This window comes from Drosophila suzukii, unplaced genomic scaffold (assembly GCF_043229965.1).
Source record: "Drosophila suzukii unplaced genomic scaffold, CBGP_Dsuzu_IsoJpt1.0 scf_7, whole genome shotgun sequence".
NCBI classification, from domain to species: domain Eukaryota; kingdom Metazoa; phylum Arthropoda; class Insecta; order Diptera; family Drosophilidae; genus Drosophila; species Drosophila suzukii.
In genome coordinates this window covers 2598866-2887223 of record NW_027255939.1, presented here as the reverse complement: position 1 = coordinate 2887223, position 288358 = coordinate 2598866, and the positions used below count along the sequence as shown (strand labels likewise).

Sequence of the window (288358 nt, the reverse complement as noted above, 5' to 3'; positions counted from 1 at the left end):
TTTTTCAAAAATCATTTTGCTTATATTTTTTATGGTTTTTTAAAGGTGACACTGTCGGAAAAAATTTGTATGAAAAAGAGAAAAATATGCCTAAAATGCATGTTTCTAAGCATTTTCAAAAAATCATAAAAAATATAAGGAAAATGATTTTTGAAAAATTCTTTTTGCAGTTACTATTATTTTTGTTTGAAGAAACTTTTTGCATCAAAAAATTTAAGTTTTCAAGTCGAGGAAAAAAGTTCGAAAAGGACATTTTTACACAAATTCGTCCTTTTCAATAAGTACTGAATGTGTTAAGAAATGTATTGTATCATTCAAACGGCATTTAAATTACCTTTCCATTGATGCCAAAGTTAACAAGATGTAAGTTCAAATTATGAATATATTTAACTTTTTTTTTGTGAAAATACTTTTGACCACCCTTGTATTATGATATTTTATCTTTGTATTATCTCTATATTGTCCACTTGCGCTCAATGTTAGTTTTAGTCCGTATTTTGGGCGATGTTCATTTTTCTAGGATTTTAATTTGTTAGTTGATAAGTAAAATGTTTATAACGTGGTAAATTAAGTGTTTGTCCTCGGCGGACATGAGACCCCCGTAGAGCCAAAACCGCGAAGGGGCCGTTCTGAAGAAAAAAAAAGGGTTATGGAACGGCCAATGGAAGGGTGGGCTGAATGGCGCCTCTTTAACAGCTGAGGTGGAAAAGCAGTAGACTCGATCGCAGGTGTAGGGGGCCTTGCGCCCAACAATAGACCAAGTATAGTAGTGCTTTCTCTCCCCGGCCTTAGTTTTGGTTTGTATTTGCACGCAATCCGAGTTTTGCTAATAATCGAAGAGGCAATGATGGGTTAGAGCAAAGATCCACCCCACTAGCCAACGAGCCAAAGCCGATTGACATTTTTGCGTGCGCTCTAACCCGTCCGTAACACCCCGCCTTAGTTTTTTATTTAGCGGATGTTCGTTACATGGCCAAGGCTGCAATTACAGGTTTCCAAGAAGCCCATATTCGCGGCGGAATAGGTACACTTCTAGCAGGAGGGGCAGCTGGATGGATCTTGTCTACCAAAACCTGACCATAAGAATCAACGTCATCCGTAGGGACAAGCGATGGGTTATCTTCAGTCAAAGCAGTGAACCTGGCACTGATACTTCTAAAATCCGAGCCCCGAGGTAAAAGCCTAGTTTTGGCAATGACCTGATAGGTAGCAACAGGGAAATATATCAGGAGCGGAATCTGATCAGAGGAAAGTCCCGAACACTCAGAGATGGAAAGGTTGCTGCACGGGATACCCCTTTACACTGCAAAATCAATGGCAGTCGGAAGATGATCATTTATCCAGGGAAAATGCGTGGACCCCTAGTGGCCTTAATCTGCATGGATAAGCTAGAGACAACAGACATCAGAATATTTCCCCAAGGGCAGGACCGTTTCAAACCCCAGAAGCTATGGTGTGCATTTCAATCACCTCCAATAATGAAACGGCTACCCACAGAGCATCAGCCGGCCACGAATGACGATGACCAGGAGGACAGTAGTCAGAGTCAAACGAAATTCTTCCAAGCGACGTGAACAAATTACAGGCTTGCAGGTGAGGCTCAGTTTTTGAGGTGCTCAGCTGATAGTTCAGGGACGATTTGATAATGACAGCAGCACCACCACGATTTATATGATCGGGGATGGCGCAGTGCACAGCATATCCATGGATTCGAAAAAAAGATCGGCTGGTAAAATGTGTCTTTGAGATTAACAAAATGTCAACGTTACGTTCCTGGAGATGCTCAACTTTCAAATATTTGTTAGCGTTCCAAATTATGATTTTTAACACGTAGTTAGTCAATTTCGCGCGTTAACTCTATGGCGTGCTTAGACATAACGCTTTGTTACATTTGCAGCGACGTCGTCATGGCTGTTTTAACAGCAGTTTTTTAAAAGCCGCCGCTTGGGTTTTCAGAGCAGCCTCTTGGTGCTTTTATAAGTTATTAATAAATTCCAAGAACCTGTCATGAGCAGGTTGTTTTACCACAGATCATATTCAAAGTTACGCTAATTTAGCAGACCAGCACATTTTTAAACGAATTTGATGCCATGAATGGTTCACTTGAGGAAATAAGAGGTCGCAAAGGAAATCTAGCATTCTGGCTCGAGAGCGAAATAACAACAGTTTGCTTATGAGGGCATTGACGTTCTGAAGTGCTGTTGTACGTTTCTCACACTGTTCTATATAGGCATGGCAACTGAGGGATGAAGCACTATGATTTGACCCTCAGTTGATGCACTTAAACTGTCCTTGGTGTCATGGTCGCCAGCACACCTAGCACATTTAGGTGTAAAACAAGAAACAGTTTAACTAATGGTTAAATGATTGACATTTGAATCACCTGAAAGGACCCTTTGTCGTGGTGGTTTTATTGTAACAACTTGATAGTCTATTACTCGAATGCTATAAACATCTTTGTTATTTTCAGCTGGTTCTAATTCAACAAAGAATATGTCTCGTTTGGCCAGGTGGGTTATATACATTCCTATGGTTGTGCCCCATTTCTTTAAGTCTGGCAAAGTTTTTTTCTACCGCAGTTGAAGCACTAAAGCCATTGATGACAATTTGGAAGTCCTTTAGTATTTGAATTGAAATGTGCTGTGTGGAATCTCATTGCCCTTGAATAGCTTTTTGACCACAATGTATATACTGCCATCATCCACAGTAATTCTACAGGAGAATCGACCAGTCGTCTTTAGGTGAAATACAGAAGTGTAGACTTACAATTACTACCGTTGGATTGCTCAAGATTTCTTCTTTTTCTTGGGTACTTAACCTGAGTGAACCGCTCTTTATCAGCAACACTTTTGCTAATCCACTTGGGGCTTGTTTCCTTAATTGATACCGCTAATGATGTTATAGATTTGAATGAGCATTTGTCCATTTGTCCATTGTAAAGTCCTTGGGCAACTTGGCTTCTGCAATAACCATTTCTAGATCTTCGTTAGCTGATTATTCAGATACGGCAGAGAGGCATCTACTATTATCTTTTATGGTCTTTAGCAGAGACTGAATGTTTCGTACCACGTGATTCGTTATCCTACGAGTGAGCTACCTTACTTTTACAAGCGTCAGCCGTAGAGGCACCTCGAAAAAAACAAACATCCTTGCCCATTGCAGTTCTGACGTCCGACATTGCAACTGTAGTAAGGGAACTTAAGGAATACAGAAAAGAAAGAGTTAGTGGAATAGCCGGCCTGCCCATAGCGGGGGCAAGGCCGGCAAAAGCTACACAACGCAAAGTCCAAAACAACACGACATCTTGGAAATAAACACGACTGGTTAGCTTGACCCCAAAGACGGAACTTGTATATTATTATTTTCAATAAAGTCATTGATTTTATTCCGGAATTCCAGCTAACCGTTACCACTCGTTCATTAGCAGTGCAGAAGAAAAGTCTGCTAATACACTCTAAAGTGAAAGTGGTGAAAGTGGAACGGTTGAAGATCATACACATTTTGATATCAATGATAAAAAGTCTCTCTTTTCGAGTAATGGTCCCCAAACTTTCGAAATTAATATGTCCGAATCGGTTGTGCCACGTTGTTACTTGATTTATTTTATGCTGCACGCAGGCAGAAAAAGAACTTTAAAAGGAAAAAGAACGCACCGTTACTTTCGTGTAGAACACAAAGAGGAACAAAATATACAGTTGTGCATATGCAGATATTTTCAACAAATGGGAATAAATGAGTTAGGAAACGTGTTCAAATAATAAGCTGGAGTTCCGGACCATGATAATTTCATTAAAGTGCAAATTAAATCAATGACTTCATTGAATTTAATAAAAACCAAGTTCCTTCTTTAGTGCCAAGCTCGCCAGTCGTGGTTATTTCAAAGATTTCGTGTTGTTTTGGACTTTGCGTTGTGTAGCTTTTGCCGGCCTTGCCCCCGTTATTGGTAGGCCGGCTGTTCCACTAACTCTTTCTTTTCTGTGTTCCTTAAGTTCCCTTACTACAGTTGCAACGTCGGATGTCAGAACTCCAATGGGCAAGGAAGTTTTTTTTTCCAGCTGCCTCTACGGCTGGCGCTTGTAAAAATAAGATAGCTCACACGTAGGATAACAAATCACATGGTACGAAACTTTCAGTCTCTGCTAAGGACCATAAAAGAAGCCGTTTTCAAAGCATCCAGGAATTCCAAGGCAACTGCCTTTGATGCTAATAGGTGCCTCTCTGACGTATCTGACTAATCAGCTTGCGAAGATCTAGAAATGGTTAATACAGAAGCAAAGTTGCCCAAGGACTTTACAATGGACAAATGGACAAAAGCTCACTTAAATCTATAACATCATTAAGGAAAGAAGCCCCAAGTGGATTAGCAAGAGTGTTGCTGATAAAGAGCGGTTCACTCAGGTAAAGTACCCAAGAAAAAGAAGAAATCTTGAGCAATCTAATGGTAGTACTTGTAAGTCTGCACTTCTAAAGTCGGACCAGTATCAAAAACATGCTCAGACTTCTGTCCTAAATGTGAACTTAATTGCACCCCTTTTTAATAGAGAAAATTCCTCATGCTTAGGAACAAACAATAGTTTCGATATTTTGGCTGTTAATAAAGATACAACGAACTCTTCTGGTGATACACTTTTGCCTGAATTCTCTCAAGCTGATAATTGCTCGGTGTCTTTAGCCAAAGCATCTGACCAAATTAGGAATTAGAATTGAGATCCTCGTCCCCCACCCTTTTCATTAAGAAGTGTCACGGAATTTAGGCAACTGATAGCATTACTATCACCTGTCACTACTGGCTTTTGCCTTAAGACGACCGGTCGATTCTCCTGTATAAATACTGTGGATGATGGCAGTATATACCTTGTGGTCAAAAAGCTATTCAAGGGCAATGAGATTCCAAACAGCACAAAAACGAGAGGCCTTTCGAATTGTTCTTAAGGGCCTTAGCGCTTCAACTGCAGTGATAAAAACTTTGCCAGACTTAAAGACATGGGGCACAACCGTCGGAATGTATATAACCCACCTGGTGAAAATGGTAAGGCCAAACGAGACCTATTCCTTGTTGAATTAGAACCAGCTGAAAACAACAAAGATGTTTATAGCATTCGAGTAATAGACTATCAAGTTGTTACAATGAAACCACCACGACAAAGGGTCCTTTCAGGTGATTCAAATGTCAATAATTTAACCATTAGATAAACTGTTTCTTGTTTTCACCTAAATGTGCTAGGTGTGCTGGCGACCATGACACCAAGGACAAGGATAAGTGCCTAACACTGAAAGAGGATCAGTTTAAGAGCATCAACTGAGGGTCAAATCATAGTGCTTCCTCCCTCAGTTGTCATGTCTATATAGAACAGTGTGAGAAACGTAAGTCCAATAGCACTTCAGAACGTCAACGCCCTCATAAGCAAACTGTTGTTACTCCGCTTCCGAGCCAGAATGCTTGATTTCCTCTGCGACCTCGTATTTCCTCAAGTCAACCATTGATGGCATCAAATTCGAGGCTACTGTGAATGCCCAAGCGGCGGCTATTAAAAACTACTGTTACGCTTTGATCAAATGATGTCAGCCATGACGACGTCGCTGCAAATTTAACAGAGCGTTATGGGTAAGCACGCCATAGAGTCAACGCGCCAAATTGACTAACTACGTGTTAAAAATCATAATTTGGAACGCTAACAAATATTTGAAAGTTGAGCATCTCCAGGAACGTAACGTTGACATTTTGTTAGTCTCAGAGGCACATTTTACCAGCCGATCTTTCTTTCGTATCCATGGATATGCTGTGCACTGCGCCATCCCCGATGATAGAAATCGTGGGGGTGCTGCTGTCATTATCAATTCGTTTGGCGCTGTCTACTGTCCTCCTGGTCATCGTCGTTCGTGGCCGCCTGATGCTCTGTGGGTAGCCGCTTTATAATTGGAGGTGATTGAAATGCACACCATAGCTTCTGGGGTTTCAAACGGTCCTGCCCTAGCTTATCCATGCAGATTATGGCCACTTGGAGCCCATGCATTTTCGCTGGATAAATGATCATCTTCCGACTGCCATTGATTTTGCAGTGTACAGGGGTATCCCGTGCAGCAACCTTTCCATCTCTGAGTGTTTGGAACTTTCCGCTGATCAAATTCCGCTCCTGATATATTTCCCTGTTGCTACCAATCAGATCATTGCCAAAACTAGGTGTACCTCGGGGCTCGGATATTAGAAGTATCAGTGCCAGGCTCACTGCTTTGAAGATAACCCATCGCTTGTCCCTACGGATGACGTTGATTCTTATGGTCAGGTTTTGGTAGACAAGATCCATCAAGCTGCCCCTCCTGCTAGAAGTGTACCTGTTCCGCCGCGAATATGGGCTTCTTGGAAACCTTTAATTGCAGCCTTGGCCAGAAAAGGTCGTACACTTCGCCGCGTTCGGATGAGGACAAGGCATACCCTGGACTTGGCAAGGTGGAGGGCTGTCGAGTTAGAACTCAGAAAAGTCAACCAGGATCATAGCATTATGGAAATGCACACGATATATTTGCTTTGCCTTCTCTTTATTGCGTCACTGAACCTTGGCCTTTTTCCATCCCCTTGGAAACGTGATCTAGTTACAACGGTCCCCAAAAAGGGTAAAGATCCATGCTCTCCTGAGTCCTACAGGCCAATAAGTCTTCTGTCCACGTCTTCCAAGACTTTTGAGCGGATCGTACTTAATAGGCTCCTGGATAATGACACGTTTAATGAAGCTCTATCAAACCATCAATTTTGTTTCCGTAGTCGCCACTCAGCTATTGAACAGTTTTACAGAGTCGTGAATTCACATTTGATTGGGTTTGGCATTAAGGTCTTTTCTACAAACAAATGGCACTATTGCCTGTGGGACTCCGGAAGCTCGTTGTGTCATTTCTGGAAAAAAAATGTTTGCCGTTGACATTCGTGGTCATCTTTCTGGACTACATCAAATTTGTGCTGGTGTCCCACAGGGTTGCGTCCTTGACCCGGTTCGGTACACAACTTATACTTCGGATCTCCCAAATTAAGCTGCTCGTGGTGCTTTTCTTGCCACCTATGCAGATGATACCGTACTCCTAGCGACTGACAGCACCCAATCTTCGGCCTCGGGGCGTGTCCATCCTTTCTTGAATGATTTCAAATGTTGGGCCTCTCGATGGAAGATTGCGCTAAACGTTGATAAAACGTAACACGCCACCTTTGCTCTTTGACCTGGCCGCTCCCGTAGCCTTTTCTTGGATGGTAATATACTTAAGCATGAGCAGAAAGTAACGTAACTCGGTGTTACCTTAGACCGCCGTCTATGCTGGAAGGGTCAGATTGATCGTGTCTGTGGGTCACCAAGGACGAAACTAGACTAAATGGACTGGCTACTTCGCCCAGATAGTGGATTATCCCTTCAGGCTAATTCCAAGTGCGGCTTTTTAAAGCCATTGTTCTCCCGACCCCTAATTGGGGAATAACATGCTGGGGCACCGATTGCTACACGTCGTTAAGAAGAGTCCAAACTTACATCGCAAAGGACCTACAGAGGATGCTTGGGGTGAAGTGGCATCATTATGTCGAAAGTAGCGTTTTATTTCGTGACTCGGGAGTACCAACCGTTACTAAGATGATAATACAATTCTCGAATCGCTTAAAAGATCGCTTACTGGTGCATTCTAACCTTCTGGCTAGACGACTTACCACACCACTGGGTTGACGTCATCTCCGCAGACGACACCCCGCAGACTTGTAGTTCCTGGGCCGGATGAACATGGGCGAATCTCATAATGTACATTTAAATAGCCAGCGTTACTTACATGCCCCACCCGCTCACTTCGGGATTTTCTGTTAAGTTGACGTACAACATGAAAATAAGAACCGAGAAACAAGAATGTGCATACTTAAGCTTATATGAAAAAATAATACTCAATTTATTATCAATTCCAAATTGTTCATAGAAATATATTCTCATTCTGGAGACTTTAAAAAAGTTTTTTTTGAATAAGATTTACCATTAAAACAACATTATTGACATTGACCTAGAAAATTTAATTGTTTGGCAAAAGTTGATGTTTTTAATACACAAGTTTTATACAAAGAAAATATCAAAGAACTATTAAAACACAAACGAAAGCCAGTAATTATCGCTGACTTAATGGAAATCGATGTATTTAAAATAACGTATCTTTTACCAATTTGTAGAACAGAATTCTTAACTATATAACTGCGAACAACTTCAAAAATTATTAAATATCCTATTATATTTTATCAAATAACTCCGAACTCTCTTTGAATATTATAAATATTTTAAGTCCATTCATTAAAATAAATAATACCAAAATATCTATTTCCGTTCTATAATTAATTTTAACTTTTATATATTTAATTTCTACTTCCACTATTAAATACAAAAATAAATTTGTAACCAAAAAACAACGCCCAGAACTTCAAAACCCCAGTAGCAAAGAATATTTTTTAACAAAACTTAGAGATCGTCTAAACGAAATTCATAATGATCCATGACGATTTATTTTAGAAGGGGGAGAGTTATCCAACCTGTGAAGCTGTTCAACTTATGAAATTAACATATTTTTAAATTTAAATCACAGCGAGTTTGCCTTTGCCTTTAGCGATATTGACTTTGCCTTTGTTTAAGATTCTGCCTTTGCCTTTGTCGTTATCTGCGAGGGCCGCGCTTGGCTGTCCTGTTAAGATAAATAAACTAATCGTGAAGTAAATACAAGCTATCGTTCGAAGCCCAAACTCTCACGTTCGAAGCTCAAACTTTGTGGTTGAAGGGTCGACATTGAATAGATCGCAACGATCTGCTTGCTTTAAAGCTGCTTAGTGCCAACAATCTCAACACAATTTTGGACACGTCTTAAGTGGTCATATTAGTGTTTGAGTCCAGAAAAGGACTTGGGCCGAGGGAAAGGTACTCGATGTTCAGTCACCATGTGCCGGCATAAGTAGTACAGTACTAGCTAATGCACATAAAATTAATTTATATGACAATTATTTTATTAGCGGAATGAATCTAACTTATCACCTACAAAGGTGCACACATCAGCCAATCGCCGAACATTCACGACTACAAACGTCGCTCTGAGGGCTCTTGTAATTGTACATTCAACTACAAGGGTGATACTCGCCGCTGAAAAGTTTTTATTATTATTATTATTATTAACAGCTAAACGAAAATTATAAATCCGCGATTAGCTTAATGATTAAAGCTATAGCAACTAAGGCCTTAAGCTTATTTGAGTTAAGGTTTCGAGTGATTATTTACATGATTTTGTTCTGATTCAAAGGGCTTAAGTTGTAATATAATTTATAGGTATTGAGAAGAAGCTAAGGGTGTGTATAATATTAAATTAGGTGGTACAGGTTTGTGGCTTTTAGGAAGTCTATTGTTTTATTTAAGTGTTTGTAAGAAGTTATTTTCTCTATTGTATTATCAAGGTGGTTGGTTCTTTCATTGTGGTAGAGAGGGCAATCTATAAAAATGTGACAAATAGTAAGGGGTATGTTGCAGTTGGGGCAGAGGGTTGGTGGGGATTTGTTAAGGATATAGTTGTGGGTTAAGTTGGTGTGTCCGAGTCTGATTCTGCTGAATTTTTTGAAGTTTGTCCGTGATGTGTTTTTTACTATCTCAGGGGTAGCTTTTTCGTGGCAGATTAATTTGTAGTAAGGGGATGCTTTTGTAAGTGTTGTGTTGTCTAGAGTTTGTAAGTTTTGATTGATGTATTTGCTTACATCTGATGGGTTGTAGTTGCATTCTGTGATAAGAGGGAAGATTTGGGTGTTTTTAGCTGTTGTGTCTGCAAGGTTATTACCTTTTATACCGCAGTGTCCGGGTATCCAAAGCAGGGTCAGTTTGTCAGTTTTGTATTTGCCTACTATGTTTCGTATTTCGCTTGTGTAATAGTTTTGGTTGTTGGTGTTGTTAATTGCTTTTAAGGAGGAGAGGGAGTCAGTGCATATAACGTATTTTCCTCTATTTTGTTTGGCGTATATGCATGCGGCAAGGATTGCCGCAATTTCCGCCGTGAAAATGGAAGAGAATTCAGGGAGTAGTTTCTGCAGAATTATTTCATTATCTGTGGTGACGCTATATGATACGCCTTTTGGTGATTTTGAGCCGTCGGTATAAAGAAATGTACGGTTTTTCATTTGATTAACAATTTCTTTAAACTTTTGTTGATAGGCAATCGGGGTTGTGTTTGTTTTGTTGGTTGAATTTAAGGAGGTATTAGTTTAGGAGGTATTGTTTGGCTGCCAAGCCAGTGTGGTGTTTTTTCTTTCTTGGTGGTTATGGGGGTCAATGTTATGTTGAGTTGGTTGCAGAGTTTAATAGTGTTATAGAGGGAGGAGGGGATTTTTGGAGTCTTCTTGGTTTTAGTTAGATTTTTATAAATTTTTTCGATAGGTGAGTGTTTAGAGTTTAAAATTATTTTGAAGTTTTTTTGTGTGGCGTGTAATGCTCTAAATTCCAAGGGTCTTATGTTTGCTTCAAGTGATAAATTGTTTATTGGTGTTGTACGAAAAGCGGAGAAGGTATGTCGGATAGCTGTGTGGTATAAAGTTTTAATTTTGTTTAGGGAGGACTTGGGGGCATTGCCATATAAATGTATTCCATAATCGACTTTGGACATCAAGATTGCTTTTACTACATAAAGGATGGTGGTAACATTGCATTCAAACTTGTTACTGGATAGGCATTTTATTATGTTAAGTCTTTTTGATAGTTGTAAAGTTAAGTTTTCAATGTGATTGTTCCATTTGTATTTCTTATTTATTGTTATTCCTAGGATTTTTAAGGTGTCTACATCCTGTAATGTTATATTAGATGGGTGGAAGGCAAAGTTGCAGTTTCTCTTCCTGCATACATGCAAATGTTTGCATTTGGTGTCTGAGAGTTTGGCTCCTGAGTAGTCACACCATACAAGGATTTCCCTAAATAGTGGATCTATGTTGAGATTAGTTGTTTTTTTGTTAAGCTTGTATATTATAGTGTAGTCGTCTGCCTAGGCGGTGAATTGACAGTTCTTTTGTTTGGCTATTATTTGGTTTAACTTGTTGTAGGCTATAACAAGCAGGATAACCGACAAGGGTGAACCTTGGGGTATACCGTTGTCTAAGGATTGTGATGTCGAGTATACTTTATTGGCAAGAACTGATATTTTTCTATTGGTGAGAAAGTTAAATATATATTTGGCTATTTTTGGTCCTATTTTCCAATCTTTGAGTTCGTCCATGATGCTGTGGATGCCTACCCTGTCAAAGGCTTTGGCAAAGTCTAAAGAGATGATAGAGGCATGATTTTTTGTTGACAGGGAGGAGGTTATCTGATAATCTAGCATGGCTAGAGAATCAGAGACCGATTTTCCCTTTTTGAATCCGAATTGATGGCTGTCTAATAGCTTGCCATTTGAAGCTAGCCACCAAAGCCGTTTAGATATAATTTTATCCATGACTTTCGCTATGTATGGGTTGAGGGAGATAGGGCGATAAGAGTCAATGGAGGTTTTGTCCATATTTGGTTTGGGTATAGGTATGACAGTGCTCACTTTAAACTGCTGGGGGATTTGTGAGTTAAGGATGTTATTAAAAAGGTTGAGAAGTCTTTGCAGTAGGCTTGGAGATAGGTTTTTTATTATTGGGTAGCTAATACGATCTCGTCCCGGAGTCGTGCCTTTAAGTTGATTAATGGAAGCTAGCATTTCGATCATGGTAATATCTTTTTCAATACTAAGGGCAATAGTAGATGGGATGTTGAATTTGATTTTTGGTGAATGAAGGTTGGGGGAAAATTGTTGTCGAGTGCTGAGTTAGACCAATGGGTACTAAATGTGTTGGCTATTTCATTATTATCAAGTATGTTTTGTGTGGGGTTATTGGGATCAGTAAGGCAGTGAATGTTGTGTCGTGTTTTTAAGCCACAGAAGCGGTTTATGTTTGACCATATTTGAGGGTGGAGGACTTTGGGCTTATTTCAGCTGTAAAGTCTTGAACAGATGTTCGTTTCCTAATTTTTATTTCCCGTTTAAGTTTGGCGTTTGCTTTTTTGTATGCAAGTATGTTTGTCATGTCAATGTTTCTGTTTAGAGTGAGCCAACATATGTTTTTTTCGTTTTTGAGTTTTTGAAGGGTTTGGTCCCACCATGGAACAGTTTTCTTTATTTTAAATTTATGTGATTGGGGAATGGTTTCATTGGCTGCTTGAATTATTATTTTAGTTATGTTGGCTGCTTCTTTGTTTATGTTTGAGCTGGGAAATCTTTCGTTAGATAACTTTTCGGAAATCTCTTGAAATAGGGGCCAATTAGCTTTTTTAAGGTTGAATCTGGGTCTTTCGACAGGGCAGGTGATGTTCTGTTCAAACAAGTCGATATGGATGGGATAGTGATCACTATCCGAGAGGGAGTTATCTGTATACCATTTGGAGCTAAGAGAGAGTAAAGGTGATGCGATGGAGAGGTCTATGTGGGTGAAGGTATGGTGTGTAGTAAAGTGAGTTGGTGATCCGTTGTTAAGTGTTATTAGTGAGGATTGGTTAATAAATTTAAATATTATGTTGCCTCTAGTATTGTTGGCCTGTGAGCCCCAACTTCTATGCCAACTGTTAAAATCTCCTGTAATTAGGAAGGGTGGTTGTAGACTGTCGTAAATGTTTCTGAGGTTTTGGATTTTAAAAGATTTGCTGGGGGGTATGTAGGATGAGATTATGGTGAATTTGATTTTGGAGTGAACTTTTACTGCTATTGTGTCAAAGTCGGGTGCATTAGTCGGTACGATTTGTTGTTGTATTGAGTTGTGGATTAGAAGTGCTACACCTCCATATCCGTTTATAGCCGTATTTTCGTGGTAAAAGGTATAGTTAATTGGGATAGGAATGTTTTGGGTGGAGTGTAGGTGAGTTTCTTGTAATGATATTATTTTTGGGTTGTGGTTTTTAATAAGGACTTGCAACTGGCTATAATTGTTAATATACCCGTTTAAGTTCCATTGGAGGACTTTTAGCATTGTTAAAGTTAGGTTTTTGTTGATAGTGCTATATGGTATTTTCTTGTATGTAGGCTAAGGTTAAATGCTGTCGCTATCGCTGTTAAGCAAATGGTTAGTGATTTTGTTGTTTTTCTTAGTTTTTTGTTCATTTTTTTCCTTAGATTTAAGGGGCTTGGCAAGTGTGTTTTGTTTGCTTGTGTAAATTTTAAGTTTGAGTTCTTCTGATAGGGATGAGCTGAATGTTGATGTTGATTTTGATGTTGAGGCTAATGCGGGTGTGGTGTCCATGGGTATTTCGAGATCGTCGTATGATGTTGCTTTTCTTTGTTGTGGTTGGGCAGGTGTGATATTTTTGGATGGTTTGACTGCAGTTTGGTGATTGGAGAAGCAAGAAGGTGGTTTTGTGGGTATTGTTGCATTTTTGGTTGGTTGTTCTGCTGATATGGTAGAGTATAGTGCTGGTTGGTGTATGTGTCGGGTGTAGTATATTTTGATGGCTGTTTTGTGGTCAACTTTTTCTAGGGTTTTGATTGATGTCAGCTCTTTTTGCTTTATGAATGCTGGGCATGTTTTGTCAATTGGGCTGTGTTTGTTGGTTGGGAGGTCGTATTTGCAGTTTATGCAGAACTTATCATTGGCACATGTTTCGTCATTGGATGTGTGTTTCTCTGCGGAGCAGTTGTTGCATAGTGTGTTTGATTTGCAAGCTGTTGTGGGGTGACCAAGTCTGAGGCAGTTGCGGCATCTGAGTGGGAGTGGTATGTATGGGCGTATGTTTACCTTTTCATAACCAATCATCATTGTCTCTGGGAGTGTCAGTGATGCGAATGTTATAATGATGAGTCCGGTTTCTTTTAGTTCGTTGTTATCCATTTTCTTAATTTTTCGTATTTCTGTGACGTTTTGCGATTTGAGTTCTTGCAATATGATTTCTTCTTCGATGTTTCTAAGATCATTTGAGTAAATTACTCCCTTGGAAAAGTTAAGAGTACTATGCTCACTAACTGATACGGGAAAGTCATGGAAGATGCTCAGCTTTATGAGTTTTATGGCTTGGAGTGTGTCTTTGGTCTTGATTAGTAGACCGCCAATTCTGGTTTTTTTGCACGATTCCACTAGACCATTGCACGTATAGTCAATTACTTTTTTGATTAGGAAGGGGGATACATTTTCAAATGTTTTATGGTCTGTTCTGTTTATGTTGATGAATTTCGGGCCGGTGTCGCTTGACTTGAAAAGTCTATTTATATCGGCGGGCATTGTTGTTGGTGTAGGGCAGGTGCCCTGCTGAGGTTTTTGGAACTGTTCAGCAGTTGTTTTGTTATTGTTTTTTTTTTTCGAAATTTGTTTTGTGCACTTGTACACTTGTTTTTGTTGTAGTTATTGTTTTTAACTGATAAGGGTTGGGTCTGGGGCTCGCTCGCTAGTCACACGTCTTTACTCATCAAAGCTTAGAGTGAAACTGTGCGCTGAAAAGTTAATATTATATTGTTGTACAAAAATTGTGTTGTATAAAATAGTTTTTAAAAATATGTTTAGTACATTTAAATGATTATGTATTTAAAGTCATATTAATCTATGTTTCCTTAGATTTAACTAGAATTAATTCTTCAATTTAACTATGAACGTTACTCAACAACATGTTTTTATCAAAACGAGAATATGAGCGGTGAGAAATCTAGACAAAAGGTCTTAATATACAAATTGTCCAACTCGTTTATAGTTTACTTTTGACAATAAATACTAGATTCTTACATTGAACTGTAGATCTTTGTTAAGCTTGTGTGGTAACTATGATGCACGGATATATATATATATATATATATATGTATATATATATAAAGGTATATTTTAATACAATACTAATCTTTTTTTTAATCCTGGGTTATAAGATCCTGGGCTTTGGGAGACGAACGAATGGGTTTTTTTATATATACGTGCAATACTAGTTGGTGGTTCAAAAAAACACAACGAAATAACTATGTTACACAAAAAAAATAGCACAGTATAAATATGATTATATATATGCATTTTATAGGAGTTCCAATGCGTCATATGTGGGTTACAATTGCATGGGGCTGGGGGGCTGGTCGCTGCAGCTCCAATTCCTTGTTCAATGCATTTGCCGGTTTCACTTCACTTGCATTCAGAAATGCATGAACTCGCAGTTGGTTTGTTTTAATTTTTTGGCGGTTCTCTTTTGCTTGAATTATTTTATTCGCCTTTGATAGCTTTCGTTGGTAGGCACTGTGTTCTTGACAACTTGGCTGTGTCTGCTTCAGCTAGGCTCCAATGTGAGTCACCACATTCTCTAGGGCGTGATGTTGGTCGCGGCGTCTCTGCACAGATAGTTTGTACATCATAACGACCTTTAAGACTAAGAGAACTAGGATCGGACCACCGACGACCTTCAGAGTCTGGTTGACATCTGGGATATCGTCCTTATCATCAATGATCTCCAATGTATTAATAGCACTGGCGGTACTACCGGCCACTTTGGACGATTTGCTACCCCTTTTGGGGCCCTTTGCCAGTTATTCAGTTCACCAGTACTTTCTTCCTTCAGGGTTTGCAGGTGAACTTCCTTCAGGATACGGTCGATCGCATGACAGGTAACCGGGACTTCCTTCTGGATAAAGTTGATCTCACGGAAAAGATCAAGACTCCTTTATCCATACTGGATGGATTAAATAGGTGTTCCCACCTAGGGGTACTGTTTCTCTATTTCCCCCATCTTGGGAGTTAATGCCGGCTTGTGCACTTTACCAGCTGCCGGGGTATGATTGTGCCCGCTGTTTCGGCTAAACGACACCCATGAGTTGCCGAACTTGCATTTCCATCTGTTCTTATTATTCTGAGTTAGTCAATTGCACCCCTCCCCTGGACTCAAGATGTTGGTTCTCTAGGTGAATCTTTGCATGGAGAGGGCGTACGAAACACACGCCCATAATATTTAGGCTAAAATCCTCTTCATTATCCAGCCGAATTGAATCTGAAGCTGAAGCGACCCCGATAGAGAGTCTACCGCCTCACGCTTGAGAAAATCAGCGAAACCAGCATTTATTGACTAAGCAGGCTCAAGGAAGCTTCTCATCCGATCTAGACCTGTTGCAAATTCGTCAACAGTTTGAACTTCTGCTTCTTGTACGTGGGCGCCTGTTAAACTCGCTACTACCGGAGGAATTCTAGCATTCAATTATTCTTCCCTGCTTATAGTGGACGAACTCAGGATACTGAGCCTGACAGCACTGTTCGACATCGTTCGCCAAAAATTTTGGATACACTGTACACTTACAGCTTGCAACACATGTTTTCGCCAACGCCATAAAGCAACTGATAAATGGCGGACTTGCCAGATGTTCGGGTTCGTCACGCATACCTATTTGAAAATACTGTGTGTGACTATGACTGACCGCTTCTACTCAAAATCCACAAGGGACGGAATCCACGGATGGAAAAGGGATACATCTCTCTTTTCGTTTGCCTAGTGACTTTCGCAGGAGTTGAAGTTGGCTACAGATCGCATCACGGAGACATTTCTCACTGCACTTCGCCGTTCTATCTCCCGTCGAGGCAAGTCTACCCACATCTTTAGTGACAACGGTCGAAACCTTGTGAGAGAAAGAAAGCGTTGGACGAAATGCATAGGTCCCTTCTGTCGCAGCAGCACAGCCATCAAGCGTTGGCCAGCGAGGATATCAAATGATCTGATCAACTGTCAAAGAAGTACCGGGATTGGATTAATAAAAGACATATTTTCCATTTAATAATCCAAATTTATTTTGTCGCCTTTAAAGAAGTCCCCATTAGAGGCAATACACATATGCCAGCGATTCTGCCAGTCCTGGAAACATTTTTGATAGGCGTTTTCCGGGATAGCCCTCAACCCCCGTGCCGAATTTTGTCTTCAAAGCTGCTAAAGCGGGTTCCGCGGAGAGGAAACTCGAGTCGAGAAAGCAAAAAGAAGATCGATGGTATCTTTGGAGTTTTTGACCCTGTGTTCCTCCACAATGGTAGCTTGATGCGGCGGCGTTCTATCGTCGTAAGAGATCCACGAGCAACTAGAACATAAACTGACTGATTCCAAATTCGGTTGAGCACAGGCTTTTTAATTAATCCAGTCCCTGTACTTTTTTGACAGAATGTATACCACCACACGTACCCCACTGGAGCGGAAAATGGAAATCAGATGTTTGCACCGTAATGCTACTTGTCACCCGCACATCTGGAGATTGGACGCCCACAAACATCAGTCCCACAGGGCGATCTTGGCCATGTTGCAGTTAACCGACTGGATTACTGGCCAAATGTCCAGGCAATGCTACAAGGCTTCCGGAAGAGCTGGGATTAGGAGTGCCCCACTGCACTTCAACAGCGCCCTAAGTGGAAGATGCTAATGGGGATTTGGCAATTATAAAGGATACACACACAGTCAATCCAGGCCAGGACGGGCTGGTACGCGCTGTAAAGCTGGGAACTTCATCAGGAGAACTTGTTAGACCCATTTAAAAAATTGCTATTATGCCTAGTTTTAGGGTGGGCCGGGATGTTGAGGAATCAAATAACTTATTACAATAATTTGGTATATCTTCAATAGCATATAAGATATTCTTCCTTGAGATAGTTTGGTCACACGAATATCTCTGTCTCTCTCTCTTCCTCCTGACCACGAGCAGTCGACATGAATAATTGAAATCTTAATGTGAAATAATTGTTTATCCACCCAATTTGAAAGTGGTCTTACAAACCACTTACCGTGATCTGTTCACCAACATGCCAAAAATTATTCAAATCAGACCATTCATTAAAAAGTTATGACCAAAAAATATTAAATAATTAGCTAGATCTATAGATTGCGAGAGAGTTGGATGTTTATTCATGTGGAAAATCGGCTGTTTAAAAGACGCCACCGACGGAATGAACGCTAGAATCCATTTGTGTGTGGTCGATGACGTCGACTTTAGCGTTTCCTATTGTTGTTTCACTGAGATTATGTTATTTTAGAGTAAATTTTATATTTAATGAAATTATTTGATTTCATTCATCTTGTCGGATTAATCATTATTTCTTTTTTATCTTAGCTAAGAGCTGCCCAGATGCGCCGTTAGTATCGCCGGCAGCGGATCGGCCGCCTTATGTGATCGCGAATAAAAATGTGCAAGCTCTTCAACTTGCTCATATGCTACGCTGTCGAGTTGAAAAATCATGCCAGCATTGGCGCTTGTGTCGTCCGAAACATATTTGTGTGACCGTATTACGTCGAACTCAAAATATGCCTGGGACTTTTATTTATGTAACACTGCAAGGAAGTGCAACAGTGTTTATTCCCCTAAGTGTACTTAGTACAGTGGGTACTCTTAACGTGTGCCTAATACAATACTATATTGCACGGCCACTCACTTCATAAGCACGCTGGTCACCTTACCTTTTGTAATGTCACAAAGCATGCCTAATCAAAGCAAAATATTTAAGCTTTTAAGCATACCACGGCAATATTCTATTGCAGCGTGCTGAATAAGAACATTTTTACCTCTTTAAAAGGTGTTTTTACTTGATATCAACATTTTTGTTTTTAGTCGAGAGTATAATAATTTTTCGTCAAAAAATGTGATATCAGAAGTTTTTTTGTTGTAGGTGCGATTGTAACGATCCTTTACCCCGTAATACTCGTAGAGTAAAAGGGTGTACTCTACCTCGACCCCATAAAGTATAACTATTCTTGATCAGGATCACTTGCCAGGTCGATCTAGACATGTCCGTCTCTCCGTATAAACGCTGTTATCTCGGAAACTATAAAAGATGCAATTCTAAGATTAGGCATACAGATTCTTGAGATTCCTGCGCAGCGCAAGTTTATTTCAGCAATGTGCCACGCCCACTCTGACGCTTACAAACCGCTCAAAACGGTGGCGCCAAGAGCTTTGATGCTAGAATTTTCCTGAATTTGAATGAATTTACCACCACCCAGCTTACGATTCACCACCCCGACTGTTGAAGCATTTTTGTAGCATTTAAAATATTTTCCAATTTTGTAGACAATAAGAATATAAAAAGCGTACGGTATATATAATTGGCCTTATATTGACTGTTAACTAACAATATTTTTTAGTTCACCCAGCATACTGCGTTGGAACCAAACTGAAAGTATTCGTGTTGCAAAAACGGCATTGCCGACCGTATGTTAACCTCAATTTGAGCCAATTTAGATAATTTAAAAATTAAAGAATCGACACCTGTACAATTTTGTGAGATATTACTCTACTTTTTTAAAAGAATGTACCTGAAGTGTATACTGAATATATTGTAGTATGTTCACATATCGAATGCTGTACATAGTGTTACGCATTAATATTATTACAAACACATTGTAGCACTTGGCCATAATATGTATACACAAATTCAAGTCCAAAAAGTTTGTTCAAGTGCCCGGTAATATGATCGCCGTTGAGTGCACTAGGACGGCTACACTTGATGAACGAAGAATTGTAATAGAGTTAAGAATTATTCAATAAAGGGAACTCAAAGGCAAAGGTTGGCCTGGATTAATTATTTGGACAACGATTACATGGCGACCGTGACCTGGTGGTTCGTAATGCATCCACGGACATAGGACCAGGAAACTTTAGCCGTCTACAGCTCAACTCGCGATTAGAAGATTACCGCGGTATTAAAATTATTGGAACAAAAAGAAATGGCTATCACACCAACTGAACTCTTAAAATTAGCCTCATCACTTATACCTAAATTTGATGGTAAGGCCGAAAATTTAGAAAGTTTCTTAAATTCCTTAATTTTGGTAAACTCCCTAAAGGAATTGCATGAAGCTTTAGCATTTAACCTGATCAAAACTAAGCTAAAGGTTTAAGCAAGAAACTTAATAGACAATGAAAATTCAATTTCAAAAACAAGGAAGAACGCTATAGTCGAGTACCTCGACTATCAGATAGCCGTTACTCAGCTAAAGGGAACAAAGGGAAATAGAGATAAGCAAGCAGCAAAGCGAGATTTAAATTCGCCAGCTACCGGCGGTAGACAGACTTAAGCGTTATGGACGTTAGAGTGGGCGTGGCAAATTTTTTTTTAATCACTCGATAGATATTGACGAGACCAATGCATTTCAGTTACAATTTTTTGTCCAGCATGAAAATTGTGGTCGTCAAGGGATTAGGCGGTTTGTGGGCGTTAGAGTGGGCGTGGCATATTCGCGTAACAAACGTGCGCTGCGTAGAAGGCTACGGAATCTAAATCTGAGATCCCAATTCTTTATCTTTGATAAGTTACGAGATATCCACGTTCATATTTACGATTTTTTTGAAGTTTAATTTGACAAAGGCACTAGAAGGAGCCTACATGAATGACGGACTGTTGTTACGTACGCCCTCCCCATACAAAGATTCACCCCAGTGAAACAACTGTCTTAGGTTGAGGGTTGGGGCCGCTAATGACTAACCCCACTCAGATTGATAAGGGCAAGCCAGCAATACAATTAGACAACTCACGGGTGTCGCGTGGCCAAAACAACGACCACGATCGACCTACTCGTAACTGTACTCCAGTAGTTGGAAAAGTGCACCAGCCGGCCGTTGACTCCTAAGATAGGGGAAATAGAGAAACAGTATCCCTAGGTGGGAACACCTAGTTGGAGAAGAAGTGCAACTCCCCTGAAGTGAGGATCACGACTGGAAGAAGAATAGTGTCCCGAAGGACGTTCCCATTCTTCCCTGGAAGCCAACCTTATCTGGAAGAAAGTCCTTCTTACCGGTCCTGCAATCGACCGCATCCTGAAGGAAGTCTACCTCCACACCCCGAAGGACGAATAGTATTAGTGAACCAAGAATATGACCGGCAGCACCGCCAACGTTATTAACACCGTGGAGATCGTTGGCCACAAGGATGACATCCAAGATGTTAACAAGACCATGAAACTCATCGTTGGACTACTCCTGGTTCTGGTGATCCTTGAAGTCGTTAAGATCTACAACCGCTCTGTTCAGGGACGCCGCGACCAACATCACGCCCTGGAAAAAGTAGTGACTTACATCGGAGCATAAGCAAGGCAGTAAAATGCGTTAAAATACATTTAAACCAACCGAGTCAATAGACAAAGTGCGAGTCATGATGAACAATTAGAGAAGACGAGTCTCTCCACCAGCCGTTGCAGAAGTCGCATGCCTCTGGCATAGTATATCTATATATTTTGTGTTTAAGTGAATTGGTATACTTAAGAACAGCCGTAATTTGGTGCACATATATTTATATATATTTATCCAATATAATATTTTCCAAAGCCCAGGATCCGGAGCGTCGAGATCTCATCGCCCAGGATTTAAAGAGGATGTAAGTTTGTCGAAACACGGTTCCTTTCTTATAAACATACATATATTGTATAAATATTCGTGCAGTATCCTACGAGAACACTATAAACTTTTCAGCTGCAACTATAAGCCTTGTAGTTGTATGACAATTGAAAGAGTCCTCTGAGCAGCGTTTGTAGGCGTGAATTGTCAGTGTTTTGCTTATGTGTGCACCTTCCAAGTTGATAAATTCGATACTCTCCGCTAACAAAATAATTTTTAATTAATTAATTTCAATATGCATTAGCCAACATTAGTTACTCGTCCACGTCGCACGCCGATATGACATAATAAATTTACAATGTAGGTTAGGTTAGGTTAGGTTAGGTAGGAGTGGTTGGAGATTAGATCCTAATCCCCACACTTAGGCCACATTGGGCCCCTTGTGATACCACATGATCTCTGATTAGATCCTTTTCCCTAGCTCATGGGTCATTTGCTTTCGCGAAGTATTTTGTTCTTTTTAGGAAACATAAGAGTTTTTGGATGCTTACGCCCTGAATGGCCGCAAGCTTCGGAAGTGTGTAGCTACCTAGGGTTTGAAAGCGCTTAAGGTTATGCGCTGGGCAAAAGCATAGGAGATGTTCGATGGTCTCCTCTTCGTCTATCTGTTTGCAGCTTCGGCAAAAGTCGTGGTGACTGAGTCCCAGCCTGAGCGCATAAGTCCCTAAAGGGCAGTGGCCCGTGAGGGCATTTAGGAAAGTGGAGATGTCCTCCCTGCTACATTGTAGGAGAGTTTTTGTTCTTTTCGAGTTGTAGTTTGGCCATGTGAGTCTAGAATTGTGGCATGTTGAGATTGAGTTCCAACGGTTGTTGGAAAGTGTGTACAGTCTCTGCCTGAGATGGAGCTTGCAGGTAGCCATGGGCATACCCACCGTGTCCTTACCGCGAAGGATATCGGCGGTTGTCCCCTGTCTTGCTAGCTCGTCTGCTATGCAGTTGTCCTCAATATTGCGATGTCCAGGCACCCAGATGAGGTTATTTCTCAGATGAGTGGCCATCTCGTTAAGAGATTTGCGGCATTCAGAGATTGTTTTTGAGTTCGTTGTGAAGGAGTCGAGGGCCCTGAGGACTGCTTGACTGTCCGAGAAGATGAAAATATCTATGTAATGATGTGTTGACGGGTCCAGGTGGGTCATGGTTTCCTGAATAGCTATGACTTCCGCTCGGAAAACACTACAGTGGTCACTAGACTTTTATGTCTAGTTCGGGGGAGAAGACTCACCCACCTGTTTGGGAGTTAAGCTTGGAGCCGTCTGTGTATATGTTGACAGCGTTTTCGAATTGGTGTGGGAGGTTGTCCCAGTCTGTACGGGTGGGTATGAAGATCTTGTATCTTCTTTCGAAGTTGACTATGGGTGGAACGTAGTCTGCACTGCGCGGTAAGGATGTATGATATTGGAGTGACCCGTAGAGCCTGTTGCCCATGCCGCTGCTTCGCGGAGCCTCAGCGCTGTTGCAGATGCCCAGCTTTTGGCAAGTAGGGCCAGGGGTTGGAGGTCGAGAATTGTGTTTAAAGCTTCAGTGGCGGTGGTGCGAAGCGCCCCACTGATGCAGAGTTCAGCGCTTCTTTGGATCTTGTGAAGGATCCGGAGGATGCAATTCTTTTCTAGAATGGGCCTGACTATTGCAGTGTATAGCCAGTGAACTGTCATGGGGGAGAAACCCCACTTCCTCCCTATGGCTTTTTTACAAGCGAAGAGGGCTATGGCCGCTTTGCGCGTGCGATCTAGGATCTTGTCTGTCCAGAAAAGTTTTTTGTCAAGGATGACACCTAGGTACTTTGCTTGGTTGCTAAGGGTAAGGCGCGTTTGGTGTAGTTTGGGGAGAATTAAATTTGGTTTCTTATACTTCCTTGTAAAGAGAACTAGTTCGGTCTTTTCTGGGTTAACTCCCAGTCCACAGACAGCCGTCCACCTGGAGAGGGTGGATAAGGCTGTCTCCATTAGATTGCAAAGAGTTTGCGGGAATTTTTCCTGCAGTAGGATAACCACATCGTCCGCGTAGGCTATCACTTTAGTGCCCGCCTCTTCTAGAATTGATCGCAGTTTGTTGACCACTATAACCCATAGAAAAGGTGAGAGTACGCCCCCTTGTGGGGTTCCTCTGCTGATATTCCTGGTCGAGTGGGCTGATCCCATAGTGGAGTACACTACTCTGCTGGTTAGCATGAAGTGTATGAGTCCCACTATGGGCCGCTCAATTCCCAGTTCAGTCAGAGCACCAGTAATCGCCGTTGGGGTGACGTTGTTAAAGGCTCCTTCTATGTCTAGAAACGCTGCCAGAGAGTATTCCTTATTAGGGAAACCTCTCTCCATTCTGGCCACTAGAGAGTGAAGGGCGGTATCTGTTGATCTGCCCTTACGGTACGCGTGTTGTGCGTCAGAGAGCAGGCTTTGGTCGATGGTTAGCTTGATATGGGTGTCAATTAGCCTTTCCAGGGACTTCATCAAGATGGAAGAGAGACTAATCGGGTGTTAGTCCTTTGGATTGGTGTGGGAGGGCTTGCCGGCTTTCGGTATAAAAATTACCTTAACGTCCAGCCACCTTGTTGGAATATGGTTTAGAGCAAGGCAGCCGCGGAAGATGGCTGTCAGCCAGGGTAGGGAAATATCTAGTGTCCGTTGTAGCTGGGCCGGGAAGAACCCATCTGGGCCGGGGGATTTGAAGAGCTTAAAAGAGTTAACAGCCCATTGAATTCGACTAGGGTTAGAGATATTGTCTATACTCTGGTCGTCTAGGTTCTCCTCTATGTAGAGGTCCTCCACTGCATGGGTGTTTTTAGGGAAGTGGGTGTCTAACAGTAGTTCAAGGGTTTCCTGACTGTTTTCCGTCCAGCTGTCAGCATTGGTTTTTAGACAGCCAATGGTTGCTGGAGATTTTGCTAAAATTCTTCTGAGTCTGGATGCTTCCGCAGTAGATTCTATGCTACTGCAGAAATTCGCCCAAGCTCTGTTACGTGGGCATATTAGTGCCCGAGTCCTGGCAAGGACTTGGGCCGAGGGAGAGGCGTCCGATGTTCAGGCACCATTTGCCGGCATAAGCTACGTCGTATTCGGGTCGTGGGATCTTGGTAAGCCTCTCTCCTCTCCAACATAACGAGAATAAGTATTAAAAGTGCCTGGAAAATAATATTAGTCCTCAAGTTCGTCAGTCATCAGTCCACAGTGCCCAACAAGCTTAGCTGTCGCTTGATCGCAATACGATCGGGCTGTGTTTTGGCCATATTCCCTCCCCTTTACACATTCGTGTGCTAATGGATCGTCGCGGGCCGCGCAATACGATCCCCTATTGTCAAGGTTGTCCGTCGAAAGTTATGTCATTGTTCTTGACCTACTCCACTCCTTGCGTCAGCACACCCCCGTTGTTAGAGTTCTAGCACACCATGGTTTTGAATTCTTTTTCACATTATAAATTTATTAAATAATATTTATGTCGGCGTGTGCCGGGATTGAATAACATAATATTGGCTAATTCATATAGGGATTAAATTAATTGACAATTATTGTATTAGCGGAGAGTATCGACTTAACCACCTGTGAAGGTGCACACACCAGCAAAATACTGACTATTCACGACTACAAACGTCGCTCAGAGGGCTCTTGCAATTATCATATAACTACAAAGCTGATACTCGCCGCTGAAAAAGTTTATAGTAGTCTATAAAACTGTAGGATACTGCACGAATATTTATATATGTATGTTTATAAGAAAGGAACCGTGTCCCGACAAACTTACCCCCTCTTTAAATCCTGGACGATGAGATCTCGACGCTCCGGATCCTGGGCTTTGGGAAAATATTATATTGGATATATATATATATAAATATACGTGCACCAAAATACGGCTGTTCTTAAGTATACCAATTCACTTAAACACAAAATATATATATATTATGCCAGAGGCATGCGACTTCTTCAACGGCTGATGGAGAGATTCGTCCTCTCTAATTGTTTATCATGATTCGCACTTTGTCTATTGATTCGGTTGGTTTAAATATATTTCAATGCATGTTTGAATGCTTGATTTTCACTTGTTATCCAATTGTATTATTTAAGGACATTGGTCCTTGGTTATGCATGAGTTCACTTTAGCTTTGGTTGGCTCGGTTAACACGTTTATATTGCATCACTACTTTCTCCGACGCATTCTATTGGTCGCTACGCTCTGAACGGATGGTTCCTACAGCTGAACAAATTTCAGGAGCATGGAGATCACGGATACTGCGTTCACAAACATCGCAGTATGTCGGATGTCGTCCTTATTGTTGATCTTCTCCACGTTCTTTGATGACAATAGCGGCGCTGGTTCGACACAAGATTATTTCGAGCTGCAATTGTGTTCTCCATGGACTCCATGGACGACTGACCCAGGGAATCTCGCCTTCCCTCGAAGCTTGCCGGCTTCCGTCAGCAAGACACCCAAAATGGATTCTTTCCCTATATCTATTTGTCTAAGGTCTTTTATACCAGACTAGAGCTTTTACTTGGCTGCGGGTATGGATCGGATAAACTAGGTGTTCCCACCTAGAATTACTGTTTCTTGATATCTGCTATCTTGGGAGTCAACGGCCGGCTGTTGCCCTTTGCCAGCTACCGGAGTATGGTTACCAATAGGTCGATAGTGGCCGTTGTTCTGGCCACTCGACACCCGAGAATTGCCGAATTGCTTTTTCTTCTGCCTTTACCAGTATGAGTCTGGTTAGTCACATGCACCCCTCCCCCTGGCTAAAGATTCGTCGTTGTTTCTCTATGTGAATCTTTCTGTGTGGAGGGCGTACGTAACAGGCTCGAAGTGATCGATGCGGACCGCATGGAATGACTTCGCAAAAGGAATCTGCGTACGACCATCGTTGTCTGTTCCGTGTTTCTTCTCCTTTTTAGGCGCCCATTCACATGTGGCTTCGACCCACTCCTGTGATCAAGAGTCTCATGTTTTATCGGCTGAGCTGTCCGGGCTGATATCTTCACTGCTGTTGCTTTATGTTAAAGGTATATTCTGTACATTATTATCTTTCTTAAACTTGGTGCATGGAATCTGTGTTTTGATGTTTCCTCTTTTGATCCAACTGACGATCGATTAAAGCATATTTATTAGAAATGGTTTGATTATAAGGTGTAAGAACTTTCGTACTATTAGAAAAGCTTTGTAGTGCTGGGCATGTTTTTCGCAGTATTTTTTAAGCAGCGATCCACATGGAGACCCTCCTTTTTGAACTCCGCTAACGAAGTTAATGGCGATGTTAGCAACAAGCCGCCCATCCGGGAGTTCATGTTGTCTTTCAAAAGCTCAACAAATTCATCTTCATCGATTTTATGCTTTAGTTTGAAATGCAAGTTGTGCATATCGGAGACATAATCGCTGAAGGTTTCGTGCTGTCCTTGCTTGCGTTCCATTAGTTCCTTGACTTTCATAAGGTCACTTCCGGTAGTGGAAAACGCTCGTTCCATCTCCTGGGTCAATGAGTAGTAGTCAAAGTCGTAATCTTCTGCCTTGTCCTCCATTAGCTGCCAATACCATTTCGTGGCTGCACCTGCCAGCAGAAGATGGAGTTCACGAAAGACTTGTTGACGGCTGAGGTCATACAATTATTGCAATCGGTCCACGCGGAATAGGAAACTCTGAACTGTCATGCCGCGTCCGCTTCCATCGAACTTTAGGTTCCATCTGTCTAATCTGACATCTTTTGGTCTCGGTCCTTGAAATGATGAGTTCCGATCGATCTCTGGATGCAGTTGGTGACTCGACTCCCTCTCGTTTGTTCGGAATTGCCTGTGTGATGGGGTGTCCATCCGCCTGGGAGTTCTTAACCGGTGCATCTGGCTATTGAGCATGTCCTGTGTTACCGGTTCCAGAGGCGGGGTCGCTTGGTATCTCAAAAAGCTGTCCGTTGGATTTGGAACAGTACGGGGCGGCGAAGGCAGTCCCTTCTGTTCGGGTCTCCTGGATGTCGGAGACTGCAATTCTGTTATCTGTGCTTTCAGCGCTTCTATCTGGGCACTCATTCCACGCTGCATTTCGTTGCTCTGCCTCAAGAGCTCCATCAATCTTTGTTCACGTCGCTCGGCAGCCTCTAAGTTTTCCTCCTCGTGCCTCTGAAATTGGGGAAGCATACTTGATCTTCCTTTCGGCGGTCCTAAGGGTAGATTCTCCCCACCGGCGACTCCTTCCATTTCAGTATATTGGTCCAAATTGTTTTCTTCAGACAGGGTATCTACCTGTCCTGGCTGATTCTGTGCGCGCTCCCACGGCTCTCTTTCAGGTGAATCTCCTAGCCTTGGCGCGCTTGCACTGCGGGGTTGGTGATTTTCACCGCGCGTTGTTGCTCGGGTCACTCTTCCAGTGCTTGGTTGGAATAAGACCTTCTTCTTGGCCCCTTCATTTATATGATTGGGCCTTCTTTAAAGGCCTCCGCTTTCTTTTACAAATTGTCACTTTGTGCTGATTAATAAATACACTAAAATTTGTCTTCCCTCTATTTCGATTGGTATATAAGCTTTACGTGATTTTTTTCAAAATACCCGGTCAGCGACGTAAACGCTGAATAAGTCGACAATAAGAATGTTTATCAACTGGTGGGTGCTTTCCTCTGCTTCTCAAGTTTCTCTTCGGTCAAGAACCGTCCGATATTTAAGCCCCAAACACAAAAACAAAATAAATTTCCCTAACTAGGGGTGTTAGCCGCTTGTACACAACGCGGTTCCGCTAAGCTAACATGCCCTTAATTTCCCTTTCTATTCAGCTCAAATGCTCCAAACGGAAACTGGCTGTGTTTAGATAAGGAATCTGTCCAAAAACCCCCTCCCGCCAGTCGTCGGAAAACAAGTTATTTGACCGATCATTCTCGGGCTCCACTCGAACTAAGCAAACGACCTGACCAACTAGCCTAATACGTTGTGGGGCGTCGGCCAGAGAAACTAAAAATCGTCCACCGCCCAAATATGTCAAGGGAAACCGCAAAGACTCGAACCAAGCAAACGACCGGACAAATGCCTAGTACGTTGTGGGGCGTCGGCTTTGCGTTTCCTGCCAGTTCCCCCACCCCCATTCTGTCCTGGATTGACAAACGAACAGTAGACCCGCACCGCAACTGCTAAATGCGTTACCGTAATGCTTGCGCTCCTGCGCTTTCTGGACTCGAACCAATCAAACGATCGGACAAATGCCTAGTACGTCGTGGGGCGTCGGCCAGAAAGCACTTATAAATTGTATCCACGTTAATTTCAACAGAATAGTCGGTCGGCACTTAGTTGTAGGTATAGTATGTAGTAGTAATATAAAAGGGATAACTCATAGTTCTTGGTTTAAGGAAATTCTGGTAAATTTGCCCATGAACAAAACTGGGAATTCCTAAGGTTAAAAACATTTCAAAGTCAGGCCTCTATTCTGTGACAAAGTTCTGATTGAGTGGCCACTCAACACTGACAGTCACAGAAGTTGGGGACTTTACAGTTACTAGCTCGACAACTAAGTAGGTACGCGTACATTTAAAATTATTTAGTCTCCCTGCTCTACAAAACAGTCAAATTACCTATGGCAAAAAGGATGAAAGCTTTGCCATACTTAGGTACATCCACTCCGATACCGCAGGCATCGAGATGGTTGACCCTAATAATATTCCTTAAGGAATATGAAAATAGTCCTACCGTTGGGCGCCAATTCTATTACGTGGGCATATTAGTGCCCGAGTCCTGGCAAGGACTTGGGCCGAGGGTGAGGCGTCCGATGTTCAGGCACCATTTGCCGGCATAAGCTACGTCGTATTCGGGTCGTGAGATCTTGGTAAGCCTCACTCCTCTCCAACATAACGAGAATAAATATTAAAAGTGCCTGGAAAATAATATTAGTCATCAAGTTCGTCAGTCATCAGTCCACAGTGACCAACAAGCTTAGCTGTCGCTTGATCGCAATACGATCGGGCTGTGTTTTGGCCATATTCCCTCCCCTTCACACATTCGTGTGCCAATGGATCGTCGCGGGCCGCGCAATACGATCCCCTATTGTCAAGGTTGTCCGTAGAAAGTTATGTCATTGTTCTTGACCTACTCCACTCCTTGCGTCAGCACACCCCCGTTGTTAGAGTTCTAGCACACCATGGTTTTGAATTCTTTTTCACATTATAAATTTATTAAATAATATTTATGTCGGCCTCGGCTGAGGAACTTGTGAGATGGTTCCAAAGTCGCCTAGCTGGGGCAACCGAGCGGGTCGCAGGTTGCGGATAGCGGACGACCTCTCTCGAGGTCAACTGTGAATAAGCTGGTGGGATAAGTCAAACACGGTACCGTGGACGGAAACCCCAGTAAATAAACAGTCCCGGACAGCCAGCGGGTATTTTGCAACGAAGCAATACCGACGATGCGAGATGTTCAGCCGCATCTAAATAGTTGCTTTACACAAACCCACTCCCAACACAACACCTACCCAACTCCCCTCCCAAACAACATCAAACTCCGGGCCGGACTACGGTGTAATACGGACCGTGCCAAGAGTCAGCCTGGCTGGGGGCCCGAACCAAAAATAGCCCAGTCTCAAACGGTGTGCTCAGGGACATGGCGACCCCCTGCTCTAACTATCGCCTTACCCGGGCATCGCGGATCTCTGCCCGGGCGGACTTTTCCCCTTCTCCGCAACTCGTGGGACCTAATTATGGATCAAAAAACAGAAGAAAAAAAGACAAAAAAACATAGAGACGGGTACTCTTAAAAAACCCATGGATAAGACGAACACTGGTTCCACCTTCCATACCAGCGCGGCCCAGAAAGGGCCGCATCCCAAACTGGGGATGATGGGTGGCAGAAGCCAACCGCAAACGCCTCCGCGACGTGCGCATCTGCGCCGAAAGCAACGGTAGGCACTGCCAAGGCGCTCGGGCCACCCGCTGGTGCCAAATATACATACGCAGAAAGGCGGACTGCCGCCCAGACTCTGCGCTCACACACCAGGAGCACCGTTGCCACGCCTTCGCCTGAATGGCTAAAGAAGGTAGAGTGGGCAAGGAAGGTGCTCCCAAACTACGGGCAGGAAAAGCCCACTCAAGAGGCGACTCAGGCGAAAAGGCAGCGATCCCTCAAACTACCCGGGCCATCGGCGAAGAGATCAAAGATCCAGCCATCGGTCTCTTTCGCCGAAATCACGAAGAATCGTGTATTACTTGGCCTGATTGACAGGGGAAATCCGGAGGGCAGGATCCCCAGAAACAAGTGGAAGGCAGTGGAGTCCCACCTTTCCCTCATTTGCCTGTGCATGGTACGAGTGAAGCCAGGCACCTCGCCCTGCTGCATGGACGCGGGCTGGTACCAGGGCAGCGTCAAGGTGGTAGCATGCGACAGTCAGCGGTCGGCTGATATGTACAAAGAGGCGACAAGCAAGCTCGGCGAGGTTTACGAAGGGGCGAACATCGTTGCGCTTGACTGGTGCGATGTCCCCAGTAGACCCCGAGCCAGGATCTGGCTTCCAGCAGCGATCAAGACGCCGGAGGACATCCTCTTCATGTTGCAAGAATGCAACCCGCACCTCCCCACGAAGGACTGAAAAGTCGTCAAGGTGGAGGAGCATGAAGGGGATGTCAACCAGGCGGTTTTGGTCCTGAACAAGGAGTCAGTAGCTCCGATCGAGACTGCTCGTGGAGTGCTGAACTTCGGGTTCAGTGCGATACACATCAAAGTGTATAAGGGTGACTCCAACGCCGCTAGCAGCTCTGCCGGAAACCCAGCCGAGCAGGTGCTTGCTGAGGAGTTGGAGGCACCTGGTGGGCCGGAGGACGGCTACTCTACCGATTAGTCGCTAAGCAGAGAGATGCGTGCGCTCGGACCGGCAATCGAGGACGTGGACCTCAGCGACACAGAGGAGGCCGACGTCACTGTGGTGGAGGTTGAAGCTGTAGATGTCATTAAGACTTCTACAAATAAACCTTCACCACAGTAAAGCAGCGTCTGCTGCACTTCTGCTTCGCCTGACAGAAGGCGGAGCCGACCTAGTCCTCGTACAGGAACCTTGGGTGGTAGGAGGCAAGGTTGCTGGACTAGGAACAAAGGAATACAAGCCTATGCTTGACCCCAAAGAAGGTAAAATTCGAACCTGCATATTAGCCAAAAGGCATCTTAGTATATTTCTACTTCGCAATTACAGCAACGGAGACAACACCGCAGTAAGCCTGGAGCTGCAGAGTGGCTCTATAAGGGTTCTATCGGCCTATTTGGCCTTTGAGAAGGAAAACCCCCCAGATGCGCTGGTCAGAGGACTAGCAGAGGAATGCGAAAAGCTCAAGTACGGATTGGTAATAGGCTGCGACGCCAACGCCCATCACACCCAGTGGGGTTGCCCAAACAACAACGACAGAGGTGAGTCTCTTTTTGATTTTATTCTAAATTCGAACCTATTCTTATGCAACAGGGGCAATGCCCCTACCTTCATAACTAAAGCTTGCCAAACGATCATAGATCTAACTTTGGTATCAGATTCACTCGTAGGCGCAGTCAAAAACTGGGCAGTCTCTGACGAGCACTCCTTCTCGGACCATAGATTCATAGAAACCGTATTGTCCCTTGATTCGCCCTTGCCGGTCAGCTTCGCCAACCCCAGACGAGCAGACTGGCACAGGTACAAAGAAGTTCCGACAAATATCCTCCCCATGGAACCGTCAGAAAGCATCACAAACCCACATGAGCTGGACGAAACAGTATACAAATTCACAAAGGCATGCAACACTGCCTTCAAAGTGGCATGCCCCACAGAGAAACCAAGAGGAAGGAATAAACCCCCCTGTTGGACCCAACAACTATCTATCCTCAGAACCAACTGCAGATGCCTGTTTAACAGAGCAAAGGCGGGAAATGAGGACACCAATTGGCTGAACTACAAGTTTGAACTAGCCTCTTACAAAAAGGCCATTAGAAGAGCAAAACGAACGGCATGGCAGACCTTCTGCTCTGACATAGAAAAAAAAACTGATGCCGCAAGGCTCAGGAAAATACTCTCTAAGACAGCCGCGCCTTTGGGCTATCTTCAAAAAGCAGATGGATCATGGTCAGACTCCAGTAAAGAGTCCTTGGACCTGCTCCTAGACGCTCACTTCCCGGGGAGCCAACAAGCAGGTCATCCTCCTGAAAGAGGAGCAGGAGAGGGAATCGAATTAGATCCACTCCTTTCAGACCGCAACATGAAATGGTCCATTCATAGTTTCAAACAATACAAATCGCCGGGACCGGACGGGATAACACCGGCTCACATCCAACAAGCAGGACAAATAGCCATAAACTGGTTGAAAAAATCTTCCAATCCATCCTGGCGGTAGGAGAACTACCAACAGCATGGCAAGAAACAAAGGTGGTTTTCATTCCCAAGGCAGGGAAGGCCACTCACACCACAGCAAAGGATTTTAGGCCAATAAGCCTAACATCATTCCTGCTTAAGAGCTTTGAAAGAATGATAAGCCTACACATAAGGGCCACCGTAGACCCGACACAAATATCAGAAGCAGAACACGCTTACACCAAAGGTAAGTCAACCGAATCGGCGCTACACTTGGTGGTAAGCAGCATCGAGAAATCACTCAACATCAAGGAATACACACTGATCGCCTTCCTGGATATAGAGGGAGCCTTTAATAACGTGCTTCCCACTGCTATAACAGAATCTCTCACAGAACTAGGGGTTGAGCCGCCAATGGTGAGGCTAATCCATAAATTGCTAATAAGCAGAATGGTCACAGCCACACTAGGGACCTCAACCCAGACTAGACTAGTGAACAGAGGCACCCCGCAAGGATTCTGGAGGAAGGAGGTTGTAAGGTCGTGGCATACGCAGACGACGTCGCCATCATCTTTAATGGAAAATATCCACAAACACTTTGCGATCTTATGACCGCTAAACTCAAAATACTATCGGAATGTACGATAGCGAACGGACTCGGGGTAAACCCCTCGAAAACAGAACTTGTTCTATTTACAAATAGGTACAAAATTCCACAACTTAACCCACCAGTTTTAAACAATTGTAATCTCTCTTTTAGCGATCACGCCAGGTACTTGGGGTTAGTACTAGATAAACGCCTCAAATGGGGCTTAAACAACCAAGAGAGAACCAAAAAAGCGACCATTGCACTTTACTCCTGTACAAAAGCAATCGGGCTAAGATGGAGCATGTCCCCAAGAATAGTTAACTGGATATACACAGCGGTAGTCAAGCCAATCCTACTGTACGGAGTGGCTCTGTGGTGGACCGCCTTGCACAAACAATGCATACTGACTCCTCTAAACAAAGTACAGCGAATGGCGGCTTTGTGTATTAGTGAAGCCCTTCGAACCACCCCGAATGAAGCGCTGAATGCGATCTTGAACCTCCCTAGCCTGGACTTAGCAGGCATGGAAAGGGCCAAATCGGCAGCTATTCGACTGAGGGACACAGGGCAGTGGAAAGCCCAATTTTATGGCCATGCTAAAATTCTCCAGCATTATAAATCGATTCCGAAGATCACGGATCTATGCAAATCCATTGAATATAGTCACACACCCTTTGAGGCCCTGATTCCTGATAGATCTGTTTCTATACAGATGGCTCCAAATTAGAAGGACACGTTGGCGGCGGTGTATACTCCAAACAATTAGATATCAGGAAGTCATTCAGGCTCCCGGACCACTGTAGCGTGTTTCAGGCGGAGGTCCACGCCATAAAAGAAGCACTAACCTGTTTAGGGAACTTTAGCCTGCAGAGAGGACACCTAAACATATATAGTGACAACCAAGCGGCTATTAAGTCGATCTACTCGACAAACACCAACTCCCTTACAATAGCAGACTGTCGCAGATCTCTCCACGAGATGGCAAATCAGTTTACTATCAGCCTAATATGGGTTCCGGGTCACCGGGACATCGTAGGCAACTGCATAGCGGACGAATTAGCCAGGCAGGGCACCACCAAGCCTCTCCTACCAGGAGAGGAAAATGTCGGTATGCCCATGGCTACTTGCAAGCTAAACATAAAAAACCACTTCAACACACTAGCCAACACCCATTGGCAAAACGCACCACAGTGTCGCATCTCTCACCAGACATGGCCTGTGATAAACAACAAGAAAACCTCGGAGTTACTCAAGCTCAGCCGCACAGAGTGTGGCATGTTGATCCGAGCTCTTACAGGCCACTGGCTTGTTGGCGCGCATGCCGGCAGGCTAAAAGCCCCGCAAAATGATTTCTGCAGAAGCTGTAAGGATGAGGAAGAAGTGGAAACGGTAGAACACCTTCTCTGCTTCTGCCCAGCCCTATGCAGACTCAGACTGAAACACTTAGGAAGCCCCTTCATCGACGATCTTACCGAAACATCGGAGATTAATCTCAAAAGCATAAGTGCCTTTATTAAATCTTCCGGGTGGAAGACATGCTGATCAGCTTAACACAAGCTGAAACTACTAGAAACGGGACCCTAGAGAAGGAAGAAACGAGATCATGCGTTATCACAACGGACCCATTGAGGTCTAAGTGTGTCGGACTATAGTCCGACAGCCGCCCAAACCTAACCAAACCTAACCTATTTATGTCGGCGTGTGCCGGGATTGAATAACATAATATTGGCTAATTCATATAGGGATTAAATTAATTGACAATTATTGTATTAGCGGAGAGTATCGACTTTACCACCTGTGAAGGTGCACACACCAGCAAAATACTGACTATTCACGACGTCGCTCAGAGGGCTCTTGCAATTATCATATAACTACAAGGTTGATACTCGCCGCTGAAAAAGTTTATAGTAGTCTATAAAACTGTAGGATACTGCACGAATATTTATATATGTATGTTTATAAGAAAGGAACCGTGTCCCGACAAACTTACCCCCTCTTTAAATCCTGGACGATGAGATCTCGACGCTCCGGATCCTAGGCTTTGGGAAAATATTATATTGGATATATATATATATATAAATATACGTGCACCAAAATATGGCTGTTCTTAAGTATACCAATTCACTTAAACACAAAAAATATATATATTATGCCAGAGGCATGCGACTTCTTCAACGGCTGATGGAGAGATTCGTCCTCTCTAATTGTTTATCATGATTCGCACTTTGTCTATTTATTCGGTTGGTTTAAATATATTTCAATGCATGTTTGAATGCTTGATTTTCACTTGTTATCCAATTGTATTATTTAAGGACATTGGTCCTTGGTTATGCATGAGTTCACTTTAGCTTTGGTTGGCTCGGTTGACACGTTTATATTGCATCACTACTTTCTCCGACGCATCCTATTGGTCGCTACGCTCTGAACGGATGGTTCCTACAGCTGAAAAAATTTCAGGAGCATGGAGATCACGGATACTGCGTTCACAAACATCGCAGTATGTCGTATGTCGTCCTTATTGTTGATTTTCTCCACGTTCTTTGATGACAATAGCGGCGCTGGTTCGACACAAGAATATTTCGAGCTGCAATTGTGTTCTCCTCAAGGACTGTTGGATATGGTGGCTGGTCCTGGTGGCAGAAGACTCCATGGACGACTGACCCAGGGAAAGTCGCCTTCCCTCGAAGCTTGCCGGCTTCCGTCAGCAAGACACCCAAAATGGATTCTCTCCCTATCTCTATTTGTCTAAGGTCTTTTATACCAGACTAGAGCTTTTACTTGGCTGCGGGTATGGATCGGATAAACTAGGTGTTCCCACCTAGAATTACTGTTTCTTGATATCTGCTATCTTGGGAGTCAACGGCCGGATGTTGCCCTTTGCCAGCTACCGGAGTATGGTTACCAATAGGTCGATAGTGGCCGTTGTTCTGGCCACGCGACACCCGAGATTTGCCGAATTGCTTTTTCTTCTGCCTTTACCAGTAAGAGTCTGGTTAGTCACATGCACCCCTCCCCCTGGCTAAAGATTCGTCGTTGTTTCTCTATCTGAATCTTTCTATGTGGAGGGCGTACGTAACAGCTCTTCTTTTTAATATTCTAATTTCCTTTTTAAAAATTCCAGGGAGATTCACTGTTGTTGTATTTAGCTCTATTAAAGTAAGTTCTACACTCTCTTTTGAGGTTCGCCAGGGTTGTGTTCCACCATGGGGGTTTGTGCTTTGCTTTGACTGTTCTGCTTGGGCAAGCCCTTTTTAGGGCCTCACCGCAGATATCAGTAAAGGTGTTAACTAGGTTATGTAATTCTTGACCGTTTCGTACGTGCGTCGGTGGAGCGTGTAGGTTCCTGTTGAGGAGATTGTTGTAGTATCCCCAGTTGGTTAATCTAAGATTAGTAATGTTCTCGGCGGGAAGACATTGGTAATGGCCCTTCGTAGTCGTGAGCCAGATAGAATGATGCTATGGTGTGATGTGTGTTTTCATTTAGCTCCATTCTGACCGTGGTGAGGTCGCCATCGCTAAACTGTGGAATAAGAAATGTGTTAAAGTGTGTCTTTGTAAGAATGCAGGTTCTGGTTTTACCCTTGTCCTTGGTGTAAAATAGCTTGTATAGGGAGGTTGATAAGCCACAAATGTTGTTACCAACAATCCATGGCTCTTGAATGAGGACTACGTCTATGTTGCCTGTTGCCAGGCGGGTGAGGAGGGCAGCGGATGCTGCCTTGCTATGGTGCAGGTTAATCTGCAGAAACTGCACCTTCTTTGGGACCGTGGTCGGGTTGGGTACCCTCCGCTTCCTCCGCTATGTCCTGGAGGACAGTACGCCCTGGTGGGGTTGTGTCGTGAGTGCACAGCTGCTTGAGGCTCTCTGTCAGCTCCGAGTCGGTTGACACGTAGCCGGTGAGGGTGGCCTCCTCATGCTCCAATTCGTCGTCGCTCGGGGGTTCGTACGTCGCACAGGCAGCCAGGTTGTCTGCCGCTAGCTTATCCGTGTCATAGATGCGCAGCTGCACCTTATCGAACCCGTAGTTCACATGGTTTTGTTGGGCTGCGAGGGGTTCCCAGCAGGCTTGGTTCAGGAGGATAACCACGTTCATGGTGACGCGCTCGGTTTTTCCCAACCTTGACCACCTTCCAACCATCTGTTGGAAGTTTTGGATTGAACCTGGTTAGCAGGCTGAGTAAAGCCTCTGGTTCCGAGGGTTCCGACGGCAGCCACACCCTCGCTCTCGGTCGAGACGGGATGTCTGCGGCCTCGCAAACTGCCAGCTTGGCCCCGGGGTAGACCCCGCCGACCTTGTTAATGGCAGCCTTATAAAGTGCTGCCGACCTCTCGTCTTCACAGGCGATCAACTTAACGTTGCCCTGGTACCACCCTGCATCTGTGCAATCGGGTGGCGGACCTGGGTTCTCGTCCAGCACTTTTAAGGCCACTTACGCAAGGGCCCGTCTAACCAGACCCCATTGGTTCCTTGGGATCCTTCCGCCTTCATCGCTCTGGTCGATGACTCCAATGATCTTCCGATCCTTTACTACCTCAGCAAAGGATCTCGACCATGTGCCGCGGTTGGTTACTGGTTGAGCTGTCTCCATCGACCTTTCTCGCTTGTTGCTGTTGCTGGTGGTCATAGCGATGTCAAAGTATGGGATTACCGCCTTTGCCCAGGCTATGTCCTCTTGGATTTTTAGGTAATCCAATTTTGACGCTTGATCCTCTCGTATCGGGTTGGTGGTCAGCCGTTTGAGGATCCGAAAAGCTTTCTTGCGAGGTCCTGTCTGGCTGGCCTTGGCAGGGGTAGACGTCACAGGGACTAGGGTAATCGGAGCCGTGATCTTGCTCTTCTTATCGTCGTTGGTTACGACTTCCGACTTTCTGAGAGTGTCGGGCTCTTTTTTGTTGTTGTTTTCTGTTATATTGTTGCTATTAGTTAGATTCTCCATGTTAGTTCCCACGAGCTGCGGAGAAGGGACAGGTCCACCCGGGCAGAGATCCGCTGTACTCGGGTAAGGCTGACTTAGAACAGGCGGTCGCCACTTGTCTGAGTTCAACGTTTGAGACTGAGTTTTTTGATAACTCGGGCTCCCAGCCAGATTGACTCTCGGCACGGTTCGAATGACACCTTAGTCCAGCCCGGGGTTTTTTTTATATTCATTTATTCCCTACAATTATATACAAAGTAAAAGTATGTACAAGAACAGGAGTAGGGGGCCGTGGTTGCGCGGTATCACCGCAAGGTATTGCTTCACGCAATGGTAGGCGCTAGCTTCTCTCCTCTCGTTGTCGGTGCGACGCAGCGTTCGCAGTACGCTCGCTGCGTAGGCTGCCGTCGCTTCCCAATTCACCTCCTTCAGCAACATGAGGGGCGCAAAAGTTTCTGGCCGAACTCTTGCCCCGGTGGTCTCCATAAGTATTTGGCGGTCATAGCTAAAGCGGCGACATTCAAAAAGCACATACTGAGCGTCCTCGGCAATACCACTGCCGCACTCTGGGCAACCGTCCTCCGTGTCGTGTCCGAAGCGCTTAAAGAAGCTTCGGAAGCAGCCGTGTCCACTCAGCGCCTGCGTGAGGTAAAAAGACGAGGCGGTAAGTCGAGTTAACACCTCGCATGTAGCTGCTCACAGCAGTGGCCTCAGCCCACACTGGAGCAGCGTACAGCAACTGAGACTTGACAACAGTCGCGAGGAGCCTACGTCTGTCCTGCTTCGGTCCCCTGGTATTCAGCAGGATCCTGCAGAGCGATCCTGTGGTCTCGCTTGCCTTCTGGTTTACGAACTCTAGGTGTTCGCGGTAGGAGAGGCGGGTGTCCAGCATGACTCCCACTATCAGAAATGCTTCGAGTGATCAATGAGACATCGGCGGAGGAAGCTTCTGCAGCATGCAGCTGGACTCAGGAAAAGCGCGGAAAGATACGGACCCAGCCGCTGACGTCCTGTACAGGAATATACCTTATAGAGCGGGCAGCCGGGATGTTGCAACATGGAAGATGTGCGTCCCGAAAGCTCTTCGGGAAACGGTGCTGAAGGAGAACCACAACTCACCGGCGGCTGGCCAAGTAGGAAGCCAAAAGACGTCTGGCAGCCCGGTATTACTGGCCAGGAATGCACAGAGACGCCCGAGCCCACCTGCGAGGATGCGAGACATGCATGAGACTCAAGCCAAGTCAGATGCAGGCTGCTGGGAAAATGCTGACGCAGGTGGCAGAGGAACCATGGGCTACGGTATGTGCCATCCAGCCCGGGGCAAGGATGGTCGACCGCCCGGCCTACACGAACCTCGCGGCGGATATCCGGGCGGGGCGTGCCCTAGCCGGTCATCAGCTCCGACAGCGACGTCGAGTCGCCACGATATGAGGTATCACCGCAGTGGACGCCAGCACGACAACCCACGCCGATATTCGAGCAACCACAACCGCAGCAACAACCCCAGCAACGATCCGATCCGCCGCAGCAACAGCACGGCGGCCCACGTGATCCACAGTACCCGTACGTTCGTGGCCGAAGGGCTGAGGTAGCGGCATGAGCCAGGGACCAGCGGAGGAGACGGCGGCGGAGGAGGAGCCGCGAATCTGGGAGGAGAGAGGTCCCCGGGTGAGCCCGCTGGACCCCAGGACCCGCGGCAGACCGGAGCAGTGGGCCCAACCGACACCGAGCACCGGACCGACGACGCCAAGCACCGGGCCGGCGACGCCAGCGCCAGACGAGCCGCTGGAACGGGGGCTCTGGGAGTGGCCTGAACCCGTGGAAGGTGGCCGACCTCCGCTCAAGCGGCAGCACTCTGCGCCCGAAGTGTCCGAGGTGATGGCACTCCCGAAGTTGTCGCAGACGGTGTCGGCGCCGGAGGGCCAGCGGTGGCGCGAGATCGAGGAGCACGAGTGGCCCGAGGGGATCGCGGAGGCACCGGCGGTGAGAGAGGCCCGCATCCTGGGCGGCAGGCGCAGCGAGCGCTTATAGAGAGATGGGCGCGCGTTCCGAGTCAGGTTAGAGCAAACAAAAATAAAGTTTAAAAAAAAGATAAGAAAATGAAACCAAGTTTGAAACCGGCATAATGCGGCTGAAACACGGGCGAGAAGAGAGGGGCATACATGGCAGCTCCGGCAACCTGAAATTCAAATTGGTTTAATGCAGGAAGCAGACAAAAAAATACCACAATACTTGCTTGCTGCGAAGCAAATGCGAAGTCCTCTCCGCACCCGCTCTCGAGTGTTCCCAGCGTGGAGCCAGGTTCAGCCGGCTGAGGACGACTGAAAAGCGAGAGAGAATGAAAGGAGAGAGAAAGGATGAGATAGAAAGGAGTGAAGAAATTCGTAAACTTACACATAAAAGTTGCAAAATCACCATGAGCCAGGGAAGGCGGGGCCTCGATAGGCGGTCGTTTGGCACTGGACAATAGTGCGATCAATGGGCACACGCAAAATGGAAACATCGGTCATGGTGAATATCGCAGCGAGCAAGTGGCAACGCCGCCCCAGCGATATTGGTAGCAGATGGGTATCGATATCATGGGGAGCCCCGCTGGGTTATCGATGCCCAGTGGGAACAGAGGGAGAATCGGCGCGGGAGATTTGAAGTTGCTAGGAGGAGGACGACCAGCGCTGTATAAACCCAATGGAGTTAAAAGTGTCGAGGGAGCATTGAGGGATCAACGAGGGAGAGCCGGGCGAATCGGCAGGAGCTTAGCATGGGCCCGAAGGCTAGGAGATACAAGGAAACTTCTGGAGAAAATTGCCGGCCGACACTGCCTTCAGAAACTGAACCCCCTTTTGGCGTGAACATTCTACATCCCCCCACCTCAGGAGCTTGATGGAACCAAAAATCGCTCGTCCGCATGTAGGAGAATGTGGTGGCCCTTTCCACACTTGTGGCAGTGATGACCACTGCGGCTGAAGTCTTTGGAATGATTGTGAGCCAAGCAATAGGAGCAGTACTTTGTTACGAACTGCTGTTTTTGGTGGCAGTGCCTCTAGCTCAGTCTTCTCTCAGGGCAGAGTACCCCTATTGCCAAAGCTCGCAACATAAGTATCGATAACTTCGCGGTCTCACATTACTAATCTATTGGTCATCACTAAGGACAAAAACGTAAAGAAAGGCAAGTATCTACAAACACAGACGAAAAAATGGATTACATTTGGTGGCTATCGATGGCCTAGCCAAGCGCTTCCACACAACCATGGATGCCCTCGAGGTGCTGCAGGGCACAACCCATTCTCTGTCGGCAGGAGCCCCCTTCTCGCGACTACGACGGTTCCATCTACCCCACTGGGAAAGCTTACTCACACATTGTGACAATCATTTATATACATGCTCCTCTTAAAAGATCTATCCTTCCTCAGCCTTTAAGACCGAAACCTGGCCGCCGTCTCAAATATTTACGCGGTCAAAGCAGAAAATAGGTTTTGCTGGAACAAAGGGTACTGGCGCCGCGGAAAATATTCTCTACCAGTCATGTATTGGTAGAGCTCGCATAGAAACATGGCCGCCAAAGGGACATACGCGATGCGCGTGTGTATGGTCACCTAATCCAGAGGAGCTTCAGGGGAAAAGAAGGGACAGGCCAAAAAGGTACGTAACTGCACTGTAAGCTATACCATCTAACTAATGCTCGCGACCTTTTTGATTCTAGGCAGACAACGAGGACAAATAAGGCTCTCGGGTCTAACTCCGTATAAATTCACAAACAGGATAGTAAATATCAATATATATAATCAAGGTACACGTGTATTCAAATTTTCCTAAATTTCAGACACTATTGGGCCGGGGCTGAAGGCGATGATAGCCCGGGCTGAAGACTTTTCCAAGAAGGAAACTGGCGAGCTGCGGAGAGTTGCGCAAGGGCGGTCCGAGATTCGGCAGCCATACAAAATGGCGGTACGTCTCAACGCCGCGATGCGACGGCTGGAAGTCACCGAGATGAGGTGGACGTAGTAGACCGGAACGGATTAATCTTCAAACGGCCAGATCGCCAGCCAGATTCATCTCGCTGCTGCAACTATCGCCCTATCGACCTAACCTATCGATAAAGTCCCTCCCATTATTGACTCCAATTGCAACATCAACCAAAGATTTCGAGAGGCGCTGCCCGGAGTTTCAGCAGAACGACGAAATAATTGGTAGCTTTGGAGATACTTGGCACTGATACCATCCTGCAGTTCGATCGGCGCCTAACGCCGGGCCCACGCATGACGGCAAGTTTTGTCCTTTGTTTTGTACTTTGTTTTGTCCTTCTTTCAGATCACAGCCGCATGTCTTTGGCGTGATACACTCCCAGACTGCAGCCTTGGAGGTCCTCCAGCAAGTATGCATTGCTGCCGACGGATTTGACTACCCTGGCTTTAAGAAACTTGCGAGCAAACTTGGCGTTAAAAGATTTGCTGAAATCACTCAGCACGAAGTTGCGGCGGAAGACTTCTTGGGCTGGCTTGGCGAGCAGCGTACGGGCTCGCTTATCGTAGCGCTGCCGGCTCGTCTGGTATGCACCCTCCAGTTGCTTCTGCACCCTGGCGTGGATTACCCGAAGCTTGTCCTTGGTCTGCATTCCGGCCATTTCATGTTCGACCAGGGACCTGAGTCGTCTGGCTAGTTTGTAGCTGGAACCGTTGAGGAACATGTGATGACCGAATACGGTAAGGAACGGCGCTTCCCCTGTGGCTGAGTGGACAGTGTTTCGGATGGCCAACTCAATCTCCGGCAGATGTGCATACCAATTCCGGTGATCTTCGTCCAAGAAGCTGCGAATTCCGCCCAAGACGTTCCAGTTTACCCTCTCCGCGGCATTGCTCTGTGGTGAGTATACGGGAGTACTCATGTGCTGTATACCGAAGCCATCGATCATCTCCTCAAACGCCTTGGATACGAACTGTTTGCCGTTGTCCGAATGTATCGTCTCAGGCACCCTGAACTTGTATAATACCTCGTTTACTACGAAGTTTACTACGTTGGAAGCCGTCGCCTCCTTCATCGCCTTAAAGAAGGTATACTTGGAGAAGTGGTCCACTACGATGAATATCCAGGCGTGTCCACTCTTGGACCTCGGATACTTGTCCAGAAAATCAATGTAGAGTTTCTGGAATGGCCTCTCCGTCTCTACCCTTCTTCCGATTCTGACCTGCATCCTGAAGTTTGGCGCTTTGGACTCCTTGCATACCTCGCAACTCCGGACGTATTCCCGTACTTGGATAGTCATCCCTGGCCAATAGAACTGGCGTCGCAGGGTCTCCAAGGTCTTCGTCATCCCACCATGGCCAGCCTTGGGGTCCGAATTAGCACGCTCCAAGCTGTGCGTCAGGCTTTGCGGGATCCACAACTTCCATTCGGATCTTTCCAATTCCTCGCCCATTTTCGGATTCTTCATGCGCTTGAAGATTAGTCCGCCGTCCACCTTGAGGTCCGGTAAGTGCTCCCTGTTGGACTCCACGTCTTGCACTAACTCCGTTGGATCTATCCGGACTTCCTCGATGATGCGGGACTGATATCGCTGCCCTTGCGATATTCAATGCTGAAATCGTAGTCCTGCAGCTGGAGAGACCACCTTGCGCGTCGTCCGGGCAGATCCTTCATCGTCATCAACCACTTTAGGCTGGCGTGATCAGTAATGCATGTGAACGGCATCCCTTCCACATACGGTCTGAACTTCCGAATGGCTAGGATGGCCGCCAGACACTCCTTTTCCGTGACCGAGTAATTAACGTGGTGTTTGTTCATCTTGGCCGAGAAGAACGCGATAGGCTGCTCGTCTCCGTCCTGGTTCCGCTGAAACAGTAATGCGCCGACGCCAATGTGGGATGCGTCGCACTGGATGTAGAAATGTTTCTTGAAATCCGCATGAACCAGGACCGGCGCGCTCGTCAAGGCCAACTTCAGGTCATCCACTGCCTGCGTGTCGCTGGGACTTAAGGAAAACTTGGTGTTTCCACCCTTCTTCAAAGACTCGGAGAGTGGTGCGGCTAGCGTAGCGAAGTTCTTGACGAACCGTCGATACCATCCCGCTGTGCCGAGGAAGGCTCGTACTTCCTTCATGGATTTCGGGTAAGGCAACTTCTGGATTGCCGAAACACGTCCAGAATCCATTCGCAGCAGTCCACCTCCGACTATAAACCCTAGATAAGTCAACGACTTGAAGCAAAACTTCGACTTCTTTTACCCTATGGTCCGGCCGATTTCATATTTTAAGTGCGTCTGAAAATCTGGAGCGAGGATTAGCAGGTCGTCCAAGTAGACGAAGACGTTGGATCTGAGCTCCGCTGGTATCACCCGATCCATGAGCCACACCAAGCGTTGTGCCGCGTTGCACAGCCCGAATGGCATCATTCGAAACTGGTACAAGGGCCTGCCTAGAACCGTGAACGCAGTATACTACTTGCTTCTCTCATCCAGTTCAATCTGCCAAAACGCAAACTTCAGGTCTACGCTGGAGATGTAATGCGTCTGATCTATCCTGGAGAGGATCCCTTCAATACTGGGCAGATGGTATGCATCCTTAATAGTCAAGGCGTTCAACTTCCGGGCATCCAGGCAGAACCTGTCTTTCCCTGGCTTCGACACCAATGTTGTGCTATTGCTCCACGGGCTTTTGCTCTCCTCGATGACACCCAGCTCCAAAATCTAGTCGATTTCATCTTCGACCACCTTCTGCTTCGCCATAGACATCGGATACGGACGATCCTTAAAGAGCCGAGCTTCTTCCATCAGCTCAATGGAATCCCTGTCCATGCTGGTGACTCCGAGGCCGTCCCTTTCAAAGGTAAGGAACTCCTCCTTGACCTTGCCTAACGCCAGCTTTTCCGCCGCAGAAAGGCTTCAGGATTCGGGTTCCTCCCTTACCTCGTCCTCATCTTCCTGGTCGGCATAGTGCTCCATCTGGCTGGCATGGATTTCCACCGCTGCCTTGACGCCTCTCGTCACCGGCTTCCCCACGACGGCTGGAGCTAGTCCAAAGGCTCGCCAGAAGTCGACTCCGAAGTATGCAGTTTGTTCCAGGTATGGGCACAGGTAGAACGTGACCGGCCTACTTACGCCTTTCTACCTCACAGGCAGCTCCAAGCGTCCGATGATGTATCGATCCTCGCCAGAAGCCGTCCGGACGACCGAAAAATACGGACGGTAACTCCCAGCGCTTCCACGAGCTCTCGACAGCCTTTGCCCTGCACACTTACGCTGGCGCCTGTCGGGCTGGTAGGTATGGCGAAGACGCGCAGATATCAGTAGAACTCCAACGTAAATATTCCGCGCCCATTTGTGTTGGGACCTTTATAAATGATTATTATTAAATAACGAACTACCATGTAACTTTAATATCACTCACTATTATTTAATTTTAAGCACAAAAAAATTTATACTAGCACTTCAGCTGCATCTGCCTGGTTGGACAATATGGCTGCGACTATCTTGACATCTGCTGATCATCGTTCCTACCCCCGCCTATTACATGTCCTCTCTCAAAATTGGGTCATTGGATATAAGGGTCCATTTAAGGTAATCCCAAAGCGAACCGGGACTAATCTTCAAATGGCCAGATCGCCCGCCAGATTCATCCCGCTGCTGCAACTATCGCCCTATCGACCTAACCTATCGATAAGGTCCCTCCCATTATCGACTCCAATAGCAACAACTTGTGGATATGTACTTCCTGCCACCTTAAGCCTAGTACTCAGATCGACGAAAACCGCGAGCTAACCATAGGAGTGAACGAGAGGCAAATACGCGGCTAACGCTTTTCGTCGGGTCTGTTTTTCAGCGCGGTACTCAGATGAGCTAAGGAAATACCAGAAAAAATACCAGATTTTGCGAGTGAATTTTCGATGAACGCCGTTAGCCGCGGCGCAAAGAATAGGAAATTTTATCTTTGGCGGTGTTCGTGCAAAGGCGATGTGGAAACTAAAAATTAAAAATGGAAGGAAAACCCCAAAATCGATTCCAGAAGGTCAGAGCAGATGAAATAGGACGCCAAATCCAAGCTTATGCCCTTTATTGCGGGATTTCACCGACAGGAAGCAATTCCACAAAAGGGGCAAATTCGCAGAGTAGTTGAAGTGCTGGAGGAGATCCACTAGAGAATCCCAGTGGGAAGGAACATGCCGAGTGGGACTTCGATCTCTACATGGACATCCTGCCGGGCGTGTCCTCGCAAAGAAAGTAAGATCTGGCCAAAGAATTTGGTCGCGTTGTACCAATAGAAGTATCTTTTTAGCAGAACCACCAGTAATACGATCTCCGACGACCTCTCCATTAGGACTCGCTTCTATAGCGAGGAGGAAAATAGGGCGCCCGCTAAGGAACAGTTGGAGAAGCCATAGCCAGCCACTGCCAGGATGCTGGGCGACTTCCTGCAGCATCATGGGATCAACCCCGTTCCTAATCCGGCTCCCACTTCCTCAAGGTCCAATATGCCCATTGAGACTCGGAGCTGGACTGCGGTGGAGCGGGAAAGATGCCGAAGCATCCGTGGGAAAAGGAAGCTTTAAACTACTAATTTACATAAATAAAAACATTCGTTGAACATTCCATTTATTTTTATTTTAATTTAATTGTGTACCAGCAGACTCCTCCTTTTTAAATTTAAATTTCAAACCCAACTGCTTGACAGTAAGACCATGCTACATGCATTGCGGGTGAACTTTGAAAACTTCGGTCACACTACAAAGAATAAGATTTTTCGACTGGTAAAACTCTTAGCCGATCTGAGTACTAGGCTTTAAGAAGAAATATTGCTTCGCTCTTTTTAAAGGATATGACCAGCCTCCAGCTTATGTCCTTCTTGACAAGACCTGAAACAAGAAAAAAAATAAGAAAAGACCATTTAAAGGAGCAGGCACCTTTCAAAATTGCTGCTTAAAAAGAAAACTTATGGTTGCGTCACTTTTGGCCTACAAAAGTCCATCTTAAATTTACACAACGCTTGAATGAATGGAAATCTCATCCTTGACCATGATACGGGTGTAGTCAGGGGGATTGAGGGTCTGACCACCCAATGACTATTTTGGTTAACACGATAAATTGGTTCTAAAAATTAAACAAAATTAGTTATACCAATATCAATTGTGGAAACATCACATCATTAAAGGTAAAAACCGTATATATATATATCGGATATCGATACTTTTTGGCATTTCTGGATTATACGGCCTTACTATTTCCTTTATACTTTTCGTTTTTTTTCTACTTAGTTCCTTGAACAATAAACACGTTTGTCTGCTATAAATTAAAATATCCGCAACAAAGTGTTTTCTTTATTTGTTTCTACTGGAAATATACAAAACGAGGAATCAAGACAATCCAAGGAGATATTAAGGATTAATATCTGTGTTCCACTTCCTGAAGGCTCTGCGGATTGATCTGTTTTCTACAGATTTTCTACATCAATTTAATAATAATAAATTCTTAATAATGTATAAGAGCCTTTTGACAATAAAATCAAATGTATTTATATGAATTTAATTTAAAAACTCCCCGGAAAAATTCCAGCCAATTTAAGCCACTGTGACATGACATATGCCCATAAGAAAAGGTTCGGAAACACCCAGTGGCCGAAATCCTCGTAAGCGATAGCGCCAACGAAAGTTACGCGAAACTGATACGTATAAACAGTAACGTTTCGGTTCCAGTTTGTGGCAGTGAAAGTTTTATTTTCGACACTTTGAAAACATATCGATTGCGGCCCTTGACATGTCCGTCAAATTAGCGTCGGTGACTCAGCGGCGCTGGCGGAACGGTGGAATCTGGAACACGGGGCCAATTTTTATTTTTTGTTTTTCTCGGCTTTTTGGGGCCGAATCGAAAAATATTAAATGCAAAATTGTTTAGAATAAAAATATCTATCGATCTAGATAGTTTGCAAACATATCCGACTTCTAGAAATTTATTAAAAATCTATTTAAAAAATCGGGTCCCCACAATTTCGTTTATTGCTCCCCTCACAGAGGTTGTACCAATATGCACGGTAAACCTGGTTATTGGGCGTTAATTCAAGTTTCTTGTCAGAAAGTATCATTGAGCTAAAGCCGTCAGTTTTTGAGAAAATAGCTTAACAGTGAAGGCACCTCGGATTTTCCCCATACAAAAAAGGGGGGAAATAGTAAATTGCACAGGGCTCTCAGACGTTGTACCAACATGCACGGTATATTGGCAGATTGGGGATCGCCTAAAGCAAGTTCAGTGCAAAAATCATAACGATAAAGCCGTCAGTTTTTGAGAAAATCGCTTTACAGTGGGGGAAGATAAATAATTAAAAGAAGTGGCGCCAGATTAAAAGTTGAACCAGTAAGTTCCAAGACATGAACCACTATGTAAAAAATGTATTCAGGACACTAACCATATGGCAAAAAATTATGTTTCGACGCTATCTCTATTTGTAATAAATTTGACTTTCGCAGACGTTGTACCAACATGCACGGTACCTCGTTGGAAAGGAAATTCATTTTACTTTGTAACAAATGTGGTTCGGCAAACGAAAAGCCGTCAGTTTTTGAGAAAAACGCATAGTGCGTTGTGGGCATCTCATTTGTACCAAAATTTTAGCTAGGAACACATTAACCTTATATCGATACCCTATATCGATAAAAACGAATGCACGAGGCCTGGAGAAGAAATAATTAATATATTTTACTAAAACTCTTAAAATGGGAATTTCTAATAAACTACGGACCCGATTTTAATAAATAATACATCAAATTGATCAGGTGTGCGAGTATAATCGAAGGTATGTCTTTATTTCGTTGAAAATATTATTAAACATAATTTCGTTTTTATGTATTATGGCGCCAAGACGTTGCCAGAGCGCAAGGGCAGCTCCTTCAAATGCACGAGGGCTGGAGAAGAAATAATTAATATATTTTACTGAAACTCTTAAAATGTGAATTTCTAGTAAAATAGTAAACTACTATTTCAATAAATAATATATCAAATTGATCAGGCATGTCTTTAATTCATTAAAAATATTCTTTAACACAAGTCCGTTTTTATCGGACTTTTTTTTTTATTTTACTAGTGTATTTTATAAAAAAATAATTGTAATGAAAATCGGTGGGAAACAGCATGGTGTAGCTGACCCCGTTTAAGGAACTCAGAATTTGTGCAAAATACACGAATTTGTCATACCCTACAAAATATAATATTAAAAAAACAAATAGATGTAGCATAGTATGGTAATGTGCAACAGGGAAGAGCAGGACCTTTTTACAAATACGCTTAACTCTAGGATACTGGACTATAACGTGGACAAGAACATTATTTTGAAGAATTTTAATCTTAGATACATCCATAAGGCTAACTATAGGGACCTCTGTTAGCTGTTCGTCGAAAATAGCCTTTAGGTCATTGTGATTAAAAATGGTAGGATTGATGATATTATTTTTAGCAAGAGTGATGGTGATCATGCAATTCTGGATTTCTGATATTAACATTCTATTCCTGGCAAGGAGTGTTTCATACAAATGGCCTGAGTCGACAAGCCCGTCCCTCTTCTCCCTGAGTATCTTGTTTACTGTGTCTGTGAGTAGGTTGATGTGCTTCTGTGTCTCTGTGTTAATTACAACCTGTCTGTTATTAGCCTCGATAAGCGACGCTTGATTGGTGTTGATTCTACTTAAATCTTCCGCGTCGGGTGTACCCGCTACGACCTTAAGGACTGAGCCCAAAAAATCAAGGCTCCTGGCCATTCTATGGTGTATCTTTAGTTCCTCCAATAGGTTTTGAGCGAAGGTGGTCGAATGCATTTCGCTGGGTTTCATTAAACCTGACAGCTACTTTTTTCGACATATTCTTGCTGACCGTCCCGTTTTCCCCTTTGAGGATGGCGGTCAGGGGTCTAGCTATAGATGCAAAGTTTTTTACAAAGCTTCTGTAATAGCTCGCCAGGCCTAGGAAGGACCTGAGGCTAAACAGATTTTTTGGTTCTGGGAACTCTTTTATTGCCCTAACCTTTTCTGGGTCTGTTTTTGTCCCTCCTCTGGTAACAATGAACCCTAGGAATTCAACGCTCTCTTTAAAGAACTTTGTTTTTTCTCGTGCCACCCTCATGTTGGCATCGAGTAGGCGCTTAAGCACCGTGTCGATATGCTTGACATGTTCCGTTTCATTTTCGGAAAAGATGATAACATCGTCAACGTAGACGTAGCATATTTTGCCGATTTCTTCCCGCAGCACATCGTCGATGGCTCTTTGGAAAATACTCCCTGCGTTTTTTAGGCCGAAGGGTAGTCGGCAGAATTCGTACTTCCCACCATTAACTGAGAACGAGGTTTTCTCTCTGTCCTTTTCAGCCAGGTATATTTGGTGGTACCCTGACTTCAGGTCTAGGGTAGTAAAAAATTTGGCTTTTCCCAAGTTCGCTAGAATCATGGGTATGCTCGGCATGGGATAGCGATCGGCGACTGTTCGCTCGTTCAGCTTCCTGAAATCGATTACTAATCGCTTCTTTCTACTGCCATTGTCATCAGTCCCTTTTTTATCAACTACCCAGGCAGGGCTGTTGTATGGGGATCTGGACGGCCTGATTATGCCGTTTTGCAGCAGTTCTTTGATTTTGTTGTTTACAAAGTCTGCTGCCCCCATAGGGTAGGGGTATAACTTGGAGTAGACAGGTTCGTCACTCGTAGTTCGAATAGTAGCGATGACCGATGTGTTGAAGGTGAGCGCCTCGTTAGAGGTTGAAAACACCTTAATTCTTTTCAGAATAGTTTTTTTGAATTCGGCTTTAGCCGAACTTGGCACCACTATGTCATCGATTCTGGTGAAATTGACATTTTGACAGTCAAAAAATTTGAGCTTTTCAGTGACATGTGCATATTTTATCACGCTGCTGCCTAGGTTCCATGCTACTCCTGCTCGCGTTAGCGAATCGAAGCCTATTATAGCATCGAACGTGCTCAATGTATCCAAGAGGAAAAATGGGACGTCTAGTCCAAAAATGCGCATTATGCACTTGTATTTGACATCACTGGAGCCGTGAATAGAGCTCACAGTGAAGGGGGTTTCGACCGGCATTACGTTTCTTAGCTCCTTTACGGGCTTCACGTAATTTTTTGCCGCCCCGGTGTCGATGAGAATTTTTATTGATTTGCCAGCCAACTGTCGCTCGACGAACGGCAGTCGGGAACGCTCCCTAAAAAATGGAGGAGGTCGTTAAGCTCGGCGGAGTCGCTATCTTCCTCGATGGTGGCAACCTCGGCCTCAGCTGTGGTGGCATAATCCGTCGCCTCCTGTTGGGGTTGGGCTATATTGTTGACGCGTTGGCGTCTTTGGCCTGATTGACGCTGGGACGAGTTCTGCCTTTTGTAGTTGTTGTTACTTTGAGGCTTTCCCCAGCTTGTTTCTTGTCTAAATCTAGCCGTTGAGGGGTCTACCTCCATGGGTTGAACTTTACCCTGGTCTAGTGGCTCAGTATCCCTGTGCTTTGGCCAGGGATTGTTCTCATGAGATTTATTTTGGTTTTGTTTGGGGACAAAGTGCGGATTCTTATCCTCGCCTCTCCATTGCTTTCCCTGACTCTTACTATTGCGCCTGTTGCCCTCATTGCAATGGGACTTGTCTTCTATAGCTCTCGCGTAGGATGCCGCGAACGCACTTCTCTCAATGCTGTTCTCGGCCTCTCGCGCTAACGCTAGTGCAGACGGAAGGTCTTTGGGTTGTGCTGGCAGCACGAGTGACTTGAGTGGTCTTTTAAGCCCTGCAATGAATGCATGGAGGGCATCATCCCTAACCTCCTTATTTAGGATAGTTGCTGTGTCCGAGTTATGTGACATGACTATTTTGTTAGTGACAAGCGTGAGTTTCCTCTCGACCTCGTCATAGTATGCCATAAGATCGGAGTCTCCTTGCCGAACCATTTCTAAATTTTGCCGCAGCACTCTCAAGGACGTTTTGTCCGCATATGTGCAATCTAGTCTGGCTATAATTGCATCGAAGTTTAGCACTGTATTGTGGGACGTGAGTAGTGACCGAGCGGGTCCGCAAATTTTGTTTTTAATTATGACCACGGCCTCGTAGTGTGCCTCGCTGCCGTCGTATTTCTTAAATACCTCATAGGCATCTGATGCAGCTTGCCTCCACGAAACATACTCATCGTGGCTTCCACTGAACGTTGGCAGAGACTTTACTATGTCCAACTTGACATCGCATCTTACTGCAGGGTTTGGTACTACTCTTTTGTAAACCTCCACCTGCGGCGCTTGGACTGACAGCGCGCTAACCTGTGTTCTAACCGCATCTAATTCTGTGGCGAAATCGATTCTTAACCGCTCCTCTTGTTCGCTAAGAGCGGCGCTGACCGCATTTGCGACAATCGCTTGGACCATTTCTGCGTTCATTTCTGGTTGATCTGTGTCCCTAACTTCGGGGCGAAATCCTACTTCTTCGCTACTTTCGCTATCGTCGCTATCAATTTCCTGTTTTACTTCTCTATACTCCCAACTCATTGGCAGTTAAAGGGCGCGAGGTAGATACGAGGATTTGACGATTGGGCTCAAGACAAAAGTTTTCAACGGGCCACTTTGGTGATGTAAAGTCGAAAAATTTAGCGAAAAATAATAGATCGTCACCTAAAACACAAAGATGTTGGATTAATTTGTCCCAAGAACAAAATTAAAATACAGAACGGTGACAACAAGTATAGGTCAATTCGACTGGGTATATTATTAGCACAGACACACTGGATAACTTTGGTACGAAACTCAATATAAGCACAGTAGGTAAATTTTTAACAAACACAAGGAGAAAAACGACTGGGCCCTCTGAATGCGTATAGGAACCAACCTTAACAAAGAAATACAATATTCCTTTGCATAATTAAATCGTGTAAATGTCGATCGCCTTGGCACCAGTGTGCGTTATTTGAGACGTATGGTTTCTTTTATTATAATGCACTTAAAAAAATCCAGATCGAACAAAATTAAATCAACACGCAGAACATGGAAGTGTATTGTAATTTAATATTTGAATAATTTATTCACATAAAAATTGCCAGTACGAGTGTACGTAACTTGAGTTATATGTATATTTTTTATTTGCCACGCACTCATAAAAATCTGAATCAGAAATCGAAAATGGAGTCACTAAAAAATTCCTATTGCTGGGCGTAGGAAATTGTATGGCATATGTGTGTTGTGTATGTGTAGACCTTGGCTATTGTCGGCGCTCAGCTACTTACATAATTTACAACTTCAGGGGTGGGATTCGAATATTAGTAATAATATTAATCCGTTGGGCGACAATTATTTAATTATCCGTGCCGGCTGACGGCTCCTCCGCGGCAGGGGTAGAGCCGGTAGGTGATATGTCCGTAGGGGGGGGGCAGTAGAGTACTGCCCGCTGATTGATTGTTGGCGGCCACCAAGATTGGCAGCCACAGCGGAGTCGGGTGGTAGCTTCGACTCCCTTGCTTCTTCCGAAGTATACGGTGGGAGATACTTATCTCCGATGTCACGGCCCTTAAGGCACGATAACCAAACTCGATAATCAAAATAATATAACGGCTAAGGCCGGAGTTTTATGAACGAGCTGGAGCTCTTTATTACAAATCCAAATTAAAAGTAAACTTAAGATTGAACAAAAACTCATGCATAGCCGGATGCCCGTGGCAGACCGCTGACCTTGCACATTTTGCAAAAGTCATACGATCGTTGTCAGCCAATGAAAGGGAGCCACGGCTCGGAATGGTACAATGTGCTGGCTCAGCTCTAGGGCCAATAAGTCGGACCCGATTTAGGGTGGACCATGCATGAGGGAGAAATGTAATAATAATATTGATAATAATAAAAAGTGATTAATACTAGAGAATGGTAAACATGATAAATGATTAACATTAATAAGGTAAGTAAGAACTGGCCTGCTCAGCCTAAGCTGGGGGTTGGTTGTTAACTTGCACGCCAGCCTTCTCGCCTACCGGAAATGCTTTCCCGAAAATGCTGCAACGACCATACCTGTATCTCTGTCTCTCGCAGTGGCTCAAGCATACACGCACAACAATCGTAGTGCACATCTCTCTCTCAAACCTCTAACCTCACACAACTCTCTCTTTCTCATGTTCGCATCGAACTATATTGACCATATATATCTAGTTGTCGTCACTATGATTTCCTTTTGATTAAGAGCTTTGTCCCGTCAAGAACGCCACACGCCATGTTCCAACTTTCGTCTTTCATTTGTGCTTGCCCAATGACGCAGATAGCTTAAATCTCAAAACCATATCTTTAACTCATACATTTCAATCAAATATTGTCATATATCAACCATACATAAACTTTGCATCCGCCAGGTTATTTCCATTCGAATTCTCAAACACATCCGCCATTCGCAAACATGTTCTTATCGAAGTCTATTGCAACTTCATTTCAACCATTCCATACTCTATATGAACATTTTGTTTTCACATAACATATCCTCTCACACGGATATATTATAACCATTTCAACAAGTCTCGGGCGGGGACTCCAATTCACTCGGAACATAACCATCTGGCATCTTTCTCAAATCTTCATGACAATATTTATAAGTTCTCTTATTATGCAATGACTTCAAGATATATCTATCTCCTTCTAGAACTTCACTAACCAAAAATGGTCCTTTAAACTTTACATCCAATTTAGTTTGATGCCGTTCTTCATTTTTCAGTAAAATAAAATCTCCAATTTTATGTCGTTCAACTGCTGCTTTATTTTTATCGAATCTTATTTTGTCGTAACTAACTTGATTGTTCATATTTTCAATTGCCCTATCTCTAGCATTAACTTTATCTACCTCCATCTCCGTATCATACGGTGGAATCAAACCTAAAGGACGAGTCTCCTTGCCGACAAGTAACTCTAGGGGACTTGCTTTGGTTGTACTACTAACTGTGCAATTCAAGGCAAGTTGTACCTCACCTAAAGCATCTTGCCAAGATCGGTGACTTGATTCAACCGCTGACAGTAGATTCTTAAGGGTACTCATCACACGTTCAACTTGACCGTTTGCACGGCTTCCTCCTGTAGCTATAAGATGAAGCTTAATCTTCTGTGATGTACAAAATTCTGAAAATTTCCCACTAGTAAAACATCTACCCTGATCAGCTATTATACGCTGCGGTATTCCAAACAAAGAGATAGATGATTTCATTGCCTGAATACAACTGTCAGAATCGAATCTTAAAGTATGAAACAAATAAACAAATTTTGTTAAGGCATCAATTTGTACTATCACGTATTCCTTAAGATCATTCTTCCCACTTAATTTTCCAGTGATGTCGATATGAACCGTGTGCCATGGCACATTCACTTTTGGAATTGGATGTAACTCGGCTTGTATCTTCCCAGATGAACCCTTAACGGTTTTACATGTAATGCAGCTATCGACAAACTTCCTAACATATTTATTCATCTTAGCAAACCAATAATATTGGTAAGTTTTGTCAAGAGTCTTTTTCCATCCGAAATGCATGATGGACTCGTGATTGATTTGATTTATTACTGACCATCGAAATGCATGGGGCACTACTGGCAAACAACGGGTTCTTCCATTTCTCTGGACTTTACGAAACAAGACACCTTTTCTGAACTCATAAGTCTGTGCAACATCACCTGTCAACTCTTTAGAGTTAAGTTTGTTAATCAGTAATTTCATAATCCTGGCGCTGTTCAGCAGCAAGCCAGTCACCTAAGATTTCTGCCAAGTTTACACGCTTTTCAGGGACTAAAGACTTTTCAACTTTTGTGGCTTCCTGAATGTGATTTCTCGATAAAAAATCAACATGCGCCATGCGCTTTCCTTCTCTATATTCAATTTTGAAATCAAACGACTGCAGATACGCCCACCAACGATGCACTCTTGGTGTCAGATCAATCTTTGTCCGCGATGATTTAAGAGAATTACAGTCAGTATACACTACAAACGTACGACCAACTAAATAATGACGGAACTGTTTAACGGATTCTACCACTGCCAAGGTTTCTAATTCGTATGAATGGTATCTAGACTCTGCAGGGGAAGTAGTTTTACTAAAATACTCTATTACATGAGGACTACCATTGATTCGATGCATTAACATTGCACCATAACCGTAAGAGCTTGCATCTGTGTGTAACTCTATTGAATGTTGTGGATCAAAAATAAGAAGTACAGGCTCATTTATAAGGATAGCAATAATATTTTTTCTAATATCTTCCAACTCGTTATTCCAATTAAACACACTTTTACTACTTTTAAGAAATATATCGGTTTCATAATCTGTGAGAACCGAGGCACGAATTTTCGAAAATAAGACGCCAATTCTATAAACTGTCTTACGCTACGAACTGTTTGTGGTGGTGGCAAGGAATTTAACGCAAGAACTTTTCGCGGATTAGGCCTTAACTCTCCAGCTCGTACCTCATACCCCAAGTATTGTACAGTAGGTTTTAAGAATCCACATTTTGTTATGTTAAAAGAGAATCCCGCTGCAGTCAATACATCCAACACAGTCCTCAATCTTTCCATACCTAATTCTATGGTAGATGACACCACCATTATGTCGTCCATATAGACTATTACATAAGAATATGCAAGATTTCCCAATGCGTTTATAATGGCTCGCTGGAAAACAGACGGGGCGTTCTTGAGGCCAAATGGCATTGTCAGATACTCATAGTGCCCATCAGGTGTAACAAACGAGGTGTATTCAACCGAATCGGGATGAATGGGTATCTGATGATATCCACTAGCCATATCCAGGCAAGTAAAATATTTTGCACCCGCCAGTCTAGCAATCTGGTCGTTGATAAGTGGTAAGGGATATCTGTCAGAAACAGTATTGCTGTTCAGTTCACGATAGTCAACGCAAAGTCGATCGGATCCGTTCTTCTTTTTAACCAAGAGTATAGGGCTAGCATAGGGAGAGCAACTAGGTCGAATAATGTTACAGTTTAACAATTCTGTTATCCTTTCACCTACAATTTCTTTTTCATTTGGACTCAGACGATATGGACGATATGGAGTTTTGTTTGAATTAAATAATCTAATAGTCATCTCACCCGTATTAACCTTTGTGCAAGGGATTCCATCAATAAATGCAGCTGAATAGTCTATGAGTAATTTAATTAAGTTTTCCTTATCATTACCAATCATTTCAGTATCAACATTAAGTAACAAGGCAGATGGCTCAGATACTTTACAGACGTTTACAGATTTAGACTTAACAAATTCAAATTTATCAGGTGTCAAGATGATTTCGTATCCTTGACTAAGGATTTCCCTACCAATTACAATATCATTTGTGAGATGCTTATCTGCTATGACATGAAACAGTATTTCTACAATATTTCCATTAATAATGCATTTAGATAGTTTTTGTAGCTTACTGGAAATGCCAGCGTCGCCAATACCTCGTATTATGACAATATTATTAATAAGTTTGCCATCAAATTTATCGGCAACACTACTTCGCATAAGCGAGCATTCTGCTCCAGATTCAAAGCAAATAGGAAAGATCTCACCCTGGTGTGTCATAACTCCTTTTGGCTCAGCCACAAAACATTGGTTACATTTCTTCTCAGTAACTGCTCCAGATTTAGCTGCATTGTTCGTGCACCGATTCGCAAGATGCCCAAGTTGTCCACACCGGTAACAGGTCACATTCTGCAAGTCACGATGCTGCTTATTCTCCGATCCAGACCGCTTCAATTTACACTCCGCCATTTTATGTCCTGGTTTCTTGCATAAGTGGCACACGATTTTGGCTCGCTTGCAGTCGCCGCTATTACCATCAGTACTTCCAGCACTCCGCTTTTTGTCAAATGTAAATGCTCTCAGTTCCAACTGGAGTTGACTTCTAGTTTGTACATTTGACGAAAACACCATACGCTGCAAACGGTTGTCAAAATTGGCCATATGCGCAAGTACCGTGGATACAGCTATTTCCTCGGCGTTCATATTGCGCCATTTTGTGGTCAATGACGTCACCATACGGCTTGCGTACACTGCAGGGCACTCGTTGTGGGCTGGACGGCTGTTCACCAGATTCAGGAACATAGCTGCCGGCGTTTCCTTAATCTCGAAACGCTTTATAAATAGTTCTCTAAACTGCTCCCAATTAATGCCGGGATAGCACATCTGTGCAAGCCACGCTGAAGCACTGCCCTGCATGCAACTACTCAACATCATGATAAGTGCGCTGCCATCAATCTGCTGTTCGTCCATAATAATGCTTGCCGTTGCACACCATTGAGTCGCATCGGCTTCAGTTAAATCTGGGTTAAATTTTGGCAAAACCACTTGATTTTGTGGACGCACAGACGCTTGCATAGCTTTACACATTTCAAGGAAATTGCGATTCTGCAGTTCCATAATAGTACGCCACTGATCTTCAGAAAATGCAGGAGTTGGCACCGATCCCACTTCTGATGTCGGGTTATGGATTTGATTTTCCATATTTTGCGCAGATTGTATACGGCGAATATCCTTGAGCACACCACAGTCGATTTGAGAATGCGCGCCAGCCTTCTTGCATACCGAAAAAGTCCTCCCGAAAATGCTGCAACGAGCATACTTGTGTCTCTGTCTCTCGCAGTGGCTCAAGGATACACGCACAACAATCGTAGTGCGCTTCTCTCTCTCAAACCTTTTAACCTCTCACAACTTTCTTTCTCATGTTCGCATCGAACTATACTGACCATCTGGCGAATAGACGGAACAAGGCGTACTAACAAACAATAGTTAGAGTGCAGAGACGAGAATTGCCACTTGGTACACGCATTTGATTTAATGCTTTTACACTGACTACCATAATTTAAGATCCGACACTTACATTATTTTGACATTTTTTAAAAATAGCTCCAAAACAATAAAATAATTGTTATACATCATTTTAAAGTTGAGACTAGATGTGTAAAGACCTACAAGAAAATAAAATTAACAAAATGAAATTTCATGAGGAAATTGACCAATTTATTGAACAATTTAAAGGAGAGATAATTGGTCAACATTTTCAATATCTTCTAAACACAAAATCTATGTTCATGAATCGAGGTGGACATGATCTCAAAACTACGAATTATGGTGAACACTTTACATTTTGTAATCCAGAAATGACGTCGGAAACGTGCGCCTGCTTCTTCTATGCAAATCGCCGGAATCAAAGCAGAAAATTAATTTCTATATATAACAAAAATGTTCGCAATACCAAAATAAATGAATAAATGTATGATTATGGTACAAAATAAACTTCTGACATTTTATTTCGAGTTAAAATTACAGGTACGGAGAATGGAAAATATTTCCTTGACTGAGATATGTCGGCTACTTGCGAGTTGTTGCGCGGTCGTGATTTCAACCCCTATTATGGGAACGTATTAGAGCTAGCACTCACCCGTGAGTGCTAGTTTTCGTGAGGCTCATGATTTTGTCAATGGGCGTGCGCCTTCAGACTTGTGCATGTGTCCCTTTTATTCCGGTCAGGTAATAGACAGGTGCGCATGTTCGGGTAGCTCTTGCTTGAATCCCTTTTATGATATGATTATGACCCGTTTGTAGAAAGGAGAGATCTTGAAAAAATTAAGCAGTTAAACATTCTGGGGCGAAAAAAAATGTCTGTTTGAAAATATTCCACATCTGAGAATCATTAACTTGTGAGACTTATTTTTTTGGGGTTCTTTTGATTTCTAAATTAGTTTTACAATCATAGGAAACATTATTCCCCAACATGATCGGATATGTTCCTCTAAGGCAACCAGTCTTAGATGTTTTGGGTTTGCGACCTTTCTCACGTGCACAGCAACACCTGCTGAATATTAATTGCTGATAATGAGGAAAAGGATACATAATCAATATTGTCACATGGGGATGTGGGGAAAGTGTGCGACCTTTCTCCCGTGTACAGCAACACCTGCTGATTATTAATTGCTGATAATGAGGCAAAAAGGTCACGTGATCAGTATTGTCACATGGTGGTGTGGGGTTGGGGGGGCAATTTAGTATACTCTTTATGGATATGATCGTGACATTTTTATGACATCTAAACCATTTAAAATCAGATAATTTATGGATTATGATAATTGTCCCAGAACCCGCATTCATTAATGAAGAGGCGGGGGCCATTAATATGTTAATTAGTGAGAGGCGGGGGTCATTAATATGCTAATTGTCCCAGAGCCCGTCTTTCCCTACTAGTTTTGTCATTCACTTTTTGAAGTTCCTGTTCATAAAATGACCCATTAATAGGGGTACCCATATAATCTTGTATTTCATATGTTACGGGGTATGTAGACTTGACTTTTAAAACTTTAAAAGCTTCTATGGTCCAATTAGGTTCGTATCCCTTCATAAATGCTCCCTTGTATTTACTTATTCTAACAAAATCACCTACTAAAAATTTATGTTTTGAAAATATTTTTGGCATATTATACAATGATTTTAAAATAAACCCTTCATTTTTCGTGCAGACATCTATAGGCTTCATTTTAATTGTTCGGTGATAAGAATTATTGTATTGATTTACGAGATAATTGATGTTATGAATCCACTTATATTTACCCTGCATACTAAACATTTTCCACATACGATTTTTTAATGTTCGATTAAAGCGTTCACATATAGAAGCCTTGAGATGCGTATAAGTATGACAATGATTTATATCAAATTTATCCATTAATTTCCTAAAAGTGGAATTAAAAAATTCTTTCTTTTGATCTGACTGAATATTCTTGGGTGTACTTTTACTCTTTTTAAAAACAGATTTCATTCCTCTGCTACATCCAGGGCAGACTTTATCTTAACTGCCTCGGCGTATGCACACTTTGAGAAAGTGTCAATAACGGTCAGTAAATATCTAAAACCCTTATTTCCTTTCCAAAATGGTATCATTTCAACTAAATTAATTTGCCATGTGTCCTTTGTCCCTTCTTGAACGAACTTTCGCCGTGTAAAGTTTTTTCGAGCTGCCTTATGAATTTCATCGATAACTTGTTATTAGCTCATCTTAAGATGTTGATTTATTAGTGTTACTTTTTATTTGATGACGATGGTTGCTTAGTCAATAATGCTTGCTTATATACAAAAACATCCCTTTTTATTTCTGTACGCATCTTTTTTGAAATTTCAAAACATAATCGTGTTAAATCTATTTGCACATCATTATCATAGGTACCTTCTAAATCAGATAGTTGAATATCAAATTTTTGTAAAGATACACACTTAGGAACAATATGATTATTGTAAAGATATATTACTTGTTGTCGTAATATGGAGTTCCAACATAAAAATATAGTAAAAAATATACCTAATCTTAGTAATGATCTCCAGGACTCAGAATCAAACTCAATTTTGTTACCATACTGATTAATCACAAAAACGTACTGATTATCTGATTTCCTAAATCTAAAGTTACATTTTATGGAGTGCAAGCACGGATGATCAATAATTTTATCAGGCATCAAGAAGTCATACTGGGCCAGTTTCAACTGAATAAATTCCTTATACGTAAGCAGTTGCATCCATTCGTCTTTGTCGAATCCAATGAAATTATTTTTACTTTGCTGCATCTAAACCATCGAAAAAAATTTTCGAGTAGTTGACTGATCACATTTCAATTTTAATTTATGAACAACATAATACTGGAATCCAAAATTGACTTCGTGGTCCTGTTTCTTTCGAGAAGTTTTATTTCTTTTAGTTACACACATGTCCATCAGGTAAGACTACTTTAAATAAACTGTAAATATGTTCTAGTCTTACCGGTATATAAAGAAGAAAGCCCTAGCAAGCACACCCTCAGTTGATTAAAAAATCTCAACCAATGATGAACACAGTCGATCGTAATTCAAGCATTATAGTAGATTTTCAATATGTACTTGGTATCAACAAACAAGTTTTCGTTAAGGAGCTGGCGTTAATGCCTGCTGGAACTGTTATACCTAATTTTTTCCATTTCAAACCGCCATATAACATAAAAGAATTATATAATGGAGCTCTTAAGCAGCAGCACGTTAACCAGCAGAACGTAATCGGATTGGATTGGTCACCTGGAGATATTCCATAAACAAGTCTTGAAGAGATACTAACACCACTCAATAAGTATCACATAGTTCTTGTTCGTGGTGAAATTAAAAAGAATTTTTTAATCAAGTATTTATCAACAAACATTATCGATATAGATATTGGAAGAAGCTTAACTCAACTACCCAATTTTTTTACGAATTGTAGAATACACAAGAAAAAACTTCCACTTCGATGTTCATTAAATAATTTATTTAAGCTGTTTGTATTCTTAGAAAACATCAAATTTGAAATATACAGCAATGGTGACACATGTGTTTAAAAATAAGTTAAAAGTAATTCATGGTCATATCAGGTTGTCTCTTATTATGGATTTTTTTAAGAGATTTTTTGGAAATGATCCCCGTAAAAATGGATACACGCAACTTATTTATTGTAATTATTGCGGATCTGATACTCCTTTCGAGACGAACTGCTCCAAGAAACGCGATCAAGAGAATATTAAAAAAACCTAGTGTAACTTAAAAACATTATATTAGCAATTAGTAATAATATAATACATTAAAATTCATTCGGAATAAAGTAAATTTTTTTAATAAAAAATCTTTACACAATTTATACATCCTTTTACAATGCTTATTTGTGGACCCTCAGGATCGGGAAAAACAACCTTTTTAGAAAATCTAATCACCAAAAAGAATGATCTTTTTAATATTTCAATAGATCGATTTATTTGGTGATATGCAGAAGAGAGTGCCAAGCCCAATTTCGAAAAGATTGAATATTTTAAAGGAGTTCCTGAAACAGTTGAAAATGAAACGAATGAACCAATTCTTTTAATATTGGATGACTTGATGATGGAAGCCTTTAATAAAAATGTGTGTGAGCTGTTTACAAAAGGATCTCACCATAGGAATTTATCAGTAACAGTGGTAACTCAGAACATATTTAATAAATCTTCGCACACCAGAGATATTTCACTAAATACCAAGTACATTGTTGCTTTCAAAAATCCTCGTGATAAGCTTAAATTTCAATGTTTAGCAAGACAAATTTACGCAGAAAACCCATATAAAGAAGTAACGGAGCAACCTCACGGATATTTACTTAATGATCTCACTCAGGGCATTAACGATCTCTTAGATCTTAAGATCTGACATTTTTAATTGAGAATATTCCGTGTGCTTTTCAAATGAAAATGGTTTACAAAAAGAGCTTAAATCGCTTAAAAGCGAACAAACATTTATTGTATGTTCTCAAATCCCATCTTAATGCTCTAAAAAAGGGCCCAAAGCGTACATTAAAAGCGTACATTATAAAATTGTTACAATTTTGAATAATAACAAAATAAGAGATTTCGAAAATGGCTCAAATTCGTCAAGATTTAAGTTACTATCAAAATAAAAAACGTAATAAATCATGGAATTTTCAAAATGAACAAAAAGCGAATCCTATTACAACCAGAACAACTAAATCCCAAACCACTGATTGGATTGATATAAAACCCAGCACATCAAAATCAACATCAAAGTACGATCACTCACGTCCGGAAAAATTTGAGTTCCCCGACTTACCACCTGAAAGTGGATTATGTAAATCACTGTGGTGGGGGCTTAAGCAACATCGGAAGTCTTTACATATCTCCGCATATAGTGCAACAAGGACGAGGAATCGGAAATTTTTTAGCGGTCTTTTTAATTACATAAAACCACATTTTTTTCGGGAATAACTGCTATAAAAAATCAGGCTGCTGAAACTGGTAAGGCTGTAATCAATGAATTTGGGAGAAAGCCTTTAAGAAATGTAATTCAAGAACAAAGTAAAATTGCTTTACAAAATCTTTATTATGCTACAAAATAAACTTCTGACTTTTTATTGTTAACTGTTACATTTCTCCTATTATGTTTAATTATTCGCAACTGGAGCAATTTAAAAAACAGTCTGCTGGTGCACAAAGAAATTAAAATTAAAATAAATGAAGTGTTCAACGAATGTTTTTATTAGTTTAAATTATAAGTTTAAGGCTTCCTTCTCGTTCCGCGGATGCTTCGCAATCTTTCCCGCGCCATCTGTAGTCCAGCTCCGAGTCCCAATAGGCTGGCCAATAATGGCTGGTAATGGCTCCTCCAGCTGTCCCTTAGCGGGCACCATATTTTCTCCTCCCTAAAGAAGCCAGCGCGTCTTTCATCTCCGCTTAAGCTGTCAAGTAGCTGGTGGAGGTGGAGTCCTCAATGGAGAGCTCCTCGGAAATCGAGCGGTGTCCCATGGTCCTTCCCACTGGGATTCTCTAGTGAATCTCCTCCAGCACTTCAACAATTTTCGGATTTACCCCGTTGTGGTATTGCTTCCTGTCGGTCAAGTCCCACAATAATGGGCAAAAGCTTGGATTATGTGTCCTTTTTCATCTGCACTGTTAGCCGTTTTTGGGGATTTTCTTCCATTTTTGATTTTTAAATTCCCCATCGCTTCTGCACGAACACTAGTTGAAAGTGTTACCAAATTTTTTTTTAATTACTAGTCTTACTGTCAAGCAGCTGGGTTTGCTGACAAACGGAAAATAAATTAATTGGAGCAAGAAATTAAATAGAATTAAATGGAATGTTTAACACAAATTTGTTTTGTTGTAAATTAAAAGTTTTGCGGATGCTTTGCTATCTTCTCCGCGCCATCTGCAATCCATTTCCGATTTCCAATATAATATCATGACCTTGCATCTTCGCAATGACTGGTAATAGCTTCTCCACCTGTCCCTTAGCGGGAGGCCTTTTTTCTCCTCATTATAGGAGCTGGCGCGTCCTCCACCTTCGTTTTAGCTGCCAACTACTGCTGGTGGTGGAGTCCAACGATACCCCAATGGGATTTTTTGGTTTCCACGCCGCTTCTGCACGAAACAGCCAAATATCAAATTCTTTGTTCCTTGCGCGCGGGCAACAACGAAATTTACTCATGAACACTTGCACTTTTTTCAGGTATTCCCTTAGCTCATCTGATTACAGCCGCACTGTCCTATTATTAGCTCGCGGTTTTCGTCGATGTGAGTACTAGACTTTTTTACATCATTCACACGGAGGGGTTTCTGATTCAGCGACCAAATACCGCTTCACCAACTTTTTTTTTATAAGAGCAGCTCAAGCAAACCTCTTAGTTGATTTATTTGTGCGGTCCTTTTTTATTTGGAGTTTCGGGATTATTTTAGACAAAATGCTTTTGGGCGCCTTTATATGGAAATTGTTATTGGTGCAGGACCAAGGAACCTTCCAACGGCCCGAAAATTAACAATTGATCCTGTAGTAGAAAGATATATTGGTATGTTTTTTTAAGGGAACGACCAACCTCCAGCTTACGTTATTTTTGGCAACACCTGGCACCTGTTGCGTAAATTCAAATCTCGTTTTTGATCATTTTCGACTGAGATTGCAAGTCCTCTCCTTTCGGATACGGTTAGCTTATACCGATCAGCTGTTCGCTTCAGCGATTTTATTTTTTAGAATAATTTTCTGTTGCGGAATTTGGTAACTGTTGCAGTAACTCACTCATTCTGAACAGTCTATAATTGTGCTGGATCTGGCGGTAAAAATTGGTAAATTCTTATTATGGTAAAATACTAAATTAGCATTACATCCTGGGAACAGCTGTTTTCAGTGGTGGCAGGCGTTTACATCTATCTGTTAGTCTCCACACTGCGACTTTGTTCCTTGTGTTCTTTATTACCTGATCAGTTGGTTTGGGTGGCATGTAGGCCCGATAAAAAGTTCCATTAAAATTTTGTAGAAATAGGGTGAAAAGCTTACACAACAAGTGCGTGCAAGTGTTTGTTGTAGGACAAAGCCAAAAGTAAAAAAATACAAAAGGAACACTTCTGTGGTGTCTTAACGGAAAAGCGGTCAAAAAAACAAACTGCATTAAATGTCTTCATCCGAAGTCAACATATCGCGCTTGCTGATCCTAGCGCAAAAATGTAACAACTTCTACCTAAAAGGTGAGAAATGCAGTATTCAATACCCGGTCTTTTGTTTAGAGGTAGGATGTGGTCGCGATATACATATACTACACTTCTATCGATTAGTTCCTTTGTTTATTTACATATCTACCATTTTGTTTGCCTATTCGTGCGAGTATATTGATTTGCCCTCCCGCAGTTCACTATGTATATAATTAGTTGACACAGTTGGATTCTTGCGCATCCATTCTTCATTAAGTACATTAAATGCCTTTACATATTTTACATACATATAATCGTTTGGAGTAAAAAAGTAAATGCTTTTGAATTGGCTAATGGCTTATTTTCCCACCTGCATACTTGTTTTCCATAAGCTTGCTTTTAAGAAAAGTAACAATTATGTAAGATTTATATATGTAAATATATATATATATACATATGTACATAAATACATATGTATGTGTGAGAAATATATATTTACCCAGTAGCCTTCCGAAAGGCCATTTAAAAACAATTGATTTGATAGTTAATTTACCGAATCCCTTAGCCATTTGAAATGATTGTTATGTCTCATGAGAAGATAAAGAAAAAACCCAGAAGTCATTTGGGATACCAAGATTCCGTTTTTCGACCCATAAATTGTAATATTCTTGACCTTTATTATCAGTTGGTTTGTTCTAGCTACAAAAAACTTGTACTTAGCACTTGAGATGGCCTTTCGGAAGGCTACTGGGTAAATATATAAACTTAGATCAGTGCTGAGTAGATCTGAGGGTTGTCATTATCCTTTAATGTGATCCTTTCGCCTCTCTGGCCACTTAAGGCTTTGTATCGTCCTATGTTCCTTGTATTTTTGTGTGGTTAGAGTCGTTTAGAACGCTATAAAAGGCTTCCAATGATAACAACAAAAAAACATCAGCCAAATCGATTTAACGAAATAGTTATTAAAAACACAAGTGTGCCTAGACTTTTGTTCGGCAAAGTATGCTCATTTTATGGTTATATCTCAATGATACAAAATTAACTTGATTATTAAATATTCCCTTTATCCAAAATAATTTTGTAGAATAATATAATACATTTATAGAGGAAGAAAAGCGCACTTGAATTTTACAATTAGCAACCAACAGTTAAGTTCGGCACTGTAGGTACAATGTACAGTGGCTCACAGCTTTATCTTTTAGTGCCCAAGACCGACCTTCCATTACAGAGGGTATAATGATTTCAGTCAGGAGTTTGCAGCGCAGTGACCGACCCCATAAAGTAAACGCATACACTAGTCGATATAAGCAAAAACCCCATTAGATTTGGTCTGTTTTTGGGTTATTTTCATATTTTTGAACACGGACACAACATTTTGGCTGTTCACTGAAATAGCAGTTTTTTTTTTTTTCTTCCAGGAAATGTCCCGAAAATGTTTGTAATTTGGTGAAAATTGGTTTTAATGAAGACCAATATTATAAATTGAACCAAATACACTATAACTATAGAAAAAAATAAACTTTAGTGGGTAGAGGACCTCATTGCTTCAAGGGAGAAAGGAAAAAATGATTGAACTTAGAAAGGAGGGCAAAACGTATCAATATATTCAGTGCCCCTTAAAATGTCCAGCCAATATGGTTCACAATGCCATAAATTATGATCCCAAGCCCGAAAAACGTTATGCGATACGGAAAACCACAATTGTATAGGACGTACGCAAAGTGCGCTTCAGCAAGGCTTATCCTTTTGCATCCTGTAGGACTAAAAAAGCGGATCTGAGCTTGGGAATCAGTGATGGCACTATTCTCCGAGGTAGATGAAATTTGAATGCTAGAAGTCCACGAAAGGAGCCTTTACTTGGTAAAAGACACCCCAAAGATAGGTTGAAGTTTGCCAAATGCCACTTGAACCAGCCACTTTCAAAAGGTCGACTTATCCTTTGGACAGATGAGTCTTAGCTGGTGTTTTTTGGTGGAACAGGTTCAAAATAGTATTTTCGTCGACCACCGAACAACGAGTACCACACAAACCATACGCTCAAAACTGTTAGGTAGGTGGCCTTAAAATCATGGTATGGGCATTTTTCTTTTACAGCGGTGTGGGCCCCGTACGTTCGATCGATGGGATCATGGAACAACATGATTACGTAAATATACTGAGAAATGTTAGCCTGTAATAGCCATTAAAGGCTATACAAAAAAATATATATAAATATATATATAATCAAATCGATATTTAGTAGGATTAAGTTATTTATGAGCCATATTGAATTTTATCATATTTTTCTTTTAAGACTGCTATTTCAATAAACACCATAGTTCAGTCTTTCTATTTTTTTATTATCCATATTTGCTAAGATATTGAAGTACCCAACAGGGAAAAACAGCAAAATTATTTAAAAACAAATAGTTTAAACTGTTGTATCTAAGTTTTGTCTCAATGTTGTGTTTATATTAGTGTTTTTCGATTTTATACGTGGAGGTTGTATGCACTGCTATTTCAATGAACACAGCTGTAAGAAGGATCAAGCTGGAAAAATAATGAACATTTTTTGTTAAACTATAGCTTTGTTGTTTTTTTGCATATTATTTTCTACTCTAAGGAATATATTTTTTAATACTTCAGAATTTTGAATTAAATTTTAAAAATTTGACGACTATATCATATAGCTGCAATAGGAACGATCGTATATGTAATGGGAAAATAGTAGGATATTCGTTATTTGTTTTACCCTTTACTGGTAGAGTAAAAGAGTATACTAGATTCGTCGGAAAGTATGTAACAGGTAGTAGGAAGCGTTTCCAACCCTATAAAGTATATATATGTGTTAGTGAAAACACCCGATTTGCTGCAAGCTGAGTAACGTTTATCGTTTTTTCTTGTTTATCATATTCTCTTCTACTCCGGTATAAAGATTGTATTCTTTATTTCATTATTACGAAAAATTGAAAAAAATAACGGACTACTATATTATATAGTTGCCATAGGAAGCCTAGCAAAATTATGCCCGTGCATCAGTGCACATTTTCCCAGCCCAACCCTTTCATTTTAAGAGATCAGTATCAATGGAATATTGACATTAGCCTGTCGATACAAAGATTTACAAAGATTGATGACAACTACTCAGCACAGATCAACGTTTAAGATACTAAAAACTTTGGAAGGAATAATAGCCCAATTGAATTTCGAAAGGCCCTGCAAAGTTCAAAGTACCAGTTTAAGGCAGCTAAAAAAAATTATTGATTTTAAAGTTTTATTTATTGGGTCAATTAGTCAGGAAAGGATTATTATATCACACGTGGAGGTGAAAAGGAAACAGTAGTCGATCAGTATACCTACACACCGTCTTTCGATAAAAAATAGCTGTGTTCTTGACCGTTATAATCAGATGGTTTTTATACCCGTTACTCGTAGAGTAAAAGGGTATACTAGATTCGTCGGAAAGTATGTAACAGGCAGAAGCCAAATCGATCTAACCATGTCCGTCTGTCCGGATGAACGCTGAGATTTTGGAAACTATAAAAGCCAAGCTATTGAGATTTGGCATGCAGATTCCGGCCACGAACACTTTAACGCCCAAAAACCGCCCAAAACTGTGGCTCCTACAGTTTTGATGCTAGAGTAAAAGCTTTAACTGAAATGAATTGTTCTTATCAATACCTATTGATTGACTTAAAAAAAAGTTTGTCACACCCACTTCAACGCCCACAAGCCGCCCACAAACTTAAAAAAATCGTAAAAATGAACGCGGATATCTCGAAAAATATCACAGATAGAGAACTGGGATTTCAAATTTAGACTCCGTAGCCTTGAGCGCAGCGCAAGTTTGTTACGCGAATATGCCACGCCCACAAACCGCCCAAACCTGTGGCGCCCACAGTTTTTATGCTAGATAAAAAATGTTAACTGAAATGTAATAGTCTCGTCAATACCTATCGATTGATCTAAAAAAAAGTTTGCCACGCCCACTCTAACGCCCATAACGCTTAAATCTGTCGCCCACATAGCCATATATTGAGATCAGGTGTAGGTGGCTCATTTCAGTCTCGCTTTGCTGCTTGCATATCTCCATTTCCCTTTTGTCCCTTTAGCTGAGTAACAGGTATATGTTTTAACTACAAAATACTAACACGGCCTTTCAGACGGCTATCAGGTGAATATTCGTGCCAACATACTAAACTTTTATCTCTGTTAAGTAGATCTTAGGGTTGTCATAATCCGTTTATGTGATCCTTTCGGCTCCCTAGCCTCTGACCTGGATAGATGGGTATTCAAAAGAAAAAAATCTCATTAACACTCACAAAAGCTATAAAAATGCAGGGGGACAGACACAGACCTTAGCGCTGAAAGCGATTGTGAGCGTTAGAAAGAGCGTGGCACATTCGGATAACAAACTAGCGCCGAGCTATGAAATATACATCTGAAATCCCAATTCTCTAGCTTTTATATTTCCGATCGACTCGCCTTTTGTTCAATAACACGGGTACACAGCCAAAAATTTTCAACGAATCATTTCCAGTTTTCCATGAAAATTGGATCCTCCTGAGTAAAAATCCCATAGGAACTTGTGTTCTGTCACCTACAGGTCCCGCGTTATAGCTAAGAATACAAAAAATCGATGTTTGTCCACATATTGAATTATTTGGCCTACGTCATTTGTTAGGTTAGGTAGGAGTGGTTGGAGATTAGATACTAATCCCCACACTCAGGCCACATTGGGCCCCTTGTGATACCACATGATATCTGATTAGATCCTTTTCCCTAGCTCATGGGTTATTTGCTTTCGCGAAGTATTTTGTTCTCCTTGGGAAACATAAGATCTTTTGGATGCTTACGCCCTGAATGGATGCAAGGTTCGGAAGAGTGTGGCTACCTAGAGTTTGAAAACGCTTTAGGTTATGCGCTGGGCAGAACCATATGAGGTGTTCGATGCTCTCCTCTTCGTCTATTTGTTTGCAGCTGCGGCAGAAGTCGTGGTTACTGAGTTCCAGCCTGTGCGCATGAGTCCCTATAAGACAGTGGCCCGTGAGGGCATTTAGGAGAGTGGAGATGTCCTCCTGCTACATTGTAGGAGAGTTTTTGTTCTTTTCGAGTTGTAGTTTGGCCATGTGAGTCTAGAATTGTGGCAAGTTGAGATTGAGTTCCAACGGTTGTTTGAAAGTGTGTACAGTCTCTGCCTGAAATGGAGCTTGCAGGTAGCCATGGGCTACCCACCGTGTTCTTATCACGAAGGATGTCGGCGGTTGTCCCTTGTCTTGCTAGCTCGTCTGCTAAGCAGTTGCCCTCAATATTGCGATGTCCAGGCACCCAGATGATGTTGATTCTCGGTTGAGTGGCCATCTAATTAAGAGATTTGCGGCATTCAGAGATTGTTTTTGAGTTCGTTGTGTAGGAGTCGAGGGCCCTGAGGGCTGCTTGACTATCCGAGAAGATGAAAATATCTATGTCATGATGTACTGACGTGTCCAGGTGGGTCATGGCTTCCTGAATTGCCATGACTTCCTCTTGGAAAACACTACAGTGGTTTGGTACGCGGAATTAGACTTTTATGTCTAGTTCCGGGGAGAAGACTCCGGCGTTGACGGCGTTTTCGAATTGGTGTGGGAGGTTGTCCCAGTCTGTACGGGTGGGTGGGAAGATCTTATAAATTCTTTCGAAGTTGACTATGGGTGGAACGTAGTCTGTACTACGTAGTAAGGATGTATGTTTTGATAGGATATTGGAGTGACCCGTAGAGCCTGTTGTCCATGCCGCTGCTTCGCGGAGCCTCAGCCTGTTGCAGATCCCCAGCTTTTGGCAAGTAGGTCCAGGGTTTGGAGGTCCAGAATTGTGTTTTAAGCTTTAGTGGCGGTGGTGCGAAGCGCCCCACTGATGCAGAGTTCAGCGCTTCTTTGGATCTTGTAAAGGATCCGGAGGATGCAATTCTTTTCTAGGGAATGCCTCCATACAATGTTTCCGTAGAGGAGAATGGGCCTGACTATTGCAGTGTATAGCCATTGAACTGTCATGGGGGAGAAGCCCCACTTCCTCCCTATGGCTTTTTTACAAGCGAAGAGGGCTGTGGCCGCTTTGCGTGTGCGATCTAGGATGTTATCTGTCCAGAGGAGCTTTTTGTCAGGGATGACACCTAGGCACTTTGCGTGGTTGCTAAAGGTTAAGCGCGTTTGGTGTAGTTTTGGGAGAGTTAGATTTGGTACCTTATACTTCCTTGTAAAGAGAACTAATTCGGTCTTTTCTAGTTCCCAGTCCACAGACAGCCGTCCACCGGGAGAGGGTGGATAAGGCTGTGTCCATTAGATTGCGGGAATTTTCCCTGCAGTAGGATATCCACGTCGTCCGAGTAGGCCACAACTTTAGTGACCGCCTCTTCTAGAAGTGATAGCAGTTTGTTCACCACGCTGCCAGAGTATTACTTATTGCGGAAACCTCTCTCTATACTCTATACTAGAGAGTGGAGGGCGGAATCTGTTGATCTACCCTTTCGGTACGCGTGCTATGCGTCAGAGAGTAGGCTTTGGTCGATGGTTAGCCTGATATGGGATCAATTAACCTTTCCAGGGTCTTCATCAAGATGGAAGAGAGACTACTCGGGTGGAAGTCCATTGGGTTGGTGTGGGAGGGTTTGCCGGCTTTCGGTATAAAAATTACCTTAACGTCCAGCCACATTGTTGGAATATGGTTTAGAGCAAGGCAGCCGCGGAAGATGGCTGTCAGCCAGGGTAGGGAAATATCTAGTGTATGTTGTAGCTGGGCCGGGAAGAACCCATCTGGGCCGGGGGATTTGAAGGGCTTACTGAATGCGGCCAGGGTTCGAGATGTTGTCTATACTCTGGTCGTCTAAGTTCTCCTCTATGTACTACATGGGTGTTTTTAGGGAAGTGGGTGTCTAACAGTAGTTCAAGGGTTTCCTGACTGTTTTCCGTCCAGCTGTCAGCATTGGTTTTTAGATAGCCAATGGTTGCTGGAGATTTTGCTAAAATTCTTCTGAGTCTGGATACTTCCGCAGTAGATTCTATGCTACTGCAGAAATTAGCCCAAGCTCTTCGTTTTGATATTCTAATTTCCTTTTTGTATAGGCTTAGTTTTGTATGGTATAAATTCCAGTAAATTCCATAAAGTAAGTTCTACACTCTCTTTTGAGGTTCGCCAGGGTTGCGTTCCACCATGGGGGTTTGGGTTTTGCTTTGACTGTTCTGCTTGGGCAAGCCCTTTTTAAGGCCTCACCGCAGATATCAGTAAATGTGTTAACTAGGCTATCTAATTCTTGACCGTTTCGTACGTGCGTCGGTGGAGCGTGTAGGTTCCTGTTGAGGAAATTTTTGTAGTACCCTCAGTTGGTTAATCTTAGATTAATAATGTTCTCGGCGGGAGGACAGTCTAGAGTTGGCGTCCCCACCCAGGATGAGTTCCTTAGATGAGTGAGTATGTATGAGTTGTTGTGTGGTGATGTTTGGTAGTGGCCCTTCGTAGTCGTGAGCCAGATAGAATGATGCTATGGTGTGATGTGTGTTTTCGTTTAGCTCCAGTCAGTCTCCATTGCTCTTGAATGAGGACTACGTCTATGTTGCCTGTTGTCAGGCGGGTGAGGAGGGCAGCGGATGCTGCCTTGCTGTGGTGCAGGTTAATCTGCAGAAACTGCACCATCTTTGGGACCGTGGTCGGGCTGGGTACCCTTCGCTTCCTCCGCTATGTCCTGGAGGACAGTACGCCCTGGTCGGGTTGTGTCGTGAGTGCACAGCTGCTTGAGGCTCTCTGTCAGCTCCGAGTCGGTTGACACGTAGCCGGTGAGGGTGGCCTCCTCATGCTCCAATTCGTCGTCGCTCGGGGGTTCGTACGACGCACAGGCAGCCAAGTTGTCTGCCGCTAGCTTATCCGTGTCATAGACTCGCAGCTGCACCTTATCGAACCCTCGCTCTCGGTCGAGACGGGATGTCTGCCTCGCAAACTGCCAGCTTGGCCCCAGGGTAGACCTCCCCGACCTTGTTAATGGCAGCCTTATAAAGTGCTGCCGACCTCTCGTCTTCACAGGCGATCAACTTAACGTTGCCCTCTTCGTCTATCTGTTTGCAGCTGCGGCAGAAGTCGTGGTTACTGAGTTCCAGCCTGTGCGCACGAGTCCCTATAAGACAGTGGCCCGTGAGGGCATTTAGGAGAGTGGAGATGTCCTCCTGCTACATTGTAGGAGAGTTTTTGTTCTTTTCGAGTTGTAGTTTGGCCATGTGAGTCTAGAATTGTGGCAAGTTGAGATTGAGTTCCAACGGTTGTTTGAAAGTGTGTACAGTCTCTGCCTGAAATGGAGCTTGCAGGTAGCCATGGGCTACCCACCGTGTTCTTATCACGAAGGATGTCGGCGGTTGTCCCTTGTCTTGCTAGCTCGTCTGCTAAGCAGTTGCCCTCAATATTGCGATGTCCAGGCACCCAGATGATGTTGATTCTCGGTTGAGTGGCCATCTAATTAAGAGATTTGCGGCATTCAGAGATTGTTTTTGAGTTCGTTGTGTAGGAGTCGAGGGCCCTGAGGGCTGCTTGACTATCCGAGAAGATGAAAATATCTATGTCATGATGTACTGACGTGTCCAGGTGGGTCATGGCTTCCTGAATTGCCATGACTTCCTCTTGGAAAACACTACAGTGGTCTGGTACGCGGAATTAGACTTTTATGTCTAGTTCCGGGGAGAAGACTCCGGCGTTGACGGCGTTTTCGAATTGGTGTGGGAGGTTGTCCCAGTCTGTACGGGTGGGTGGGAAGATCTTATAAATTCTTTCGAAGTTGACTATGGGTGGAACGTAGTCTGTACTACGTAGTAAGGATGTATGTTTTGATAGGATATTGGAGTGACCCGTAGAGCCTGTTGTCCATGCCGCTGCTTCGCGGAGCCTCAGCCTGTTGCAGATCCCCAGCTTTTGGCAAGTAGGTCCAGAATTGTGTTTAAAGCTTTAGTGGCGGTGGTGCGAAGCGCCCCACTGATGCAGAGTTCAGCGCTTCTTTGGATCTTGTAAAGGATCCGGAGGATGCAATTCTTTTCTAGGGAATGCCTCCATACAATGTTTCCGTAGAGGAGAATGGGCCTGACTATTGCAGTGTATAGCCATTGAACTGTCATGGGGGAGAAGCCCCACTTCCTCCCTATGGCTTTTTTACAAGCGAAGAGGGCTGTGGCCGCTTTGTGTGTGCGATCTAGGATGTTATCTGTCCAGAGGAGCTTTTTGTCAGGGATGACACCTAGGCATTTTGCGTGGTTGCTAAAGGTTAAGCGCGTTTGGTGTAGTTTTGGGAGAGTTAGATTTGGTACCTTATACTTCCTTGTAAAGATAACTAATTCGGTCTTTTCTAGTTCCCAGTCCACAGACAGCCGTCCACCGGGAGAGGGTGGATAAGGCTGTGTCCATTAGATTGCAAAGAGTTTGCGGGAATTTTCCCTGCAGTAGGATATCCACGTCGTCCGCGTAGGCCACAACTTTAGTGACCGCCTCTTCTAGAAGTGATAGCAGTTTGTTCACCACGCTGCCAGAGTATTACTTATTGCGGAAACCTCTCTCTATACTCTATACTAGAGAGTGGAGGGCGGAATCTGTTGATCTACCCTTTCGGTACGCGTGCTATGCGTCAGAGAGTAGGCTTTGGTCGATGGTTAGCCTGATATGGGTATCAATTAACCTTTCCAGGGTCTTCATCAAGATGGAAGAGAGACTACTCGGGTGGAAGTCCATTGGGTTGGTGTGGGAGGGTTTGCCGGCTTTCGGTATAAAAATTACCTTAACGTCCAGCCACATTGTTGGAATATGGTTTAGAGCAAGGCAGCTGCGGAAGATGGCTGTCAGCCAGGGTAGGGAAATATCTAGTGTATGTTGTAGCTGGGCCGGGAAGAACCCATCTGGGCCGGGGGATTTGAAGGGCTTACTGAATGCGGCCAGGGTTCGAGATGTTGTCTATACTCTGGTCGTCTAAGTTCTCCTCTATGTAGAGGTCCTCAACTACATGGGTGTTTTTAGGGAAGTGGGTGTCTAACAGTAGTTCAAGGGTTTCCTGACTGTTTTCCGTCCAGCTGTCAGCATTGGTTTTTAGATAGCCAATGGTTGCTGGAGATTTTGCTAAAATTCTTCTGAGTCTGGATACTTCCGCAGTAGATTCTATGCTACTGCAGAAATTAGCCCAAGCTCTTCGTTTTGATATTCTAATTTCCTTTTTGTATAGGCTTAGTTTTGTATGGTATAAATTCCAGTAAATTCCATAAAGTAAGTTCTACACTCTCTTTTGAGGTTCGCCAGGGTTGCGTTCCACCACGGGGGTTTGGGTTTTGCTTTGACTGTTCTGCTTGGGCAAGCCCTTTTTAAGGCCTCACCGCAGATATCAGTAAATGTGTTAACTAGGCTATCTAATTCTTGACCGTTTCGTACGTGCGTCGGTGGAGCGTGTAGGTTCCTGTTGAGGAAATTTTTGTAGTACCCTCAGTTGGTTAATCTTAGATTAATAATGTTCTCGGCGGGAGGACAGTCTAGAGTTGGCGTCCCCACCCAGGATGAGTTCCTTAGATGAGTGAGTATGTATGAGTTGTTGTGTGGTGATGTTTGGTAGTGGCCCTTCGTAGTCGTGAGCCAGATAGAATGATGCTATGGTGTGATGTGTGTTTTCGTTTAGCTCCAGTCAGTCTCCATTGCTCTTGAATGAGGACTACGTCTATGTTGCCTGTTGTCAGGCGGGTGAGGAGGGCAGCGGATGCTGCCTTGCTGTGGTGCAGGTTAATCTGCAGAAACTGCACCATCTTTGGGACCGTGGTCGGGCTGGGTACCCTCCGCTTCCTCCGCTATGTCCTGGAGGACAGTACGCCCTGGTCGGGTTGTGTCGTGAGTGCACAGCTGCTTGAGGCTCTCTGTCAGCTCCGAGTCGGTTGACACGTAGCCGGTGAGGGTGGCCTCCTCATGCTCCAATTCGTCGTCGCTCGGGGGTTCGTACGACGCACAGGCAGCCAAGTTGTCTGCCGCTAGCTTATCCGTGTCATAGATTCGCAGCTGCACCTTATCGAACCCTCGCTCTCGGTCGAGACGGGATGTCTGCCTCGCAAACTGCCAGCTTGGCCCCAGGGTAGACCTCCCCGACCTTGTTAATGGCAGCCTTATAAAGTGCTGCCGACCTCTCGTCTTCACAGGCGATCAACTTAACGTTGCCCTCTTCGTCTATCTGTTTGCAGCTGCGGCAGAAGTCGTGGTTACTGAGTTCCAGCCTGTGCGCACGAGTCCCTATAAGACAGTGGCCCGTGAGGGCATTTAGGAGAGTGGAGATGTCCTCCTGCTACATTGTAGGAGAGTTTTTGTTCTTTTCGAGTTGTAGTTTGGCCATGTGAGTCTAGAATTGTGGCAAGTTGAGATTGAGTTCCAACGGTTGTTTGAAAGTGTGTACAGTCTCTGCCTGAAATGGAGCTTGCAGGTAGCCATGGGCTACCCACCGTGTTCTTATCACGAAGGATGTCGGCGGTTGTCCCTTGTCTTGCTAGCTCGTCTGCTAAGCAGTTGCCCTCAATATTGCGATGTCCAGGCACCCAGATGATGTTGATTCTCGGTTGAGTGGCCATCTAATTAAGAGATTTGCGGCATTCAGAGATTGTTTTTGAGTTCGTTGTGTAGGAGTCGAGGGCCCTGAGGGCTGCTTGACTATCCGAGAAGATGAAAATATCTATGTCATGTTGTACTGACGTGTCCAGGTGGGTCATGGCTTCCTGAATTGCCATGACTTCCTCTTGGAAAACACTACAGTGGTCTGGTACGCGGAATTAGACTTTTATGTCTAGTTCCGGGGAGAAGACTCCGGCGTTGACGGCGTTTTCGAATTGGTGTGGGAGGTTGTCCCAGTCTGTACGGGTGGGTGGGAAGATCTTATAAATTCTTTCGAAGTTGACTATGGGTGGAACGTAGTCTGTACTACGTAGTAAGGATGTATGTTTTGATAGGATATTGGAGTGACCCGTAGAGCCTGTTGTCCATGCCGCTGCTTCGCGGAGCCTCAGCCTGTTGCAGATCCCCAGCTTTTGGCAAGTAGGTCCAGAATTGTGTTTAAAGCTTTAGTGGCGGTGGTGCGAAGCGCCCCACTGATGCAGAGTTCAGCGCTTCTTTGGATCTTGCAAAGGATCCGGAGGATGCAATTCTTTTCTAGGGAATGCCTCCATACAATGTTTCCGTAGAGGAGAATGGGCCTGACTATTGCAGTGTATAGCCATTGAACTGTCATGGGGGAGAAGCCCCACTTCCTCCCTATGGCTTTTTTACAAGCGAAGAGGGCTGTGGCCGCTTTGCGTGTGCGATCTAGGATGTTATCTGTCCAGAGGAGCTTTTTGTCAGGGATGACACCTAGGCACTTTGCGTGGTTTCTAAAGGTTAAGCGCGTTTGGTGTAGTTTTGTGAGAGTTAGATTTGGTACCTTATACTTCCTTGTAAAGAGAACTAATTCGGTCTTTTCTAGTTCCCAGTCCACAGACAGCCGTCCACCGGGAGAGGGTGGATAAGGCTGTGTCCATTAGATTGCGGGAATTTTCCCTGCAGTAGGATATCCACGTCGTCCGAGTAGGCCACAACTTTAGTGACCGCCTCTTCTAGAAGTGATAGCAGTTTGTTCACCACGCTGCCAGAGTATTACTTATTGCGGAAACCTCTCTCTATACTCTATACTAGAGAGTGGAGGGCGGAATCTGTTGATCTACCCTTTCGGTACGCGTGCTATGCGTCAGAGAGTAGGCTTTGGTCGATGGTTAGCCTGATATGGGTATCAATTAACCTTTCCAGGGTCTTCATCAAGATGGAAGAGAGACTACTCGGGTGGAAGTCCATTGGGTTGGTGTGGGAGGGTTTGCCGGCTTTCGGTATAAAAATTACCTTAACGTCCAGCCACATTGTTGGAATATGGTTTAGAGCAAGGCAGCCGCGGAAGATGGCTGTCAGCCAGGGTAGGGAAATATCTAGTGTATGTTGTAGCTGGGCCGGGAAGAACCCATCTGGGCCGGGGGATTTGAAGGGCTTACTGAATGCGGCCAGGGTTCGAGATGTGGTCTATACTCTGGTCGTCTAAGTTCTCCTCTATGTAGAGGTCCTCAACTGCATGGGTGTTTTTAGGGAAGTGGGTGTCTAACAGTAGTTCAAGGGTTTCCTGACTGTTTTCCGTCCAGCTGTCAGCATTGGTTTTTAGATAGCCAATGGTTGCTGGAGATTTTGCTAAAATTCTTCTGAGTCTGGATACTTCCGCAATAGATTCTATGCTACTGCAGAAATTAGCCCAAGCTCTTCGTTTTGATATTCTAATTTCCTTTTTGTATAGGCTTAGTTTTGTATGGTATAAATTCCAGTAAATTCCATAAAGTAAGTTCTACACTCTCTTTTGAGGTTCGCCAGGGTTGCGTTCCACCATGGGGGTTTGGGTTTTGCTTTGACTGTTCTGCTTGGGCAAGCCCTTTTTAAGGCCTCACCGCAGATATCAGTAAATGTGTTAACTAGGCTATCTAATTCTTGACCGTTTCGTACGTGCGTCGGTGGAGCGTGTAGGTTCCTGTTGAGGAAATTTTTGTAGTACCCTCAGTTGGTTAATCTTAGATTAATAATGTTCTCGGCGGGAGGACAGTCTAGAGTTGGCGTCCCCACCCAAGATGAGTTCCTTAGATGAGTGAGTATGTATGAGTTGTTGTGTGGTGATGTTTGGTAGTGGCCCTTCGTAGTCGTGAGCCAGATAGAATGATGCTATGGTGTGTGTGTGTTTTCGTTTAGCTCCAGTCAGTCTCCATTGCTCTTGAATGAGGACTACGTCTATGTTGCCTGTTGTCAGGCGGGTGAGGAGGGCAGCGGATGCTGCCTTGCTGTGGTGCAGGTTAATCTGCAGAAACTGCACCATCTTTGGGACCATGGTCGGGCTGGGTACCCTCCGCTTCCTCCGCTATGTCCTGGAGGACAGTACGCCCTGGTCGGGTTGTGTCGTGAGTGCACAGCTGCTTGAGGCTCTCTGTCAGCTCCGAGTCGGTTGACACGTAGCCGGTGAGGGTGGCCTCCTCATGCTCCAATTCGTCGTCGCTCGGGGGTTCGTACGACGCACAGGCAGCCAAGTTGTCTGCCGCTAGCTTATCCGTGTCATAGATTCGCAGCTGCACCTTATCGAACCCTCGCTCTCGGTCGAGACGGGATGTCTGCCTCGCAAACTGCCAGCTTGGCCCCAGGGTAGACCTCCCCGACCTTGTTAATGGCAGCCTTATAAAGTGCTGCCGACCTCTCGTCTTCACAGGCGATCAACTTAACGTTGCCCTCTTCGTCTATCTGTTTGCAGCTGAGGCAGAAGTCGTGGTTACTGAGTTCCAGCCTGTGCGCACGAGTCCCTATAAGACAGTGGCCCGTGAGGGCATTTAGGAGAGTGGAGATGTCCTCCTGCTACATTGTAGGAGAGTTTTTGTTCTTTTCGAGTTGTAGTTTGGCCATGTGAGTCTAGAATTGTGGCAAGTTGAGATTGAGTTCCAACGGTTGTTTGAAAGTGTGTACAGTCTCTGCCTGAAATGGAGCTTGCAGGTAGCCATGGGCTACACACCGTGTTCTTATCACGAAGGATGTCGGCGGTTGTCCCTTGTCTTGCTAGCTCGTCTGCTAAGCAGTTGCCCTCAATATTGCGATGTCCAGGCACCCAGATGATGTTGATTCTCGGTTGAGTGGCCATCTAATTAAGAGATTTGCGGCATTCAGAGATTGTTTTTGAGTTCGTTGTGTAGGAGTCGAGGGCCCTGAGGGCTGCTTGACTATCCGAGAAGATGAAAATATCTATGTCATGATGTACTGACGTGTCCAGGTGGGTCATGGCTTCCTGAATTGCCATGACTTCCTCTTGGAAAACACTACAGTGGTCTGGTACGCGGAATTAGACTTTTATGTCTAGTTCCGGGGAGAAGACTCCGGCGTTGACGGCGTTTTCGAATTGGTGTGGGAGGTTGTCCCAGTCTGTACGGGTGGGTGGGAAGATCTTATAAATTCTTTCGAAGTTGACTATGGGTGGAACGTAGTCTGTACTACGTAGTAAGGATGTATGTTTTGATAGGATATTGGAGTGACCCGTAGAGCCTGTTGTCCATGCCGCTGCTTCGCGGAGCCTCAGCCTGTTGCAGATCCCCAGCTTTTGGCAAGTAGGTCCAGAATTGTGTTTAAAGCTTTAGTGGCGGTGGTGCGAAGCGCCCCACTGATGCAGAGTTCAGCGCTTCTTTGGATCTTGTAAAGGATCCGGAGGATGCAATTCTTTTCTAGGGAATGCCTCCATACAATGTTTCCGTAGAGGAGAATGGGCCTGACTATTGCAGTGTATAGCCATTGAACTGTCATGGGGGAGAAGCCCCACTTCCTCCCTATGGCTTTTTTACAAGCGAAGAGGGCTGTGGCCGCTTTGCGTGTGCGATCTAGGATGTTATCTGTCCAGAGGAGCTTTTGTCAGGGATGACACCTAGGCACTTTGCGTGGTTGCTAAAGGTTAAGCGCGTTTGGTGTAGTTTTGGGAGAGTTAGATTTGGTACCTTATACTTCCTTGTAAAGAGAACTAATTCGGTCTTTTCTAGTTCCCAGTCCACAGACAGCCGTCCACCGGGAGAGGGTGGATAAGGCTGTGTCCATTAGATTGCAAAGAGTTTGCGGGAATTTTCCCTGCAGTAGGATATCCACGTCGTCCGCGTAGGCCACAACTTTAGTGACCGCCTCTTCTAGAAGTGATAGCAGTTTGTTCACCACGCTGCCAGAGAGCTAGAGAGTGGAGGGCGGAATCTGTTGATCTACCCTTTCGGTACGCGTGCTATGCGTCAGAGAGTAGGCTTTGGTCGATGGTTAGCCTGATATGGGTATCAATTAACCTTTCCAGGGTCTTCATCAAGATGGAAGAGAGACTACTCGGGTGGAAGTCCATTGGGTTGGTGTAGGAGGGTTTGCCGGCTTTCGGTATAAAAATTACCTTAACGTCCAGCCACATTGTTGGAATATGGTTTAGAGCAAGGCAGCCGCGGAAGATGGCTGTCAGCCAGGGTAGGGAAATATCTAGTGTATGTTGTAGCTGGGCCGGGAAGAACCCATCTGGGCCGGGGGATTTGAAGGGCTTACTGAATGCGGCCAGGGTTCGAGATGTTGTCTATACTCTGGTCGTCTAAGTTATCCTCTATGTAGAGGTCCTCAACTACATGGGTGTTTTTAGGGAAGTGGGTGTCTAACAGTAGTTCAAGGGTTTCCTGACTGTTTTCCGTCCAGCTGTCAGCATTGGTTTTTAGATAGCCAATGGTTGCTGGAGATTTTGCTAAAATTCTTCTGAGTCTGGATACTTCCGCAATAGATTCTATGCTACTGCAGAAATTAGCCCAAGCTCTTCGTTTTGATATTCTAATTTCCTTTTTGTATAGGCTTAGTTTTGTATGGTATAAATTCCAGTAAATTCCATAAAGTAAGTTCTACACTCTCTTTTGAGGTTCGCCAGGGTTGCGTTCCACCATGGGGGTTTGGGTTTTGCTTTGACTGTTCTGCTTGGGCAAGCCCTTTTTAAGGCCTCACCGCAGATATCAGTAAATGTGTTAACTAGGCTATCTAATTCTTGACCGTTTCGTACGTGCGTCGGTGGAGCGTGTAGGTTCCTGTTGAGGAAATTTTTGTAGTACCCTCAGTTGGTTAATCTTAGATTAATAATGTTCTCGGCGGGAGGACAGTCTAGAGTTGGCGTCCCCACCCAGGATGAGTTCCTTAGATGAGTGAGTATGTATGAGTTGTTGTGTGGTGATGTTTGGTAGTGGCCCTTCGTAGTCGTGAGCCAGATAGAATGATGCTATGGTGTGATGTGTGTTTTCGTTTAGCTCCAGTCAGTCTCCATTGCTCTTGAATGAGGACTACGTCTATGTTGCCTGTTGTCAGGCGGGTGAGGAGGGCAGCGGATGCTGCCTTGCTGTGGTGCAGGTTAATCTGCAGAAACTGCACCATCTTTGGGACCGTGGTCGGGCTGGGTACCCTCCGCTTCCTCCGCTATGTCCTGGAGGACAGTACGCCCTGGTCGGGTTGTGTCGTGAGTGCACAGCTGCTTGAGGCTCTCTGTCAGCTCCGAGTCGGTTGACACGTAGCCGGTGAGGGTGGCCTCCTCATGCTCCAATTCGTCGTCGCTCGGGGGTTCGTACGACGCACAGGCAGCCAAGTTGTCTGCCGCTAGCTTATCCGTGTCATAGATTCGCAGCTGCACCTTATCGAACCCTCGCTCTCGGTCGAGACGGGATGTCTGCCTCGCAAACTGCCAGCTTGGCCCCAGGGTAGACCTCCCCGACCTTGTTAATGGCAGCCTTATAAAGTGCTGCCGACCTCTCGTCTTCACAGGCGATCAACTTAACGTTGCCCTCTTCGTCTATCTGTTTGCAGCTGCGGCAGAAGTCGTGGTTACTGAGTTCCAGCCTGTGCGCACGAGTCCCTATAAGACAGTGGCCCGTGAGGGCATTTAGGAGAGTGGAGATGTCCTCCTGCTACATTGTAGGAGAGTTTTTGTTCTTTTCGAGTTGTAGTTTGGCCATGTGAGTCTAGAATTGTGGCAAGTTGAGATTGAGTTCCAACGGTTGTTTGAAAGTGTGTACAGTCTCTGCCTGAAATGGAGCTTGCAGGTAGCCATGGGCTACCCACCGTGTTCTTATCACGAAGGATGTCGGCGGTTGTCCCTTGTCTTGCTAGCTCGTCTGCTAAGCAGTTGCCCTCAATATTGCGATGTCCAGGCACCCAGATGATGTTGATTCTCGGTTGAGTGGCCATCTAATTAAGAGATTTGCGGCATTCAGAGATTGTTTTTGAGTTCGTTGTGTAGGAGTCGAGGGCCCTGAGGGCTGCTTGACTATCCGAGAAGATGAAAATATCTATGTCATGTTGTACTGACGTGTCCAGGTGGGTCATGGCTTCCTGAATTGCCATGACTTCCTCTTGGAAAACACTACAGTGGTCTGGTACGCGGAATTAGACTTTTATGTCTAGTTCCGGGGAGAAGACTCCGGCGTTGACGGCGTTTTCGAATTGGTGTGGGAGGTTGTCCCAGTCTGTACGGGTGGGTGGGAAGATCTTATAAATTCTTTCGAAGTTGACTATGGGTGGAACGTAGTCTGTACTACGTAGTAAGGATGTATGTTTTGATAGGATATTGGAGTGACCCGTAGAGCCTGTTGTCCATGCCGCTGCTTCGCGGAGCCTCAGCCTGTTGCAGATCCCCAGCTTTTGGCAAGTAGGTCCAGAATTGTGTTTAAAGCTTTAGTGGCGGTGGTGCGAAGCGCCCCACTGATGCAGAGTTCAGCGCTTCTTTGGATCTTGCAAAGGATCCGGAGGATGCAATTCTTTTCTAGGGAATGCCTCCATACAATGTTTCCGTAGAGGAGAATGGGCCTGACTATTGCAGTGTATAGCCATTGAACTGTCATGGGGGAGAAGCCCCACTTCCTCCCTATGGCTTTTTTACAAGCGAAGAGGGCTGTGGCCGCTTTGCGTGTGCGATCTAGGATGTTATCTGTCCAGAGGAGCTTTTTGTCAGGGATGACACCTAGGCACTTTGCGTGGTTTCTAAAGGTTAAGCGCGTTTGGTGTAGTTTTGTGAGAGTTAGATTTGGTACCTTATACTTCCTTGTAAAGAGAACTAATTCGGTCTTTTCTAGTTCCCAGTCCACAGACAGCCGTCCACCGGGAGAGGGTGGATAAGGCTGTGTCCATTAGATTGCGGGAATTTTCCCTGCAGTAGGATATCCACGTCGTCCGAGTAGGCCACAACTTTAGTGACCGCCTCTTCTAGAAGTGATAGCAGTTTGTTCACCACGCTGCCAGAGTATTACTTATTGCGGAAACCTCTCTCTATACTCTATACTAGAGAGTGGAGGGCGGAATCTGTTGATCTACCCTTTCGGTACGCGTGCTATGCGTCAGAGAGTAGGCTTTGGTCGATGGTTAGCCTGATATGGGTATCAATTAACCTTTCCAGGGTCTTCATCAAGATGGAAGAGAGACTACTCGGGTGGAAGTCCATTGGGTTGGTGTGGGAGGGTTTGCCGGCTTTCGGTATAAAAATTACCTTAACGTCCAGCCACATTGTTGGAATATGGTTTAGAGCAAGGCAGCCGCGGAAGATGGCTGTCAGCCAGGGTAGGGAAATATCTAGTGTATGTTGTAGCTGGGCCGGGAAGAACCCATCTGGGCCGGGGGATTTGAAGGGCTTACTGAATGCGGCCAGGGTTCGAGATGTGGTCTATACTCTGGTCGTCTAAGTTCTCCTCTATGTAGAGGTCCTCAACTGCATGGGTGTTTTTAGGGAAGTGGGTGTCTAACAGTAGTTCAAGGGTTTCCTGACTGTTTTCCGTCCAGCTGTCAGCATTGGTTTTTAGATAGCCAATGGTTGCTGGAGATTTTGCTAAAATTCTTCTGAGTCTGGATACTTCCGCAATAGATTCTATGCTACTGCAGAAATTAGCCCAAGCTCTTCGTTTTGATATTCTAATTTCCTTTTTGTATAGGCTTAGTTTTGTATGGTATAAATTCCAGTAAATTCCATAAAGTAAGTTCTACACTCTCTTTTGAGGTTCGCCAGGGTTGCGTTCCACCATGGGGGTTTGGGTTTTGCTTTGACTGTTCTGCTTGGGCAAGCCCTTTTTAAGGCCTCACCGCAGATATCAGTAAATGTGTTAACTAGGCTATCTAATTCTTGACCGTTTCGTACGTGCGTCGGTGGAGCGTGTAGGTTCCTGTTGAGGAAATTTTTGTAGTACCCTCAGTTGGTTAATCTTAGATTAATAATGTTCTCGGCGGGAGGACAGTCTAGAGTTGGCGTCCCCACCCAAGATGAGTTCCTTAGATGAGTGAGTATGTATGAGTTGTTGTGTGGTGATGTTTGGTAGTGGCCCTTCGTAGTCGTGAGCCAGATAGAATGATGCTATGGTGTGTGTGTGTTTTCGTTTAGCTCCAGTCAGTCTCCATTGCTCTTGAATGAGGACTACGTCTATGTTGCCTGTTGTCAGGCGGGTGAGGAGGGCAGCGGATGCTGCCTTGCTGTGGTGCAGGTTAATCTGCAGAAACTGCACCATCTTTGGGACCATGGTCGGGCTGGGTACCCTCCGCTTCCTCCGCTATGTCCTGGAGGACAGTACGCCCTGGTCGGGTTGTGTCGTGAGTGCACAGCTGCTTGAGGCTCTCTGTCAGCTCCGAGTCGGTTGACACGTAGCCGGTGAGGGTGGCCTCCTCATGCTCCAATTCGTCGTCGCTCGGGGGTTCGTACGACGCACAGGCAGCCAAGTTGTCTGCCGCTAGCTTATCCGTGTCATAGATTCGCAGCTGCACCTTATCGAACCCTCGCTCTCGGTCGAGACGGGATGTCTGCCTCGCAAACTGCCAGCTTGGCCCCAGGGTAGACCTCCCCGACCTTGTTAATGGCAGCCTTATAAAGTGCTGCCGACCTCTCGTCTTCACAGGCGATCAACTTAACGTTGCCCTCTTCGTCTATCTGTTTGCAGCTGAGGCAGAAGTCGTGGTTACTGAGTTCCAGCCTGTGCGCACGAGTCCCTATAAGACAGTGGCCCGTGAGGGCATTTAGGAGAGTGGAGATGTCCTCCTGCTACATTGTAGGAGAGTTTTTGTTCTTTTCGAGTTGTAGTTTGGCCATGTGAGTCTAGAATTGTGGCAAGTTGAGATTGAGTTCCAACGGTTGTTTGAAAGTGTGTACAGTCTCTGCCTGAAATGGAGCTTGCAGGTAGCCATGGGCTACACACCGTGTTCTTATCACGAAGGATGTCGGCGGTTGTCCCTTGTCTTGCTAGCTCGTCTGCTAAGCAGTTGCCCTCAATATTGCGATGTCCAGGCACCCAGATGATGTTGATTCTCGGTTGAGTGGCCATCTAATTAAGAGATTTGCGGCATTCAGAGATTGTTTTTGAGTTCGTTGTGTAGGAGTCGAGGGCCCTGAGGGCTGCTTGACTATCCGAGAAGATGAAAATATCTATGTCATGATGTACTGACGTGTCCAGGTGGGTCATGGCTTCCTGAATTGCCATGACTTCCTCTTGGAAAACACTACAGTGGTCTGGTACGCGGAATTAGACTTTTATGTCTAGTTCCGGGGAGAAGACTCCGGCGTTGACGGCGTTTTCGAATTGGTGTGGGAGGTTGTCCCAGTCTGTACGGGTGGGTGGGAAGATCTTATAAATTCTTTCGAAGTTGACTATGGGTGGAACGTAGTCTGTACTACGTAGTAAGGATGTATGTTTTGATAGGATATTGGAGTGACCCGTAGAGCCTGTTGTCCATGCCGCTGCTTCGCGGAGCCTCAGCCTGTTGCAGATCCCCAGCTTTTGGCAAGTAGGTCCAGAATTGTGTTTAAAGCTTTAGTGGCGGTGGTGCGAAGCGCCCCACTGATGCAGAGTTCAGCGCTTCTTTGGATCTTGTAAAGGATCCGGAGGATGCAATTCTTTTCTAGGGAATGCCTCCATACAATGTTTCCGTAGAGGAGAATGGGCCTGACTATTGCAGTGTATAGCCATTGAACTGTCATGGGGGAGAAGCCCCACTTCCTCCCTATGGCTTTTTTACAAGCGAAGAGGGCTGTGGCCGCTTTGCGTGTGCGATCTAGGATGTTATCTGTCCAGAGGAGCTTTTGTCAGGGATGACACCTAGGCACTTTGCGTGGTTGCTAAAGGTTAAGCGCGTTTGGTGTAGTTTTGGGAGAGTTAGATTTGGTACCTTATACTTCCTTGTAAAGAGAACTAATTCGGTCTTTTCTAGTTCCCAGTCCACAGACAGCCGTCCACCGGGAGAGGGTGGATAAGGCTGTGTCCATTAGATTGCAAAGAGTTTGCGGGAATTTTCCCTGCAGTAGGATATCCACGTCGTCCGCGTAGGCCACAACTTTAGTGACCGCCTCTTCTAGAAGTGATAGCAGTTTGTTCACCACGCTGCCAGAGAGCTAGAGAGTGGAGGGCGGAATCTGTTGATCTACCCTTTCGGTACGCGTGCTATGCGTCAGAGAGTAGGCTTTGGTCGATGGTTAGCCTGATATGGGTATCAATTAACCTTTCCAGGGTCTTCATCAAGATGGAAGAGAGACTACTCGGGTGGAAGTCCATTGGGTTGGTGTAGGAGGGTTTGCCGGCTTTCGGTATAAAAATTACCTTAACGTCCAGCCACATTGTTGGAATATGGTTTAGAGCAAGGCAGCCGCGGAAGATGGCTGTCAGCCAGGGTAGGGAAATATCTAGTGTATGTTGTAGCTGGGCCGGGAAGAACCCATCTGGGCCGGGGGATTTGAAGGGCTTACTGAATGCGGCCAGGGTTCGAGATGTTGTCTATACTCTGGTCGTCTAAGTTATCCTCTATGTAGAGGTCCTCAACTACATGGGTGTTTTTAGGGAAGTGGGTGTCTAACAGTAGTTCAAGGGTTTCCTGACTGTTTTCCGTCCAGCTGTCAGCATTGGTTTTTAGATAGCCAATGGTTGCTGGAGATTTTGCTAAAATTCTTCTGAGTCTGGATACTTCCGCAATAGATTCTATGCTACTGCAGAAATTAGCCCAAGCTCTTCGTTTTGATATTCTAATTTCCTTTTTGTATAGGCTTAGTTTTGTATGGTATAAATTCCAGTAAATTCCATAAAGTAAGTTCTACACTCTCTTTTGAGGTTCGCCAGGGTTGCGTTCCACCATGGGGGTTTGGGTTTTGCTTTGACTGTTCTGCTTGGGCAAGCCCTTTTTAAGGCCTCACCGCAGATATCAGTAAATGTGTTAACTAGGCTATCTAATTCTTGACCGTTTCGTACGTGCGTCGGTGGAGCGTGTAGGTTCCTGTTGAGGAAATTTTTGTAGTACCCTCAGTTGGTTAATCTTAGATTAATAATGTTCTCGGCGGGAGGACAGTCTAGAGTTGGCGTCCCCACCCAGGATGAGTTCCTTAGATGAGTGAGTATGTATGAGTTGTTGTGTGGTGATGTTTGGTAGTGGCCCTTCGTAGTCGTGAGCCAGATAGAATGATGCTATGGTGTGATGTGTGTTTTCGTTTAGCTCCAGTCAGTCTCCATTGCTCTTGAATGAGGACTACGTCTATGTTGCCTGTTGTCAGGCGGGTGAGGAGGGCAGCGGATGCTGCCTTGCTGTGGTGCAGGTTAATCTGCAGAAACTGCACCATCTTTGGGACCGTGGTCGGGCTGGGTACCCTTCGCTTCCTCCGCTATGTCCTGGAGGACAGTACGCCCTGGTCGGGTTGTGTCGTGAGTGCACAGCTGCTTGAGGCTCTCTGTCAGCTCCGAGTCGGTTGACACGTAGCCGGTGAGGGTGGCCTCCTCATGCTCCAATTCGTCGTCGCTCGGGGGTTCGTACGACGCACAGGCAGCCAAGTTGTCTGCCGCTAGCTTATCCGTGTCATAGACTCGCAGCTGCACCTTATCGAACCCTCGCTCTCGGTCGAGACGGGATGTCTGCCTCGCAAACTGCCAGCTTGGCCCCAGGGTAGACCTCCCCGACCTTGTTAATGGCAGCCTTATAAAGTGCTGCCGACCTCTCGTCTTCACAGGCGATCAACTTAACGTTGCCCTCTTCGTCTATCTGTTTGCAGCTGCGGCAGAAGTCGTGGTTACTGAGTTCCAGCCTGTGCGCACGAGTCCCTATAAGACAGTGGCCCGTGAGGGCATTTAGGAGAGTGGAGATGTCCTCCTGCTACATTGTAGGAGAGTTTTTGTTCTTTTCGAGTTGTAGTTTGGCCATGTGAGTCTAGAATTGTGGCAAGTTGAGATTGAGTTCCAACGGTTGTTTGAAAGTGTGTACAGTCTCTGCCTGAAATGGAGCTTGCAGGTAGCCATGGGCTACCCACCGTGTTCTTATCACGAAGGATGTCGGCGGTTGTCCCTTGTCTTGCTAGCTCGTCTGCTAAGCAGTTGCCCTCAATATTGCGATGTCCAGGCACCCAGATGATGTTGATTCTCGGTTGAGTGGCCATCTAATTAAGAGATTTGCGGCATTCAGAGATTGTTTTTGAGTTCGTTGTGTAGGAGTCGAGGGCCCTGAGGGCTGCTTGACTATCCGAGAAGATGAAAATATCTATGTCATGATGTACTGACGTGTCCAGGTGGGTCATGGCTTCCTGAATTGCCATGACTTCCTCTTGGAAAACACTACAGTGGTCTGGTACGCGGAATTAGACTTTTATGTCTAGTTCCGGGGAGAAGACTCCGGCGTTGACGGCGTTTTCGAATTGGTGTGGGAGGTTGTCCCAGTCTGTACGGGTGGGTGGGAAGATCTTATAAATTCTTTCGAAGTTGACTATGGGTGGAACGTAGTCTGTACTACGTAGTAAGGATGTATGTTTTGATAGGATATTGGAGTGACCCGTAGAGCCTGTTGTCCATGCCGCTGCTTCGCGGAGCCTCAGCCTGTTGCAGATCCCCAGCTTTTGGCAAGTAGGTCCAGAATTGTGTTTAAAGCTTTAGTGGCGGTGGTGCGAAGCGCCCCACTGATGCAGAGTTCAGCGCTTCTTTGGATCTTGTAAAGGATCCGGAGGATGCAATTCTTTTCTAGGGAATGCCTCCATACAATGTTTCCGTAGAGGAGAATGGGCCTGACTATTGCAGTGTATAGCCATTGAACTGTCATGGGGGAGAAGCCCCACTTCCTCCCTATGGCTTTTTTACAAGCGAAGAGGGCTGTGGCCGCTTTGCGTGTGCGATCTAGGATGTTATCTGTCCAGAGGAGCTTTTGTCAGGGATGACACCTAGGCACTTTGCGTGGTTGCTAAAGGTTAAGCGCGTTTGGTGTAGTTTTGGGAGAGTTAGATTTGGTACCTTATACTTCCTTGTAAAGAGAACTAATTCGGTCTTTTCTAGTTCCCAGTCCACAGACAGCCGTCCACCGGGAGAGGGTGGATAAGGCTGTGTCCATTAGATTGCAAAGAGTTTGCGGGAATTTTCCCTGCAGTAGGATATCCACGTCGTCCGCGTAGGCCACAACTTTAGTGACCGCCTCTTCTAGAAGTGATAGCAGTTTGTTCACCACGCTGCCAGAGAGCTAGAGAGTGGAGGGCGGAATCTGTTGATCTACCCTTTCGGTACGCGTGCTATGCGTCAGAGAGTAGGCTTTGGTCGATGGTTAGCCTGATATGGGTATCAATTAACCTTTCCAGGGTCTTCATCAAGATGGAAGAGAGACTACTCGGGTGGAAGTCCATTGGGTTGGTGTAGGAGGGTTTGCCGGCTTTCGGTATAAAAATTACCTTAACGTCCAGCCACATTGTTGGAATATGGTTTAGAGCAAGGCAGCCGCGGAAGATGGCTGTCAGCCAGGGTAGGGAAATATCTAGTGTATGTTGTAGCTGGGCCGGGAAGAACCCATCTGGGCCGGGGGATTTGAAGGGCTTACTGAATGCGGCCAGGGTTCGAGATGTTGTCTATACTCTGGTCGTCTAAGTTATCCTCTATGTAGAGGTCCTCAACTACATGGGTGTTTTTAGGGAAGTGGGTGTCTAACAGTAGTTCAAGGGTTTCCTGACTGTTTTCCGTCCAGCTGTCAGCATTGGTTTTTAGATAGCCAATGGTTGCTGGAGATTTTGCTAAAATTCTTCTGAGTCTGGATACTTCCGCAATAGATTCTATGCTACTGCAGAAATTAGCCCAAGCTCTTCGTTTTGATATTCTAATTTCCTTTTTGTATAGGCTTAGTTTTGTATGGTATAAATTCCAGTAAATTCCATAAAGTAAGTTCTACACTCTCTTTTGAGGTTCGCCAGGGTTGCGTTCCACCATGGGGGTTTGGGTTTTGCTTTGACTGTTCTGCTTGGGCAAGCCCTTTTTAAGGCCTCACCGCAGATATCAGTAAATGTGTTAACTAGGCTATCTAATTCTTGACCGTTTCGTACGTGCGTCGGTGGAGCGTGTAGGTTCCTGTTGAGGAAATTTTTGTAGTACCCTCAGTTGGTTAATCTTAGATTAATAATGTTCTCGGCGGGAGGACAGTCTAGAGTTGGCGTCCCCACCCAGGATGAGTTCCTTAGATGAGTGAGTATGTATGAGTTGTTGTGTGGTGATGTTTGGTAGTGGCCCTTCGTAGTCGTGAGCCAGATAGAATGATGCTATGGTGTGATGTGTGTTTTCGTTTAGCTCCAGTCAGTCTCCATTGCTCTTGAATGAGGACTACGTCTATGTTGCCTGTTGTCAGGCGGGTGAGGAGGGCAGCGGATGCTGCCTTGCTGTGGTTCAGGTTAATCTGCAGAAACTGCACCATCTTTGGGACCGTGGTCGGGCTGGGTACCCTCCGCTTCCTCCGCTATGTCCTGGAGGACAGTACGCCCTGGTCGGGTTGTGTCGTGAGTGCACAGCTGCTTGTGGCTCTCTGTCAGCTCCGAGTCGGTTGACACGTAGCCGGTGAGGGTGGCCTCCTCATGCTCCAATTCGTCGTCGCTCGGGGGTTCGTACGACGCACAGGCAGCCAAGTTGTCTGCCGCTAGCTTATCCGTGTCATAGACTCGCAGCTGCACCTTATCGAACCCTCGCTCTCGGTCGAGACGGGATGTCTGCCTCGCAAACTGCCAGCTTGGCCCCAGGGTCCCCGACCTTGTTAATGGCAGCCTTATAAAGTGCTGCCGACCTCTCGTCTTCACAGGCGATCAACTTAACGTTGCCCTGGTACCACCCTGTATCTGTGCAATCGAGTGGCGGACATGGGTTCTCGTCCAGCACTTTTAAGGCCACTGACGCAAGGGCCCGTCTAACCAGACCCCATTGGTTCCTTGGGATCCTTCCGCCTTCATCGCTCTGGTCGATGACTACTATGATCTTTCGATCCTTTACTACCTCAGCAAAGGATCTCGACCATGTGCCGCGGTTGGTTACTTTGGCCTTCTTGCTCGCTGGTTGAGCTGTCTCCATCGACCTTTCTCGCTTGTTGCTGTTGCTGGTGGTCATAGCGATGTCAAAGTCTGGGATTACCGCCTTTGCCCAGGCTATGTCCTCTTGGATTTTGAGGTAATCCAATTTTGACGCTTGATCCTCTCGTATCGGGTTGGTGGCCAGCCGTTTGAGGATCCAAAAAGCTTTCTTGCGATCAAGAGGTCCTGTCTGGTTAGGTGTTACCCTCTTGAACTCCTTTGCCCTGGTACTCACCACGAGACCGGCTTTGGCGATCCCCTCAGGCTGGTGTAGCTGGTTAGCCACACCTACGCTGGTGGAAGGCTTGGACTTGTCGTTGTGGTGAGCTGGGCTTACCCGGCTGCGTTGTTCGCTGGCCTTGGCAGGGGTAGACGTCACAGGGACTAGGGTAATCGGAGCCGAGATCTTGCTCTTCTTATCGTCGTTGGTTACGACTTCCGACTTTCTGAGAGTGTCGGGCTCTTTTTTATTGTTGTTGTCTATTATATTGATGCTATTAGTTAGATTCTCCATGTTAATTCCCATGAGCTGCGGAGAAGGGACAGGTCCACCCGGGCAGAGATCCGCTGTACCCGGGTAAGGCTGACCTAGAACAGGCGGTCGCCACTTGCCTGAGCTCACAGTTTGAGATTGAGTTTTTTTGATAACTCGGGCTCCCAGCCAGATTGACTCTCGGCACGGTACGAGTGACACCTTAGTTGTGTGGGTAGGGAAGAGGTTGATTCAAAGAGTGTGGGAAGGGGGTATGTGTGAGCTATTTGTCGGAGGCGGCAGCACAAGCGCGACGTCGGTACTGCTACGACGCAGATACCCGCTGACTGTCCGGGGCTACTTATTTACGCTTCGTGTTTGGCGGTAGCCTGGCCGTGTCCAACTTCCACGCTTATTCGTATCTACCCTGGAGAATCAGGGCGCTCGCTATCCGCAACCTGCGACCCGTTCGGTAGCCTTCAGCTCGGCGCCCTCAGAGCCATCCCACTAGCTCTTTGGCCGAAACGTCATTGGACTTATCTTAAATATTTTTGCTTAATCACACTCTCAAAACATGACGGCATTACAAAAAAAAACAAGGAAGAACGCTATAGTCGAGTACCTTGACTATCAGATACCCGTTACTCAGCTAAATGCAGATATGCAAGCAGCAAAGCGAGATTAAAATGCGCCACCTACCCGCGGTAGACAGATTTAAGCGTTGTGGGCGTTAAAGTGGGCGTGGCAAATTTTTTTTGGACCAATCGATGAGTATTGACGAGGCCAATACATTTCAGTTAAATTTTTTTATCTAGCATGAAAATTGTGGGCGTCTCAGGTTTTCGCGGTTTGTGGGCGATAAAATGGGCGTGGCAAACTTTTTTTTGGGTCAATAGATATAGGTATTGATGAGAACAATAAATTTCAGTTAAAATTTTTATTCTAGCATCAAAACTGTAGGAGCCACAGTTTTAAGCGGTTTGTGGGCGTTAAAGTGGGCGTGGCACTCTGCTGAAACAAACTTGCGCTGCGTAAGAAGCTCAGGAATCTGCACGCCAAATCTCAATAGCCTAGCTCCCATAGTTTCCGAGATCTCAGCGTTCATCCGGACGGACAGACAGACGGATAGACGGACATGGCTAGATCGACTCGGCTAGTGATCCTGATCAAGAATATATATACTTTATGGGGTCGGAAACGCTTCCTTCCTTACATACTTTCCGACGAATCTAGTATACCCTTTTACTCTATGAGTAACGGGTATAAAAATAGTACCTGGAATTCGAAGTCAAAGTGAAAACTCCGAAAATTTTAACCATTTCACTGATAGAAACCGCATTTAAAAAAATAATAAATAAAATAAAAATAAATAAATTTTTTTTAATCGATCGTCCACTGAACGCTTTAATTTCGGTTTTAACCGATTTCACAAACAAACGGGTATGTTTTTATGTATAAAATAAGATTATATTTAAGTTCATATAGTTCTTTATATAATTTTTAATGCAGCTTAGTAGCCATCAAAAATGTTTACACATTTTAGTTTAGTCCAAGAAAAAATGGTCCCAAGATACGAACGAAACGATAGAAGAAGGTCTGAACGAATAAACGACATTATAGGAATTACAAGGCTGTTTTTGGTATGGAAATACAAAATCAAGATAAAAGGTTGGTACCCAAATCATGCTGTCACAAATGCAGACTTGATATGGAAGCTGCTTTTAAAAACCTTAGGCAGATGCCCTCTTCCACACCATCAATATGAAGAGAACAGAGAGACCACATCAAAGACTGCTTTTATTGTTTAACAAAAGTTAATGTTTTCGGTAACAGTCCGAAAAAGTGCATAATCTATGTAAAGGTTTATTGGTATTCAAGCCCAGTTAAAGCCATGACGATTAACAGTGAGTCATCGAATAAAAATACGTCAAATTCTGAACTTTCAGAAAACGAAAAGGATGACTGCTAATAAGGACACGGCTCCCATACTTGTTAATCAACAGACTCTCAGAAAGAAACCTACTCTGTTTGTAAAAGCATCCTGAGTTTGATCCAGTATGATAAGTTTAAATGTTCAATATACGCAGATTTAAAAGTCGTGGCGTTGCAAACCGGCTTGCAGAGTGGATATACAAAATGTTGTTGTTTTTTGTGTGAATGGGATAGTCGACCGCGATCGAAACATTATTTTGACACCATTTGGCCGGAAAGAACTACATATACTCCAGGAGTGTATACTGCAAGTTTAAAATTCGAACCCTTAGTTCCTTCAGAATCCATAATAATGCCAGCTCTTTATATTAAATTAGGAATTATCAAACATTTTGTCAAGGCTATGGATAAGGATGGACGCGGCTTTAAGTACTTGTTGTCAAAATTTCAAAGCATAAGTACGCCTAAATTTAAGGAGGGAGATTTTATAGGACCAGACATATTCAAATTGAAAGTTGATACGCATTTCAGGGCAGCAGTCTGGAACGCAGCTGTAAACGTTATTGACAATTTTCTTGGAAACAATAAATTTCCAAACTACGCAAGTATGTTGAGAAAGTCCCTCGGAGTAAACATGTCGCTTAAAAATCATTTTCTCGATTCTCATTAAAATTTCTTTCCTGAAGATATAAGAGCTGTCAGCGACGAGCACGGTGAACGTTTTTATCATGATAACGAAACAATGAAAAAACGGTACCAAGGAGTCCATCAATGCTAGCTGATGACTGCTGTGGACTTGTAAGGGAATTCTCTAGGTTAGGGCTCAGAAATAAAAGAAAAATCAAAACCTCTAACTTTGAACTAAATGTAATGAATTTAAAATATTTTTGTAGTTTCACATTGATTACTCCAGATCGCTTCTTAGTTAATAAGATTGGTCCAATATGCTGTATTTAAAATAATTTATTTCGAAGAAGATTTAACTAAATATAAATTTATTTTATATATAAGAACTGTATGGGTTGCGATGACATATTTAATTTAAATTTTTTAATTAAATTAATTAAATTTTTTAATTTGACAAAATTTAGTAGTAGATAATAAAACGAAAAATAAGATTTTATTGCTATAACAAATCCTTTATAATATCCTCATGAAATCGGTTAAAACCTAAATTAAAGCGTACAGTGGACGATCGATTCAAAGAAAAATAAAAATCCATATAAGATTTATTTTTTAAAGGCCGTTTTCTGTCATAAAAATTGTGAAAATTTGGGGAGTTTTCACTTTAACGTCAAATTCTAAAGACATGGAAAATGGTTCAAGGCAGCCACTATTTTTATACCCTCGCAGAGGGTATAATGATTTCAGTCAGAAGTTTGCAACGCAGTGAACGTTTCCGACCACATAAAGAATATATATTCTTAAACAGCATGACTAGACGAGTCGATCTAGCCATATCCGTCTGTCCGTCCGTTTCTACACAGAGAAAAAAAATACCAAAACTGGTCATCAATCGGGTATTTTTTCGTATCAATTTTGATCCCTTATGTTGCCATATATTCATATTTTCGAACATATGACTTTGATATTTTCGAACATGTCAATTTGGTATTTTTCATACCAGATTGATATGAGCACATATCAAAGTTGTGACCAAATTGTGGTATTTTTTAATATCCAACTGATATGCTTTCATATCAAACTGATATGCTTTCACATCAAACTGATATGCTTTCATATCAAACTGATATTTTTTTTGTATCAATTTGACATTTTTTTTATTTTAACATGTTATGTTTTTCCATATCAAATTTATACTTTTTCATAAGAAACTAATATTTTATCATATAAATTTGAACTTTTAAGCATTTTAACACGTTATGTTTTTCTATATTAAACTGGTATTCTTTCATATCAAACTGATATTTTGTCAAATCAATTCGACACTTAACTCATACCCAGCTTCATTTTATTGAGAGAAACAAATTTGTAGTTTTATTTAAAATTTATTTTCATTCAAAGTCTTATGTTATAAAATATAATTGTAACTTAAAATTACTTATCATAATTAAATAAACTAAAATATTTTTCTTCTTATCATTTTAAGACCAGTTGGTGTGTAATATACATGAATTGGTGGGCCTTCAAATTCGTTAATATCTATTATCTTAGTATTATTTATAAGTGAGACAATTTCATAGGATTGGTAATGCTCATTAAAGCTGCTCACAAAAAATTCTTTTGTTGTGAAATAAATTTCATTAGTATCGCTTATTAAAATTCGAACGATTTCGTAGAGCTCTATAACTGATGAAACATTTTTAGTTAAAAAGTATTCTTCTTTGTACGTGGTACCTTTAAAATTCAACTCCTTTATGAATTTATCCTTAAATTTAATATTAGTTTTGGCACAGTTAAATTCAGACTTTTCCATGAAGCAATGTTCGCTTTTTATAATTGTAAATATGTTTGGTAAGCCATTATCATATTTTTGTAAGAACTGACTATATTTTAATGCAGCTTTTTTGCTTAAAGTATACGAAATATTTTGCCTGCTAGTTATATTATGCGAATACACTTTCGCCTCCTTATGTTTTCCTTCAAATCGGAGACTCCAAAAGTGTTTTGGTGGTCCACTCATTTTAATTACATCGACGTAGTGTGTTAAGAAATGATATTTAGGCTTAAGATTAGTTTTAAATAATGACATATAATCTTTGTTGTGTAACTCTATTAAATCCGATAAATTTTTTAAAATATGTTCATCAAATTCACTTTGCATTAAAATGTCAATAATTTTCAAAAGTGTTAAGAAGAATTTCCAAATTTGATTGTTTGGAGGAACCAAGTCTCCAATTATTAATGTAAGAAAATGAGTTAAGTTCACCATTTCTCGAGCCGAAGCACGAATGGATTTAGATTTAAGATGACTAACTTGGAAAGGCTGTGTTCTATTTCCGATCTCGGTTTCGCCATAGTTAAACATTTCTTTTCTAAAATTAAAATTTTCAAGTGTGAAGAATTTGTTAACGGTAATAAAATTAAGTAAAATCTCAGAAATGTCATATTTACAAATGCCCTCGAAAAAGTCATGCATTATGTCAACAATGTAGTTTTCAGTTGCATGGAAGTACGTTAACTGGTTAAAAACGCAACTTCTTTTGACACCTGTTAACTTAGGATCATCCTGCAAAAGGGCTTGTTCATAATTTTGTACATTTCTAAAACACTCTTGGTCAGGGGTTGCATCTTTCATGAGGTCTTGTTTTGTTTTTGTACAAAATCGACAATAAGAATTGGAATTAAAGGAGGTATTAAACCCAAGAACTTCATTTAAACCTAAGTTGTCTGCCAATATGTTACATAAAACAAAAAAAACCCGTTTGGGACCTAAATCAGTGTTAATGACAATGCTTTCACTTTCAAGACTCTTTAAACAGTTTACAAGCGGTTGAAGAAATAAATCTATCCCAAATTTTTTACCTAGAGTAGTTTTGAAATATGCAGCAACGAATATAAAATCTGACTTAGAAAGCAATTGCTGCGGTATTGTGGGGAACGTGTAATAAACACCGCATATGTTATCTACAATAGCATGGCTGCCTAAGGGGTTATTGATTTCAAAACCATCCAGGTACAAAAAAATTTGAATAACGATTTTAATTTGAAAGTTGGAAGATAATTTATTTTTATAAGAAATCGAGTTGACGACATGATCGGTTTTAGGACTTAATGTTCGTTTTGACATTTCTTGTATGGTATCATCCAAAACATTTGGCAATTCAAAGAACTTGCGAATTTGAAAGGTAATGTCCATCATGCAACCATTAACTTTTGCATCGTCTAGTGTGGGACTATTTTTTTTTATAACTGGTAAAATCTCATTGTTTACATTAAAGGAAACTGGATTGGCAAAAGTATCTATGTTTTTCAGTTTTTTTAGAAGTCTATGCTCCGATGCTATGTAAATAAATGGGTTTGAACAGAAATCAAGAAATTGCTGAGCATCTTCGTTTATACTTTTGGGAATTTTTGCAAGTTTTACTGCATCTATAATGTCTGAAGTTATTTTAGAAATTTTTTCCTGAATAAACAATATATCTTTTCTGCAAAATGAACTCTTTGAGTGGAACTCTAACAATATATTTTGACATAATGATTTTATCCTTCCCTCAAGATCTGAAAAGCTAACTTCTTGTTCCCTTGACGGTTGTTGTAAGTTATGTAACGACTTTGAAGTTTCCTCGAAAATATTGTCTTCTTCATAGAATGACTGATTTGCATTTTTTTTGTGGGCTGAAACACTTATTTTTTGAACCGGTTTCGTTTCAGAGAACTGTATGGGTTTATGTCGCGTAACATGTCTCTTAAAATTAGGAAAGTTTGTGAATTCTTGGTTACATTCAGAAAGTTTACATTTGTATATGTCAGCCTCACAAAGTCCATGAAAATATTTAAAATGGTGGTATAATTCAGTGAGCCCATCAAAGGGTTTACAGCACTTAAAACATTCCATGATTTAAATAAGACAAACTTATAAATGAAAAAAAAGATACAAAATATATTCCAATATAGGAGAAGCTTAACGATTATATGTCTGTATTCAAAGGACAGTGTTAAAAAATATGTAATTAACTAAAGAGTATATGTTACTGATTTAAATATTCAATAAACTTGATAATACTGGCATTCTTTACATCGTAGCTTGTTGTAATATTATAAAAATAAATTTGCAAAAATGACCAAACAAGAATAGATTCATTAGAGTACTTAAGATTAAAGACGTGAAAGGTCTTGAAGCAACAATCTAATGCCTTTAAAAAAGATTTAAATTTCAATGTTTGCTTTCCAATGACAATGTAGAAATCGGTTAGGCTAGTCAAATCTATTCCAACTACTACAATAAAGGGTTGAATTGTGGTATTTTCTTTGATGGCGTTTAGAGACATGTTTTCTAAACGGGCTTGCAAGTCGTTGATTGTTTTAATATGGAGAACACTACTGCTTATGGAGTCCTGGATGGTATGCCGCCGTAAGAATTTCTTATTGTTTTCCATCAATACGCTTCTTCCTGTTGGTTTAATGGCGTAGTGCAACAACATAAACAGTATGCAGTGTTTCGAATCTGTAAGATAAGATACGAAATACTAGCTTTTTATGCAATATTTTAACTTTTAGTTTACTTACTGTCATTCAACGATTCGGTGCAACTCCGAAGAAGCTGTATAAAGTATTTGTCTTTCACTACTATCTCGTAGTAGGCCTTAAACTTTACAATGGATTGTTCCCATAAACATGTAAGTTTAAAAGCTTTGTCTTGGTGAATCGATTTTAAATCTATGTTGATCTGCAACATTCAAGTTAAATGTTAGAGTCTTATATATACAATTAATAGAAAATGACAAAATTTCTACGAACATCACAAACATTTCCAAGGGACATTACAAACATTTACTAGGACATCACAAACCATCACATACGTCCAAACCATCTAATTTGCTTACAAAGATATGTCCGAGAGACTGCTTATATATTGGAAACTCGTTAAATATTGCTTCAATATCGTTTGACCCCTGCTTGATGAAGTTTTGGCGATAACTCGTCGTAGCTTCCCATAAAGTTATACAATCTTCTTCAGTTCCGTTGTACAACTTAAGAGTACTAACAATTTCAAGGACTTCTTGTGAATATACTTCTGGCTCAACTGCTTCAATGCTGGAACTAATATATCCCGTAGCCAGTTTTCTTTTTCTATTTAAATTATGAACTTTATTAAATAGAATTCCACTGGGGTTTGATTTCCCATTCTCTTTTCTACTTAAAAAATAAATATCTTTGTTTTCTGTTGGAAATATTGATACAATTTCTTCTGAAAGTTTTTTTATCTCTCCATATCTCGGTATTCTATAACACTGAGAGCTAACATTGTAATAACTTTCTTTTATGATTGAGAGGATTTCTTCTCGGTTATCTGCCGATAATTTTCCCTTTTCTTGATAGTCAAAAATTATTTGCCTTCCAATTTCGCAGGACTGAAGAATCAACAAAGCACTCTAGATTAACGTATAGAACCACAAAAAATAAATTATATAAACACTGATTAAAGTTAAAATTATTTAAGCTAGAAACCATTAGTTAGAACTAATAATGTCACCTTTTCTTTACATGTTGGTATCGTATCCCCTGCGCAGACATCAATGTGCTAAAATTTGAAATTATTACAACCTATTATGAAAATATTAAAAATTAAACTTACTTGTGCTCTCTACCAATTTTTGGAGCTTCTCGCGGAACTCGGATTTCAGACCAAGATGTTCTCTTTTGGAAAATATTTGGTCAAGGTCTGAAGCACAAATGTACTGCAGCCTTTCGTTGTTGTATCCACACTCTAGGAATATATTGCAAAAATAAGTCTCAACTAATAATGGCTTACACATGTATATATATATATATATATATATATATATATATATGTGCACATATGTTGATTTATAAAAACCTAAAAGCAGGTCAAGCACAACCAAATCGACCTCGTGGTCCGTAAGGAATTGAAGCAAAAGTGGATCCTCCATGGTACTTCGACAAACTAATGCACAAACAAAGTAATTTAGTTAAAATTATACATACTTACCAAGTAATTACATTTATAAACACCTTAAACTTTTCTCTTGTCACGTTTTTCACTAAAATTGACGCAGTAAATAAAAGTGGGACCACCGCATACAAAGCGTAATTATACCGTTGTACACAGAATATACACAAAAAGGACGAATTTACAGTCATACTATTTTTTCGAAGACTTTTCGATGTTACGTTTGATATGAAATCTTATCAACTTGCTAAGTATTCATATCATTATGATACGGATTCATATTAACATTTGAAGTTGATATGATTTCGTATCATATTGATATGAATTCGAATCATTTTGATATGAAAAAATTGATATGTGAAAATTGAGGAGACAATATCAAACGGGTATTGTTCCGTTTTTTTCTCTGCGTACGCAAACCTAGTCTCTCAGTTTTAAAGCTATCGGGCTTAAACTTTCCCAATAGTCTTATATCTTTTGCAGGTAGTATATAAGTCAAAAACAGCCGGATCGGACCTCCTAAGCTTGGAAATAACATTTTTTAATTAGTTTTGAATTTCTACCTAAATTTAAACAAAATCGGACGACTATAGCATATAGCTGCCATAGGAACGATCGGAAAATTGGTGGGAAAATAAAATGACACAAATTATAGCTTCGGTGTTTTTTTAACTTATAACCTACTACGCTTGGAAATAAAATTGTTTAATTAGTGTTGAATTTCAAATTAAATTCAAACAAAATCTGACGACTATAGCATATAGCTGCCACAGGAACGATCGAAAAATTGGTGGGAAAATAAAACGAAACAAATTAAAGCTTCGGTGTTTTTTAACATATAATCTTCTACGCTTGGAAACAACATTTTTTATTTAGTTCTGAATTTCGAATTTAATTTTATAAAAATCGGACGACTATATCATATAGCTGCCATAGGAACGACCGGAAAATTGGTGGAAAATAATATGAAACAAATTATATCTTCGGTGTTTTCTGAAATATTATCTTATACTATTGGAAATATAATTTTTTGTATTTTTAAATTAAATAATTATAACTGAAAGGGTATACAAGCTTCGGCTTGCCGAAGCTAACTTCCTTTCTTGTTTAGTATTGCCGTTATGTATTGAAAGTGTGTTTCAGCAAAAATATTTAAGATAAAACGAATGACGTGGGCTACATAATTCAATATGTGGGAAAACATCGGTTTTTTGTATTCATGCTATACCGCCCAACCTGTAGGTGATGGAACACAAGTTCGTATGAGACTTTTACGCAGGAGGATCCAATTATCATGGAAATCTATAAATGGTTCGTGAAAATTTCACAAAGCACAATTTTGTGTTCCTGTGAATATGGAATGCAGACTCTAGAGATTCCTAAGCAAAAATTGAAAAAAAAAATTCAGCAGTGCCAGAGAAAAGATTTGTGGAAAACTTTTTTTGATCAACAAACACTATGTTTTATTGTGTGCGTTTGTGAAATTCAATTCACTTTCACCCATAAAAAAAATAATATGTATTAGAAAAAGCCCATCACAAAAATTGGGCAGTCTATGCGACTGGAATGAGTGTACCACTTGCGGGCCGTCCAAGTATGCACTTCTCTGTTGGGTGCAATCTTTTTAGTGTTATTCTGTTCATAGGTCTTAAAATTTTGGCTTGCCAGGACTTAATTCTTTTTATAGAAGTGTTACAGGCAGTGCCCCAAAAGTGTATACCCCAATGTAGACTAGATAATAAACAAGGAAGAACGCTATAGTCGAGTACCTCGACTATCAGATACCCGTTACTCAAAGGGAAATGGAGAAATGCAAGCAGCAAAGCGAGATTAAAATGCGCCACCTACCGGCGGTAGACAGATTTAAGCGTTATGGGCGTTAGAGTGGGCGTGGCAAATTTATTTTTGGATCAATCGATAGGTATTGACGACACCAATACATTTCAGTTAAAATTTTCGCGGTTTGTGGGCGTTTAAGTGGGCTTGGCAACTTTTTTTTTAGGTCAATCGATAGGTATTGATGAGAACAATACATTTCAGTTAAAATTTTCTATCTAGCATCAAAACTGTAGGAGTTACAGTTTTGGGCGGTTTTTGGGCGTTAGAGTGGGCGTGGCAGTCTACTGAAACAAACTTGCGCTGCGTAAGAAGCTCAGGAATCTGTACGCCAATTCTCAATAGCCTAGCTCTCATAGTTTCCGAGATCTCAGCGTTCATCCGGACAGACAGACGGACAGACGGACATGGCTAGATCGACTCGGCTAGTGATCCTGATCAAGAATATATATACTTTATGGGGTCGGAAACGCTTCCTTCTGCCTGTTACATACTTTCCGACGAATCTAGTATACCCTTTTACTCTACGAGTAACGGGTATAAATAGCTTTGAAGAGCCAAGTTTTCGCCGTGATCGAACCACCTCATTTTCCTCGCCTTGGGAAAGCACAGGTAGTCACAATGTGCTGCTTCAATGTAACCCGCCTGTCCAGAGTAAGCCCAAGAAAGTTAACCGTCCAGGGTGAGGCGATAAGGGTTTAGCCTGTTCAACGAAAAAGTGGCATACTGAGATTTTGCAGCACCATGTCTAGCTGTCGAACTGCAGAGTGATTACCGTTAGCAGGGGATGCGGCAGCGGCAGACGGAATCTTTAGAGTTGGGTCGTTAACAGAAGCATCAATATCCAGTGGACAACTCAAATCAGCAGATTCATCATTCTTAATAGGGATTGTAAGATGATCCTAAAAACGTCCAATGTTAGCCCGACGAGACAGCAGCCTTGGTGTTGTAAGTTGGGGTGAAGAGCAGCGCAGAAAAGTATTTCAAGCGGAATGTGATCAGAACTAAGTTCATTTGAGGCATGTACAGTGAGAAAGTTGGACGAAATCTCCTTGCATCAGATGGAAAGTGCGTTGGTCCTACTGTAGCAAGGACTTGCAGACTTGGTCTAAAAGCTGAACACCTCTCGGTGAAGAGCGGCTACCCCCCAAAATTGATTGTGAGCATTCCAGTCACCAGCTCTGATAAAACGGTTTGAAAATTCGATAAAAAATTTTCCAAAACCTTGAGCAGACCATGTAAAAATGGGGGCCGTAAAAATAAGTAATCACGATGTCTACCAATTCCGTACTGTAAGGGGAGTATTTCAAGTGAGAGCGGACCAAAATAGCAACACCTTCTCGAAGACGGTCAGAGGGAGAATTGGCTGTCATTAAATCATATCCAAAAAGTCTGAGATGTGAGCGACTGTTGAAATGCGTTTCGTTTATTGGCATCACTTCAATTGAATTAGCATAGTTGTGAAGATGCACACATCAGCAAAATGCTGACTATTCACGACTACAAAGTAAACAGGACTTTTAAAAAAAGACAGAACAAGTAGTTTTTTCGGAAAAATCAATTTATTTTATTCAAAATAGTCTCCTTCTGCTTTAATCAAGCGTTTTGCACGGTCCAAAAGCATGTCGAACGAGTGTTTTAGCTCGTTGCCCGGTATGGCCGCCAGTATGCCGGTGCAAGCCTTTTGAATGGCCTCTACGTCTGCAAAACGCTTTCCTTTCATCGGCAAATGCATTTTTCCGAAAAGGTAGAAGTCGCACGGTGCCATATCAGGTGAATACGGGGAGTGGTTGATGGTTAAAATGTGATTTTTGGTCAAATAGTCGGACACAAGCGTCGATCGATGAGACGGCGCATTATCGTGCAACAAACGCCAACTTCTATCCTCGCTATTCGGGCCGAACACGTCGAATTCGGCGTACCAAAAGCTTCAAAACTCCAAGGTAGAATACCGCATTAACGTTTTGGCCGGGTGGAACAAATTCTTTGTGGACCATACCCTTGGAATCATAAAAACAAATCAGCATTGACTTCACTTTTGACTTCTCCAGGCGCGATTTTTTGGGTTTCGGCTCGTCAAGCGCCTTCCATTCAGCACTCTTGCGTTTCGTTTCGGGATCATATTGAAAACACCACGTTTCGTCACCAGTCACAATCTTGTAAAGGAAGTTTGGGTCTTTTTTTGCCTCTTTAATGATGTCCTTCGAATGTTGAATTCTGAGCAATTTTTGGACATTAGTCAATTTGTGCGGAACAAACCGTGCACACACCTTTTGTAAGCCCAAATGTTCGGTCAAAATGCGATAAATCGATGTTTTGGAGATGTTCAATTCTATTTCCATGAATTTCAATGATGATTTCGTCTGATTTTTTGGTTGGCTCACATGTTCATCGTCATTTACGTCCTCACGACCACTTTGAAAACGTTGAAACCACTCGTGCACTCTGCTACGGGATAGGCAATCATCGCCATAAACTTGTTTCATCAACTGAAACGTTTCGGTAAAAGTTTTACCAATTTTAAAACAAAATTTAATGTTGGCTCTTTGTTCGAAGCTCATTTTCGCACCGATGACAAAAACATACTGACACTTAAATCGCAATAACCTCACTTCCAATAGATGAAATGTCATGAAATTTTTACTGGAAGTCGATAAACGATAGCAAATTTTAACGCACCAGTTGACATATAGGTGGCGCCACTAGAGGGCGCTTGATTAAAAAAGTCCTGTTTACTTTGGAACTCACCTTGTACAATTACAAGGCTGATACTCGCCGCTGAAAAATTAACATTTAATTATTATGTATAAAAAAGGTATAAAAAAGAAAAGTACAGTTTCGGTCAAAATAATAGTAGTGTCGTTCGCTCAGAGAGTTTTTTATCATTATTTTCTCTATTTCTTCGCCAATCTACTTAATTTTTTCTATTAAGTAAGTGTAATTATCTGCTCTCTAAGAATGTGCAGTTAATTTTGGTTCTCATACCTCTTTGTATTTATTTTCGCCTTTATTTGCAATGACCCGCGTGCTTGACTCAGTCAAAATAATAGTAGTGCCAGAGAAATTATCAAGAATAATTTAATTTACTCCATTTTTAACAAGGTTTGTGTTGTTTAAAAATACATTTAGATGTTATTTAATAGTCCCTAGCATTTTTGAATTTATTCTCTAAAATTAGTTCTAGCTACATGGGCCGTGGGAAACACTGTACTGCCGAGAGGCGAGATCTGATTAAAAAAATTGATTTCTGCTGGAAAGACTTATGTCGAAACGCAAAATATTATTGGCTGCTCTTCTACAATGATTACAAATGCTGTTAAATATGAGCCAGCAAATGAAACGCGTGGTCGACCCAAATTATTGGACAAAAGATCAGTGGATCGCTTAAGAAGACAGGCAAGAATAGAGCCTTTCGCGTCTGCTGCATCTCTGAAAAAATCATGTGACTTAAATGTAAGTTTGGAAACGGTAAGAAGACGGCTTAGAGATAATAACCTCATTTCAAGAAGTCCAAGAAAAGTGCCCTTACTCACAAAAAAACATGCCGCCAAACGTTTAAAGTTCGCAAGGCAGCACTTGAATTGGCCTTTGGAAAAGTGGAGGAATATTTTGTGGTCGGATGAGTCAAAAATAGTTTTGTTTGGAGGCCGAGGCTCTCGGCAGTTTGTTAGACGACCACCCTTAAGTGCTTTTTCTCCAAAGTGTACGCTAAAAACGGTAAAGCATGGTGGTTCATCAATTATGATTTGGGCAAGTTTTTCACACTATGGAGTTGGGCCAATATATTGGGTCAAAACCATCATGGACCGTTACGTACACGTCAATATTTTAAACGACGTGATGCTCCCATATGCCTCCGAGGACATGCCTCTTATTTGGACGTTCCAGCAGGATAACGATCCAAAACATTCAAGTAAACATGCTAGGGAGTGGTTCGCAGCCAACCAAGTAAATGTCATGGAGTGGACCGCACAGTCACCCGATCTCAATCCTATTGATAATTTATGGTGTGACGTAAAAAGAGCAATCTCAGAAATAAAACCAAGCAATAACTTCCAACTTTGGGAACCTGTACAAAGGACTTGGAGCTCTATTCCTGTAAAGAGATGCCAAAACTTGGTTGATTCCATGCATAAGCGCTGTGCAGCTGTTATAGCAAACAAAGGATATGCAACAAAATACTAAAATATAATATAAACATAGATGAATTATATACAGTACATAATTCAACCTATAAACGTTTTTTTTTTGGGCTGTGAAAATTTTGAAACTTCACTACTATTATTTTGACCGAACAATTTTTTGTAAAAATTCACATTATTATTTTTTTTGGAAAAATCTATTGAATTATCCTTAGTTTTTGTTTATTATTATTAGCTACTATTAGTTAAGTTTCAATGAAAATTAAAGAAAAAATTGTAAAAACATTTCTAGAGTTATTTTTCGGGGTTACTAAAAAGCCTCTGTGGGCACTACTATTATTTTGACCGCAGCTGTATATCTAAAAGATTATATATATGAAACAATTATTATATATGGATATTATATATTATTACATGAATTCCTAACAGATTAATTCTTTGTCTTAACTAGGAAAGTATTAACATTGCCCAAAAATAAATTCTTATCTAGACGGGAGAGGACAATGACCGTTGGAACGGTAGAGATAATTATTGCCTTTTCGGTCTTATTACAGTGGGCAAGTGGTGAAAAATCTAGACGGAAGGTCTCAATATATAAGTACTCCAATTCATTCAGTGTTATTGGTAGGGTTGCTTTTAATAACAAGTATAGATCTCCTTCGTTAAATTGTGGATCAGTGTCTACAGTTTTTGCTAAAGCTTCTGAGGTAATCATGGTGCACGGATATATATATATGTACTTATAAGAAAGAACCGTGTTCCGACGAACTTACCCTCCTTTTAATCCTGGGCGATGAGATCTCGACGCTCCGGATCCTGGGCTTTGGGAGATTTTATAATTGGTTTATATATATATATATACGTGCAAGATTTGATGGCGGTTTACAAAAACAAAACACAAAAATTACGTTACACAAAAAAAAATAACACTATCGCTGTATAGATATGTATGTATGTATGCATCGATTGCGAGTTCCACTGCGGCGCACGTCAGTTCCAATGCTCGAGCTGGGGCTGGTCGGTGCAGCTCCAATTTCTTGTTCACGTATGTATTTGATGGTTCTGTTTACACTTGCATTCAGAAATGCATGTACTCGCAAATTGTTTGTAATTGTTTTTGGCGATTTACTTTTTGTTAACTTAGAATGCAGTTTATTTGCCTTTTATTGGTTTTTGTTGTCTTTTTATAGAAGTGTTACAGGCAGTGCCCCAGAAGTGTATACCCCAATGTAGACTAGATAATAAAATAGCTTTGAAGAGCCAAGTTTTCGCCGTGATCGAACCACCTCATTTTCCTCGCCTTGGGAAAGCACAGGTAGTCACAATGTGCTGCTTCAATGTAACCCGCCTGTCCAGAGTAAGCCCAAGAAAGTTAACCGTCCAGGGTGAGGCGATAAGGGTTTAGCCTGTTCAACGAAAAAGTGGCATACTGAGATTTTGCAGCACCATGTCTAGCTGTCGAACTGCAGAGTGATTACCGTTAGCAGGGGATGCGGCAGCGGCAGACGGAATCTTTAGAGTTGGGTCGTTAACAGAAGCATCAATATCCAGTGGACAACTCAAATCAGCAGATTCATCATTCTTAATAGGGATTGTAAGATGATCCTAAAAACGTCCAATGTTAGCCCGACGAGACAGCAGCCTTGGTGTTGTAAGTTGGGGTGAAGAGCAGCGTACAAAAGTATTTCAAGCGGAATGTGATCAGAACTAAGTTCATTTGAGGCATGTACAGTGAGAAAGTTGGACGAAATCTCCTTGCATCAGATGGAAAGTGCGTTGGTCCTACTGTAGCAAGGACTTGCAGACTTGGTCTAAAAGCTGAACACCTCTCGGTGAAGAGCGGCTACCCCCCAAAATTGATTGTGAGCATTCCAGTCACCAGCTCTGATAAAACGGTTTGAAAATTCGATAAAAAATATTCCAAAACCTTGAGCAGACCATGTAAAAATGGGGGCCGTAAAAATAAGTAATCACGATGTCTCCCAATTCCGTACTGTAAGGGGAGTATTTCAAGTGAGAGCGGACCAAAATAGCAACACCTTCTCGAAGACGGTCAGAGGGAGAATTGGCTGTCATTAAATCATATCCAAAAAGTCTGAGATGTGAGCGACTGTTGAAATGCGTTTCGTTTATTGGCATCACTTCAATTGAATTAGCATAGTTGTGAAGGTGCACACATCAGCAAAATGCTGACTATTCACGACTACAAACGTCGCTCAGAGGGCTCTTGCAATTGTACATACAAGGTGAGTTCTAAAGTAAACAGGACTTTTAAAAAAAGACAGAACAAGTAGTTTTTTCGGAAAAATCAATTTATTTTATTCAAAATAGTCTCCTTCTGCTTTAATCAAGCGTTTTGCACGGTCCAAAAGCATGTCGAACGAGTGTTTTAGCTCGTTGCCCGGTATGGCCGCCAGTATGCCGGTGCAAGCCTTTTGAATGGCCTCTACGTCTGCAAAACGCTTTCCTTTCATCGGCAAATGCATTTTTCCGAAAAGGTAGAAGTCGCACGGTGCCATATCAGGTGAATACGGGGAGTGGTTGATGGTTAAAATGTGATTTTTGGTCAAATAGTCGGACACAAGCGTCGATCGATGAGACGGCGCATTATCGTGCAACAAACGCCAACTTCTATCCTCGCTATTCGGGCCGAACACGTCGAATTCGGCGTACCAAAAGATTCAAAACTCCAAGGTAGAATACCGCTTTAACGTTTTGGCCGGGTGGAACAAATTCTTTGTGGACCATACCCTTGGAATCATAAAAACAAATCAGCATTGACTTCACTTTTGACTTCTCCAGGCGCGATTTTTTGGGTTTCGGCTCGTCCGGCGCCTTCCATTCAGCACTCTGGCGTTTCGTTTCGGGATCATATTGAAAACACCACGTTTCGTCACCAGTCACAATCTTGTAAAGGAAGTTTGGGTCTTTTTTTGCCTCTTTAATGATGTCCTTCGAATGTTGAATTCTGATCAATTTTTGGACATTAGTCAATTTGTGCGGAACAAACCGTGCACACACCTTTTGTAAGCCCAAATGTTCGGTCAAAATGCGATAAATCGATGTTTTGGAGATGTTCAATTCTATTTCCATGAATTTCAATGATGATTTCGTCTGATTTTTTATGAATTCACGCAGAGATTCGATGGAATTTTCGGTAATCACGGATTTAGGTCGGCTCACATGTTCATCGTCATTTACGTCCTCACGACCACTTTGAAAACGTTGAAACCACTCGTGCACTCTGCTACGGGATAGGCAATCATCGCCATAAACTTGTTTCATCAATTGAAACGTTTCGGTAAAAGTTTTACCAATTTTAAAACAAAATTTAATGTTGGCTCTTTGTTCGAAGCTCATTTTCGCACCGATGACAAAAACATACTGACACTTAAATCGCAATAACCTCACTTCCAATAGATGAAATGTCATGAAATTTTTACTGGAAGTCGATAAACGATAGCAAATTTTAACGCACCAGTTGACATATAGGTGGCGCCACTAGAGGGCGCTTGATTAAAAAAGTCCTGTTTACTTTGGAACTCACCTTGTACAATTACAAGGCTGATACTCGCCGCTGAAAAATTAACATTTAATTATTATGTATAAAAAAGGTATAAAAAAGAAAAGTATATCTAAAAGATTATATATATGAAACAATTATTATATATGGATATTATATATTATTACATGAATTCCTAACAGATTAATTCTTTGTCTTAACTAGGAAAGTATTAACATTGCCCAAAAATAAATTCTTATCTAGACGGGAGAGGACAATGACCGTTGGAACGGTAGAGATAATTATTGCCTTTTCGGTCTTATTACAGTGGGCAAGTGGTGAAAAATCTAGACGGAAGGTCTCAATATATAAGTACTCCAATTCATTCAGTGTTATTGGTAGGGTTGCTTTTAATAACAAGTATAGATCTCCTTCGTTAAATTGTGGATCAGTGTCTACAGTTTTTGCTAAAGCTTCTGAGGTAATCATGGTGCACGGATATATATATATGTACTTATAAGAAAGAACCGTGTTCCGACGAACTTACCCTCCTTTTAATCCTGGGCGATGAGATCTCGACGCTCCGGATCCTGGGCTTTGGGAGATTTTATAATTGGTTTATATATATATATATACGTGCAAGATTTGATGGCGGTTTACAAAAACAAAACACAAAAATTACGTTACACAAAAAAAAATAACACTATCGCTGTATAGATATGTATGTATGTATGCATCGATTGCGAGTTCCACTGCGGCGCACGTCAGTTCCAATGCTCGAGCTGGGGCTGGTCGGTGCAGCTCCAATTTCTTGTTCACGTATGTATTTGATGGTTCTGTTTACACTTGCATTCAGAAATGCATGTACTCGCAAATTGTTTGTAATTGTTTTTGGCGATTTACTTTTTGTTAACATAGAATGCAGTTTATTTGCCTTTTATTGGTTTTTGTTGTCTTTTTATAGAAGTGTTACAGGCAGTGCCCCAGAAGTGTATACCCCAATGTAGACTAGATAATAAAATAGCTTTGAAGAGCCAAGTTTTCGCCGTGATCGAACCACCTCATTTTCCTCGCCTTGGGAAAGCACAGGTAGTCACAATGTGCTGCTTCAATGTAACCCGCCTGTCCAGAGTAAGCCCAAGAAAGTTAACCGCGTCATCACGCTTTAATGGAGTCTCGTCCAGGGTGAGGCGATAAGGGTTTAGCCTGTTCAACGAAAAAGTGGCATACTGAGATTTTGCAGCACCATGTCTAGCTGTCGAACTGCAGAGTGATAACCGTTAGCAGGGGATGCGGCAGCGGCAGACGGAATCTTTAGAGTTGGGTCGTTAACAGAAGCATCAATATCCAGTGGACAACTGAAATCAGCAGATTCATCATTCTTAATAGGGATTGTAAGATGATCCTAAAAACGTCCAATGTTAGCCCGACGAGACAGCAGCCTTGGTGTTGTAAGTTGGGGTGAAGAGCAGCGCACAAAAGTATTTCAAGCGGAATGTGATCAGAACTAAGTTCATTTGAGGCATGTACAGTGAGAAAGTTGGACGAAATCTCCTTGCATCAGATGGAAAGTGCGTTGGTCCTACTGTAGCAAGGACTTGCAGACTTGGTCTAAAAGCTGAACACCTCTCGGTGAAGAGCGGCTACCCCCCAAAATTGATTGTGAGCATTCCAGTCACCAGCTCTGATAAAACGGTTTGAAAATTCGATAAAAAATATTCCAAAACCTTGAGCAGACCATGTAAAAATGGGGGCCGTAAAAATAAGTAATTACGATGTCTCCCAATTCCGTACTGTAAGGGGAGTATTTCAAGTGAGAGCGGACCAAAATAGCAACACCTTCTCGAAGACGGTCAGAGGGAGAATTGGCTGTCATTAAATCATATCCAAAAAGTCTGAGATGTGAGCGACTGTTGAAATGCGTTTCGTTTATTGGCATCACATCAATTGAATTAGCATAGTTGTGAAGATGCACACATCAGCAAAATGCTGACTATTCACGACTACAAAGTAAACAGGACTTTTAAAAAAAGACAGAACAAGTAGTTTTTTCGGAAAAATAAATTTATTTTATTCAAAATAGTCTCCTTCTGCTTTAATAAAGCGTTTTGCACGGTCCAAAAGCATGTCGAACGAGTGTTTTAGCTCGTTGCCCGGTATGGCCGCCAGTATGCCGGTGCAAGCCTTTTGAATGGCCTCTACGTCTGCAAAACGCTTTCCTTTCATCGGCAAATGCATTTTTCCGAAAAGGTAGAAGTCGCACGGAGCCATATCAGGTGAATACGGGGAGTGGTTGATGGTTAAAATGTGATTTTTGGTCATATAGTCGGACACAAGCGTCGATCGATGAGACGGCGCATTATCGTCCAACAAACGCCAACTTCTATCCTCGCTATTGGGCCGAACACGTCGAATTCGGCGCACCAAACGTTTCAAAACTCCAAGGTAGAATACCGCATTAACGTTTTGGCCGGGTGGAACAAATTCTTTGTGGACCATACCCTTGGAATCATAAAAACAAATCAGCATTGACTTCACTTTTGACTTCTCCAGGCGCGATTTTTTGGGTTTCGGCTCGTCCGGCGCCTTCCATTCAGCACTCTGGCGTTTCGTTTCGGGATCATATTGAAAACACTACGTTTCGTCACCAGTCACAATCTTGTAAAGGAAGTTTGGGTCTTTTTTTTGCCTCTTTAATGATGTCCTTCGAATGTTGACGGGAGAGGACAATGACCGTTGGAACGTTAGAGATAATTATTGCCTTTTCGGTCTTAATACAGTGGGCAAGTGGTGAAAAATCTAGACGGAAGGTCTCAATATATAAGTACTACAATTCATTCAGTGTTATTGGTAGGGTTGCTTTTAATAACAAGTATAGATCTCCTTCGTTAAATTGTGGATCAGTGTCTACAGTTTTTGCTAAACCTTCTGAGGTAATCATGGTGCACGGATATATATATATGTACTTATAAGAAAGGAACCGTGTTCCGACGAACTTACCCTCCTTTTAATCCTGGGCGATGAGATCTCGACGCTCCGGATCCTGGGCTTTGGGAGATTTTATAATTGGTTTATATATATATATATACGTGCAAGACTTGATGGCGGTTTACAAAAACAAAACACAAAAATTACGTTACACAAAAAAAAATAACACTATCGCTGTATAGATATGTATGTATGTATGCATCGATTGCGAGTTCCACTGCGGCGCACGTCAGTTCCAATGCTCGAGCTGGGGCTGGTCGGTCCAGCTCCAATTTCTTGTTCACGTATGTATTTGATGGTTCTGTTTACACTTGCATTCAGAAATGCATGTACTCGCAAATTGTTTGTAATTGTTTTTGGCGATTTACTTTTTGTTAACTTAGAATGCAGTTTATTTGTCTTTTATTGGTTTTTATTGTCTTTTTATAGAAGTGTTACAGGCAGTGCCCCAGAAGTGTATACCCCAATGTAGACTAGATAATAAAATAGCTTTGAAGAGCCAAGTTTTCGCCGTGATCGAACCACCCCATTTTCCTCGCCTTGGGAAAGCACAGGTAGTCACAATGTGCTGCTTCAATGTAACCCGCCTGTCGAGAGTAAGCCCAAGAAAGTTAACCGTGTCATCACGCTTTAATGGAGTCTCGTCCAGGGTGAGGCGATAAGGGTTTAGCCTGTTCAACGAAAAAGTGGCATACTGAGATTTTGCAGCACCATGTCTAGCTGTCGAACTGCAGAGTGATTACCGTTAGCAGGGGATGCGGCAGCGGCAGACGGAATCTTTAGAGTTGGGTCGTTAACAGAAGCATCAATATCCAGTGGACAACTCAAATCAGCAGATTCATCATTCTTAATAGGAATTGTAAGATGATCCTAAAAACGTCCAATGTTAGCCCGACGATACAGCAGCCTTGGTGATGTAAGTTGGGGTGAAGAGCAGCGCACAAAAGTATTTCAAGCGGAATGTGATCAGAACTAAGTTCATTTGAGGCATGTACAGTGAGAAAGTTGGACGAAATCTCCTTGCATCAGATGGAAAGTGCGTTGGTCCTACTGTAGCAAGGACTTGCAGACTTGGTCTAAAAGCTGAACACCTCTCGGTGAAGAGCGGCTACCCCCCAAAATTGATAGTGAGCATTCCAGTCACCAGCTCTGATAAAACGGTTTGAAAATTCGATAAAAAATTTTCCAAAACCTTGAGCAGACCATGTAAAAATGGGGGCCGTAAAAATAAGTAATCACGATGTCTCCCAATTCCGTACTGTAAGGGGAGTATTTCAAGTGAGAGCGGACCAAAATAGCAACACCTTCTCGAAGACGGTCAGAGGGAGAATTGGCTGTCATTAAATCATATCCAAAAAGTCTGAGATGTGAGCGACTGTTGAAATGCGTTTCGTTTATTGGCATCACATCAATTGAATTAGCATAGTTGTGAAGGTGCACACATCAGCAAAATGCTGACTATTCACGACTACAAACGTCGCTCAGAGGGCTCTTGCAATTGTACATACAAGGTGAGTTCTAAAGTAAACAGGACTTTTAAAAAAAGACAGAACAAGTAGTTTTTTCGGAAAAATCAATTTATTTTATTCAAAATAGTCTCCTTCTGCTTTAATAAAGCGTTTTGCACGGTCCAAAAGCATGTCGAACGAGTGTTTTAGCTCGTTGCCCGGTATGGCCGCCAGTATGCCGGTGCAAGCCTTTTGAATGGCCTCTACGTCTGCAAAACGCTTTCCTTTCATCGGCAAATGCATTTTTCCGAAAAGGTAGAAGTCGCACGGTGCCATATCAGGTGAATACGGGGAGTGGTTGATGGTTAAAATGTGATTTTTGGTCAAATAGTCGGACACAAGCGTCGATCGATGAGACGGCGCATTATCGTGCAACAAACGCCAACTTCAATCCTCGCTATTCGGGCCGAACACGTCGAATTCGGCGTACCAAAAGCTTCAAAACTCCAAGGTAGAATACCGCATTAACGTTTTGGCCGGGTGGAACAAATTCTTTGTGGACCATACCCTTGGAATCATAAAAACAAATCAGCATTGACTTCACTTTTGACTTCTCCAGGCGCGATTTTTTGGGTTTCGGCTCGTCCGGCGCCTTCCATTCAGCACTCTTGCGTTTCGTTTCGGGATCATATTGAAAACACCACGTTTCGTCACCAGTCACAATCTTGTAAAGGAAGTTTGGGTCTTTTTTTGCCTCTTTAATGATGTCCTTCGAATGTTGAATTCTGAGCAATTTTTGGACATTAGTCAATTTGTGCGGAACAAACCGTGCACACACCTTTTGTAAGCCCAAATGTTCGGTCAAAATGCGATAAATCGATGTTTTGGAGATGTTCAATTCTATTTCCATGAATTTCAATGATGATTTCGTCTGATTTTTTATGAATTCACGCACAGTTTCGATGGAATTTTCGGTAATCACGGATTTTGGTTGGCTCACATGTTCATCGTCATTTACGTCCTCACGACCACTTTGAAAACGTTGAAACCACTCGTGCACTCTGCTACGGGATAGGCAATCATCGCCATAAACTTGTTTCATCAATTGAAACGTTTCGGTAAAAGTTTTACCAATTTTAAAACAAAATTTAATGTTGGCTCTTTGTTCGAAGCTCATTTTCGCACCGATGACAAAAACATACTGACACTTAAAACGCAATAACCTCACTTCCAATAGATGAAATGTCATGAAATTTTTACTGGAAGTCGATAAACGATAGCAAATTTTAACGCACCAGTTGACATATAGGTGGCGCCACTAGAGGGCGCTTGATTAAAAAAGTCCTGTTTACTTTGGAACTCACCTTGTACAATTACAAGGCTGATACTCGCCGCTGAAAAATTAACATTTAATTATTATGTATAAAAAAGGTATAAAAAAGAAAAGTATATCTAAAAGATTATATATATGAAACAATTATTATATATGGATTTTATATATTATTACATGAATTCCTAACAGATTAATTCTTTGTCTTAACTAGGAAAGTATTAACATTGCCCAAAAATAAATTCTTATCTAGACGGGAGAGGACAATGACCGTTGGAACGGTAGAGATAATTATTGCCTTTTCGGTCTTATTACAGTGGGCAAGTGGTGAAAAATCTAGACGGAAGGTCTCAATATATAAGTACTCCAATTCATTCAGTGTTATTGGTAGGGTTGCTTTTAATAACAAGTATAGATCTCCTTCGTTAAATTGTGGATCAGTGTCTACAGTTTTTGCTAAAGCTTCTGAGGTAATCATGGTGCACGGATATATATATATGTACTTATAAGAAAGGAACCGTGTTCCGACGAACTTACCCTCCTTTTAATCCTGGGCGATGAGATCTCGACGCTCCGGATCCTGGGCCTTGGGAGATTTTATAATTGGTTTATATATATATATATACGTGCAAGACTTGATGGCGGTTTACAAAAACAAAACACAAAAATTACGTTACACAAAAAAAAATAACACTATCGCTGTATAGATATGTATGTATGTATGCATCGATTGCGAGTTCCACTGCGGCGCACGTCAGTTCCAATGCTCGAGCTGGGGCTGGTCGGTGCAGCTCCAATTTCTTGTTCACGTATGTATTTGATGGTTCTGTTTACACTTGCATTCAGAAATGCATGTACTCGCAAATTGTTTGTAATTGTTTTTGGCGATTTACTTTTTGTTAACTTTGAATGCAGTTTATTTGCCTTTTATTGGTTTTTATTGTCTTGTTGTTGTTCCACTTCACTGCAACTGCTCGGCTTATGCTCCGATGTGGGTCACCACTGTCTCCAGGGCATGATGTTGGTCGCGGCGTCTCTGAACAGGGCGCTTGTAGATCCTAACAACCTTAAGGATCACTATAACCAGTAGTAGTCCAGCTATGAGCTTAAGGGTCTTGTTGACATCTTGAATATCATCCCTGTGGTCAACGATCTCTACGTGGTTAATCACATTGGAGGTTTCGCCGCCCAACTTGGGGTCCTACACCTGGTTCACTAGTTCTTTTCGTCCTTCAGGATATTTTTTTTTCAGGTTGACTTCCTCTAGAATGTGGTCGAGCGCAGGACCAGTAATCAGGACTTTCTCCTGAGTGAAGTTGATCGTAGGGAAACGGTCAAGACATCCTTCTGGACACCAGCCTTCTTCCAGTCGTGGTCTGTGTTGATGGTAGTTGTACATCTAGACCACTGTCAGGGAGAGATCAGAACAATTTCTGTCTGACTTCTCTATTTGGCTGGGGTCTTTTATACCGGACTAAAGCTTTCGCTAGCTCCCCCATGTTGGATGAGTTAACTGGGTGTTCCCACCTAGGCGTACTGTTTCTCTATTTCCCCTATTTTAGGAGTCAACGGCCGGCTGGTGCACTTTGCCACCTTTCTGGAGTACGGTGACGAGCAGGTCGATCGTGGTCGTTGTTCTGGCCACGCGACACCCGTGAGTTGTCGAATTGAATTTCTGTTTTGCCCTTATTAATCTGAGTGTGGTTAGTCATTAGCGGCCCCTACCCTCAACTTAAGACAGTTGTTTTGCCGGGGTTAATCTTTCTATGGGGGAGGGCGTACGAAACAGGCATACGCATGGAATGACTTCGCAAAAGAAATCTTCGTACGGCCATTCTTCTATTTATTCATCTTCTCCTTTTTTTTTTCTCTTAGGCGCCCATTTACGTGTGGCTTCGACACTACTTTAACGCAGTCTCAGATGAGCTAGTCGGGCTTATTACTTTATTATTTAATTATTGTACTTATTTATTATGTTATTATTTTTTTTTAGTAAAGATATTTATTGCTGAAAACGAAAAAGCTTTCCGGCCTCGCACGGAAACATGCATACATACATATTTATACCTGTAAACAAAAGATATGGCTCAAAATAAAATATATAATATAGCTCAAATGAAAAATAATATCTAAAAAAATGAAGAAGTGAGAAAAAGCTAAAAAGTTTAGAATAAAATTGCTGAGTGTGCCATAACCATGGTGTTTGACCGGGGGCTACTCAGCTGAAAGGTGAAAAGTTTTCCCATTTCCCGAGGAAAAAAATATTAAAAGTATAAGAATTTTGTTTTGTTCTGTTTTGTTTTTTTTATATTTTTTTTTTGTTTTTACTTATTTATTATATATTTATTTAAGTACTAGACATAGTTCTTAACTCAAGGTTTTCTTAGTATAAGCATTATATCTTCCCGCGCTAGGACTCCCAGGCGCGGGCTTCTCCTTGCCAACTTTCTGGTGAAGCGGTTCATGTGCCGCCCCACCTTTTGTTGATTCTCTTGTATTTTGAATATTTGCCTTTGCGTCCTAATAAGTTGCTCCTGGACTTGGAGCAACTGACTTCGGTCATCCCTCTGATTCTGGGTCCTTCGTCTGATCTCTTGCTCATCCATTCCGTGAGGAAAGTTAGATAAGAGGCCCTGCTCTCGTACTCCTTCCGAAGTTGCTCCTGGACTTGGAGCAACTGACTTCGGTCATCCCTCTGATTCTAGGTCCTTCGTCTGATCTCTTGCTCATCCATTCCGTGAGGAAAGTTAGTTAAGAGGCCCTGCCTACGCTGGTGAGCAGCTTTGATTGCTTGTTCGTAAGTGGTGAAGGTGTTCATAATGTCTGGTTAATTTTCTGTCCCCGGCTGTGGCTTTTATAGCGGAATCAGGGTAGTTCCGATTACGTGTTCACCTCATCAGGTGATCGGGACCTTTTATCAACTCGTGCAATCCCACAGTTCTAAGTTTGTCGCCTTCTGGAGTCGTCGGATTACGTTCAAAGGTTCAGGCGACATACAGGTCTTTAGCATGAAATACTCCGACACTTCCCTACTGCATTGCCCAGCTCATATAGCGCTTTGCCCTTACGCTGGAGTACAACACAGCGAATTCGATTCGGGCCAAGCTTGGCATTATATCCGTCAGCTTTGTTACTCTGCTTGTAGTTTTTCCTATAGACAACTTGTCCTACGGAAAACTCTACGAGCTTGCTACGGGTGTTATATGCCTTTTCCGCGCGTTCATGAATTCGGTTCAATCCTTGGGTCACCTTTTGTCGTTCCATCTTGTCTGGAAGACTTATCTGTGGATCTCCTGCCTGTATTCCCCCCAGCTTTCGTAGAATCGGGTAGGCTGTTCCATGGGTAACCATCCGCGTTCCGAACATCGCGTAGGCCATTCCTAAGGGCACACTCTATTCGACTTAGTTGGGTATCCCAATTTCGGTGATCGGTGGCAATTGTCGCTCGCAAAATTTGGAGTACCGATCGGTTTACCCTCTCCTCCGCATTCGCTTGCGGGGAGTAAAGTCCAGTCCTTACGTGTCGAATACTTTAGCGGGTCATTAGCTCGCCAAAAATTTGAGACACAAACTGCTTGCCGTTGTCCGAGTGTATGAACTCGGGGACCCCATATTGATGGAAAATTTTGGTCTCGAGGAATTTGATGACTTCTGCAGCTACTGCATGTCTCATCGGCTGCAGCCAGACAAACTTGGAGAAATGGTCTAGGCATACAAAAATCACCGAATTCCAAGCTTTGGTCCTCGGGTACGGACCCATAAAGTCGGTGAACAACCTTTGGCCAGCCCGCTCCGTAACCCGCTGTTCTCCCATTGGTGGTCGGTCATTTTTGTTGGCGGTCTTGGTGATCTTACAGACCTCGCATTCCTTCACTACTTTTTGGACATCTAAAGCCATCCCTGGCCAAAAGTAAAAATTTCTTAATTTGGCTAGTGATTTGTGCAACCCCACATGCCCTGCGGTTATGGCATGATGTGCTCTCCAGACTAAATCGGGTCGCAGCTCGGCGGGAACCCAGAGCTTCCATGCTCGAGTTTCATCCACGGCGTCGTTTAGGCAGAATCCCATCCGTTTATATACATAGCCTTCTGATGTTTGAAGGTCTGGACTTTTACCTAAATTTTGATGTTTTAAGGTCTGGACTTTTACCTAAATTTTCGTCCACCGCCTGCACTAGGTTGACATAATCCGATGACTGGAACGCCGTCGAATCGAGGTTGATGTGTATGTCCAGTTCTTCCGCACCAGCCTTCTGTAGCTCTTCCATATGAACTCGTGAGAGAGCATCTGGGACTACATTTAGTGACCCTTTCCTGTGTTCTATGGTAAATTCAAACGCTTGTAGCTTCAGACTCCATCGCGCAAGCCTGCCTGATAAGTCTTTCTGACCCATCAGCCATTTTAGAATAGCGGGGTCAGGATAGCGGCATAGCATTCCAACTCGGTTATGCTGTAGTTCCGCTGTGCTTTGTTCAATTTGGCTGACATATAGGCAATTGGATGTTATCCGCCCTCGTCATCGGTTTACAAAAAACTCCCCCCACTCCAGTGGTCGAGGCATCACATTGGATGGTAAATGGTTTTTAAAAATCTGGGGTGACGAGTACAGGTGATGTTGCCATGCTGGTTTTTAAAAGTTCAAACGCCTTGAATGCCTCTTCTGACAATTCAAATTTCTTTATGCGGTCTTTCTTCAAACAGTCGTGAAGCGGTGCCGCTGTCTGGGCGTAGTTTTGGATGAACCTTCTATACCAGCCTGCCATCCCCAGGAACCTCCGCAACTGTTTGGCGGAGCTAGGTTGAGGAAATTCCTGGATCGATTGTATTTTCGCATCATCCGTTCGGATGCATCCTCCCCCAACTACATATCCTAAATATCTTGCCTGGCTGTAGCAAAACTTGCTCTTGTCTACATTTATTGTTAGCTCTGCCCGATGTAAGCAGGCACTGACCTGGCTCAACATATCAATGTGGGCTTCAAATGTAGGTGAACAGACCAGTAAGTCATCCAGATGCACAAATACATTTTCGGGTAGCGCCGCTGGTATAACTTTATCCATTAGTCGGCACATTCGCTGCGCGGCATTGCACAAGCCGAACGGCATGACTGTAAACTGATACTGTGGCCTGCCGGGCACTGTAAACGCGATTTTCTCTCTGCTTTTGGTTTCGAGAGGTATTTGCCAAAAGGCGTCTATTAAGTCAATTGCGGAAATGTAATACGTTTCCTGTAGTTGACTCAACAGACCCTCGATATGTGGTAGTGGATTCGCATCTTTGATCGTCCGGGAATTTACGTTACTCGCATCAAGGCAAAGTCGATTTTTCGGCCCATTTTGCATTAGTGTTACCGGTGAACTCCAGCTACTATTGCTCTCTTCGATCACGCATAGACCTATTATGCAATCCAGTTCGGCATACACCAGCTTCTGTTTAGCTGGGGTTATCGGGTAATGTCGCTGCTTGATTGGTAGGTCCTCGTTGGTCACTTCAATTATATGTTGCTCTAAGCTGGTCTTTCCTAATCCTTTTTCTAGACAAGAAGGGTATGTGTCTATCACTTGCTGCAGCTTACAATGTTGTTCTGGGGTAAGCTGATGTGGGGTATAGGCGGTCTCGGGCTTGAGCGTATTGTTCATGTCTAGGTCTCCGGTCATAAGGTCGAAATCCGGTGTTGTTTCAACGGCGGCAATCTCGCGTCCACCTTTACCGAAGAATGTGAGGCTGAACGTATCCCAGAAATTAATTCCGAAATAAAATCGTTGTTTCAGACCTGGCACTATCAAAAACTCTAGGTCCTTGGTTTCTCCTACCCATTCCACAGGTAACGTATGGCTCCGGTTACTTGGGTCTCACCACCGCTGGCTGTGCGTACACATTCTTCACTTAGCTTCCTTATCGGCCTCGTCCGGTTTTTTAAGAAAGCGTGCGCTCTTCTGTCAATACAGTTCGCACTGGCGCCTGTGTCCAGTAATGCGAGTATCTCTTCTCCATCGACCTTCGTTTTGGCAAAGAAACGGTTGTCATTTTGCACGCTCACCACAGTGTCCACCACCCAGTAATGCGAGTATCTCTTCTCCATCGACCTTCGTTTTGGCAAAGAAACGGTTGTCATTTTGCACGCTCACCACTGTGTCCACCACCTTTTGCTTGAGTCGGCGATAGTCTGCTGGGGCATCATATAATTTTAGTATTTTATAGTGTTGTTCGTGTCTCGCTGTCTGCATCTTCCGAGCCAGTTTGGACAATACGCTGTTAGAAAAAGTGGGTTTCGTTGGAATAGCTCAAAATCAATTTTTTTATTTATGGCCTATTGCAGCGACCACTGTGCATGTGGGAGTTCATATTGTCCTTCAAGAGCTCGACGAGTTCATCTTTAGCGATTTTGTGCTTGAGCTTGAAATGCAAGTTATGCATGTCCGAGACATAATCGCTAAAGGTTTCGTGTGGCCCTTGCTTGCGTTCCATTAATTCTTTGACTTTCATAAGGTCACTTCCGGTAGTGGAAAATGCCCGTCTCATTTCTTGGGTCAATGAGTAGTAGTCAAAATCGTAGTTTTCTGCCTTGTCCACCATTAACTGCCAATACCATTTCGTGGCTGCACCTGCCAACAGAAGATGGAATTCACGAAAGACTTGTTGACGGCTGAGGTCATACAATTCTTGCAGTCGGTCCACGCGGAACAGGAAACTTTCAACTGTCATGCCGCGACCACTTCCATCGAACTTTAGGTTCCATCTGTCTAATCTGACATCTTGTGGTCTCGGTCCCTGAAATGATGAGTTCCGATCGATCTCTGGATGCAGTTGGTGACTCGACTCCCTTTCGTTTGTTCGGGACTGCCTGTGTGACGGAGTATCAACTCGCCTGGGTGTTCTTAACCGGTGCATCTGGCTATTGAGCATGACCTGTGTAACCGGTTCCAGAGGCGGAGTCTCTTGGTACCTCAAGAAACTGTCAGTGGGATTTAGAACAGTTCGGGGCGGCGAAGTCAGTCCCTTATGTTCGGGTCTCCTGGATGTCGGAGACTGCAATTCTGCTATTTGTGTCTTCAGAGCTTCTATCTGGGCGCTCATACCACGCTGCATTTCGTTGCTCTGCCTCAAGAGCTCCATCAATCTTTGTTCCCGCCGCTCGGTAGCCTCTAAGTTGTCCTCTTCATGCCTCTGAAATTGAGGAAGCATGCTTGATCTCCCCTTCGGCGGTCCTAGGGGTAGATTCTCCCCACCGGCGGTTTCTTCCATTTCAGTATACTGGTCCAGATTGTTTTCTTCAGACAGGGTATCTACCTGATCTGGCTAATTCTGGGTGAGCTCCCACGGCTCTCTTTCAGGTGAATCTCCTAGCCTTGGCGCGCTTGCACTCCGTGGTTGGTGATTTTCACCGCGCGTTGTTGCTCGGGTCACTCTACCGGTGATGGGTTGGAATAGGACCTTCTTCTTGGCCCCCTTCATTTAAATGACTAGGCTTTCTTTAAAGGCCTCCCCTTTCTTATATAATGCTTAATGCTGATTAAAACATGCACTCAAATTTTCGTTTAATGTAAAAGGTTCACGTGATTCTTTTCAAAACACCCGGTCAGCGACGTAAACGCTGAATAAGTCGACAATAAAATGCTTCTCTCTGCTTCTCAAGTTTCTCTTCGGTCAAGAACCGTCCGATATTTAAGCCCCAAAAACAAAACAAAATAAATATCCCTAACTAGGGGTGTTAGCCGCTTTTACACAACGGGGTTCCGCTAAGCTAACATGCCCTTACTTTCCCTTTCTATTCAGCTCAAATGTTCCAAACGGAACGGCCGTTAGATAAGGAATCTGTCCAAAACGTCTCCTATTTCTCTGAACTCGAACCAAGCAAACGACCTGACCAACTAGCCTTATACATTGTGGGGCGTCGGCCAGAGAAACTAAAGATCGTCCACCGCCCAAATATGTCAACGGAAACCGCAAAGACTTGAAACAAGCAAACGACCGGACAAATGCCTAGTACGTTGTGGGGCGTCGGCTTTGCGTTTCCTGTCAACCTCCCACCACCATTCTGTCCTGGATCGACAAACGAACAGAAGACCGGCACCTCAATTGCTAAATGCGTTACCATAATGCTTGCGCTCCTGCTCTTTTTGGACTGAAACCTATCAAACGACCTGAAAAATGCCTAGTACGTCGTGGGGCGTCGGCCAGAAAGCACCTATAAATTGTATTTACGTTACTTTGAACAAAAGTCGGTCGGCACTTAGCTGTAGGTATTGTATTATAAAAAGGATAACTCATAGTTCTTGATTTAAGGAAATTCTGGTAAATTTGTCCATGAACAAAACAGGGAATTCCTACGATTGTAATAGACAACAAATTAAAACATTTTAAAGTCAAGCCACTATTCTGAAACAAAGTTCTGATTGAGAGGCCTCTCAACACGGATAGTCACAGAAGTTGGGGACTTTAAAGTTACTAATTTAAAGACAAAATAAATAAGTTTGCGCATATTTAAAATTATTTAAGCTCCCTGCTCTATCAAACAGTCAAACTACTCATGGCAAATAAAGATGAAAGCTATGTCATATTAGGTACATCCACTTCGATACCGCAGGTACCGAGATTGTGGACCCTGGTAAAATTCCTTAAGGAATATGAAATATCCTAGACGTTGGGCGCCAATTCTGTTACGTGACCATATTAGTGCCCGAGTCCTGACGAGGACTTGGGCCGAGGGAGAGGCGTCCGATATTCAGGCACCATTTGCCGGCGTAAGCTACATCGTATTCGGGTCGTGGGATCTTGGTAAGCCTCTCTCCTCTCCAACATAACGAGACTAAATATTAAAAGTTCCTGGAAAATAATATTAGTCATAAAGTTCGTCAGTCATCAGACCACACTGCCCAACAAGCTGAGCTGTCGCTTGATCGCAATACGATCGGGCTGTGTTTTGGCCATATTCCCTCCCCTTCACACATTCGTGTGCCAATGGATCGTCGCGGGCCGCGCAATACGATCCCCTATTGTCAAGGTTGTCCGTCAAAAGTTATGTCATTGTTCTTGACCTACTCAACTTCTCGCGTCAGCACACCCCCTTAATGAAGCTCTAGCACACCATGGTTTCGAATTCTTTTTCACATTATAAATGTATTAAATAATATTTATGTCGTCGTCTGCCGGGGTTGAGTAACATAATATTGGCTAATTTATATAGGGATTAAATTAATTGACAGTTATTGTATTTGCGGAGAGTATCGACTTTACCACCTGTGAAGGTGCAAATTAAATTCGTCGATAGTAGATGAACTAAAAAAATTTATTTTTTATTTTTAAAACTCGGGTGATAAACCTTTCTTCTTAAACACAATTAATACAAGTCACTTTTTAAAAATTGTGAACCGATCGCGGTCTCGGATAAAATTGGACTGACTCTTAATTCTAAAAAATTATCCAATGAACCTCGGCCAGAAGCTTTCCTTTTCTTAAGCTTCCAGAACTTATGCTGAAGCTTATGCTGAAAATGTCGCATCTCGTTGTGAAATGAAATTATGCTGGCCGATGCAATTTGATTGAAAATCGGAACGCAATATGTTCTGAACTTAGAACGCAATACTGTGGGCTTTGAACGGAAAAGTTTGGGCTTCGAACGGAAGCTTGTGTTTACTTTACGATTGGTTTATTTATCTTAGCAGGACGGTCAAGCGCGGCCCTCGAAGTAGATGGCAAAGGCAAAATCTTAAACAAAGGCAAAGGCAATGTCGCTGAAGGCAAGGGTAACATAGCTGAGATTGAATTCAAAAATTTGTTTATAAATTCCACAAGTGGAACCGTTTCACGGGTTGGATAAGTCTCCCTCTTCTAAAATGGATAGTCCGGATTCAATATGAAATTCATTTAATTGATCTCTTAATTCTGTTAAAAAATTTTCTTGGTTAATAGGTTTTTCTGGTTCTGGCCGTTGTTTTTTGGTTACAAATAATATGGCATTTTTGTATTGTATAATAAGTACAAAAATGCAATATATAATGATTAAAATTAATAAAATAAAGGTAAGTGATATTTTAGTATTATTAATTTTAATGAATGGATTTAAAATGTTTATATTATCTCAAGAAAGTTCTGAGTTATTTGATAATATGTGTTTACGCCAAAAGGGCGTTTAATTTCAGGTGGCAGTGTCGAGCGGCAGTTTTATCCAGATGTCTACATCTCGCGCGCTCGCACTGCCGTCCGCTCTCTCTTCATCTCTCCCCTAAGTCTCCGCTCTGCTCTGGAGCGCTTAAGTTAAGTTAGGCTTAAGCAGTTCTTATTTCAAAGTGATCCAATAAACATCTACGCACGTCGCGTAAAAACCCCTAAAGTACCCATCGTGTTTTTATGCGTACCATTCGATCTTGGGGCTTCAACTATTTCATGGATCAAGCCACCCCGCCCCAACAATATGTAATCGGATATTTCATAATTTTTGAAGTGGTTCGTAGTTAAGTAGTTAAGAATTTTGTTTTCCAAATTGGTATATGAAATATTATTAATTTCGGTTGTACCATTAAATGTTATCAAAAACAAACCGTTTAAATGGGAGTTGTTCACAATATTGTTACCATTTATAAGAATGGCACCATCTTGTATGATGTCTATTTTTTTATTTTTCTCTCTTATTTTTTTACAAGTGGATCTCTCGCCATTTAATAAGCGGGTAAAACAAGTTTTTTCATTATTTATAGTGCAATAATTATTAAAAAGTTCATTCTTAAAGTTAGACATTTCATACAACATATTTGCGCATTTTGCGCAAGTACTAGTTTCCCATCGATTTGAGAAATCGCTCTAGCGTGATATATTTCGCTTCTGTTTTTTATTATTGGGTACTTTATATAAATTATTACTAGTTCTTTATGCAGTGCGATTTTAAAAACAGAGATGTCCATTAAGTCAGCGATAATTACTGGTTTTTGTTCATGTTTTAATATTTCCATGATGTCATCATTGTTTAATATTTTGGTATTACAAACGTCAATTTTTGCTAGTGTGATTGTGTCAATTAAATTTTGCAGATCAAATGTTAATAATCGTAAGCGATGTTTTCGCAGTGGTAAATCTTGATCAATAAAAACATTTTTAAAATCATCAGAGAGATTCTATTTCTTTTAACAGTTTGGAATTGATAATAAATTGCTTATTATTATTTTCAATTAATTCATCGATTTTATTCCGTATTTTAATAAAATCATCATGATCCGGAGTTCCAGCTAACCATTTCCACACAGTGCCTATATCATTTATCCCCCTTTTTGATCTAGTTGATATTAATTGTGATAAAATTAATTCGATTACTTCTATGTCATATTTATCTTCCCATTATCGAGTATCCCTTTTTATATTATCTGATTCCAATTTTATTATTTCTTTATAAAAACTTAAGTTAGTTACGTGGAATAATTCTGCGTATGAATCATACGTCAATACGTCTTTATTGCCCGTGAATAAAAGATACTCGTGACTTGTATAGCCAATTATTTCTGATTTTGTTAATAAAACAAGGTGTAGTATGAGCACCTGATAAAACATTTTCTGGAAAAGGTAAAAAAAAGTAACATATAAATTTTTAGAATTTTATATTATTTTTGTGAATAATTCTATTTCTATTGTTGATTATTATTTTGTTAGGTAAATTTTCTTTAACTACTGTTTTTTATATATAGTTCTAAGTTTATTTCTTTCTCCGTGTTTCTTTTCATAAACTACCTGTCCTACGTGATATACTTGTTCTTTTCTGTTTTCATTATGTGTTTCTAACATTTTCTCTTGTGTATTTTTTAAAATTTGAGGAATGTTATCGTGCTTTATTTTATTATATAGTACGTCAAAAGGTTTTTGGTTCGTTGCAGAATGAATGCTCTGATTATATTCTTGAGCGGCTCTTATTACTATTTCGGAAAAGTCGGTTAAATTAAATTATTTTTTAATGCATCGAGCTAATTCTGTTAGTGTCGAATGTTCCCTTTCAACTTGTCCGTTTGAGGTACTGTGCCTCGGGTCTGCGTAATGTAAAGTTAAACCGCACCGCAACCGCAATTGGGCCGAGGTAAAGCTTGGTTCACTATCGGTCATTATTACTTTGGCTTGCGGAAATTGTTGAAGAAGTTCCATTAATTTGTTTTCGATATTTAATTTATTTTGGATTTCTTTTACTACTAAAAAGTTTGAGTAAGCGTCAATGCAAGTTATGAAAGTAAGACTTTGCGCGTAATATGTGTCGATGTGTAAATTTTCGCCTTCCTTACTCGGGATTGGGGCTTCTCCAATTGGAATTTTAATTGGGTGTCTGTTATACTTGTTTTCATTGCAAATTGTACAATTTTGTATATATTTTAATTTTGTAAGTAAGTTTGGCCAGAAATACAATCTACTGGTTTGTTTATAATTTTCGTCAAGTCCCCTGTGTGCTCTGCTATTTGTTTCTTCGATTATAAGTGCTCTGTCTTCAGAATTTTCCACATCTTGAACAAATATTCTTGTATACAAAAATTTATTCACAAAATTATCTTTAAGTGGTTTTTAAATTCTATAAAAGTCCTCTAAAGTGCAATGAATACCTACCGTTAAATTAAGAGGAATATATTCCCTTAATATTGATATCAAATTTTCTGGAGTGTCAAATTCTACTATATGTCTGGTATTTTCGAATATATTAATCGACTCATGTATTGTATACCTCCCCGTTGCTAATAGCAATTGTTGCTTAAACTGGTTTAGGGGTTTACGGGTATAACACTCTCAAAACTACTCTCTGCTGAACGCTGAATGTTTAGATCTGAGACCGATTCGTTACTGTAAGTTAAGTTGTTGATCTGAATCCTTGATAGGGCGTCTGCAACTACATTAGTTGTACCTGGCTTATAAATGACTTTTGGAGTGAAACTTTCTATGAAGGAGTACCAGCGTTTCATTTCGATATTAGGATTTTTATTAGAGATTGCGAAAGATAATGGTTGATGATCGGTTTGGATTTCAATTATAAGTAGTTTCTTAGATTTTTAAGAGCCCATACTATGGTTAAAAGTTCCTTCTTATTAGTTGCATAAACTTGTTCCGTTTTAGTCAAGGTTTTTGAAATAAAAGTAATTGGTTTACCTTCTTGAGATAATACTGCACCAATTGCGACGTCCGAAGCGTCGGTGGTCAAGGTAAATTTTTTATTATAATCCGGTTGAACTAATTCTACTTGAGCAATGAGATTTTCTTTCAGCTCGTTAAAAGCTTTAATAGCTAGGTCATCTAGCTGTATTAACATTTTTTTTGACATTCTTTTTGAAATTTTGCCATTATGACCTCCAAGATATTTTGTTAGAGGTTTGGCTATAGAGGCGTAATTAAAAAAAAATTTTCTATAATAGCCCGTAAGGCCTAAGAAACTTCTTAGTTCCCGAATATTTTTTGGAAGCTGATATTTAATAATGGTGTCAATTTTTTCTGGGTCTGTCTTGATGACGTTATAAGATACGATGTGTCCTAGAAAACTGGTTTCGCGTTTAAAAAACTTTGATTTTTCTAAAGAGATTTTCATGTTTGCCGTTAGTAATATATTTAAAATTTTGTTTAAGTCTTTATAATGTTGTTCAATTGAGTTTGAGAATATTATAAAGTCGTCCATGTAGACATGACATGTTTTCCCTATTTATACCCGTTTCTCGTAGAGTAAAAGGGTATACTACATTCGTCGGAAAGTATGTAACAGGCAGAAGGAAGCGTTTCCGACCCCATAAAGAATAAATGTTCTTCATCAGGATCACTAGCCGAGTCGATCTAGCCATGTCCGTCTGTCCGTCCGGATGAACGCTGAGATCTCGGAAACTAGTTTGTTTCAGCAGAGTGCCACGCCCACTATAACGCCCACAAACCGCCCAAAACGGTGGCTCCTACAGTTTTGATGCTAGAATAAAAATGTTAACTGAAATGTATTGTTCTCATCAATACCCATCGATAGACCCAAAAAAAAGTTTGCCATGCCCACTTTAACGCCCAAAAACCGCCCAAACCTGTGACGCCCACCATTTTCATGCTAGATAACAAATTTTAAATTTGCGCTCCTGCTCTTTTTGGACTGAAACCTATCAAACGACCTGACAAATGACTAGTACGTCGTGGGGCGTCGGCCAGAAAGCACCTATAAATTGTATTTACGTTACTTTCAACAAAAAGTCGGTCGGCACTTAGCTATAGGTATAGTATTATAAAAAGGATAACTCATAGTTCTTGATTTAAGGAAATTCTGGTAAATTTGTCCATGAACAAAACAGGGAATTCCTACGATTGTAATAGACAACAAATTAAAACATTTTAAAGTCAAGCCACTATTCTGAAACAAAGTTCTGATTGAGAGGCCTCTCAACACGGATAGTCACAGAAGTTGGGGACTTTAAAGTTACTAATTTAAAGACAAAATAAATAAGTTTGCGCATATTTAAAATTATTTAAGCTCCCTGCTCTATCAAACAGTCAAACTACTCATGGCAAATAAAGATGAAAGCTATGTCATATTAGGTACATCCACTTCGATACCGCAGGTACCGAGATTGTGGACCCTGGTAAAATTCCTTAAGGAATATGAAATATCCTAGACGTTGGGCGCCAATTCTGTTACGTGACCATATTAGTGCCCGAGTCCTGACGAGGACTTGGGCCGAGGGAGAGGCGTCCGATATTCAGGCACCATTTGCCGGCGTAAGCTACATCGTATTCGGGTCGTGGGATCTTGGTAAGCCTCTCTCCTCTCCAACATAACGAGACTAAATATTAAAAGTTCCTGGAAAATAATATTAGTCATAAAGTTCGTCAGTCATCAGACCACACTGCCCAACAAGCTGAGCTGTCGCTTGATCGCAATACGATCGGGCTGTGTTTTGGCCATATTCCCTCCCCTTCACACATTCGTGTGCCAATGGATCGTCGCGGGCCGCGCAATACGATCCCCTATTGTCAAGGTTGTCCGTCAAAAGTTATGTCATTGTTCTTGACCTACTCAACTTCTCGCGTCAGCACACCCCCTTAATGAAGCTCTAGCACACCATGGTTTCGAATTCTTTTTCACATTATAAATGTATTAAATAATATTTATGTCGTCGTCTGCCGGGGTTGAGTAACATAATATTGGCTAATTTATATAGGGATTAAATTAATTGACAGTTATTGTATTTGCGGAGAGTATCGACTTTACCACCTGTGAAGGTGCAAATTAAATTCGTCGATAGTAGATGAACTAAAAAAATTTATTTTTTATTTTTAAAACTCGGGTGATAAACCTTTCTTCTTAAACACAATTAATACAAGTCACTTTTTAAAAATTGTGAACCGATCGCGGTCTCGGATAAAATTGGACTGACTCTTAATTCTAAAAAATTATCCAATGAACCTCGGCCAGAAGCTTTCCTTTTCTTAAGCTTCCAGAACTTATGCTGAAGCTTATGCTGAAAATGTCGCATCTCGTTGTGAAATGAAATTATGCTGGCCGATGCAATTTGATTGAAAATCGGAACGCAATATGTTCTGAACTTAGAACGCAATACTGTGGGCTTTGAACGGAAAAGTTTGGGCTTCGAACGGAAGCTTGTGTTTACTTTACGATTGGTTTATTTATCTTAGCAGGACGGTCAAGCGCGGCCCTCGAAGTAGATGGCAAAGGCAAAATCTTAAACAAAGGCAAAGGCAATGTCGCTGAAGGCAAGGGTAACATAGCTGAGATTGAATTCAAAAATTTGTTTATAAATTCCACAAGTGGAACCGTTTCACGGGTTGGATAAGTCTCCCTCTTCTAAAATGGATAGTCCGGATTCAATATGAAATTCATTTAATTGATCTCTTAATTCTGTTAAAAAATTTTCTTGGTTAATAGGTTTTTCTGGTTCTGGCCGTTGTTTTTTGGTTACAAATAATATGGCATTTTTGTATTGTATAATAAGTACAAAAATGCAATATATAATGATTAAAATTAATAAAATAAAGGTAAGTGATATTTTAGTATTATTAATTTTAATGAATGGATTTAAAATGTTTATATTATCTCAAGAAAGTTCTGAGTTATTTGATAATATGTGTTTACGCCAAAAGGGCGTTTAATTTCAGGTGGCAGTGTCGAGCGGCAGTTTTATCCAGATGTCTACATCTCGCGCGCTCGCACTGCCGTCCGCTCTCTCTTCATCTCTCCCCTAAGTCTCCGCTCTGCTCTGGAGCGCTTAAGTTAAGTTAGGCTTAAGCAGTTCTTATTTCAAAGTGATCCAATAAACATCTACGCACGTCGCGTAAAAACCCCTAAAGTACCCATCGTGTTTTTATGCGTACCATTCGATCTTGGGGCTTCAACTATTTCATGGATCAAGCCACCCCGCCCCAACAATATGTAATCGGATATTTCATAATTTTTGAAGTGGTTCGTAGTTAAGTAGTTAAGAATTTTGTTTTCCAAATTGGTATATGAAATATTATTAATTTCGGTTGTACCATTAAATGTTATCAAAAACAAACCGTTTAAATGGGAGTTGTTCACAATATTGTTACCATTTATAAGAATGGCACCATCTTGTATGATGTCTATTTTTTTATTTTTCTCTCTTATTTTTTTACAAGTGGATCTCTCGCCATTTAATAAGCGGGTAAAACAAGTTTTTTCATTATTTATAGTGCAATAATTATTAAAAAGTTCATTCTTAAAGTTAGACATTTCATACAACATATTTGCGCATTTTGCGCAAGTACTAGTTTCCCATCGATTTGAGAAATCGCTCTAGCGTGATATATTTCGCTTCTGTTTTTTATTATTGGGTACTTTATATAAATTATTACTAGTTCTTTATGCAGTGCGATTTTAAAAACAGAGATGTCCATTAAGTCAGCGATAATTACTGGTTTTTGTTCATGTTTTAATATTTCCATGATGTCATCATTGTTTAATATTTTGGTATTACAAACGTCAATTTTTGCTAGTGTGATTGTGTCAATTAAATTTTGCAGATCAAATGTTAATAATCGTAAGCGATGTTTTCGCAGTGGTAAATCTTGATCAATAAAAACATTTTTAAAATCATCAGAGAGATTCTATTTCTTTTAACAGTTTGGAATTGATAATAAATTGCTTATTATTATTTTCAATTAATTCATCGATTTTATTCCGTATTTTAATAAAATCATCATGATCCGGAGTTCCAGCTAACCATTTCCACACAGTGCCTATATCATTTATCCCCCTTTTTGATCTAGTTGATATTAATTGTGATAAAATTAATTCGATTACTTCTATGTCATATTTATCTTCCCATTATCGAGTATCCCTTTTTATATTATCTGATTCCAATTTTATTATTTCTTTATAAAAACTTAAGTTAGTTACGTGGAATAATTCTGCGTATGAATCATACGTCAATACGTCTTTATTGCCCGTGAATAAAAGATACTCGTGACTTGTATAGCCAATTATTTCTGATTTTGTTAATAAAACAAGGTGTAGTATGAGCACCTGATAAAACATTTTCTGGAAAAGGTAAAAAAAAGTAACATATAAATTTTTAGAATTTTATATTATTTTTGTGAATAATTCTATTTCTATTGTTGATTATTATTTTGTTAGGTAAATTTTCTTTAACTACTGTTTTTTATATATAGTTCTAAGTTTATTTCTTTCTCCGTGTTTCTTTTCATAAACTACCTGTCCTACGTGATATACTTGTTCTTTTCTGTTTTCATTATGTGTTTCTAACATTTTCTCTTGTGTATTTTTTAAAATTTGAGGAATGTTATCGTGCTTTATTTTATTATATAGTACGTCAAAAGGTTTTTGGTTCGTTGCAGAATGAATGCTCTGATTATATTCTTGAGCGGCTCTTATTACTATTTCGGAAAAGTCGGTTAAATTAAATTATTTTTTAATGCATCGAGCTAATTCTGTTAGTGTCGAATGTTCCCTTTCAACTTGTCCGTTTGAGGTACTGTGCCTCGGGTCTGCGTAATGTAAAGTTAAACCGCACCGCAACCGCAATTGGGCCGAGGTAAAGCTTGGTTCACTATCGGTCATTATTACTTTGGCTTGCGGAAATTGTTGAAGAAGTTCCATTAATTTGTTTTCGATATTTAATTTATTTTGGATTTCTTTTACTACTAAAAAGTTTGAGTAAGCGTCAATGCAAGTTATGAAAGTAAGACTTTGCGCGTAATATGTGTCGATGTGTAAATTTTCGCCTTCCTTACTCGGGATTGGGGCTTCTCCAATTGGAATTTTAATTGGGTGTCTGTTATACTTGTTTTCATTGCAAATTGTACAATTTTGTATATATTTTAATTTTGTAAGTAAGTTTGGCCAGAAATACAATCTACTGGTTTGTTTATAATTTTCGTCAAGTCCCCTGTGTGCTCTGCTATTTGTTTCTTCGATTATAAGTGCTCTGTCTTCAGAATTTTCCACATCTTGAACAAATATTCTTGTATACAAAAATTTATTCACAAAATTATCTTTAAGTGGTTTTTAAATTCTATAAAAGTCCTCTAAAGTGCAATGAATACCTACCGTTAAATTAAGAGGAATATATTCCCTTAATATTGATATCAAATTTTCTGGAGTGTCAAATTCTACTATATGTCTGGTATTTTCGAATATATTAATCGACTCATGTATTGTATACCTCCCCGTTGCTAATAGCAATTGTTGCTTAAACTGGTTTAGGGGTTTACGGGTATAACACTCTCAAAACTACTCTCTGCTGAACGCTGAATGTTTAGATCTGAGACCGATTCGTTACTGTAAGTTAAGTTGTTGATCTGAATCCTTGATAGGGCGTCTGCAACTACATTAGTTGTACCTGGCTTATAAATGACTTTTGGAGTGAAACTTTCTATGAAGGAGTACCAGCGTTTCATTTCGATATTAGGATTTTTATTAGAGATTGCGAAAGATAATGGTTGATGATCGGTTTGGATTTCAATTATAAGTAGTTTCTTAGATTTTTAAGAGCCCATACTATGGTTAAAAGTTCCTTCTTATTAGTTGCATAAACTTGTTCCGTTTTAGTCAAGGTTTTTGAAATAAAAGTAATTGGTTTACCTTCTTGAGATAATACTGCACCAATTGCGACGTCCGAAGCGTCGGTGGTCAAGGTAAATTTTTTATTATAATCCGGTTGAACTAATTCTACTTGAGCAATGAGATTTTCTTTCAGCTCGTTAAAAGCTTTAATAGCTAGGTCATCTAGCTGTATTAACATTTTTTTTGACATTCTTTTTGAAATTTTGCCATTATGACCTCCAAGATATTTTGTTAGAGGTTTGGCTATAGAGGCGTAATTAAAAAAAAATTTTCTATAATAGCCCGTAAGGCCTAAGAAACTTCTTAGTTCCCGAATATTTTTTGGAAGCTGATATTTAATAATGGTGTCAATTTTTTCTGGGTCTGTCTTGATGACGTTATAAGATACGATGTGTCCTAGAAAACTGGTTTCGCGTTTAAAAAACTTTGATTTTTCTAAAGAGATTTTCATGTTTGCCGTTAGTAATATATTTAAAATTTTGTTTAAGTCTTTATAATGTTGTTCAATTGAGTTTGAGAATATTATAAAGTCGTCCATGTAGACATGACATGTTTTCCCTATTTATACCCGTTTCTCGTAGAGTAAAAGGGTATACTACATTCGTCGGAAAGTATGTAACAGGCAGAAGGAAGCGTTTCCGACCCCATAAAGAATAAATGTTCTTCATCAGGATCACTAGCCGAGTCGATCTAGCCATGTCCGTCTGTCCGTCCGGATGAACGCTGAGATCTCGGAAACTAGTTTGTTTCAGCAGAGTGCCACGCCCACTATAACGCCCACAAACCGCCCAAAACGGTGGCTCCTACAGTTTTGATGCTAGAATAAAAATGTTAACTGAAATGTATTGTTCTCATCAATACCCATCGATAGACCCAAAAAAAAGTTTGCCATGCCCACTTTAACGCCCAAAAACCGCCCAAACCTGTGACGCCCACCATTTTCATGCTAGATAACAAATTTTAAATTTGCGCTCCTGCTCTTTTTGGACTGAAACCTATCAAACGACCTGACAAATGACTAGTACGTCGTGGGGCGTCGGCCAGAAAGCACCTATAAATTGTATTTACGTTACTTTCAACAAAAAGTCGGTCGGCACTTAGCTATAGGTATAGTATTATAAAAAGGATAACTCATAGTTCTTGATTTAAGGAAATTCTGGTAAATTTGTCCATGAACAAAACAGGGAATTCCTACGATTGTAATAGACAACAAATTAAAACATTTTAAAGTCGAGCCACTATTCTGAGACAAAGTTCTGATTGAGAGGCCTCTCAACACGGACAGTCACAGAAGTTTAAAGTTACTTATTTAAAGACAAAATAAATAAGTTTGCGCATATTTAAAATTATTTAAGCTCCCTGCTCTATCAAACAGTCAAACTACTCATGGCAAATAAAGATGAAAGCTATGCCATCCCTAGGTACATCCAATCCGATACCGCAGGTACCGAGATTGTGGACCCTGGTAAAATTCCTTAAGGAATATGAAATATCCTAGACGTTGCGCGCCAATTCTGTTACGTGACCATATTAGTGCACGAGTCCTGACAAGGACTTAGGCCGAGGGAGAGGCGTCCGATATTCAGGCACCATTTGACGGCGTAAGCTACGTCGTATTCGGGTCGTGGGATCTTGGTAAGCCTCTCTCCTCTCCAGCATAACGAGAATAAATATTAAAAGTTCCTGGAAAATAATATTAGTCATAAAGTTCGTCAGTCATCAGACCACACTGCCCAACAAACTTAGCTGTCGCTTGATCGCAATACGATCGGGCTGTGTTTTGGCCATATTCCCTCCCCTTCACACATTCGTGTGCCAATGGATCGTCGCGGGCCGCGCAATACGATCCCCTATTGTCAAGGTTGTCCGTAAAAAGTTATGTCATTGTTCTTGACCTACTCCACTTCTCGCGTCAGCACACCCCCTTAACGAAGCTCTAGCACACCATGGTTTCGAATTCTTTTTCACATTATAAATTATTAAATAATATTTATGTCGTCGTCTGCCGGGGTTGAGTAACATAATATTGGCTAATTTATATAGGGATTAAATTAATTGACAGTTATTGTATTTGCGGAGAGTATCGACTTTACCACCTGTGAAGGTGCAAATTAAATTCGTCGATAGTAGATGAACTAAAAAAATTTATTTTTTATTTTTAAAACTCGGGTGATAAACCTTTCTTCTTAAACACAATTAATACAAGTCACTTTTTAAAAATTGTGAACCGATCGCGGTCTCGGATAAAATTGGACTGACTCTTAATTCTAAAAAATTATCCAATGAACCTCGGCCAGAAGCTTTCCTTTTCTTAAGCTTCCAGAACTTATGCTGAAGCTTATGCTGAAAATGTCGCATCTCGTTGTGAAATGAAATTATGCTGGCCGATGCAATTTGATTGAAAATCGGAACGCAATATGTTCTGAACTTAGAACGCAATACTGTGGGCTTTGAACGGAAAAGTTTGGGCTTCGAACGGAAGCTTGTGTTTACTTTACGATTGGTTTATTTATCTTAGCAGGACGGTCAAGCGCGGCCCTCGAAGTAGATGGCAAAGGCAAAATCTTAAACAAAGGCAAAGGCAATGTCGCTAAAGGCAAGGGTAACATAGCTGAGATTGAATTCAAAAATTTGTTTATAAATTCCATAAGTGGAACCGTTTCACAGGTTTGATAACTTGCACACATCAGCAAAATGCTGACTATTCACGACTACAAACGTCGCTCAGAGGGCTCTTGCAATTGTACATACAATTACAAGGCTGATACTCGCCGCTGAAAAATTAACATCTAATTATTATGAATAAAAAAGGTAGAAAAAGGTAAAAAAAAGAAAAGTATATCTAAAAGATTATATATATGAAACAATTATTATATATGGATATTATATATTATTACATGAATTCCTAACAGAATAATTCTTTGCCTTAACTAGGAAAGTATTAACATTGCCCAAAAATAAATTCTTACCTAGACGGGAGAGGACAATGACCGTTGGAACGGTAGAGATAATTATTGCCTTTTCGGTCTTATTACAGTGGGCAAGTGGTGAAAAATCTAGACGGAAGGTCTCAAAATATAAGTACTTCAATTCATTCAGTGTTATTGGTGAGGTTGCTTTTGATAACAAGTATATAACTCTTAGGTTAAATTGTGGATCAGTGTCTATAGTTATTGCTAAAGCTTCTGAGGTAATCATGGTGCACGGATATATAAATATGTATTTAAAAGAAAGGAACCGTGTTCCGACGAACTAACTCTCCTTTTAATCGTGGGCGATGAGATCTCGACGCTCCGGATTCTGGGCTTTGGAAGATTTTATAATTGGTTAATATATATATATACGTGCAAGACTTGATGGCGGTTTACAAAAACAAAACACAAAAATTACGTTACACAAAAAAAAATAACACTATCGCTGTATAGATATGTATGTATGTATGCATCGTATGACAGTTCCACTGAGGCGCACGTCAGTTCCAATGCTCGAGCTGGGGCTGGTCGGTTCAGCTCCAATTTCTTGTTCACGTATGTATTAGATGGTTCTGTTTACACTTGCATTCAGAAATGCATGTACTCTCAAATTGTTTGTAATTGTTTTTGGCGATTTACTTTTTGTTAACTTTGAATGCAGTTTATTTGCCTTTTATTGGTTTTTATTGTCTTGTTGTTGTTTCACTTCACTGCAACTGCTCGGCTTATGCTCCGATGTGGGTCACCACTGTCTCCAGGGCATGATGTTGGTCGCGGCGTCTCTGAACAGGGCGCTTGTAGATCCTAACAACCTTAAGGATCACTATAACCAGTAGTAGTCCAGCTATGAGCTTAAGGGTCTTGTTGACATCTTGAATATCATCCCTGTGGTCAACGATCTCTACGTGGTTAATCACATTGGAGGTTTCGCCGCCCAACTTGGGGTCCTACACCTGGTTCACTAGTTCTTTTCGTCCTTCAGGATATTTTTTTTTCAGGTTGACTTCCTCTAGAATGTGGTCGAGCGCAGGACCAGTAATCAGGACTTTCTCCTGAGTGAAGTTGATCGTAGGGAGACGGTCAAGACATCCTTCTGGACACCAGCCTTCTTCCAGTCGTGGTCTGTGTTGATGGTAGTTGTACATCTAGACCACTGTCAGGGAGAGATCAGAACAATTTCTGTCTGACTTCTCTATTTGACTGGGGTCGTTTATACCGGACTAGAGCTTTCGCTAGCTCCCCCATGTTGGATGAGTTAACTGGGTGTTCCCACCTAGGGGTACTGTTTCTCTATTTCCCCTATTTTAGGAGTCAACGGCCGGCTGGTACACCTTGCCACCTTACTGGAGTACGGTTACGAGCAGGTCGATCGTGGTCGTTGTTCTGGCCACGCGACACCCATGAGTTGTCGAATTGTTTTTGCTGTTTTGCCCTTATCCATTGGAGTGTGGTTAGTCATTAGGGCCCCTACCTTCAACTTAAGACAGTTGTTAATATTTGTATGGGGAGGGCGTACGTAACAAAGTAGTTCAAAGCCTGCACTATACGGAGAAGCCTCTGGTGCGCGTTGCATTAAATTGGAAGTGCTAGACCCAAAAGACGGGGAGTGTTTAGCTGGGCCCCAAGCACTCTGAGAAGGAAGAAAAATTTAATTGATGTTTTTTTTGTTGTTCCAGATTTGCGACCAGCAATTGCTTCTAGAAAAGCTGGACATTTGCGGTAGCCTCCACTGCGGTTCGAACCGCAATTAATGCAAAACAGGGTTTCGAGATTCATAATAACCACCACAGTTAGCGCATTTGGGAGGCAAGAAACAGTATGTTGTTTATGTGTCCAATATACTGGCAATTATAACACCTAAAAAGATCATCTCGGCGTTCAGGAGGGACTATAGTAATGACGGATATGCCAACGACTTAAAGTCGCACTTAAAGTCACTTAAAGTCACTTTTTAATTGCCAAGATTTAAAGGGGTTACAATTACTCCACAATATATGTTGAACTATCTTGTACGTATCGCGGTCTAACTGTAGCAGGTCCAGTTTTCTTATATTGGTTGTAGCAGCCTTAACGACATTCATAAGTTATTTCCCATCAGTAACACCCTTTATCACAAAGGCGGGAGGTCGGGGGTCAGATTGTAGTAGGATAAGTGTATTGTATATAATTAAGTGTAACCCTGCTATGAATAATATATTTAAGTATAACTCTTTGTTGTAAATGTATATCAACAAGTATTTGAATGTAACGGCTAGCTGTGGGAATCGGAGTTTCACATTTGTCAAAAATCCCAACCGTTTCTAACGAATGGACTGTATGGGAAGGGGGTATAATAGTCGTTAGCATCTAAAAGTATCTCCTGTTGTAAAGTAGCCAACCTGGCAACTCTGCTAAAATGTTAAGTATCGATATTGATCGCAACCAACTTCACGTAATCGAATGTAAAACCGACGCTATGTAAAACCGGCCAATTGCGAATAAGAAGTGAAGGAGAGCAGTTCAGTTTAATGAAGTGTTTAATAAGTATAGCAGTTTATACTACTATAAACTTCAGAATTGGTTCTGACCCATAAAACGGATCTAATTGATGTCCAACAGTTCACGGTCGTCCAGCTCAAAAGGTGGTTGGCGGCATTAAACTTGCCGACGATCGGCAATAAGGCCGAACTGGCGGCACGACTAAATGGCGTGGACCCGCTAGTTCGTGGAACTCGCCCGGAGTCCCCACTGCCGCAGTACTCTGAAAACGAGCTCCTTGCTGATCGGGTTCAGGAGTTAGAGCCGGAAGATGACTTGGGGGAGGATTTCTCTGCTGAGGATGCCAACCCTAGGTCGGAACTGATTCCTGCAGCGGCTTCAAGGCCCAAGGGAGACGAGTGGTTTGCTGTAGCCGAAGGAGTATTGTACTGAAATCGAAGCTGGTAAAAAGGAGCTGCAGAACATTCTTGCACAAGTAACATCAACATGGCCGAAAACTGCAACCAAGCAGTGAGGGAGTAAAGCGAGCAGTGCAAGGCGAAATCTTCGAGGAAGCAGTTGGCGGAAGAATACCAAGCACCGATGGAAGTGCTAATATCGATAGCGGAACCGATATCGATGTAAGAAACAGTGTTGAGCAACAACGAGTGGCAGTTGTAAACAAAGGACTAGAAGCGCCAAATATGTCCCTTTCATTTGCCTAGGAAATCATCATGGATTTTGATGGATCTTCTTGTGCAAACATTTGGACCCAGCAAGTACGCAACACTGCTGAAATGTACAACCTGGATGCAGTGGGCATGAAGATGGTGATTGTGTCCAAACTGAAGGGTGTCGCTCAGCGCTGGTTGCATGCAAATGCAACGCGTATTATGGAGTCGGCAGAGAATCTTTTGGAACAGCTGATATTAGCATTCGGCGATAAGCTTTCAAAAGCAGAGGCGCGACGCAAATTTGAAGATTTAAAGTGGCATCATTCCGAAAAGTTCGCGGTGTATTTTGAGGCAAGGACAATGCTAGCAAGCAGCATCAACATCGAACCGGACGAATTGGTTGACCAGATAGTCGAGGGAATACCAGCACAGAATGTGCGTGATCAAGCCCGGATCCAATGCTTCACAGATCCGATGCAAATTCTCCGTGCGTTTGCTGGTATCCGTTTGGACAAGCCAAAGGAGTTGGTGTCGAAGGAGCTGAACAGGAATAGGAACGACAACGGAGGATTCCGCTGCGGTAATCGCAACGCCAGAGGACACATCGCTAAGGATTGTCGAAAGCCAGCAAGGGTGCCAAGATCCTGCTATGCTTGTGGCAAGTTCGGCCACTTCGTAGCCCAATACGAGGAAAGGAAGGAAAATGCTGAAAATAAATATGTAAGGTGTATTAAAATTTATTTTGACAATCAAATTATATCTCCTATGGTTACAGCATGAATCTTAGACTCTGGCAGTCCAATTTCATTGATTAAATTATCTTTGTTGCCCAGGGAGGCCAAACTACATGAAGTTAAAGAACATTATTTTGGTATAAATAGAAGCCCATTAGAAATCTATGGAAAAATTTTATGTTTTGTATTAAAAGGAAAAATAAAATGTTACTTCAATTTAACAGTTGTTGCCAATGAGTCTATGATACATGATGTGGTTTTGGGTAGAAATTTCATGGATGCTTGCGATTTAAATTTAGATTTAAGAACTTTAAAGATGATAACTGTAGAAGATATATCAAAACATAACACGACGAGTGCTATTAGGGATCTGTCGTTACGCATTGCTGAACTAAATCATAATATTGAGTGTTTAGATGACTATATAACCGAGAATGTTTTGGAATTGGCGACTGATGTTGTAAAAGCGAAACATGCAGTCGTGAAAGGTCATAATAAAAGAATAGGTCACAGGGCGATGATACGAAACAATGAAACAATGAGTCAAACAGTTACGGGACGAAACAGTGAAACAACGAGTCAAACAGTTACGAGACGAAATAGTGAAAACGACGGTCAAACAGTTACGAGACGAAATAGTGGAAATATCGGTCAGACAGTTATGAGACTTAACAATGAAAAAACGGAATGTACAAATGTAAACAGGCAACTGGAAATTGACAATTTTGAAACCGAAATACTTAATATCGACTGTACAAACAACGAAACGATTGAATTTAACTGGGACAAAAGCACTACTTATCAAGTACAATGTCGAGCCTTGAAAATAATTGAAAACAGTTATGTAAAAGCAACTAGACCTGAAAAGCCAATGATTAGAGCAGAAATGAAGCTATGCCTAGATAATGCAAAACCTTTCAGTTGTAGTCATCGACGATTATCATATACAGAAAAGGATAAGCTTCAAATATTACTAGACGAATATTTGAAAAGCGCTATAATAAGACCAAGCGAATCAGAATTTGCATCTCCGATAGTATTAGTCAAGAAGAAAACAGGTGAAATTAGATTATGCATTGATTATAGGAAACTTAACAAAGCACTGCTAAAAGACAACTACCCACTGCCACACATCGATGATTTATTAGATAAATTAGTTGACAAAAAAGTATTCTCGAAGTTAGATCTTAAAAATGGATATTTTCATGTTTTTGTAAATGAAGAATCTGTCAAATATACTTTATTCGTGACACCACTAGGACAATTTGAATTTTTAAGAATGCCAATGGGTATCAAAAACGCACCGGCTGTTCTCAACGCTTTGTTAATAAAGTTTTCGATGACATGATTAGAAACAACAAAGTAGTAGTGTACATGGATGATATAATGGTCATCATTAGATGAAATTTTTAAAAGGCTTACACAGAACAGATTAGAACTTAGAATGGATAAATGTGAGTTTTTAAAATCAAATATAAAGTATTTAGGATTTTTGATTTCCGAGAATGGCATCAGGGCAGACGATAAGGGCATTGAAGCCGTAAACAATTTTCCAGTTCCCTCCAAGGTACAGGCAGTACAAAGTTTTTTGGGACTTTCTTCATTTTTCGAAGGTTTATAAAGGATTTCTCTGCAATAGCAAAACCTTTGTACGACCTGTTAAGGAAAGACAAACCATTTCAATTTGGTTAAGTAGAGATGAATTGTTTTCTCAGTCTAAAGGAAAAACTTATTGAGTCACCAGTACTAGCGTTATATAATTACAAAGACGATACAGAATTACATTGTGACGCGAGCGCTCTAGGATTTGGTGCAGTACTGTTACAAAAGAAAGATGATGGCAAGTTACACCCTGTGTTCTATTTCTCTAAGCGTAGTACAGCAGATGAGGCAAAATTACATAGTTTTGAACTCGAGACTTTAGCGGTTATTTATGCTCTTCGTAGATTTAGGATATATTTGCAAGGAAAGCATGAGAGACTAGTAACCGACTGTATTGCACTTAAGTTAACACTTAATAAGGCAGAACTTAATCCGAAGATATCAAGATGGGCCTTGGAGATGGAAAACTATGATCTTGAGACATGTCACAGGGCTGGAAACAAAATGCAACATGTGGATGCTCTCAGCAGGTATAATAATATTTTAATAATAGAAACCAACAGTTTTGAAGAAAATTTAGTCATTTGTCAAGGAAAAGATTTAAAAATTAAGAAGCTTAAAACCGTTTTAGAGAACGCAGAACTTAAATTATTTGAAATGAGAAATGGTGTAGTGTACAGAAAAGCAAATGACAATAAAATACTATTTTACGTGCCAGAAGAAATGGAAAATCAGGTACTATATAAATACCATAACGAAATATGACATGTAGGAAGAGATAAAATGATGGACATAATTTCAAAAACGTATTGGTTTCCAAGCTTGAAAGAAAAGTGTGTTGCGCATATAGAAAATTGTTTAAAATGTGTAGCGTTTTCACCAAAATCAGGTAAAAGAGAAGGTTTTTTGAACAGTATTCCCAAGGGAAGCAAACCATTCGAGTTAATACACATTGACCATTATGGTCCAGTAGACTCATCGAGAGCAAAAAAGCATATTTTTGTGGTAGTCGACGGATTTAAGAAATTTGTAAGACTCTATCAACTAAATCAACAAGTACTAGGGAGGTAATAACGGCACTAAAAGATTACTTTAGGGCATACACGGTATGTTGACCGCGGTAGTTGTTTTAAGTAAGAGTATAATGTGAAGCATATCAAGATAGCCACAGGCTCACCACAGGCAAATGGTCAAGTCGAAAGGATTAACTGGAGCCTTGGACCAATGATAGCAAAATTAGTTGATCAAAGTAAAGGTGTATACTGGGACAATGCTATAGATAAAATAGAACATGCTCTTAATAATACGTTGATTAGAAGTATAAGACAACTTCCGAGTAAAATGCTGTTTGGAGTAGAACAAAAAGGAAAGATTGTTGATGAACTTAAGGAAAAGCTAGAGGACATAAATGAAAATACAAAATTAGATAGTTTAGCACAGATAAGAAAAAACGCTGCGACCCACCAAAAACAAGTTTAAGATTATAATGAAAAACAAGGAAGAACGCTATAGTCGAGTACCTCGGCTATCAGATACCCGTTACTCAAAGGGAAATGGAGATATGCAAGCAGCAAAGCGAGATTAAAATGCGCCACCTACCGGCGGTAGACAGATTTAAGCGTTATGGGCGTTAGAGTGGGCGTGGCAAATTTGCTTTTGGATCAATCGATAGGTATTGACGACACCAATACATTTCAGTTAAATTTTTTTATCTAGCATGCATATTGTGGGCTTCACAGGTTTTCGCGGTTTGTGGGCGTTTAAGTGGGCGTGGCAAACTTTTTTTTAGGTCAATCGATATGTATTGAAGAGAACAATACATTTAAGTTAAAATTTTCTATCTAGCATCAAAACTGTAGGAGTTACAGTTTTGGGCGGTTTGTGGGCGTTAGAGTGGGCGTGGCAGTTTACTGAAACAAACTTGCGCTGCGTAAGAAGCTCAGGAATCTGTACGCCAAATCTCAATAGCCTAGCTCTCATAGTTTCCGAGATCTCAGCGTTCATCCGGACAGACAGACGGACAGCCGGACAGACGGACATGGCTAGATCGACTCGGCTAGTGATCCTGATCAAGAATATATATACTTTATGGGGTCGGAAACGCTTCCTTCTGCCTGTTACATACTTTCCGACGAATCTAGTATACCCTTTTACTCTACGAGTAACGGGTATAATTACATAATAAAAGACGTGTAAAGGCTAAAGGGTATAAAAAAGGAGACTATGTAATGGTGAAGAATTTTGACTCGACTGTTGGGACTGCTAGGAAACTGATTCCCAAACATAAGGGACCATATGTGATTGCAAAAGCGATGCGCAATGACAGGTTTTTATTAAAAGACGTCGAAGGGTTTCAATTAGCACGAAGTCCTTATCTAGGTGTTTGGAGTGCGCAAAATTTAAGACATTGGATAAAGAATAAAAATAAAATTAAAAAACAAAAATAAAAATGTAAAGTATAACAAGAAAATGAAACTTATGTAACCATATATTATAAAGATATAATAAGCATAACTTCTAAATCAATATATCTTGATCAGGTGATCAATCAGTCAGGATGGCCGAATTGTAGTAGGGTAAGTGTCTTGTATATAATTAAGTGTAACCCTGCTATGAATAGATAAATTTAAGTATAACTCTTTGTTGTAAATGTATATCAACAAGTATTTGAATGTAACGGCTAGCTGTTTAATAGTCGTTAGCATCTAAAAGTATCTCCTGTTGTAAAGTGGCCAACCTGGCAACTCTGCTAAAATGTTAAGTATCGATATTGATCGCACCCAACTTCACGTAATCGAATGTAAAACCGACGCTAAGTAAAACCGGCCAATTGCGAACAAGAAGTGAAGGAGAACAGTTCAGTTTAATAAAGTGTTTGATAAGTATAGCAGTTAATACTACTATAAGATTTAGGTGCTTTAGTCAAGTAAGTAGCAGTTCCAGAAATTTCCTTAGTATTTTGGGAAATTTTACCTCTATTGGTAGATCTTATTGTACAATTACTAGTCACAGGGGCTGGAGGGAGTTCGAAGGCTCTGGTGGAGGGAATGGGTTATCAATGTGATCATCAGATAAGAAGGCAAAGCCGTTTCCATGACCTGAATTTTTTTGACCAGGAGAGTCTGAATCCTCAGATCCAAATACTTCCGAATTAACCTTGCGACGAAAGCGCTTTACAATTAGTCTAAACGTGGAATCAGTAGAAGTATCCTTACCGTAGTCAGCATAAATTTTGCTTCTCTTTCTTATGCGTTTGAGAGACTCACAACACAAATGGTCAGAAACTTTTTGACTGATGAAGCCTGGAGTAATAGTAGTGGAGTGACCAGGTGTGTTTGCGCCTCATCGAATCCATGTGTAGAAGCAAAATCTTCAATCAATCAAAGTATCCGCCGAAGCACTCAAAACGTCTTTCAAATTGTGTTGCGATGGAGAAGAAGTATCAGCAATAATAATTGCGTTCAGAATTAATGTTCTGTCACCTAGCCTCCTTGGAACTGACGGAGGTCATCCTTACACCACGGTCTCTACATGACCTTGAAAACTCCTTGCTAACACTGACGTTATTATAATTATAAATAGATTGAAAGACGAAAAACCACCGCAGTTATCCACATTCGTATCATTACCACATTAAGGGGCCTCAATAGCTTGATAAGCAACCGACATGATGAGGACGATCAGGGCGGCCGGCCAGCCAATGCAGGCAAGGCCGGCAAACATGATGCGTTAATAAAGTTTAAGTACAAAAGCACAACAACTTACAAAAAGTTAGATATTTTGTATGGAAAAACAAAACAGATTTCTTACAAAGTTATTGGAAAAAATTCAGTGAGCTGCTTAGAATTCGTTCCAAACACGTTGAGACTAGAGTCAGGAAAACCAAGTCAGATAAATATATACAAGTATTAACAAGATCTTTAAAACAGTTCTTGGTACTTAAAGTGGCACCAACAGTAGGGGAGATTGGGGTAAGAATAGTGTGAAAAGTTTGGTTGAGCATAGCAGCTATAAACAAAGAGTCATCACATTGAAAGTGGTATCATTGCAAAGCCTGTTCTTTTCGTTATAACTTTTTTTTAGCCCCCATTTTAAAGTCAATTGCAAAGCCTTAGAGATATGTGATATGCAAAATCTCAAAATACTACTTAAACTATCTTTGCCACAGTATTTTGACTTGCGCTGTAATTGGTATATGGTTAAAAAATATGTATTTATTTAAATTTGATTTGAGTCTTTGTGGATACCAATCTTTTCATCTCAAATGGAATAGAATTATTCGTTTTTTTTAGACCTTTTTATACCCGTTACTCGTAGAGTAAAAGGGTATACTAGATTCGTCGGAAAGTATGTAACAGGCAGAAGGATGCGTTTCCGACCCCATAAAGTATATATATTCTTGATCAGGATCACTAGCCGAGTCGATCTAACCATGTCCGTCTGTCCGGATGAACGCTGAGATCTCGGAAACTATAAGAGCTAGGCTATTGAGATTTGGCGTGCAGATTCCTGAGCTTCTTACGCAGCGCAAGTTTGTTTCAATGTGCCACGCCCACTTTAACGCCCACAAACCGCCCAAAGCTGTGGCTCCTACAGTTTTCATGCTAGAATAAAAATTTAAACTGAAATGTGTTGTTCTCATCAATACCTATCGATTTACCAAAAAAAAGTTTGCCACGCCCACTTTAACGCCCACAAACCGCGAAAACCTGTGACGCCCACAATTTTCATGCTAGATAAAAAATTTTAACTGAAATGTAATGACGAGACACGTCAATACCTATCGATTGATCAAAAAAAAAAAATTGCCACGCCCACTCTAACGCCCATAACGCTTAAATCTGTCTACCGCCGGTAGGTGGCGCATTTCAATCTCGCTTTGCTGCTTGCATATCTCCATTTCCCTTTGGTCCCTTTAGCTGAGTAACGGGTATCTGATAGTCGGGGTACTCGACTATAGCGTTCTTCCTTGTTTTAATATTGCAAGTACATAAAAAATAAGACCCTGTTAAGCCATTCACACGAGGACGCGTAACAGTCAGGATAGCCGTTTCGAGAGAATTAATAATATTAGGTTGTCAAAAAAGTCCTGCGGTATTTTTATTGAATTTTCAATTGTTAATAAAATAGGTTTCAATAATGCGATTCAAGTCATGCGCCGTTTGGTTCGATGACGCGATCCCAATGAGATGCCAACTTAATAATGCCCCTCTTATAGAAGCTCGCTTCCCTGTTCACAGGACTCTCTTGTGGTCAACTTCAGTCTTCCAAGCGCGTTCGCCATGGACAGAAACAGGTGGTAATCAGTTCCTGCGAGATCCGGACTATACGGTGGATGCAAAAGAACCTCCCATCCGAGCTCCCTGAGCTTCTGGCGCGTCGCCAAAGATGTGTGTGTCCTGGCGTTGTCCTGATGGAAGACAATTCGGCCTCTGTTGATCGAAGTTGGTCTCTTCTGCATGAGTGCTGCCTTCAAGCGGTCCAGTTGCTGGCAGTTCAGGTCCGAATTGAGCGTTTGAGCATAGGGGAGCAGCTCATAGTGGATGATTCCCTGCCAATCCCACCAAACACACAGAAGAACTTTCATGGCCGTCAATCCAGGCTTGGGCACCGTCTGGGCCGCTTCACCGCTTTTTGACCACGACCGTTTGCGCCATACGTTGTCTTAAGTGAACCCCTTTTCATCGCCAGTCACCATACGCAACAAAAACGGGTCGATTTTGTTGCGGTTCAGAAACATTTCGCATGCGTCGTGTGGCACCCATACACCGAGCTTCTCAGTGACTCCAAGCTTCTTCAAATGGTTTATAACGGTTTAATGACTCATGCCCAGCTCTTGAGCGATGCTACGGCAGCGATTTTATCGCAGTTTTCGACGACAGACCTTCCGGAGCGTGGCGCATCTTTGACTCTACACCTCTACACCAGAACGAACATCGTTGTGCGGTGGAAATGAACACTGTATCGGGTTCATAAACTGCACAAATTTTATTGGCAGCTTGAGATGCATTTTTGTCGTATTGCCGTATTTTCTCTTTATTTTGCTCCATGTTTGAGACGCTAACTCACCTTAGCCGACTGCGGCGCAGTAGTAGACAATAAATTAAAAATGACAAGTGACTACTGAGTGACAAGAACACGATAGAGTTGTGCAGAGTAGCAGTGTTTAGGACTCATTCATTCGAGAACCTTCGAACGGGCAAAACGAACAATTGCGACTCGCTACGTATCTTACTAAGTAAACCCAAGTGATAGTAAAATCATGAAGGATGAAGCAACTCGCGAGGCGGGTAAGAGACTTCTATCTCATATCCTATTTTGAAAAAAAAACGCTAAAACAGGGTACTGCCCTAGAAAAAGATTTTTGTAATATTGCTGAAATATGAAGAATTTGGGTTATTTTATTGAATCCTCCTACAATTTGCCCTCGTTTTGAAAACATTTGGCCTCAACTCTTTTAGGAGAAAAGCCCCATCACCGCTTCAAACTCAAAATCTTTATTTTTATGTCTTAAAGTTAAGTAAAAACTAGCTAAAAAATGTAAACTCTAAATTTCTGAAACACAAAGTTAGTGGCTGGGGCGGGGGCTTCTCCCTTTTTACATTTCCTCTTTTCACACTGACTCGCAGTGCATTCACATGCGCCAAAAAGAGACGGATGATCGTATAGGCAGTGTTGAGAAGCACTAGAAGGCAGTAGAAGGACCGGAAATCTTACAGGTTAAATTGACGGACAAAAACTTAACTGCGCTGTAAATCTTTCTGTTTTCTCATTAATCTACGTCTTACTCTGGTATGCAAAAGTTTTTTCCAACTGTTTTTAGTTCGAAAGCGGTCATCTTCACGTAAATTAACATCTATAAATTTTAAATTTAAATGCTGAGGGGTATCTGATAGACGAGACACACGACTATAACGTTCTATATTGCTTATACATTTTTCTTATAGAAAACCGCATCTAAAAATAATTTTTAAATGGAATCAATTTTTATTTTCCATGGTATGCTTTTAGTATGCTATAACTTCGGTTTAAGGCAATATAACCATATTTATTTTTTTTATTATTTACTCCTGTATGATTTTAATTTTAAAAAATTAAACCAAGGTGATGGAAAATATGTTTGTATGGGACCTTTACTCATGCGGTTACTCATGCATTATTTGGCTCATTCACTAGAACTATTTTTTCCCTGACTATACGGTTTTACGTAAGTAAAACTCTAATGAGCAAAATTGACAAAACCGATAGGAACTTCTGGTATTACAAAATTCGTCGATAATACATACTTAGACCAATAGGCGAATTGGTAAAATTGTATCTCTGCACATAGCCACTTAAAATCGCTGTTCCAATTTCAAGCGGATTCTTGTTTACTTAGAGATTCGCTAAAAAGAACAGCTTATCGGCATAATCAAACCGTATCCAAAGGGAGAGGACGTGTAAATTCAGTTGCTTAAATACAATTTGTACCCTATCAAGTGGAATGTTTTCAGCGCCAGGTACATTTTTCATTGCTTTTGGCAAACTGATCAAGGATGACATATTCATTCAGGGAATCGTAGTGAAAATTGAATAGGGACTATTGTGGGCCAAGAGTGACCCCACAAGAATTTGCCCAATTTAGAACTATCCTTGCATACTGTTCTTTGACTAATTTCGGGAGGTGGCTGCGCCTTTAAATGGCCTTTTCTTCAAATAAGTAATGTACGTTTTGGTGCAAAAGGTTTCTGGTCTTGCCAAGAAAGACATATGCTGGAGGTTGGTCACTTCCTTTAAAAAGAGCATAGCAGTATAATATGGGCATATAAGTTCCCAAGTCCTGACAAGGACTTGGACCGAGGGAGAGGCGTCCGATGTTTAGGCACCATTTGCCGGCATAAGCTACGTCGTAAGTTCGTCAGTCGTCACTCCACACTGCCCCACAAGCTCAGCTGTCGCTTGATCGCAATACGATCGGGCTGTGTTTCGGCCTTATTCCCTCCCATTCATACATTCTTGTGCCAATGGATCGTCGCGGGCCGCGCAATACGATCCCCTACTGTCAAGGTTGTCCGTTGAAAGTTATGTCCTTGTTCTTCACCTACTCCACTTCTCGCGTCAGCACACCCCCACTGTTAAAGTTCTAGCACTTCATGGTTTTGATTTCTTCTTTACATTATAAATTTATTGGGTAATATACATCGGCGTACGCCATGGATAAATAACATGATATTGGACATATTGCACATAATGGATGTGGGATAATACAAATTTAGTTTATTTGGGAATAGTTACAGAATGTTACTTAAAACTTTAATGAACGAATTGTTTCTTGATATAACGTATATGTATGTCTTAAAAACCGACTTCTTCGCGGAACCACGTACTGGACGACTTCTTCACTTTATGACTTGCTGCACTCTCCTCTTGGTAGCGTCGCTATTTTTTACTCCATGCTTTTTCAGAAAGACTCGATGTTCTCTTATGTACTCGATATTCTTTACTGTACTCGATTAATAGTATTGGATAACAAAATAATAAACGGACTGTAGGAGCGCAATTCAAATTCAAAATAAGGGACAGGGCCTAAACCGTTGATGTCGCTGTTACTCTTACGTTGCAAGGGTGATACACTAATACTAAATTCCCCAATCCTACATGCATATGTAATTAATTAATTGACAATTATGTTTGTTAACGGAAAGTATCGAATTAACCACCTGTTAAGGTGGACACACCAGCAAAATGCTGACTATTCACGACTACACAAGTCGCTCAGAGGGCTTTTGCAATTGCACACACAACTGTTCCGACAAACTTACCCCCTCTTTAAATCCTGGGCGATGAGATCTCGACGCTCCGGATCCTGGGCCTTGGGAAAATATTATATTGGATATATATATATATAAATATACGTGCACCAAAATACGGCTGTTTCTTAGTATATCAATTCACTTAAACACAAAATATATAGATATATTATGAAGAGGCATGCACTTCTTCAACGGCTGGTGGAGCGACTCGTCCTCTCTAATTGTTCATCATGATTCGCACTTTGTCTATTGATTCGTTTGGTTTAAATGTATTTCAATACATGTTTGAATGCCTCCAATGTTTTTTTGATTTTCACTTGTTCTTTAATTGTATTATTTGAGGATATTGGTCTTTGGTAATGCATAGGTTCACTTTAGCTTTGATTGGCTCGATTAACACATTTATGTTGCGTCACTACTTTCTCCAAAGTATGTTATTGGTCACTACGCTTTTGAACGGAAGGCTCCAACAGCTGAACAATTTTCAGGAGCATGGGGATCATGGGTACTGCGACCATAAACCTCACAGTATGTCGGATGTCCTCCTTATTGTTGATCCTCTCCACGTACTTTGATGACAATGGCGGCGCTGGTCCGACTAAGATAAGATTCTTTCGAGCTCCGATTTGTGTCCTCCTCAAGGGCTGTTGGATATGGTGCCTGGTAGAAAACTCCGTAGACGACTACCCCAGGGAAGACACCCAAACGGATTCTCCCTTTCTCTAATTTTTTAAGGTCTTATACCAGACTAGAGCTTTTACTTGACTAGAATTACTGTTTCTTGATATCTGCTATCTTGGAAGTCAACGGCCGACTGTTGCACTTTACCAGCTCATTTTTTAATTTATTTAGTCCTTGCGTCCAATATACTGCTGCAAACAAACAAAAACAAGGAAGAACGCTAAAGCAGAGTGTATGGACTATCAGAAACCCGTTACTCAGCTGAAGAAGCAAAAGGGAGATTGAAATGCGCCACCTACCCGTGATCTCAATATGTGGTTATGTGGGTGGCAGACAGATTTAAGCATTATGGGCGTTCGTGGGCGTTAGAGTTGGCGACCCCAATCGGGGGCAAATACATATCAACTGAAACTTTTTTCTAGCATGGAAACTATGGGCGGCACAGTTTTGGGCGGCTTGTGGGTTTAATAGTGGGCATAAAGGGTATACCAGATTCGTCGGAAAGGTAGAAGGTAGCATTGATTAAACCGTTCTCTCTTGCTACGATTTTTTTTCGTATAAAAAGTAAAAATAGTTGAGTCTAATTTCAGCAATTTCAGCAAAAATTTCAGCAGTTAAGGAAACGACCCTAAAAGTTCCCTTTTGAATTTTCAATTCTAAGATGTCAGATGTTCTATCAGCTGTTTGTCACATTGTCAAATTGCCAGGCTGCGGTTAGCAAAGATTATTTTTATATTAAGGAAAATGTCGAAAATAAGCGAAAAACTAATCTATAAGAACTGCTGACAGGCAGCATCCTGTCAGATATCCCTTACTTGGATATTTTATACTATTGCAATTCCTCCATGCTTACAAGTGACCCTGTTATTTTTAGCCGAGAGAAGCGACGACTCTGGTTTTCAGCAATTCAACAAAATTTTCATCAGCACCGTGGCAGTTGAACTGCTTTAATTTCTGTAAGTTGATTTTGTATGGAACAGCTGATTAACAGCCGACCAAAATTCAACAGTGTAGCAATTCAACAGTTTAGGGAATACCCTGATTATTATTTTTCATTTTAAACTCATTTTAACAACACATAGGTTTAAAGACAAACATCTAATTTTTGCTCACAAGCAAGATCGCATTAAAGCAGATCTAAGGTTTTTTTTAAGCCACTTACCATACTTATTTGTAATTTATTAAAACATTTGCTTAATTTGCTGATGTTCGAGACTTTTATTTTAGTAGCCATTTTACTAATTTTTTTCGTACACAAAAATAATAATAGTTTAGTCTAACATTGTTATTTTTCATTTTGAACGAGCTTTAACAACATACTTAAATTTTAACGAATTTTTTCATTGCAACTTTTTATGCCTGTGTTTTTTTTTTTAATATTTGTATACCTTTTTTATACCCTTGCAGAGGGTATATTAATTTCAGCCAGAAGTTTGCAACGCAGTGAAGGAGAAGTTTCCTACCCCATAAAGTATATATATTCTTGATCAGCATGACTAGACGAGTCGATTTAGCCATGTCCGTCTGTCAGTCCGTTTCTACTCAAACTAGTCTCTCAGTTTTAAAGCTATCGGGCTGAATCTTTCCCCAAAAATCTTATATCTTTCGCAAGTAGTATATAAGTCGGAACCAGCCGGATCGGACAACTATGTCTTATAACTCCCATAGGAATAATCGGAAAAAAAAAATTTTAAAAAAGTATATCATTGGTGTTTTTTAACATATAAGCTCCAAAGCTTGTAAATAACATTTTTTAATTAGTTTTGAATTTCGAAGTAAATTTTATCAAAATCGGACGACTATATCATATAGCTGCCATAGGAACGATCGGAAAATTGGTGGGAAAATAATATGAATCAAATTATAGCTTCGGTGTTTTTTAACATATAACTTTTTACGCTTGGAAATAACATTTGTTAATTAGTTCTGAGTTTCGAATTTAATTTTATCAAAATCAGACGACTATATAACATAGCTGCCATAGGAACGATCGGAAAATTGGTTGGAAAATAATATGAAACAAGTTATAGCTTCCGTGTTTTGTAACATATAACCTTCTACGCTTGTAAATAACATTTTTTAATTAGTTCTGAACTTCGAATTTAATTTTATCAAAATCGGACGACTATATCATAAAGCTGCCATAGTAATGATCTGAAAATTGGTGGGAAAATATTATAAAAGAAATTATAGCTTCGGTGTTTTCTGACATATATATATATATAGTATACAAGGTATACAAGCTTCGGCTTGCCGAAGTTAACTTCCTTTCTTGTTTTTAAATACGTTAGCTTGTTATTAGATGACTGTATAACCAACTATTGGTCTGTTAATGACTTACCAAAGAATCTAAACTTTGTATTCCCGTGCAGAGGGTGTAATGATAAAAGTCAGACGGAGACGTTTCCGACTTCATATATTCTCGATTAGCATCACTAGAGGAGTCGATCTGACCGTCCATAAAAAATAGATCATTCTTGACATATTTACTCAAAAAAAAAAAGAATGACTTTATTATAAAGCTGCCATGGGAACAATTGGATAATTAATTTCAAAATAATGCAAAGACCGTTATATTTCGTTTTCGGTAAACATACATTAACGGTAGTAAATTGAAATGAAACAAATTCTTTGTATTTCTGTAATTATTTGTATACCTTTTATTCGTAGAGTAAAAGAGTATACTTGATTCGTCGGAAAGTATGTAGCTGGTAGAAGGAAGCGTTTCCGACCCGCTGTATGCCAAGTGGTGCTATAGAAAAAGTAGATAGGTGGGGCTCTAGGCTAGGTGTGTTTGTGAAAAAAAGAAAAGTTGCTTTAAACATATCTCAATCCCTCTCGCACTCCCTTAAGCTGAGTAATGGGTATCTAATAATCGAGGCTATCAACTAAAGCGTTTTCTCTTTTTTTAGTTTTCTAAAAATCAGAAAGCTCTGTACATACAATGCTACCACAGAATCGACCTGCGAGGGTATAGAATCTTCGGCTTGTCGAAGTTTGCTTCCTTTCTTGTTTTTGTTAATTTTATTAAAATTAGTTAGTATTAACCTGATCAAATTACTTTTTAAACAGGAAAGAACGCTATAGTCGAGGTTTGAGACTGTCACATACCCGGTATTCAACAACCAATTTAACTTATTAACTAACGGTCCGATTAAAACTTAAGGCGCCGATATCAACAAATAAAAAATTAAGAATCTACATGTCATATTTTAATTATATAGCCAGGCAACTGTTTCTAGATGCTTAAGCACTCGGTTTAGCTTTACCGTGCTATTGTTTGTAAATCCTTTCCACAAGAAGGGTAGATAAGTGGAAGAAAATAATTCTAGAGGTATCTCTAAATTGTCAGCGATCGAAAATCTTTTGAAAATATTATTACTTCCCACTTGCAGAGCTTCAGAAGGTCAGTTATGTCCCCGTTTCAATACGGTTTTATGAAAAGCAGATCAACAACCACTAAACTTTTGGAACTTAATTCATTTGTGATAAGTAAATCACATTTTTTTCTGGTTAGAAAACTCTATAAAAATTCTCTCACTTGTCTACTCCACGTTTCCTCCGGTGTCCCACAAGGGAGCAACCAGGGGCGCTACTTTTTACTTTACTTACAAACGATCTTCTCTTAGTTATAACTCATACTCGTCTACGCAGATGATGTTAAATTATGCCTGCAGTACAAGGATACTTCTTGCAAGTCCGACTTGCAATCCGATTTGAACAATTTTCAAACATGGTGTTCTGACAATTTCCTGGATTTAAATTGCTCTAAGGTAAGGTAATGACTTTTTGTCGAGTCGATCCTCAATATACGACATAGCCGCTGAGTGAGGGCTCACTGGATAAAATAAGTAGTAAACGATCTTGACGTTCTTTTGGACCCAATTCTTCTAATTAACTTATCCTCCCTAGACAACCGCAGAATGATGATTGGAACAATCTTTATTGATAGCCCCGACTTGGTTAGCCAGCTAAACTTCTCTGTTCCATGCAGATTAACAAGGAATTACATTTCCCTATGACTTCTTCCCTATGACTTTCATGAACCTATCTGCCTAAAGGCAATAGACTTTATCTGACTCTCTGCCTCTCTTAAAACGAATAATATTGAATTGTCCATCACAGAATTAGATCCTCCTCTTTTTCTCGAACTATATCTTTCTTTTTCTACACGTCTATCATCTCGCCACTCCGGCGAGTGGCAGGCACATGTTTCTGATCTCAATTCGGGATTACAGAATGTAAAGTGTTCACCATAATTCGTAGTTATACCCGTTACTCGTAGAGTAAAAGGGTATACTAGATTCGTCGGAAAGTATGTAACAGGCAGAAGGAAGCGTTTTCGACCCCATAAAGTATATATATTCTGATCAGGATCACTTGCCGATTCTATCTAGCCATGTCCGTCCGTCCGTATGAACGCTGAGATCTCGGAAACTATAGGAGCTACAATACTGGGATTAGGCATGCAGATTCCTGAGATTCCTGCACAGCGCAAGTTTGTTTCAACAATGTGCCACGCCCACTCTAACGCCCACAAACCGCCCAAAACGGTGGCTCCTACAGTTTTTATGTTAGAATAAAAGTTTTAGCTGAAATGTATTGTCCTCATCAATACCTATCGATTAAGCCAAAAAAAGTTTGCCAAACCCACTTTAACGCCCACAAACTTCAAAAAATCGTAAATATGAACGCGAACTTATGTAGATTTTGTAGTCTTGTACGCAGTTTGTTACGAGAATATGCCACGCCCCCTTTAACGCCCACAAACCACCCAAATCTGTGGTGCCCACAATTTGTATGCTAGATTCAAAATTTTAACTGAAATGTATTAGTCTTGTTAATACCTATCGATTGACCCAAAATAAAAGTTTGCCACCGCCCACAATCTTCAAAAAATCTTAGGTATGAACGCGGATATCTCGGAAACTATCAAAGATAGAGAAATAGGATCTCAGATTTAGATTCCGTAGCCTTGTACGTAGCGCAAGTTTGTTACGCAAATAAGCCACGCCCACTCTAACGCCCACAAACCCCCTAAGCCTGTGGCGCCCACAATTTTCGTGCTAGATACAACATTTTAACTAAAAAGTGTTGGTCTCGTCAGTACCTATCGATTGCTCCAAAAAAAGTTTGCCCCGCCGACGTTCTCCTTTCCTGGGAGGAGAGGCATGATGGTGCCCGGCCTGGCTAACTCGTCCGCTATGCAGTTGCCTACGATATCCCGGTGACCCGGAACCCTTATGAGGCTGATAGTAAACTGACTAGCCATCTCGTGGAGAAATCTGCGACAGTCTGCTATTGTACGGGAGTTGGAGCTTGTCGAGTAGATCGGTTTAATAGCGGCTTGGCTGTCACTATATATATTTAGGTGTCCTCTTTGGCGACTTATTTCCCCTAAACAGTTTAGTGCTTCCTTTATAGCGTGGACCTCCGCTTGGAAGTGCAGTGGTCCGGGAGCCTGAATGACTTCCTGATATTTAATTGTTCGGAGTAAACGGCTCCGCCAACTTGTCCTTCTAATTTGGAGCCATATGTATAAAAGCAGATTGTGTCCGTCGTGCCCGGTCGGCCCTGCTCAAAGGGTGTGTGACTGTATTCAAGGGATTTGCATAGATCCGTTTTCTTCGGAATCGATTTATCATACTAGAGAATTTTTTTTTTCCACTGCCCGGTGTCCCTCAGTCGAATAGCTGCCGACTTGGGCCTTTCCATGCCTGTTAAGACTAGGGAGGTCCAAGATCGCGTTCAGCGCTTTATTCGGGGTGGTTCGAAGGGCTCCACTAATACACAAAGCCGCCATTCGCTGTACTTTGTTTAGGGGAGCCAATATGCATTGTTTGTGTAGAGCGGTCCACCACAGAGCCACTCCATATAGTAGGATTGGTTTTACTACCGCTGTGTATATCCAGTTGACAATTCTAGGGGACATGCCCCATCTTAGCCCAATTCCTTTTTTAAAGGAGTAAAGTGCAATGGTCGCTTTTTTGGTTCTCTCTTGGTTATTTAAGCCCCATTTGAGATGCTTATCTAATACTAACCCCAAGTATCTGGCGAGATCGCTAAAGGAAAGATTACAATTGTTTAGAATAGGTGGGTTGAGTTGTGGAATTTTGTATTTATTTGTAAAAAGAACAAGTTCCGTTTTTGAGGGATTTACCCCAAGTCGGTTCTCTATCGTCCATTCCGATAATATTTTAAGTTTAGCGGTCATAAGATCGCAAAGTGTTTGTGGATATTTTCCATTAAATATGATAGCGACATCGTCTGCGTACGCCACCACCTTACAGCCTCCTTCCTCCAGGATCCGCAGTAGTTTATTTACTGCGATATTCCACAGGAGGGGTGATAGTACACCTCCTGGCGGGGTGCCTCTGTTCACTAGTCTTGTCTGGGTTGAGGTCCCTAGTGTGGCTGTGACCATTCTGCTTATCAGCAATTTATGGATCAACCTCACCATTGGCGGCTAGTTCTGTGAGAGATTCTGTTATAGCAGTGGGAAGCACGTTATTGAAGGCTCCCTCTATGTCAAGGAAGGCGATCCGTGTGTATTCCTTGATGCTGAGCGATTTCTCGATGCTGCTTACCACCAAGTGTAGCGCCGACTCGGTTGACTTACCTTTGGAATAAGCGTGTTGTGCCTCTGATATTTGTGTCGGATCGATAGTAGCCCTTATGTGTAAGCTTATCATTCTTTCAAAGCTCTTTAGCATAAATTATGTTAGGCTGATGTTAGGCTAAAATCCTTTGCTGTGGTATGGGTTGCCTTCCCTGCCTTGGGAATGAAAACCACCTTCGTTTCTTGCCATGCTGTTGGTAGTTCTCCTACCGCCAGGATGGAGTGGAAGATTTTTTTCAGCCAGTTTATAGCTAGTTGTCCTGCTTCTTGGATGTGTGCCGGTGTTATCCCGTCAGGTTCCGGCGATTTGTGTAGTTTAAAGCTATGAATAGACCATTTCATGTTGCGGTCTGATAGGAGGGGATCTAATTCGATTCCCTCTCCGACTCTTCTTTCTGGAGGATGACCTGTTTGTTGCCTCCCTGGGAAGTGAGCGTCTAGGAGCAGGTCTGGAGTCTGACCATGATCCATTTTCTCTCTGAAGGTAGCCCAGAGGCGCGGCTGTCTTGGAGAGTATTTTCCTGAGCGTTGCGGCATCAGTCGTTTTTTCTATGTCAGAGCAGAAGGTCTGCCATGCAGTTCGTTTCGCCCTTCTAATGGTATGCTGATAGTACCCTAATAGAGCCACTTTGTAGCACCAGCTTACTGCGGTGTTGTCTCCGTAGCTGTAATTGCGAAGCAGAAATATACTAAGATGCCTTTTGGCTAATATGCAGGTTCTAATTTTACCTTCTTTGGGGTCAAGCATAAGCTTGTATTCCTTTGTTCCTAGTCCATCAACCTTGTCTTCTACTATCCAAGGTTCCTGTACTAAGACCAAGTCGGCTCCGCCCTCGGTTAGGCTAGGCAAAAGTGCAGCCGACGCTGCTTTACTGTGGTGTAGGTTGATTTGTGGAAGCCTTTTTGACATCTACAGCTGCTACCTCCACCACAGTGACGTCGGCCCCCTCTGTGTCTTCTATAGCCGGTCCAAGCACTCGCATCTCTCTGCTCAGCGACGATAATGTTCGCCCCTTCGTAAACCTCACCGAGCTTTCTCGTCGCCTGCTTGTATAAGTCAGCCGATCGCAGGCCACCACCAGCCCGCGTCCATGCGTCCATCATGCGTAAGCATATAAGGGAAAGCTGGGACTCCACTGCTTTCCACTTATTCCTGGGAATCCTGCCTGTTCTACGATTGCTGTGGGCAAGGCTACAGTTGTGGTGGCAACCGATGTAATTTTTACAAAATCAACTTTAATTAAAAAACCTTTGCCTATAAAGTGATTGTTAAAACCTTAAAAACCTATTTAAAAAAACATTTGAATTGAATAGTTGAGTTTTTTTGGTAAAATGTTTTACTTTTTCGGCGTCGAAGCGCTCCGCAGAACAAACTTGATCACTAATTACTGATGGATTACTGGAGTTATCATGTTGTTCGGCTGAACACAGCCATTGAAAGTGTTGTTCAAATATCTCCCCTTTAAAGATGTTAAAGAATCTGTAAATTTCCCCAAGGAGATTAATTTTGTTAATTCTTTTTTTATAAAACATCTTAACACATTTTAACACTAAACCCGAAGTTGGTTTAGAAGTTGGTTTAGTCTTAACTTCAAACTGAATAGTAAAAAATAAATTTATTGACATCGAGATACTTTAAAAAAAACAAGGAAGAACGCTATAGTCGAGTACCTCGACTATCAGATACCCGTTACTCAAAGGGAAATGGAGATATGCAAGCAGCAAAGCGAGATTAAAATGCGCCACCTACCGGCGGTATACAGATTTAAGCGTTATGGGCGTTAGAGTGGGCGTGGCAAATTTTTTTTTGGATCAATCGATAGGTATCGACGAGACCAATACATTTCAGTTAAAATTTTTTATCTAGCATGAAAATTGTGGGCGTCACAGGTTTTTGCGGCTTGTGGGCGTTAAAGTGGGCGTGGCAAACTTTTTTTTAGGTCAATCGATAGGTATTGATGAGAACATTACATTTCCGTTAAAATTTTTATTCTAGCATCAAAACTGTAGGAGCCACAGTTTTGGGCGGTTTGTGGGCGTTACAGTGGGCGTGGCAGTCTACTGAAACAAACTTGCGCTGCGCAAGAAGCTCAGGAATCTGCACGCCAAATCTCAATAGCCTAGCTCCCATAGTTTCCGAGATCTCAGCGTTCATCCGGACAGACGGACAGACGGACAGACGGACATGGCTAGATCGACTCGGCTAGTGATCCTGATCAAGAATATATATACTTTATGCGGTCGGAAACGCTTCCTTCTGCCTGTTACATACTTTTCGACGAATCTAGTATACCCTTTTACTCTACGAGTAACGGGTATAACAAGGAAGAACGCTATAGTCGAGTACCTCGACTATCAGATACCCGTTCCTCAGCTAAGGGGACCAAAGCGAAATTGAGATATGCAAGTAGCAAAGCGAGATTGAAATGCGCCACCTACCCGTACCCAAAAAAAGTTTGCCACGCCCACTACAACGCCCACAAACCGCCCGAATCTGTGGCGCTTACAATTTGCATGCTAGAAACAAATTTTTAACTGTCATGTATTAGTCTCGTCAATACCTATCGATTGAACAAAAAAAAGTCTGCCAAGCCCACTCTGACGCCCATAACGCTTAAATTTGTCTGCCGCCCATGTTTTTTAATATTTTGTAAAAATTAAAAAGAGATTCTGCCCTTATAATCATCTACATGCCAAAAGTTATTTAAATCGGACATAAAAAGTTACAACCAAGCAATAATAAATTATTCTGTCTAGAGAGAGCTGGGATCCCACGCTAAGCCCCTTGTTATGTTGGTGTCATCCTTGAATTCCATAAGCTTTTCACAATCGGAATCGCTTTCTCCCTTCAATTTGGCAGGCTTGTTTGGGGAACACTTTCGAGTTGGAAAATTACCCTTTGTTAATATTTGTTTTACTTGTTGACGTATTCGTCTACATACAAAGCTGGTCGTATGATTTTGGCAGTGGGAAGTTTTTTTCCTCCTCGAGTGCCAGCTGCTGCATTGCTCGAAAGCAGACGTCTTAGTTCCGAACGATTCGGTATCTAGTGTGTACATACTTTTTCATCTGGTTGATCACGCCATAGGATACAGTGAAGAAATTGGTCTGGTTGTTTTAATCGCACGCAACGATACATTTTACAAATATCTTATAATATATTAATGAGAATGTTGAGGAGCTTGAGTTGCATCGATGGGCCTGAATGGAAGATCATTTAGATATACCTCGTTTTAATGGCAGAAGTGTCAGAAGCTGGCACTACTGCTTGTGTTTTCCCAGAAAGATATTAACATTAAAGATGTTACTGAGCTTGGAACATAAAATATTGTGGTAGACAGTGTCCGCGGCTTTGCTAGGTCGGCTGTTGTTGTGATTGTTCGGATTGTTTGGATTGTATGCGAGTTATAGTTTGGGAGCTGGATATTCCTTAAGTTCTGTTCTGTGTTTGAAATTCTATTAGGTTTTAAATATAAATGTCAGCCTTCTCTGAGTTCAGAATTATAAGAGAATTTGTTAGTCTGGTCGGGTTTATATATACCCTCGCTGCACTAAAAGCTCGTAGTAAGCTAAAATATAAATGTTCATAATTCTTTGTGTAAGTATGTTTGTGTATATGGGCATTTCCATCAGAAAGTCAACCAAGCCAAAAAGGTCTAGACACCCAACTATCCAAAGGAATTCGTTTATAATTAATTAATTGTAATATCAAAACCTTTCGATATTCTCAAAAATATTTTTTGGTATTTTGTTCATACTTTCTTGGCTGGTGCTTTTTTTCTGTTATTTTATCCAATAAGAACCTTTATATGTGACAAATTTGTACACTCAACACCGCATTTAAATGTTAAAGTATAAATCCGTTTCTAAGGGCAAACAAAACCACTTACTAAAACGGTAAAAAAAATGTTCCGAGCAACATGTCCCGAGGGAAAATGTTTAAAACTAAATTTAAAAATAAAACTATTAGCAGTTGCTGAGTCAATTAAAAAACATTTTTAGAAATAACGCATTTAAATAGTCCGTTAGAATTCGGTGAAATCAAGGATTGAATGGACTTTCGCAAAACCCACTTCCATTTTTTGTCTTGAGCGAATACAACAGTCTGTTTAAAATATCTTTAAAAAAATACACAAAAATAATAAAATGAAAACACAATTTTGAGCTAGGAAACAATGAGAAGTAAATCCAATTACTAAAGTTTAATTTTTGTTTCCAATGTTTTTCCTAAATTCTCAAATGTCCCGAGCGACTTCCGGGATCGTTGGTCGCCGTCCAGGGTGACAAGGGAAGGTTTGGGGGGGTTTTTCAACGATTAAAATGATGTTAATATTGCTGATGCTCGCATTACCCCAGAGCTGGGATCTGTAAGTCCGAGTAGTTGAGCTGTTGTTTAAATTTAGTTTGTCGTTCGTTGGTAGGGATATCAGAAGTATAATGGACAAACAATGTTAGGCCAAGTGCGCTGAATGTGTAACTCCCGCTTTTACATTGTATTCGACGGTAGTAATATCGTTGCATTTCCCAGCGAACGATAGATTATAAAGGAAAGGATCAAGTAACTTATGAGTGTATACAGAGGCAGAAGCTTCCTAATTTTCTACATAGGACCATCAAACTAGACACCATCGAATGCTTGTAATACGTCGAGTATTCGCGATGTTCGAATGTATTACGGAATTCTGTTGTGGGCTTCGGTCTTATTATATTGATTGACTTTTTCCATTTCGATGGAAAATAGCTGAGTTTTGTGATATTGCTAAAGAGTTTACAAATGACTTCAATAGCAAAGATAGAAAGTTCAATGATCATTTTCGGTTGAAAGCTCTGTACATACAACAATGCTCCCACGGGAAAGACCTTTTTCGTTAAAAATATACGTTTGTTTTAAATAATTTGGGAATCTTCTAAAAAACAACCAACTCTTTTAAATGTGAAAGCGCAAGTGAAAAACAAAAAAGGGGCGTATCTTCCAGAAACCGAAAAAAAAGATCAGTAAAAAAAAAATCAGTTCGACTCGTACGTTGGCATATCCCGTTTGCCTAATAAGTCTATACGGGGGTATTCATATCATATCCGACTGTGCAAAAGTAACATAAAAATATATTTTTTAAATTTCACATAATAGCCCAATAAATTTTTTAATAATTGCAAAAATTTTACAATCACAACAAAATATATTTTTGTAAGTTTGTATTATAAAATTAATAACGAAAAGTACAACATTATTTAAAATGCAAGGATGGACAAAAGTGTTGCTACCTTAATTGCTTGTCCTCTTTGCCTTCACCCGCATTTTTTTTAGCGGAAACATGGAGAGAGAAAGAGAGGCATGCAAGTACTTTTTGTGCGTTCTCTTTGCGGTCGCTTTGCCTCCATTGGGTTCGGCTCTGCCGGCGTTGTAGACGACTGCGTATTGATTTTGTGCCAGTGCTAAATTTTGGACCTGCAGGGTTGTAACTGCATCCAAACATTTGTCATCAGCTTAAATCCCCTTAATTTTAATAAGAAAACCCAAATAATTAATGCTTGACTGCTTATACGATAAACTTATTATCTCTGATCATGTCCGCAAAAAAATTTTTAAGTCACTGAAAAGTATTCCACGCATTTTTCAAACTGAAAAGCATTAGCAAGAACTCAAATCGGCAAAGTGGCGTAACAACATATCAACATAAAATAAAATATACCCGTTCTTAAAGTCCAGTTTTTAAAAAAACGTTCTTAAACAATTGCATTATCAAAGATCACCTGTCTATTTTTTACTAAGACTATCGGAGATGCATATATTTCACATTTTTTGCCTCTGTGATTCTACATAAGTGCTTTTAAACATTCGATCAAATGTACCAGCAACGCCTCGTTCAACTTCTTGCCCTGCTATTTTCTCCGGTTCGCAAATTGTTGTGTAATCAATCTCTAGTAATTATTTTTCATAACAATTATCCTTTAAACCATCCTTGCCGTTCACCATTTTTTTTCTAAAACGACTTCCATTACTATATCCCTAATAATTTATTTTTTATACCTTCACTTCTTACCTCACTTGAAATAAGAAAACCTATATATTTAATGCTCGACTGCAAAAATGCACATTTGTCTAAGCGCAATTATAATTTATTATACCCGTTACTCGTAGAGTAAAAGGGTCTACTAGATTCGTCGGAAAGTATGTAACTGGCAGAAGGAAGCGTTTCCGACCCCATAAAGTATATATATTCTTGATCAGGATCACTAGCCGAGTCGATCTAGCCATGTCCGTCTGTCCGTCCGTCCGTCTGTCCGTATGAACGCTGAGATCTCGGATACTATACAAGCTACAATACTGGGATTAGGCATGCAGATTCCTGAGATTCCTGCGCAGCGAAAGTTTGTTTCAGCAGAGTGCCACGCCCACTCTAACGCCCACAAACCGCCCAAAACTGTGGCTCCTACAGTTTTGATGCTAGCATAAAAATTTTAACTGAAATGTATTGTTCTCGTCAATACCTATCGATTGACCTAAAAAAAAGTTTGCCGCGCCCACTCTAACGCCCACAAACCGCCCAAGCCTGTGGCGCCCACAATTTTTATGCTAGACAAAAAATTTTAACTGAAATGTATTGGTCTCGTCAATACCTATCGATTGACCCAAAAAAAAGTGTGCACGCCCAATTTAACGCCCACAAACCGCCCACAAACTTCAAAAAGTCGTAAATATGAACGCGGATATCTCGGAAACTATCAAAGATAGAAAGTGGGGATTCGGATTTAGATTCCGTAACCTTGTACGCAGCGCAAGTTTGTTACGCGTATATGCCACGCCCACTCTAACGCCCACAGACCGCATAAGCCTGTGGCGCCCCCAATTTTCATGCTAGAAAAAATTTTAATTTAACTTAACCTATCAATTGGCCCAAAAAAGTTTGCCACGCCCACTCTAATGCCCATAACGCTTAGATCTGTCTACCGTATCTCGACTATCAGATACCCGTTACTCAGCTAAAGGGACCAAAGGGAAATGGAGATATGCAAGTAGCAAGGCGAGATTGAAATGCGCCACCTACCCGAGATCTCGATAATTGATTATGTGGGCGGAAGACAGACTTATGCGTTATGGGCGTTAGAGTGGGCGTGGCAAACTTTTTTGGGTCAATCGATAGGTTAAGTTAACTAAAAATTTTTTCTAGCATGAAAATTGTGGGCGCTTTAGGTTTGGTCGGTTTGTGGGCGTTAAAGTGGGCGTGGCAATCTTTTTTTTTGATCAATCGATAGGTATTGACGAAACAAATACATTTCAGCTAAAATTTTTTATCTAGCATGAAAATTGTGGGCGCCACAGGTTTGCACGGATTGTGGGCGTTAGAGTGGGCGCGGCATATTTGCGTAACAAACTTGCGCAGCGTACAAGGCTACGGAGTTTAAATCTGAGATCTTATTTCTCTATCCTTGATAGTTTCGGAGATATTCGCGTTCATACTTACTGTTGGGGCGGGGTGGCTTGATCGTAGAAAATAGATCAAGCCCCAAGATCGAATGGTACGCAAAAAACACGGGGGTACTTTTGGGTTTTTACTCGACGTGCATAGGTGTTTATTAGTACTCTTTGAAATAGGAACTCGTTAAGCCTAACTTAACTTAAGCGCTCCAGAGTGGAGCTGAGACTTAGGGGAGAGATGGAGAGGGAGAGCGGACGGCAGTGCGAGCGCGCGAGATGTATACATCTGGATAAAACTGCCGCTCGACACTGCCTCCTGAAATTAAACGCCCTTTTGACGTAAACATTCTCCCCCCCTTTGCGAGGACACCCGTAGCAAGAACCTCAGGATAGTAGGCTCAGGAATAAATTTGAAGTGAAGATCGGTCGTCCGGTTGTAGGAGAGTGTGGTGGCCCTTTCCACACTTGTGGCAGTGATGACCACTGCGGCAGGAGTCCTTGGAATGATTGTGAGCCAAGCAATTGGAGCAATACTTCTGGATGTGTACTTCCTGGGGCCGATTCTGGGGGCTTAGCCGTAGAAAGTGGTGGCACTTCCGTAGAGGATGGATCTTTTGGCAGATTCGGCATTGGTAGGATTTAATACCTCGAGTGCGTCTGCCATCCAAGGCGGGATATGGAACCCAATGTTCAGATGGAGTATTCTTAGGAGGGACTTTTTGTACGGAAACTTGCGCTGGAAGGAATTTATTTTTGGAAATTCTGCCACTCGTTTTGTGTCTTTGGACTGGACGTGGTGGAGATTGGCAGATCGGAAGCTATCAACGGCCTCAAGAGTTCGATGGCGCTCCGTCAAATAGGAATCAAGGTTAAGCCACGTAGGAATTTCGGCTTTTTTTTTGATGGATTGCTCCCATAATGAGAGAGTGAGCTTTGGTAGTTTTGTCGAGCACATATAAACCAGGATAGGGTCCCAATTCTCAATATTAACACCGGAAAATTTTAAAAAAGTAAAGCAACCTTGAAAAGTGCGTTGAAGTTCTTTTAAGGCTGCTCCCGACTTTTGTGCTATGGATTGCACATTAAAAAGTGACTCTTCACCTGCAATCGCTTATTTTCGAAACGCTCAGTTAGTTATTCCAGGCTGAGCGAAAGACATCATTGGAGAGTGGGGATCTTGAAACTATGGAATGAGCTTCGCCGCTTGTTTTTGAATTTAACTGGAATAATAATATATTGCCGTGAAAAGGTTCCGGAAAGTCGGCCAACGAAGATAATCGCCAGAGAAAACCTCTGTGTCGATAGGAGGAAGCCGATTTTGAGACGGAGTTACTGGAGCTTAAGGTATTTGGGAGGAGCCTTTTTGGAATTGTTCCATCAGCTGCGCGGCAAGTATTTTATAAGTGGAGTACGTTTGGTAATACTTGGACTTTAGTATGGATTTCGTGTCTGCGGCGCTCTCGCCTGCAGCTATAATGCAGTCGGAGCATATGTCTTAAGCTGCCTTTACCGTTTGCCACAATGGATTGAAGTGATCTGGTCGGATTATACAGGTGGATAACGTTGGGGAAGGAGCACCTGGAGCGTTCACAGTGGCCTCAAAGAGGATCAGACAGTCAACTGTGGCCATAAATCGGCTTAAAGCGGATTTTACTGATGTTGCCATGAAGTAAAATAATTTAGAATTTTAAGTCAGTAAGGAAACAGGCTTAAATCCAATTGGAATTTAGGAATCAATCATGATTGTAAATATATACGGTCACACTGTCGGATAGGCAGATTCAATAAATATTTATTATATCGGATGGTCGGACTTATGTAAAGAATTACGGACTTTAATATTGTATGTTTGAAAGGCACATTTATTGTGAGCTCTTGACCCACTGTGCACTGGCGAAAATATCGATATACGTATGTATGTACACTGTACATATGTACATATGTGGGGTGCAAATAGCGAAATAACGTTGCGGGAATTGTAAAGACTTCGCTTATGTTTGTTTGTCGGTGCGTGTGTTTGTCACCTACACAACTAAATTGCAGACGAATTGCTGGAGTACATTTGTGGATATTGTAACTTTGTTTTTAATTTTAGAAATAATTTAACCGTACTTGTAGGTCGAGAAAAGTAGTTAGAGTGGACTGTATAAGAAAAAGTACTTAGAGTGGACTGTATAAGAATGTTTTTGTAAATATACACACAGTACAAAATAAAGAGTGCAAATCTTAAGGAAATATTTGATGATCGGGAATTTTTTACTGTGGCTGAGAAATATTTTACACACAATTGGAATTGAAAATATATTTGAGAAATATTTTAGTTTAATAGTAGCACTGAAATATCTACTGGAATTGTTTCAAGTGTACAATTGTGGGCAAAAGAAACTGGAATATTGTCGTGCACAAATATCGGAATGGTAATACATATATTCAATGCCGTTGCGGCGGATTAATCACTTTTGGATTTAGACAATAAGTTATTCGAAATAGGGTTCGAAAAACTGGCTGTACGACCGGCAATTATAGTAAGTGGAACTTATCTGAAAATAGAAGAAGCCCCAAGATCGAATGGTACGCAAAAAACTCGGGGGTATTTTTGGGTTTTTACGCGACGTGCATAGGTGTTTATTAGTACACTTTGAAGCTGTGACTTAGGGGAGAGATGGAGAGGGAGAGCGGACGGTAGTGCGAGCGCGCGAGATGTAGACATCTGGATAAAACTGCCGCTCGACACTGCCTCCTGAAATTAAACGCCCTTTTGACGTAAACACGTTTGTGGGCGTGGTAAAATTTTTTTTTTTGGGTCAATCGATAGGTATTATTGAGAACAATACATTTCAGTTAAAATTTTTAGTCTAGCATCAAGACTGTAGGAGCCACAGTTCTGGGCGGTTTGTGGGCGTTAGAGTGGGCGTGGCACATTGCTGAACAAACTTGCGCTGTGCAGGAATCTCAGGAATCTGCATGCCTAATCCCAGTACTGTAGCTCCTATAGTTTCCGAGATCTCAGCGTTCATACGGACAGACGGACAGACAGACATGGCTAGATCGACTCGGCTAGTGATCCTGATCAAGAATATATATACTTTATGGGGTCGGAAACGCTTCCTTCTGCCTGTTACATACTTTCCGACGAATCTAGTACACCCTTTTCTCTACGAGTAACTGGTATAACAAATGGAATTTTGGGGCAGCTTGGGGTTGCCTATTGCACCAGTTTATACCAAATGATACCGAAACGTGGCAAAGATCAAACAACTGCCTCGTCGTATAGACCAATAAGCTTTCTATCATGCTTATCCAAACTTTTCGAAAAATGCGTGCTGACTCGGAATCGCATTAATCCACATTAATTCTAAAAGAGGATCGACCAGTCGTCTTATATGGCGAAAGGCTTTATTCATAGTTTGGGCAGAGGCACTGGTTAAAGACACACCAATGATCAGCTTGAGAAAATTCAGCCAAAAGTGTATCACCAATAGAGTTCATTGTTTCATCATCATCATCAGACAAAATAGCAAAACTATTTTTCCCTAAGTAGAAAGACTCTTCTCTATTATAAGGGCATAAAGGTAAATTCACATTGACGACAAATAATTTTTTTCCTGGTCAGATTGTCAATCGTCACATTGGTCAAGATTCCTCCTTAGTCTTAGATACTTAACCCAGTTAACCGCTCTTCATCAGCAACTCTTGCTAATCCCCATAGGGTTTATTTGCTGATTTAATACAGTTGGTAAAGGTTTAAGAGAGCAGCAAATGTGAAAAGGCGCTGGTTTGGGCTGATGTGTGTGTGAAAGCTCGCATTGTCATGGTACACAATGATCCGTCTCCTCTTGTCCGTTTTTCGGTTTTCTCCAAAGATTTCAAGCAAACAAATTGCTCAAGCGGAACAGTCGCTACATTACCAGATTTACCGAAGAAACAGGCGAAAATTTGCTTTGAAGTGCTTCTTCCACAAACAACTTTCGTTGAATTTAGCTCGTATCTGAAGACCCACACGGTCGATTGCCGTTTTGTTTCAGGGTCATTAGCATAGATTCGTCTTTCCAACAATTTGAATGGAGCTTTTATCGATAAAAGTCCAAACTTTTTTTTAAGAAACGGCCAATTAGTCTTAATATGGCTAGAAGTGACCTGCTCTTGCTAGTGTGAGTACCCACAATCTTGCTTGTGTGAGTAAACACAACGAGCAAGCAAGTGCGTATATGTGCGTCCTGATTCGAGAAGACGATTTTCGATCCCAAAACATTTCTGAGCTAAGAAACATATTTATTTACAGCCGTAAAAAAGAGTGAGTGAACGGTATTTGTCAAAAAAAACTTCTATGATTTAACTGGATGTAAAAATTAAAATTAACTTCAATACTCAAAATGGGTAGTTTTCAAGAAATATATGTCGGAGAGGAGGTAGTTCAGTCTTTCGTTAGGCATGATACTTTAAGGTGTGACCATGGGTAAAACTGGTACATACCAGTTCTGGTATGATGGGGACTCAGTTTGCGAACTGAGGTTTTGTGTGGCTTCGTTGCGTTGCTGGGTCTGGTCGCTCCCTTTTTCTTTTCGTCCTGAGCTATAACGTGGTGTACAGTTGAGGACTGCTAAAAGGTTAATTATTATGAGCAACAAAGGCAACGAAGACTCGCTGCATCAGCCAGAACTCAATATGGAACAATAACAAGCAATCGATCAAGCGACTAAAGAGAACCTGCATGGAGAAGGCTCAAATTTTCCGACATCTGAAGTGGATTTCGGCCCTAACCAAACAATTCGAGGGAAAAAGAGTGTAGCTATGCGCTATAGTGGAGCCTCAATCGAGTATGCTGGTCAATGGTGAGAGATTTCTAATTACCTTTGATTCGGGAGCTGAGTGCTCATTAATTAAGGAAAGCGTTTCTAATAAGTTAGTTGGTAAGAGGATTCATAGCGTTATTTCTTTAAAGGGGGTAGGTAATGCCAATACTTACAGTAACGCACAAGTTGAACCAAACATTATGATTGATGGCAATTCCTTGGTTGTTTTGATGCATATAGTACCAGACGAATGTATGAAAAATAATATTGTAATCGGCAGAGAAATATTGGCTCAAGGGTTTTCAGTAGAAGTCTCCTACGATAATTTTAAAATTGTTCAAAATAAAGTTGTAAACATTTGTGAAATGGTCGAAAATGAAAAGAAATGTTAATATCATTGCTAAAGCAACATTCTAAAGCTTTTATCGAAGGCACTCAGCAAACGCGTGTGAGTACTGGGGAAATGCGTATTCGTTTGATTGAATCGACTAAGACTGTGCACAGGCGACCATACAGGTTTAGTCCAAGCGAACGGGAGTTAGTACGTCCTAAAATTAAAGAATTGATCGAATATAAAGTTATCAGGCCTAGTAACTCACCATTTGCAAGTCCTGCATTATTAGTAAAGAAAAAAATCGGCTCAGCAAGACTATGTGTTGATTATAGAGAATTAAATAAAAATACCGTAGCTAATAAGTTTCCATTACCGTTAATATCAGATCAAATAGCTAGACTTAGGGGAGCTAAATATTTCACTTCTCTTGACATGGCTAGCGGGTATTACCAGATTTCAATGCACCCTGAATCAATCGGATATACTGCTTTTGTTACTCCTGATGGGCAGTACGAATTTCTTGCGATGCCTTTTGGATTAAAAAACGCACCTTCAGTGTTTCAGAGAGCTGTATTAAAGATACTCGGCAGTCTTGCTCATTCGTTTGTAACTGTTTATATGGACGATATATTAATTGTTTCAGAAACGAAGGAAGAAGCGTATGAGCGTTTGAAACTCGTATTAGACGTTTTGATGAAGGCAGGATTCTCTTATAACATTTCAAAGTGCTTTTTCTTGAAAACTACAGTTCGCTACCTTGGCTATGAGATACAAGCGGGGGAGATACTTCCAAATCCTAACAAAATAGAATCACTAGTTGCGTTGACTCCTCCGAAGCCAGTTGCTTCTCTAAGACAATTCATTGGGTTAGCGTCATATTTTCGTCAATTCATTCCGGGGTGTTCTCAACTGATGAAGACTTTATATTTTCTCACATCTGAAAAGAATAGTTTTGATTGGCAAACACAACATGAACAAATTCGCAGTAAAATCATTAGTGTATTAACAAACAAGCCTGTCTTGATTATTTTTGATCCTCAGTTTCCGATAGAACTGCATACCGACGCCAGCTCTATCGGGTATGGTGCCATCCTTTTGCACCGCATAAACTCTAAGCCCCATGTGGTTGAATACTTTAGCAGAGAAACTAGCCCCTGTGCGTCCAAAAATACATCATATGAATTAGAAACGTTGGCTGTCCTGAATGCTGTAAAACATTTCCGTCACTATCTGCATGGGAGAAAACTCGTGATTTGTTTACTCGTAGAGTAAAAGGGTATACTAGATTCGTCGGAAAGTATGTAACAGGCAGAAGGAAGCGTTTCCGACCCCATTGAGTATATAAGTCCATGTCCGTCTGTCCGGATGAATGCTGAGATCTCGGAAACTATAAGAGCTAGGCTATTGAGTTTTGGTGTGCAGATTCCTGAGCTTCTTACGCAGCGCAAGTTTGTTTCAGCAGAGTGCCACGACCACTCTAACGCCCACAAACCGCCCAAAACTGTGGCTCCTACAGTTTTGATGCTAGAACACAAATTTTAGCTGAAATGTATTTTTCTCATCAATACCTATCGATTGACCTAAAAAAAAAAGTTTGCCGCGCCCACTTTAACGCCCACAAACCGCACAAACCTGTGACGCCCACAATTTTCAAGCTAGATAAAAAATTTTAGCTGAAATGTATTGGTCTCGTCAATACCTATCGATTGATCCAAAAAAAAAATTGCCAAGCCCACTCTAACGCCCATAACGCTTAAATCTGTCTACCGCCGGTAGGTGGCGCATTTTAGTCTCGCTTTGTTGCTTGCATATCTCCATTTAGCTGAGTAACGGGTATTTGATAGTCGAGGTACTCGACTATTGCGTTCTTCCTTGTTACTGACTGTAATTCAATCAAATCCTCTCGAAATAAAGTCGAGTTGTCACCTAGGATTTATCGTTGGGTGGAGTTCCTACAAACATTTGAATTCGAAATTGAATACAGAGAAGGTAAACGTATGGCACACGTGGACTTTCTATCTAGGAACCCTGTGTCCAAAAAATAAGTCAGTACCAAATAAAATAGAAGAAAAACGAATTGACTTAACATAAATATCGGAGAACTGGATACTAGTGGAACAACAAAAGGATCCAGAGATATCTGAAATCTTAACTAAGTTGAGGAATGACGATTTACCATTGGCATTATTTGCCACTTATGAAACTAGATCAAATGTTTTGTATAGAAAGATTCAGAGGAATTCAAGAACTCGTTGTTTACCTGTAGTGCCTCGTACTTTTCGCTGGTCAGTTATAAATCAGGTACATGAGTCTATCATGCATCTAGGTTGGGAGAAAACACTGGATAAGAGGTACGATCATTACTGGTTTTCGGGTATGGCAAAATATGTTCGACGATTTGTGGAGAATTGCATTACATGCAGAGTTTCTAAGGGTACGTCAGGAAAACCTCAAATGGAATTACACCCAATTCCAAAAATAGGCAGTCCTTGGCACACTGTTCACATAGATATATCGGGAAAATTAAGCGGAAAAAGTGATCGTAAAGAATATGTTATTGTACAAATCGAAGCTTTTACAAAATACTTTTATCTATTTCACACCTTTTCCTTGGATGCTAATACTTGTAAAAACGCAATGAAATCTTCGATTGCCATTTTTGGCGTGCCAACACGTTTAATTGCCGAGCAGGGGCGCAGCTTCACGGGCACAAAGTTCGTGCAATTTTGTTCTAGCCAAAAAATACAATTACATCTAATTGGAACGGGCGCAAGTCGAGCCAACGTTCAAGTTGAAAGGGTCATGAGTACACTGAAGAATCTGTTGACGGCTGTTGAGACAAGCTCTAGATCGTGGCAGGATGCACTGGGGGATGTACAGTTAGCTCTTAACTGTACAGTTAATCGTAGCACTAAGTGTAGTCCTTTAGAACTTTTGATTGGTAAATTTGGGCGACCACTGGGGTTGATACCTATTAGTAATACCGAAGATGAAATTGACAAGATTAAATCAAGGGAGTTGGCCACTAAGAACATGAAGGAGGCCGCTAGATATGAGAAGACAAAATTTGATAAAAATAAGGCTAAAGTAACAAGGTTCTGTGTGGGTGACTTTGTGCTGCTTAAAAACAGCGAGAGACATCAAACGAAATTATATCCAAAGTTCAGAGGACCCTTTTTGGTGGTCGAGGCATTGGACGGAGACCGATACGTTTTAAAGTCTACACAGAACAATAGGCGTTACTAGTACCCACACGAAAGTTTGCGAAAGTTACCGGATGTGCAAATTTCAAAAGAGCTTGATGTATATTACAAAGAACAAAGTCAGTTGGAAAAACCTGTTGAAAAAAAAGAGAGTGTTCGTGAAGCCATGTGATTGGCGATGGACGAAAGTTGCTTTAGTAATGTATTTTAGTAATGTGTTTGATGAATTCGTGAAGTCATGTGGTTGGCGATATACGAGAGTTTCTTTACAAATGTGTTTAATGAATTCGTGAAGCCAAGTTATGGGCGATGGACGAGTAATGCGGTTAATGAATTTGTGAAGCCATGTTTTTGGGCGATGGACAATTTAATTTGTTTGAAAATGTGTTAAGCCTATGTGTGGCGAAGAATTTAAAAGCTGGATAGTAAAAGTCTAGTTATGTATTTTGATTTACGAATTAACGATTTGAACTGATTAATGTATAATTTGAAGATGTTTTATTGATCTCTTGTTTGGAAATGTAACTAAAAAAAAAATGGTTTATAAGAAAATATAACAAAGATATGTTAAAATAGCCTACATGTTAAAAATAGAAGTTAAGTTATGTTAATGAACATTATATGGATTTGAGATTATGTGGTTAAGTTCTTCGGAAGCATTCAATAAAAATACTAAATTGGAATGAAATTTAGATGTTATTATAGACACGAGGACGTGTATATGTCAGGATGGCCGTGTCGGAGAGGAGGTAGTTCAGTCTTTCGTTAGGCATGATACTTTAAGGTGTGACCATGGGTAAAACTGGTACATACCAGTTCTGGTATGATGGGGACTCAGTTTGCGAACTGAGGTTTTGTGTGGCTTCGTTGCGTTGCTGGGTCTGGTCGCTCCCTTTTTCTTTTCGTCCTGAGCTATAACGTGGTGTACAATTGAGGACTGCTAAAAGGTTAATTATTATGAGCAACAAAGGCAACGAAGACTCGCTGCATCAGCCAGAACTCAATATGGAGCAACAACAAGCAATCGGGCAAGCGACTAATGCGAACCTTCATGGAGAAGGCTCCAATTTTCCGACATATACATATGTAATATTAAAATATTTATACCCGTTACTCGTAGAGTATAAGGGTATACTAGATTCGTCGGAAAGTATGTAACAGGTAGAAGGAAGCGTTTCCGAAGTATATAATATTCTTGATCAGTTTGCCACGCCCACTTTAACGCCCACAAACCGTCAACAAACTTCAAAAAATCGTAGATATGAACGCGGATATCTCGGACACTATCAAGGAAAGGGATTCCAAATTGAGATTCCGTAGCCTTGTACGCAGCGCAAGTTTGTTACACGAATATGTCACCCCCACTTTAACGCCCACAAACCGCCCAAACCTCTGGCGCCCAAAATTTTCTTGCTAAAAAAATGTTAACTGAAATGTATTAGTCTCGATTGACCCAAAAAAGTTTGCCACGCCCACTTTAACGCCCACAAACCTCCCAAATCTGTGGTGCCCACAATTTGTATGCTAGATTCAAAAAAATTTGAAATGTTGATTTGATTTGAAAAAAAAAAAGGTTGCCACGCCCACTCTAACGCCCACAAACCGTCTAAGCCTGTGGCGCCCACAATTTTCATGCCAGAAAAAAATGTTAATGGAAATGTATTAGTCTCGTCAATACCTATCGATTGGCCCCAAAAAAAGTTTGCTACGCCCACTCTAACGGCCATAACGCCTAAATATGTCTACCGCCCACATAACAATACATTAAGATCGCGGGTAGGTGGCGCATTTCAATCTCGCTTTACTGCTTGCATATCTTCATTTCCCTTTGGTTCCTTTAGCTGAGTAACGGGTATCTGATAGTCGAGGTACTCGACTAGAGCGTTCTCCCTTGTTTTATGTTTGGTTTTATGGACAAAAGTCTAAAAAACTATCCTACCGATTAAAAATATAATCTAATTAATAATTGCCTATTTAAACATAGGTTTTCATAAATGTGACACTCGGCCATTTGTAGTTGAGGGTCAACAAGTTGGTCTCATCAAGTCAGATGTTCTAAAGCATCTCATAAAGTATCCTGAAGTATTTTGCACCCGGGACTGCGAGCAAACCAAACAGGTGAGTGGAATCCAAAAGGGGGTATGCGATAACTCCCACGGGCATTTTTTTCAAGAACCAAAAATATTTGTTGTATTTTGTTTTTATAAGTGTAAAAATTTACATTCAACACAAATAATAAAGACCAAAATCATTCACTTTTCTCAATCTATAAATTCTCCCAATGATCGTACAGTTTTTGATTTTTCTTTTTTTTTTGGTTTAATTGTAGTTTAAAGGGGGTAGGGCTTTGAAGGCGAAAACAACAGGTTTACTCTCGAATTTTTTTTAAGTGGACAATGTCATTAATATCCTCAATTATAAAACGAGCACATGTATTTGAACATTTGATCAGGCCAGCCTCTTGCATGCTCAAAGCTCAAAGGCGGACAAGTTCCAGTGATTGGGGATCTGGATTGCAAACGGAAGCCCAGAACTCAAAGCTCACTTCCAGGACGATATCTAATTGACAGACAAATATGCAAGCTGGCCATCAATAAATCAATAAATGGAAACCCACAAAAAGCGCTTAGACTTGGCCCAAGACTCTGACTCTGCTCACTTTTCGGTGCAGCACTTTCAAAATGAGGGTCATAAATTGAGCAATTTTAATTTAAAATCAAATCCAAAAATTGAAAAGCTATTTTTATCACCGGCAAAAGAAAGATTGAAAAATATTTCTTCATATACTTACTCAGCTATAGGGACCAATGGGAGATGGAGATATGCCAGCAGCAAAGAGAGATTGTAATGCGCCACATACCCGCGATCTCAATATATGGTTATGTGGGCGGCACACAGATTTAAGCGTTATGGGCGTTAGAGTGGGCGTGACAATCTTTTTAGGGTTAATCGATATGTATTGAGGAGAGAAATACATTTCAGTTAAACTTTTTGTAGCATGAAAACTGTGGGCGCCTCACCTTGGCAACCTTTTTTGGGTTAATCGATAGGTATTAACAAGATAATACTTTTTAGTTAACATTTTTTTCTAGCTTGCAAATTGTGGGTGCCACAGGTTATGGCTGTTTGTGGGCGTTAGCGTGGGCTTGACATATTCGCGTAACAAACTTGCACTGCGTACAAGGCTACGAAATCTAAATCTGAAATCCCAATTCTCTATCTTCGATAGTATCCGAGATATTCGCATTTATATTAACGATTTTTTAACGTTTGTGAGCGGTTCGTGAGTAGGCGAGGCACACTTACGAAACAAACTTGCGCTGCGCAGGAATCTCTAGAATCTGCATGCTTAATTCCAGTATTGCAGCTTTTACAGTTTCTAGGATCACAGCGTTCAGACGGAAAGACGGACATGACTAGATCTAGTCGATCCTGATCAAGAATATATATACTGTCTAACTGTTACATACTTTCCGACAAATCTAGTACTCTACGAGTAATGGGTATAATAAAAACAAGGAAGAACGCTATAGTCGAGAACCTCGACTATCAGATACCCGTTACTCAGCTTATGGGAGCAAAGAGAAATGGAGATATGCAAGCAGCAAAGCGAGATTGAAATGCGCCACCTACCCGTGATCTCAATATGTGGCTATGTGGGCGGTAGACAGATTTAAGCTTTTTTTTTGGATCAATCGATAAGCATTGACGAGACCAACAAATTTCAGTTGAAGTTTTGTATCTAGCCTGAAAATTGTGGGCGCCACAGGCTTGTGCGGTTTGTTGGCGTTAAAGTGGGCGTGGCAAACTTTTTTTTGGATCAATCGATTGATATTGACGAGACCAATACATTTCAGTTAAAATTTTTAATCTAGCATGAAAAGCATGTGGGCGCTACAGGCTTGGGCGGTTTGTGGGCGTTAGAGTGGGCGTGGCATATTTGCGTAACAAACTTGCGCTGCGTACAAGGCTACGGAATCTAAATCTGAGATCCCATTTCTCCATCTTTGATAGTTTCCTAGATATTCTCGTTCATATTTACGACTTTTTGAAGCTTGTGGGCGGTTTGTGGGCGTTAAAGTGGGCGTGGCAAACTTTTTTTGGATCAATCGGTAGGTATTGATGAGAACAATACGTTTCAGTTAAAATTTTTTTTTTCATTATTGTAGCTCTTATAGTTTCCGAGATCTCGCTTCCGTTTAATGTCCCGCAAGCTCCAGACCATATCCCTTACCACTAGCAGCACTGTCACGGCCAACGAACAGCTTTAATGTCGGTTTGTAGCTCCGCGGTGTTAAGTTCGGAGACCTTGTTCACGAGGGAAAGAAGCTTCCCCTTAGCCGTGCGTCTTACAGCCTGCCCTAGCTCCTTCATCTACCCTAGCTTCCTTGATTGGTTGGTAATAGAACGATTACCTTTCATTAGCTTCCTAGCTCCCTGGCCAACAGGCTCTGGTCGATCAGATGTTCTAGCCCATGCGTCTGCTCATTTTCTGCAGCTTTGATTGTCGGAAATTTTAAAACTATCGTATCAATGATACTTGTTGTTTAAAAAAAATATAATTTTAATATTTGAAAATACCGCAAAAATTATCGACACAAAAATTAAATAGTCGCTAACTATTTTCTGTACAGTTGTGTCTTTCATAAGCCCAAGAAAACGCAAGTGGTCATAGTATAATAGAATTTGTTGTTAAGAACTCGTGCTATCAATTATAAAACACTATAATATTTTATTTTATTTTAACCATGAACTGCAAAACAAAATTAATTTCAGACATGAAATACCAATTATACCTATTACTCGTAAAGTAAAAGTGTATACTTTCGTTGGAAAGTATGTAACAGGTAGACGGAAGCGTTTCCGTACCAATAAGGTACATATATTCTTGTTCAGGATCACTAGCCTATCTATCGACCTAGCCACGTCCGTCTGTCTGTCCGAAGACTACGAAAGGTAGAAAGTTGAGACTTGGCATGTAGATTCTTGAGCTTCTTGCTTAGCGTAAGTTTATTTCAGCAGGGTGCCAAGCCAATAGCCATATTAATAGCCATTTAAATTTAAATTAAGTACCCATCTACGTGTTAAAAATTACTGAAAGCGAACCATTTATTAAAAATTTATAAGCAAATAATAAATAGTTCGAAAATTCTATCGAGATTGCACACCACATACAACAAATCAGCATGCAGAATCTGAATGCCCAATCGCAACATTCTAGCTCTTATAGTTTCCGAGATCTCAGCGTTCATACGGACAGAAGGCCATGGCCGCGTTAAGCAGAACAACATGATAAATTATTACTGAGGGATCAGTATTCAGTGATCAAGTTTGTGCTGCTAAACGCTTATAATCATAATGACGACGAAAATGTAAAATATTTAAAAAAAATCTCCATTGTGAAATTCAAATGTTTTATATATGTTGCTCATAGCGTAAGTTTTTGACAATTACTTCATAAAAATGCTAGAATTACGTTTGTAAAAATAATATAGGGTACCATCCCAACTACTGCATTGCGCACAGCAATCGTGGTTACTTAAAAATTAAAAGGAACAGAACAGTTGTAAAGAATTTAACTATTTTCATGGTTTTTATACCCTTGCAGAGGATATTATGATTTCAGTCAGAAGTTTGCAACGCAGTGAAGGATACATTTCCAACCCCATAAAATGTATATATTGTTGATCAGCATCACTAGACTAGACGATCTAGCCATGTCCGTCTGTCCGTCTGTTTCTACGCAAACTAGTCTCCCAGTTTTAAAGCTATCGGGCTGAAACTTTCCCAAAAGTTTTCTTTCTTTTGCAGGTAGTATATAAGTCGGAACCAGCCGGATCGGACTACTATATCTTATAGCTCATTAAGGAATAATCAGAAAAAAAATAGTTTTTAAATTAAATCTTTGGTGTTTTTAAACATATATCCTCCTACGTTTGGAAATAACATTTTTTAATTAGCTCTGAATTTCGAATTTAATTTTATTACTATATCTTATAGCTGCCATAGTAACGTTAGGAAAATTGGTGGGAAAATTCTGTGTTTTTTGCCATATTATCTTATACTATTGGGAACATCATTTTTAGTATTTTTAGGAATTTTGAATTAAATTAAATAATTAACTTCGGCTTGCCGAAGCTAACTTCCTTTCGTGTTCAATAATCGTTCTGTTAACTCTTATCGATGTTTCACTCATCGATACACGCCAACAGCAAAGTATCATGAAAACGTACCGTATTATTTTCACGGACCTGCAAGAATTTTTGCGCCATGATTAGTAATCATGTTCATTCAGCAGAACTATCGTATGAACTCCATCAGTGATCAGGTATCGTTTTGTCCTGCTGAACGCGGCCATTGTTTATATATGTGAAAAATATCGATATTTTTATATATTTCCGACATCATCTAGTGCTAGGCTGCTGCCCTCGCACTCTACCCTTTTTCTGCTGATCTCGCTAGAAGCTCTGAAGCGGCGTATGGAAGCCATCGGTGTGCCTCCATTTACATTTGGCACCAATCCTAAGCTAACGGAAGTCTGCTGTGCCCACGATCCTCTGCAGGGCATTTATATAAAATTTAAAAGGAACCTTCCAGTATTTCCAATTTCCAGGCGTGTGTCCGGAGCGGTTTTAAAACGTGACCGCACTTTCTCTTTACAGAACTCTCTTGTGTGACTGTGCGGCTTAAGAGGTGAAAAGATTACTTGATACCATCCATACAATGGATATCCATAACTTTATATTGAATAAAGATATGATGAAACATTTAATGCTCATAAGCCTGCATCAAAACGCTGTCGAACAATTTTTGATTTGTGTTTTTATTGGCTTAAAATAAATATCAACTTACATTTTTTTTATTTACCTTGTGTTATTTACCAAATTTCCATTTTTATTTTGTGTCAATCAACGACCATGACCATGGGCAATATAGCAATGGGAGTTTTCGCATACACCCAATCCAAACTAATAATTCAAATTGAAAATGAAACTAATAGTTCAAATTGAAAATGACTTTATTTAAAATAGGGGTTTGTTGAGCTGAATCCTGCATTCCGTGATTACAATGAGCGCACTGAGCAACTCGAAAAGGTATTGCGTAACCTACGTTCCGAGGGATTACTTCCTGCTTTAAAGGGATGGAGGGATGAGTACTTTGAAGTAAAGTCGGAACACAGGGCTCTACTGAAAATGGAACGAGCAGCAACACCGCTTTTTGGAGTGCGCAAGTATGGCGTCGATATCAACGGTTACGTGAGACATCCGACGCTTGGATTATGTATTTGGCTGCAGCAGCGATCCAATACAAAAGAGACATGGCCTGGAAAGTGGGACAATATGGTAGGCGGTGGACTTTCTGTAGGCCTTGGCATTAAGGAGACAGCCATTAAGGAGGCAGCTGAGGAGGCATCAATTCCTTTTCATCTTGTCAAGAGCTTGGTGTCCGCAGGATGTGTCTCATTTTACTTTGAAAGCCGGCAAGGGCTTTTTCCCAATACCGAATATGTTTTCGACTTAGAGCTACCGGTTGACTTTGTTCCGCAAAATGCTGACGGAGAGGTACAGGCTTTCGAGCTGCTTCCAGCCAAGGAGTGCATGGACCGAGTATTTACTTCAGATTTTAAAACAACTTCAGCGCCTGTGGTTATTGATTTTCTTATCCGACACGGACATATAACTGCTGATGATGGTAATTTGTAAATTGTAAGTATCGTCTCAAATATTAATTGTTTATTTTTGCAGTGGTAGACTTTACGCAAATCGTTGAGCTCTTGCACGTTCCCTTACAGTCCTTTTATACGTACAAGGCACACTTGGGGCAGTCTCAAAGGCAACATCAGAATTTGCAGGGCGAAACCAAAAATTACCGCTGTTCAAGCTTACAAAAATCGATGGAGAATGGGCACAAAAGGGCAACTTAATCATAAATTTATAGTTTTCAGGAAATCAGGAATGTGTCAAACCAGAATCAAAAGACTGTTATTGAAGTGAAATTTCCAAACCCAAGACAGCAGCTAATGACGGATAAAACATATATATGTATGTTATATTTATTACCCAAACTAAACCAAACGAAATGACGAGATAGACAGAAAAACGAGCAACTAAACCTAAACTAATAACTGACATTTTTATTGACGAAAATTTAAAAGTTTAAAGCTAGGACTGCAAAAGTTAAAAATTAAGCAGATAAGTAAATAAAGCTTAATAAACCGGATTATGTTGTAGATCAGCGGTCGGCACGGAATACAATGACATTTTGTTTTTTATTTATGTGAGAAATTTGCACGGGGCAGATAACCGATGTGTATGTAACGACGGCTGTCCTACGGGGTACGTGTGCTGACAGAGACTGAGCGAAGCTATTTTCTATGCCCGCTTAATGGGACGCTGCCGACCGCTGTGGTAAAATTTGAAGGTATCAATTATTTCCTAAGATAATTACGTTGCAAGTGATTGCCGTAAGCTTTAAGTTTATGTAAGTATATCGTTAAATGTCGTTTTATTGATAAAAAACCGAATTTCAGCGTTTTATGTTAAATATGTATTTATATATATTTGTCGAAAGTTTGCATTTGTTCTTGCAATGTTTTTTCCATAATATACCAATTACATTTACGTCTACAACTTTTAAAATGCTTTGAAGAACACGGACAACTTAAAAAATGTATTGAATATAGTCAAATAGCAAAATTATTTGATATTAAAATAACATTCACTACTATGTGCTTACCACAGTGCTCAAATTTAAGTTAAATCGACATTATGTTAGATAGTTTTCTTTTCAAATTTTAATTTATTTTGTCTCTTAATAAAAAAGGATTCATTATTTGTTTACAACTTACTGAAATTTAGTCTCGACAATATTACATTAAAGATAAACCATTTTATCATCAAGGTTCTTTTCGTTTTTATCATCCGTCAACAGCCTTGAACCAATCAGTGGCCGGAAAAGAGGCCAACTGTCTTATCGCACGTATTAATAAAACGGTTTCATACCAGTGCACGCTTTTACGTAATACAAAAAATTACAACCATACACAAATGTGCCTTGCTCAATTTTACAAAGAAAAAAGCATTTACAAAAAGAAAAAAAATCTTAAGATGTTAGTATTCAGGGACCTTAAGCTATATTCAAAACAACAAAGAACGGTATATACGACCATCTCGACTCTTAGATACCCGTTACTTAGCTAAGGGAAGTGCGAGGGAGATAAGCATGCAGCAAATTGGCTGTTTACGATGTTGCAAACTTTATTTGCTCATAACTCAATGCGAAACAAATCTCATTCACACTTTTACGAAATGTTTAAAAATATGGGTGATATCCAGGTTTTAGCGTTATGGACGTTAAAGTGGGCGTGGCACTCCGCTGAATCAAACTTCCGCTACCCTAGAACTCCTAGAATCTGTATGCTTCATCTCAACTATATAGCTTTTATGGTTTCCGCGATGTCAGCGTTCATACTGACGGAATAGTTCATGATATCTTATATAATAATAAAAATATGTAATATATAAGTGACATATGTATGTAATATATTCAGACTGTGAACATATTAAAATTTAATATAAAACGTTTGGAATGTAATATAATCAGCGGTTCATATATAGACAATACACCGAGTCACATATTACAAGAGTTTGGCATAAATGTTCCGCCTGGGTATAAAATGACGGTGACACCACATAACCTAATTTATTTTCCAATCAACTATGACGAAATAAGCACATTATCTATACGAATAGTTGATCAAAACAGTGATTTGGTGAACTTACATGGTGAAAACGTTTCGATTCGCATGCACATTTCGTTATAAGTTATACAAAAACTAGCTAAAGTCTTCAGCCAAGCATTACTAATTGTAAAGCTGTAAACAGGATAAGCTGTAAAAAATATCACTTATTTTGAAAAATCTTCGGGTATAATAAAAACATTGAACGAAATTTTAAACGTTCGAGAAAAGGTTTACTCAGGTGAGAGTATTTTAAGGAAAGAGTTTTTTATTTATTTATTGTATAATAAAACATTTAAACCAAAAGATTAAATTCGAATTACTACCCAAAAAATTTCGCTTAATTTTCAAGGAATTATTAGAAAAAATTCACCAAATGGACCTACAACTGATAATGTTACAACTTTTTTTTTAATGATTGATACAACTTGTAAACTTAAAACCGCTTTTTAAATGGTTTATACAAAGAAAACATCTATTTTTCTTAACTTTGAATAAGCTTTGTGGTTCTACCCAAGCACACATTTAAATATAAGTAATGATTATTTGTGAGCCACACTTTTTCGCTTACAAACAATGGTTATTTATGATAACACTCAGAAATAATAATTATTTTTGTCCAAATTCAATTAAAAATTAATATTTATTGCGGATCTGAAAAGGCAATCTAATAAGAAACAAAATGGTGTCTTTCATTTGGATACCCGAATACTATAAGTGAATGATTCTTTGATTCAAAAGTCTGGTTTGTTTTATTCGATATATGGTGTACAGTTAAGATAAAATAGTAGCTCCACTACGCCAGGGGCACTTGAATATTAATAATGATGACTTATAAGTCATAGCCTTTATAGGCAATCTTGTTAGTAACAAAATGTTAAATTTTATTTGGACTTTTTTTTTCAAAAAAAACAATGATTATTTCCGATCCCTGGTTTTATTTATTTGTTATATGGTTGTACAGTTGAAAAAAAATAACATCTTCACTACGCCCTAGGCACTTGTTTATCAATAAAAATGATTTGGTGCTAATTTTTTAAACGTTGTGTGTTGTATTGAAAACATTCACCCAAAAAAATCTTTAAGTCTATTAACCGCTTGAGGCTCGGTAACAAAACAAATATAACAAATGATGGCAAAGTTGAAATTGGTTAGAAGGGATCCTTTTTGTAAGTAAAAGTGCTCTAAAAAACATAAGTAAAAGAAAAACATAATACCACAACAACCATTTGTTAAGCAGGGTCCAAGCTAAGGAAAATGGTAATCTTTTTTAAGTAAGTCCAATATGATGTATACATTTGTCATGATCAAACCTAACAGTAAATATTAATAACAGAGTGATTCCTACCCAAAGCTGATTATAAAATGCGTTTAGAATGAGTCATAAGGCGAGAAAATCCGGTCAGGCAGGATCACACCATCAAGACAGCAAATAAATATAAATATTTACAGTCACATTTGGCAGAAGAAACCCCCAAAATCGACTGCAGGAGGTCATTGCAGATGAAACAGGACGCCAATCAAAGCTGTTGCCCTTTATTATGGGATTTTACCGACAGGAAGCAATACCACAACAGGGTTAAATCCACAGAACAGTTAAAGTGCTGTAGGAGATCCACTAGAGAATCCCAGTGGAAAGGAACATGCCGAGTGGGACTTCGTTCTCGACATGGACATCCTGCCGGTCGCGTCCTCGCAAGGAAAGTAAGATCTGGCCAAAAAATTTGGTTGCGTTGTACTAATATATTCTTTTAAGTAATATGAGCTGCGACGGCCTCTCCATTAGGACTCCGTACACCTCCACCACCAGCTAATTGGCAGCTTAAGCGGAGCTGGAGGACCCGCTGGCTTCTATAGGGAGGAGAAGCCATAGCCAGCCATGGCCAGGATGCTGGGCGACTTCCTCCGTTCCCAATCCGGCTCTTACTTTCTCAAGGCCCAATATTCCCATTGGGACTTGGAGCTGAACTGCGGTGGCGTGGGAAAGATTGGACGAAAAGGAAGCTTTAAACTACTAGTTTACATAAATAAAAACATTCGTTAAACATTTCATTTATTTTTATTTTTATTTCTTTGTGTACCAGCAGACTCCACCTTTTTTAATTTCTCCAATTAATTTGTTTTCCGTTTGACAACAAACCCAGCTTCTTTACAGTAAGACCATACTACATGCATTGCGGGTGAACTTTGAAAACTTCGGTCACACTACAAAGAATTAGATTTTTCGACTAGTGAAACTCTTAGCCGATCTGAGTACTAGGCTTTAGTTAGAAATGTACCTGGCCGTGTTTCCTGTATAACCACGTCGGCATACCTATGTTCATACCTATGTTCTTTGACTCCTTAAAGACTATTTCCTACGAATCCACGCTGCGCAGTTTTTTTTCGATGCGCGTACCGACCTCTTTTTGCTGGGCGACAAGTTTCTTTCATGAAGGTCCTGGCCTGTTCAGCGGCCAGCAGGTTCATCGGGGGTGTACCGTTCTGTATCGTCTATTTCGTCCTGAATGCACAGAAGATTCAAAGACCAGAACGGCGATGCGTCGAATTAAGGCAGCTGTTGTAGCTATGCCTTGCCGTGGCATTGCCGTTTAAGTCACGCTTGTTAGCAGTAGTCTGCTGTCTTGCTGCCTCGCCGACAATCGAGCGACCACACAATTTCAGTGCGATCCCCGAGAGGAGAGGTACATTTTTTAAAGCTCTTGATTTTGTTACTTGAATAAAATAGAACTTTAAATAAATAAAGCAGTTCTCATTAATTTAAGGGTCGGCTGTAACATTATTTTAAAAATCTGTGGTACCATCTGAAATATCCCGCTTTTGCATTTGAGAGTAATCGATAGTGTGGCCAGTTTTATGTAGGCTTGCAGGGCCACTTCAGGTGGGGAAGAAAGGAAGGCGAATAGCTCCCCTGGGGGATGATAAGAGAGGGGGAACTTGATCAGCTCTTAAGTTCCACAACCTTCCACCCCTGATTCAGATGTATCTCAACAAACACCAATATAGGAGAACTGTGTATGGAAAGGAGATCCACAGTGGATACGTGACTAGGCCATGAAAAATAAAAAGCAAAGCGAAAATATTGAACACCCCGAAAAAGCGTTACCAAGCAACGATTTTTTTATTTGCTTAAAAATGTTTTAATGAATGGTCTGATTTGGACCAATTTTGGAATGAAGATAATCAAAATAAAATGGCAGTTACACTTACAAAGTCAAAAATGTGGGCTTTAGATAGGGCTTGGCGTGGGCGTATGGGCCTTTGAGAGCGATAGAGTGCTAAAATATATTTCCGCTGGGCAAGAAGATCAGATCTACACAGTTATTATAGTTTCCGAGAACTTCGCGTTCATAAGGATAGACGGACATGACTAGACCGACTCGGCTAGTGATCCTGATCAGGAATATATATACTTTATAAAGTCGGAATCGCTTCGTTCTACCTGTTTCATACTTTCCAACAAATCTAGTATACCCTTTAACTCTGCGAGTAACGGGTAAATTTAAATTAGTCATCTTAAATAAAATATCTTCTTTCTGTCACCAGGGTGAAACCAATGAAAAACGTTTTGACAAGAAAATAAGGAAACAAGGAAAGATTCCAACGCCGAGCCGGCCCTTCCCGATCGATTTATATCGTTCCGAGTGTTATCAGTCCATATTGAACGCGGTTTCGCTCCAAGGCTTATGAGGCGTTTCAATGCTACGAGAAATGATGATGTCGAAAGATCCCCCACCAATTCCAAATGAACTGCCTTTGTTGAAAAACATACAAATTGAGACGAATAATTTTTCTGGCGCCCGGCTCCTGACTTTTGATTTAGTGTAAAAAGCAGCCTTTAACCCTCTGATGAGCCAGTATAGTTGACGAGCCGTTGGTAGGAGGAATTGGGGACCAGCATGAAGGAATAGGGTATGGTAATACGGGATTATTGCATCGGTGACTGGATGATGTAGCAAAATCGGATGTATTCCTTTGTTCCCCTGCTTTGAATTCTGGATACGCCTGAGATGAAGCTATGCCAAGTTGCTAAACTTGCAAAACGCTGCCAGATCCATCCACTGAATTGATATCAGTGCCTTTAAACGCCTCTCGGGTAAATCAGATGGATGGATGGACTCATAGTTTGTGGCTGCGCCGTCTGCTTGTAAAAAGGAAGGCCCGTTTTTCCACAATTGAAAATATATATTGACAATAGATCCGCATGATTCCGCAGATTATGCCCTTGCCCGCTGTTGGATTTGTGCTACCCTGTTGGTAACTAAAATGTTAAAGCTTCTCGTATCCAAGCAAGTGCTACTGTGGAGTAGCTTCAGCAGTGATATTTACAGAAAAACTTAATTTCTTTGGCGATATTTCATTATAGAAGCGTTACTCAGCTTTCTCGTTGATTTCGAGAATAAAAAAAGCGACGAAACAAACACTTAAAAGCTGAGAAATTTGCAAATTCATTTCGTAGTGCATTGCTTGCGGCAAGCACTCGTTCCAATCAATTTTTTTCTTTCACTCGTAGAGTAAAAGAGTATACTAGATTCGTTGGAAAGCAGAATCCGTGTGATCACTATAAATGCTAGAATGTTGGAATAAAGCATGCAGATTCCTGCGCAGCGCAAGTTTGTTTCGCCATAAAGCTAACACCCGTCTATCGCCCCAATTTTTAATATTTTGTAAAAATTTAAGAAAGATTTTGTTCCTATTATCAATACCCATCATCTACATGCCTAAAATTATTAAAATCGGACAATTTATTAAGTGGCTACATTCAAGCCATAATAAATTATAATTAGCAAACTCAATAGAGTGCGAGTGGGATAGGGATATATTCATACAGAAAATCTGCGTTCATACGGACAGACGGACATGGCTAGATCGACTCAGCTAGTGATCCTGATTAAAAATATATCAAGGTGGACGGCGGAACACGCAGTTCCGAAGCGCACCAGGAGAGTGTGCGAAGGCGACTACCATATACATATAGACGCAGAAATAAAAATCTGCAGTGATGGTCCGATCACAGTACCTAAAGGCCTTATACTAAAGTCATGTTTTAAATGTCGTTGGAAAGATACATTTAAGATCTACAAACTTTACTTTTACATTTTTGTTCTTACCAAAATGTTTGCTATATTAGAGATAAATATAATAAATTCGTAATGATTTTTCGGGATTTTTTTTAAAATGGTCAGGCGGTTTTGAAAACACCTTCAGAACCTGTAAATATTTAAGATTCCTCAACTTTTGTGTGAAGGCGACTGATGAACTTATAAGCTTTTTTATTAGTTATTGCAAAAGTAAAATGCGAAATTTCGTGTTGCTTTATGCTTGTAAACAATTTATTAGCGAAAGAGAGTACAGCAGGCGAGAGGAGAGTGCGTTTGTTGTCGAGATCAGAATTCGTACTGATTTTACAAAGCGACAGCCAATGCTGGGCCCAAGAATGCAAGTTCACAAAATTGAGATACCATTCGCGATACAATTAATATAAGAGATCGAATTAAGACGTTAATTAGCTGCTGCGGCTGCGTGACCCGACATACTCCCACCGTTGGAAGCCTGAGTTTTAACATCATCCTTAAGGGGTAGCAGACACAGCTTGATTACTGCTCGCTTTGTCACTCCTGATGCTGTCTTCAGAACGGCAACTCGAGCAACCCCATCTCCGCCGAACAGAAGCTCGATCACTCTGGCGAGGAGCCACTTAATGGGAGGCAAGTTTTCGTCCTTGACCAGTATTGACAAGTATTCTTCCTTCCATCGGGACCAAAATATCTGCTGCAAGTAGGCCACGCCTTGCCATCCATCCAAGCTATTGAAGTTAAGAGTTAAGTTAAGTCATATCCGGCTCGACGAAAGAGGAAGGCGAAGTACCATTCAAAAAATGTGCTTGGGTTAATACATCCAGATTAGCGGGGTTTTCTGAAATCGAGACTTATGGTCGAGAATTAACAACCTCCAAAATGTGACACACCAGGGTTTGCAACTCCTCAAAGGCTAAAACAGCAGTGCCACCAGCGCGGTAGATATGATGCTTAGCGATCTTCACAGCCGCTTCCCAAAGACCGCCAAAGTGTGGCGACCCAGGAGGAATAAAACACCTCAGCTAGGCAAAAGTCAAATGTAGCTCTCTGATGATCATTCCTGAGGGATAGGCGCCTTACTTTGAGCAGCTCATTGCCGCATCCTTCTTCTAGTGCATATAAATCGCTTGAGGCCATGTAGAAACGACACCGTAGAGAGATCCTTGATCAACTCCAAATGAATAGCCTTTGTGGCGAAACAAACGAAGACACACACTTAGCATTTTACTGGAGGCTTGCTTCGCACCTCTGACTTGTAGAGAAATGGCCCGCAAAAGTCAATGCCAGTGACTTCGAATGCATGAGATCCATCAAGTCGTTCCTTTGGAAGATGCGCCATTATATGCTCCGTTACTCGAGGCTTCATTCAAAAGCGTCTAGTACATTTGTTTACTGTCTTCATCACTTCATCACTGAAAATTCTTTGATGGGCAGCAAAAGAATTGGAAAATTTTGAACTGGCCACTATGTCTTCGAATGGAGATTTTATTAGTAGAATCCTCCAGCAATGATTGGGGTCGGCCAGTCAGCTTTAGGGCCACAAAGGAATTTTGGTCCATGAGCCCAGAGAGGAGACTCGTTGAGCTCAGCAGGAAAGGAAGCTCGGGAGAGAATGTCGTCAGGATTTAAAGAAGATGGAACATATCGCCAGTCCACTGACTCAGTTAGCTCTTGGATGGCAGCTACTCGATTCGCTACAGAAATATTGAATCTGGACGGCTCGTCTCGGATCCATGAAAGCGCAACAGCAGAGTCGCTCCAGCAGTACAACTTTCCCTCAAATGCACTCGTCCTGGCCACTTCTGCGATGAGCCTAGACAGGAGTTCAGCCCCACAAAGTTCCAGCTTGAGCACAGTGAGTGTTTTAAGGGGGCCACCCTTGACTTTGAGCATAGTAATTAAGATCCCCCGTTGCAAACGATGTAGACACAGGCACCATATGCTTCTTTGCTAGCATCACAAAATCCATGAATCTCACTCTCAGAGTTTGGAGAAAGAACCAGCCGAAAAAATGACGTATGCCTAATCTGCCCAAAACTCGTGCATATAGCACTCCATTCCGTGTTCTGTGACTCAGGAAGGCTTTCATCCCAGGATATCTTCTCCTTGCACAGTTGCTGAAGGAAAATTTTCGATTTTGTGATCACAGGTCCGGTAAATCCGCGCTATTGGAGACAGGACAGATCGCCTGCAGGGGCTTGATGCTGACTGTAAGACCGAAAAGGAAAACAATAGTTGGTCAGAAACTGGATCCCAAGCGAGAGCTAGGATTTTTGCCAAATCAGTGCCATCATCAAACTTCAAATAAGACTCCTTATCCTTGTCTGCAACTCCAACCAAAACAGCTGACACATTCGAACACCACTTTCTAAGCTTAAATTTTCCCTTGGCTAGAAGTTTTGATGCCTGATCCATAATGATGACTGCCTCTTCCTTGGATTTGGCTCCAGATATCAAATTATCCACCTAAAAATCGCGACTAATGACCTCAGCCCCAAGCGGAAACGCTGTATGCTCGTCTGCTGACAACTGATGCATAGCTCGGACAGCCAGAAATGATGCTGGCTTCGTGCCATAAGTAACGGTATCTAGCTTAATCACCCGCTTTTGTTCCTGGGGGGTATCCCGCCACGATTCAACTTTCTCTCTAGGGACAAGAATCTTCGATAAGCTTGTTGGTAGGACTCTCCCAAGAGATCTAGATTGAGTTTGGCAGGCAGACGAACAGAATAATACCCAGCTGGCAAACGATCGACGTGTCTTGCGAAATGTGCTGCACAGTCCAATTCTTTCTTAGTAGCGCGTATAGTTGGCTCGCCGCAGCTTTCCACTTCCCAAAATCGTCGATGAAGATCATCTTACCGATCGAAACTATTCTCTCTACTAGCGAGAGGTACATCTTGAGCCGACATTAAGGACGAGCCATTGGAAAGGCCATAATCTCCAGAAACAACGCAACCCAGACGCGTCTTTTGAATTAGTCCAGGTGAGAGCTTGATTTGGCCAACGCACAACATCTCGTAAAAGAGGCTGGCTCCGATTAAAAGGTCCACTCGCTGGGGAGTATAAACCTTGGATCAGCTTTAGGTATGTTCCAGTTGCCGATGTCGGCGTTGAAGCTAGGATGTCGCCCTGTTATGTTATGCAATCACCGCGGTAATGTTGGCTGAGTATTCGGAAGTTCGGGACTGAATCGTAATATTAACCGAGTGACAATCCGTCACAAAACTGGAATCTCCTATTCCAGTTACATATGCTGAAGATTTTATTTTCTTTCTTTGAAGCTGACTTGCGAATCAGGTCGTGAATAGATGCAGTTGGGAGCCCGAACTGAGTAGAGCTCGACAGGGAACGAAAACCCCGAAATCGCTAGCCGTTGCTAAGAGCATAATATTATTACTAAAATCTTGTGCAACAAGAGCAATCGAAAGGGAAGGCAGTGCAGAGGGTGAGGCAGAGGGAAGTGTTTCTTGAAGCTGTGCTCCTTCTTGTGAAGAAAAGGAAGCTAAGTTTCCCAGGTGAAGCAGGATGTGGTGCCTAGATCCGCATGAACGACGATTACTGGAATTGCATTGACTAACTTGATGCCCAACCTTAAGACAATTTATGCAAAGACCGAGCCGTTTCGCTAATTTTTCTAATTTTTCGACTTGTCATAAATTGGGTTACTTATTTGATTAACCTACAGGCCCACAGCCTTTCTCAAGTGCTTTTTCAAAGTCAAGAGATATAAATGAGGCGTGCCTTTTTTCTGAGAGGTCCTTGTTGATCAGAGAGTCTACATGTAGTAGACAGTCTGTCACAGATTTCCCCTTTTTAAACCCAACTTGACGACTGTTCAGAAGTTTGTTGGAAGTAACAAACCACCAGAGCCGTTTAGAGATGATTTTAACGCAAGTTCGTGAGATACATGGGTTAAGGGAAATGGGTCTATATGATTCAATAATGGTTTTGTCTTTGCTAGGTCTATGAATTGGGAATGTTGAACTATTATGCTTTTATATTAGTTAATGCTAAATTAAAAATTAAAAAAATTAAAAATTTCGGGTGTCTTTATGTTTGTTAACAATTTCTTAGCGATAAAGAGTACAGCAGGCGAGACGAGAGTGCATTTAATGTCGAGATCAGAATTCGTACTGATTTTACAAAGGGACAGCCAGCCGAATGCTGGCTGCAAGTACACAAAAATGAGCGAGCTAGATAGAGAGAGATACCTTTCGCGATGCAATAAATATAAGAGATCGAATTAAGACGTTAATTAGCTGCTGCGGCTGCGTGACCTGACAGCGTCCACTATAAATAGCCGCAGAAATAAAAATCTGCAGTGATGTTCCGATCACAGTACCTAAACGCCTAAAGTCATGTTTTAAATGTCGTTGGAAAGATAAACTTAAGATAAAAAACTTCAATTTTACATTATTATTCTAACCAAAATTTCTGCAATATTAGAGCTAAATATTATTAATTAGTATAAGTAATTAGTAAATTAATTTATATTAGCCACTTACACCGATTTTACTTTCAAATTTATGTAGGTATGGACAAAAAGCAATAAAACGCCAAAACACATTTTTGAAAAAGGTAATCTAGGAAGTAAAAACGCCCACAAGGGCGATTAGGAGTTCTGTAGGCAGTGTGGAGCGGCAGTTTTCTCTAGATGTCTACATCTCGCTCGCTCGCACTGCGCTCCGCTCTCCCTCTCCATCTCTCCCTTAAGTTTCCGCTCCGCTCTAGAGCGCTTTAGTTAAGCTAAGCTTAAGTAGTTTCAATATTCAAGTCGCGCATCAACCCGAAAGTATTTCCGTGTTTTTCGTATTTTCTTTCAGCGATCAAGCCACCCCCTTCCCCAAATTTTGGTCCAGTCGAACCGGATTTCACAATCTTTGGATTTTCCTGGCGTTTCCTTTATTTTGTTCAGTGGTTCGGACTGCTTCAGATAAGCTCCACAAATTATTATTATTGACCGGTCATACAACCAGTTTATCGAACCCTATTTCGACTAATTTTCTGTATATAATATTGTCTATTTAATTATATGCATTTAATATATGCATTTTATTTAACATAAAGTATATATATTTTTGATCAGGATCACTAGCCGTGTCGATCTGGCCTTGACCGTCTGTCTGTTCGTCCGGATGAACGCTGAGATCTCGGAAACTATAAGAACTAAGCTATTGGGATTAGGCATGCAGATTCCTGAGCTTCTTACGCAGCGCATAATGCCTAAATCTGTCTACCGCCAACATAACCATATATTGAGATCACGGGTAGGTGGCGCATTTCAATCTCGCCTTGCTACTTGCATATCTCCATTTCCCTTTGGTCCCTTTAGCTGAGTAACGGGTATCTGATAGTCGAGGTACTCGACTATAGCGTTCTTCCTTGTTTTTTACTGTGTTCCAGCTGCGTGCTTATATTTACATAAAAGAAAGTATATATAAGCTGTCGTAGAAGTTTGGTACGAAAGCCACCCGCGCATCAACAGTCATAATTATAATTTTTCCGCTACTGTTATGGCAATCAGTTAATGTCAACAAATCGCGGTGCCTAAGTAGTCTGCACATGTTGAAGTTTATCCCGTATCGTTGCTGACGTGGATAAAATAAAACTATTTTCCTCGCGTCGAAAAAATCCACTCAAATCACATAAGACCACTGAAAGCGTCGAAAAAACTGAGGAAAACGGCAAATGGCGGAAAACTCTACCTTGAGTCCAGAAAGCGTGATACTACAAAGCCAAGAACTAGAGGTGGACCAGGCCAGCTGTTGTCGCCATTCACGCTGCACGATCACACTACCGTTGAAGTATGACTGCTAAAAGAGGTCGTGTTGTAGCAGCTAGCTCATTTTTCGTCTAATATTGGGTGGGCAAGAAAGTCATGTCGTTTTTTTTAGTAATCGTTTTTAATCTAATTTATTTACGACTAATCGAGCACCAGGGTCACACTTTTTAGTATCGTTTTAAAGCTTATTGTCTTAGGTACTATCGACGAAAATTTGGTAATTATTCGATAACATTTGTGGAAGCTATAGCAAATTAAACATGGAGGACCAAAGTGAGCATTTTCGGCATATTTTGCTTTTTTACTTCCGAAAAGGAAAAAAAGCGGTCGAAGCTCGCGAAAAATTGTGCGAAGTGTATGGTAAAGATGCCATGAGTGATCGCCAATGTCAGCGCTGGTTTGCCAAATTCAGGCTTGGAGATTTTGGAGTTAAAGACGCCCCACGTTCTGGTCGACCATCGGCCGTTTTTGACGAACAAATTCAGGCTTTGCTGGATGAAAACCGGCGCTATTCAACGCGGGAGATGTCAGAGAAGCTCAGTGTGTCGCATACAACGGTTGAAAACCATTTGAAGAAACTTGGCTACGTAAGCAAGCTCGATGTTTGGGTTCCGCATAACTTAAAGGAAATTCACCTTACTAAGCGTATCAACATCTGCTATTCTCTGCTGCAACGGATTAAAAACGATCCTTTTTTGAAGCGGATCATTACTGGCGACGAAAAGTGGGTTGTTTACAATAATGTCCAACGAAAAAGATCATGGAGCAAGAAAGATGAGCCAGCCCAAGCCACATCAAAGGCCGATATCCATCAGAGGAAAGTTATGCTGTCTGTTTGGTGGAATTAGAAGGGTGTAGTGCACTTTGAGCTGCTGGGACGGAATGAAACCATCAATTCAGATGTGTACTGTCGCCAGCTATCCAATTTGGCGGAAAAAATTAAAGAAAAGGAGCCGGCACTAGCTAATCGCAAGGGTATAGTCTTTCACCATGACAACGCTAGGCCCCACACATCTTTGGTCACTCGGCAAAAATTAACGGAGCTGAATTGGGAAGTGCTACCACATCCACCTTATAGTCCGGACTTAGCACCTTCAGATTACCATTTGTTTCGCTCTCTTCAAAACTCTTTGAATGGTAAAAACTTTGATTCAGATGAGGCTGTCGAAAACCACTTGTCTCGATTCTTTGCTGGAAAAGACCAAAAGTTCTTCGAGCGCGGAATTATGCAGCTGCCCGAGAGATGGTCATTAGTGGTCGAACAAAACGGCCAATACATAATTGATTAATTATAAGTCCTGATATAAATAAATCATCTTTGAAAATATTGAAAAAAAACGACATGACTTTCTTGCCAACCCAATATATCCATTTTTAAATTCTAACTACCTATACATGCCACCACCAGCAAAGAGAACCAAGGAAAAAACTTCTACTGAGCTAAGTCCTCCAGCAGATGGGCCTTGGAAAAGAATTTCAGAAGTTTGCTGAACAAACGGACTTTTTTAAAGCCAATATGGCTGAACTGTAGAATCGCATCACGACGTTATTAACAGTGATATGTCGGAACTCATGAAAAGAGTCTAGCGTTTGAAGAGTGAGGTCGCGGAAACTCGGGCCTTGCGAGACCAAGTCAATCGCCTAAAGTCTGCATCTGAGTTGTAGCTGTACCATTTAATCAAGGCGAAGATGTGAGGGATTGTTTCACATCCTTTGCTTTAACTTTAAAGTTACTCCTACCCCAAGAATTCGAGATATCTTCCGGATAAAACCCCCTAGAAACGGTCGTTCTGTAGTTGACCCTATAATAATGATCAAGTTCGATAGACCTGAAGACAAGGTTAACCCGATGCGTAACGTGGATGCACTTCGGCGTGAAACGAAAAGCCAGCTTTCTCTATGTTACGTTGGTATAGATTCGCCCACGCCAATCTTTCTAAACGAACAGTTGACTAAAACAAACTACGAGATTTTTAAAGCAGCCATGCACATTAAGCGTCGTCGAGCAACAGTCCACTTAAAGAAGACGGGCAGTGATGAGGTCCTATACATTGAGAACATGAAGGCCCTTAACGACATTAATCCTGATCTGCTAAAAACACCTAATTTATTTCGTTATTGCAGCTCATAAATGTTCTAAATGTTCATTTTAAGGTACTATTTGTTCTACTTATATTTACTTTCAACTGCAATTCGTCGTACTCTTGATATATGTCTGTCATAAGCGCGCAAAGCCTGACTATTAAGATCGATGAGTACCTATTCGAAAAATCAAAAGTCGATATCATCGGTGTTTCCGAAACATCCGATATTACAAACAATTAAACAATTTAAATGTAAAGTTTTGTGTCAGCAAACGTCAGAGTGCAATAGAATACTTACTTGTAGAAGTACTAGGAACAAATTCTCAAAACATTATTATTGGCTGGGCCTATACCCAAATCTACTTGCCAATCTGACTGCCCTAACATGGACTTATACAAATTTTGTTATAAACGGAGATTTCAACAGTGATCTTTTAGCTGAATCTAGTCTCTGCACAGAACTATTATCACTTGGAATTCAGCCAGCAAATGTCACAGCCTTGTCAAAATCCTCACAACCCTTGACGCATTTTTTGGGGATGACGCAAGTAAAATCCTTTTATATGACAAGGTATCTGTACAAGTTTACTCGCGGCATGATCTTATATACAAGACGTATAGCATAGAATTAGGCGCTGAGGAAAACTCCATAACTTATCAGGCCTTAAAAGATATAAACTATACGCTACTGGACTCAGAATTTAACTCTTTTAGCTGGCAAGCATTGTATACAATTCCCGATGATGATTCACAGATAGAGTTCTTTAACAGTAATATTGAGCTTCTATACAACAAATATGTACCTCTCAGGACAAAAAAAATTAAGCCGAAGAAGAAACCATGGATAAGCATGGAAATAAAAAATACTATGAATGCGTGTTCAAACTCAACGATATTCCGCTATTCGCACTCCACATATGTACATTGTACATACATAGGCACATCTTCGTTTTCTCCAGCGCACAGTGGGTCAAGGGCTAACAATAGATGCTAGTTTCAAACAAGCAAAAATAAAAACATAATTAAAAAAAACCCAAAATTCTTGCCTATCTAAGCGCCAGTGTGACCAGACTTCGATTGGTTCCTAAATTCCAATTTATTTCTTGCCCGAATCCCTTTCTTACTTGCTTTATCAGCAAAATCCGCTCTAAAACAATTTATTGCCACAGTCGACTCCCTGACACAGTTTGAGGCCAGTATAAACGTTTCAGGTGCCTCCACGCCAACTTTATCCGCCTGTAAAGTCCGTTGCGATCATTTCAATTCCTTCTGGAAAATGGTAAAAGGAGGATATTTCATATGATGCTCCAAATAAGTTGGTGGTGGTTGGGTTTGATTAATTTAATTTAATGGAAATACCAAACAATGCGTCTTCGCTCTTCGAGGTTCAAATCTTAACTGTTGTTTATTTGACAATTCGGTTATAAGTTAATACAGAATTCGCTGACGGTGCTGTTGGCATGTGGTTGGGGAACCGTTGAGTAAGCAGGCGATGCAGATCACACTTAGCGTCAATATACGAACTAGAGTATACGTTGTTGCCATGTGTATTGTTGTCCACAGTTGCACCCTGTCGATTTCCATATTAGTTTTGATATCCTCCATTTTTAGTTCGTGGATTCCCAATTCCTTCGTTGTTCTATTCTTTAAAGTTTCGATTTTGGGAATCTCTACCTTTGGATTTTCTGCATTCAAGCGTTCTACTGCTACGTATCGCACGTTTTTGACTGTCACCTTGCAACGCTTATCATTAACGCTTATCAACGCCGAGCCATCGATTGTCCTTTTCGGACCGCAGATTGATTGTACACTGACTTTTTCGCCGTTAAACACCGCAATATGACCTGGCTCCGGCTCGAACATCTCCTGAAATCCTGTGTCCTCCGTTTCGCACTCTACCGCTTCTCCGACTATTACGTTCCTCAGGCACCTTTTACCTCCGTCATTTATATTTTGCTGCTTTCGTGTAATGACAAAATTGATTCTTAAAATAGGCTAACAATTTTGGTGTTACTACAAATTCCGTCTTATTTAAAGGTAGAGGTAGAATTCTTTTGAAGATATACATTTATTTTTCAAATATTGGAAGTACCAATGAGAATATAATATCTGTCCCATTCATATACATTATACAGCCTCCCTTCTCCGGAAGCTTTCCCTAGGCGAGATCGGAGAACGCGCCCCGGGTGACGGGGTCTGCTTTCCCATCTTCGGGAATTCCTGCAGTTGACGGGGTCGATCCTGACCTTTTCCTTTTCCCCCCTCCTTTAGAACGACCCTAAAGTAGTCTTCGTCCGTTATCCTGTCTGTCTTGAAATAGAAACATTTTCTGTGAAGCGACCTTGGCGTGACCAAGTTTCATCCCAGCTCTAGTACTACTTTAAAGAATGGCGCCCGAACATGGACTAGATAGGATATGTTAAGGATAATTCCATCCATCGTGGCTAAAAGCACCATCAGTAAAAAAATTCGGAGTCGAAAGAAAAAAGGTTAGGGTCGGAAATCCAGGGAAGCATCAGTTGGTAGGCCAGTTTTGCTCTTTTAAAAAGCAAGGAAAATAGTATGAAGAAGAAACGGGAAAAGGTACAGCCGCGACGTACAGTCAGATCCGACGACGAGAGCACGTGACACACGAAGCCGAACCGACACGAAGTTACGAACAACCCGACACGAAGTTGCGCTAGAAACAACGACAAAAGTACACGAAGCAAAGAAAAAAAATAAAAGGACACAATACAAAGTCGACGCCGCAGCCGCCATCCGGTACAAAAAAAAAGAAACATAGTTTTCTATCCCTGTCGCACACATGGTTTCTCTTACCAAGTAGGAAGCCCGAAGCCAGCCGACTTCAAGTACATAAACCGTCGTCCCCACGAATCGAGATCATTCGATTCCTATCGCTACGAGAGCGAACATAATCTTGCTGCATCGCTACAAGGACACGCCTCAAGGATCACTGCGAGGATACACCAGGACCTGCTGAATCGCTACAAGGACACGCCTCAAGGATCACTGCAAGGATACACCAGGACCTGCTGCATCGCGACAAGGACACGCCTCAAGGATATTAACTAAATCGCTACCAGGATCCTAAAGGACGCAACGCTTTAGGGATACAACCTTCAACTCTCGCTCTGAAAACGCGCATTCTGATCCGCCTTCGCGAAACCACATCAGGATACGCGTCGATCACTACTCATTTTCCTAGGCACGCCTACGAAGCCACCCACCCCGTCGGCATCCAACGCGGTGAGCCCTCGCTTCCAACGGTAAAATGGGTGTTACCTGGATATCATATCGGAAGAAGCACGAACTCGACGCAATCCTACTCGAGCTTGGCCTCGAACTCACCGGTACGGTCGAGGAGCAACGATCCCGGCTCTACGCGTTCGTACGGCAACCTGGACTCCCGGACGCGGTCCGGCCACGGCTCGGAGAAATGGAGCTAAAGTATGGAAATTCCCCATCCGGGGACTCCAAGCCATCGTCGCCGTTACCTCCGGATTTCGAGTCGAGCGTCGGCACGGCATCTACGCACACGATTGCTCCGGCCGCGGGCCACACCCTAACGGTGCCACGCAATACGTCGCCAGCACCACGCGGGATACCAGGATCACCACGCGGCACAACCTCCCAGTTCGACGCGGCCGTGTGCTCCATGTTGGTCGACAAAATGACCAAGTGGGGATTGTCTTTCGACGGCACGTCAGTCCCGCTCAGCTTCGTTGAACACATGGAGGAACGGGCGAATACCTACCGCATCGACCAGAAATATTTGTCCCACGCTATTGTCGTAGTCTTGACTGGCCGAGCCGAGAGCTGGTTTCGCACCAGTGGACTCCAGGGTCCTGGACAGAGGTCCGTCGGAAATTTCTGGATTTCTTTTTACCGCCCAGGTATTATCAACGGCTCGACGACGAAATCCGCTCGCATTTCCAAGGGGCGAACGAACCGTTCAAGGAACACCTCGTCGATCTTCGCCTTCAGATGCGCTGCGCTGGATTCTCACCAGAAGAAGAGTAGGAGCGTGTGTGTGAAAACATGCTACCAGAGTTAGAGCTGCAAAAAAATCGATGGTACCATCGATATTATCGATGGTTGGCCGCCGGTGACCGACTTCGATATTTTTCAGACTATCACGATAGTTTATCAAAAAATTCCCATCACTTGGATTTCGAACTAATAAGAAGGAACGCACATTTTGCATACGGAAAATTTAATATACTCGTATACTAATTTTCTCTCGTATTCGACAGATATATTCAAATTCTTGTGGTTCCGGTGTTGTGGTTCCTTAAAAATGGATGACGGTGCAAAAAGTAAGTGGATAACAAAGATATAAAGAGACTAAATTCACATATATTCTTCATGAAACTATAGGTGGAGACGAGGATGTGGAGGACGTGAAGCAGTCGCTAAAAAAGGTCAACAGACTTGGAAGTTCGGTGTGGGATCTCTTTGAGAAGGGCAAAGATAAAAAGACAGCCAAACGCCGTATATGCAAGAAGGTGTACAAGACAAGTGGAAACACCAGCAACCTTGCTGATCATCTCAAGAGATTCCACCCGACCCAAAATCAGTATCAGCCAGCACAAGCGACCGTCAAAATTTTTTTTACAAATGATGAGTACGACAGCAAGTCTTTGCGAAAAGCAAGCCTTGACACGGCGTTGATGCAGATGATTGCCAAGGATATTCAACCGTTTTCTATTGTAGATGACCAAGGGTTTAGGAACTTCGTGAAAGTGTTGGATCCGCGCTGTACTTTGCCGTGACGCACGACTTTGCAAAACGTACAACTGCAAAACATTTACTCGGAGATGACTGTAAAACTGCAGACCATTCTTGTTAATGTCGATCAGTGCGCAATTACAATGGACTGCTGGACAAGCAAGGCCAACACAGGTTATTTGACCATTACGGTGCACTTCATTGACGAAAAGTTCCAGCTGAGATCGGCAGTGTTGTCAACGCAGCCACTCCTATGTGCAACAAACCATTCTGCTGACAACATCGCATCATCATTGCGCGCAGAACTGATTAACTGGAATCTGTTGCCAAAAGTTTGCGCCATATTATCAAATAATGCTAGCAGCATGATAAAGGCATGTGAGCTGCTCGAAAAGAGACATCTGCCGTGCTATGCGCATTGCCTAAACCTCGTTGCACAGAACTCGCTTTCTATAAAATCAATTCAAACTATTTTGACTAAATGCAAACGTGTCACATTTTTCAAATTCAGCTCTATCGCCTACGAGAAGTTTAAGAAAGCGTAAGGAGTCGACAATCCGTACAGCTTAATTCAAGAGGTATGTACCCGCTGGAACAGCGCGTTCAAAATGGTAGAGCGCATACTGTTGACCAAGGAGTATATTTCTCCCGTTCTTGTAAGCTTGTCCAAGGCGCCGGAGCCCCTGACAGCAGACGATCTTGCGGTCTTGGAGGATATAAAGTACTTACTGGCTCCTTTCGATGAAGTTACAACTCAATTATCTTCGAGTACAAAAGTTACTGTATCATGCGTAATACCCACATCGAATGGACTTGTGCAGAGTTTGTACGAAAAAAGAGAGCAGTTAAGAACAAAAGAAGGCGAAGAACTGTGCGCACTTTTAATTGAGAAGTGTAAGAAACGACTGTTTCCCTTTGAAGAAAGGTCCTCCCCTCGTTTGGCTACAATTTTAGACCCTCGGTTTAAGAAAGAGGGTTTCAGGTCCCACTTTAATGCGGAGCAAGCCGTATCTATACTTGAAAAAAACATTTCTTCTCCCCATACCAACAAGGAACCCATTTTAACCACCGAACCACCGGAACCACCAAAGCCGAACTCTTCGCTACTCAATTTTGTAAAAAAAAATATAGAATTGAAACAGAGGTCCAACAAAGTTGAGTCCATAATACAGATAAGGCAGTATTTCGAGAAAATGAACATTGATGAAAATCAGGACCCATTGGAGTATTGGAAGGTAAGTTAATAAAAGGTTTAAGTATTATTCTTTAAAATTTTTATAACTGCAGCAACATGAATTAGAGATGCCCCAACTGGCTATAAGCGCTAAGCAGGGGCTCTGCATTCCGGCAACCTCGACGGAATCGAAAAGGATGTTTTCCAAGGCGGGCCTAACAATCTCTGATCGACGGGCGTCACTGAAGCCAAAAACCGTTAACAAAATGTTATTTGTTAACAAAAATTGGGTTTTAACCAAAGAAATGTGATTTAATTTCTCCTTCCAAATATGTACTAAAAAAGATCAAACTTGAATTTAAACTAATTGCGTTTTTAATTGTCAATAATTGAAAATGGAAATTTCCATAATTGCTCAACTTTCATAAAATAATTTTTTTCTTAAGGAATACCCCTATTATATTGCTTTTACATGAATACCCTTAATGTTTATATTTGAGTGATATTATCGCGATAGTATCGAGGTTTAGTCCACAAACTATCAAAACTATCGATGGGGCTACCATCGATGTTTTTGCAGCTCTAACCTGAGTACCAGATATTCAAGCGCCCCCAAGACTTTCGGACGTTGACCGAACTCACCCACCTGGTTGTCGCCCGTAGCCGAGGAGGCCGGACTAGCCGAGGATATATGGACACCGAGAACGCATCTGATCGCGCCCGCGGAATGTACCTAATGACGCCATCAGACAGAACGTTGCACGGAACCAGGGTCAGCGGCCCCGAGCCTCGGGAGAAGCGATTGATGTCAGCACCTCCTGCCGAAACTGCGGCCAGGCTGTTCACTACGCTACGGAATGCCGGAATCCCAGAGTAATCTTTTGCTGGGACTGCGGCCGACGCGATCTGCGGACCATCGACTGCTGTCGGAAACAAGGATCGGAAAACGGGCAAGGGCCTCGAGTATCCGGGAGTTATCCGAGGAACCCACCGATCCCACAGAGACAGTAACCAACCCATTCGTACGGGATCAGGGTCACGGTCGATGGGCACTCCCTCAGCGCTATATTGGATACGGGGGCCTCGCACAGCTTCGTAAACAAACGCCTAGCGAGGAAGTTAGACAACGGGAGAAATCTTCGAACCATACGCTCTCAGGTGAAATTAGCCGAAGAAACCGGTAGGGAACTGACACGGGCCCTGAGGGCAGCAGTCCAATTAGGAGAAGCAAGGGTCATCATTTCCATCCTCATCATGCCGGACGTACTGGATGACCTTCTTCTAGACATGGATTTCTTATGCAGCAGCGGAGCAACGCTTCAATGTGGAGGCCAGGCCCTTACACTGCGGCCCTCCGCCAGAACCAGATCCGTGGCGCCCCGCGAAACGAACCCAGACCTCGCACGGACGCAACCAGAGCAGCAGGAGAACCACGACGAAGCCGTCGCACGGACACCAACAGAGCAGCAGGAGAACTACGGCAACACAGACAATACAAAGCTCCACAAGTACCGCAAGAAAACCATCGACAAACCGCTCCTAGGGCACGTACAGAGAACCGCCAGCGCACAACCCCACGGGTACCGCCCGGTAACTACAGGGCGCGTCCAAGCCGTAGGAACCCGGCAGCTCCGATCACTGACGTGGAACTGGGAGCAACCACGACCTGGGCCACAGCGTTACCCGCTCCTGACGCTTCAGCCGTCCAAACCCTTTTCGCCGCGCGGCAAGGAATCCGGCTATGAGAGCGGACCTTAAAAATGGGTACTGGCAGATTCCAGTAGCGCCCGCCAGCCGTGAGTACACCGCATTCACAGTTCCAGGCCGGGGCTTATTTCACTGGAAGGTTACATTTGGCACCGGTAACCTCTCAGCGAGTCCTGGATACTGTCATCTGCCCGGACATGGAACCGCATGCTTTCGCATAATTAGACGATATCATCGTAATCGGGACCACACTCAAGGAGCATGTCCGGTTGAATCGAGACAAGTGCCAGTTTTTCCAGCGAAGCTTGAGGTACCTAGGCCACGTTATCAGCGAAGCCGGGATACAAACCGACCCTGATAAGGTCGCAGCCATCCGAGAACTGACACCGCCGACGAACCTAAGGGAGCTTCACCGATGTCTTGGGATATCTTCCTGGTACCGTCGCTTCGTTCCCAACTTTGCGGACGTAGTCGAGCCGATGACATCTCTACTTAAGAAGGATCGGAAATGGGAGTGGACAAAGAAGCAGGAGCAGGCCTTTCAAGGATTGAAGACTTTGCTGACCGAGGCTCCGATCTTAGCAAGTCCAGACTTCGAGGCGAAGTTCGTGATTCAAACCGACGCGAGTGAATATGGTGTAGGGGCAGTACTTACCCAATCCATCAACTGGCAAGAACGGGTGATCGCGTATGCCAGCCGCCGGCTGAGCACGGCGGAGCGCAACTATTCCGTGACGGAGAAAGAGTGCCGGGCGATCGTGTGGGCCGTCCGCAAGATGCGCTGCTACGTCGAGGGATACCGCTTTGAGGTACTCACCGACCACCACTCGCTAAAGTGGCTGAATTCGATCGACAACCACACGGGCAGGATCGCTATCGATATCAACTACCGCTGCCCTATCACGCCAACCTCTGGTAACGAATTAGCAAGTGCAGATACAAGGCAACAAGTGCCAGTGGATAAACAAAATGCTACGACGAATGCGGCAGGAGCCCGCCAAGTTTCCAGACTTTCGAGAGGATAACGGACAACTCTATCGGCGCATTGGTCTGCGCCCGGAAGAGGAAGAATACACGCCTTGAAAACTATGCCTAGAAACGCAATACCGCCGGAGAGTGCTGGAGGACTGCCACGATCATCCCACTTCTGGACACCTAGGAGTCCGCAAGACAAGCACACTGGAGGCTCAACAGTACTACTGGCCGGGATTGTTCCGAGAAGTGGCCCACTACGTATGAAGATGTCCTAGTTGTCAGAGGTTTAAGGTGAGTCAGGAGAAGCCAGCCGGAAAGATGTTTACGCGGCAAGTCGACGAACCGTTCCACGTTTTGTATGCCGACTTTGTTGTGCCATTACCACGTTGAGCCTCTTCGGGACCCCGAGGACCTTCATCTGTGATAATGGAACACAATTCACGATCCGAGCATTTCAAGCATTTTGCAAGTCCCTGGGAACGGAGTTACAGCACACCGCACCCTACACGCCACATCAGAGTCCAAGGAACGGGCGAATCGAACCGTGAAGGCGATGATAGCACAGTATCTCGGAGACACACCGCAGAGCAGCTGGGACCACCTGCTCCCGGAGATCTCGCTGGCCGTAAAGAGCAGCGTGTCGGACACCACGGGATTTAGCCCGGCTTTTCTCGTGCAAGGGCGGGAGCCGCGTCTACCCAACGCTCTGCATTCCGAAGTTACGCAGGGAAGAGGAACTGCGCAGGTCCCACCTACAGAGAGGAGGGAGCAGCTCCATAACATCTTCAAGGTCGCCAGGGAAACGCGGAACGAGCCACAGCGGAGCAGGGCAGACACTAACTGCGGCGACGGGTGTGGAAACCACCACTAGGATCGCTGGTACTAGTACGCCGCCACGCCTTGTCAAACGCCGCCGAGGGTTTTGCCGAGTCATAAAATTTCCGTCCCCAAATATCGTCAGCTTACAGATCCCAGGAAGCCGACGCTGCCGCACCGCCAGTTTAAGAAACCTGAAACCATATCACCAGGATGAGGACGACGACGACCACGACAGGGACCATGAGTCAGAAAGAGTCGGCGAAACCGCAAACAACCAGGATGACCACCACAGTCGTGCCCCGTCCGAGGAGACCAGGGTGTCTTGGGGGTCACTTGCCGATGAGCGCACTCGTCCAGCGTCCCCACCCCCCCATTGGGGGAGCCGACCACCCGGTCGGCTCTCCTCGACCCGGGCACAATCACCAAAAATCCAGCATCCGCTAAAATTAACACCTGGACGACCGAGGAATACAGGAGACGAGGCTGGGAGCCGCTCTCCGCACGACAAGCACCCAGAAAGTACTCACGTTATACATTCTCCACAGCTCAAAATCCGATTATCAAGAGTCCATTTCAAGATACATTAGAGGAAGAGAGTTTGATAATGCCACAACCGACATCGAATTGTAAACGTAGTCACCAGCATGGTCGATGATCCGCCAACGCGCGCCGATCCTCGGAGACATACCTACACCTACACACCTACGAGGCACCACAGGCCGTCATCGGGCGATCACCGCCACCGCTCGTCCCGATCGCTGACGAGATTGTATCTTGGCCAACCCACACGCACAGCGAAGAACCACCGACCGCCCTCGCGACCCACACGGGCAGTAACGCACCATCGAGCGCAGCCACAACCCGCATCCACAGCGAAGCTCCACTGGCGGTAATCTTGTCCTGGCCGCCGCCGCTGATAGCGATCGTCGCCAGACCTGAGCGCTCGCCTCCAATCAGCCCTTCCTGGTGCGAGGGGATGTTCCACGAGGACATGATGGGAGCACTGCTGGAGGACGAAGAAGTGTCCATCACCCTACGATTCGGGACCTCCCACATCGAGGCGAACCCTCCGCGTCGTGACAACGAGGATTCGGTACCGACGCCGGTTCGCCGAACCGACAGAACATCTCGGAAAGGGTGGTCGTCGAGGTAAGCTCCGGGGACGAAGACTCGAGACCGCTCGCCGAGTATGCCATCCTCATCCCAGACGAGGGGGGCTACGTGACGAGGAAAATACCCTCCCACCGCTCAGGTTCGAGACACCGCCACCGACGTATGAAGAGTTGTTCAGAACAGGGACAGACCCTATCATACTATGAATGCGTGCTTAAACTCAACGCTATTCCGCTATTCGCACCCCACATGTACATTGTACATACATACGCACTTCTTCGTCCAGGGCTAACAATAGATGCTAATTTCAAACAAGCAAAGATAAAGTCATAATAAAAAAAAATCCCAATATTCTTGCCTATCGGAGCGCCAGAATGATCAGGCTTCGATTGGTTCTTAAATTCCAATTTATTTCTTGCCCGTATCCTTTTCTTACTTGCTTTATCAGCGAAATCCGCTCTAAAACAATTTATTGCCACAGTCGACTGCCTGAGAAAGTTTGAGTTAAGTATAAACGTTCTAGATGCCTCCACTCCAACTTTATCCGCCTGTAAAGTCCGTCGCGATCATTTAAATTCCTTCTGGCAAATGGTAAAAGGAGGATATTTCGTATGCTGCGATTGCGTTCTGGCGGCAGGCAAGTGAGTTACCAATTAAGTTGGTGGTGGTTGGGTTTGATTAATTTAATTTAATTGAAATACCAAACAATGCGTCTTCGCTCTTCGAGGTTCATATCTTAACTGTTGTTTATTTGACAATTCGGTTATAAGTTAATACATAATTCGCTGACGTTGCTGTTGGCATGTGGTGGGGGAACCGTTGAGTAAGCAGGCGATGCAGATCACACTTAGCGTCAATATACGAACTAGAGTATACGTTGTTGCCATGTGTATTGTTGTCCACAGTTGCACCCTGTCGATTTCTATATTAGTTTTGATATCCTCCATTTTTAGTTCGTGGATTCCCAATTCCTTCGTTGTTCTATTCTTTAAAGTTTTTGATTTTGGGAAACTCTACCTTTGGATTTTCTGCATTCAAGCGTTCTACTGCTACGTATCGCACGTTTTTGACTGTCACCTTGCAACGCTTATCATTAACGCTTATCAACGCCGAGCCATCGATTGTCCTTTTCGGTGCCGCAGATTGATTGTACTCGTACATTTTCGCCGTTAAACATCGCAATATGACCTTCCTCGGCTAGAATATCTCACAGTGAAATCTTGTCCTTCGTTTCGCTCTCCGCCGCTTCTCCGACTGTTAGATTCCTCAGGCACCTCTCACCTGCGTCATTTATATTTTCATTCTTTTTACATAAATATAGATCTCTAACTCTGACATGCTTTCGTGCAATAATAAAATTCCTTCTTGATTCATCGAAATCGATTTAGCGCCGCTTGTGAACAGTTGTGTTTACTCTTGTGCTCTGAGTTTTTGTCTTATTCAGTCATTTTTTGCGAGTGTCTTGTGTTTGATTATTAACAAAGCTTAGCCTAACAATTGTGTTAGTGTTTTTAAATAGATCTCCCAATAAACGGGTACGTGGTTATAGTTATTTTAACATTTCTATTAGATTTGTTTAATCTCCTTGCTATGTTGAAGAAATTTACACTCTTTAAGCTTGCTAAAACTCTTTTATTCCCTCTCTATCTCCCGCTCTATATTATAACTGTAATTTAAACTCTCTCTGAACCTGCTGAACTTCTGGTAGAATTTTGGTGTGCTATTCTCTTATTCTCTCTCTCTTTACATTGTAACTGTTCGTGCGTAAAGTTGTTAGTGTCCCACAAGCCACGCCCAGCCGATAGACGATTTATTCTTTGATTGAATATGCAACCTCGCGCTCTTAATTTTTTCGAGTTTTGTGCCTTTATGGTTTTGAAATTTGATCCCAGTGCCAAATTTACTTGAGGTATTTTTCATATTTTTGTAAGGAGTTGAATAACTCCCCACAAATAGAAGCAGCAGCAGATGGCCGGCCGCTTACCATATACGCGGCGAATCCGCGTAGTAACGGCGCGGCGAGGAGAACGAGAGAGTTTGGAGACCAAGGGTGGAGATCGATAGAGTTTGGAGACCAACGAAGGAGAGCGAGAGAGTTTGGAGACCAATGAAGGAGAGCGAGAGAGTTTGGAGACCAAGGATGGAGATCGAGAGAGAATGGAGACTTCGCGGGCAGAGCAAGAGTGCCGTGTGCAAAAGCGGATAACGGAACTCCACCGGACCTTGGACTCTCCCGTGAACTTTGGACCGGGAGAAGAAGTGCCACATCTCGGCAGTGGAGTGGCACACAGGCGTGCCACAAACATCATGGGAATCAGCGGGACGGCAGCTGTGGGCAGAGCATCGGTTGGAAGCGGAACGTGAAGGACAAGAGGGTCAACCAGGAGGCACGAACTTTGGACCCGGAGTGGAGAGATCCAGCGGGCCGTGCGCAAAAGGGAAATAACGGTTCCCGGAGGCCCTATATAAGGCCGCAGAGCGCTGGCAGCTGGATCAGTCGATCACAAGGAGTCAAACCGTCAAGATCACTCAGATACCAAAGTGAACAATCAAACAACCAGATAATCTACAAGGGAACAACAGCAAGTCGAGTCGCCAGAGAAGCAGCGCCGTGGGAGCCTTCGAGGAGCGAGATTGCTACGTCGAGACGTTCGGGATTGGGATACCAGGAATCTCCGAATTGAGACGCAGGTAGCTGAGATCCAGAGGGCATCACACGGCTAGGTCAAGGCGGTCGATTAACCCTGTCCACAAAGTCCTGGCGTTACGCCTGGAAAGAGTATAACAAGCCAGAAGGGAGAGCAGTCGATCGGTACGGTCTCGAGTGGAACTATCCAGGAGAGCCCTACGGATTCGACTTGCGAGGTCACGGAGCGGCGTGCCCGAACCCCGAGTATAACAAGCCAAAAGGGAGAGCGGTCGATCGGTACGGTCTCGAGTGGAATTATCCAGGAGAGCCCTACGGATTCGACTTGCGAGGTCCCGGAGCGGCGTGCCCGAACCCCGAGTACCAAAAGCCACGCGGAAACGTCCCGGACAAAAAGCAAAAGGGTGAGGCTAGGGTGGAACGTTCGTTTACACTAGGCGTGGAAGCGAAGTAAGGCGCGAGGCAGCTTCCTGGCGTTCCGCCTTGACTGTCCGCGCGGGCTGAGCAGAAACCCCAGTGGGACCATCCGGGACAGAGCAAGGGACAGGCGGCGGTGTGTCGAAAGGAGCGATCCTGGAGAGCGCAGCTTCTGTTCACCCTAGTCTGAGATCGGTGACGCTTCCCTAAGCCCGTACGGCCGATACCCCTCGCGTGTCCGAGTCGGTACCAGCAGTCACCAAGTCACGCGTGAGAAGCGAACAGCGAGCGAGCGTCTTCAGGGAGCTGTGAGGATCTTCAGGGAGCGGCGAGGATCTTCAGGGAGCTGCGAGTATCTTCGGGGAGCTACAGGACTGGAGCACCGAGTCATCAAGGCGAGAGGTCGTCGAGTCAATCAGGACCGTCGGAAGCACCGAAGGTCACAAGCAACGAGTCAAGGCCAACCAAGCGACTAAGACACTTGTAATAATATACCCGCAATAAACCCAATACGAACCCGTGAATTCTGTGCTTTCTCACTGAGCTACTGGGCGGTCACGTTAATATAAATTTGGTGGGACGAACACACAATATAATGAGCTAGCCGCACGAATCTCGTAGCGAGCAGACCATAAAAAATCAGTTCGTTACATCTGGCGCCCAACGTGATTGTCCCAGCAGTGAAAGCAATTTAAACAGAATGGGGAAGAAGTGGATCTACCGGCTTAAAAAGGAGGATTTCGCCAATGTCGCACAGAGGCTTAATGTCACCCTGGACGGCAGATTCGAGGACATGAGAAAAGCATTATCCGAGTATTACTCAGAAACGGATAATGACTCACAACTCGTTGACATCTGGGCCGATTTGGAAGCCACATACCACGACAAAGCCGGCCCCAGCATCACGTTAACAACCGCCGAAGGGGACAACTTAGTGGCAAGCCTGAGCGTTGACAACCTACAAAAGGAGGCAAACAGGAGAAAATCAAGCCAAGACAGGAAAACAACAGCGCTGATCTCGAGACCCAATCAGTCAGACTATGCAAGGATCGCTAAACAGGTCCGCGAATGGTCGTTCAGGTTCGACGGGGCGGAAAAACCGTTCGAGTCCCTGGAGCAGGTGGAATTCAGGTGGTTCATCGCCAAAAACAAACAATGGAAAACCTGGGCGGAGTTCATAGATAGTTTCCACACATACTTTCTACCGAGAGACTTCTTCACCAGGCTGGCGGATCAGGTCAGGCAACGGAAGCAGGGCTTCAGCGAGTCGTTCAAAGACTACATGATCGACATGCATACGATGGTGAGGCCACTTAATTACTCCGCTATAGAGACCCTAAGGATCATCAAGGAAAACTGCAACCCAGTCTAAGGATCATCCTAAGGGCATACAAAGTGTCGGACCTGGACACGCTGATGATATTAGCAGACAAGTATGAAGAACTCGAAAAGGAGCGGGAAGCGTTCGCGCCAGAACAAATTCTCTAAGAACAAGCAGAATATGCGAAGAGACAGGAATCCAGGAGACACGGGGACACGACCAATGGTCGACACCTAACCGAGTACCACGGCAGCAGGCAACAGGAGCACCACGCGGAGGCCAATGGACACCACCACAACAGCAACAGATGCAACCAGCAAACAATGTTTGGAGGCCACCAAGTACAACACAAAGGCCACGTGAAACGACACACATCACAGACCCCCAGGAGGCCTGCCGAAAGTGCGGCGGTCATGGACACTGGGCGCGGGGATGTCGACACCAACGCCTGTTGTTCTGCTGGGTGTGCGGGAGAGTAGGCGTCAGGAGCGTTGAATGCTGCCAGCAGGCGGGAAATGCCCAGCGATCTTAGCCGCAGAGAGGCGAGCGGGGGTCGCAAGATGCTACCTCTCCAAACTAACGGGAAAGCTGATCGAGGAGGAGCAGCAGTTGTCCGCAGCGGTGACGATTGGTGGGGGCACATACAAGGCCACAATCGACACCGGGGCAACAGCAAGCCGTATAAGCAAAGAGCTGGCGGACGACCTAGCTGCCCTCGGAAAGATTACGAGGATACGACGGCAAGTGAGGTTGGCAGTCGGAAGATGTGGCGGAATCGATGAGCAGCTGGAGGTGAAAATCCCGTTCGGGAACAAGCGACTGAGCATGAGCCTGCTGATACTACCAGGGGTAGTGGATTCATTGGTGTTGGGATGGAACTTTCTAACACAAGTCGGTACCGAAATCAAGTGCGCTGGACACGAAGTGATAATACCGGCCAGGAGTCGTCACAAGGGATGGCTCGAGGAGAAGTTGTCGGTGGCAGTCGTACAACTGGCAAGCGAAGATGACGACACGACGAAATTCCTGGAGGCAGAGCTATCGACTTTCAGCACCATGAAGGGAGCATCAAACATGGCAGAGCATCAGATCACGATGAAAGACGACAAACCAATAAAGCAGCGATACTATCCCAAGAATCCGAAAGTTCAAGGGGAGATCAATGCAAAGGTGGACGAGCTTCTCCAAATGGGATACATAGAACACTCAACAAGCCCATACAGTTCTCCCATCGTGATGGTTAAAATAAAGACGGGCAAATGGAGACTGTGCGTCGACTTTAGGCAAATAAACGCCAAGTCTGTAAAGGATGCCTACCCGATGCCCCGAATAAATTATATTCTCGACCAACAGAGGGAAGCACGGTTCATCAGCAGCTTGGACCTAAAGGATGGTACTGGCAAATCATCTCTTACTCAAGCCGAACGCTCAACGGCAATGAGAAGAATTACTCAACGACCGAGAAGGAGTGCTTGGCAATCGTCTGCGCAATCCGAAAGCTCAAGCCGTATCTGGAAGGTTACCACTTTAAAGTAGTAACCGACCACATGGCACTGAAGTGGCTCAACAGCATAGAGATCTCTTCAGGGAGGATCGCCAGTTGGGCCCTGGAGTTGCAGCAGTACGACTTCGAAATAGCGTACAGGAAAGGGCAACTCAACGTGGTGGCAGACGCTTTGTCAAGGCAGCCACTGCCGGAAACGCTTCGAGGGATCAAGGAGACGTCGGCGGCGGAAGCTTCTGCAGCATGCAGCTGGATTCTGGAAATGCGCGAAAAGATAAGGACCCAGCCGCAAAAGTATCCGGACTACGTGATGGAGGGTAACACCCTGTACAGGAATATACCTCATAGAGCGGGCAGCGAAGATGTTGCAACATGGAAGATGTGCGTCCCGAAAGCTCTACGGGAAACGGTGCTGAAGGAGAACCACGACTCACCGGCGGCTGGCCATGTAGGAAGCCGAAAGACAATAGCACGTCTGGCAGCCCGGTACTACTGGCCAGGAATGCACAGAGACGCCCGAGCCCACGTGCGAGGATGCGAGACATGCATGAGATTCAAGCCGAATCAGATGCAAATGGCTGGGAAAATGCTTACGCAGGTGCCAGAGGAACCGTGGGCTACGGTATGTGCGGACTTCGTCGGACCCCTGCCGCGTTCGAAGCACGGCAACCAAATGCTGCTAGTATTGATAGACCGGTTCTCCAAGTGGACTGAGTTGGTGCCGCTGCGAAGCGCGACGGCCGAGTCCCTAAAGAAAGCTTTTAAAGAACGCATAATCGCGAGGTATGAGGTCCCCAAAATAGTCATAACGGACAACGGAGTCCAGTTTACCAGCAAAACTTTCAAGAGTTTCCTGGCCGAAATGGGAGCCAAGCAACAGTTCACAGCTCCATACACCCCACAGGAGAACCCGACTGAGAGAGCCAATAGGACGGTGAAAACAATGATAGCGCAGTTCGCAGGGCAGAACCAAAGAGACTGGGACAAAAAATGGCCAAAAATCATGCTGGCAGTAAACACGAGCGTTTTAGAATCCACAGGATACACACCGTCGTTCATTACCCAAGGCAGAGAACCAAGACTACCGAGCGTCCTATACGAAAGATAAACCGTAGGGACCGGACGACCGACAGAGACCCCGGAAGAGAAAGCAAACAAACTCAGGGAAATCTTCGAGATTGTAAGGCGGAACCTGGAGAAAGCATCCCAGGACCAGGCTAGGCAGTATAACCTAAGGAGGAAGCCAGAGGTGGTGTGGGCCAAGGAACACCACTTATCAAAAGCGGCCGAGGGGTTCGCAGCAATATTGGCCCCAAGATACGACGGACCTTACCAAGTCATAGGTTTTGCGTCACCAGTAATCTGCAAAATACGACACATAAACACAAAGAAAGAGCGGACCATCCACGTAAGCGAGCTGAAACAGCAACAAACGGAAAACACAAGCGAGCGGCCACAGCAAGCAAACACAACAGACGCAAAACAACATTGAAAGTCCAAGGTACCCCCAAGGATGCCCAAAGGATACTACGGAAGGAGTCCAAGGATACCTCCAAGGATTACCAAAGGATACTACGAAAGGATCCCAAGGATACCCCCAAGGATGCCCAAAGGATACTACGAAAGGAGTCCAAGGATACGTCCAAGGATTCCCAAAAGGTACTACGAAAGGAGTCCAAGGATACCTCCAAGGATGACCAAAGGATACAACGAAAGGATCCCAAGGATACCTCCAAGGATGCCCAAAGGATACTACGAAAGGAGTCCAAGGGTACCTCCAAGGATGCCCAAAGGGTACTACGAATGGATTCCGAGGATACCTCCAAGGATGCCCAAAGGATACTACGAAAAGAGTCCAAGGATACCTGCAAGGATTCCCAAAGGATACTGAGAACAAATTCCAAGGATACCTCCAAGGATTCGAAAGGGATACTACAAACCGACTCCAAGGATACTACAGGGCATCTACAAAGGCGCAATGAAACACATAAAGGACATCAGGAGAACGTTAAGAACACAAAGGGAGCGAACCAGAGCGTCTAAGGTCTCGATTGAGACTGACCGGAGGAAGGAAAAAAACACGCATCAAAAGTCTGCCGAAGGAAGGGGGAAGACGGCACAGAGCAGAGAGCTGTACCGTAGATCTGGGTGGTAAGGAGAGGCCGATGGAAATAGCGGGATTGAGCAAAGAGGAAGGCTCGGAACCGAGGTGTCGTTAAAGGGAGCCCAGGCTCCAGCTGAACAATCAAAATCGACGAGCATCATGAGCACACGCATAACCAGGAGCGAAGCGCGCAAAATGATGGCTGCCCACCAGCCGTCCGGAGGATCTAGCCCGGGGCAAGGATGGTCGACAGCCCGGCCTACCCGACAGCGACGTCGAGTTGGTGGAGGACCCGCGGGTGGAGCAACGGCGATGGCGGCTTCGCAAAGCGGTCAACCGGGCCGACGGACGCATCCCGACTGGCGCGGCAGAGGTGGAGTGGGCTAGCGAAGAGCCGCCCCAGGACCAGCTGGCTCCCAGTAGCCATGCCGAGGCTGTGGTAGCGGCTACGTGGGAGTTTCGACGAAAGTGCGAGGCGCGAAGGCGGAGCGAGGAGCGGCGGTTAAAGGAGATGGAGGAGTCGCCGGAGTGGCAGGCCCAACTGCGGATGGCCGAGGAGGAGGAGCAGCAGCTGTGGGAAAACCACAGTGGACGCCAGCACGACCGCCCACGCCGAGGTTCGAGCAGCCACCACCGCAGCAGCAGCCACCACAGCGGCAGCAGCTCGAACGCGAGCAGCCACCACCGCAGCAGCAGCCACCACAGCGGCAGCAGCTCGAACGCGAGCAACCACCATCGCAGCAGCAGCCACCACAGCAGCAGCCACCACCGCAGCAGCAGCCACCACCGCAGCAGCAGCCACCACCGCAGCAGCAACACATCCGGACGGACATACCGGCGGCCCATGTGAGCCACAGCACCCGGACGTTCGTGGCCGAAGGAGTTAGGTGGCGACAGCAGACGGTTGTCTGGACCTGGCCGGAGGGACCCGTAGAGGAGACGGCAGCGACGGAGGAGCCCCGAATCTGGGAAGAAAGTGGTCCCCGGGTAAGCCCGCTGGATCCCAGACCGGAGCAGTGGGCACCACCGACGCCGAGCACCGGACCAACAACGTCAAGGACAGGGCCATCGACGCCAATGCCTACCGGGAGCGCGACGGTAAGCGCGGAGCCAGATGAGCCGCTGGAGCGAGGAGCCTGGGTGTGGCCCGAGCCCGTGGAAGGTGGCCGACCTCCGCTCAAACGGCAGCACTCGGCGCCCGAAGTGTCCGAGGTGGTGACACGGCCGAAATTGTCGCGGACGGTGTCGGCGCCGGAGGGCCAGCGATGGCGAGAGATCGCCAGCGTGAAGCCAGGCTCAGCCGGCGGAGGACGATTGAAGGGCGAGAGAGAGAGACGAGAGGCGAGAGAGGTCGTGTGGAGAGAGAAAGGATGAAATAGAAAGGAGTGAGGAAATGCGAAAACTTACTTAGAAAGTTCCAAAATCACCATGATCCAGGGAAGGGGGCGCCTCGATAGGCGATCGATTGGCACTAAATGAAAGTGCGATCGATGGGTACACGTCAAATGGTAATATCGGCCCAAGGTGGAAATATCGCAACGAGCAGGTGGCAACGCCGCACCGTCGGTATCGATAAACGAATAAACATCGAGCACGCACGAATGGTGTGACCAGGCGGAGGAACCAATAAAAGGAGTAGAACGCAGCAATAAGTAGCGAGCTGGGGATCGATAACCCACGAGTATCGATGTCCCAGTGGAGTCAGGGAGAATATCGGCGCGGGAGATTCAAGTTGCTACGAGGAGGATGACCAGCGCTGTAGGAACTCAACGGAGTTAAGAGCGTCGAGGGAGCATCGAGGGAGCAACGAGGGAGCGCCGCGGGAATCACAAGGACTCGAAGGCTGGGATAAGCAAGGAACCGCCGGAGAGTAGGAACCAGTCTTAAATGTTTCCCGAAGTAAGGGGGGAATGTGATGAGTTGAATAACTCCGCACAAATAGAAGCAGCAGCAGATGGCCGGCCGCTTACCAGATACGCGGCGAATTCGCGTAGTAACGGCACGGCGAGGAGAACGAGAGAGTTTGGAGACCAAGGGTGGAGATCGAGAGAATTTGGAGACCAACGAAGGAGAGCGAGAGAGTTTGGAGACCAATGAAGGAGAGCGAGAGAGTTTGGAGGCCAAGGATGGAGATCGAGAGAGAATGGAGACTTCGCGGGCAGAGCAAGAGTGCCGTGTGCAAAAGCGGATAACGGAACTCCACCGGACTTTGGACTCTCCCGTGAACTTTGGACCGGGAGAAGAAGTGCCACATCTTGGCAGTGGAGTGGCACACAGGCGTGCCACAAACATCATGGGAATCAGCGGGACGGCAGCTGTGGGCAGAGCATCGGTTGGAAGCGGTACGTGAAGGACAAGAGGGTCAACCAGGAGGCACGAACTTTGGACCCGGAGTGGAGAGATCCAGCGGGCCGTGCGCAAAAGGGAAATAACGGTTCCCGGAGGCCCTATATAAGGCCGCAGAGCGCTGGCAGCTGGATCAGTCGATCACAAGGAGTCAAACCGTCAAGATCACTCAGATACCAAAGTGAACAATCAAACAACCAGATAATCTACAAGGGAACAACAGCAAGTCGAGTCGCCAGAGAAGCAGCGCCGTGGGAGCCTTCGAGGAGCGAGATTGCTACGTCGAGACGTTCGGGATTGGGATACCAGGAATCTCCGAATTGAGACGCAGGTAGCTGAGATCCAGAGGGCATCACACGGCTAGGTCAAGGCGGTCGATTAACCCTGTCCACAAAGTCCTGGCGTTACGCCTGGAAAGAGTATAACAAGCCAGAAGGGAGAGCGGTCGATCGGTACGGTCTCGAGTGGGATTGTCCAGGAGAGCCCTACGGATTCGACTTGCGGCGTGCCCGAACCCCGAGTATAACAAGCCAGAAGGGAGAGCGGTCGATCGGTACGGTCTCGAGTGGAATTATCCAGGAGAGCCCTACGGATTCGACTTGCGAGGTCCCGGAGCGGCGTGCCCGAACCCCGAGTACCAAAAGCCACGCGGAAACGTCCCGGACAAAAAGCAAAAGGGTGAGGCTGGGGTGGAACGTTCGTTTACACTAGGCGTGGAAGCGAAGTAAGGCGCGAGGCAGCTTCCTGGCGTTCCGCCTTGACTGTCCGCGCGGGCTGAGCAGAAACCCCAGTGGGACCATCCGGGACAGAGCAAGGGACAGGCGGCGGTGTGTCGAAAGGAGCGATCCTGAAGAGCGCAGCTTCTGTTCACCCTAGTCTGAGATCGGTGACGCTTCCCTAAGCCCGTACGGCCGATACCACTCGCGTGTCCGAGTCGGTACCAGCAGTCACCAAGTCACGCGTGAGAAGCGAACAGCGAGCGAGCGTCATCAGGGAGCTGCGAGGATCTTCAGGGAGCGGCGAGGATCTTCAGGGAGCTGCGAGTATCTTCGGGGAGCTACAGGACTGGAGCACCGAGTCATCAAGGCGAGAGGTCGTCGAGTCAATCAGGACCGTCGGAAGCACCGAAGGTCACAAGCAACGAGTCAAGGCCAACCAAGCGACTAAGACACTTGTAATTATATACCCGCAATAAACCCAATACGAACCCGTGAATTCTGTGCTTTCTCACTGAGCTACTGGGCGGTCACGTTAATATAAATTTGGTGGGACGAACACACAATATAATGAGCTAGCCGCACGAATCTCGTAGCGAGCAGACCATAAAAAATCAGTTCGTTACATCTGGCGCCCAACGTGATTGTCCCAGCAGTGAAAGCAATTTAAACAGAATGGGGAAGAAGTGGATCTACCGGCTTAAAAAGGAGGATTTCGCCAATGTCGCACAGAGGCTTAATGTCACCCTGGACGGCAGATTCGAGGACATGAGAAAAGCATTATCCGAGTATTACTCAGAAACGGATAATGACTCACAACTCGTTGACATCTGGGCCGATTTGGAAGCCACATACCACGACAAAGCCGGCCCCAGCATCACGTTAACAACCGCCGAAGGGGACAACTTAGTGGCAAGCCTGAGCGTTGACAACCTACAAAAGGAGGCAAACAGGAGAAAATCAAGCCAAGACAGGAAAACAACAGCGCTGATCTCGAGACCCAATCAGTCAGACTATGCAAGGATCGCTAAACAGGTCCGCGAATGGTCGTTCAGGTTCGACGGGGCGGAAAAACCGTTCGAGTCCCTGGAGCAGGTGGAATTCAGGTGGTTCATCGCCAAAAACAAACAATGGAAAACCTGGGCGGAGTTCATAGATAGTTTCCACACATACTTTCTACCGAAAGACTTCTTCACCAGGCTGGCGGATCAGGTCAGGCAACGGAAGCAGGGCTTCAGCGAGTCGTTCAAAGACTACATGATCGACATGCATACGATGGTGAGGCCACTTAATTACTCCGCTATAGAGACCCTAAGGATCATCAAGGAAAACTGCAACCCAGTCTAAGGATCATCCTAAGGGCATACAAAGTGTCGGACCTGGACACGCTGATGATATTAGCAGACAAGTATGAAGAACTCGAAAAGGAGCGGGAAGCGTTCGCGCCAGAACAAATTCTCTAAGAACAAGCAGAATATGCGAAGAGACAGGAATCCAGGAGACACGGGGACACGACCAATGGTCGACACCTAACCGAGTACCACGGCAGCAGGCAACAGGAGCACCACGCGGAGGCCAATGGACACCACCACAACAGCAACAGATGCAACCAGCAAACAATGTTTGGAGGCCACCAAGTACAACACAAAGGCCACGTGAAACGACACACATCACAGACCCCCAGGAGGCCTGCCGAAAGTGCGGCGGTCATGGACACTGGGCGCGGGGATGTCGACACCAACGCCTGTTGTTCTGCTGGGTGTGCGGGAGAGTAGGCGTCAGGAGCGTTGAATGCTGCCAGCAGGCGGGAAATGCCCAGCGATCTTAGCCGCAGAGAGGCGAGCGGGGGTCGCAAGATGCTACCTCTCCAAACTAACGGGAAAGCTGATCGAGGAGGAGCAGCAGTTGTCCGCAGCGGTTACGATTGGTGGGGGCACATACAAGGCCACAATCGACACCGGGGCAACAGCAAGCCTTATAAGCAAAGAGCTGGCGGACGACCTGGCTGCCCTCGGAAAGATTACGAGGATACGACGGCAAGTGAGGTTGGCAGTCGGAAGATGTGGCGGAATCGATGAGCAGCTGGAGGTGAAAATCGCGTTCGGGAACAAGCGACTGAGCATGAGCCTGCTGATACTACCAGGGGTAGTGGATTCATTGGTGTTGGGATGGAACTTTCTAACACAAGTCGGTACCGAAATCAAGTGCGCTGGACACGAAGTGATAATACCGGCCAGGAGTCGTCACAAGGGATGGCTCGAGGAGAAGTTGTCGGTGGCAGTCGTACAACTGGCAAGCGAAGATGACGACACGACGAAATTCCTGGAGGCAGAGCTATCGACTTTCAGCACCATGAAGGGAGCATCAAACATGGCAGAGCATCAAATCACGATGAAAGACGACAAACCAATAAAGCAGCGATACTATCCCAAGAATCCGAAAGTTCAAGGGGAGATCAATGCAAAGGTGGACGAGCTTCTCCAAATGGGATACATAGAACACTCAACAAGCCCATACAGTTCTCCCATCGTGATGGTTAAAATAAAGACGGGCAAATGGAGACTGTGCGTCGACTTTAGGCAAATAAACGCCAAGTCTGTAAAGGATGCCTACCCGATGCCCCGAATAAATTATATTCTCGACCAACAGAGGGAAGCACGGTTCATCAGCAGCTTGGACCTAAAGGATGGTACTGGCAAATCACACTGAAAGCAGACAGCAGGCAGTATACGGCATTTACAGTGCCGGGGAAAGGTTTATTCCAATGGAAAGTAATGCCATTCGGACTTCATTCGGCGTCTGCGACCTTTCAACGGGTGCTGGACCGGGTGATCGGACGACATCATAGTGAATTGGCGCTCGCTGGAAGAACACAAGGCCAACCTAAAGGAAGTGTTCCGACGACTAAAGGAGGCAAATCTGAGATTAAACCCGTAGAAGTGCCAATCTTTCAAGAAAGAGCTGTTATATCTCTGTCATCGAGTGACTAGCGAAGGAATAGGCACGGATCCGGAAAAGGTAGCAGCCATCGCCGAACTAGAACCACCATCGACAGTAAGAGAGCTCCGACAGTACCTGGGCGTAGCATCATGGTACCGCCGGTTTGTACCTGACTTCGCAAAAATAGTCAAACCTCTCAACGATCTGCTACGCAAGGGCAATAAATGGGTGTGGACACAGGAACATCAGACGGCGTTCGAAGAGGTGAAGGCAAGACTCGTCGCAGACCCCGTACTGGCATGCCCGGATTTCGACAAACCATTCGTCTTGCAAACTGACGCAAGCGACTACGGCATCGGGGCAATCTTGACCCAGGAAACTGAACGAGGCGAAAAGGTAATCTCTTACTCAAGCCGAACGCTCAACGGCAATGAGAAGAATTACTCAACGACCGAGAAGGAGTGCTTGGCAATCGTCTGCGCAATCCGAAAGCTCAAGCCGTATCTGGAAGGTTACCACTTTAAAGTAGTAACCGACCACATGGCACTGAAGTGGCTCAACAGCATAGAGATCTCTTCAGGGAGGATCGCCAGTTGGGCCCTGGAGTTGCAGCAGTACGACTTCGAAATAGCGTACAGGAAAGGGCAACTCAACGTGGTGGCAGACGCTTTGTCAAGGCAGCCACTGCCGGAAACGCTTCGAGGGATCAAGGAGACGTCGGCGGCGGAAGCTTCTGCAGCATGCAGCTGGATTCTGGAAATGCGCGAAAAGATAAGGACCCAGCCGCAAAAGTATCCGGACAACGTGATGGAGGGTAACACCCTGTACAGGAATATACCTCATAGAGCGGGCAGCGAAGATGTTGCAACATGGAAGATGTGCGTCCCGAAAGCTCTACGGGAAACGGTGCTGAAGGAGAACCACGACTCACCGGCGGCTGGCCATGTAGGAAGCCGAAAGACAATAGCACGTCTGGCAGCCCGGTATTACTGGCCAGGAATGCACAGAGACGCCCGAGCCCACGTGCGAGGATGCGAGACATGCATGAGATTCAAGCCGAATCAGATGCAAATGGCTGGGAAAATGCTTACGCAGGTGCCAGAGGAACCGTGGGCTACGGTATGTGCGGACTTCGTCGGACCCCTGCCGCGTTCGAAGCACGGCAACCAAATGCTGCTAGTATTGATAGACCGGTTCTCCAAGTGGACTGAGTTGGTGCCGCTGCGAAGCGCGACGTCCGAGTCCCTAAAGAAAGCTTTTAAAGAACGCATAATCGCGAGGTATGAGGTCCCCAAAATAGTCATAACGGACAACGGAGTCCAGTTTACCAGCAAAACTTTCAAGAGTTTCCTGGCCGAAATGGGAGCCAAGCAACAGTTCACAGCTCCATACACCCCACAGGAGAACCCGACTGAGAGAGCCAATAGGACGGTGAAAACAATGATAGCGCAGTTCGCAGGGCAGAACCAAAGAGACTGGGACAAAAAATGGCCAGAAATCATGCTGGCAGTAAACACGAGCGTTTTAGAATCCACAGGATACACACCGTCGTTCATTACCCAAGGCAGAGAACCAAGACTACCGAGCGCCCTATACGAAAGATAAACCGTAGGGACCGGACGACCGACAGAGACCCCGGAAGAGAAAGCAAACAAACTCAGGGAAATCTTCGAGATTGTAAGGCGGAACCTGGAGAAAGCATCCCAGGACCAGGCTAGGCAGTATAACCTAAGGAGGAAGCCAGAGGTGGTGTGGGCCAAGGAACACCACTTATCAAAAGCGGCCGAGGGGTTCGCAGCAATATTGGCCCCAAGATACGACGGACCTTACCAAGTCATAGGTTTTGCGTCACCAGTAATCTGCAAAATACGACACATAAACACAAAGAAAGAGCGGACCATCCACGTAAGCGAGCTGAAACAGCAACAAACGGAAAACACAAGCGAGCGGCCACAGCAAGCAAACACAACAGACGCAAAACAACATTGAAAGTCCAAGGTACCCCCAAGGATGCCCAAAGGATACTACGGAAGGAGTCCAAGGATACCTCCAAGGATTACCAAAGGATACTACGAAAGGATCCCAAGGATACCCCCAAGGATGCCCAAAGGATACTACGAAAGGAGTCCAAGGATACGTCCAAGGATTCCCAAAAGGTACTACGAAAGGAGTCCAAGGATACCTCCAAGGATGACCAAAGGATACAACGAAAGGATCCCAAGGATACCTCCAAGGATGCCCAAAGGATACTACGAAAGGAGTCCAAGGGTACCTCCAAGGATGCCCAAAGGGTACTACGAAAGGATTCCGAGGATACCTCCAAGGATGCCCAAAGGATACTACGAAAAGAGTCCAAGGATACCTGCAAGGATTCCCAAAGGATACTGAGAACAAATTCCAAGGATACCTCCAAGGATTCGAAAGGGATACTACAAACCGACTCCAAGGATACTACAGGGCATCTACAAAGGCGTAATGAAACACATAAAGGACATCAGGAGAACGTTAAGAACACAAAGGGAGCGAACCAGAGCGTCTAAGGTCTCGATTGGGACTGACCGGAGGAAGGAAAAAAACACGCATCAAAAGTCTGCCGAAGGAAGGGGGAAGACGGCACAGAGCAGAGAGCTGTACCGTAGATCTGGGTGGTAAGGAGAGGCCGATGGAAATAGCGGGATTGAGCAAAGAGGAAGGCTCGGAACCGAGGTGTCGTTAAAGGGAGCCCAGGCTCCAGCTGAACAATCAAAATCGACGAGCATCATGAGCACACGCATAACCAGGAGCGAAGCGCGCAAAATGATGGCTGCCCACCAGCCGTCCGGAGGATCTAGCCCGGGGCAAGGATGGTCGACAGCCCGGCCTACCCGACAGCGACGTCGAGTTGGTGGAGGACCCGCGGGTGGAGCAACGGCGATGGCGGCTTCGCAAAGCGGTCAACCGGGCCGACGGACGCATCCCGACTGGCGCGGCAGAGGTGGAGTGGGCTAGCGAAGAGCCGCCCCAGGACCAGCTGGCTCCCAGTAGCCATGCCGAGGCTGTGGTAGCGGCTACGTGGGAGTTTCGACGAAAGTGCGAGGCGCGAAGGCGGAGCGAGGAGCGGCGGTTAAAGGAGATGGAGGAGTCGCCGGAGTGGCAGGCCCAACTGCGGATGGCCGAGGAGGAGGAGCAGCAGCTGGGGGAAAACCACAGTGGACGCCAGCACGACCGTCCACGCCGAGGTTCGAGCAGCCACCACCGCAGCAGCAGCCACCACAGCGGCAGCAGCTCGAACGCGAGCAGCCACCACCGCAGCAGCAGCCACCACAGCGGCAGCAGCTCGAACGCGAGCAACCACCATCGCAGCAGCAGCCACCACAGCAGCAGCCACCACCGCAGCAGCAGCCACCACCGCAGCAGCAGCCACCACCGCAGCAGCAACACATCCGGACGGACATACCGGCGGCCCATGTGAGCCACAGCACCCGGACGTTCGTGGCCGAAGGAGTTAGGTGGCGACAGCAGACGGTTGTCTGGACCTGGCCGGAGGGACCCGTAGAGGAGACGGCAGCGACGGAGGAGCCCCGAATCTGGGAAGAAAGTGGTCCCCGGGTGAGCCCGCTGGATCCCAGACCGGAGCAGTGGGCACCACCGACGCCGAGCACCGGACCAACAACGTCAAGGACAGGGCCATCGACGCCAATGCCTACCGGGAGCGCGACGGTAAGCGCGGAGCCAGATGAGCCGCTGGAGCGAGGAGCCTGGGTGTGGCCCGAGCCCGTGGAAGGTGGCCGACCTCCGCTCAAACGGCAGCACTCGGCGCCCGAAGTGTCCGAGGTGGTGACACGGCCGAAATTGTCGCGGACGGTGTCGGCGCCGGAGGGCCAGCGATGGCGAGAGATCGCCAGCGTGAAGCCAGGCTCAGCCGGCGGAGGACGATTGAAGGGCGAGAGAGAGAGACGAGAGGCGAGAGAGGTCGTGTGGAGAGAGAAAGGATGAAATAGAAAGGAGTGAGGAAATGCGAAAACTTACTTAGAAAGTTCCAAAATCACCATGATCCAGGGAAGGGGGCGCCTCGATAGGCGATCGATTGGCACTAAATGAAAGTGCGATCGATGGGTACACGTCAAATGGTAATATCGGCCCAAGGTGGAAATATCGCAACGAGCAGGTGGCAACGCCGCACCGTCGGTATCGATAAACGAATAAACATCGAGCACGCACGAATGGTGTGACCAGGCGGAGGAACCAATAAAAGGAGTAGAACGCAGCAATAAGTAGCGAGCTGGGGATCGATAACCCACGAGTATCGATGTCCCAGTGGAGTCAGGGAGAATATCGGCGCGGGAGATTCAAGTTGCTACGAGGAGGATGACCAGCGCTGTAGGAACTCAACGGAGTTAAGAGCGTCGAGGGAGCATCGAGGGAGCAACGAGGGAGCGCCGCGGGAATTACTAGGACTCGAAGGCTGGGATAAGCAAGGAACCGCCGGAGAGTAGGAACCAGTCTTAAATGTTTCCCGAAGTAAGGGGGGAATGTGATGAGTTGAATAACTCCCCACAAATAGAAGCAGCAGCAGATGGCCGGCCGCTTACCAGATACGCGGCGAATTCGCGTAGTAACGGCACGGCGAGGAGAACGAGAGAGTTTGGAGACCAAGGGTGGAGATCGAGAGAATTTGGAGACCAACGAAGGAGAGCGAGAGAGTTTGGAGACCAATGAAGGAGAGCGAGAGAGTTTGGAGACCAAGGATGGAGATCGAGAGAGAATGGAGACTTCGCGGGCAGAGCAAGAGTGCCGTGTGCAAAAGCGGATAACGGAACTCCACCGGACTTTGGACTCTCCCGTGAACTTTGGACCGGGAGAAGAAGTGCCACATCTTGGCAGTGGAGTGGCACACAGGCGTGCCACAAACATCATGGGAATCAGCGGGACGGCAGCTGTGGGCAGAGCATCGGTTGGAAGCGGTACGTGAAGGACAAGAGGGTCAACCAGGAGGCACGAACTTTGGACCCGGAGTGGAGAGATCCAGCGGGCCGTGCGCAAAAGGGAAATAACGGTTCCCGGAGGCCCTATATAAGGCCGCAGAGCGCTGGCAGCTGGATCAGTCGATCACAAGGAGTCAAACCGTCAAGATCACTCAGATACCAAAGTGAACAATCAAACAACCAGATAATCTACAAGGGAACAACAGCAAGTCGAGTCGCCAGAGAAGCAGCGCCGTGGGAGCCTTCGAGGAGCGAGATTGCTACGTCGAGACGTTCGGGATTGGGATACCAGGAATCTCCGAATTGAGACGCAGGTAGCTGAGATCCAGAGGGCATCACACGGCTAGGTCAAGGCGGTCGATTAACCCTGTCCACAAAGTCCTGGCGTTACGCCTGGAAAGAGTATAACAAGCCAGAAGGGAGAGCGGTCGATCGGTACGGTCTCGAGTGGGATTGTCCAGGAGAGCCCTACGGATTCGACTTGCGGCGTGCCCGAACCCCGAGTATAACAAGCCAGAAGGGAGAGCGGTCGATCGGTACGGTCTCGAGTGGAATTATCCAGGAGAGCCCTACGGATTCGACTTGCGAGGTCCCGGAGCGGCGTGCCCGAACCCCGAGTACCAAAAGCCACGCGGAAACGTCCCGGACAAAAAGCAAAAGGGTGAGGCTAGGGTGGAACGTTCGTTTACACTAGGCGTGGAAGCGAAGTAAGGCGCGAGGCAGCTTCCTGGCGTTCCGCCTTGACTGTCCGCGCGGGCTGAGCAGAAACCCCAGTGGGACCATCCGGGACAGAGCAAGGGACAGGCGGCGGTGTGTCGAAAGGAGCGATCCTGGAGAGCGCAGCTTCTGTTCACCCTAGTCTGAAAACGGTGACGCTTCCCTAAGCCCGTACGGCCGATACCACTCGCGTGTCCGAGTCGGTACCAGCAGTCACCAAGTCACGCGTGAGAAGCGAACAGCGAGCGAGCGTCATCAGGGAGCTGCGAGGATCTTCAGGGAGCGGCGAGGATCTTCAGGGAGCTGCGAGTATCTTCGGGGAGCTACAGGACTGGAGCACCGAGTCATCAAGGCGAGAGGTCGTCGAGTCAATCAGGACCGTCGGAAGCACCGAAGGTCACAAGCAACGAGTCAAGGCCAACCAAGCGACTAAGACACTTGTAATTATATACCCGCAATAAACCCAATACGAACCCGTGAATTCTGTGCTTTCTCACTGAGCTACTGGGCGGTCACGTTAATATAAATTTGGTGGGACGAACACACAATATAATGAGCTAGCCGCACGAATCTCGTAGCGAGCAGACCATAAAAAATCAGTTCGTTACATTTTATTTTATTTTATTTCATTTCCTTTAAATAACTTTATCTTTTCTTTCTTATAATGGCTCTTGTCTAACTAAAGACCCTTTTATTTTCTGCTGGCTCTGCAAATCGATGATGCACGTTAAATGTGCAGGATTTATTGGTCATTGATCTGAATTCTGGTCTCATGTGGGTCCTTCAAGAAAATTATAGTTGAGATGACTCGAGACTGCCTATTGAATATTTCATGAGCTTTTAAACAGCTCAATGGGGCGTTCAATTTAATGCCCAATTTAATAATAAAAAATTACTAACTGAGTCGCCAAAACGCAAAAAGCCAGCTTAAAGGCAGTTAATACGATCATGGGATCCACCCCAAATCCGAACTTGGCAGCTGCAGCAGTTTCTGTTGAAACAGGGGTAAGTGAGCCAACTGTGCCTATGGATACAGCTTATTTCGGTGCAGTCTCATTTTCTGGAAGTCTGGCTGTAAAAAAATCTTCAGTGCTGGCTACGTCAAACAATTCGGTGCCGACCGTACCATAGGTACAGTAGGTACCGTTTCTGGCTCTCACCTGAGGATGTTTAGGAATTTATACGTGAAAAATTCCCATCCGAGAACATTGCAGTTGATTTTCATACGCTCGTAGTATATCGTCTTTTAAGATATTTGCTTCGCCTGATGTGTTTAATGTACTTCTTTCTAAAAGCTTTTGGCTTAATGATGATTTTGTAATAAAAGAATTTGTTCCCAATAAACCGAGAACAAATTTGGGTTATCAAAATGTTAGGGGACTAAATATGAAGCTACCCTAGCTTTATGCTGACTCCTCTGCATTTACTGAAGATATTTTGGCTTTTACGGAAGCTTGGCTGAAACCAGAGATATCTATAAGTTCTGTCAAACAACTTTAATGCCTATAGGACCGATCGCTCCTCACGTAGAGGGGGCGGTGTGCTGATTGCCGTTACCTCTATCCTAACATCTGAGAGAATTCACTTTGATATCCCTAACGAAATTGAATTTATTATTGTGAAAGTTTCCTTGCAATCCTTATCTATTTTTGTTACATGTTCCTAGATTCCACCTGGCTCTGATTCAATAATTTATGAGCACCATCTGTCTGCGATAAATTCTGTTCTATCCCTTTTTTCTAACAGAGACCTTTTGATTGTTTTGGGTGACTTTAATCTCCCCGATATTTCTTGGTCTCCTCCTACTGACTCACTTGTCGCTCTACCTTTATCCGTCCATGATTTTGTGGATGGCCTTTTAGAATTATCGTTACAGTAAGTAAGCTATATACGAAATTCATTAAAAAGACAATTAGATCTTGTGTTTGTTTCAGACCTGTCTGAAGTCACGGTATCTAGAATTGACGCTCTTGTTGTACCTAAAGACCGATATCATCCAACAACGGAATTTACGATTTGCCTCCCCTGCGTTGATACCCTCTCTCCTTTAGTTTCCCCAACTAAAATGATATGTTTTCGTAAATGTGACTATAATCAACTTAACGATCTGATTTCTCAAAATAATTGGACAGACTTGTACAATTGTATGGATATCGAAAGTCCCACTGAACTTTTCTATATAGTGTTAAATACTTTTTTTAATGAATGCGTTCCTGTTAGGCTTCCTTCAAGGCTAAACAGGCCTCCTTGGTTTACCAATGCGCTTCAAAGACTTAAAAACCTTAAATCAAACACTTATAAAAAGTATAAAAAATCGGGTAAGCTATCTGATATTTCGAGATATGTGGTGGCTTGATCGGGCTTTAATGTTCTCAACAGTCGTTGCTATTGTATAAATTTGAACCGTTGTAAATTTGAACTTTCAAAGGATCCGAGGCAGTTTTATAACTTTGTTAATGCCAAGCGTAATTCTTCGGCATTACCTTCACCGGTACGTTTAAACTCAAAAATGCAGACTGACGTTATAAATACAAATTCTAGTAAGGCATTTGACTCTGTCAACCACTCTCTTATCTTATTGAAATTAGATAAGCTTGGGTTTCCATGTAATCTATTAACTTGGATTTAAAGTTATTTGAATGGTAGGACTCAGAGGATTATATTCAAGAACGCTGTTTCAAAAATGATCTACGTGACATCTTGAGTGGCTCAGGGTAGTCATTTGGGCCCTTTGCCGTTTACTTCGTTTATTAACACATTTTCGTGTACTAATGTATGCTGATGATGATAAGCTTGTATATCTTACAGTCAGATATTGATTGCTTTCATGGAGGGTGTGAGTACAACCTTTTAAATTTGAACTGCCTTAAATGCAACGTTATGACTTTTCATAGGGGTACTCCTACATTTTTTTTTTTTTTTTTATTTATTTATTTATATCCTAGCGCTACAAGTGCACACTTATAATTATCGCGCTAGTCACATTGAGTTGATATTTTATATTATTATTATTTTTAAGTTATAGTTAACAATTTCTCCCGCTCTTAATTAATATTAATGACTAACATAAAATTTTCGTAGTTTCTTAGTTACAATTATTATTGTTTTTAAAATACATATATTTTTATTTTTTATTTTTGTTTTGTTTTTTTTTTGTTTTATTTCATTTTATTTAAATTTTATACTTATGTGTACTGGTATTTTAAGAGATCTTTAACTTTACTGTAAAATTGAGTTGCGCTCCTAATTGTTTTGTATTGGTGCGGTAGATTGTTCCATAGCCGGATACCATTTATGAAAAATTGCCTTCTCGAACACAGTGTTTGTATTCGAGGGCATATGTAATTTTTGGTTCTTACAGATGTGGCTGGGGTAAGTTTATTGAAAAGATATTTTGGTTCTCCACTCGTCACTATTTTGTGAAAGAAGATTAAAATTCTGAGATCGATCCAGGAGGTCAAGTTAAGGTCAAGTATTTTATATGTCAGTTCTGATACATGGTCAAAACGTCTTAAGTTAAACACATAACGGACAACTGAATTAAAAGCTACAGTTAATGTACGCAAATCCCGCGCATCACAATTTCCAAAAATTTCTATGCCGTAAAAGAGAGTGGGCAGGAGGATAACTTTGGCGATTAATAGTCTAACTTCCTCAGTTAAGAACGATTTGGAGAATGAAAATTATCTCAGCGGAGCATATGTACGCCCTGTCGCTTTGACTATATGGTTGCTCCATGATAAAGTATTGTTAAATGTTATGCCTAGATTAACTGCATTCACTTCATAGCTTATCGGCGTATGGTTTATATATAATTTTTGGAGTGAAAGTGTTGAAAGTTGCTTTTTACCAATTACCAAGCACTTCGATTTTTTAGGATTTATACCCAAGCCATTTTCCATTGCCCATTTTTCAATTAGCCACAACATTTTATTACTTATACGGACACAGTCATGTATTTCAGTTACGGGTCTACTAACATATATTTGGACATCATCAGCATATAAATGTACTTCACACTCAGACAGGATACTAGGGAGATCATTGACATATATAGAAAACAATAAAGGGCCTAGCACAGATCCCTGTGGCACTCCCCTGGATAAGTTCCGGAGAGAAGAAACTTGCGTTCCAGAGACGACTGCTTGAAACCTATTCGTTAAGTACGACCTAATAAGCTTCGTCGCGTTAGTTGAGAAATTAAACATATTCCTAAGCTTGGTACAGAGAATGTTATGATTCACAGAATCAAAAGCCTTGCTGTGGTCAAGGAGCGTCAAAAACGTTACGCAGTTACTGTCCATTTCTTGTCTTATATCCTCTACAATATTAGTGATTGCAGTAATACAACTCCTTTTCTTACGGAATCCTGATTGTTTTTCGTCAAGTAGAGAATTATTAGCTAAGTATAGTCGAATCTGTAAGGACATAAGGTTTTCAAAGACTTTTGATAGAAAAGGTAATATTGAAATAGGTCTATAGTCATTGTTTGGCTTAGGAATTGGGAAAATTTTGGCGTTTTTCCATATTAACGGAAATGAAGACGTTGTAATAGCCGTGTTAAAAATATATGTAACATGGGGCAACATTAAGGGGAGCAGAAGCTTAACAAATTTTGGACTCATATTATCGAGACCAACAGCATCAGACTTGACATGCAGAATACTAGCTAGGACATCACTTTGGTTTATGCATATAAAGCTAAAACTATTATCACAGAGGGGTTGAGTATTCAGGTACGGATTGCATGTTGCTTCAGGTACATCTATTTCCAAAAACTTTTTGTTTATTAATTCGACATCCACCTCAGACTCTGTCTGCTGCTTACACTTTCCAATACCTAACCGTTTTAGTTTGTTCCATCTGTTTTTTGAGTTAACACAGTTATTAAATTATATGTTATAATGCTCTTTCTTTGCTGATTTTATCTTCTTGTTTACTTTTACCCTATCCTCTTTGTATTGTTTTCGAAATTCATCAGTTTTGTATCGCTTCCACCGGAGGTAAGCTACATCTCGCTGACGGGTTAGGTTTTTAATTTCACTACTGAACCATGGATTTTGCATTGGCCTAATCACCTTGGTCCTTAGTGGCACAAACTTGTTGAACAAATACTGGACATTGTTGGTTAAAACCTCTAATTGACAATCTACATGACGAAGATGGTAAATACATGACCAGTCACAACACAAAAATTCCGTTTTTAATTCATTATAGTTTAGATTTTTGTAATCTCTATACGTAAAAGAATTGATTTTGCTGTCAAAGGTCAAGTCGTATGTTAAAAATATTAGGTCATGTCTGGAGAAGGCTGGTACAGAAACCTGGTATGATTTTGCTAGGGTCATTGATAAAAAATAAGTCAAGTAATGTATTACAGTGGCTGCTATAGTGCGTGGGAATCGTTTCGTTTACGGAAAACAAACCTAGGGATTTAAAGTTATCTACGAGATGGCTTTCTGACAATAGGTTGCTGTTAAAATCACCTGCCAATATGATGTCAGTGTACTCCAACGAAATGTCTGAAACAACATTAAGTAATGACCCGTAGTCAATTGTCCGATTCGGTCTATATATGCAACCTAGAAGGGTTTTTCCATGGGATTTATTGAGAAGTTCTAATAGAATGTATTCGATAGTACTGTTACTTGGCTGTTTAAGTACCACTTTACATTTGAGCTTCACATTCACGTATATAGCAACACCTCCTGCATGACCAGTACGGTCGGACCGATAAACATTAAAGCCTTCACAAATAATAGACGAATCACATAGATCATTTACAAACCACGTCTCAGACACACATATCACATCGACATTAGACTGAGTGAAACGGAATCTAAACTCATCAATCTTCTTTAGCAAACTTTGTGCGTTTAAGTGAACAATTTTTAGACCAATTTTATAACTACTTATAGTTTTTATCATGGCACTAGCTATGGAACAAACTTCCTCATCTTTGCATTGTTGTTATCAATGATTATTAGGGGCGCAATCTCAATATTCAATGCGTATCTTATACATTTCTTAAAGTAAACTAGTTTTAAACCTATCTTAATTAAGAGGATACGATTTATACGCTTAAGAACGAAAGCTATCAGCTTCAGGTCCAGCCGAAGCGTTGGTGAGAGATGTAGAAAGTGGATCAGGCGAAAGATTAATGGACGAAAATTCCTCCATACTGTTAATGCAACAGACACCCTCTCTTCGAGTGCAGCGTACGTGCACAAGGCCGCGTCGTGTAAAGACAGCCGTAAGGATTTTATGTTTTTTCATGCGCATAGCCTCTTTAAAGATGAGATAATGCTCTTTTAAAAATTGCTCATTAATATAAATTAACGCTTTATTAGTTACTCTCTTCAAAACACGCCACTCAACCGTATATGTTCAGGTAACGATGTAGGTGTTCTTCTGGACCCAAAACTTAAATTTGACTGCCACTGTCAACAAAGCCATGAGTTATCCTTGCTTTATAAAGCGTTAATAAAACGAATTTGATGACGAAGTTGCAATATTGTTCTTCGGTTTGGAGTTCACAATATCAAGTGCATATTGACCGTATTGAGTCGGTATGAATTTCATCTCTTTGTCCTTCGTAGTTTGAACTAGGATCAAAACTACTATTGCTTACTTTACCTACACTTGTAAGTCGTAGAACAAGGCTTGGTACTATTTTTATGTAAAATCTTATAAGAGGTGATATTGATCTGTAGAACTTGTAAACGGTCTAACTTTCAATGTTCCTGTAAGACTAAAACGAAATTATTATCGTCTAGATTGGCCACGATGTACATCAAATTTTTGTCTGCACGAGCCCTTTCGCGTTCTATGTAATAATTACAACAACCTTTATCATTTAATTTGCAGTTCAACTTCTATCCCGGAATTAAAAACTAATATTTTATATCATTTTCTTCATTCTTAGTTGCGCCTTTTATTTTCATTTGTGTCCCGTCTTTATTTGTTTTATGTATTTTCCTCGCGAACTAACCTTTTTGATAAAAGGGCCCCGCGCGTAACAAGCACGTGCTTGGTGTCGTTGGGCAACTTGTTTGTACTGCTCGTAGTGCATCAACATCCATCATATATAATAGGCTACAAATGTTGGTGTTATTACAAATTCCGTCTTATTTAAAGGTCGGGGTACAATTCTTTTTATGACACACATTGTATATACAAATATTGGAAATACCAATGAGAATATAATATCTGTCCCATTCATTATAGACATTAATTCCAAAAATTTGAACATTTGCTCTTCTGATGCTGTTTGAATTCCTTGCCCTTCTAGGGCCTGAACAATCTTCTTCTTTTTATCTATAATGAACTTTGGAATTATGCCCAACATAACCACACCCAACATATCATGCAGTAGCCAAGTTGGGAACAGTACCAGGCGCTCAGTAGCACCCACTGCATATGAGAATTGCTGATTAGCATATTACATGTCGCACTAACTCACCGTCTCACCGACTCAACGGCACACTGACCCGCCAATGCAGTCAGCACCTGTTGCAGTGTCAGTACCAGGCGCTTAGTAGCACCCACTGCATATGAGAATTGCTGATCAGAATAGTATATGTCTCACTAACTCACCGTCTCACCGACTCAACGGCACACTGTCGCGCCAATGCAGTCAGCACATGTTGCAATGTCAGCCGAGACAAGTACACAAACTGCTACCATACCATATTTCACTAATCATTAGACTAAACTACCGTGTTCCAAGTAGTATGTAAGCATGTATGAAATGAAGAATAAATCAGTTATCAACGCACCTCATAACTCCGCGGTTCTACTTCATACCTCTAGTAATAGGGCGTAAGCTCAACCTCATCGCAGTTCCCGCATCGCCTGTGGTCCGGCATTGCAGTAACCATCGTTACCATTGCCGCGACGCGATCGTCCTGCAAGTGTCTACTTCGGTTGGGCACAAACAACATCCTTTTATAAAGGTCTTACTTATTCAATTTTTATTATTATTTGTAAATGAATTAACTCTGATCTGCTCCTCATTCAAATATTCTGTCAAATTTTTAAGCATGTTGATAAACCAATTGTCTAATGTTCCTTGTGCCCTTACATTGTGCCTTAGTCACCGTTCTTCCTCTCTTTTCTTCCTAATTTCTTGTTTTTCCGCGTCTAGGTTTCCCCTAATGGCCTTTATCACCGAACCTAGTGCATTTATCAATCCTGTCTTATTTATTTTTCTCGGAACTACCATCTTTAGTTTCCCTCCTATATACCTTAATTTTTTCTGCAATATCTTAACTAAATCCCTGGTCTCTGCGTCCTCTTGTACCAACCTTAACGATTCTTCCATTTGTTCTATGCTTTCCTCATATTCCCGCAGTCTAAGTATGTGAATGAATATCTTGTGTGTCTGAACTACACGTGCTGTCGACGTTTCTTGTCGCCCTTTGTGACGTCCATCTGAAATCATTATTCTTGGTTAGCTCTTGTTAGCCTTCTTATTTTTCTTTGTGTACTTTTTGTGGTTTTGTTGTTGTTATAGTAAGACCGTGTTGTTCAACTAGTTTATGCTTTGAAAACCTTGGCGGTAGTTTGTCCCTTCTGTTTCTTTCCTAAATATTGTCTCATTCAGTACCAACTGCATTGATTCATGTCTGTCCCTGTTAGCTAACTCAATCCTCTTAGTTTTTATCTTTTCCACTCTTTCCTTTATTTTCAGATATAGTTCGGTTTGGAAAGCATTGATTTTTCTTAGGTTACCATGTTCATCATTAAATGTCACGTTACTAAAGAAAATATGTGTTCTTCCCGTAAACAGTTCCTGTGGCGTGCGTTGAGTTATCGAACGAATTGCATTATTATATGCTATGAAAATTTCTGCCAATACTTCCTCATGCTTTATGTCGAACTTTCTTTCTTCTTTTCTACAATGATACTTTATGAATTTATGAATTTCTCGACGACTATTGGAATGGCGTCATTTGCAACTCCTTATCGTATTGCCTACAAAAGTCCTTGAACAGGTCTGACGAAAGTTCCGCCCCTTGGTCGCACACTATTTTTTCTGGCACTCCGAAAAATGTCATACATTTTACAATGGAGCTGATTATATTAATACTATTTATATCTGGAATTGTATCTTCCCAAGAAAAACTCGAGAATTTGCCTATGATAGTCAGTACATGTTTCTTGTTGACAAAGTACAAATCTATGTGTATAATTGACATAGGTCTGTCCGGCGTCTCCGTAACGCTGTTTGTTCCTATCGTACGCTTCTAATTGTCTGTGCTATTTATGGCTTCATATGCGGGAAATATACTGTCCTCCTTAAGTGTGTCAGTGTCTCCTCTGCACGTCTGTGGTTGCTATTCTGATGATATTCCCTAATACCTTTCCCTTGTTCGTTCTCTAAAATCTAGCAAAGGGACACTTGAGTTTATTGTCTTCTTTTATCAGGACCATGGTGCCTGGTTCCACGGTCTTAAAGCACGGACAAGTAGGATGTACTCCAGTTCTTCTAGAACGCTTGGTGCAATTGGCACAATTTTTGGTTTAGGTGGTTTAAATCAGGTTTGTCGATCGTTGCATTTTCCCCATATAAAATGACCAGCAGTAAGAATCTTCAAATCGTAAATAAGAGAGTAGAGTTTCCAACGAAGCAATAAAAACGGTATTTGATGTCTTCACAGCAGCCTCCCATAATCCACCGAAGTTTGGTGTGCGAAGGGGAATGAAATGTCAAATGACAATCTCGCTTCTCTGTGGATCACTCAAAAATATCACGCTTTTCCATTTGAGAGAAATCGATAGGGAAAGGTAGAGGGAAACCATGATAGTGTGGCCAGTTTTATGTAGGTTTGCAATGCCACTTCAGGTGGGGAAGTGTGGAATGCGAATAGCTCCCCTGGGGGATGATAAGAGAGGGGGAACATGATCAGCTCTTAAGTTCCACAACCTTCCATGTATCTCAACAAACACCAATCTAGGAGAACTACGTATGGAAATGAGATCCACAATGGATACGTGACAAGGCCATGAATAATAAAAAGCAAAGCGAAAATTTTGAACGCCCCGAAAGAGCGTCTCCAAGCATCGACGTTGTTATTTGCTTAAAAATGTTTTAATGAATGGTCCAATTTGGACCATTTTTGGCATGAAGATAATCAAAACATAATTGCATTTACACTTACGAAATCAAAAATGTGGGCGTTAGACAGGGCTTGGCGTGGGTGTATGGGCGTTTGTGCGATAGAGTGGGTGTGGCACCCTGCTTAAATATATTTGCGCTGCGCAAGAAGATCAAGAATACCCGTTACTCGTAGAGTAAAAGGGTATGCTAGATTCGTCGGAAAGTATGTAGCAGGCAGAAGGAATAGTTTCCGACCCCATAAAGCATATATATTCTTGATCAGGATCACTAGCCGAGTCGATCTAGCCATGTCCGTCTGTCCGAATGAACGCTGAGATCTCGGCAACTAAGAGCTACAATAATGGGATTAGGCATGTAGATTCCTGACATTCCTGCGCAGCGCAAGTTTGTTTCAGAAATTTGCCACGCCCACTCTAACGCCCACAAACCGCCCAAAACTGTGGCTCCTACAGTTTTGTGGCTAGAATAAAAAAAAATTTGCCACGCCCACTTTAACTCCCACACATGCTTTTCATGCTAGATAAAAAATGTTAACTGAAATGTATTGGTCTCGTCAATATCTATCGATTGATCCAAAACAAGTTTGCGACGCTCACTCTAACGCCCACAAACCGCCCAAGCCTGTGGCGCCCACAATTTTCATGCTAGATATAAAATTTTAACTGAAATGTATTGGTCTCGTCAATACCTATCGATTGATCCAAAACAAGTTTGACACGCCCATTCTAACGTGGATATCGCTTAAATCTGTCTACCATAACCACATATTGATATCACGGGTAGGTGGCGCATTTCAATCTCGCTTTGCTGCTTGCATATCTCCATTTCCCTTTGCTCCCATAAGCTGAGTAACGGGTATCTGATAGTCGAGGTACTCGACTATAGCGTTCTTCCTGGTTCTTTGTAGTTTCCGAGATCGCAGCGTTCATACGGACAGACGTACAGACGGACATGGCTAGACCAAAGACCATAGAATAACAAGATGCGTAACAGCCATACAACTGAATGTACTGCAAAATTTTTGGTGTGGATTTTCGATGTGGGTTTTCGATCTTGCTTTTGTGCATTGTCCGTGTAAAACTCTTTGGTTGTGTTGGTGAATCATTTCGTGTGGTCTGCTGCAATAAGGGCTCAGTGTCGCATTTGACTAACGCAAGTTGTCAAAGGCCTGTAGGCCAGGGGTCTAGTCGCTCAACCGCGAGAATTGCAGGTCGGAGTTCAACCCCGGCTTGGAACAACTTTTTTTTTTTTATGCAACCGGTCTTTTATTTAAACAATTAAATAAAATGAACATGGTGTTCATGGTGTTTTAAACAATCTCCATGGTATTGTTCCATGGCATGTTTCACTTAATTTTTTAAAAAATGGCCGATTGAAAACATCATCGATTGTTTGTGTCACTTATCGCTAATAGATGCTTACAATAATATCATCGACTTGATTGACCCAAGCACAAAAGTCACATTCTTCATTTGGTTGTCGACGAGTACACATCTTACAGCTCTCCAATTAATTTTTGACTTATAGCAATGAATACCGGTCGGGAAAAGGGAAGACGCCTCTTGAGCGGCAATAAATGCTCGCTGGCACATTGTAAGAAATCAAAGCGGGATTTTCCAGGCATAAAATTGTTCAAGCTTCCTTCTAATGATGATTTTCTTTTCATAGAATGGGCAAAGCAATGCGGCTTTACGGAAGATTTTGTAGCAAACTCCGGTTCGCTCTTTTTATGTGAAGACCACTTTTTACCTGAAAATATCGGTCAAAGGTATTTAAAAAAGGGGGCCATTCCAGTTCAAAATCTGTCCAGGCCAATGGAAAAGGTGGAGAATACAGAAGAGGACCCGAACCTGTTTCAATCCCCTCCAAGAAAAAGAATTCGATCCGAGTCTCCGGCGGAATCTTGCCGCCAATGCCATAGACATGTTACAACTTTAAAGGCCTTTCAAAAAATAATTATTTTAAATAAAAAAAATTTACAATATAAAAAGAAACGACTGGAATTGCTGGAAAAAGAAAATGTTAATCTCAAAAAACGAGTAGAACGGCTTAAGCAAAAAGTAAGCAAGAATTTTGTATCGGAAATAGATTCTATGGCCCTAAGTGAAAATGAGAACATTTTAGTGAAAATGCTTATAAAAGAAAAAAGTGGAAGACGCGTTAGGTGGAATACAACAGAAAAATTATTTGCGCAATCCATTTTTTTAGGTCATCATCAACCTACATATTTTTGCGAAATTCTCTCAAGCTGAATCTTCCTAGTCCCTCGTCGTTGCAAAAGTGGAACTCCATTAAAAAACTTCAACCAGGCGACAATGAATGCTTATATAAAGCATTAAAAGATGCAATCAAACCGATGAATAAAGCTGAAAGGGAATGTATCTTAGCATGCGACGAAGTTTCTATTAAGAAAAACTTGACTTATAATTCATCTAGCGATATAAATGACGACTTGGAGCATTTACTCAACGCTCAAATAACTTGGGAACACACATATGCGCTTTTATTTTAAGAGGTCTTTTTTCAAATTGGAAATTCGTTTTTAATTATTTTGTCCCAGCTACAATTATAAAAGGCGATGAGCTTAAATCTCTTAGTTTTAAAAATATTTTCGTTTCTGAAGAAATTTGGTTTTTCCTAAGAGGTATAGTTTTTGATCAAGGAGGGAATAATAGAAAATGCTGTTCTCTTCTTGGAGTTACTAAAGAAATCCCCTTCTTCACTTTGAAGGAAAAAAAATACAAAAAAAAAATAAAAAAAAAAATAAAAAAAAACTAAGAAATCTATTTGTAAAAAACTAAAAACAATAAAAAAACAAAAACTAAATTTAAAAAAACTAAAAAATCTATCAAAAATATTTAAAAAAAAAATGTCAAAAAGTACAGCTAATAAAATATTAAAATAAAAAAAAAATATAAAAAAATATTAGGTTGAATCCAGCCTCAGAGTGGACTCGAACATGGAACTGAAATCCATTATCCACGGGCCACCAACATACGCAGAGCGCCACAGCCAGCTTATAATTCGCATGAGCAATACGTCTTTTAGATCGATTCCTTTTCGTCAACATAATTCAAGAATCGACAATTGTGACAAAAATTGAATTTTGACTTTTTCACAGCGCAAAGTGTCGTGAGCGAGATAGCAAGAGAGAGGGAAAGAGAAGGAAGCAAAGCAACGGCATTCTAAAAATAGATTCCTATACGTGTAAGGGTTGTTTTGCAAAAACTAGCCCGCCTGTGTACATTTTCTTACTCCTAGTTACGCATCTTGTTAATCTATGGTCTTTGGCTAGACCGACTCGGCTAGTGATCCTGATCAGGAATAAATATACTTTATAATGTCGGAAACGCTTCCTTCTACCTGTTACATACCTTCCAATGAATCTAGTAAACAAGAAAATAAGGAAACAAGGGAAGATTCCAACCCCGAGCTGGCCCTTTCGATCGATTTATATGTTGGGCTTGGCTAGAAGAGTTTAGGCCCCAATCGAAAGCAACGGATGCATTAATTGATGATACTCGATGCAGCCTTGAGCCCTCTGATGGGTCAGTATAGTTGACGAGCCGTTGGTAGGAGGAATTGGGGACCAGCATGAAGGAATAGAGTACGGCAATGCGGAATTATTGCATCTGTGACTGGATGATGCAGCAAAATCGGATGTATTCCTTTGTTCCCCTGCTTTGAATTCTGGATACGCCTGAGATGAAGCTATGCCAAGTTGCTAAGCTTGCAAGACGATGCCAGATCCATCCACTGAATTGATATCAGTGCCTTTAAACGCCTCTCGGGTAGATCAGATGGAGGGATGGACTCATAGTTTGTGGCTGCGCCGTCTGCTTGTAAAAAGGAAGGCCCGTTTTTCCACAATTGAAAAATATTATTATATTATGCCCTTTGCCCGCTGTTGGATTTTTACTACCCTGTTGGTAACAAAAATGTTGAAGCTAGAGGGAGCTTCTCGTATCTAAGCAAGTGCTACTGTGGAGTAGCTTCAGCAGTGATATTTACAGAAAAACTTAATTTCTTTGGCGATATTTGACATGAGATCTGATAATAGAAGCGTTACTCAGCTTTCTCGTTGATTTCGAGAATAAAAAAAGGGACGAAACAAACACTTAAAAGCTGAGAAATTTGCAAATTCAATTCGTAGTGCATTGCTTGCGGCAATCCATTTTTTTCTTTTGCTCGTAGAGTAAAAGAGTATACTAGATTCGTTGGAAAGCAGAAGGAAGCGTGTTCGATCACTAGCCGAGTTGATTAAGCCCTGTCCGTCTGTCCGTCTATCCGTATGATCACTATAAAAGCTAGATTCTTGGGCTTCCTGCGCAGCGCAAGATTGTTTCGGCAGGGTGACGCTCCCTCCCCCCACAATCGCTCATAACGCTAGCACACGTCTATCGCCAAATTTTTTAACATTTGGAAAAATTTAAGTGAGATTTTGTTCTTATTATCAATACCCATCATCTACTTGACCAAAATTATTCAAATCGAACAATTTTTTAAAAAGCTATTTCCAAACAATAATAAATTATAATTAGCAAACTCAATAGAGTGCGAGAGGGATAGAGATATATTCATACAGAAAATCGTCGTACATACGGACAGACGGACATGGTAGATCGACTCGGCTAGTGATCCTGATCAAAAATATTTCACGGTGGACGGCAGAACGCGCAGTGGCGAAGCGCACCTGGAGACTGTGCGAAGGCGACTACTATGTATAACTGCAGAAATAAAAATCTGCAGTGATAGTCCGATCACAGTACTTAAACGCCTTATACTAAAGTCATGTTTTAAATGTCGTTGGAAAGATAAATTTAAGATCAAAAAACTTTACTTTTACATTGCTGTTCTTACCGAAATATCTGCATTTTAGAGCTAAATATAATTAATTTGTATAGATTTTTTTGTATTTTTTTTTAATTGGACAGTCGGTTTAGAAAACACCCTCACAATTTGAGATTCCTCAACTTACACATTATTAGGAAAATTCGCGTTTAGAACTTATAGAATTCCGATCAGAGCAAATTACTCTTTAGGTTTATTCGAAGGCGTCGAAAACTATGCAACTCTGGTTAATGGAAAATAATACATATTTTAGCACCATAGAAGAACAGTTTTTTTAGGTTTTAAAATGTAACTGCATTTTGGACTTCACGTGCAGAAATAAGCCAACGACCATTTGTTTCTCTGGCTTATATCCCGTTTGGACTTATTATAGCGACTTAAAGTTAGAACACAAATTTAATTTATGTAAGCCATATCTCTTACACCGATTTTGCTTTAGGTATTAAAAAAAAGTCACTAAAACGCCAAAAACAATTTTTGAAAATGTTGATCTAGGATCAAAAAATATAAGTGTTCACGGCTCAAGGGCAATTAATTTCTGTAGGCAGTGTCGAGCGGCAGTTTTCTCCAGATGTCTACATCTCGCGCGCTCGCACTGCTGTCCGCTCTCCCTCTCCATCTGTCCCCTAAGTCTCCACTCCGCTCTAGAGCGCTTTAGTTAAGCTTACGTAGTTTTAATTTCCAAGTCGTTTTGTTCGTTTCTTCTTTCCTTGGACTTACAAAAATTTCAGCGATCAAGCTGTTGAAGAACGCATTACAGCCGTTATTTAATTTTGAATCTCATTCTATCTTTGGTATATGAAATACTAACTTTGCCCTTTTTGATATATTTTGGTGCTGCGTCACACTTTAGAAATTTTTTAGGACTTTGTGTTAGTAGTCTTAACACAAAGTCCTAACTGAAAGCATCGGACACACAAAAAATGTGACAAGGTTAATCATTTAAATACAGTCCACTCAAATCGGGAAATAAAACGTTTTTATTCTACACCACATGTTTGGTCCTTCTAGCCAAATTTAGTTACTGATTAACATGGATCCGTTTAAACTTTTGAAGGCAGCTAGAAGTCGTGCGAAGGCAAGCATTACGCGTTTGCTAAGGGCGTCTCAAGATCCACGTGCGGGATCAAGATGGGAGCTTGATGAACTACAAGTTTCATTGGAAAGGCTCAACATCGTATGGAAAGAATTCAAGTCCATCAGCGACCAAATGGTCCTTTTTGACGAAGAGGAAGGGTACGTCGGTCCAGCCATCGACAACGAAAGGTACGAGGACAAGTACTTACAAGCGAGCACATTATTTCGCAACCTCATACGCACCTGTGAAGAATCTCAGGAGAATGAAAGAGAAGGCAACCACTTCAGACAACCTGGCAACCCTGATGAGGCCGCATCAATGGCATCAGGAGTAGGAAATCTGGTTCGTTTTCTGGAACAACAGCAGCAGCTCAACGAGCGTTTGGCTGAGTAACAAGCAACGCTTTTAAGGGCAAACTCGACTGCAAATGTAATGCATAATGAACTGCCAAAAATCCACATCAAGCTATTAGGTGGCGACCGCAAGGAGTGGCCAGCCTTTAAAAACATCTTCGAGAGTACGATCCATAGCAAGCAGCATTTGACAGCAATACAAAAGTTGCACTACTTGAAAACGTACATCACTGGAGAAGCAGCTGACTTGATTCGACATATGCCAATAACGAATGCAGCTTACGAGGCTGCTTGGACTTGCCTAATTGATCGGTAAAATATACCACGTCACATTGTTAACACTCTGCTGGAGACATTTGTTAACTTACCTTCGACCACCAGAGCAGATGTAACGGTTCTGCGCAAGGTGATGGTCGGAGCCACCGAAATTGTACGCGGCCTGGATGCAGCAGGGCAATCTATAGGGACTGCTGGATTATACACTTCATCCTAGCCAAGATCGATGCTGAAACCCGTCGCAAATGTATCGAAGGAAGCCGGGAACTGGAATCTCCGTCTGTGGATGATCTACTAAAGTTTTTAGACCGACGTTGCGAGGAATTCGAACTCAGCAAAAGTGAGACAGCCATTGACTCCAAGGGTTGCCCACAACATGGCAAGGCAAAGCGATCGTCACACGCTTTAGTATCAATGGAAGCAAACACTTGTGTGAAATGTAATTCCAAGGAGCAAAAGATCTACGCCTGCTCAAAATTTGGTGAACTGTCAATCGAGCAAAGGCGCACATTTGTTAAGGCAAAATCACTGTGCTTTAACTGCCTTAAGCCTGGGCATGTGTCTCGAAAGTGTGAATCCAAATTCACATGCAAGTTTGGCCACAATCGTCACCACTCTCTGCTACAAGCAGATATTTTTGGTTCGCAAGCCGCTGTCGCTTCGACACACTCACGTGATGATGAAAGGCACATCCCAAGCGCTCCCGAAGATGCAACGGTCACCATCAGCTTCTTCGCAGGAGCATCAACGCAATCTAACACAATCGCTGGCCAATGATGGAATAAAATGGAGTTTTATACCTCCCCATTTGCCACATTGGGGAGGGAAGTGGGAGTCATCCGTACGTTCCATTAAATTACATCTGGGTCGACTTGTGGGAAAGACTGTTCCAACCTTTGAACACATGCAAACTCTGATCGCTCAGATCAGTGCAGTGGAAAGCTCGCGAACGTTATGCTACACTGACCTTACCTACTTGTCTGCGGCACACTTTTTAATTGGACGCCCATTCACAACTGTTCCAGAGGGAGATCTGACTCATTTGCCGATCAATCGTCTGGACTATTAGCAGCACTTGCAATGGATGTATCAAGGGTTTGGAAACGCTGGCATCAAGAGTACTTGACATCCCTACAGCAACGTCGAAAGTAGAGCAACAAGAAACGCAATATCGCAGTAGATAATGTAGTCCTCATCAAAGATTCAAATCTCCCTCCAGCAGCTTGGACACTAGCCCGTGTATTGGAAGCTCATCCTGGACCAGATGGACTTGTACGCGCTGTAAAACTTAAGACGTCTACTGGAGAGATGACCCGGCCCATCACCAAGTTAGCTGTACTGCCTAATTCTGAAACATTGTTTCAGGGCGGCCCGGGATGTTGATGAACGCATTACAGCCGTTATTTAATTTTGAATCTTATTCTATCTTTGGTATATGAAATACTAACTTTGCCCTTTTTAATATATTTTGGTGCTGCGTCACACTTTAGAGATTTTGTAGGACTTTGTGTTAAGACTACAACTGAAAGCCATTCCCCGCCCCAACATTTTGGTCCAGTCGAACCGGATTTTATAATTTTTTGATTTTCCTCTCCTGAAGTTTCCTTTATTTTTTCTTAGCAGCAACGGTTGTTCGGACTGATTCAGACAAGCTCCACATATTATTATTATTGACCGGTCATACAGGCAGTTTATCGAACCCTATTTCGACTAACTTTCTGTATGATATATTTCTTAATCCAAAAGTGATTAATCCGCCGCAACGGCATTGAATATATGTATTACCATTCCGTTATTTGTGCACGACAATATTCCAGTTTCTTTTGCCCACAATTGTACACTTGAAACAATTCCAGTAGATGTTGTGAGCAGTTGAATAACTCCCCACAAATAGAAGCAGCAGCAGATGGCCGGCCGCTTACCAGATACGCGGCGAATTCGCGTAGTAACGGCACGGCGAGGAGAACGAGAGAGTTTGGAGACCAAGGGTGGAGATCGAGAGAGTTTGGAGACCAACGAAGGAGAGCGAGAGAGTTTGGAGACCAATGAAGGAGAGCGAGAGTTTGGAGACCAAGGATGGGGATCGAGAGAGAATGGAGACTTCGCGGGCAGAGCAAGAGTACCGTGTGCAAAAGCGGATAACGGAACTCCACCGGACTTTGGACTCTCCCGTGAACTTTGGACCGGGAGAAGAAGTGCCACATCTCGGCAGTGGAGTGGCACACAGGCGTGCCACAAACATCATGGGAATCAGCGGGACGGCAGCTGTGGGCAGAGCATCGGTTGGAAGCGGTACGTGAAGGACAAGTGGGTCAACCAGGAGGCACGGACTTTGGACCCGGAGTGGAGAGATCCAGCGGGCCGTGCGCAAAAGGGAAATAACGGTTCCCGGAGGCCCTATATAAGGCCGCAGAGCGCTGGCAGCTGGGTCAGTCGATCACAAGGAGTCAAACCGTCAAGATCACTCAGATACCAAAGTGAACAATCAAACAACCAGATAATCTACAAGGGAACAACAGCAAGTCGAGTCGCCAAAGAAGCAGCGCCGTGGGAACCTTCGAGGAGCGAGATTGCTACGTCGAGACGATCGGGGTTGGGATACCAGGAATCTCCGAATCGAGACGCAGGTAGCTGAGATCCAGAGGGCACACGGCTAGGTCAAGGTGGTTGATTAACCCTGTCCACAAAGTCCTGGCGTTACGCCTGGAAAGAGTATAACAAGCCAGAAAAGAGAGCAGTCGATCGGTACGGTCTCGAGTGGAATTATCCAGGAGAGCCCTACGGATTCGACTTGCGAGGTCCCGGAGCGGCGTGCCCGAACCCCGAGCATAACAAGCCAGCAGGGAGAGCAGTCGATCGGTACGGTCTCGAGTGGAATTATCCAGGAGAGCCCTACGGACTCGACTTGCGAGGTCCCGGAGCGGCGTGCCCGAACCCCGAGTACCAAAAGCCACGCGGAAACGTCCCGGACAAAAAGCAAAAGGGTGAGGCTAGGGTGGAACGTTCGTTTACACTAGGCGTGGAAGCGAAGTAAGGCGCGAGGCAGCTTCCTGGCGTTCCGCCTTGACTGCCCGCGCGGGCTGAGTAGAAACCCCAGTGGGACCATCCGGGACAGAGCAAGGGACAGGCGGCGGTGTGTCGAAAGGAGCGATCCTGGAGAGCGCAGCTTCTGTTCACCCTAGTCTGAAAACGGTGACGCTTCCCTAAGCCCGTACGGCCGATACCCCTCGCGAGTCCGAGTCGGTACCAGCAGTCAGCAAGTCACGCGTGAGGAGCGAACAGCGAGCGAGCGTCTTCAGGGAGCTGCGAGGATCTTCAGGGAGCGGCGAGGATCTTCAGGGAGCTGCGAGTATCTTCGGAGAGCTACAGGACTGGAGCACCGAGTCATCACGGCGAGAGGTCCTCGAGTCAATCAGGACCGTCGGAAGCACCGAAGGTCACAAGCAACGAGTCAAGGCCAACCAAGCGACTAAGACACTTGTAATAATATACCCGCAACAAACCCAATACGAACCCGTGAATTCTATGCTTTCTCACTGGGCTACTGGGCGGTCACGTTAATATAAATTTGGTGGGACGAACACACAATATACTGAGCTAGCCGCACGAATCTCGTAGCGAGCAGACCATAAAAATCAGTTCGTTACATCTGGCGCCCAACGTGATTGTCCCTACAGTGAGAACAGCACAATAAAAATGGGAAAGAAGTGGACTCAAGAAGGAAGACTTCGGCCATGTCGCAAAGAGGCTCAACGTCGCCCTGGAGGGCAGGCTAGACGACATGAGGAAGGCGCTATCGGAATACTACTCCGAAACAGAGAACGACCCACAACTCGTCGACATCTGGGCCGAGCTGGAGGCGACATACTACGACAGAGCCGGCCCAAGCATTACGTTAACGAACGCTGAAGGGGACAACCTGGTGGCAAGCCTGAGCATTGACAACATGCAAAAAGAGGCCCACAGGAGAGAATCAAGCCAAGAAAAGAAAGCAGCAGCGCTGACCCCGAGACCAAGCCAGGCGGACTATGCAAAGGTCGCTAAGCAGGTCCGCGAATGGTCGTTCAGGTTCGACGGGGCGGAAAAACCATTCGAGATCCTGGAGCAGGTAGAATGGTCCGCCAACACGTACGGTTTGGAGCTTGATATGATCCCTCGAGCGATGCCGGAGTTGCTAAAAGGAAGGGCTTTGAAATGGTTCATCGCCAGCAATAAGCAGTGGAGAACTTGGGTAGAATTCATTGAAAGTTTCCACCCATACTTCCTGCCAAGAGATTTCTTCACCAGGCTGGCGGACCAGGTCCGGCAAAGGAAGCAAGGCTTCAGCGAGTCGTTCAAGGACTACATGATCGACATTCAGACGATGGTGAGGCCACTTAACTATTCTACGAAAGAGACGTTAAGGGTCATTAAAGAGAACTGCACCCCAAGCCTACGGATGTTCTTAAGAGCATACAAAGTGTCGGACCTGGACACGCTAATGATCCTAGCCGATGAGTACGAAGAACTTGAAAAGGAACGGAAAGTCTTCGCACAGGAGAACAAGTTCTCAAAGACAACGTCGGCGTCACCAACACAGGTGACATGCAGGAGATGCGAGGAGGTAGATAACCAGGACACACGAGGAAACGACCAATGGTCACCACCACACCAAGCCAGACGACAGCAGGCAACAGACGCACCACGCGGAGGCCATTGGGCACCACCTCCACAGCAACAGAGACAGCCAAACAATACCTTGTGGAGGCCGCCAAGCAACACACAGAGGCCACAAGATGCCAAGAGGCCTGTCGGAAATGCGGTGGGAACGGACACTGGGCTAGAGGATGTCGAAACCAGCGGCTGCTGTTTTGCTGGATATGCGGCAAGGTGGGTGTTAGGAGCGTCGATTGCTGCCAACGATCGGGAAATGGCCAGCGATCTCAGCCGCAGAGAGGCGAGCGGGGATCGCACAATGCCACCTCTCCAAACTAACGGGCAAGCTAATCGAGGAGGAGCAGCAGTTGTCCGCAGCTGTGATGATTGGTGGGAACAGCTACAAAGCCACAATCGACACCGGAGCAACGGCAAGCTTCGTCAGCGAAGAATTGGCGGACAATATTGCTGCTCTAGGAAGGATTACAAAGACGAGACGGCAAGATAGGTTGGCAGATGGAAGGTGCGGCGGAATTGATGCGCAGCTCGAGGTGGAGGTCAAATTCGGCAACAAACAAGTGACCATGAGCTTGTTGGTTTTACCCGGAGTAGTGGATCCATTAGTGTTGGGATGGAACTTCCTGAAACAAGTCGGAACAGAGATAAGGTGTGCTGGACACGAGATAATAATACCAGCCAGGAACCGACCCAATGGATGGCTCGAGGAGAAGCTATCAGTAGCAGTCGTTCAACAAGTAAACGAGTAGGACGATACTACAGCGTTCCTTGAAACAGAGCTGGCAGACTTCAGCACAATGTCGGGAACATCGAATATGGCAGAACACCAGATCAAAATGAAGGACGACAAGCCAATCAAGCAGAGATACTACCCAAAGAACCCAAAAATTCAAGGGGAAATCAACGCAAAGGTGGACGAGCTTCTCCAAATGGGGTTCATAGAGCATTCAAAAAACCCATACAGCTCCCCCATCGTGATGGTGAAAAAGAAGACAGGCAAGTGGAGACTGTGTGCCGACTTCAGGCAGATCAACGCGAAGTCAGTGAAGGATGCCTACCCAATGCCCCGCATAAACTACCTCCTAGATCAACTAATGGAAGCGCGGTACATCAGCAGTTTGGACCTGAAGGATGGATACTGGCAGATCTCACTGGAAGAGAGTAGCAGGCAATATACGGCGTTTACGGTACCAGGCAAAGGTCTGTTTCAGTGGAGGGTAATGCCATTCGGACTTCATTCGTCGTCTGCGACCTTTCAACGGGTGCTGTACCGGGTGATCGGCCCCGAAATGTCGCCGCACGCATTTGCTTACCAGGACGACATCATAGTGATCGGGCGCTCGCTGGAAGAACACAAGGCCAACCTAAAGGAAGTGTTCCGACGACTAAAGAAGGCAAATCTGAGATTAAACCCGGAGAAGTGCCAATTTTTCTAGAAAGAGCTGTTATATCTCGGTCATCGAGTGACTAGCGAAGGAATAGGCACGGATCCGGAATAGGTAGCAGCCATCGCCGAACTAGAACCACCATCGACAGTAAGAGAGCTCCGACAGTACCTGGGCGTAGCATCATGGTACCGCCGGTTTGTACCTGACTTCGCAAAAATAGTCAAACCTCTCAACGATCTGCTACGCAAGGGCAATAAATGGGTGTGGACACAGGAACATCAGACGGCGTTCGAAGAGGTGAAGGCAAGACTCGTCGCAGACCCCGTACTGGCATGCCCGGATTTCGACAAACCATTCACCTTGCAAACTGACGCAAGCGACTACGGCATCGGGGCAATCTTGACCCAGGAAACTGAACGAGGCGAAAAGGTAATCTCTTACTCAAGCCGAACGCTCAACGGCGCTGAGAAGAATTACTCCGAAAGCTCAAACCGTATCTGGAAGGTTACCACTTTAAAGTAGTAACCGACCAACAGCATAGAGAGCCCTTCAGGGAGGATCGCCAGATGGGCCCTGGAGTTGCAGCAGTACGACTTCGAAATAGCGTACAGGAAAGGGCAACTCAACGTGGTGGCAGACGCTTTGTCAAGGCAGCCACTGCCGGAAACGCTTCGAGGGATCAAGGAGACGTCGGCGGCGGAAGCTTCTGCAGCATGCAGCTGGATTCTGGAAATGCGCGAAAAGATAAGGACCCAGCCGCAAAAGTATCCGGACTACGTGATGGAGGGTAACACCCTGTACAGGAATATACCTCATAGAGCGGGCAGCGAAGATGTTGCAACATGGAAGATGTGCGTCCCGAAAGCTCTACGGGAAACGGTGCTGAAGGAGAACCACGACTCACCGGCGGCTGGCCATGTAGGAAGCCGAAAGACAATAGCACGTCTGGCAGCCCGGTACTACTGGCCAGGAATGCACAGAGACGCCCGAGCCCACGTGCGAGGATGCGAGACATGCATGAGATTCAAGCCGAATCAGAAGCAAATGGCTGGGAAAATGCTTACGCAGGTGCCAGAGGAACCATGGGCTACGGTATGTGCGGACTTCGTCGGACCCCTGCCGCGTTCGAAGCACGGCAACCAAATGCTGCTAGTATTGATAGACCGGTTCTCCAAGTGGACTGAGTTGGTGCCGCTGCGAAGCGCGACGGCCGAGTCCCTAAAGAAAGCTTTTAAAGAACGCATAATCGCGAGGTATTGGGTCCCCAAAATAGTCATAACGGACAACGGAGTTCAGTTTACCAGCAAAACTTTCAAGAGTTTCCTGGCCGAAATGGGAGCCAAGCAACAGTTCACAGCTCCATACACCCCACAGGAGAACCCGACTGAGAGAGCCAATAGGACGGTGAAAACAATGATAGCGCAGTTCGCAGGGCAGAACCAAAGAGACTGGGACGAAAAATGGCCAGAAATCATGCTGGCAGTAAACACGAGCGACACACCGTCGTTCATTACCCAAGGCAGAGAACCAAGACTACCGAGCGCCCTATACGACAGATAAACCGTAGGGACCGGACGACCGACAGAGACCCCGGAAGAGAAAGCAAACAAACTCAGGGAAATCTTCGAGATTGTAAGGCGGAACCTGGAGAAAGCATCCCAGGACCAGGCTAGGCAGTATAACCTAAGGAGGAAGCCAGAGGTGGTGTGGGCCAAGGAACACCACTTATCAAAAGCGGCCGAGGGGTTCGCAGCAATATTGGCCCCAAGATACGACGGACCTTACCAAGTCATAGGTTTTGCGTCACCAGTAATCTGCAAAATACGACACATAAACACAAAGAAAGAGCGGACCATCCACGTAAGCGAGCTGAAACAGCAACAAACGGAAAACACAAGCGAGCGGCCACAGCAAGCAAACACAACAGACGCAAAACAACATTGAAAGTCCAAGGTACCCCCAAGGATGCCCAAAGGATACTACGGAAGGAGTCCAAGGATACCTCCAAGGATTACCAAAGGATACTACGAAAGGATCCCAAGGATACCCCCAAGGATGCCCAAAGGATACTACGAAAGGAGTCCAAGGATACGTCCAAGGATTCCCAAAAGGTACTACGAAAGGAGTCCAAGGATACCTCCAAGGATGACCAAAGGATACAACGAAAGGATCCCAAGGATACCTCCAAGGATGCCCAAAGGATACTACGAAAGGAGTCCAAGGATACCTCCAAGGATGCCCAAAGGGTACTACGAAAGGATTCCGAGGATACCTCCAAGGATGCCCAAAGGATACTACGAAAAGAGTCCAAGGATACCTGCAAGGATTCCCAAAGGATACTGAGAACAAATTCCAAGGATACCTCCAAGGATTCGAAAGGGATACTACAAACCGACTCCAAGGATACTACAGGGCATCTACAAAGGCGCAATGAAACACATAAAGGACATCAGGAGAACGTTAAGAACACAAAGGGAGCGAACCAGAGCGTCTAAGGTCTCGATTGGGACTGACCGGAGGAAGGAAAAAAACACGCATCAAAAGTCTGCCGAAGGAAGGGGGAAGACGGCACAGAGCAGAGAGCTGTACCGTAGATCTGGGTGGTAAGGAGAGGCCGATGGAAATAGCGGGATTGAGCAAAGAGGAAGGCTCGGAACCGAGGTGTCGTTAAAGGGAGCCCAGGCTCCAGCTGAACAATCAAAATCGACGAGCATCATGAGCACACGCATAACCAGGAGCGAAGCGCGCAAAATGATGGCTGCCCACCAGCCGTCCGGAGGATCTAGCCCGGGGCAAGGATGGTCGACAGCCCGGCCTACCCGACAGCGACGTCGAGTTGGTGGAGGACCCGCGGGTGGAGCAACGGCGATGGCGGCTTCGCAAAGCGGTCAACCGGGCCGACGGACGCATCCCGACTGGCGCGGCAGAGGTGGAGTGGGCTAGCGAAGAGCCGCCCCAGGACCAGCTGGCTCCCAGTAGCCATGCCGAGGCTGTGGTAGCGGCTACGTGGTAGTTTCGACGAAAGTGCGAGGCGCGAAGGCGGAGCGAGGAGCGGCGGTTAAAGGAGATGGAGGAGTCGCCGGAGTGGCAGGCCCAACTGCGGATGGCCGAGGAGGAGGAGCAGCAGCTGTGGGAAAACCACAGTGGACGCCAGCACGACCGCCCACGCCGAGGTTCGAGCAGCCACCACCGCAGCAGCAGCCACCACAGCGGCAGCAGCTCGAACGCGAGCAGCCACCACCGCAGCAGCAGCCACCACAGCGGCAGCAGCTCGAACGCGAGCAACCACCATCGCAGCAGCAGCCACCACAGCAGCAGCCACCACCGCAGCAGCAGCCACCACCGCAGCAGCAGCCACAACCGCAGCAGCAACACATCCGGACGGACATACCGGCGGCCCATGTGAGCCACAGCACCCGGACGTTCGTGGCCGAAGGAGTTAGGTGGCGACAGCAGACGGTTGTCTGGACCTGGCCGGAGGGACCCGTAGAGGAGACGGCAGCGACGGAGGAGCCCCGAATCTGGGAAGAAAGTGGTCCCCGGGTGAGCCCGCTGGATCCCAGGACCCGTGGCAGACCGGAGCAGTGGGCACCACCGACGCCGAGCACCGGACCAACAACGTCAAGGACAGGGCCATCGACGCCAATGCCTACCGGGAGCGCGACGGTAAGCGCGGAGCCAGATGAGCCGCTGGAGCGAGGACCCTGGGTGTGGCCCGAGCCCGTGGAAGGTGGCCGACCTCCGCTCAAACGGCAGCACTCGGCGCCCGAAGTGTCCGAGGTGGTGACACGGCCGAAATTGTCGCGGACGGTGTCGGCGCCGGAGGGCCAGCGATGGCGAGAGATCGCCAGCGTGAAGCCAGGCTCAGCCGGCGGAGGACGATTGAAGGGCGAGAGAGAGAGACGAGAGGCGAGAGAGGTCGTGTGGAGAGAGAAAGGATGAAAAAGAAAGGAGTGAGGAAATACGAAAACTTACTTAGAAAGTTGCAAAATCACCATGAGCCAGGGAAGGGGGCGCCTCGATAGGCGATCGATTGGCACTGGACGATAGTGCGATCAATGGGCACACGAAAATGGAAATATCGGCCATGGTGGAAATATCGCAACAAGCAGGTGGCAACGCCGCACCGTCGGTATCGATATGCGAATAAACATCGATCACGCACGAATGGTGTGACCAGGCGGAGGAACCAATAAAAGGAGTAGAACGCAGCAATGAGCAGCGAGCTGGGGATCGATAGCCCACGAGTATCGATGTCCCAGTGGAGTCAGGGAGAATATCGGCGCGGGAGATTCAAGTTGCTACGAGGAGGATGACCAGCGCTGTAGGAACTCAACGGAGTTAAGAGCGTCGAGGGAGCATCGAGGGAGCAACGAGGGAGCGCCGCGGGAATCACAAGGACTCGAAGGCTGGGATAAGCAAGGAAACGCCGGAGAGTAGGAACCAGTCTTAAATGTTTCCCGAAGTAAGGGGGGAATGTGAGGAGTTGAATAACTCCCCACAAATAGAAGCAGCAGCAGATGGCCGGCCGCTTACCAGATACGCGGCGAATTCGCGTAGTAACGGCACGGCGAGGAGAACGAGAGAGTTTGGAGACCAAGGGTGGAGATCGAGAGAGTTTGGAGACCAACGAAGGAGAGCGAGAGAGTTTGGAGACCAATGAAGGAGAGCGAGAGAGTTTGGAGACCAAGAATGGGGATCGAGAGAGAATGGAGACTTCGCGGGCAGAGCAAGAGTGCCGTGTGCAAAAGCGCATAACGGAACTCCACCGGACTTTGGACTCTCCCGTGAACTTTGGACCGGGAGAAGAAGTGCCACATCTCGGCAGTGGAGTGGCACACAGGCGTGCCACAAACATCATGGGAATCAGCGGGACGGCAGCTGTGGGCAGAGCATCGGTTGGAAGCGGTACGTGAAGGACAAGTGGGTCAACCAGGAGGCACGGACTTTGGACCCGGAGTGGAGAGATCCAGCGGGCCCTGCGCAAAAGGGAAATAACGGTTCCCGGAGGCCCTATATAAGGCCGCAGAGCGCTGGCAGCTGGGTCAGTCGATCACAAGGAGTCAAACCGTCAAGATCACTCAGATACCAAAGTGAACAATCAAACAACCAGATAATCTACAAGGGAACAACAGCAAGTCGAGTCGCCAGAGAAGCAGCGCCGTGGGAGCCTTCGAGGAGCGAGTTTGCTACGTCGAGACGTTCGGGATTAGGATACCAGGAATCTCCGAATTGAGACGCAGGTAGCTGAGATCCAGAGGGCATCACACGGCTAGGTCAAGGCGGTCGATTAACCCTGTCCACAAAGTCCTGGCGTTAAGCCTGGAAAGAGTATAACAAGCCAGAAGGGAGAGCAGTCGATCGGTACGGTCTCGAGTGGAACTATCCAGGAGAGCCCTACGGATTCGACTTGCGAGGTCCCGGAGCGGCGTGCCCGAACCCCGAGTATAACAAGCCAGAAGGGAGAGCAGTCGATCGGTACGGTCTCGATTGGAATTATCCAGGAGAGCCCTACGGACTCGACTTGCGAGGTCCCGGAGCGGCCTGCCCGAACCCCGAGTACCAAAAGCCACGCGGAAACGTCCCGGACAAAAAGCAAAAGGGTGAGGCTAGGGTGGAACGTTCGTTTACACTAGGCGTGGAAGCGAAGTAAGGCGCGAGGCAGCTTCCTGGCGTTCCGCCTTGACTGTCCGCGCGGGCTGAGCAGAAACCCCAGTGGGACCATCCGGAACAGAGCAAGGGACAGGCGGCGGTGTGTCGAAAGGAGCGATCCTGGAGAGCGCAGCTTCTGTTCACCCTAGTCTGAAAACGGTGACGCTTCCCTAAGCCCGTACGGCCCCTCGCGAGTCCGAGTCGGTACCAGCAGTCACCAAGACACGCGTGAGGAGCGAACAGCGAGCGAGCGTCTTCAGGGAGCTGCGAGGATCTTCAGGGAGCGGCGAGGATCTTCAGGGAGCTGCGAGTATCTTCGGGGAGCTACAGGACTGGAGCACCGAGTCATCACGGCGAGAGGTCGTCGAGTCAATCAGGACCGTCGGAAGCACCGAAGGTCACAAGCAACGAGTCAAGGCCAACCAAGCGACTAAGACACTTGTAATAATATACCCGCAATAAACCCAATACGAACCCGTGAATTCTGTGCTTTCTCACTGAGCTACTGGGCGGTCACGTTAATATAAATTTGGTGAGACGAACACACAATATACTGAGCTAGCCGCACGAATCTCGTAGCGAGCAGACCATAAAAATCAGTTCGTTACAATATTTCAGTGCTACTATTAAACTAAAATATTTCTCAAATATATTTTCAATTCCAATTGTGTGTAAAATATTTCTCAGCCACAGTAAAAAATTCCCGATCATCAAATATTTTCTTAAGATTTGCACTCTTTATTTTGTACTGTGTGTATATTTACAAAAACATTCTAATACAGTCCACTCTAAGTACTTTTTCTTATACAGTCCACTCTAACTACTTTTCTCGACCTACAAGTACGGTTAAATTATTTCTAAAATTAAAAACAAAGTTACAATATCCACAAATGTACTCCAGCAATTCGTCTGCAATTTAGTTGTGTAGGTGACAAACACACGCACCGACAAACAAACATAAGCGAAGTCTTTACAATTCCCGCAACGTTATTTCGCTATTCGCACCCCACATATGTACATATGTACAGTGTACATACATACGTATATCGATATTTTCGCTAGTGCACAGTGGGTCAAGAGCTCACAATAAATGTGCCTTTCAAACATACAATATTAAAGTCCGTAATTCTTTACATAAGTCCGACCATCCGATATAATAAATATTTATTGAATCTGCCCATCCGACAGTGTGACCGTATATACTTACAATCTTGATTGGTTCCTAAATTCCAATTGGATTTAAGCCCGTTTCCTTACTGAATTAAAATTCTAAATTATTTTACGTCATGGCAACATCAGTAAAATCCGCTTTAAGCCGATTTATGGCCACAGTTGACTGTCTGATCCTCTTTGAGGCCACTGTGAACGCTCCAGGTGCTCCTTCCCCAACGTTATCCACCTGTATAATCCGACGAGATCACTTCAATCCATTGTGGCAAACGGTAAGGGCAGCTTCGACATATGTTCCGACTGCATTATAGCTGCAGGCGAGAGCGCCGCAGACACGAAATCCATACTAAAGTCCAAGTATTAGCAAACGTACTCCACTTATAAAATATTTGCCGCGCAGCTGATGGAACAAATCCAAAAAGCTCCAGTAACTCCGTCCCAAAATCGGCTTCCACCTATCGACACAGAGGTCCGACTTTCCGGGACCTTTTCACGGCAATATATTTTTATTCCATTTAAATTCAAAAACAAGCGGCGAAGCTCATTCCATAGTTTCAAGATCCCCACTCACAAATGATGGCTTTCGCTCAGCCTGGAATAACTAACTGAGCGAAAATAAGCGATTGCAGGTGAAGAGTCACTTTTTAATGTGCAATCCATAGCACAAAAGTTGGGAGCAGCCTTAAAAGAACTTCAACGCACTTTTCAAGGTTGCTTTACTTTTTTAAAATTTTCCGGTGTTGATATTGAGAATTGGGACCCTATCCTGGTTTATATGTGCTCGACAAAACTACCAAAGCTCACTCTCTCATTATGGGAGCAATCCATCAAAAAAAAAGCCGAAATTCCTACGTGGCTTAAGCTTGATTCCTATTTGACGGAGCGCCATCGAACTCCTGAGGCCGTTGATAGCTTCCGATCTGCCAATCTCCACCTCCAAAGACACAAAACGAGTGGCAGAATTTCCAAAAATAAATTCCTTCCAACGCAATTTTCCGTACAAAAAGTCCCTCCTAAGAATACTCCATCTGAACATTGGGTTCCATATCCCGCCTTGGATGGCAGACGCACTCGAGGTATTAAATCCTACCAATGCCGAAACTGCCAAAAGATCCATCCGACGCAACGTATTTAATATTTGCATTTTAATTCCTTTATTTGTGCGCGACAATATTCCAGTTTCTTTTGCCCGTTATTGCACACCTAAAACTGTTCCAGTGACAAACAAAATATATTGCAGTGCTACTATGCAACCCATATGTTCTTCAAATATATTTTTATACCCGTTACTAGCAGTGTAAAAGGGTATACTAGATTCGTCGGAAAGTATTTAACAGGCAGAAGGAAGAGTTTCCGACCCCATAAAGTATATATATTCTTGATCAAGATCACTAGCCGAGTCGATCTAGCCGTGTCCGTCTGTCCGTATGAACGCTGAGATCTCAGAAACTATAAAAGATATAGTACTGGGATTAGGCATGCAGATTTCTGAGATTCCTGCGCAGCGCAAATTTGTTTCAGCAGGGTGCCACGCGCACTCTAACGCCCACAAAACGCCCAAGACTGCGGCTCCTGCAGTTTTGATGCTAGAAACAAAATTTTAACTGAATTGTATTGTTCTCATCAATACCGATCGATTGACCCAAAAAAAGTTTGCCACGCCCACTTTAACGCCCAAAAACTTCAAAAAATCGTAAAGGGGCCGTCCATAAACCAAGTGGACAGGGGGGAGGGGGGGTTCGTCAAAAGTCCACGATTTTCCACGAGGGTGGGGAGAGGGGGGCGAGGTAAATGTCCACGTGGACATAGTAAAAATTTAATTTTAACCTTTATGTTATTTATTCCACTTTTAAATTTACTATTAAACTTCTATTTATTTACCATTTTTAAAAATCTCTATAGATATAATTTTAAATAAGAAAAAAAAATTTTTCAATGAAAAAGTCCACGTGGACAAAATGGGGGGGGGGGGGCGGGTTAGTTAAAGATCCACGATTCTCCACGAGAGGGGGAGGGGGTCAAAAAGTGCTTAAAATTTGTCCACGTGATTTATGGACGGCCCCAAATATGAACGCGGATATCTCGGAAACTATCAAAAATAGAGAACTGAGATTTCAGATTAGATTCCGTAGCCTTGTACGCAGTGCAAGCTTGTAACTCGAATATGCCACGCCCAAAAAGCGCCCAAACCTGTGGCGCCCACAATTATCATGCTAGACAAAAAATTTGCCACAGCTACTCTAACGCCCATAACGCTTAAGTCTGTCTACCGCCCACATAACCATATATTGAGATCACGGGTAGGTGGCGCATTTCAATCTCGCTTTGTTGCTTGTATATCTCCATTTCCCTTTCCTTGTTAATTCTAAGTCTGTGTAAAATAAATTGGAGCCACTTTTTATTTTTTACTGTTCCAGCTGCGTGCTTATATTTACATAAATATTCTAATACAGTCCACGGCAACTACTCTTTCTAATACAGTCAGCTCCAACTACTTCTCTCTACCTACAATAACTTCTGAATTGGCTCGAAAATTAAAAACAAAGTTACAATATCCACAAAATTGCCCCAGAAAAACGACTGCAATTAAATTGTGCAAACGCACCGACAATTAAACATATGATGACTTCACAATTCCCGCAAATTCAACGCTATTCCGCTATTCGCACCCCTCATATGTACATTGTACATACATACGAACATCTTCGTTTTCTCCAGCGTAAAGTGGGTCAAGGGCTAACAATAGATGCTAATTTCAAACAAGCAAAACTAAAGTCATTATTAAAGAAATCCCACTATCCTTGCCTATTTAAGCGCCAATGATTGATTAATTTAATTTAATTGAAATACCAAACAATTCGTCTTCGGTCTTCGAGGTACAAGTCTTAACTGTTGTTTGTTTGACAATTTGGTTATAAGTTAATACATAATTCGCTGACGATGCTGTAGGCAAGTGGTGTGGGAACCGTTGAGTCTCTGGAAACCAACGGGAACAGATGTCGCTTTGTCGCTGCTGATGTTAGGTGTTCGTCGTGGCCTCTGGTATTTGCCGGCGGGGGAGCGGGGAGATTTGCTGTTGATCATTGGATTGCTGATGTCAGCTGCATTTATGATGGGAGTGAAGGTTGTATAAGTAATCTTCCCTCTTTTTAAGTCGATTTCAATGTTCGTTTTGATATCCTCCATTTTCTTTAAAGTTTCGATTTTGGGAATGTCTATCCTTGGATTCTCTGCTTTCAAGCGTTCTACTGCTTCGTATCGCACGTTTTTGACTGTCACCTTGTAATCATTAACGCTTATCAACACCAAGCCATCGATTGTCCTTTCCGGACCGCAGATTGATTCTACTCGAGCTCCGGCTCGAACATCTCCTGAAATCCTGTGTCCTCCGTTTCGCACTCTACCGCCTCTCCGACTATTACGTTCCTCAGGCACCTTTCACCTCCGTCATTTATATATTGCTGCTTTCGTGTAATGATAAAATTGATTCTAAAAATAGGCTAAAAATTATGGTGTTACTACAAATTCCGTCTTATTTAAAGGTAGAGGTAGAATTCTTTTGAAGATATACATTTATTTTTCAAAAATTGGAAGTACCAATGAGAATATAATATCTGTCCCACTCATTATAGTCATTAATTCCAAAAATTTGTACATGGGCTCTTCTGATGCTGTTTGAAAGTCCCTGCCTTTCTAGGCCCTGAACAATCTTCTCCTTTCTCCCGGACGTCGACAGCGCAGCAGAAGATTCCCGACTTGTCGGAAGATACAGTCGCTCGTAAACCGGCAAAGGAGACGGTCGTCGTGGTTCGCAGAAAGCGTAAGAATAAAACAAAGCTTGGAATTGGACATCATCACCACCCCAACCCAGAGGATGCGGAAGGAGTAGAAGTGGGTGAGCTGGCCGAGGGCCAAAATCCCAAAAGTGGGAGAACGTGTGAGGCAGATAGGATAGGAATAACATAAGAAGAAAATAAAGGGTAACAAAGTGGAAAACAACAATCTGTCTGCGAAAGTTCGAGAGTGTCCGGGAATAGTGCCCTCGTGCTTACCGGGACGAAAAGGGGAAGAGGGCTCGCGGATGACGGGGCCCCTCCTTTCTCCGACCGCTCGGGACGTGTTTTCTTTACCTCCGGATCGGGGAACTGGCTCACGGGTGACGGGGCCAGCCTCCCTTCTCCGAAAGTTTCCTCACCTCCGGATCGGGGAACTGGCTCACGGCCAGCCTCCCTTCTCCGGAAGTTTTCCCTAGCCGAGATCGGAGAACGCGCCCCGGGTGACGGGGTCTGCTTCGGGAATTCCTGCTGAGGCCGGAAATCCGATTCACGGGTGACGGGATCTGATTTTATCGACCTCTGTCTTTGGGCTGGAGATCGACTCTCGGTTAACGGGGTCGATCCTGGCCTTTTCCCCCTCCTTTAGAACGACCACAAAGTAGTCTTCGTCCTTTGTCTTATCTGTCTTGAAATAGAAACATTTTCTGTGAAGCGACCCTGGCGTGACCAAGTTTCATCCCAGCTCTAGAACTACTTTACAGAATGGCGCCCGAACATGGACTAGACAGGATATGTTAAGGACAATTCCATCCATCGTGGCTTAAAGCACCACCATTACAAAAATCGAAGTGGACTAGACAGGATATGTTAAGGATAATTCCATCCATCGTGGCTTAAAGCACCACCATTACAAAAATTCGGAGTCGAAAGAAAAAAGGTTAGGGTCGGAAATCCAGGGAAGCATCAGCTGCTAGGCTAGATTTGCTCTTTTAAAAAGCAAGGAAAATAGTATGCAGGAGAAACGGGAAAAGTTACAGCCGTGAGGTACAGTCAGACCCGACGACGATAGCACGTGACACACGAAGCCGAACTGACACGAAGTTACGAACAACCCGACACGAAGTTGCGCTAGAAACAACGACAAAAGTACACGAAGCAAAGAAAAAAAATAAAAGGACACAATACAAAGTCGACGCCGCAGCCGGCGTCCGGTACAAAAAAAAAGAAACACAGTTTTCTATCCGTGTCGCACACATGGGTTTCTCTTACCAAGTAGGAAGCCCGAAGCCAGCCGATTTCAAGTACTTCCCCACGAATCGAGATCATTTGATTCCCATCGCTACGGATGCGAACATAAACTTGCTGCATCCACAAGGACACGCCTTAAGGATCACTGCGAGGATACACCAGGACCTGCTGAGTCGCTACAAGGACACGCCTCAAGGTTCACTGCAAGGATACACCAGGACCTGCTGCATCGCTACAAGGACACGCCTCAAGGATATTAACTTAATCGTTACCAGCATCCTAAAGGACGCAAGGCTTTAAGGATACAACCTTCAACCCTCGCTCTGAAAACGCGCATTCTGATCCGCCTTCGCGAAACCACATCAGGATACGCGTCGATCACTACTCATTTTCCTAGGCACGCCTACGAAGCCACCCACACCGTCGGCATCGAACGCGGTGAGCCCTCGCTTCCAACAGTAACATGGGTGTTACCTGGATATCATATCGGAGGAAGCACGAACTCGACGCAATCCTACTCGAGCTTGGCCTCGAACTCACCGGTACAGTCGAGGACCAACGATCCCGGCTCTACGCGTTCGTACGGCAACCCGGAATCCCCCATGTTGGTCGACAAAATGACCAAGTGGGGATTGTCTTTCGACGGCACGTCAGTTCCGCTCAGCTTCGTTGAACACATTGAGGAACGGGCGGATACCTACCGCATCGACCAGAAATATTTGTCCCACGCTATTGTCGTAGTCTTGACTGGCCGAGCCGAGAGCTGGTTTCGCACCAGTGGACTCCAGGGAGGGTCCTGGACCGAGGTCCGACGGGAATTTCTGGATTTCTTTTTACTGCCCAGATATTATCAACGCGAATCCGATCGCATTTCCAAGGGGCGAACGAACCGTTCAAGGAATACCTCGTCGATCTTCGCCTTCAGATGCGCTGCGCCGGGTTCTCACCAGAAGAAGAGTTGGAGCGTGTGTGTGAAAGCATGCTACCAGAGTACCAGATATTCACGCGCCCCCAAGACTTTCGGACGGTTACCGAACTCACCCACCTGGTGGTCGCCCGCAGCCGAGGAGGCTGGACTAGCCGAGGATATATGGACACCGAGAACGCATCTGATCGCGCCCGCGGAATGTACCTAATGACGCCATCAGACAGAACGTTGCACGGAACCAGGGTCAGGGACCCCGAGCCTCGGGAGAAGCGATTGATGTCAGGACCGCCTGCCGAAACTGCGGCCAGGCTGGTCACTACGCTACGGAATGCCGGAATCCCAGAGTAATCTTTTGCTGGGACTGCGGCCGACGTGATCTGCGGACCATCGACTGCTGTCGGAAACAAGGATCGGGAAACAGGCAAGGGCCTCGAGTATCCGAGAGTTACCCGAGGAACCCACCGATCCCACAGAGACAGTAACCAACCCATTCGTACAGGATCAGAGTCACGTTCGAAGGGCACTCCCTCAGCGCTACATTGGATACGGGGTTCTCGCACAGCATCGTAAGCAAACGCCTAGCGAGGAAGTTAGACAACGGGAGGACTCTTCGAACCATACGCTCTCAGGTGAAATTAGCAGATGAAACCGGTAGGGAACTGACACGGGCCCTGAGGGCAGCAGTCCAATTAGGAGAAGCAAGGGTCATCATTTCCATCCTCATCATGCCGGACGTACTGGATGACCTCCTTCTAGACATGGATTCCTTATGCAGCAGCGGAGCAACGCTTTAATGTGGAGGCCAGGCCCTTACCCTGCGGCCCCCCACCAGAGCCAGATCCGTGGCGCCCCGCGAAACGAACCCAGACCTCGCACGGACGCAACCAGATCAGCAGGAGAACCACGACGAAGCCGTCCCACGGACACCAACAGAGCAACAGGAGAACTACGGCAACACAGACAATACACAGCTCCACAAGTACCGCAAGAAAACCATCGACAAACCGACCTGGGCCACAGCGTTACCCGCTCCTGATGCTTCAGCCGTCCAAACCCTTTTCGCCGCTCGGCAAGGAGAGTTCGGTTTCAGGAGTCAAGTGATCCGGAAATGAGCAAAGCACCACAGTAGTAGGGAAAGACGGGTTCTGGGACAATTAGCATATTAATGGCGCCCGGCCCCCCCTTCCCCCTTATTAACATATGAGGGTTCTAGGACAATTAGCATAATTCAATAAATTAACTGATTTTAATGGGCTTTGAAGTCATAAAAATGTCACGATCATGTCCATAAAGAGTATACTTAATTGCCCCCATCGCCCCCACATCCCCATGTGACAATATTGATCATGTATCCTTCCCCTCATTATGTGCTATTAATAGTCAGGTGAAAAACGTGTACGTGAGAAAGGTCGCACAACCATAGTATCCAAAGGTTGTTATCTTAGAGGAACATATCCGATCATGTTGGGGAATGGTGTGATCACGTACCCTTTTGCCTCATTATCACAGGTGTTGCTGTGCACGTGTGAAGGGTCGCACACCAAAAGTATTCAAAGATGGTTACTTAGAGGAACATGTCCGATCATGTTAAGGAATAATGTTTCCTATGATTGTAAAACTAATTTAGAAATCAAAAGAACCCCAGTTAAATAAATCTCACAAGTTAATGATTCTCAGATGTGGAATATTTTCAAATACACATTTTTGTTTCCGCCCCAGAACGTTTAACTGGTAAATTGCCTAAGATTCTCTCCTTTCCACAAATGGGTCATAAACATGTCATAAAAGGGATTCAAGCAAGAGCTACCCGAACATGCGCACCTGACAATTACCTGACCGCAATAAAAGGGACACATGCACAACCCAGAAGGCGCACGCTCATTGACAAGATCATGGGCCTCACGCCAACGACCTCATGACTGACTGCTAGCTCTAATACGTTCCCACAATAGGGGTTGAAATCACGACCGCGCAACAACTCGCTAGTAGCCGACATATCTCAGTCAAGGAAATATTTTCCATTCTCCGTACCTGTAATTTTAACTCGAAATAAAAAGTCAGAAGTTTATTTTGGTATTGCGAACATGTTTTATTATGTTATTTAATCATTTTCATTCTTTTTTCTAGATTATAGTATTTATTCATAATGTTGAGTGCTTCCTTTTTGTAATCCGAAATTCGATGGCATACACAAGTATCAACTCCCTCAGTGGCTGCATCATTGCTCCACACGCAGGTGTCCATATGATTTCCATGAATAGATGTTTTTATATTACCTCGTTCACATTCAAAGAGTTTTGATTGTATGAACTGGAGCCGTACATAGTGTGCATTGAACAGAATTCCGTCAAATACATTCAAAAAGTTATTTATTTTAACTGAATGCATGTTGTCTATCTAAGTCAACAATCTCGTCTTACCCTTTTAAATATGCTTACACAATTTATAAGCAAATTTTATACAGGTTTTCATCTTCTTCTTTTACCCAAAAATATGCATTCTCGAAATTCAACAAATGAAAAATCTTTGATTTTTCCTATTCTTTTACCCAAAAATGTGCATTCTCGAAATTCAACAAATGAAAATCTTTGTTTTTTCCCAAACTCGAAATGATTTTTTCCAAACTGTCCCCTATTGGCTACCTGAGTATGATGGTGTGTATAAAAAATGACCTTTCCTTTTACACCTGCAGCAAAGTATGTGTGACCTCTTCTAACCAACACTCTCCTTTATTCTATGATTTTGTGTCTCCTTTATCGATTTGATGGTGTCCTATTGGTTACACTTGTATCAAATATTTTTCAAAATCAATACTTCTCATCTCTTCTAACCAATGAATAGTCGATGTAACCTACTAGAATTACAAATTTTTCAAATTTAAAAAAAACTTAAGTATGCATCTCTCATCTTCAATATTATCGTTCACGCCCACTTCAAACACTATAAACGACCGAGGACAATAGTTAGTCTTCCAAAAATAGTCTTGAAGTGGGATACTCTACTACGTTAAACACAACTTAAGTAAAAGTGAAAAAGTGATCGTGAAAAAAGAATTTAAACAAAACGAATAAAAAAAATGAATAACCAAAATCAGTTTTGCCAATCCTGCAAGTGTTTCTTGCTAAAGAATATGTGGGCAAATCATGTCCGTTCGTATGAAAACGATGGATCGGACTTGATCTTACCTGAGAGTTTCTTGAGTGAAGCTGGATTGTCCCTGCTACCTCATCTCAGCATTCTGTTAGAAAGTTATACTTCAGCAAAAGTCAACTTTGAACTGTTTGCAGAGTATATACTTTTTAAAGATAAATCTGAAGAAATTGATATGAAAAGTTTTAAAAGTAAAATGACGATCATGAATAAAGATTCTGACTTAGAAAATATCTTCCAAAACACAAGAATTTCAAGAGAGAGATAGTGGATGGTCTCTTATAAAATTGATTCGCTTGGAAATGAACGTGAATCATTATACACCGATGGCTGGTTCATCTTTCATACCACTACCTAGTTTCCTTTTAACGAAAAAAGCAATAGTTAACGTTTGTAACGAAAATGATCACTATTGTTTTAAATGGGATTTGATTTCTGCCTTGAAAATTGTTAACAGGCCGCAAAGATGTTCGGCATATAATATTGATATATCGCTGGAGATAATTCGATAATATTAGATTTCACAGGGTTGACTTTCCCCCTTGAAATAAAATGTATAAAAAATTTTTTAAAGAAGAATACTCATAAGAGTTTAAACGTATTCGGATATAATGAAGAGACGAGGGAAATAATTGGACCACTTTTTCAATCAGAAGCGGAAAAGCCTCTTCATATCTATATGATGTTATTGGAAGAAGGTGGAAATGGACATTACATGTACATTAAAAATATTTCAAGGTAAATTCTTTTATTCATTTTTATCTCTTTTAAGCAATTAAATAATTTGTATATATTTCTCTTTCAAAGACTAATGACTGCTCAGAGAGGAAATCAGAAGAGGGCGCAATATTTCTGCAATGTGTGTTTAAATTTTTCCAAAACTGAGGAAGCTGCATTGAAACACAAAACGCTCTGAATAACACATTGGAATTTACCCAGGTTCAACATCAGCTTCAAGTTCCATTCGTTGTCTACGCGGATTTTGAATGCATTCTGGAACCGAAAAATCTTGAAGTGAGCCCCAAATTATTTAATATTAATGAACATATTCAAATATCATATGCATATTATATAAAGTGTGCTTTTGATTCTAGACTAGATAAATTTGTTTTAGAAACAGGAAAAAATTCGGGAGTAAGTTTTGTAGATTCATTGATAAAAAATTTAACTAAATTGAGCTATGACTACTTAAATAAAATAGTTCCTATGAGAATGACTTCGGATGACCAGCAAATATTTGATAATTCATTGAACTGTTATTTAGGGATTTAGGGACTGATAGGGTTAGAGATCATTGTCATTTCACAGGTCGCTTTAGAGGTGCAGCTCACTCTAAGTGTAACTTGGATAATAAAGTTAACAAATTCATACCAGTATTTTTTCATAATTTTTCGAAATACGACTGTCATTTATTTACTCAAGAGTTGGGAAAGATTCCCGGTGAAATTTCCGTAATACCAATAAATAAGGAAAACTATATTTCTGTCTCAAAGAAAATAAAAAGTTTAAGTGGAAATAGTTTTGAAATTCGTTTTCTCGATACATATAGATTTATGCCATCAAGTTTAGATACCCTAGCTTCTAATTTAGTTGATGATCAATTGAACACTGTAAAATCGTTTTTCAGTAATGAAATAGAATTTCGACTAATGCGTAAGAAGGGTATATTTCCCTATGAATATTTAGATTCCGCTAGTAGATTCGAGGAAACTTCCCTCCCACCAAGGGAAGCATTCTATAGTAATTTAACGGAAAGGGAATGCTCCCAGGAAGATTATGATCAAGCTCTTAAAGTTTGGTCGCATTTCTCTTGTTCCACTCTTAAAGATTATTTAGAATTATATTTAAAAACTGATGTATTTCTTTTAACCGACATTTTTGAAAACTTCCGAAAAATTTGTAAACAAATTTATTCACTTGACCCAGCTCAGTATTTTACAACACCAGGTCTATCTTGGGAGGAAATGTTGAAAACTTCAAATATTCAACTTGAATTGCTGACAGATATAGATATGTATAGATTTATTCAAAGTAGCATTCGAGGTGGTTTAGTTCAATGTTGTCATAGATATACAAAAGCAAATAACAAATATTTGTCAGATTATGATTCCTCGAAGGAGTCTTCATTTTTAATGTATGTGGATGCGAATAACTTGTATGGTTGGGCAATGTCACAACCTTTACCATATAAAGATTTTAAGTGGACGTCTACCACAGATATAGACAATTTTGATATTAATAATATTCCAATCGATAGCAAATACGGTTATTTTTTGGAAGTGGACTTAATATATCCATACCGTTTACATGATCTTCCATTTTGTCCGTCAAACTGTCTGGCCTCAAAAGAGGGTAAGGTAAAATAATTAATTGCTGACCTGGGAAATAAGAAAAATTATGTAATACATTATCGGAATTTGCAACAATGTATACAGAATGGGTTAGTATTGAAAAAGATCCATAGAGGTGTTCAGTTTTTACAAAAGCCTTAGTTAAAGAATTACATTGATCTAAATACTTTACATAGGCAAAATGCAAAAAATAAATTTGAAAAAGATTTTTATTTCCGTTTACGGAAAAACAATGGAAGATCCCGAGCGCAGGGTCGATATTAAGCTTGTTAGTACATGGGAAGCTCCGGATAGCTCAAAGACTGGACGAAAAGCACATTGTGCCAAAACTTTAATTTCAAAATCCAATTTTCATAGTGCAACTAAAATAAATGATAATTTCTATGCAATTCAAATGAAAAGATTGTCCGTTCTATTTAATAATAATATTTAGGATTTGCAGTATTAGACTTATCGAAATGGAAAATGTATGATTTTCACTATCAATATATGAAGCCAATGTTTCAGAAAAAGTTACTCTTAAATTATATGGATACTGATTCATTTATCTATACAATAAAAACTGAAGATTTTTATAAAGATATTCGTAATGATCTTGAAGCAAAATTTGATACATCGGACTATTCAGATGAAAGAATTAATCTATATAACTTTAAAGGAGTTAACAAAAAAAGTTTAGGGTTTTTTAAAGATGAGCTTAACGGTAAACATGACAGAATTTGTAGGTCTGTGCTCAAAGGTTTATTGTTATAGAATAGATCAAGTTGAATCTTCACATAATAAAGCAAAGCAACTGAAGACTATAAAAACGTTTTATTAACTGGGGTCTCACTATATGGTAATAGAACAATGTTTAGATACAGTTAAAGTAAATAAAAAAATTCTTTGCGGCAAAGATAACAAAAGAAAACGTTACTGAAAACGTTAATGAAACACAATTTTTAGAGTTAAGTAATGAAGACTATGGTACGACATCAATAAAACCTCAGAGATTAATTGAAAAAGATATTTTAGAAAATGTTGAATGGCTAGAATCAAATTCATTTTACTTGGGTGAGATGACACAAAATAATTATGTGAACGATGGAGAATCATTAGATAGCCTTAAATTTCAAAAGGAACATATTGAAAAAGAACTATTTTATAAATCAGTTGAATTGGAGATGTTTTATTATGATCGAGTCTTTGGAAAATATAAATGAAAATGATTTTGAGTTTGTAAAAAGTATTTTTATTATATTTAATTTTAGTTTAAAATATTGTACAAAAATATTAATATTAAACTTATTATAAGATAAGATAAATATGTAAATAAAATTAATTTACAAATAAAAATTAGTTAAATAAATCATTTATTATACTACAAAATGTCTTCCTTGTTTATCCAGCTAGTCTTTGAAAACCCGAGCCACTTAACCAAAACTTTATTTCCTTTTCGCCTTACAATTTTTTCAACTAGGTATGTGTGGGGAAATCGTGTTTTTTTCAGTTCTTCTTTATAGAATCCGCCCTGAATCGGGCTACCATCTAAATCTTCAAGTAAGTATGTTTTAGGGTATGTATTCTTCACCTTTCTAATTTTAAAGATTTCAGTTGTATAGTTTGGTGTATACCCTTTCTCAAAGACATGTTTATATTTACTGATACGAACGTGGTCCCCCTTACGGAATTTACTTGCAACAAATATTTTCAGGTGATTATACGATGTTTGTAATATTTGTTTTTCATTGGAAGAACTGACTTTACTTGGACCCATTTTTATTGTTCTATGCACTCTATTATTATATTTATTAATTAATTGTTTATACATATTTATCCACTTATGTTTTCCATTGAAACTAAACTCACGCCACATTAATTCTTTAAGAGTTCTATTGAAACGTTCAACTATTGATGCTTTTAGAGTACTGAAGGTTGAATAATGATTTATCCTATAACTTTTCATTAATACCTTAAATTTAGAATTAAAGAATTCAGTGCCATCATCAGTTTGCAGGATTCTTGGTGTTCCATGACCCGATTTAAACATTCTCTCCATGGCTTGGGAAACATCATTTGCATTTTTTGATTTCAATGCCTCACCCCAAGCATATTTCGAAAATGTGTCTATAACAGTCAACAAGTGTCGGTACCTATCATTAGATTTTGAAAAGGCTCCCATTTCAACCAAATCTGCTTGCCACAGATCGTTTATACCCCTTGTAATCACTGATCTTCCTTGAAAGTTTTTTCGAGATGGTCCGTGCAACTCATTTACGATTTCTCGCTTAATCATATTCTTCTAACAGGCTGAAAAGCGACACCTTCTAACTCAATTGTGGTTTTTTCGGTAATGATATCGGTTTTGTTACATATTTAAATAAATAGTCCTCAATGGTTTAAATCTTTTCCAGAATTTTGGGTAACATTTGGTCAGCACTGTCTGCCTTCTTATTATACAATTTAATTTTATTTTCTAAACTTGTAATTTCTGTGAGTCGAAAATCAATATTTTGAGTTATAATTTTTCTTAAATCTTCTCTCAACTTTCCGAGGATCTCATCAGAATATTGTTTCGTTGCTAGATCATTTTTGTCTAAAGGCTTAGATCCGTTTTTGATACGTTTATTTTGAGCATTTAGATTACCGTCCTCATCGATGAATAATCCCTCAGTAGACTTAACACGTCTTTTCAAATTTTCTGATCGTTCCTTATCAACAGAAAAATGTCCAAACTTGTCGACAGACATGAAGTTTATAAATGTAAAACATTTTTGCCCTTCCTATTTATACCCATTAAAATATAATCCTATCTTCACGCAATTCCTCTAATATTGAAAAAATTTCGTTATTGTGGCTGGTGTTACCCGCTGCTTTTGATGCTACTAAAATTTCCAATCGTTCGACTAACTCATTTACATCATTCCAATATACATAGTTTGGATTTGATTTCTGAAGAGTCATGTAACCAAAACCTGTTATTGAGCGAAGTGGAGTTGACGTTGTAGGACTGAAATCTTTGTCTATCAACTTCTTAATAATATGGTTATATTTGTATGCTCGTGTACCCTTGATTCTGTTATTAGGTTTAAAGCCTACTCTATGTATATTCGTTTCTAAAATAATTTTTTTATACATTTTCAAGTCTTGATCATCATAGTTTTCAGGTTTACTAAGAAAAATTAGAGAGTACAGACCAGGAGTCAGATCACAACTCATTCCACTAGAAAATGTTATTTTATTATCTTTAATTTTAAATTCCTTATCTCCCAAAGTTAATGAATTGTTTGCGCTTTTTTTAGGTCCATAACCCTTATCCAACACATTTCCTCTGGTCAAATTACTGATATTAAAATCATAATTATAACTAGTGTTATTATCTTCTAGCTTGCATCCACACCCATATCGGCCTCTCCTGTATACATTGGTAAAGGTGTTGTCCCTTCTTCTTCACTCTTTTCCGTGTCCTTTTTCTCTTCTTCTATATCTTCCTCTATATTCGTTTGTGAAAAGAATTGATTATAGGAATCACTATCATCGAAAGACCTTGGTGGAGTTATGTTTCGATTAGACTTTCTCATTAGTTGTAAAGTAGAAATCGTCAAGCTCACTCTCATCATCATCGTATTTTTTAACTTGCTTCATTTCACGCTTTACTTTTATATTATCTTTTACATTAGAAATCTTTTGTTTTTTATTTTCCTTAACAAGTTCATGTAAGGGTTCAGTAATAGGTTTAAAAGTTTCCTCCAATTGTAAATTCGTATGATTTTTGACTTGTTTGAGATCATCGAATTTTCGCTTCAAAGCAAATCTAGCTTTGGTTAACTGTGACAAAATATTCATTGTAGTATATTTTTCAAACTTTATAGGTGAAAGATTTAAAATTTCCGAAATTCATGTAGTCACTCCTCAGTTACTAAACAAATACTGTTTAGGGAACGCCAAACTGTAATATTTATATACCATTTCCGAATAAAAAAAAGATTCGATATATTTTCTTCATTATATTTAAAAAGTGTATTTCTTTCTATTTATTTCTAAATACAAATTGTCATTACTTTTATAAATTATTATTTTATAATGATATCATCTTGCAGAGAGGTTCCGGCATGTACAGAATGTGCTCCTCCAACTCGAGAGCAATAGATTCTCCAACCTTTGTTGTTTTGCGCTCCGCCTTGAGGATCGGGAATCTTACATTTTCAGGCATCCTTGTCTTTGATAGCAGTGTCTTTTTATTAAATTTATTGAACTCTTTAACTACAATGTTCATCTGGTTTTCCTGATTCATGATGGTTGTTGAGGTTTTTGGACTTGGTACAGTTGTTCCACGTTATTTTTAGCTGTATTTTGATGTTTACTACCTGTTTAGCAGTTGTTCAGTACTTGTTTCGTAGTTGCTTACTACTTGTTTAAGCTGGTTAATAGCTGTTATTAGATGGTTATTATCTGTTTAGTAGCTGTTAACTAGTTGTTATAAGCTGGTCACCAGCTGTTTTGAGCAGTTATCTCAACTTCTGTGGGCGTTAGAGTGTGCGTGGCACCTTGCTGAAACAAACTTGCGCTGCACGCTGGAAATGAAGAATAGAGCCTGGAAAATTTCCTATGTAACTCAGAGCGATTTTGCAAAAATTAAGATGCACGATATCATTAAAAGTGGTGTAAACCTACCAATCGCATTCCGGAGTTGGGATTCATATGTTAACCCCAAATTGGGGTATGGAAGTCAACACAACTGGAATGTGAAATTGTCGGCTAACCGCGAAAAACCAAGATTTGCCATAATTGGATTTACACTAAATGGAGAACTTATCACAAATAACTTATCAAACTTGAAAGTTCACTTGAATTCTGAGTCATATCCATATGATAATCTGAATGTTGACTTTAGTAAGAATCAGTATGCTCACCTATATGAATTGTATACAAGATTTCAATCTAGTTACTATAATCGTGAGTCACAACCATTTTTGACCCCAAATGAATTTAATTTGAAGGCCCCTATTATTGTGGTTGATCTTTTATATCAAAACGAATCAGTGAATACTGGTCCTATTGATGTGAGAATTTCAATAGAACTGAAGACACCAAATCATGAAAATACACAAGCTTACTGTCTCCTCATACATGACCGTTAAGTTGAATAAAACCCATTAAACGGACTGGTACAACGAGTTGTTTAACATTAGAAAAATGTTGAAAGATACTGTTTCGATTGTTGTTCAAGGTTTCTTTGATAATAATAATAATTTTATTCTAAAAGAAATTGGAATTGTATTCGAAAAAGATCCAAACTTGAATAATAGTTTTTTAATCGAACCACCATATGATTTTACTTTGCTAAGTAGAAAATCTCGGAAGACTGCAATTTGATTAACCAATTCACATCACAAAATTTTTTGGAACGATGGACAGAACAGTTTTCCACAAACTCGAAAGTATCTAAGGACAATTACAAGCGGAAAACAAATTATTTGTAAAGGTGTGGAAAAGAGTCGTCAGCTCATTAATATCGAGGAAATGGGCTGTCCGTCATAAAACAGGCTTAAAGGAAACCGGTTTCCCTATTGTGAAACACATCTTAAGGGCGGGGTTTATGCTCTAAACAATGCATATGTCGGGTTATGGATTTGATTTTCCATATTTTGCGCAGATTGTATACGGCGAATATCCTTGAGCACACCACAGTCGATTTGAGAATGCGCGCCAGCCTTCTTGCATACCGAAAAAGTCCTCCCGAAAATGCTGCAACGAGTATACTTGTGTCTCTGTCTCTCGCAGTGGCTCAAGGATACACGCACAACAATCGTAGTGCGCATCTCTCTCTCAAACCTCTAACCTCTTACAACTTTCTTTCTCATGTTCGCATCGAACTATACTGACCATCTGGCGAATAGACGGAACAAAGCGTACTAACAAACAACCGTTAGAGTGCAGAGACGAGAATTGCCACTTGGTACACGCATTTGATTTAATGCTTTTACACTGACTACCATAATTTAAGATCCGACACGGCCATTCTGACAATTACACATCTTCGTGTACTGTAATCTTAATATTTTAAATATGACTTGTAAATCCGTGATTATAGCTTGTGTTTTCTTTTACTCATCAATTTCGAACATCATTTATTTATTCGATATATTATCTTACACTTAACATTTTTCTCTTATTTCATAATCTTTCATTATTTTACATTCTACACAACGTTATAAACAAATTTCGGTTATCGTCACTATAATTTCCTTTTGATTAAGAGCTTAGTCCCGTCAAGAACGCCACACGCCATGTTCCAACTTTCGTCTTTTACTTGTGCATGCTCAATGACGCAGATAGCTTAAATCTCAAAACCATACCTTTAACTCATACATTTCAATCAAATATTGTCATATATCAACCATACATAAACTTTGCATCCGCCAGGTTATTTCCATTCGAATTCTCAAACACATCCGCCATTCGCAAACATGTTCTTATCGAAGTCTATTGCAACTTCATTTCAACCATTCCATACTTTATATGAACATTTTGTTTTCACATAACATATCCTCTCACACGGATATATTATAACCATTTCAATAAGTCTCGGGCGGGCACTCCAATTCACTCGGAACATAACCATCTGGCATCTTTCTCAAATCTTCATGACAATATTTATAAGTTCTCTTATTATGCAATGACTTCAAGATATATCTATCTCCTTCTAGAACTTCACTAACCAAAAATGGTCCTTTAAACTTTACATCCAATTTAGTTTGATGCCGTTCTTCATTTTTCAGTAAAACAAAATCTCCAATTTTATGTCGTTCAACTGCTGCTTTATTTTTATCGAATCTTATTTTGTCGTAACTAGCTTGATTGTTCATATTTTCAATTGCCCTATCTCTAGCATTAACTTTATCTACCTCCATCTCCGTATCATACGGTGGAATCAAACCTAAAGGACGAGCCTCCTTGCCGACAAGTAACTCTAGGGGACTTGCTTTGGTTGTACTACTAACTGTGCAATTCAAGGCAAGTTGTACCTCACCTAAAGCATCTTGCCAAGATCAGTGACTTGATTCAACCGCTGACAGTAGATTCTTAAGGGTACTCATCACACGTTCAACTTGACCGTTTGCACGGCTTCCTCCTGTAGCTATAAGATGAAGCTTAATCTTCTGTGATGTACAAAATTCTGAAAATTTCCCACTAGTAAAACATATACCCTGATCAGCTATTATACGCTGCGGTGTTCCAAACAAAGAAATAGATGATTTCATTGCCTGAATACAACTGTCAGAATCTAATCTTAAAGTATGAAACAAATAAACAAATTTTGTTAAAGCATCAATTTGTACTATCACGTATTCCTTAAGATCATTCTTCCCACTTAATTTTCCAGTGATGTCGATATGCACCGTGTGCCATGGCACATTCACTTTTGGAATTGGATGTAACTCGGCTTGTATCTTCCCAGATGAACCCTTAACGGTTTTACATGTAATGCAGCTATCGACAAACTTCCTAACATATTTATTCATCTTAGCAAACCAATAATATTGGTAAGTTTTGTCAAGAGTCTTTTTCCATCCGAAATGCATGATGGACTCGTGCACTTGATTTATTACTGACCATCGAAATGCATGGGGCACTACTGGCAAACAACGGGTTCTTCAATTTCTCTGGACTTTACGAAACAAGACACCTTTTCTCAACTCATAAGTCTGTGCAACATCACCTGTCAACTCTTTAGAGTTAAGTTTGTTAATCAGTAATTTCAGAATCCTGGCGCTGTTCAGCAGCAAGCCAGTCACTTGAGATTTCTGCCAAGTTTACACGCTTTTCAGGGACTAAAGACTTTTCAACTTTTGTGGCTTCCTGAATGTGATTTCTCGATAAAAAATCCACATGCGCCATGCGCTTTCCTTCTCTATATTCAATTTTGAAATCAAACGACTGCAGATACGCCCACCAACGATGCACTCTTGGTGTCAGATCAATCTTTGTCCGCGATGATTTAAGAGAATTACAGTCAGTATACACTACAAACGTACGACCAACTAAATAATGACGGAACTTTTTAACGGATTCTACCACTGCCAAGGTTTCTAATTCGTATGAATGGTATCTAGACTCTGCAGGGGAAGTAGTTTTACTAAAATACTCTATTACATGAGGACTACCATTGATTCGATGCATTAACATTGCACCATAACCGTAAGAGCTTGCATCTGTGTGTAACTCTATTGAATGTTGTGGATCAAAAATAAGAAGTACAGGCTCATTTATAAGGATAGCAATAATATTTTTTCTAATATCTTCCAACTCGTTATTCCAATTAAACACACTTTAACTACTTTTAAGAAATATATCGGTTTCATAATCTGTGAGAACCGAGGCACGAATTTTCGAAAATAAGACGCCAATTCTATAAACTGTCTTACGCTACGAACTGTTTGCGGTGGTGGCAAGGAATTTAACGCAAGAACTTTTCGCGGATTAGGCCTTAACTCTCCAGCTCGTACCTCATACCCCAAGTATTGTACAGTAGGTTTTAAGAATCCACATTTTGTTATGTTAAAAGAGAATCCCGCTGCAGTCAATACATCCAACACAGTCCTCAATCTTTCCATACCTAATTCTATGGTAGATGACACCACCATTATGTCGTCCATATAGACTATTACATAAGAATATGCAAGATTTCCCAATGCGTTTATAATGGCTCGCTGGAAAACAGACGGGGCGTTCTTGAGGCCAAATGGCATTGTCAGATACTCATAGTGCCCATCAGGTGTAACAAACGAGGTGTATTCAACCGAATCGGGATGAATGGGTATCTGATGATATCCACTAGCCATATCCAGGCAAGTAAAATATTTTGCACCCGCCAGTCTAGCAATCTGGTCGTTGATAAGTGGTAAGGGATATCTGTCAGAAACAGTATTGCTGTTCAGTTCACGATAGTCAACGCAAAGTCGATCGGATCCGTTCTTCTTTTTAACCAAGAGTATAGGGCTAGCATAGGGAGAGCAACTAGGTCGAATAATGTTACAGTTTAACAATTCTGTTATCCTTTCACGAACAATTTCTTTTTCATTTGGACTCAGACGATATGGACGATATGGAGTTTTGTTTGAATTAAATAATCTAATAGTCATCTCACCCGTATTAACCTTTGTGCAAGGGATTCCATCAAGAAATGCAGTTGAATAGTCTATGAGTAATTTAATTAAGTTTTCCTTATCATTACCAATCATTTCAGTATCAACATTAAGTAACAAGGCAGATGGCTCAGATATTTTACAGACGTTTACAGATTTAGACTTAACGAATTCAAATTTATCAGTTGTCAAGATGATTTCGTATCCTTGACTAAGGATTTCCCTACCAATTACAATATCATTTGTGAGATGCTTATCTGCTATGACATGAAACAGTATTTCTACAATATTTCCATTAATAATGCATTTAGATAGTTTTTGTAGCTTACTGGAAATGCCAGCGTCGCCAATACCTCGTATTATGACAATATTATTAATAAGTTTGCCATCAAATTTATCGGCAACACTACTTCGCATAAGCGAGCATTCTGCTCCAGATTCAAAGCAAATAGGAAAGATCTCACCCTGGTGTGTCATAACTCCTTTTGGCTCAGCCACAAAACATTGGTTACATTTCTTCTCAATAACTGCTCCAGATTTAGCTGCATTGTTCGTGCACCGATTCGCAAGATGCCCAAGTTGTCCACACCGGTAACAGGTCACATTCTGCAAGTCACGATGCTGCTTATTCTCCGATCCAGACCGTTTCAATTTACACTCCGCCATTTTATGTCCTGGTTTCTTGCATAAGTGGCACACGATTTTGGCTCGCTTGCAGTCGCCGCTATTACCATCAGTACTTCCAGCACTCCGCTTTTTGTCAAATGTAAATGCTCTCAGTTCCATCTGGAGTTGACTTCTAGTTTGTACATTTGACGAAAACACAATACGCTGCAAACGGTTGTCAAAATTGGCCATATGCGCAAGTACCGTGGATACAGCTATTTCCTCGGCGTTCATATTGCGCCATTTTGTGGTCAATGACGTCACCATACGACTTGCGTACACTGCAGGGCACTCGTTGTGGGCTGGACGGCTGTTCACCAGATTCAGGAACATAGCTGCCGGCGTTTCCTTAATCTCGAAACGCTTTATAAATAGTTCTTTAAAATGCTCCCAATTAATAGCAGATAGCAGATCTGTGCAAGCCACGCTAAAGCACTGCCCTGCATGCAACTACTCAACATCATGATAAGTGCGCTGCCCTCAATCTGCTGTTCGTCCATAATAATGCTTGCCGTTGCACACCATTGAGTCGCATCGGCTTCAGTTAAATCTGGGTTAAATTTTGGCAAAACCACTTGATTTTGTGGACGCACAGACGCTTGCATAGCTTTACACATTTCAACGAAATTGCGATTCTGCAGTTCCATAATAGTACGCCACTGATCTTCGGAAAATGCAGGAGTTGGCACCGATCCCACTTCTGATTTCGGGTTATGGATTTGATTTTCCATATTTTGCGCAGATTGTATACGGCGAATATCCTTGAGCACACCACAGTCGATTTGAGAATGCGCGCCAGCCTTCTTGCATACCGAAAAAGTCCTCCCGAAAATGCTGCAACGAGCATACTTGTGTCTCTGTCTCTCGCAGTGGCTCAAGGATACACGCACAACAATCGTAGTGCGCATCTCTCTCTCAAACCTCTAACCTCTCACAACTTTCTTTCTCATGTTCGCATCGAACTATACTGACCATCTGGCGAATAGACGGAACAAGGCGTACTAACAAACAACCGTTAGAGTGCAGAGACGAGAATTGCCACTTGGTACACGCATTTGATTTAATGCTTTTACACTGACTACCATAATTTAAGATCCGACACTTACATTATTTTGACATTTTTTAAAAGTAGCTCCAAAACAATAAAATAATTGTTATACATCATTTTAAAGTTGAGACTAGATGTGTAAAGACCTACAAGAAAATAAAATTAACAAAATGAAATTTCATGAGGAAATTGACCAATTTATTGAACAATTTAAAGGAGATATAATTGGTCAACATTTTCAATATCTTCTAAACACAAAATCTATGTTCATGAATCGAGGTGGACATGATCTCAAAACTACGAATTATGGTGAACACTTTACATTTTGTAATCCAGAAATGACGTCGGAAACGTGCGCCTGCTTCTTCTATGCAAATCGCCGGAATCAAAGCAGAAAATTAATTTCTATATATAACAAAAATGTTCGCAATACCAAAATAAATGAATAAATGTATTATTATGCTACAAAATAAACTTCTGACTTTTTATTTCGAGTTAAAATTACAGGTACGGACAATAGAAAATATTTCCTTGAGTGAGATATGTCGGCTACTTGCGAGTTGTTGCGCGGTCGTGATTTCAACCCCTATTATGGGAACGTATTAGAGCTAGCAGTCAGCCACGAGGTCGTTGGCGTGAGGCCCATGATCTTGTCAATGAGCGTGCGCCTTCTGGGTCAGGTAATTGACAGGTACGCATGTTCGGGTAGCTCTTGCTTGAATCCCTCTTATGACATGTTTATGACCCATTTGTGGAAAGGAGAGAATCTTAGACAATTTACCAGTTAAACGTTCTGGGGCGGAAACAAAAATGTGTATTTGAAAATATTCCACATCTGAGAATCATTAACTTGTGAGATTTATTTTATTGGGGTTCTTTTGATTTCTAAATTAGTTTTACAATCATAGGAAACATTATTCCCCAACATGATCGGACATGTTCCTCTAAGATAACCATCTTTGAATACTTTGGGTGTGCGACCTTTCACACGTGCACAGCAACACCTGTGATAATGAGGCAAAAGGGTACGTGATCACACCATTCCCCAACATGATCGGATATGTTCCTCTAAGATAACAACCTTTGGATACTATGGTTGTGCGACCTTTCTCACGTACACGTTTTTCACCTGACTATTAATTGCACATAATGAGGGGAAGGATACATGATCAATATTGTCACATGTGGATGTGGGGGCGATGGGGGCAATTAAGTATACTCTTTATGGACATGATCGTGACATTTTTATGACTTCAAAGCCCATTAAAATCAGTTAATTTATTGAATTATGCTAATTGTCCTAGAACCCTCATATGTTAATAAGGGGGAAGGGGGGCCGGGGGCCATTAATATGCTAATTGTCCCAGAACCCAGCTTTCCCTACTACTCACCACGGATAGGGGAGTTCTTCGAGCGGGAATTATCCCGATTTGAAACCCTCACAGGAGTATCCCACAGCATAGTATCAATATGCGAACCTACCGACCGATCAATTAGAGGTACCACCCCAGGAATCCGGCTATGAGAGCGGTCATCGACAAGCAGGTAGAAGAGCTTCTTCGCGACTGGCGCCGATTGTCATAGTCACGAAGAAGAACAGAGACGTACGGATGTGTGTGGATTACCGGCAACTGAACGAGAACTCCGTACCGGATGCCTACCCACTGTCGACAATCAACCACATATTGGAGTGGCTGCGCAACGCCCGGTATATATCCACGCTGGACCTTAAAAATGGGTACTGGCAGATTCCAGTAGCGCCCGCCAGCCGTGAGTACACCGCATTCACAGTTCCAGGCCGGGGCTTATTTCACTGAAAGGTTATGCCTTTTGGCCTACTTTCGGCACCGGCAACCTCTCAACGGGTCCTGGATACTGTCATCGGCCCGGACATGGAACCGCATGCTTTCGCATAATTAGACGATATCATCGTAATCGGGACCACACTCAAGGAGCATGTCCGGTTGAATCGAGACAAGTGCCAGTTTTTTCAGCGAAGCTTGAGGTACCTAGGCCACGTTATCAGCGAAGCCGGGATACAAACCGACCCTGATAAGGTCGGAGCCATCCGAAAACTGACACTGCCGACGAACCTAAGGGAGCTTCGCAGCAGGAGCAGGCCTTTCAAGCATTGAATGCTTTGCTGACCGAGGCTCCGATCCTAGCATGTCCAGACTTCGAGGCGAAGTTCGTGCTTCAAACCGACGCGAGGGAATATGGTATAGGGGCAGTAGTTACCCAATCCATCAACGGGCAAGAAGGGGGGATCGCGTATGCCAGCCGCCGGCTGAGCACGGCGGAGCGCAACTCTTCCGTGACGGAGAAGGAGTGCCTGGCGATCGTATGGGCCGTCCGCAAGATGCGCTGCTACGTCGAGGGATACCGCTTTGAGGTACTCACCGACTACCACACTCTAAAGTGGCTGAATTCGATCGACAACCCCACGGGCAGGATCGCTTCGCAGTTCTAGTACAATATCAACTACCGCCGCGAAGCCCAGAACATGGTCGCCGACGCCCTATCACGCCAACCTCTGGTAACGATTTAGCAAGTGCAGATACAAGGCAACAAGTGCCAGTGGATAAAAAAAATGCTACGACGAATGCGGCAGGAGCCCGCCAAGTTTCCAGACTTTCGAGAGGAGAACGGACAACTCTATCGGCGCATTGGTCTGCGCCCGGAAGATGAAGAATACACGCCTTGGAAAATATGCGTAGAATCGCAATACCGCCGGAGAGTGCTGGAGGAGTGCCACGATCATCCCACTTCTGGACACCTAGGAGTCCGCAAGACAAGCACACTGGAGGCTCAATAGTACTACTGGCCGGGATTGTTCCGAGAAGTGGCCCAGTACGTATGAAGATGTCCGAGTTGTCAGAGGTTTAAGGTGAGTCAGGAGAAGCCAGCCGGAAAGATGTTTACGCGTCAAGTCGACGAACCGTTCCACGCTTTGTGCGCCGACTTTGTCGGGCCATTACCACGTTGGGCCTCTTCGGGACCCCGAGGACCTTCGTCTGTGATAATGGAACACAATTCACGAGCCGAGCATTTCAAGCATTTTGCAAGTCCCTGGGAATGGAGTTACAGCACACCGCACCCTACACGCCACGTCAGAGTCCCACGGAACGGGCGAATCGAACCGTGAAAACGGAGACACACCGCAGAACAGCTGGGACCACCTGCTCCCGGAGATCTCGCTGGCCGTAAACAGCAGCGTGTCGGACACCACGGGATTTAGCCCGGCTTTTCTTGTGCAATGACGGGAGCCACGTCTACCCAACGCTCTGCATTTTGAAGTTACGCAGGGGAGAGGAACTGCGCAGGTCCCACGTACAGAGAGGAGGGAGCAGCTCCATAACATCTTCAAGGTCGCCAGGGAAACGCGGAACGAGCCACAGCGGAGCAGGGCAGACACTAACTGCGGCGACGGGTGTGGAAACCACCACTAGGATCGCTGGTACTAGTACGCCGCCACGCCTTGTCAAACGCCGCCGAGGGTTTGGCCGAGTCATAAAATTTCCGTCCCCGAATATCGTCAGCTTACAGATCCCAGGAAGCCGACGCTGCCGCACCGCCAGTTTAAGAAACCTGAAACCATATCACCAGGATGAGGACGACGACGACCACGACAGGGACCACGACTCAGAAAGAGTCGGCGAAACCGCAAACAACCAGGATGAACACCACAGTCGGCTCTCCTCGTCCCGGGCACAATCACCGGAAATCCAGCATCCGCTAAAAATAACCCCTGGACGACCGAGGGATACAGGAGACGAGGCTGGGAGCCGCTCTCCGCACGACAAGCACTCAGAAAGTACTCACGTTATACATTCTCCACAGCTCAAAATCCGATTATCAAGAGTCCATTTCAAGATACATTAGAGGAAGAGAGTTTGATAATGCCACAACCGACATCGAATTGTAAACGTAGTCACCAGCATGGTCGATGATCCGCCAACGCGCGACGATCTTCGGAGACATACCTACACCTACACACCTACGAGGCACCACAGGCCGTCATCGGGCGATCACAGCACAGCGAAGCTCCACTGGCGGTAATCTTGTCCTGGCCGCCGCCGCTGATAGCGATCGTCGCCAGACCTGAGCGCTCGCCTCCAATCAGCCCTTCCTGGTGCGAGTGGATGTCCCTCGAGGACATGATGGGAACACTGCTGGAGGACGAAGAAGTGTCCATCACCTTACGATTCGGGACCTCCCACATCGAGTCGACCCCTCCACGTCGTGAAAACGAGGATTCGGTACCGACCCCGGTTCGCCGAACCGACAGAACATCTCGGAAAGGGTGGTCGTCGAGGTAAGCTCCCGGGACGAAGACTCGAGTCCGCCCGCCGAGTATGCCATCCTCATCTTAGACGAGGAGGGGCTACGTGACGAGGAAAACACCCTCCCAATATTCTTGCCTATCTAAGCGCCAGTGTGATCCGGCTTCGAGTGGTTCTTAAATTTCAATTTATTTCTTGCCCGTATCCTTTTCTTACTTGCTTTATCATCAAAATCCGCTCTAAAACAATTTATTGCCACAGTCGACTGCCTGAGAAAGTTTGAGTTAAGTATAAACGTTCTAGGTGCCTCCACGCCAACTTTATCCGCCTGTAAAGTCCGTCGCGATCATTTCAATTCCTTCTGGCAAATGGTAAAAGGAGGATGTTTCGTATGATGCGATTGCGTTCTGGCGGCAGGCAAGTGAGTTACCAATTAAGTTGGTGGTGGTTGGGTTTGACTAATTTAATTTAATTGAAATACCAAACAATGCGTCTTCGCTCTTCGAGGTTCAAATCTTAACTGTTGTTTATTTGACAATTCGGTTATAAGTTAATACATAATTCGCTGACGTTGCTGTTGGCATGTGGTGGGGGAACCGTTGAGTAAGCAGGCGATGCAGATCACACTTAGCGTCAATATACGAACTAGAGTATACGTTGTTGCCATGTGTATTGTTGTCCACAGTTGCACCCTGTCGATTTCTATATTAGTTTTGATATCCTCCATTTTTAGTTCGTGGATTCCCAATTCCTTCGTTGTTCTATTCTTTAAAGTTTTTGATTTTGGGAAACTCTACCTTTGGATTTTCTGCATTCAAGCGTTCTACTGCTACGTATCGCACGTTTTTGACTGTCACCTTGCAACGCTTATCATTAACGCTTATCAACGCCGAGCCATCGATTGTCCTTTTCGGTGCCGCAGATTGATTGTACTCGTACATTTTCGACGTTAAACATCGCAATATGACCTTCCTCGGCTAGAATATCTCACAGTGAAATCTTGTCCTTCGTTTCGCTCTCCGCCGCTTCTCCGACTGTTAGATTCCTCAGGCACCTCTCAGCTCCGTCATTTATATTTTCATTCTTTTTACATAAATATAGATCTCTAACTCTGACATGCTTTCGTGCAATAATAAAATTCCTTCTTGATTCATCGAAATCGATTTAGCGCCGCTTGTGAACAGTTGTGTTTACTCTTGTGCTCTGAGTTTTTGTCTTATTCAGTGATTTTTTGCGAGTGTCTTGTGTTTGATTATTAACAAAGCTTAGCCTAACAATTGTGTTAGTGTTTTTAAATAGATCTCCCAGTAAACGGTTACGTGGTTATAGTTATTTTAACAATTCTATTAGATTTGTTTAATCTCCTTGCTATGTTGAAGAAATTTACACTCTTTAAGCTTGCTAAAACTCTTTTATTCCCTCTCTATCTCCCGCTCTATATTATAACTGTAATTTAAACTCTCTCTGAACCTGCTGAACTTCTGGTAGAATTTTGGTGTGCTATTCTCTTATTCTCTCTCTCTTTACATTGTAACTGTTCGTGCGTAAAGTTGTTAGTGTCCCACAAGCCACGCCCAGCCGATAGACGATTTATTCTCTCGTGCTCTCTTACATTTGATTGAATACGCAATCTCGCGCTCTTATTTTTATCGTGTTTTGTGCCTTTATGGTTTTGAAATTTGATCCCAGTGCCAAATTTACTTGAGTTATTTTTCATATTTTATTTTATTTTATTTCATTTCCTTTAAATAACTTTATCTTTTCTTTCTTATAATGGCTCTTGTCTAACTAAAGACCCTTTTATTTTCTGCTAGCTCTGCAAATCGATGATGCACGTTAAATGTGCAGGATTTACTGGTTATTGATCTGAATTCTGGTCTCATGTGGTCATGTGGGTCCTTCAAGAAAATTATAGTTGAGATGACTCGAGACAGCCTATTGAATATTTCATGAGCTTTTAAACAGCTCAATGGGGCGTTCAATTTAATGCCCAATTTAATAATAAAAAATTACTAACTGAGTCGCCAAAACGCAAAAAGCCAGCTTAAAGGCAGTTAATACGATCATGGGATCCACCCCAAATCCGAACTTGGTAGCTGCAGCAGTTTCTGTTGAAACAGGGGTAAGTGAGCCAACTGTGCCTATGGATACAGCTTATTTCGGTGGAGTCCCATTTTCTGGAAGTCTGGCTGTAAAAAAATCTTCAGTGCTGGCTACGTCAAACAATTCGGTGCCGACCGTACCATAGGTACAGTAGGTACCGTTTCTGGCTCTCACCTGAGGATGTTTAGGAATTTATACGTGAAAAATTCCCATCCGAGAACATTGCACTTGATTTTCATACGCTCGTAGTATATCGTCTTTTAAGATATTTGCTTCGCCTGATGTGTTTAATGTACTTCTTTCTAAAAGCTTTTGGCTTAATGATGATTTTGTAATAAAAGAATTTATTCCCAATAAACCGAGAACAAATAAAAGGTCTTCCACAGCACCAAAAAACTAAAAAGTTTATTTTTGGGTTATCAAAATGTTAGGGGACTAAATATGAAGCTACCCTAGCTTTATGCTGACTCCTCTGCATTTACTGAAGATATTTTGGCTTTTACGGAAGCTTGGCTGAAACCAGAGATATCTGACTCTGAAGTTCTGTCAAACAACTTTAATGCCTATAGGACCGATCGCTCCTCACGTAGAGGGGGCGGTGTGCTGATTGCCGTTACCTCTATCCTAACATCTGAGAGAATTCACTTTGATATCCCTAACGAAATTGAATTTATTAGTGTGAAAGTTTCCTTGCAATCCTTATCTATTTTTGTTACATGTTCCTATATTCCACCTGGCTCTGATTCAATAATTTATGAGCACAATCTGTCTGCGATAAAATCTGT

General features: G+C 42.7%; 5 protein-coding genes and 1 long non-coding RNA gene across 19 annotated transcripts; all 6 read left to right on the top strand.

Moving 5' to 3' along the window:
- The first annotated feature begins 37926 nt into the window (after window positions 1-37926).
- Window positions 37927-46684, top strand: LOC118878603 (uncharacterized). 6 transcript variants are annotated; one of them, XM_070999342.1, is made up of 6 exons: window positions 37927-41740; window positions 41802-41863; window positions 41922-44918; window positions 44968-45154; window positions 45208-46309; window positions 46365-46684. In XM_070999342.1, the coding sequence occupies exon 1, from the start codon at window positions 39058-39060 to the stop codon at window positions 39691-39693; it is 636 nt and encodes a 211-aa protein (XP_070855443.1). In that variant the 5' UTR covers window positions 37927-39057; the 3' UTR covers window positions 39694-41740; window positions 41802-41863; window positions 41922-44918; window positions 44968-45154; window positions 45208-46309; window positions 46365-46684. The 6 variants fall into 5 exon arrangements, with proteins under 6 accessions (XP_070855443.1, XP_070855442.1, XP_070855445.1 ...); XM_070999341.1 differs by having other exon boundaries at window positions 41922-45154; window positions 45208-45349; window positions 45497-46309; XM_070999344.1 differs by having other exon boundaries at window positions 41922-45154; window positions 45208-46097; window positions 46165-46309.
- A 19045-nt stretch (window positions 46685-65729) lies between these two features.
- On the top strand, window positions 65730-184722 carry LOC139355046 (uncharacterized). 7 transcript variants are annotated; one of them, XR_011605817.1, is made up of 4 exons: window positions 65730-66089; window positions 157756-157874; window positions 178452-178585; window positions 183468-183604. XR_011605817.1 is itself a non-coding variant. In XM_070999328.1 (4 exons), exons 1-4 carry the CDS (start codon window positions 66017-66019, stop codon window positions 184389-184391), a joined length of 1047 nt encoding a protein of 348 aa, XP_070855429.1. In that variant the 5' UTR covers window positions 65751-66016; the 3' UTR covers window positions 184392-184722. The 7 variants fall into 7 exon arrangements, 5 of the variants coding, with proteins under 5 accessions (XP_070855431.1, XP_070855429.1, XP_070855432.1 ...); XR_011605816.1 differs by having other exon boundaries at window positions 65732-66089; window positions 183499-183761; XM_070999328.1 differs by lacking the exon at window positions 157756-157874 and adding an exon at window positions 184213-184722 and having other exon boundaries at window positions 65751-66089; window positions 183499-184159.
- On the top strand, window positions 109282-115901 carry LOC139355049 (uncharacterized). Its single transcript, XR_011605818.1, has 2 exons — window positions 109282-114964; window positions 115018-115901. It is a non-coding gene; the product is annotated as an uncharacterized lncRNA (long non-coding RNA).
- On the top strand, window positions 140985-154965 carry LOC139355048 (uncharacterized). Its single transcript, XM_070999335.1, has 2 exons — window positions 140985-143012; window positions 143068-154965. Exons 1-2 carry the CDS (start codon window positions 142353-142355, stop codon window positions 143077-143079), a joined length of 672 nt encoding a protein of 223 aa, XP_070855436.1. The 5' UTR covers window positions 140985-142352; the 3' UTR covers window positions 143080-154965.
- Window positions 184723-197912: 13190 nt separating the features above from the next.
- LOC139355047 (E3 SUMO-protein ligase ZBED1-like) lies at window positions 197913-207656 on the top strand. Of its 3 annotated transcripts, none has more exons than XM_070999333.1 (3): window positions 197913-203472; window positions 203534-205119; window positions 205172-207656. In XM_070999333.1, exon 3 carries the CDS (start codon window positions 206313-206315, stop codon window positions 206814-206816), a length of 504 nt encoding a protein of 167 aa, XP_070855434.1. In that variant the 5' UTR covers window positions 197913-203472; window positions 203534-205119; window positions 205172-206312; the 3' UTR covers window positions 206817-207656. The 3 variants fall into 3 exon arrangements, with proteins under 3 accessions (XP_070855434.1, XP_070855433.1, XP_070855435.1); XM_070999332.1 differs by having other exon boundaries at window positions 198427-203472; window positions 205172-205421; XM_070999334.1 differs by having other exon boundaries at window positions 198447-203472; window positions 205172-205421.
- A 53287-nt stretch (window positions 207657-260943) lies between these two features.
- Window positions 260944-271614, top strand: LOC139355052 (uncharacterized). The gene is made up of 2 exons (XM_070999362.1): window positions 260944-268732; window positions 268802-271614. The coding sequence occupies exon 1, from the start codon at window positions 264519-264521 to the stop codon at window positions 265050-265052; it is 534 nt and encodes a 177-aa protein (XP_070855463.1). The 5' UTR covers window positions 260944-264518; the 3' UTR covers window positions 265053-268732; window positions 268802-271614.
- The last annotated feature ends 16744 nt before the right edge of the window (window positions 271615-288358 follow it).

Coding starts and splice junctions, on each gene's coding strand:
- LOC118878603 (XM_070999342.1), top strand. CDS start 39,058: ATGCAGCTGGACTCAGGAAAAGCGCGGAAAGATACGGACCCAGCCGCT.
- LOC139355046 (XM_070999327.1), top strand. CDS start 67,980: ATGAGTCTTAGCTGGTGTTTTTTGGTGGAACAGGTTCAAAATAGTATT. Junction 68,083..178,451: donor CATACGCTCAAAACTGTTAG/GTAGGTGGCCTT, acceptor ATTTAAACATAG/GTTTTCATAAATGTGACACT. Junction 178,586..183,498: donor ACTGCGAGCAAACCAAACAG/GTGAGTGGAATC, acceptor TATTTAAAATAG/GGGTTTGTTGAGCTGAATCC.
- LOC139355048 (XM_070999335.1), top strand. CDS start 142,353: ATGGATTTTGATGGATCTTCTTGTGCAAACATTTGGACCCAGCAAGTA.
- LOC139355047 (XM_070999332.1), top strand. CDS start 202,428: ATGGGTGTTACCTGGATATCATATCGGAAGAAGCACGAACTCGACGCA.
- LOC139355052 (XM_070999362.1), top strand. CDS start 264,519: ATGTTGGTCGACAAAATGACCAAGTGGGGATTGTCTTTCGACGGCACG.